The following is a 288,358-nucleotide window of genomic DNA, read 5'->3' on the forward strand; positions in this document are numbered from 1 at the left end:
ATCCTACTTGATTGGGACTGCCTGCTGCTGACTGGAAGGAGATGCCTGGGTCGATATCCTACTTGATTGGGACTGCCTGCTGCTGACTGGAAGGAGATGCCTGGGTCGATATCCTACTTGATTGGGACTGCCTGCTGCTGACTGGAAGGAGATGCCTGGGTCGATATCCTACTTGATTGGGACTGTCTGATCCTGAATGGAAGGAGATGCCTGGGTCGATATCCTACTTGATTGGGACTGCCTGCTGCTGACTGGAAGGAGATGCCTGGGTTGATATCCTACTTGATTGGGACTGCCTGCTGCTGACTGGAAGGAGATGCCTGGGTCGATATCCTACTTGATTGGGACTGCCTGCTGCTGACTGGAAGGAGATGCCTGGGTCGATATCCTACTTGATTGGGACTGCCTGCTGCTGAATGGAAGTAGATGCCTCAGTCAATATCCTACTTGATTGGGACTGCCTGTTGCTGAATGGAAGGAGTATAGGGGATGTCCCAGGCAAAACTTGCAAATCTGGCTTAAAATGTTCAACGCTTGATAACTTTTTCTGTAACTCAGTGGCCGTCCTGTTTCTAAGGAAGTTGGAAACTTTGGAAACTTCCTATAGTGCCCATGCTCATCCTTACCTTAAGGATTCAGGGTCCACTTGAGAAGTGTCATCTGGGATGCGTTGGGGAACTAGACATTAAACAGGGAGGCAATAGGATCCGATCGACTGAGAAGAGTATAAACAAGGCCATCGCCTCTTTCTCTAGACTAACAGGTAGCTTGCCATTTACGGGAAACTGTACTTCTGTAGCCGAAATTGAGAGGTGGATTAAAGACTGCACCTCTCAATTGGTGGCTCAAAGTGGACACCGAAATACCTTAAATCAGACCATTAAAAAATACTGGTTCGATAAAACCATTCAAGATGCTAAAAGGATAACTAGAAGGGAGTTGCGCATGATTAGTAAGAACTGAAGCTCCATAGGGGCCATGACAGTTGCTAAACATTTGGGCAAAAAGCAGTATCGTAGATGGGTTAGTGACTGGTCTCCATTGTTAAAACAGCCCAATGGCAATATCTGGTAATGGTGTCTAAGACTAGAGATCCTAGGAAATTGTGGAAATGATTGAGTACTTTTAACTCCCATCCCAATACCCCCAAAATGTGTGCGATTGGGCAGCAGGAATGGACCGGACATGTGACCGAGGTGTTGTATGATCCACGTCTCCCCTTGGGAGGACCACCTGGGACCGGGGAGAAGGTTGCTCTTAATTTCTCGCATGCTGAGATCATGTCAAAACTATCTGCATTAAAACCTTCTAGAGCCCCTGGACCTAATGGACTTCCTAACATAATCTTAAAAGAGAATACGTCATTCTGGGGTGACCTTATACATCTATTATTTAAGAGGGTGTCGGAGGAAGGGATTATCCCTGCCTCATGGCGCCGTTCGATTCTGGTCCCAGTTTATAAGAAAGGACCTAGAACTTGTCCTAAGAATTTTCGCCTCTTGGCTATGTTAGATTCGACAGGTAAAATGTTTGCCTCCCTGTTACTTGACAAAATAACTCATTGGGTTCAGTCGATTGGTCTACTGAGTGATTTCCGAATGGGATTCAGTGAAGGTATGGTAACATCCCATTGCCTATGGCTCCTTGATTATCTGACCAGAAGGGCTAAACAAAGGGACACCCCAGTTTATATGTTGTCATGATCGATTTCCGGGCAGCCTTTGATACTGTAAGTAGAGGAAAGCTGTGGGACAAAATGTATAAATTAGGCTGCCCGAGAGATTTATTGTTGGCAATTATGGGCCTGCACACAGATACAACAGGTCAGGTAAGGCTAGATTGCAAAGGTACGGTAGCTGTACCTATCAAGACACATCTTGGAGTTGTTAGGACAGTTTTTCTGAAGTCCAGCTAAGGGCTTAGTAAAACCATTCAACTGAGGCACAAGAATCCACTCTTAGTTTAAGGCTGTACCACCTGAGTATATGGTAGCGTAGGCAGAGCAGCCAGGCTTATTTTAGGAGGTAGAGAGGGCTGTAGAATCAGTACAAGTGAAATTGTCATACAAATGATCCAAAGAAACATGGCTGCCTCCATACTCGTAATGAGGCCCTATGTATTGTAAAAATAAAGGATTTATTTAAATACAGGTAGGCCCAGATAAATCTAGTGGTAAGTACTAACACATTATATGAAATCACAGTATAAAAACACAACACAATACTAGAAAGTACACAGACCCAAGTATAGACCTTTTTTGGAACACCTAACAGTAGTTCTAGGGAAGTCAAAACTTTTCATACACATTTAGTATAGGTCAAGCCTATTCTTGTGGAGTAAAAACCAATGGTTACTTTTTACAATTACATTCATTAATGCAAGGGCAGTAGACCCTACTAGTTGTACAAGGACTCTCAGCAACAAATCACATAAGCAGTCAACTGGACAATATACTTTTGGTGTATAGTGAAACACTTATTCTAGGTGCAGTAAAAACCTATAACTACTTTTGTCATAACACACAGTTATACTTGGTGAGTAAAACCTAAGGATGTAATATACAATTACAGGTGCTTGTGAAATCAGGGAACCCCAGATTGAGGTAAGCAGTAACTCTTGTAACTTATTTTGGATGGCACACAGCTAACACAAGGTAAGTAAAACCCACATACTTTGTTTAACCTCACAATGAAGGGGGAAGTAAACCCTAATGTTACACTTTAATGAATAGTTATTCTAGGTAGGCAACAACCTAATACAGACTTATTTAGGACAGGCTAGCAGCAAGTCAGGGGAAGCAAGACCCAGTTGCGGGACACTCATACAATCATCCTCAAGGGAGTAATCTGGTGAAGACCTACTTAAATCATAAAGTCAAAATCTTGACCTCACAGATGAAAATTATACTCCACAAACACTGTATGTTCTCCTTTCTACCTCTCATTCAATTCTACTTACTCAAAGTAGAACCCATCTTGCTATATCCATTGGATATGTGTACCTTTGAGATCGATGCTTTTCTTGATGCCCTACAGGGCAAATTTTGGAAAACTGTCTTAGGTTTAGCACTATCCATTCCTAATGCATTGATATGCCATGAGATTAACCTGTTTCCTCATTCAGTGAAGTGAAATTGGAGAAGCCTAAAAAATTATATAAAAATAGTTGACTTTCCTAAAAATACTCTATATGTGGAGCTCAACAAAATTCTTGGTGACCTCAATATTCGTTCCATGAATAAACTCACTTTAAAACTCAAGTCAATTCTCAATGCGATCAATGTAACTCCAGAGTCAATGAGTATGTGTCTGCCGAGCCAAAAGAAAAGATTTCAGAGATATCACTGGTGCATCATGCTAGACCTGATTGGGACCTACTCACCCTTTTATGAATACAATCTCTTTCGGAGGAAATGGGGTGAAAGACCAAAATATTTAATCCAATTCCCCTCTTCAACAGCAAGGAAAACTTACCTCCGTTTTAGGCTAAACCAATTACCAACTTATGCAATAACTAAATATTGGTATAGATGCCAGGGAACAATGGGTTCAGGCATATGCCGTTTTTGTGTTTCGCATGAAGAGAGTGAAACTTTGAAGGACCTGGGGCTTTATTGTTACTTTTTCGAGGAACTTCGTGATCGAATCTTTGACTTGAGCTCATTGAATAAAGCCCATACTGCTAGGGAATCACTGTGGAAACGATGTATGGAGGGTTACAGCCAACGATTTACCTTGAAATTGATGGACTCGTGCTCTCTTCTCTTGATGCCATAGCCCCACTGAAGTTAAAAAAGAGCAAACCAAGAAAACACATTAACGCCTGGTTATCTCCTCATCTTAAAGCCCTCAGACAGGAAAAGCGATGCTGTGAAAAAATGTGGAGATCACTTCCCTCAGAAAAAAACAAGAACAACTTGAGTAGACTAGCCTCTCAGTATAAAAAAGAAATCATCCTGGCCAAACAAACGTCCTACAGCACTCGAATCTCACAAGCCAAATCCAACACCATAGAGCTCTTCACAATACTAAAAGAGGTTGAATCTCCCATCCAACCTCCTGACTCATGCCTCAAGGATAAAAACTGGTGCACGGGTATACAAAATGCCCTAGCTAACGAAATCTCCTCTCTCAAAACAAAGATAAACATTAAAAACGACCCCCTTCTCTCTTCCACTAAACCCAGCATCCCCACCCCTAAAAAGATGCACCCAACTCAGACACACCCCCCTGTGCACATTCCCCAATTTAACTTCCACAGAGTATCCACCAAAGAGGTAGAAAAGGTCATTCTCACCATGAAACCGTCGAACTGCCATGGGGACCTATGCCCCGCACAATTGATAAAGGATGCGGCTCGTGATCTTGCACCATTTATTACCAAACTAATAAATGCGTCATTCACACCAGGCAGCGTACCTAACAATCTGAAACAATCATGGGTCCTCCCCCTGCTCAAAAACCGAATCTAGACCCCCTCTACTGCCACTAATTACCGTCCCATCACTACAGTACCATTCCTTCTTAAAATCCTCGACAAAATAGCGTATCAACAAATCCAACATTACCTTGAGCACTTCCATCTCTTAGGAGTCAGACAATCGGGTTTCAGGCATCAACACGGCACCGAAACTTACTCATAGATCTTAAGGCACAGATAGATGAGCTGAGAGATCAGGGTAAGGTGGCACTACTGCTACTTCTTGATCTCTCGGCTGCCTTCGACCTGGTGGACCACGAGATTCTATGCGACCACCTTCAAAAAGCCGCCCACTTCTCTCAAGAGGCAACTGACTGGATCCAATCCTTTCTAAATAACCGCACGATGAGAGTCTTTTCCCTACTAGCAGCAGCCGACCCAACACCCATCACCTGTGGAGTGCCTCAGGGATCTTGCGTCCCCCCGACCCTGTACAACATCTTCACGAAGCCCCTTTTTGATGATCTAGATGGTCTGGGTATCACCTACACCAACTATGCCGATGATACCCAGATCCTCATCTCGTTGACGGGGGATTATGACAAGGATTTGGCCTTCGTCAACAAAGTATACCTCATCATCCAGGCATGGATGGCCTCACACGGTCTATGCCTGAATGATGACAAAACAGAACTCCTCATTCTAGGGTCCTCACATAACCTTAACAAACTAGACCAAAACTACTACTCCTTCGTAATTGACAACAATAAGATCACGGTAGCCAAGGAGGTCAAAACTCTTGGCTTCTACCTAGACTCCACTCTCACCTTTAAAAAACAAGTTAATGCTATGGCATCCGCCACATCTTATACATGCAAACTCATCAGAGCAGCCAAACCTTTTCTCTCCCCGTCTAACTGTATCACCCTAGCCAGGGTTCTGATCCTGTCCAAGCTGGACTATTGCAACGCACTTTATGTAGGATGCAACAAATATATTACGAACAAAATTCAGATCCTCCAAAATAACACCCTAAGAGCGGCCCTCAGTATCCCAAAGAAAGTCCACATCTCTGATTCTAGAAGGTCTGTCAACTGGCTATCTACCAAAGACAAAATATTCCTCAAATCGGTTTCCCTGACCCAGAAATGCCTCCACCAAGCAGCCCCTCAATACCTTATCACTAGATTCACCAGACCTACCTCCTCTCGCCCTTCTAGAACGGCCAACTCCAATCTCCTCCTGGTGCCCAGGTTCAAACGTTCTATGTCGGGTGGGAACAGCTTTCCTGTTAAAGCAGCACAATACTGGAACTCCCTTCCACCACCTTGCAGGAAGGACCTCCCCTACCGCCTATTCAGAGCTAAGACCATCCATTGGCTCAAGACTCACGACACATAACGACCTCTTGCTCTCTTGCTACCCTAATGATTGTAAATGTGTACATTTAGGTTGTCAACTGCTCAGTGCAGAGACCTTTTCATGAGACAACTACTTATATTGTATATTCTGTAACCCATGCCGCATCGGCGTGCATTGTTTCTTTTTACGCGTCCAGCACTGTAACCACGGCTGGACTTCATTCCTTGTATGTAACCAAGTTTTGCAATCCTCTTGTTGCCTCTGCGCCTTGCTACCCCTCTAGGGGTTAGGTGCGCAATATACATAAATAAATACAAATACAAATGGACTTACTTGCATTTATTGAGGTTAAATTGTCTGAGGCACTAGTGACTGTATAAATAAGTATATCCTGTTTCACAACTTGGCCGCAGCAAAAGCTTATTTTGCCCTTTTCCACCTACGTGGCCAAATCAAGGTTCTTTCTGTTAATTTAATCCTAAACAACCATGTGTAAATTATGATGTATTGAAGTTGCTTGTTGGTTTCAGTCCTGTTACAAACCTTTTCAGTTATACTTTTATTATGTATGAACTACTACTGTTTAAATTGTATTGTTTTTAGCGTATTGATTGATTGAATGAGCTATCAGTATATTTTGTACTTTCTTCTTATTTTATATATGTAGTCTATAAAAATGCAATCTGATTTTGTTAAGGTTTATTTGATTAAACCAAAAACAATAAAATAAAAAAATAAATAATCTGGTGATACCAACACTTTACTTTTGGGAAGAGGCACACCCTAATCACAGGAGAGTAAAATACCTTCACATCTACTTTCTTTTAGACTGGCAAAACAGTGGCTAAGGAAGAAAAGATGTTAACCATACTTTTAAGAATAGCGCATCACACATTCAAGATCAGTAAGAACTTTTGTAACTGTTCACTCTTAGACTTACAGTTACCAACCACCTCTTTACAAGTAAATAACTTTTAAAGCACTTGTTTTCTTTTCAAGGCAGAAGCCCCAAACCCTTGAAAGTCTTCCCCTTATTCTTGGAGCATGAGTGTTCTCAGTGGCAGAAGGAGGGTCACTAGGACTAGTGACCAACAGGCAGTGTCAGAATAGGTTCTTTAGTAGCAAAAGTCAGATTTTCCTTAGGAAAACTGGGTAAACAGGTAAGTACTGTACTTTAGAGTTAGAAGAGGGTCCAGGGGCTTCACAGAAGACACCCCAGCAGGATTCTAGCAGTGGGACTGGGTGTACTGGATGAGAGGCCTCCCCATCACAGAAAACGCCACACAGCTACACAGAAATCCTAACAGGCTTAAGGTAAGTATATACCCAAGCCAACACAGTACCTCAGCATTGAAGAGGATTTTCAGCAGGAGAACTTCAGGGTCTGCATCCAAATGCCCAGTCAGTGGATTCCTTGTCATGATGACTGAAAACAAGACCTCAGAAGGGACATTGCAGCAGGGATTGATGGAGAAGGCTCTAGGCAAGGTTTCCCCTCGCGGCTGAAAGCGGTTCTGCAAATTTGGCGCCTTTTCAAGGAGCACCGAAGAAGACAGAAAATCGCGGTTGAATTCTCATTGTTTTAAAGGTGGTCCAGCACTCTGGTGAGGGGACTTTTCAGACTCAATTCGTGTCTCTGGAGATCCACCAGGATGCCCACGATGTTTCAGCAAGATTCAGAATTCAGAAGACCATGCACCGCACGATGGCTTGTGGTCACAGGGTATTGGGGTATTGCAACAACGCAAGGTTGCAGCAGTGCGTGGAATGGCTCAAAATGCAGGTTTTCCTGAGTCTAATGGGTCTCACTAGGCTTTGGGTCAGGGTCGTCGTTTTTGGAGTCCCCAAGTTGATTGGAAGGAAGGGCTACAGCAGGCTCCGGTTACACAGCAGGCTCTCCGGTCGCTGGAAATCATCTCTACCACTTTTCCTTCATCTTCCTCTTCAGTTTAAGTTCCAGTGGCCAACATATCTTCAGCTTCCAGGTTTGCAGTATTTATCTGGCATTACAGCACAACCTCTGCATTATCTCCGTGCATTTTACAAGAATGGACGGTCTGGTTGTCCAATCAGGACAGCCATCCCCCCCACTGGGATGTGTCCCCATTCGAGCAAGGTATAAGACAAAGGCCTGGGGAGATTTGGACTCCTCCCTCACTTCCTGCTCTCAAAGACAGACTGGAGCCTGGGTGGGGTGTCCAGGGGACTCCCGCCGAAGACAAAAATCACTCAAAGGAATTTCCAACCCTGAATGTCAGGGGAAGGAACAAGAAATTACAAGAAACACTAAAATGGCAGAAAAAGAAGACAGCGGCCATTTTGGTAAAATGAGCACCCTTAGGTGCCTTTACTGCAGCTGTGATCACAGCCCGCGGTAAAGGTGCACCAAATTAGTAAAAGGTATCACTGCCACCAGCCATTAAAGGTAAGCTTGTCACTGTAACAGAATTGTTACAGTTTTAATGTGAAAGGGGATACATTGTATCTCCCCAGCACTCTACATAAGGTGGGGTGTGCTGGTTTCACAGAATAAAATGTAAAAGGGATCCAAAGGTTCTTTCCACCCTTGGGAACTGTAGTTCACTCAAGGTTATCACAAGAAAGTTAAAAGGGGAGCCCCTAGGCCACCCAGCAACAACAGGCACGTATTGCCAATAAGTTGTTAAAGAGGATAACTTTAAAAAGACACTATGGAGAGTCTTAAAAAATGAAACCCATAAAAAGAGTTAACGATTAGGTGAGTGTGGAAAAAGGTTCCCACTCACTGAGATATTAAGCAAAAATATCCCACTAGTAAAGCAAAAGGTTCTGGGATTGAACCAGGAAAGGAAGATTTAACAGTTCTGTGCAAATCTTACCTAACACTCGTCCCCCCCAGACTAAGGAACAGGAGAAGCTAATCCTCACCTGGATGGATCTCTTGTTTCAAGTCGGTTAAACTGTTTGCTGAGTCCACTAGCAATCTTTTTGGAACCCTTGCTGTGCTACTCCTTTTAATATTAGTTATCATTTGCAAACTATATGACCTACAAGTAGTGTTGGGCACTTTACTCTTGTCTAAGGTATAGGGGATCTGATTAAACAGAGCCTCAGAAGTTGTGACAACCTCTGAACCTGCAATAGGCTTTTTAAAAGGGTTCTTATAAAGAAATCCCTTAGACCTAGAGGGGTCTCCATGATTCCTCACCACCTCTCTACCATGAGCAGGTTGGGTCTCAGGTGTCCTAGTTGGAGGGGTGTCCCTTAGACCTAGAGGGGTCTCCATGATTCCTCACCACCTCCCTCACATGAGCAGGTTGGGTCTCAGGTGTCCTAGTTGGAGGGGTGTCCCTTAGACCTAGAGGGGTCTCCATGATTCCTCACCACCTCCCTCACATGAGCAGGTTGGGTCTCAGGTGTCCTAGTTGGAGGGGTGTCACTTAGACCTAGAGGGGTCTCCATGATTCCTCACCACCTCTCTCACATGAGCAGGTTGGGTCTCAGGTGTCCTAGTTGGAGGGGTGTCCCTTAGACCTAGAGGGGTCTCCATGATTCCTCTCCATGATTCCTCACCACCTCCCTCACATGAGCAGGTTGGGTCTCAGGTATCCTAGTTGAAGGGTTTGTGGCAACGCACTGTACATCCTTCCACTTCCTCTTAGATCTGTTTTCACCTTAGTTAGGGGTTTCCCTTCTAACACTAGGATTTACCAGGGGGTCTTCAGCAGAAGAGCCCACAATGTCAAGGGGTTTAGCCTTTGGCATATCTTTTCTGGATTTCCACCAGCTTTGAGGTTTACCACTCATCAAAGGCCTAGTTAGGTTTCCAACTTGTCTATCCACCCCTTCCTCAGAAGCAGTGTGGGTCAAAGATTTTAGAATTGGAACTGAAATGATAGAGCATGGTTTGGGCTCCCATTTCCCTAATACTCTACATTTTGATTTGCCTTTGTTAGAGGTTGCCCTGTTAACATTAGGACTTACAGTAGGATTCTCTCTAGAGGATCCCACAGGTTTAGAGTGGTCTCTTAAAACAGAGACCCTAGCCTTGTCAGAACACCTATCCATCTCTCCTGTAGGAGTAGTTGGAGTCAAAGGCTTTTTATTAGAAGGCCTAGTAAAGAAAGCTATTCTTAGGTTTCTTATAACTCTTTTTGGTTTTCATTTTTCAGGCCAAGAGGTTTCATTCTGGGCACTCTGAGCTAAAGGAGAAAACTCAATTCCTACCTTGGGGTCAAGGAAACTCCTTGCCCTCTTAGGGTTGTTAAAAACACCTAAGCTTTGTACATCCATCTGGATCACCTCCACTGTAAGTGGGTTTTCAGGTGTATCCATGTTTAGAGTTTTAGGAACCACTTCCACTGTAAGTGGGTTTTCAAATGGTTCAGCCACTACTGACTGATGGGGCCTTTATTCTAAAGGGCATACACCACACAGGGTGTGTGACATGAACACTAAGGTTCTTGTCAGCCCTAGGAATTGCTTCCACAGCAGTGGCTCGAGACTCTACTGTCTGTGAGGTTTCAGAGGGACTTTCTACCTTAGGCTGACCTGAAGGCAGAGTCACATCAGTGACTTCAACAGAGTTTTTACACAGTGCTATAGACTGGACAGGAACATTTAAGTTTATATCCATAGATTGAACCACTTCCACTCTAGGTGGGTTTTCAAGAGGTTCTTTCACCTCAGTGTTAACTGAAGGTGGGGTCACAACAGTGACCTGGTTAATGGCATTACACCATATTGGTACTAGGACAGAAGTGTTTAAGTTTCTGGGAACTAGTTGAAACACTTCCACTACATGTGGTTTTTCAAGAGGCTCTATCACCTTAGCAGAAGCTAAAGGTGGGGTCACAGGAGTGACCTCTAGCTTTGTGGGCCTAGGGGTTTTATCCCTATTTGAAGTTATGGGTGCTATACCAAAGTGCCCTTCAGAGTGGCAGTTAATGCCTTTTATCGCTAAGGAGGGGTCTCCTAAGGTGACCTCTCTCACTTTAAGGTTAAGCGCCTCAGTCTCTTTACAAGAGGGCTCAGCTGAGCCAAAGGCTACAGCTTTTCTGTTAGACTCAATATTAACAGATTTCTTAAGGGATGAGGAGACAGCACTTTTTAGACCTACCTCTATTCTCAGAGTCCCTTAAGGGGTTTAGATATGGAGAAGCTTTCTTCTTATATCTAACTATGAGAGCTTCTTTTACCCTATCCCAGTTACTTATTTCTACTTCATGCAAATCCAAGAGGACTCGGTAGTCTCTCTTGGGAAGTCTAAAAAGAACCCAGGGTATTCTATCACTCTCACACAAACCAAACCTTTTACAAGTGAGTTCAAAGGTTTTCAGCCATACAACAATGCCACACTTCATATCATACTGACTCAGCAATGCTGGGAACCTGGGAGCTGCAGAGACAGAAGACCTGGAAAAAGAAGAGGGGTCCAGAAAACTGTCCTCTACCGTCTTGTTATGATTATTTCCCATTTCCCACATTCTTAAATTGTTTTCCTACAGGTATTGCCTTATCCAGTTCCTTAGATATCTCAGAGCTCATGGTAGGTGGTAAGGTAGAGGCAGGAGAAGGAGAGGGGGTGAACTAACATCCTCCTCATCAGAACCCTCATATTCCTCCTCTGAGGAGTTTGGACAGCTGTCTGAACCCTCATCATCCTCACTCCCAGCAATATTGTTAGAAGTGGACACAGGTTCACTGAAACCATGCATATGGTCCCATAACCTTTGTAATAATTCAAGCTTACTTCCTTCACTACACTTTACCTTGGCTAAACCAAACCTACTGGATGGTTTCTTTTGGACACAAAGGGCCTCATTACAAGTACTCCGGTCCGGAATTAACACTGCCGGTAAAACCATACCGGCACCGTTTGCATGTCCGCGCAATCATGACCCGCGGCCCCGGTAATAGCACCACCCTAAACCGCCACCGCAGAAATAGGGTTCCCCTTAATTCCGCCTGCACGGAAACCCCTCCGTTACCGGCAACACGAAACACCGTGAGCATCACAACTAGCGCGGACACGGAAATACAGGGAAAAAAATGGCGGAAATACCGTGATCACGGTGGCGGAACCGCCGCCACCGCGAACATGGCGTTATACCTTGCCGGCTGAACTGAATCAGGGCACAGGTGCACCAAATCAGCCCAGCTGGACCTAGCAGGCCACTGGGAGCCTACAAAAGGGCCACACCCAGCCCAACACAACACAGAACCATGCAGGCAGCAGGGCTAGTAGCACTGGGACTGGGCCTACTCAACCAACAGGCAGTACTGCACATGGTGGCAGCAATGGCGCAGAGGAGGAGGCGTAGGCGGAGGAGGCGCAGGCGGCAACCAGCCAACCCTGCAGCTATGGCAAACCCCATTGCCCAGCCAGCCCGACCCCGCCGCCAGCCACCAATACCACGCATCAGGGCCTGACCCTGGAACCTCACCCCAGGACAGATCCACACCCTATACCGGCTGGACCGTGCAACAATCATGCACATCACCGCCATGATTGAGGACAACATCAGCAGCCTAATTGACACCCCCACCGCCATCCCCCCCCCTCTTGAAGGTTGTCTCAGTTCTGCATTTCCTTGGCACTGGCACCTATCAACACACGGTTGGTGAGCTGCACGGCATATCACAACCGTGTTTCTCAAAAGTCCTGGTACAGGTACTGGATGCCATGTTGCGCCATGTGTCGGAACACATAGCCCTACCCCGCACCCTCCCCGGGGTCATTGCCACCAAGTTGGCCTTCCATGCCATAGCAGGCATGCCAAATTGCATAGGCGCAGTTGACTGCACCCACGTCGAGCTGACAGTACCACATGCAATTGAGGCGGTGTTCCGCAATAGGAAACAGTATCACTCTTTGAATGTCCAGATGGTTTGTGATGCCATGCAACTGATTACACACTGCTGCGCACGTTTCCCAGGCTCATCACATGACTCAATGGTACTGCGGAATTCCACGTTGCCACGGTACATGGAACGCTATGCCGGACAAAGCACGTGGCTATTGGGTGAGTACAGCTGACGATGCTACAACCCTGTCGGAGTGGTGTGTGTGTGTCCAGGCAATGAGCATTGTGAGTGTGCCGCTGTGACCGCACATGCATCACCCCCCTTCCATCTACCAAATACACAGCGGATGCCAAACATCATGAAGGAAGACATGACAGGGCACCACAATGTGCCCGTGCACACGCTGCCACAGCCAATCCCGTCACTGTCCCATGAACCCTGTGCCACTGCAGACACCCACCCTCAATTGAAACACTGCCCCAAAAAGCACGAGAGGCGTGTAAATGAGACAACGTGTATTTACTACTTCCGTACAGTGGAGTCACTCTGCCATGTGTGGACAGCACTGCACCGTGACATGCACACAATCAAATGTCACCCGCAGGGTACAGTAAACATGCAAGTTAATGTGTAGGCCCATATCCAGTTAGCGACATACATCGTGATGCCCAAAACATACGTCCATACACTGCATGGTACATATGCATGAATGAATGATGATACAAGAATGCACAGCAGCAGATGAGGACATGATGCCACAAACACTGACATGTTCCCCCATCTACATCCCATGTAGGTGATGCGGGATATGCACTCACGCCATGGATGATGACACCTGTACGGAGACCAAGGAACAGGCATGAAGAGGCATACAATAGGGCACATATCCGCACACGTGGAATGATTGAGAGGACATTTGGACTGCTGAAGGCCCGTTTCCGCTGTCTGAGCAGATCTGGCGGATCACTGCTGTACAGCCCAGTGAAGACGGGCAAAATCACGCTCGTATGTGCCATGCTGCACAATATATGCCTGCGCAGGAACATCCCAATGCACCAGACGCAGATGAGGAAGATGGGGATGGGGATGGAGATGGGGATGGGGATGGGGATGGGGATGGGGATGGGGATGGAGATGGGGATGGGATGGCACCGTCTCCCCCTGGGGGTCCACATGATGGCCAGAGAGCACGGGATGCCCTGATTCGCATTTACTTTTGAGTCACAGCACATTCACAGAAATGCACAAACATGGTGACGACAATGAATTAATAGTTGCACTGCAAAATAAATGATCAATGTCCACACATGTATGTCTTGATTTGAAATGGTGATGTATTGATGTAATAACAACAGGGAAGAAGGTGCATTGGTTAGGGAAGCTGTACACCCGGGGCCACCCACCACCCAAACGTGCCCACCCCCACCCAGAGCCCATTGTCCAAACCCCCAAAACTACCTACCCCACCACCCAAACGTGACCACCCCTCTCACACCCTTGTAGTCCACATGTGTCCTGCACTGCCCCACACACATGCCATCACTTTCGTGTGCGCTTCTGTGCAACCTTGCCCAAGGGACCCGTTAGCCTACTCGAGCGCCTCCTTGGACTGGCAGTAGTGGAGCTGGATGGGGTGGTAGTGTTTGATTGGCCAGAATCAGGGATTGAGGGCATCCGTGCCAGATTTTCCTGTTGGCCAACCAACATGGCCTCCACAAGCCTGGAGGTGTGGTCATTGCCCTCCCGCACATGGCGTGCAAGGGTTACTATGGTGCTCGCAAAGCGTCCAATGGACCTCGACAGGCGACGCACTGAGGCGCTGTAGCTCTCCCTCTGCAGCCTGGATTCCTCTAGCTGCCTCTCCACCAGCTGGGTGAGGGTAGCCTGCTGGTCCTCCATCCGCTGCATGCGGGCATTCAGTTCGGCCATGGATGGGGTGGGCGACCTCATGGGACTCCCCAGTGAAGTGGGGCTGAACCCCAGCTCATGGAAGGAGCCCAGGTCTTCCAATGTGGGCATCTCCCCCTGTGGCCCCGTTTCCGAGTGCTCTTGCGGGGCACTGTTATCACTGCAGGCCGCCCCCTCTGCAGTGCTGCTGCCTTCGGTGTTTTGTTGGGTGGCCATGATAGGTTCCTGTGGCACCTGTCTGGACTCAGCCAGTGTGGAGATGGTGGGGATGTTGGTGGTGGTGGTGGTGTGCTGCACATCTGTAGTGGCTGGTAATGTGGCCAGAGGTGCAGAACTGCCGGCAGCATCCTCCTGTGTGGTGGCGGTGGCTAGTGTACTTGCCGATGCTGATTGGCTGGCCTGTTGTGCAGTATCACTGTCACTTGAAACGGCTGTGGGGACACAAAGGGCATGCAATTAGTGTTGTTGTGGTGGCAGATGGGTGCATCACATGCGTCATTAAGATTGTACATTGAATAGTGTTAGTCACATGCATCTGATTGCTGGTGTCTGCATTCAGTGATATTGGTTGCCATACGGATCATAATGGGTCCTTTGGCCCACACATGCACTGCCTGGGGGGGGTTGTTAATGGGTCCTTTGGCCCACACATGCACTGCCTGGGGGGGGGGGATTGTTAATGGGTTCTTTGGCCCACACATGCACTGCCTGGGGGGGGGGTTGTTAATGGGTCCTTTGGCCCACACATGCACTGCCTGGGGGGGGGGGGATTGTTAATGGGTCCTTTGGCCCACACATGCACTGCCTGGGGGGGGGGGTTGTTAATGGGTCCTTTGGCCCACACATGCACTGCCTGGGGGGGGGATTGTTAATGGGTCCTTTGGCCCACACATGCACTGCCTGGGGGGGGGGATTGTTAATGGGTCCTTTGCCCCACACATGCACTGCCTGGGGGGGGGGGGGTTGTTAATGGGTCCTTTGGCCCAGTACTCACAACTGCATATTTACATGTGGCATTCATGTTTGGGCACTTACCGGCATCTGCAGGTGGGCTCACTCCTGCCTCAGCCTGCCCAATCCCATGGATTCCCTCTAGGTGGAGGACGCTGCTGCAACGCTCCTCCCATGCTTGCAGCCTCAGTGGGGAAGGGGGTCCTCCGCCTGTCCCACTGCTGCGTTGGTGGTGCGTGGAAATGAGGTTGCGTACCCTCAGCCTCAGGTCGTCCCAACGCTTGTGGCAGTCCTTCACGCTCCTCACTGCCACGCCCACAGCGGTGCACTTGCGTGCAGCTTCGGCCCACACCTCCTTCCTCCGCTGCTGTGTGGCACGCCGTTGGTCGGCACTGAACAGCATCTCAGCATTGTCCACAATGTGCTCCACCAAGACGGTTAGCTCCGCCTCGCTGAAGCGCTGTTTGCGCTGCCTCTGAGCAGGAATCCTGGCAGACATGCTGGTGGTCCCTTTTGGCTTCTCAGAGTCAGGATTGTGCTTGTGCTGGCTCTGGATGGCAATGGATTGTGCTTTTATATGATGGCCGCCTCTCTGTTTCCTGTTTTGGCGATCATGGTATTTCCGGTTCCGTGTCCGTGGCGGCGGAGGCGGAAACGGGTTTTGCGCCACTTGTGGCTTCGTTATTTCCATTTCCGTGGGGTATTCCGTGACGGCGGTAACAACGTTTCCGAGTCCTTGTGGTGCGCGCGACCGACAGCGTGTAATCGTGCGGTTTTTCCGCACCCTTGCGGACACGGAAACATTTTTACCACCATCACGGATTTTGCACGGTCCCGGACTGGCAGGTTGTAATGAGGCCCAAAGTATATCAATAATCAATGTAATGCAATCCACATTTATCCCAGCACATGCCACGAGTGTTAGGCAGAATTACATGCCGTACCCTTTGGGAACGCTACAAACAATTAAGACTACAGGTGTAAGCACAATCTCCCTTTTGGTACAAGCCTGTACTACACAGTTTTGCGGTAGCAGTGGCTGAGGAGCCAGACTTATCTCAAGTGGGATGTGACCAGTACAAGATGTTACACAAAGGACTAGCAATCACAGTAGCTCAAGCAAACACTTACTCAAGGTTTCTTGGTAAAAGAATATACATGTATTTACACATTTAGTTAGAAAATATTCCACTAGTAAGAAGCTGCTCAATATCACACTATAATAGCCTACAGTACATAACCAATACGTTTCTGAACAAGTTAGACTCCCCTGAAGTGGGAGCAAAATGGCACTGCAGTAACTTTCAAAAGGGGCAGTCCCTCCCGACTGTGGCAGGGATGGGATCTCCACCAGCCTGGCCGCGGTGTATGAAGCAAGTCCACAGGGGGCCCAGGTGGCAATTGGGCCGGAAGGCCGCATGGAGGATGACTGGCGCATAATGGGAGCAGATGAGGAGGGGGTCGCAAGAGCGCCCAGCATGTGAAACCAGAAATAAAATGGTGAGGCTTTTACACCAGACAAAGAGAAATACACCAACACAGGCTTGTAAAGATTTCCCAGAATCTTTATTACAAAACTGAACAGTTACAAAACAAAGTATACAAATAGCTATTTGGCTGCCAGTACATCACAAAGAACACGGGTGAGTTCAGTGCGAGCAGTGAGCAGGATTTGCTAGCTGGACATTGCCGTATTCATACAAGTTTCAAAGACGATGTCCAGCCTCCTGCACGTTAATAATCCACCAGGGCTAGGGTCCGTGCCTGGGTTTCTCTTCATTTACATAATTTATACAGGTAGCTGGCTCCAAATACATTTCATCAATAAGGCTTGCAAATCCACACTGTTCCTTATTCTTAACCATAATGCAGTACATTTATCCATTATAGTACAAGACAACATGTTTCCACATATACTGTTTTGGTTGACGTTGTTATTCATGTATACTGGCGGTTTGACATTATGGATGCATGTAATCCTCTGATCCTAGGTCAATCAAAGGACAAGGTCTACATGACCCGAACATGCAGCCTGCAGGCAAGTTGGACATTAACCTGTCTACAGGGGTCGAGGAGGTTAATACAAGGAACAATGGGAACACAGATCGGCCATTTTAGGTTACAGGGTGACTTTCATGGTGACGAACCCAAAATGGCGGTTTGACCTAAGATGGCGGCTCGGTTAACCTAAGGTCAAGACCTTGCAACGCGGATTCCCTCGAAAAGCGGCTAGGCAAGGGCCAACATATATAATAAAGGAAGAGCAATATTATATCAGATCTAACAAGCACATGGAGGAACCCTGTGCCAAGGACCTGTCCTAGGCAGTCCACGTGGGCACACAGGTGTTTGAAATGATGTGCGTTGTCCTGCCTGGAACCACGCACATCATCCCGAATCCCCTGTGTGCGCAACACGACACTGACTAGGACAGGCTCAACCCTGTCACGGATTGCCTCGTCCGCAGGTAGAGGAATGTCAGTTGTCGTGAGCACATCCCCTACCTGCGGACGGGCCTGGACAGTGGCATCCCTGCTGGTGCAGAGTGATGCAGTCACAGGATCAGGAACAGGATTACACACAGGCACCTCCACGGCGACCTGTGCTGCCTCCTGCACCTGGACTGCACCACTTGCACCAGTGGAATCACACCCTCCAGGCCCATTGTGTGGGTCTGATGCGGCCTCCTCCTCAACCACACCCCCATCAACCTGGATGACACCCTGTCGTCATCCACATTTGAATGGCCCCGTGGGGGCTCACCTGCCCACGTCCAACCTTGCCCTCTGGGGCATCCCCTCGGCAGCTGCGCCCATGGACGCGGCACCAGTCCCCTCACTCCCGGAAGATGAAATTGCCTGGGAGGGGGGGGGTCAGTGCCTTGCGTCTCCGGCTGATAGTGGCCTCCCTGCCGCTGGGCTCCACAGCGCCGTCTCCGCCCTCTTCCTTATTTGACGCTGCAGACAGGGAGAGACAGAACACAAGCATCAGGGCACAGTACAAAAGTCTGCTAGACACATAGCAAATGCACATGAGTGGCAGTGTCAAACATCACAGACTGCATCACCCTCCACAACACTCAGGTCATTGGAATTCACAAACATGCACAAACAAGCATGGCATGTGCAACAGGCATCTGCATCCATGTCCATGTAACTGTTTAATCATCAGAGGGGGGATGCCAATCACATGCACACACCACAAGACACACGTGCATCTGCCCATGACCACCTCCTGTCACAGAGCACTCATTGCCAACAGTGCTGCATCAGCCATCAATCTACCAAGATGTCCGTGTGTCATGCATACACGGCGTTTCACAGTTGCACTACAACCAAACAGTCCAGTCACACACACATGCACACCGTGCAGGTACATGAAGGTGAAAAGTGCATCCATGTCTCACACCACACACATTACAGGCACAGGCATGCAAACATGTGTGCATTCACACATGCTGGTGTGCAACATGTATTGCAACACATACACCATCGATGAGGTACATGCCAGAGTGGACTCGCATGCAGCACTGTCATGTCCCTGCACACACACATCCATACATGGGCCATGTCAGACATATGTCCAAGTTGCACACTCCTGCCACACCTCAACTTGCACTGTGTCAAATGGGAACGCATGGACACTCACTGCTCGACTCCAGACGGGTCTGCCTCTCGAGCACCTGGTGATGAAGCGCTGGGTGAATGCGCTCCAGGATCCTCATCTGGTCGGTACTGCATCTGCTGTGGCCAAGAGATGCCGGGCCTTCCAGAGGGTCCTGGACTTGTAGTCCTCCCAGCGCTTATGGACGTGTTTGAGGTCGTGGGGTGCCACCCCCTCCGCGTTGATGGCTGTTAGGGAGAATTCTCATAAATGGTTGATTTCCCTTACCTACTGAGTCCCTCAGCAGCTTTGCTGTATTTCTAGGATTTATTTTTCTCACCTGGTAAGAGTGTTAACCTTTTTTCCCCATTCTAACATGTGTTTTGCTATGTGTATTTCTACTTTTTGTGTGATCTTGGGCACTGGAGCCTCACCTACTCCAGCACCATATTGTCATGTGTGTTACATAGCACCTTCAGTGCAGTGACACAGGGTTGTCTTTGAGACTTCCCACCGACTCCATTTTCTGGGGCTGACTACTGTCCGCCATAAAAGGGTAAAGTTGCCATTAACTTTACTTTAGTCACTTTAAACCACAGACCCAGTACACCCCATCTTACATGGAGTATTCGAAAGGGTTAACTCTTATCCTTTTTTTGTCTGTGCCTCTTGGAGCATTGTTTCGCTCCCTTTACATTAAGACTTGGCTGGTGGCAGTGGTAACTACCCTAACTTTTTTACCGCGATTATCTTATACAAACATGGTATTGTTTTTGGCTATTATATTAGCCTTGCCCATAAACCCGCTTGACCAAATACATTTTATTTTGGCTGTGGCTGGGTTTATTCACCATTTCTTTTTGTTAAAGTCTTTCTCGTGTTTTTCTCTGTGCGCCAAACCGGGGATGACTCCTTTGTTCGCTGTATTTTTGCGGGCTTCTGCACGGAAGCTCTCCTTAAGGCGCCTGAAAGTCTAGGTAGGCAGGATGTGAGGGAGGGATCTTCGGACCCCTGCCATGGCTTCCCTTGGTAACCCAAGTCGCACTCCTGTTTGATTGGCTGAGGGGACAGTTGTTGCCAGGACAGACACCCTGCTGTGTGATTGACAACTAGGCTGTATGAATGGGGGAAACTGCATAAAAAGCAGGTCTCTGGGACTGGAAGAGCAGAGTCGCCACTGGAACGAAAGAACCAATGAGGAACTGGCAGAAGAGGACCCCTACAATGACGGAACTGCCCGGTAAAGCCCTGCTGCAGGTCCGAATCTCCAGAATCTGACGACAGAGAAGATCCTCCAGGAAACTTCTTCCCCTGAGCTGGTGGGACCAGCAAGTTCACCCAAATTGCAAGCCAGGACCCCTCCTCTGGTCAAATTTGCTGTACAGAGCTACAGTGGGCCGCATAGCCAGGAAGGTCGGACCTTGATTGGGTTTTAAGGAGCGCACCTTTTATTTGTTGTTTTGCTCTGCTGCTGGTTTCTTCCCTGGGTAGTGCAGGACCATCCAGTCTTCCTATTTCTGATCAGTCCGACAGTCGCTTCAGGAACGGTGAGCCTGCAGGAACTAACAGGAACGTCTGCCTCAGCTACATCTCCCTCTCCGTTTTAAGGTACTGTGCAAATCCGGTTGTTCGTTCCGTTCAGCCACGGTGAAATTGTTTGAAATTCTCCAATCTGAGGGCTTGTCCTTCTCTTCTCTTTGAACTAACTTTTCTACCAGCCAACCTCGTCCAGAAACCGTGCCACGAACTTCACCGCGAACTACACTGAACTGTATTATCTTGAGCAAAAGACTTTTGAACCATTGACTTTGGCCCTGTTAGGGAGAATTCTCTTTTTAGGCTGAATTTCCTAACCTAGTGAGTCCCCCAGCAGCTTTGCTGGATTTCTGGAGTTTGTTTTTTTCTCCTGCCAAGAGTGAGACTCTTTTTCCTCACACTCTTGGACATGATTTGTGGTGTTCCTTTGAATGTTAATGTGTTTTATGGGCTATGGGGTCTTTTACTCCATAGGGTCTCATGTGTTTTTCCTATGTGTGTTACACAGCACCCTCCGTGCAGTAACACAGGGGTGTCCTAGGGGACCCCCACCATAGACTTCATACCCTGGGACTGACTACTGTCTCCCAGGGCATGTAAAGTCACCATTGGCTTTATTAGTCCCAAATTTACTAACAGAACCAGTACAAACCATCATATTGTGGACGTACTGGTAGGGGCAATTCAATTGCCACTGGGTCTGTTGTTCGAGGGGGCGCTGTCCTGTCCCCCCTCGTCGAGTTTTGGCTGGTAGCAGTGGATACTACTTGTTATATTCGACCACGAATATATCCCTATGGATTTTTCCCATTGTTCGAGGCTAATACCTTTTAACATAGCCTCGAACATACCGCCGGTTTATTTATTTAATATTAATTCTCCAGTTGGTAGTTTTTGCCAGAACTCGGTTTTAAAATGGCATTTGTGTTCGCCTCTGTAACTCCAAACCAAAGGTCGAGCCCTTTGTTCCACTTTTGGCGGGCTTCTACACAGAAGCCCTCCAAAGTGGTGCCACTCTGTCTGGGTACCACAGGGAGTGTGGGAGGGGGTTTAGGCACCTTGGACCAGGTTTCCTTGCAAACTCAGGTCGCACTCTTGTGTGATTGGCCCAAGTGGTGAGCCACCCCGCTCACCACTTAGCATGTTTGATTGACAGCTAGGCGGAATGAATGGGGTTTCCTTGCATAATAGCAGGGCTTTTGGGACTGGAACTTCAGGTGTCGCCACAGGACCTGAAAATCCGAAGAGGGAGAAGCTGAGCCGACCTGCTACGACGACACCACCGGTGAGGCCCTGCTGAACCGACTCACCACTTCCCAACGACAGAGGAGATCTCCCTGCTGGAGAGTCTTCTTCCCTTGACTGGTGGGAACAACCAGTTTACTTTCTTTCTTCGCTCCCAGGACGTCCAAGTGGTCGAATTGCCCGTGCCAAGCACCTCGGCAACCGGATAGCCACTTACCCCTGCAATGCGAATAAAAGGGCCGCTCCTTTTAAGTGAGAACTCCGCGGCTGGTTTCTTCCCTGGCAGTGCAACGGACTCCTGCTCTCCTCCATGACGAGATCTTCTCTTCCCTCAGACGAAGCACCCTCTTGCACCCGCTGCCAGGAACAACTGCTTCCGCCGGAGCGTTTTCTCCATTCAGGTACCGTGTCCGACAGGCCTCCCTTTCTAAAGATTTCTACAAGGTAATAATAACCCCTTAACCTTCTGGACTGGGCTGGCCGCCTTGACCATCTAACTGGTCCCTTTCTTTTGGTCCAACACTTTCTGAACCTTTTGCAAGACTTTTGTGCACTTTCAACCGTGTGACCTTGGACACATTTTTTGACCAGAGCCTCTTAAAGTGGGTCCAGCCGGTGGAACTTTGACTTTACGGTTTTAACCTGCCTTCTTCTCTTACTGTGTTCTTTCCAAAGTGTTGGGATCTGTTACTATCTTTGCTCTGCCTTTCTCTCCCTTTTTAACCAAGTTATTAGAGTGCCATCTTCGTTAAGCGCTCACCGCTGTCTGGAAATAAGTGTTGCCTTACTTAAGACTTGTCTAATAACCGTTGAAGGGAGTGTATATACGTTAGTGACTGTGTTTTTGAACTGCTTGAAAAGAGTGCCAGTGTGTTTAAATAGATGTGTTTTTAAATAAATAATTATATCTCTACAGCTATTCCTATGATGACTGTTAGCTAGGGAGATGGCAGGACCGGCGGCATCATGAAGCCAGCTCTCGGTGATGGCACATGAATCAATGCTATAGTCCTTAATGCAATCTGCCACTTCTGTGGCATGCCTGACCAGCGAGCGTGTATTCAACATCATGCATGTCAAGATGTTGAGTCTTTAGGCCTGAGGCTGCTGGTCCAGGTGGGGTTGCTAATTACAGAAATGGTTGGAGTATTAGCTAAGGGGGGGGTGCACAGGAATGATGGGGGTGAGTGTGTTATCTGATGGTACTCGAGCGCTCTGTGTGTTAAGCGCCTCCCATGTATGCCCTCAGAAGTCCCAGAGACCCCCTGAAAGGGGTTGGCATTGGGATGGTTCGTGCTAAGAGAAGAGCCCTCGGATGTTCCACTAACACTCTTAGCGGATACCCAGGCGGGGTTGACATATGTTAGAGGTGCTGTTTTGAAGGGTAAATTGCAAAAGAGCCATGTCAATGTACTTTTGCACAATACCTTTTAGTAGGGCCCCGAGAACTTACTGATGCACGCTCCGTTATGGTAAAGGTTTCGGGGGCAGTAATGAGCCCAGGAGGCAAGAGGTTACTTTGAATGTGTCGGCTGCAGTGTCTCCCCTGCGTGAACCGGAAGCAAACCAGCGATAACCAGCCTCACTAACAGGCCGCTGATGTTGTTTTGTGAGGCGGGCACATACATGCCAACCGTTCCGATTTAGGCCGGAGACTCCTGATTTTTGTGTGAAAAATACTGCAATTTTTCACGTTCTCCCGCCTAAAATAATGATTTCCCCAATGCATTCCTATGGGGAAATTGTTGTCTCCCGATTTCTCTGTAGAAATCTCCCTCCCAGGCGTGTCAGAATGTCGGCATGTATGCGGGTATCCTGGGAAATGTTCTGGGGAACTACAGAGTGCAGGGGCAGCAGTGGGCCGTCTCACCAGGAGACTCACACACACTGCACACCGAGGCTCTGCCGGCTGATCCAATCTAGATGGTGGGCAATAAAGCAATGCAGAGGGGACTCTGCACAGCACAGCTAGAATTCCAACAAGAGAAGTCCTGGCTGCTTGGACGTCAGCAATGATAATGCGCCAAGCCCCAGAAATCCATTATAAACAAACGCAAGCACTTTCATCAAAGAATCCAGACAAGCAAAATTAAAGCCTAGTTCAAAACACACCCCATTCGCAGCCCCACAATGTGGAATAAAACAAGATATAGAAATCTTTTTGTTTGAGAGGGTTTGGAAATGTTTAAATACACCAAACCAGGGCAAGAAAAATACAAAATACATATCAGAATTAGAATTAATATAGTTGCGCACCAGTGAATATATATATATATATAGTATTTCATATTCATTCTATTCTAGAGTTTATTTTTTTAAAGTCCTAGACATTTTTACATTTTCCAAATGAGAGCAAAAAAAATCACAAGATTAATTCCCAAGTTTTAATTAAGAATCAGGGGGCCTCATTACGACCCAGGCGCTAAGTGGTTAACGGCACCATAAAAGGCTGCGGCGCCGTTAACCACTTAGCGCCTTACTACGAGGTCCCTTTGCGGGACCCGACCTGAACAGCTGGTCTGGACCAGCCGTTAAAGTAGGGACCCGCAAAGGGACCTCGCAGGCAATGACGGTACCGCAATTTGCGGTACCGTAATTGCCGCCTTCCCCATTCCCATTGAGCCCTATGGGGCAAAAATGGGAATTAGGAAGGTCCATGGTGAAATAGGGAAATACCGCCCCGCCAACCTTGGAATGGGGCGGTATTTCCCCATTTCACCATGGCGGACTCATTACAACACCGGCACCAACCATGGTGCTAATAGCGTCATGGTTTAGCGCCGGTGTTGTAATGAGGACCAGGCACTCAATACAAAAAGAAATAATAATCAGATTTTTCTTCTATTCCTCTATTCTATTTTAATATTTGAAAATGGTCATGGCCATTTATAAATATTCCAAATAAGGGAATAAACCTGCCAAATTAATTACAGCATTTTAATTAAGCAGTGAAAAAATAAATAACTATTCCATTTTAATTTTATAATTTTTAATTTTATTGCAAAAGGTGATTAAACATTTTCAAATACCATAAATAAGAGACTACAATTACTACATTAATTCCAGGACTATAACAATTTTAATTAGATACTAGTGAATTATTTAGACAATAACAATAACATTTAACATTGTCTTTTCTTTTACTTATTGCAACTGAATCAGAAGATGCTAAAAGATTTCTAAATATTCCAAACAATAAAATAAAATGTCAAAATAACAGTAGGAATTTTGATTATCCTAGTATAATACCTGAGAATAATAATCACTTTTTTATTATTTACCCATTTGTAATTTTAGAAAATATCATTTCAATCTGCAATGGCTGAGAAAACTATTGTATAATAAAGGAAATGGCAATCACAATATGTATCTGCTTGGAGAGAAAGGCTACAAGCTGAACTTGATGATGTTTGGGGCTGTGGTACACGACTGAATAATTGAAACATCAGATCACAAAATTCCGAAAAAGTACGTAATTAAGCTTGCAGCCAAATGATTTCATCCTTGATAGGTTTGTTGAGGAACGAGAACTAATGCAAAATAGAGTCACCTGGTTGCTAGCCAATAAAGATAGTCACTCACACATTTTGATAGACCAGGGAATACAATGTGAGTTTGAAAGAATACCAGAAGGTTCTGGGCTAGTTCACTTGCAAAAAGAATGTGCACAGATTGTGACTGAGTTACATGCTCTCAAGCGCGAGCACGCAGGATGTTCCCCACAAAAGAATGAACTCCAAAGAATAGTGGATCAACAGCAAGTCCTATTTAAACCTGATTATTTAATTAAAACATAAATGATTCATACATTAAATAAAATGAATTTCAAACCGAGAACATGACTGTTGGAAGAAATACCAAGAATTCTTAAGTAATCAGACACAAGGTGATACCAGGTGCACTCACGTATCATTAGAGACTGAACAGCAATAGACATATACGGATCAATTGAATGTTAAATATCAGGAAGGTGACAGATGACAATCGCCTTGCTAAAGAGTGAGTTCCTGACATATTTAGCATAAACCAGCAACTGAACTTACAAGCTTGGCTGGGTAAGATGGAGGAAAGTCCTGTTATGCAACCACAATGCTAAAATGACAAAGTGGATTCACAAGGGAGACAGAGAGCCACTGTAGCTAGTTCATTCCCCTCTTCTCAGGATGAGGAAAAATCCAGAAAAATGTGTTGTGTAGGCTACGGCTTGTGAACCAAATTAATCACCTAGTGAATTCTTACAAAGACTCCGTCGCTTGTTTTTATGAATAGATTTAAACCTGGATATTGAATTGTTAAATTTCTGTAATTGATAATTCTACTCACTCTGAGCGGAAGTCATAGCACAACCCGCTAGAAATGACCATGATAACCGTTCAATAAGTTGGTAACTGACCTGGCGGCGTGAATATGGGAGGTGATTGCAAAACCTTCAAATAAAAGCTAAGAAAAGGAAAAGCATAACAATTCTAGACCCAGCACAAATGTTCTAGAGTTAAAAGACAGGATAGATCTAGCTTTAGAAGTTACATTTCAGAGCATCGATTCAACACAACCTCATTATATCAGTCCCCGATATAAAGATTCAAAATCCATTGTTGGATTTCAGTCAAGCTGCATTGAGCAAAGGACATATCAAATGCAGGCTTCATTTAATGAACCAAGAGCTCTAGGTGCAAGAGCCCGATCAGAGCTACCTCTAATGTCTCCAGAGAGATGAAATTACCCTGACATGAGATGCCTAAACAGGCTGTCAGATACAAATGTCCCAAGAGGAGGAGAGCATTCAAGGAGTTGTAATGCTGAGCCCATGATATGCTCACAGACATACGCTGGAGCAGTCGCTCAAAATGTATGAGAACCAGGATTGGTACCAAGATGTCCTCCCAGAGTAAACCGTGATTTTGGGGAGAATCTAAATCATCAGTGCTTTCCTGAGCAGAATTAGAGAGATTATACCTGCACTTATTTGACACCCCTTGTCTGCACCTTAACCTTGCATTTGCCACCTGCTGGCTGCTCTACTTGTTGTTTTTTTATCCTGTGTTCAGCACTTTCCACTCCTCCCCTCCCCCTTGCACTTCCCCCTTCACTCCCCCATGCACTTGCACGTTCTCAATGTCACTGGACCTAGTAAGATTGTTGTTTAGTCCTCCCTTGTACTCCTCACTTGCCTTGTCACACTCTGAAAGACTTGTGTATGAGTGCAATACAAAAAAAAATATCATTCAATCATTCATTCATTCTTTCATAACAGAGAAACAAATAGCAATTTCAATCAGTATAGACGCGGATTTCAGACATATGAAATTAGGGAATATCAGAGGTACCAACATTTTGAAATCCAGGTGAGGATGCTGACTGAGCAAATTGTGGGGTTATTCAGCAGCACACAAAATAATGCACCTGCTGCCTCACCAGGTGAATATGCTTGAACACCACCCAGAACTCAAGTAAGTGACTAGTTTAAGAGTGCAGAAGGGGGAGACTGGCACACATGTGGTATAGTGGTTGCTATAGACTTTTGTTCTCCAAGAAGATAAAGAGAAACCTAACTTTCCCTATCTCCATGAGTGGTTTCCCTACCTGAGCTAAAGTTCTAATGGGTCTGTCAGAATGTCCTTATAAATGAAAGAGTCCACTGTCATGTGTCAACATCTCTAATTGTGTCCCTTACACGTATAACTAAACTAGAAGGTTGGGTCAATATTCTCGGTCCAGGAGAATGACTCCCTTCTCCTGGACTGGGTGGCACAGTTCTGGTTGCAAGATCCTAACCAGGGAGAATGAATCCCTTCCCCTGATCTCTGGCTTTCACTGTTTCTCATACAAAACCAGGGAGAATGAATCCCTTCCCCTGATCTCTGGCTTTCACTGTTTCTCACACAAAACCAGGAAGAATGACTCCCTTCCCCTGGTCCCAATACTTTTCAGACAAAGGACTGTCAATTCGGTAACACTCTGTATCAGAAATGTTCTCTGTTTCCTCTTCCTAGGGGGAACGACTCCATTCCCCTGGATCACAAAGTTCTGTGGTTTGTTCCTTTTTGCAGATTCAACTACAAGGAGAATGACTCCCTTCTCCTGGTCTCTGACTTTCACTGTTTCTCATACAAAACCAGGGAGAATGAATCCCTTCCCCTGATCTCTGGCTTTCACTGTTTCTCATACAAAACCAGGGAGAATGACTCCCTTCCCCTGATCTCTGGCTTTCACAGTTTCTCACACAAAACCAGGGAGAATGAATCCCGTCCCCTGATCTCTGGCTTTCACTGTTTCTCATACAAAACCAGGGAGAATGAATCCCTTCCCCTGATCTCCGGCTTTCACTGTTTCTCATACAAAACCAGGGAGAATGAATCCCTTCCCCTGATCTCTGGCTTTCACTGTTTCTCATACAAAACCTGGGAGAATGAATCCCTTCCCCTGATCTCTGGCTTTCACTGTTTCTCACACAAAACCAGGGAGAATGAATCCCTTCCCCTGATCTCTGGCTTTCACTGTTTCTCACACAAAACCAGGGAGAATGAATCCCTTCCCCAGATCTCTGGCTTTCACTGTTTCTCACACAAAACCAGGGAGAATGAATCCCTTCCCCTGATCTCCGGCTTTCACTGTTTCTCATACAAAACCAGGGAGAATGAATCCCTTCCCCTGATCTCCGGCTTTCACTGTTTCTCATACAAAACCAGGGAGAATGAATCCCTTCCCCTGATCTCTGGCTTTCACAGTTTCTCACACAAAACCAGGGAGAATTAATCCCTTCCCCTGATCTCGTGGTTAGATTGTCCTTTTTCCTATAGATGTAGCACTACCAGGACAAGGACTCCCTTCTTCTGGTGTCTTGGTTTCCCACTCAATTCACACTCACCGGTACCCAGGGGGAATGACTCCCTTCCCCTGGTCTCTTGGTTTCCCACTCACTTCACACTCACCGGTACCCAGGGGGAATGACTCCCTTCCCCTGGTCTCTTGGTTTCCCACTCACTTCACACTCACTGGTACCCAGGGGGAATGACTCCCTTCCCCTGGTCTCTTGGTTTCCCACTCACTTCACACTCACCGGTACCCAGGGGGAATGACTCCCTTCTTCTGGTGTCTTGGTTTCCCACTCACTTCACACTCACCGGTACCCAGGGGGAATGACTCCCTTCCCCTGGTCTCTTGGTTTCCCACTCACTTCACACTCACCGGTACCCAGGGGGAATGACTCCCTTCTTCTGGTGTCTTGGTTTCCCACTCACTTCACACTCACCGGTACCCAGGGGGAATGACTCCCTTCCCCTGGTCTCTTGGTTTCCCACTCACTTCACACTCACCGGTACCCAGAGGGAATGACTCCCTTCCCCTGGTCTCTTGGTTTCCCACTCACTTCACACTCACCGGTACCCAGGGGGAATGACTCCCTTCCCCTGGTGATCCTTGTTTCACACTTTGCTTTCTTTCCCAACAGTTCATGCACAAGTATGATTCTTGACCCAGGTTTCCCAGTATAGCCCACTTTGCCTTCTGGCTCGCCAAGTACTGCCATGAGGAAGAGGGTCATGAGGAAGAGGGTTGTTCTCGCATCCCTTCTTTTTTCTTGAGTCCCAGGCCCATATTTCTCTATTCATCTCATTGGACAGACCTGGTTCAATATCCTGCCAACTTCTGTCATGAAGGAGATGATTTACAAAGTCCTTTTGACTCTCTCTCAGGTTGTGAGGTTATACTGTCCCCTCTTCGGGAGTTCCTCCCCTTTTCCAATCAGAATATTTCTTTCTTTCTCTGAGGGTCTTTTACTACATCTATTCTCATGTAGGGTTTCTCTGACACTTCCCCTGAAGTGCCAACACTCCCTTTGGACCTCACCAGCCAGCCCGGTTTCTTCCCTACCCTCAAGGAACATCTTGGCGGGCTCCGGTCCTTCCTGGGACTCCTTCTAGGGCTTTGCGCTGCCTTCGCGTACTTCTCCGTTCGGTCGGCAGCTCAGCAGCTGCTGGCTTCCTCCAGCATTCTCGCCCACTCTGGACCACGTGGTCCCTCTGCTTTCTCCAGTCTGGATGTTCTTCTTCCTGCCACCGGATAGGTTCTTCCACATCGAACCCGGTAGAGACATCTCCTTCCCGCTGACAGTGTCCCGTCTGCAGCCCTTACTTCATCCAGCACCGAACCGCTGCTCGATCCTTGGCACCTCCAGGGATGGCTTAACAAGCATCCCAGTCCATCTTATGTTTTTATGTTGGTGTTGTTAGTGGCCCTTAGTGAAGAACTAGAATGCTCACTCTCACCTTTGGTAGTGCTCTTCATAGTTCCGCACCTCCTCCTCATCCCAGTCTTTGTGATGCAAGTCTTACTGAGGTAGTCTGGGCTCGTCTTCGTCTCAGTGGATCTTATGTCACTGGCTCTACACAGGTACATGGGGTGGTTGGGTGGATTACTGGGTTGTACCATAGGTGTTGGGTGAGGAGGCATGATTGGGAGAGGATCATACCATGTTCTCCCTAGATGTCTGTCCCTATCCCCAGAGGGGGAGTCTCTCCCAATGAGATCCTCCCTCTGTGCACCATCCCCAGGGGGACTATCGGGTAGTGGCCTCACCTCCCTTGGCCTGATAGGAAGGGGCTCCACCTCGGGAGCAGTGACGACATCTAGGGATTCGTCACATACCCTTCCCCTAATGCTGCTGGCTTCCTCATCTTCTAAAGGAAAACGGGACAGGAAAACAACGTTTCCTTGTTCCATTCCCTTTCTGTGTTCAACACTAAAACATAAGGGTTGAAGATCAAGAAACCAGCGCATTAGACTCGGGTTTCAGTCTTTTCTAAGACTGAGCCATGTAAGGGGTGAATAGTCCATAATTAGTTTAATCTTCCTACCCGTGAGGTAATATTTGAGTTATCCTATGGCCCATTTTATCGCTAAAACTTCCAATTCAATGGTGGCATAATTTCTCTCCAGTGGGAATAGTTTCCAGCTGATGTAAAACATAGGATGTTCCATCCCATAATATTCTTGCAATAAAACTGCTCCTATCCTACTTTGGAGGCATCTCTTTGAAGCAAAAACTCCTTGTCGAAGTTGGGGACTTTTTCACAATGGGCTAGCTGCATAGAATTGAATTTAGGGTATGAAAACAGGCCTGATCTTTTTACCATCGTAATTTCAGAGGTTCAGCTTTCTTAAAATGATCAGTCAAACAGGAGGTGATGGCGTAATAATTAGGGATGAACCTCCTGTAGTATTCGGTAAGTCCTAAGAAAACCCTCAAATACCTTTTTTGTCTTTAGGACTGGTGTTTCTTGAACAGCCTGGACTTTCTCTAACTTTGGTTGAACCAACTTGTTTCCCACAAAGAAACCCAAGTATTTTACTGCAGTTTCGGCTAAGGGGGTTACTTGGGGTTGTCAGTTAGGCCCTTTCGTCTCAGGGCTCTAGTAATTCGTTAAAGATGGAGCATATGTTTTCCCAGCTTTTGCTATGAATGACAATATTGTCCAGATAAGCGCCACAGAAGCTGGAATAGGGCTGCAAAATCTGGCCCATCAATCTTTGGAAAGTGGCAGGAGTGCCATGGAGCCCAAATGGAAGGACTTAAAAATGAAATAGTCCTCTGGGGGTGGACAATGCTTTTTTCCCCTTCTCTGTGTTTAATAGCACTTGTCAATAACCTGTGTTAAGATCAATCGTGGAGAGATAGACGGCTGAACCCAGTCGATCAATAAGGTCAGCAATCTATGTCATTGGGTAATTGTCGAACTGAGAAACGGCATTGAGGTTTCTAAAGTCTATGCAATAGCTCCACGATTGATCAGGTTTTGCCACCAGGACTATTGGCGCAGACCACAGACTTTGTGATGGTTCAATAATATCCGTGGCCAGAATCTTTTCCACTTCTTGGAAACTATATCTTTTCGGACTTGGGCGATCTGATAGGGCTTGAGATTAGTATGATTAATTATCAGTTTCCATGTTGGTGTATTCCAAAGGGAAGGGTATCCACGAAAGATCCTTACTGACAATGGGTAAAGCTTACCTCTAGGCTTATGGAGATAATTGGGGTATAACATCACAAAACATATTTACATCACCCAGAGACCAATGGCGCTGTTGAACCCTTCAACCGCATGCTCATGCACAGCCTTAGGATGGGTTTGGGAGCGGGGAATTGTTGGGAATAGTTGGTTAAAAGAAGTGTGTGTGTGCACAGGGTGCCTGCACATGCTACAATGGGTGTTGTTCCTTTTGATATACTTTTGAGAAGGAAGGTTCACACTACATTATGTCTACTTTGGTTGGGAAGAGTGTGTTTTTGTTGAATGTGACCAGAAGAGATTGTAGAAAACTGTGTAAAACATGGCTTAACGCATGAAGGAGAGGTTTGATGGGCTGAGGAGAGTGAGGACATGCAAGGTTTTAGAGGGTGAGAACGACTGTGTGCGAAGACCAGGTGTTGTTCCTAAAGGGCAAAGTAGATACTAGAGACCACAACAGATCCACAGAGTGTTAGATGATACCATTGTAAAGGAAGATGGTCAGACATGTAACAAAGGAAGGGTTTGCGAAGGAAGTGAGACGATAAAATGACATTCTGTCACCAGAGTGTATGGATTGTTGTTATATGAGGGTGTGATGGGTCAGAAATGCGAGGCAGTCAACTTGGTAAAGATTTTTTAAAAGTAGCCATTTTATTAAAGTATGAGGGTTAGATAAGCGCCTCGCTTTCCCTAACCTAACAAGGATTTCCCTGCCTACAAAACTAAGACTAAAGGAGAATACTCGAACATAGAAATGTATTAGTCCCTCACACATGTACATACAATAATATCATATAGGACTATAGATGGCTGTTCAAGTTCAACAAAATACCAATTATGTTCAAATGAAGCTGAAAAACCTCGTAGCCAGGGTCGGGTCCCCTTTCCTAAGCTCAGTGCAGGATTTCTGAATAAAAGCTCCAACAAAATAGAAGTTCTTTTCAATGGTAAAATTCTACTTCAAGAATAACCCAGTCTTCCTTTGCACATCCAAGTTCTGTTTCACTGGACACTTGAATTATCTCAGGGTTGAACAAAGTTCATCACTTGGCAAAAGTCGTTTTCCACAAGCTTCAGTTTATCACTTGAAAAAGTCCTTGTTTCATATTTCCCATGAACATTCAAATAGGACTTCTCTACTTTGGATTAGACAACTGCTTCACAACAAAACACAACAATGTTTGCATCAGGATGGTGTGAGGGGTCAGAAATGTGAGGCGGACAACTTGGGAAAGGTTTTTCACAAGATGCCATTTTATTAACTCAAAAAGGGTTGGATAAACTTTCCCTAACCTATCAAGGATTCCCTGCCTATCAAAATAAACTAAGGGAAACACTCTAGTAAAAGGAATCCCTCCCTCACACTTATACATATATCCAATACATAAAGGCAAAATATGGCAATTTCAAATATAACAGAAATAACAGTTAAGTTCAACACAGACTTAGTAACTGTGCATACTTATAACCTGGGTCGGATCCCCTTCCCCAGATAAAAAGCAGGTTTCCAATCAAAAGTCAAAGGTAAAAGAGTTCTGCTTTGTAATCAAGTTCTAATTGTAAAGTTTGTCATGTTCCAAAAGACTTTCACTTGGCTTTAATCAACAGTTCAGCTAGACGACAAATCGTTATATCTCCACTTATCGCAAAGAGTTCAAACCAACCTCTTCAACTTTGGGAATCAAAACACTTCCACCTCTCATCTATCAACAGCAATGTTTTGTCAGGATGATTCAATACAGTGTCAACAACATTGTTTTGTCAGGATGATTTCAAAACAGTTCACAAAATGCTTTTTAGTGGTCATGACACTTCTTTTTCACGGCCTTTAACCTCAAAACAGTACTTAAATGACTTCTTCCTGGTCCACTAACCTGCCATGACTACTACTTCAAGGTCTCTGTCCTGGTATACTCGCCTACCGGACTGAAAGCTTCCAACACTACTACAAGTACTTATTTGGAAAAGTTTGCTTCAAACAACTTAGCAAAGACTTTCAACAACATCAGTATTGACTACTTCTTCTGGGAAGACATGAGACACACTGGTGCTGTTTGTTCCACACTTGTGACTGCCACATGCAATGCTGCTCTCCTGCTACTCTTGTTTTCCCACTCTTACATCAACAAATGCTGATAATGGGTGTCTATCACACTTGCCTCTCTTCGGCTTAGACAATGCTTGTTTGGGTCTTTTCCAACTATTGCCTTTTTCTCTCTTTGGCAATAAGGGTTACAATTAGCTTGCTTCTGAATTACCCTCTCTTGACTATGGCAATGATGGTTCTTGTCAATTTGCTTTAGTATTTGCCTCTCTTGGCTTCGGCAATGTTGTTTGCTGTTAACCTCTTTTAATATTGCTCTTGTTTGGCTTTGGCAATGATGGTTCTTATAAACTTGCTCCCTCGCCACCCACCTCCATGGCTCCCTTGCCACCCCGTCCCTCCTCTACTCTGGCTCCCTTGCCAGGTTTGGCTCTCCTGGCTCCCTTGCCTCCCTCATCCCCGCTGCTCCTCTGACTACCTTACCTGATGCGTCTCTCTTGGCTACCTCGCCTCCCTTGAACTCCACCTCTCTCGCCCCATTGCCATCAACTTCTTCCTTGGTTCCTCTGCCTCTTCCTCCATTTACCTCCCAGGCTCCTCTGCCACATCTGGTTGGGTCCACTGTACCCCTCCCCGGAAGTCTTTAAAAAGTGACAACCTGCTCCACACGGCTGCTCTTAACTTTCGCTCTGCTGTCAAACACTCCTCTGACATCTGCCACCTCCTTGAACTGCTGGATCTAGATGTTCTCGCCGTTACCGAGACATGGTTTAAGGCCAGCTTTGTCACGTGTTTTGACACACTTCTCCCTGAGGACTACAAGATCCTCTCCGAGCCCAGGCCCAACAGGCCCAGAGGTAATCGGGGGCCTTGTCAGAGACGGCCGTGCTAGGAGGTGCAGCCTGACATGGCTTGCCCAGTTAGGGTTCCTTTCTCGAAACCTTCGAGGCAGTGGAACAGAGAGCAACAGAGCATGCTCGGCAGCAAGGCCACGAGGACCGTAGCCACGTCGGCCCTCGACTTTCCTGCAGCTTCCTGTCTTCAGCCCTAGGCTTAGCCCCCAGCCCCCCTGCCTCCAAGTCCCATTGTCCCTCGCCGTATTCGTCTCCAGATAATGTTTGGTGGCTGGTGGCTGACGGCCTGTGACTTGGATTGGGACGTGCCTCTCCCGGCTACAGGCTGTACAAGTGGGTAAGTCGCTTAACGCCATTTTTTTTCTTGCCGCCTAATTTGGTCTTGTCTTTGCTTACAGTGGCCCTCGTGACTTCTTTCCAGCATTTTGCCAGTCACGAGATTGCACACATTGTTAGGCAGGAACAAGGGCACAAAAGCCCCAATTTCATGGTAATCCTGTGGGGGAGGGTTGGGGAGGGAGGGAGCAAAGGGGGGCTCGACAGGTAAAACCCCACAAATTAAAAAATAAAACACAGGCATGTCATTTTCCTGTTTTCCGAGGGCCGCACAAAATCGACTGAAGAAAATCTGTCATTTTTATCTGCAACCTTCAGAAAGCGGGAAAATGGCATAGAACCCATAATTCGGGTGAACAGTTTTCACGCACCATTGTCACGTTCTATACAGCCCAAATCAGAATACAACTCTGAATGACAATAAGGACTACTCTGCTGCAAGCATCCCAGTGAAGGGAGAGCCATTTTAACACTAAACTCCCAGTACTCCGTCCCCCTCTTACCCCTCCCCCACCGCCCACCCAACCCGGCAGTGAAAACCCAATCATCCCAACAATGACTAACACAAAACAATGAAAGCGGGTAACAACCCAGAAATGCCAAGTGCACTGCCCCACCACCCATGCAACCAGGAGTGGGGGGTGCACCCGGACCTTATACATTACTAAGACCAAACTGGTTCAATTCATTACATACTTGAACGCAACAAACCTTTTACCCTGAGAGCATACATACTGTGGAGACTCAAATCATACCTGTGAAGCAAAGGCTAAAAATCACAAATGAAATTCAGTACTTGACAGTTAAAGAGCAGCTGAGGGCTCCAGTCCGAAAGAACCAAAAGGCTTAAAGCACCCATACTCAGTTGTCACGAATCCAGCGTCATCGCTTGGGCAAGGTTTCAAGAAATGCATTCACCGCTGCCGGGTCCATAAAGAAGTGGGTTTTGTCATCACGCATCACTCTTAGCCTGGACGGATATAACATTGCATATTGAAGACCTCTGTCCTGAAGTTGGCGTTTCACAGCTGCAAATGATATTCAGGCTTTCTGTACTGTGGGAACTGCACTGGTCACCTGGCTACCATCTGTTCTCGGGACCAGGTCCCCTTCCCGCCAGTTGCACACCTGCACTGCCCCCCTAGCAACCCTTGTACTCTGGGGCTGTTTCTGTATCCCTACAGCCCCTACCAGCACTTGCCACCTGATGTTTGCACTTACCCTTGCAACTGCCACCAGCTGGCTGCACTTCTTATGTATTGTTCCTATTTATTGTGTCTATTTATTACTGTTATCCTATGTACTGCACTTCTCCTTCCCCTTCCTTCTCACACTTTTCACCTTCCCCTCCTCCCTTGCGCGATTTCAATGTCACCTGGCCTAGTACGATCGTTGTCTCTGTCTTCCCTCTGTTCCCCTCCCTTGCCTCGTCACGCCTTGAAACACTTGTGTATAGGCGCGTTATAAATGACATATCATATCATATATCGTATCATACCTCAGTGTTCCTGAATGGGCTGATTTCTGCTCCTCCTTTCTGCTCCTCCTTACTTTCAAACTTATCCATTCTGCTCCTCTTGGGCTGTATGTGTATATTGTCAGAATGGCCACCAGAATCAAAAGGCCAGACAGACAGAAGGATAAGTGTTGTGGCTTGGATTTGACTTCCCTCCTGTTGCTATATATGTTACAATGTTACGGTTGCCGGGATGCTGAGTGCTGTGAGAATGTTATGTGCAGAGTGTTCCTAGAGTGGGCCTGACTGAGAGAGAGTGTGCAGGTGGATGTCTCCCAAAAAACTTACCTTGTATGTACTAAAAAGGTTTGTGAGCCCCTCTAATGAGAACCAACACAGCCAAATAACCTGTTCTATGGGTAGGTGCCCACTTGGAGTGTCTGCAACCACATTTTAGCTGACTGTATTTCTCACTTGGGCAGTCCAGCACCGAAATGCTAGGCAATTCTCCTCAGAACAAGAGTACCAACAGCCACCCAAGACACATGTTTCAGCCTAGTGGGGCCTCATCAGTAAGTTGAAGCATTGCCTCTCTAAACACCGTGAGCAAGGGGTCCACATCTGGATTACCCTGGGTAAATTAGGGTGAAACCCCAAGTTCCCAAAAATACACAAACAGATCTGCGAGCCCCTCTAGCGAGAACAAACACGGCCAAATAACATGTTCTATGGGTAGGTTCCCACTCGGAGGGTCTATAACCACATTTTAGTTCACTGTCCTTTTCACAGAAGAGAAATACCATTTGCATATCAGTCTGGTCCCATCCACTTGGGCAGTTCAGCACCGAAATGCCAGGCAATTCTCCTCAGAACAAGAGTACCAACAGCAACCTCTGCCATGTGTTTCAGCATAGTCGGGCCTCATCAGTGAGATGAAGCTGTGTCTCTCTAAGCACAGTGAGCAAGGGGGTCCACGTCTGGATTACCCTGGGCAACGTACGGCAGAGCCCCAAGTTCCTAAAAATACACAAAAAGGTCTGAGAGCCCCTCTACCGAGAACAAACATGGCCAAATAACCTGTTCTATAGGTAGGTGCCCACTCAGAGGGTCTATAACCACGTTTTAGCTCACTGTACATTTCACAGAGGAGAAATACCCATTTGCATATCAGTGTGGTACTACCCACGTGGGCAGTCCAGCATCAAAATACTAAGCAATTCTCCTCTGAACAAGAGTACAAACAGCAACCCCAGACACGTGTTTCGGCCTGGTCGGGCCTCATCAGTGAGGCCAAGCTGTGCCTCTCTAAGCACAGTGAGCAAGGCGTCCATGTCTTGATTACTCTGGGTAACTTAGGGAGGAATCCCATGCCCCTAAACATATAAACAAAGGTCTGGAAGCTTCTCTAATGAGAAGGAACACAGCCAAATAACTCGCTCTCTGAGTAGGTTCCCATTCAGGAGTGCCCAAAGAACTGGCACAAAAGTGGCCATCCATAATCAGTCCTCAAGGGCCACAAGCATGTGCATGTGTGAAGAGAGCATGGAGCAGAAATCGAGACCAGAGTGGCGGGCAGGGACCCGAAGGCCATCTGAGAACCATCCTGACCGTGCTGAGAGCCCTGTAAGGATTTGCAGTCGGGGCTAACCTATAATCTTGTTGTCGATCAGCCGGTGTTTCAATCCAGAGAGATCTGATTGGACAACGCCACAAGAGCATTCACGTAGCCCAATTTGAATAGGGCAGCCGTGTGTGCTCTATGGGCGATGCCCAAGGGGAAAAACCATACAGGGAAACCCCCTTGTCGGAGGTGAAGAATCTTGGTGAAGATCTTCAGCTCCGGCAAACTGATGTTATCTGTGACTTGCCCTGATGTAAAGGAAACGCACTGAGGTGCCAAGGGGGCTACTGAATCATTCGGACAGGGAATAGGAACTCTGTTTCCTTTGGGGAACTTGGTTCGCAGAGCAGGCAGACAGAGTGCAAAGGCAGAGTGAAGCAGGAAGGGCAAAGGAGGCATATGGTGAAGGCAAGGCAGAAGGACTTAGAGAAAAACAGGGAATAGAAAACAGGGTAGAGTAACAGCATCAATGCTTAGTAGGGAAAAATGAAGCGACGCAAGGTGCTCACCGTTGGGCTGCTTCTTATGCTGTTTCCCTCTCTGGCAACGATCCTTGGGACGGATTGCATCTGGGTGCCATCTTGTAAAGAACTGCAACATTACCAGATCTTCTGAGAGACCCAAGCTACTCCTCACTAATGATGCCCAACAAGGCTGAAACATGTCTGGGGATGCTTGTGGTCTCATGCAGAAGGGATGTGACCTAGCAGTTCGGGCTGGACTGTCCCTTTTGGGGTAGGACCAAGTCTGATTTGCATATGGTTTTTTCCCCTTCTGTAATGGCTTGGCAAGCTGAAAAACGATGTTCTGGAGGGTTGCCCAGAGCTGCGCCTGTGGTTATGATTAATTCAAAACCTTCCAGCCATCACCTTTTTGTTTTGCTAAAGTCACCCTGAGTGGGACGGTTATGCCCAGACATGGGTCCTGAGTCTGCCGGGCCTAGAGATCCAAGCTACTCCTCACTGATGACGCCCAACAAGGCTGAAACATGCCTGGGGATGCTTGTGGTCTCGTGCAGAAGGGATGTGACCTAGAGGTTCGGGCTGGACTGCCCTTTTTGAGGTAGGACCAAACCTGATTTGCATATGGTTTTTCCCCTTCTGTAATGATATGATATGAAATGGCATTTATAACGCGCCTATACACAAGTGTTTCAAGGCGCGACGAGGCGGGGGGGGGAACAAGGGGAGACATACAACGATCCTACTAGGCCAGGTGTCATTCAGATCGTGCAAGTGCAAGGGAGGAGGGGAAAGGGAGAAGTGCAAGGGGAAAGGGAGAGGGGAAAGTGCAGTACAGGGTTAATAGCATACAGGAAAGTAACAAGGGCCAGCTAGTGGCAGTGCGAGTAAGTGCAGATACGTGCTGGGAAGGAGGGGCTGTAGGGATACAGACACAGTCCCGTAGTGCAGGGGGTGCCAGGGAGGCAGTGCAGGGGAGAGTGGCTGGGCCAAGGACCGAGAAGGTGAGTGGCCCAGTTGCAGATTCAGTGCATTTTCAGTAACTTTAGCAGGGGAGAGAAAGCGGAGGCGAAGAGGAAGGTTTTGAGTGGTGTGGCAGGCTGAAAAACGATGGTCTGGAGGGTTGGCCAGGGCTACGCCCGTGGTTATGATTAATTCAAAACCTTCCAGCCATCACCCGTTTGTTTTGCCTTCTGAGCAGTGAACCAAGCCACCGCCATCTTGAAGGGCTAAAAACCCTGTGAGGATGATGTTTTCTCCAATGCTGCCAGATAGACCATGAATTGACAGAAGTCCTAACAGTGTGCCACCCCTGAAGAGGCATCGTACCAGGCTTCCAAGGGTGCAACCGGTGAAATCTCCTGAGAAGTCTTGAGGCATGAACTGCTGAAGCTGGTTCTCATGTACGGTCAGACGATCCATAACCTTTCCAATCAAGTAGATACTGTAGCTGTCCCCTATGGTAACGGAATCACATATGGCTTTCACTTAATATTCGGGTCCAGAGGTGGTATCAACAGGTACTGGGTATTTGCGAGTCAGTCTGGGAAAGCGATCTGTCATATAGGGTTTTAACTGGGATATGTGAAATACAGGATGTATGCGAGACCATGAAGCGGGTAGTTGAAGTTTGAAGGCGACTGGCCTGATCAGTTGAAGAATCTGGAAGGGACCAAAAAAGCGTGGCGCCAATTTGGATGGGACCAAATGTTTCAGTAAATGGTGCAATGATAGCCACACAAGGTCTCCGACATTCAAAGTAGATGTTTGAAGTCGCCTTCGATCTGCTTGCTTCTAGCTGGTAGCTCGTAAATCTGTTAAGGACTGCAAGGCAGTGGTATGGCCTGTTTGGATCTTATCAACGAGTTCATTAGTGAAAGAACCTTGGTGTCTGAAGGGGTCTCGGAAGGTACACATGCAGGGTGATAACCGTAGGTTCAAAAGAAAGGAGTGAGTCCGGTAGAGGTATGAATCAAGTTATTATAAGCGTATTCAGCAAATGGTAGTAGGGCAGCCCAGTTGTCCTATGATGCTGATGTGAAACACTGTAAGTATTGTGTGAGTGACTAGTTCAGCCTTTCGGTTTGTTTGTTCGACTGTGGGTGATAGCCAGAGGTCCGGGCTCTCTGAATCCCAAGCTTATTACACAATAGTTTCCGTTAAGTAGAGGTGTATTGTCTCCCTCGATCCGAGATTATGGTAGTCGGCAAGCCATGAAGAGGAAAGAGGGAATGAAGAAAAACTTCGGCCATACGTTTTGGCAGTAGGAATACACGGATGAGCGATGAAATGAGCCATCTTAGTAAGAGAGTCTACCATCACCATGATTGTAGTCTGATCGTCAGAAAGGGGTAGATTAACAATTAAATCAGTACTGATGTGTTGCCATGGATGGGATGGTAAAGGAGGCTGTGTTCATTTTCCCAAGGGGAGCCTACGAGGTGTCTTTCTTTGCTGACAAATGGCACAAGAGGCTACGTAGTCTCTAACTTCGTTGTTGAGGTTGGGCCACCAGAAATATCTGATGATGTTTTCCAAGGTTACACAAACTCAACGATGACCCGCTGTCTTCACATCATGGCCCATGTATAATACCTCTTGTTGTAAGGTTGAGATGGGTATGTAAAGCGTCTGACCATGAAACATGCTCCCCCTTACAACCCGTACTGTTCCATGGTGGCTAATATCAATGGGTCTCGAAGATTAGTTGCTTGTTTCACCTGTTGGAGAAAGGTGGAGTCAGTAAATAGAAAAGAAGCTTTGGGAAGCAGCTCTTGTTGCTGATGAGGAACTCCGGCTTCAGAGTCGGTGCAAGATAATGCGTCCGCCATTTGATTCTCGTGACAGGCAGAAAGGTGAAAAGAAAATCATAAAGAGAAATAAAATATGCCCAACAGGCCTGTCTACTGTTTTGACATTCATGTTGCTGTAGAACTTTTAGATTGCGATGGTCCATTCTCACAGTCACCTGATATTTGGAACCCAGTTGCAAATGTCGGCATTCGGTACAGGTTTTTTTATCACTAAAAGTTTAATTTCCAAGACGGTATGATTCTGTTCCGAGCCTGATAGAGGCTTGGACATATAAGCAATGGGGTGTTCACAATCATTTTAGGAAATTTAATTTGATCACGCCCCCTTCGTGACATCACAGGAAGTGATGTAATTTGACCACGCCCCCATCGTGACATCACAGGAAGTGGCATCACATAGCATTGTTTCTAAGTACACTACGAACTGGTCCGTGTGAATGACTGGCCAGAAGCATGGGTAAGAAATGGCTAACTGGATTAAAACGAGTATGAACCATTCGGTCCTTGGAAATGTGCTCTGCTTAGGAAAGTGGACCTCGTGTTTATTTTGGCAACGTTGTATTTTTCTGTGGGGATGTGATTTAGAGTTATTGTGGGTGTGTTTTGCTGCACTGTTTTTGACTCTGTGTCTCATTGGGACCTTTTCCCCGTTGCTGCTTTGGTATACCTCATGAAGTTAGTACTGGGACGAGGAAGAGTGGACGTGGAGGTAATGCTCTGATTACTTACCGGTAATCTTCATTACTCCTAGTCCTACTCTTCCTCGTCACAGTACTGACGACCCTCCTCACCCTCCCTGCGGGGAAGGTCCCATGCTCCGGCTTGGTAATATGAAACTGAGTGACGTGGATGTGGGGGAGGAGTTATAGGGAGTTAAAGAAATAGAAGAAGGTCCTGTGTCGGAGGCGGGTGCCTCATGAAGTTAGTACTGTGACGAGGAAGAGTAGGACTAGGAGTAATGAAGATTACCGGTAAGTAATCAGAGCATTATGAGGCCAGCCGCTGAAATAAACTGGTCCGTGTGAATGACTGGCCAGAAGCATGGGTAAGAAATGGCTAACTGGATTAAAACGAGTATGAACCATTCGGTCCTTGGAAATGTGCTCTGCTTAGGAAAGTGGACCTCATGTTTATTTTGGCAACGTTGTATGGACACTCTCGAGAACTGTAGATGCACATATGACCGGCGTCTTCTTTCTGCGCATGCTCTTTGGGTAGATGTTTCAGCTGTGAGCGTGCTGCTTCCCGGATCTCGTTTCTGCGCATGCTCATTTGCTCAGTATCTGAGCTCTGCGCATGTCACTTGCACCATCGAGTTGTGTTTTAGCTTCCTGCGTGCCGCTTCAATGGTGTCTCTTTTCTGCGCATGCTTCTTGGGTAGATGTTTCAGATGTGTCCGTGCTGCTTCCGGTGTCTCCTTTCTGCGCATGCTCTTTGGGTAGATGTTTTGGATGTGTCCGTGCTGCTTCCCGTGTCTCCTTTCTGCGCATGCTCTATGGGTAGATGTTTCGGATGTGTCCGTGCTGCTTCCCGTTCCCCCTTTCTGCGCATGCTCCTTGGGTTCAGTTTCAGCTGTGAGTCTCTACTTCCCGTTCCCCCTTTCTGCGCATGCTCCTTGGGTTTAGTTTCAGCTGTGAGGTCCTACTTCCGGTTCCCCTTTCTGCGCATGCTCCTTGGGTTTAGTTTCAGCTGTGAGTTCCTACTTCCCGTTCCCCCTTTCTGCGCATGCTCCTTGGGTTTAGTTTCAGCTGTGAGTTCCTACTTCCGGTGTCTACTTTCTGCGCATGCTCTTTGGGTACATGTTTCAGCTGTGAGCGGTCTGCTTCCGGTTCCCCCTTTCTGCGCATGCTCCTTGGGTTTAGTTTCAGCTGTGAGTTCCTACTTTCCGTTCCCCCTTTCTGCGCATGCTCCTTGGGTTTAGTTTCAGCTGTGAGTTCCTACTTCCGGTGTCTACTTTCTGCGCATGCTCCTTGGGTTCATGTTTCAGCCGTGAGTCCTACTTCCCGTTCCCCCTTTCTGCGCATGCTCCTTGGGTTCATGTTTCAGCCGTGAGTCCTACTTCCCGTTCCCCCTTTCTGCGCATGCTCCTTGGGTTTAGTTTCAGCTGTGAGTTCCTACTTCCCGTTCCCCCTTTCTGCGCATGCTCCTTGGGTTTAGTTTCAGCTGTGAGTCCTACTTCCGGTTTCCCCATTCTGCGCATGCTCCTTGGGTTTAGTTTCAGCTGTGAGTTCCTACTTCCCGTTCCCCCTTTCTGCGCATGCTCCTTGGGTTTAGTTGCAGCTGTGAGGTCCTACTTCCGGTGTCTCCTTTCTGCGCATGCTCCTTGGGTTTAGTTTCAGCTGTGAGTTCCTACTTCCGGTGTTTACTTTCTGCGCATGCTCCTTGGGTTTAGTTGCAGCTGTGAGTTGGTACTTCCCGTTCCCCCTTTCTGCGCATGCTCCTTGGGTTTAGTTGCAGCTGTGAGGTCCTACTTCCGGTGTCTCCTTTCTGCGCATGCTCCTTGGGTTTAGTTTCAGCTGTGAGTTCCTACTTCCGGTGTTTACTTTCTGCGCATGCTCCTTGGGTTTAGTTTCAGCTGTGAGTTTCTACTTCCGGTTTTCCCTTTCTGCGCATGCTCCTTGGGTTTAGTTGCAGCTGTGAGGTCCTACTTCCGGTGTCTCCTTTCTGCGCATGCTCCTTGGGTTTAGTTTCAGCTGTGAGTTCCTACTTCCGGTGTTTACTTTCTGCGCATGCTCCTTGGGTTTAGTTTCAGCTGTGAGTTCCTACTTCCGGTTTTCCCTTTCTGCGCATGCTCCTTGGGTTTAGTTTCAGCTGTGAGCGTGCTGCTTCCCTTTCCCCCTTTCTGCGCATGCTCTCTGGCGTCTACTCAGTACTGCGCATGTCTGTTCTCCAGCGCTGCACCCCAGCCTCGCTGCCCAAGGCGCTAGGTAGCTCAGTCTTCTGAGCCGTGGCTGCGTTCCTGCCCCCTCCTGCCCCCCCCCCCATCTCTTGCTCTACTGTTAAAGGGAAAATGCTGCACAAGCTCTGAAGCAATCCCATGGCATAATTTACCGCAGCTGAGTGACAGGCCTATTGCACGCGCTTGTGGTGAGAAAAGTGTCCTTTTAGGGTAATGTTGACTTGTCTCTGCTGTTCCTTCACGCTCCTTCTGTTAAGCCTTTCCCCTGTGTTTGTGATTTATAGGGGGCGAGGCAGCTCCCTCTTTGGATATGTTTTAAATATATTTTCTCTGGATGTGGTGTACATTCTTGGAGATTAATTAATCCTATGGTAATATTTTCTTTCTCCAGACCTGAATACACTATTGGTGCGTTGCAGTGTCCCGCAGAAAGTCAGGATCACAGGCAACAGAAGGTAAATAGCTGCTGTGATATATGCATGTCTCTCTGCACAGGGTGTTCTTTGCTTCTGCAGCAGTTTGTCTCCTGTCCTGAGTGCACTCCTTGCCCCCATCTTCCCTTTCTCTACTCTTTGCCCCCCCCACCCCTGCCTCATGCCCAGGGATGCCCCCTATGAGTAAAGCAGGACAACTTGCAACCCATCCCCTCAAACGAGAGTTTGGATGAGGATAAAAGTGTGCATTTTAAAGCGCATTATTTATTTATTAGTTTTTTAAATTTGTGTAGCACACAACAGCCCGCAGGCATCGTGGCGCTGTTACAGAGGTAAGTAGGCTACTTGGTTACAGTAGTACATACAGAGAGTATTAGATCTAACAACTGTAGGTGAATTGGTTACAGTGGTGCAAGAACTAGCTACAGTGGTGCATGACAAAGCATATGACGTGTACCCAGTTCAATAGGTTACAGGGAACATGAGTACGCAGGCGTGATGCGCAGAGCGGGAGTGTAGGCAGAGGTTAGTTAAACAGCCAGGTTTTGAGTGCTTTGCAGAATGCAAGGTGTGAGGGTTCGTTTCTAAGGGTGAGTGGCAGGGAATTCCATTGTTTGGCAGCAATTAAAGGGACGCTAGCGCCACCTGCTTTGGCTTGTTTGACTCGACTTGGGGATTATGAGACGGTGGGAGTATGGTGTTCTTGTGGGTCTGGAAGAGCCTGTTCTCATTACTTTCGAGGCAAGGTAAAGGGAGGCTGTGTGAGTGATGCACTTGTGAGTGACGGCAAGAGTTTTGAATAGGACCCGTTCTTTGAAGGGGAGCCATTGGGCTTCGTGTCTGGCGGCAGGTCTTTTTTTTTTATTAGTTGTTTATTAGTTTGCTCAACAAACTCTTACAACATCAACAGTATGTAATAAACAAAGGTTAAAAACACAATCTTCTTATCACGGTAAACCATAATATAAAACAAAATACTAGCCTCAGAGAAGGAAGAGAGCCATTCACATAACAACCGTTCTCATAGATTACATCCTGTTAAATTTCATCTGCAATACAGAGCACTGCTCTACCTGAATGTGTAGATCTCAGTCTCCACTATGCGTAATAAACAAGCATCTCACAATAATACTGCGAGTATACATAGACTTCTCAACAGAACATTCACTTGACAACTACTGTGGTGGAGTCCTTCTTAATGAATTTCATCCTTCATAGTGTACATCATCAAAGTGATTTATAAACCACATAATCAAAGTGGATGACCAGCAAACACCTATCACAAAATCCAGCCACATAAATTGGTTTCTCATAAACAATAAACCAAAGTTATACATAAAACACAAAACAACATTAAGTGTTTTTAAGTTTATTCAAAGCAGAAATACTGGCATTCTTCATACTTGTGATATCATTTTTTCCAGTTCTACATTTAACAGCACAAGACATTTTGAAAGAGCCAATATGGTCTTTGTTGTATATCCCCACATACATGCCATCCACAACCATTCCCTGGCTAGCAACGTCGTACCGATCATGCCAGGTCCCAGTTATCAAAGTGTTTTCAGTAGATTACAAGATGTTTTAGGGTTTATTTTTGTTCTGATTCATTACAAAAGCGGCTCCGTACAGGAGCATCTGCTGCAGATGTATTTCCCCATTTCAATGTCCTTTCATGGGTGTACATCAAATTTAGCTTAAAGCAAAGATGTACATCCCACAGTTTATTGCCAGGAAACTTTAATAGATACGTCCTCCGCGGCATCCGCGAGAATTTTGAGAGCTGCTCGAAGTGCATTGTTTTGGATTATTTGGAGTTTCATTAGGTTTTTTGCTGTAGTGCCAGCAAAGAGGATGTTGCAGTAATCCAGTCTTGAGCCTATTATGGCTCTGGTGATGGAGAGGCAGTTCTCAGTGGATAAGAGGGGTTTGGCTGCGTTAATCAATTTGGTGTAGTAGGCAGCTGAGGAGGCGATGGCGCTGACTTGACGTGACATGGAGAGGGTGGCATTGAGGTAGACTCCTAAGGTTTTACCGATGGGGAGACCAGGATCTGTATGTTATCAATTGTGAAAGTGCTGTATTGGTTGGTAAGTACGTTTAGGGTTTCCTGTGAGCCTACTAGGAGGATTTCAGTCTTATCACTGTTGAGGCAGAGACGGTTGGCTGACATCCAGGCCTCAATAGTGGAGTAGGCAGTGTTGAGGGCCTTGGCGTCAGTTTCGTAGTTACTGGAGAGTGGGAGTAGGATTTGGGTGTCATCAGCATACTTAGTGTAAGCTATACCAATGGAATCTAGGATGTCAAATAGAGCCTTAGTGGAAATGTTGTAGAGAGTGGGAGAGATATAGGATCCCGGAGGGACTCAGCAGTGGATGGTGATGGGAGCTCCACACGCCTGATCTGAGAACACTCTCATGGCTCTTCCTTGCAGGAATGAGCTGATCCAGGTTGTGGCATTAGGTGAGAAGTGTGCTGAGGAAGTGAGGTGGTGACAAAGAATGTTGTGGTCCACTAGGTAAAATGCGGCTGATAAGTCCAAGAAGAGGAGTAGGGCAGGCTTGCCTGCATCCTTTATATCAAGTTGCTTTTTAAGGTCAAGCAGAGCAGATTCTGTGCCGTGACCAGGGCGAAAGCCGGATTGCCGTAGGCCCAGGATATGGTTTGTTTTCGAGGAAGTGTTGGACCAGTGATTTGTCAACGATTTCTAAAAGGAAAGGGACAGTAGTTATGGGTCTGTAGTTGTTTAGAGGAGGCCGGGTAAAGTGACAGCTTGTTTAGAAGTGGTCGTACCCAGGCTTCCTTAATGCTAGGAGGGACCAGTCCAGAGGGAAAGGAGGCATTGATAACTGGTGTGGAAACAGGGCTAGTGTGATAGCAGTCTTTAATGATCGTGGCTAGACAGTCATCACCTTTGCAGTTCGAAGGTTTGAGGTGTTTTAGGAGGGTGAGGACTAAGTTCTGTGACATCATTGAAGGAGAAGAGGGGGATATGCTCCTGGGCAGAGGGGTTAGTGGTGGGTGTGGCTGAGGGTGAGGCAATGTGTTCTGGTTGGGATTGTGCTCTGCAGAAGGTTACGTTTGTTGAGCATGGCGGTTTGGAAGTTAGAACACCACGATTCGTCTTTAGTTATGACCTGCGTGGTAGGAGCTGGTGATTCTAGTTCTCTGAAGATGGCAAAGATTTTCTTAGTTCCAGATTTTGCATTGGTAATCCTAGTATTGAAGGAGGCGGATTTGGGCGAGATGATTGCCTTTTTGTATTGTGTGGCTATCTTGTTGAATTCTAGTTTTGTGGATTCAAGTGGGTTAGTTTACCAAGTGGAGAGGGTGGTGCATTTCAAGGAGAAGAGTTCCAGTAGCTCTGGGGTGAACCAAGCATTTGCGTGTCTGGCAGTTTTGATTTTCCTGCTGACACTGGAGCTATGGCATTGAGTGCATTCTTTAGTGCAGAGTTGTATAGATCAGCTAGAACGATGGGATCATTGGAGAAAGGAGGTTTGAAAGTGGGGGTTGCTACATAGGGCAGTAGCCTCGATTTGGTTACTTTCCTTGAACTGGGGAATGCGGTAGTTGAGTGGTGAGAGGTTTTTTTAACGTAGGCATGTGGATGTAAAAGTGGATGATATGGTGGCCTGTCCAGGGGCAGGGGGCATTGGAGCAGATGGATAGAGAGTAATTGTGGTTGGCTATCCAGTCCAGGATGCAGCCTTTAGAGTGGGTGGGGTTAGTGATTGATTGATTGAACCCCAGGGTGTCTAGAGCTTTGGCAAGAGATTTGGCATGTGAATCCTCAGGGTCATTGAATCCGAGGTTCAGGTCTCCTAATAGAATGGACTTGGAGGAGAATTTTAGGTTGTCAGATAGGAGGTGTATGTGTTTCTCATGGAAGTCAGCCATGGGGATGGGGGGGGGGGCGGGAAACAATATGTATAGTGATGGTGCAGTTAGGGGAAGGTGGTAAGTTTGAGGGACAAAACGTCACTGTTACCTTCAAAGGAGTTGGTGACCTGTCGTAGGAAGAGGGATTCCTTGGCAATGATGGCCACTCCACCACCTTTGGTGTGTAGGCGTTCAGACGGTAGATGTAGCCTTGGGGGAGGGCTAAGGATAAGGCGGTGCCAGAGGCTTCATGTAGCCAAGTTTCAGAGATGACTAAGAGGTTCAGGTTTGTGTGCGGGGAGCAGGTCACAGATTTCCAGAGCATGTGCTGGGAGGGAGCAGGAATTAATGAGGGCACATTGGAATGAGGCAAGTGGTTTGGTGGGCTGCATAGGGAGGCTGCTGATTACACCAGGGGTGGTGGTGGCAGGGGGGCTGCTGAGGTTTGGGTGCGCAGCGCGAGTAGGCGATTTCTTGAGGATGTGACTCTGGGGAAAGAGTGGCAGTAAGTTGGTAGTGTGCGAGCATGCAACATTGTTAGTCTGCGGTTGCACGGTGTCTGTGTAGGGAAGGGGGATGCATTGATGGCTGGGTGGGTAGCTAAGGGTGTGATGGGAGAGGGAGAAAGGAGGTAGTTGGTAGCTGTGGAGTTATCAAGCTTAGTGTGTTTTGCGGGCACAAGGGTGCAGGGTATGTTACGTGGGGCTAGCCGTGAGGGCGAGAGGTTGAATGGGTGGATAGGATGAGTGTTGCTTTTCGGGATGGTGTTTCAGGGTTCTTGTGGCTCCTGAGTCGTAGGGCTGATCGTGTGTGGAGGCTGGTGAGGGTACGATGTCCTTTCATCACAGGATGTTTTTTACGCCAGGTTTTTACAGTGGATTTTTTACCTTAAAAAAACTCATCAAATCTTTAGGGGAAGGGGGGTTAGAAAAATATATATATATATATATGGGGTGTGGGTGTTCGAAAATAGGTAAAAAATATAATGGGATGGGGCAAAAAAAAATGTCCATGAGTTTTTTTCATTAAAAAATCTGCGGTAAACCCCCCCACGAAAAAACATTCCACAATGAAATGACATGGAATTGATGGGGAGTAGGTAGGAGGACGGGGAACAGGACAGTGATGGAGGTTACATTGTTAGGCTGGGAGGAGGGTAGGAACCAATTAGGTGGGGGGGTAGCGCGGTCTAGGTTGGAGTGTACTTTGACATACAGATTGTTATTCTTGGACGGCAGGCAGGAACCGTTCATATTGGCAGGCAGCATTATCCATATGCAATGATTACAAAGTCATATTTAAAGTTTTTTTTATTTTTAGTGGCCCTGTGCAGACAAAATTGCCTTTCCACCCAAACCAAAGATCTCCCTTCCCGTTGCCTGTTCACTTCCGACATAACCCATAGCTTGATAGGCTAAACTCGCAGCAATCAAAACCAGCTCCCTGGAAGTCCTCCATGCTGGATATGGCACAACATGGAAGATAGACCAATAGTTGTAGAGAGGGCACCGCTTGTTTTAGGTTGATCTGTTATAGCGTGCTGTTTTGTTGAATTTGAAGCTTGAATATATTTTAGTAGGGTGCAGCCCACTATGTAGTGCCACCGTGCAGGGCACATAAATATGACTGAAAAAAGAATGACATTGATGGATAACGTTAACATATTGATATCGTTTCCTTTCAGAAGGACTTTTACTAACGTCGCGAACCGCGTACTTCTGAGCAGGACATTTCCCTGCACACAGGTCAGTGAAGCTGACACAGTTTATAGGTTAAAATGGGCAATCTTATAAATATATATGAAGTCTCACAGTGGTGAGTAAACGTATACAAACATATGAACATAGACAAACATTTAGAGGCACTGCATGAGAAGCACACGCTTAAAAATGGCAGAATATAACACATTGAGCGCACTTATTCACAACAAGCTGAATTGATCACAACCAAGGGCTCATGAACTAATAACACCATGACATACTTGCATGGGGTGCACAAAGCATGGAACTGAGTAGCGATCACCTTTATACATTTGTGTGTAGACAGCTAATATTGATCATATCAACGTGTTTTTCTTTGTTTTTTCTTAGGTTTTTTTAATGTGTTATTGGGCCTCATTCCGAGCACAGCGGTCTGGGAACTACGGTGCCAGTAAGCATGCCGGTACCGTAGTTACCAGACCGCCATACTACGGGCTGTGCTCGCGGGTGCCTGACAGCCTGCCAGGTTTTTCCTGGCGGGCTGACCAGCACCCGCGAGCTCAGCGCGTTGGATGCACCGGCAGTACTTAAATGACTTCTTCCTGGTCCACTAACCTGCCATGACTACTACTTCAAGGTCTCCGTCCTGGTATACTCGCCTGCCGGACTAAAAGCTTCAAACACTACTACAAGTACTTATTTGGAAAAGTTTGCTTCAAACAACTTAGCAAAGACTTTCAACAACATCAGTATTGACTACTTGTTCTGGGAAGACATGAGACACACTGGTGCTGTGTGTTCCACTCTTGTGACTGCCACATGCAATGCTGCTCTCCTGCTACTCTTGTTTTACCACTCTTACATCAACAAATGCTGATAATGGGTGTCTATCACACTTGCCTCTATTAGGCTTAGACAATGCTTGTTTGGGTCTTTTCCAACTATTGCCTTTTTCTCTCTTTGGCAATAAGGGTTACTATTAGCTTGCTTCTGAATTACCCTCTCTTGACTTTGGCAATGATGGTTCTTGTCAATTTGCTTTAGTATTTGCCTCTCTTGGCTTCGGCAATGTTGGTTGCTGTTAACCTCTTTTAATATTGCTCTTGTTTGGCTTTGGCAATGATGGTTCTTATAAACTTGCTCCCTCGCCACCCACCTCCATGGCTCCCTTGCCACCCCGTCCCTTCTCTACTCTGGCTCCCTTGCCAGCTTTGGCTCTCCTGGCTCCCTTGCCTCCCTCGTCCCTTCTGCTCCCCTGACTACCTTACCTGATGCGTCTCTCTCTTGGCTACCTCGCCTCCCTTGAACTCCACCTCTCTAGCCCCACTGCCATCAACTTCTTCCTTGGTTCCTCTGCCTCTTCCTCCATTTACCTCCCAGGCTCCTCTGCCACATCCGGTTGGGTCCACTGTACCCTGCCCCGGAAGTCTTTAAAAAGTGACAACCTGCTCCACACTGCTGCTCTTAACTTTCGCTCTGACATCTGCCACCTCCTTGAACTGCTGGATCTAGATGTTCTCGCCCTTACCGAGACATGGTTTAAGGCCAGCTTTGTCACGAGTTTTGACACACTTCTCCCTGAGGGCTACAAGATCCTCTCCGAGCCCAGGCCCAACAGGCCCAGAGGTGATCGGGGGCCTTGTCAGAGACGGCCGTGCTAGGCGGAGCAGCCTGACATGGCTTGCCCAGTTAGGGTTCCTTTCTCGAAACCTTCGAGGCAGTGGAACAGAGAGCAGACAGAGCATGCTCTGCAGCAAGGCAACGAGGACCGTAGCCACATCTGCCCTCGACTTTCCTGCAGCTTCCTGTCTTCAGCCCTAGGCTTAGCCCCCCAGCCCCACTGCCTCCAAGTCCCATCGTCCCTCGCCGTATTAGTCTCCAGATAATGTTTGGTGGCTGGTGGCTGACGGCCTGTGTTAGGAAAGATTTCTTACTTGTAGGTAATTCTTCCTTCCATGTGGCAACCCCTAAACTTTTTGCTGTTGTTTTACACCCTGATCTAGACTTTGCCAGAGAAGCACGGCTTCCTGCCGCACTCCTCTGGGCTTTCGCTCCATTCTTACGGGGATACTGACATGCCCTTAAAACAGTCAGTACCGGGAAACGTTGTTTTCCGTAGTTCTTTCGCTCATGTTGCAGCTTTCGCGCAACATGGCACAAGAGATCACTGTAAGCTAAGTTACTGCTCTCTTGGGTCTCTAGTCATTTTTTGGGCCCTAGATACTCTCGTGGATTGTTAACAAACGGTGCAAGTGAATCACGGACGGGACTGGTGGCAGCGATCGTTTCTTTGTGTTTTGAGCTCCTTTTGGCTGTTTAAGTGCGTGTCTCGTGCTTAGCCCAAAAGGGTGGCCTGGCTCCCAAGATTGCCAGACCACGAGGCTCTTTGTCCTGTCCGCTGACCGTCTTGCCCCCTTCACCTTCCCCAGGTCGAGCCGACCCGGGGGCTTCCTTATTTGGGCATGTACTTTCCCGCGAAACAGCGACGCTTTTGCGGGCTTCTACAGGCTTGGTGTGAGCCTCCAGGATGTGGGCTGGGATGTCTGGTCCCAATACACATCCTGGGTGCCAGAGAGACTAGTGTGTCTTGAACGGCTGGGACCACCGTGGTCCGTGATAGGTCCACGTATGGTGTGAGTGTTTTGTGAACAGATCTCCTATTTGGTCCCCTCCGTTTTGGCGCGAAGGGAAACCTGGATAAGAGGAGGCTGGAAACACCACTACCATGTCGATCCCCTGAGTTCTCACGAACGAAGGATAAGGAGCCAAGTATCCTGTAACCAAGAGGCTGGACCGAGGAATCACTGGTGACCCGCTGAAGGACTGCTCCTCTGCACTGCTGTCTTTTTGGGAAACCCTTTCTACCTCTGATCGAACGAGAAGGCCTGTACTGGTACTTCGACCCTTTGGAATAGTGGGAACAACTATTCTCGGCATCTTCACCATCTCCTGCACGTAAGCCTTCGGAAGTGTCTCTGGGCCATCCAGTGGACTGACCAGCCTACCCAGGAGTCTTGCTCTGTAACCGCCGTCAGGTTGCTGCTGTATTCCGAGTCCTTGACACTCTCACACGATTCGTACACTTGGCGTTCCCAGGTCTGAAGTGAGTAGTGTACATTGGGCTGAAATGCACACAGCCGCTTCGTTGCCCTGCTGTGGTAACAATCTGTGCGGGTTCACTACGTTTGGGACATCCTCAACTCTAACTTCTGCTGCCGTGGAATCTACACGCCGAGACGTCCCCTGCTTGTATCTGAACCTGCCAGCACTGAAACTGACACGGAGAAGCCTGGGTCTGCCTGCATCGGGGACCGGTGAGTAGTAACGCTAGGAACCGGTCGCCCTCCTGCAGTAGCCTGTAGCTTTTCCCCACTGTGTCAAACAGCATGGCTTTCCGTACTCGCGCTCTGCTTCTGCCCCCAAGTGGAGGTTGCGCTTGAGTCGCGGAGATCTGTTCGTCTTCATTTGTTCACCGATCTGAACTGCCTGTTTTCGTCGAAGAGACTCCCTTTTGCCCGTTGGCACCAGCGTGTGCAGGTACTTTTGAGCACAAGGCTCCCCTCTTCGTAGGGCTCGGACTTCCTTCTAGTTAGGTGCCTCTAAAGGTGGACTGGGTCTAACTATTATTCGCACTGCCTTGCCTGTTTTCCTCCCCATCCAGGTGGTCTGCATATTTCGTGCGTCTAACTCTTTAGACCCTTTGGTATTGTATATAAACTGTATTTTGATTGTGATGTGTTGGTTTACTTGAGTTTTACCGTGATTCTTTACTATGGTCAATATTACAAAGGCCTTGTAATAAATGTGTCTATATTTTTTATATAACACCTGTTTGGAGTAATTTGTACATGTCCTTGCTTTGTGTGCTCATTGCGGGCTTTCAGTCACCCTCACCCCTCTTGATACCTAGTCTTGACCGCCCCCATCGCTACCCTAATTGATCTGGCTTGTCCAGAGGTTACCCTGTTCCAAGAAACTAGGCTGGCCTTCTGAACCTCTGCCCCTCCAGGACAGAGTTCAGAAATCCATCTTAACAGCCTGTGACTTGGATTGGGACGTGCCTCTCCCGCTACAGGCTGTACAAGTGGGTAAGCCGCTTAACCCCATTTTATTTTCTTGCCGCCTAATTTGGTCTTGTCTTTGCTTACAGTGGCCCTCGTGACTTCTTTCCAGCATTTTGCCAGTGACGAGATTGCACACATTGTTAGGCAGGAACAAGGGCACAGAGGTTGGAGAAATGACTTGAGATTTTCCACTGTGATGTTCCTTTTATTTCTGGTTGGCATCGAAGGAGCGATGGAGTTTTGTTTAATTGGAAGTTTGCAGTTTTGGATAGTAAATGAAAGCAGGGAGTGGTCAGTCCAAGGGAGTGATTCGATAGACGATATGGTAGTTTCACAATTAAGGTCTGCTATCCAATCTAGGATCATCCTTTATCATGAGTGGGGTGGAGTACTCTTTGAGTAAGGCCTGGGTCGGACAATGAGTTAGCCATTGTTATGGCAGGTTGGTCATTAGGGTCGTTGAGCCCCACGTTAAAGGGTTCGGTGTTAGAGGTAAGAAGGGTCATGAGATCTTCTTCGAAGGAGCCAATAGGACCAGGGGGGTCTATAGATCAGATGCATTGTTATGGTCCGTGAGTTAGTGAGTGGAAGTTTGACTGACATTAGTTCGCAAGACTTGATTGGAGGCTGTGGGACTATTCTGAGACCCAAGGAGGATATGATGATAAAGGCAATTCCACCGCCTCTGACTGACTCTCTGTCAGATCTTAAGACTGTATAGTTGTCGGGGTGGCAATAAGAAGGGAGGGGTTTGCAGCTGCATGTAGCCAGGTCTCCGTTATTGCAAGGAAATCCAGTTCTTTAGTGGTAATTCGGTCTGCTATTTCTACTGCATGTGCCACCAGGGATCTGGCATTGATCAGTGCGCCACTGATAGCAGTGGGGCTATTGCTTAGAACAGTGGTATCCAGCACGGCTGTTGTCAGTCTAGATTTGGTATGGGATTTGTGGGTTTTAGTATGCTTTTGAGGTTGGCTGAAGTTATGATTGGTTGAAGGTGGGGGTCTGGTTGGTAAGAAGTAGGATTTAGCTAGTCTAGATCCAAGTCTGACGTTTCTGCATGCTAAAGGACATGGGAGGTTAGGCGTTATTCTGGCTAGGTCATCTAAAGATGTTAGGGGGACATTTGGTTCGTTGATGATAACACCTAGACGGCCGTTATAGGGTTTATTGGAGTTTTTGGCATTGCAGGTCGGCTTGATCTTATATGGGAGGATCATGGGTGGCAGAAATCTGGTGGGCTTGGTCCAGTTTGCGGGGATGACATAGGTAGACATAGTCTCAGAGTATCTGCCTGATGATGTAGGTATCTTGGGCCGTGAAGTTTGGGACAAGGATGGGTTGGCTCTGTCGCCTGATAGTGGCAGGGCGAGTAGCATGCTCTGAAGTATACTAATCAAGACGATAAGGGTGGCATACATTGTTAGAGAGGATCAGGGTGCGCTGGTATGGGTCACAGGTTCTAGATGCATCTAGGTGACAATGGACTACGAATGGTAGGGGGCACAGGGCTCTGCTGGTCACCGAGGGTTCAACATTATAAATGGGGAGTTGATTGTCAAGGAGGCTAGATCAGGCGCTCAACGGTGCTACAAAGCAATGGGCAAGACCTATAAAGAGTACATGTGCGGCGGGCCCAGGTAAGGTAAATCAATAGCAGGCAGTAGGTAATGAGAATGCAATGCACAATATTGCAGTGGCCCAAGTAGATCACTCAAGACAGTGGGCAGTCGGACATAACTACGCAATGTCACGTTAGGCTAGATAGGTCTCTCAGTGACAGTAGGCGGTGGGGCATGAATGCACAATACACAGTGTCAATGTGGGCTAAGTAGAACTCTCCGTGACAGTAGGCAGTGAGGCATAAATACACAGTACACAGTGTCACAGTAGGCTACATAGGACTCTCAGAGATAGTGGGATGTAGGACTTGGAGCCACAATGTCGCAATAGGCTAAATGGTGCACTCAGAGACAAAAGGTAGTATATATACAATGCACAATGTTTTAGTAGGCTAGGTATGGTGAACCACGCCCTAAGGCAATGAGCCTTCCTTCTGTCCTTATCCTCCTTGACCTTTCTTCTGTTTTTGACACGGTCAATCATGCCATCCTGATCAATCGACTTTGTGAGAACTTGGGCATCATGGATCAGGCTCTGAAGTGGTTGACCTCCTTCCTCCTGTACCGGCCCTCCCAGGTCCAACTTGGCTCATTTCTCTCCACCATCTCTCTCTCCACCTCTCTCTCCACAGTGTTCCCCATGGCTCTAACCTCTCACTCTAGCTCGTCAATGTCTACTTGGCCCCTTTGACCCACCTGATCTCTACCTTCTCCTATAACTTTCAGGGTTATGCAGATGACACTCCACTCTCTTTAAGGCTCCCCTCAGCCTCCTCTCCTCTCACACTCATTCCTGTCTATCCGCAATTCAGCATTAGTGTGCCTCCAACGATCTCTGCCTTAATGCCACAAAGACTGAGATCCTTCTCATTGGGACCCCTGCTCCCGCTTTCCCTCTCTTACTCTGGCCCCACTCCCTGGGCCCTCTGCCTTCGCCTTCCTGTAGGGAAAAAACCTTGGTGTCATCTTTGACTCCACTCTCTCCTTCTCTCCACACATCAAGGACCTGTCCATGACATTCCACTACCAGCTGCACCTCCTCAGAGGTATTCTTCCTTTTCTCAGTTTCCCCCAGAAGCTCACTGTCTCCAGAGCCCTGTTCTCTCTAGACTGGACTACTGCAACAGCCACTTTCTCAAACTGCCTTCCTCTACTCTCTGCCCTCTGCAACTAATCCAGAACAGGAATGCAAGACTTGTCCTTGGCCTAAAGCCCAGCGACCCTATTTCTCCTGCCCTGAAATCTCTCCACTGGCTCCCGGTGGCTGCAAGGATCAAGTTCAAGACCCTCTGCATCATCCACAAGGCTTTCTGGGGCCGGAACTGCTCCACATCCAACTCTCTCGTCCAAAACACCTTCCTTCTCGAGCCCTTCCCTCAGCCACCTGAAACTCTGTGGGTCAGACGCTTCTCCTGGCAGAGAGTTGGGGGGGTAGATCTCTCTCCTCTGTAGGTGCCTCCTTCTAGAATGGCCTTCCTGCCCCTTTAAAACTTGAGCCGGACTACCTAATGTTCTGGAAGCAGCTCAAGACCTTCCTCCTTGTCTCTGCTTTCTCTTTCTCTCCCCTGCTGACCTACCTGTCTGCTGCACTGATTGGTTGCCTGGCTACCTTCAAAGACTCCGTGGTTATCAGTCTCCTCCATGACCAGTCGCCCCTGTACTGCCCCCAGGCCTACCATGCACTTAGGGCCTTTAACTGTAACCCTACATGCCCCAGCCTCCCTGAAATTACTCAGAGCCGTGCTGCCCTGATTGCACTTCCCCATCCATCTCTCTGGCACGTCCCCCTTCTCTCTCCTCCATGCACTTTGCATTATCGCACTTGCACAATCTGAATGACACAGGCCTAGTAAGATCGTTTGTTTTGTCTTCCCTCTGTCTTCCCTCAACTGACTTGTCGCGCCTAGAAACACTTGTGTACAGGCGCGTTATAAATTACTCATATCATATCAAGTTCTCCATTTGGCACAACCAAAGAATCGGGGAATGATCGGCAATGTTCTCAGTAACATCGAGGAACTCTTCGTGGCATGGGCCTGCGCTGACCGGACTGAAATGAAATCAATATGAGAACGTATATTGTGAACTGCGGAACAAAAAGAGAACTCTCTCCAGGTGTATTGTCCTCCATAGATCCAGCAATCCCTGATCCTCCATCCCACGTAGAATCTTTTTAGCAGCCAAGGATAGTGGCCTTGAGCAAGCTGTGGATCTATCAAACCTTACATGCAAAATAGTGTTAAAATCACCTGCCACTATTAGCTGCCTATGAGACTACGCCAAAAACTTGGCCCAAAGGGATTGGTAAAATTCTGGATCATCCACATTCAGTCATTATACATGAACAAATGTGACCAACTTACGGGCCATCAACTCTGACGCTATGGCATAGCAACCCTCCATGTCACATTCATGATGCAGCAGACAGAAGCCCAATTACCTATGAATTTGGATCAAAACACCCCAGGAATAGGATGAAAAGGACGTATAATACATCGCCCCCCCATGATGTAGCAAAATCCTAATTCATTCTACCCATCAACTGTGTCTCCTGGAGGAAGAGAATCTTAGCTCCATGCCACTCACAAAGCGCTAGAACCCTACACATCTTAGCGTGGTTATTCAAACCTCAGACATTTCAACTGAGGAGAGTACATGATTCCGTTCTAGGTCAAATTACCTTTTTATTTTTACTGACTTGAAAAAACATTGATTTAGAAAGACCGCCCTGTGACCGCACAGAGTGGTCTTTCTAAATCAAACTGTCACACCCCTGCTGCACACGACGGCGTGCAGGGAATGACAGGCTCACCAGGACCCAGAAGCAGAGTATGATGAGAACAGGTATGTGTGTTGGTGTGTTGTCTGTGTCTGTGTTTTATTTGGTTTGGGGGAGTCTTGGGTAGGGAGGAAGGGGGCGGGGGCTGAAGGACGGGGCTTTAGGGTACAAAAGCCCCAATTTCATGGTAATCCTGTCGGGGAGGGTTGGGGCTGGGTGAGCAAAGGGGGGCTCGACAGGTAAAACCCCACAAATTAAAAAATAAAACACAGGCATGTCATTTTCCTGTTTTCCGAGGGCCGCACAAAATCGACTGAAGAAAATCTGTCATTTTTATCTGCAACCTTCAGAAAGCGGGAAAATGGCATAGAACCCATAATTCGGGTGAACAGTTTTCACGCACCATTGCCACGTTCTATACAACCCAAATCAGAATACAACTCTGAATGACAATAAGGACTACTCTGCCGCAAGCATCCCAGTGAAGTGAGAGCCATTTTAACACTAAACTCCCAGTACTCCGTCCCCCTCTTACCCCTGCCCCACCGCCCACCCAACCTGGCAGTGAAAACCCAATCATCCCAACAACGACTAACCCAAAACAATGAAAGCGGGTAACAACCCAGAAATGCCAAGTGCACTGCCCCACCACCCATGCAACCCGGAGTGGGGGGTGCACCTGGACCTTATACATTACCAAGACCAAAATGGAGCAATTCATTACATACTTGAACGCAACAAAACTTTAACCCTGAGAGCATACATACTGTGGAGACTCAAATCATACCTGTGAAGCAAAGGCTAAAAATCACAAATGAAATTCAGTACTTGACAGTTAAAGAGCAGCTGAGGGCTCCAGCCTGAAAGAACCAAAAGGCTTAAAGCACCCATACTCAAATGTCACGAATCCAGCGTCATCGCTTGGGCAAGGTTTCAAGAAATGCATTCACCGCTGCCGGGTCCATAAAGAATTGGGTTTTGTCATCACGCATCACTCTTAGCCTGGACGGATATAACATTGCATGGTTTATGGTCATAATACCGAATTTAAAAATATCGAAAAAATAAATCTCGAAACAAAAAGGCCGAAAAAAAAAAGGTCGAATTTTTTTAATGACGTTTTTTATTCGAAATGGGGTTTTTTTTTCGAGATTTTGACTGACCACCACATTGCATATTGAAGACCTCTGTCCCGAAGTTGGCGTTTCACAGCTGCAAATGATATTCAGGCTTTCTGTACTGTGGGGGTACAATCTGAATAGAAGGAGACACTGATATTGCAAACCCCCAGTTCACGGACCTTGCAAAGTATAATGTTTCTATCCTGATAGTTCAGGAGACGAGCAATCACTGGATGTGGCCTCTGGGCAGGTTTAGGAGCTACTGGAGACACCCAGTGTGCTCGCTCAATCAAACACTGTGGGGAAAGTGGTTGATCCACCAACACTTCTTTAATGAAGCGTTCCATGAAGACCTCCATGTTCCCCTGTGAGAACGGCTCTGGAATCCCAACAAGCCGAACGTTATTACGGTGGGACCTCGCTTCCAGGTCTTCATCTACACAGTCTTCACCTCTTGTTGTAGAGTGCATAGGGGCCGACCTGCCACCTCTGAAAAGTCCTCCAATGCCCCAATACGCTGCTCTGCCTCAGAGATCCTACCGCTCTCCTTTTTGATCCGGTGTTGCATACAATCCATATTAAACACAGGTTGTCTAATTTGTTATTTACAGAATCAAACCCAGCCTTCATCTGGGATAGAATAGTGTCCATGGCCGTGCTCTGATTGTGGGACCTGCCTCCCTCCTCATTGACGACCAGGCTACCCTCTGCCACCATACCGCCTTCACCACCACTATTAGTGCCTGTTGTGAGAAAGAGAGCTTTGCCTGTTTTTTATTTCCTTTCACCAGCCAACCAGTCAGTCGGGGGATGCTCTTCAGGTTAACAATTATCATTTCTCTGTGGGGGTGGGTGATGAACACATTTCAGAGTCCAGTCTGTGGCACCCCTGCTAATCCACTATCCACTGGCAAAGGTGAGAGGAGGAGCTGTCAGAATCCCCTTTATTGGCTGCTCCACGCAAGGGTCCACCTCATCCCACCATGTTCCCCCGCTTATCCCGTGGCGTAACACAACTCGGGCAAACAAATCACGGGTCGCGCCACACTCTGGGCCGGCCTAGATTGTCACGCTTGCGCAATACGCATGAACGTGCTGCTGAAGGGGTATGCCGCACAATGCACTAGGAGAAAGATATAAATATGTGTTTTAATGCAATATACAGCACACTTTGGCTTTATAGCCAATTTATCTCACAGAGTGTTTGCAATTGTTTTGTAGGGTAACACAATCCAATACATGCAAGTCACCAACAGTGCACAGGAACATTAATGCCTTGCTATTAAAAATGCCATGCCACAATGAAAACATGTCCAACTGGCTGCACAATGTAGACCAGTGTAAACACGTAATAACATTACAGTAAAGCATGCCAGGCTACATTTAGACATACCTAGACTGGTTGCACCAAAATGCCAGTCGAAGCAATAACACTCATCAAGAAGAGAGCACACATTAAAGCGTGTGTCTCCGCGGCCTCTAACAACACGGCCAAACTCTTTAAAATCTGGAAGGAACTGGTCAATCCTGTCGTGGTCTATACCTTTCCTGTTCCCTCCCAGGCCCTCTGTACAGCTCTGGCCTCTCACTTCTCTGCTAAATCTCAGGACATTCTGTCCTCTATCTCCTCTTCCTCTCTCGGCCCCCTTTGGCCATCTCTACCTCTCCTCCTCCTTTTTCCTCTTTCTCTCTGACAACACCTGACGAGGTTTCTAGACAAGTCCGATCTATGAAAGTGTCGTCCAAACAGGTGCTCCTCCAGAACCATCAAAGACCATATTGACACCCTCGCTCCAGCCTTGGCCGATTTCTGTAATCACTCTTTCGCCACTGCAACGTTCCCCTCTCCCTTTAAGCACTCCCTTGTGCACCCACTCCTCAAGAAGCCGTCTGCTGATCCTACCTGCCCAGCAAACTATGGCTCAATCTCCATCACCCCTTTCCTGTGCATACTCTTGGAAAAGCTTGCCATCTCCCAGTTTACTCTCCACACTGAATCTGTTGGTTGTCTCCATGACCATCAGTCTGGCCTCAGAGCTGCCAGAGGCATGGAAACTGCTCTCCTTAACACCCATGAAGATCTGCTCTCTAACCTTGATTCCAGCATTCCTTCTGTTCTCATCCTTCATCTTTCCTCTGCTTTCGACAGGGCCAACGTCGCCATTCTGATCAATTGACTCTGTGAGAACCTGTGCATCACGGATCAGACCCTAGAGTGACTGACCTCCTTCCACTTGGACCGCCCCTCCGCTGCCAGGTCCATCTTGGTCCCATTCTCTCCACCATATCTCTCTACCTGTGGCTTTCCCCAGGGCTCTATCCTCTCACCTTGGTTTTTAAACCTCTACTTGGCCATTTTGGCCTCCCTGATCTCTACCTTCTCCTCTAACTTTCAGTGTTATGCGGATGACTCAGTTTTCCTTCAGGCTCCTCTCAGCCTCCTCTGCTCTCTTGCTCATTCTTGACTGTCTATCCACGATTCAGGATTGGTGCGCCTCCAACAATCTCTGCCTTAATGCCAGTAAGACGGAGATCCTTCTCATTGGGACCCTTGCCTCTGCATTTCCTCTCTCACTATAGCCGACCGCCTTGGGCCCTCTTCCTTTGCCTTCCTGCGAGGCAAAAAACCTTGGTGTCAATCTTCAACGCCACACTCTCTTTCTCTCCTCACATCTCGGACATCGTCAAGAAGTCCCACTACCAGCTGCTCCCCCTCAAAGGGAGTCTTCCCTTTCTCACTTTCCACCAGAAGCTCACTGTCTCCAGAGCCCTGGTTCTCTCTAGGCTGGACTACTGCAACAGCCACTTTCTCAATCTGCCTTCCTCTAGTCTCTGTCATCTGCAACTAATCCAGAACAGGACTGCAAGACTTACCCTTGGCCTCAAGCCCTGGGATCGTATTTCTCCAGCCCTGAAATCTCTCCACTGGCTCCCGGTGGCTGCAAGGATCAATTTCAAGAACCTTTGCATTGTCCACAAGGCTTTCTGGGGCTGGGGCCCACACTAAATCCAATGCTCTCTTCCAAAATACCTTCTTCTCTAGCCCTTCACTCGGCTACCTCCAACTCTCTAAGGCTTAGACGTTTCTCCAGGCAGAGAGTGGGGGCAGACCTCTCTCCTCTGCTGGTGCCTCCCTCTGGAATGGGCTCCCTGCCCCTCTCAAACTTGATCCGGACAACCTGAAGTTTCAGAAGCAGCTCAAAACTTTCCTCTTCTCCGCTGCTTTCTCTCTCTCTCCCTCCCCTGCTGACCTACCGGTCTGATGTACCGACTAGCTGCTTGGCTACCCTCAGAGTCTCTCTGAGTCCAGGCTCTTTCTTGATTGGTCACCCTTCCACTGCCTCCGGGCTTACCATGCACTTAGGGGCTGTAACTGTAACCCTGCAGTCCCTTGTTCTCCTTGCACAACCAATAGCCTCTCTGCCCTGGCTGCACTTACTCAGAGCATTGCTGCCCTGTTTTCCCCTCTCCTCTCACTTGCACCCCCCCCCTTTCCCCTTGCACTTCTCGCTCTCGCAATGACACAAGGCCTAGTGAGATTGTTTGTCTTATCCTCCCGCTGTCTTCCCTCCCTTGTGTACACTTGTGTACAGGCGCCTTATAAATGACTTGTATCATATCATATCATTTTATCACAGATGACCAGAAAATATACAATGCCACAGTAAGAAATGGCTAGGCTGGCAGCACCCAAATGCCAATCTAGCCAGGTAATTAAAGTTAGCAGGACTGCTTTATCAGAAATGTCCAGTTAAAAGAAAGTCATACCAAACTCAGGAATGACTAGACTGGCTGCACCAAAATACCTCTCTAGCCACTAATACCCCATATCATGCCTGCTTAGCCTGGACATGGACAACCATTATGATTTATCACACAATCCCGCCCCCCACTCATCCCCTCTCCCTCCCACCCACCCACTACCCCAACCTCCACAATCAGCATCTTGACCCAGAATTACCTCCACGTCCCTCTTCCTTGTCCCAGAGCTTACGTATGAGGCTCCTTGTCTCATAGGTAAGTACTGGGATGAGGGATAGTGGGACGAGGAGTGATGAAGATTACAGGTAGCTAAATCAGGCATTATCTCCATGTACCTCTACCTCTTCCCAGTTCTTGTGTATGAGGCAGACTGCCTCACACACAAGTACTGCCTCATACATAAGTACTGGGACGAGGAAGAATACGTCAAGGAGTAAGCAAAGCATTAAGCACAAGTAGTGGCGCAACACCATTGAGTTGACTGGGCTTCAGCACTACCCCGACCCCCCACATGAAATTTTGGGCTATATTGACTAAACCTGGCTAACCTTTAGAGCAGTTGCCAGACCGAACAGGACACAGATGTTAAACGGGACCTGGTTTTTGCTGTTAACAAGAACCCAGCTATTACCAACGTAAAGCATTTCACTGTTAGTACCTGCATTCAAATGCCACATTGTTTAGGCAATTGAAATCCTGATGTGGGTTTAGTACTTGCATGCCAGGGGAGTGATTGGAAGGGTAGAGAGGGAACAGGAGACTTAAAAGAGAGAGTTAACTGCTTGTAACATTGAATCTGCACTAGATTAGTGTCATTAAAATGCGTAAATTAGTTGGATGCCCCCACACAAATAAGTTTCCCCCTCCCCACCGCCTGTGAAGTTAGCGCCTCTCCCAACATTTGAAGGGTTAGCCCCCCTGAAATGAAGGTTTTGATGTGCCCATGTACACCTGCACACACACCATTCACCATATACACACCCAGCCATCTCACAGGCAGCCACCCATACATTTAAGTGTGCACCCTTTCACCATACACGCACACGTCATGGAGTTGAGGGGAGCTCTATTACTTCATAAAGAAATTGGGGCTCATTACGGGTCCAGCGGTAACCGTGCCGTCTTATCGGCGGGTTGCCGCCGGACCCGTAAAAAATTACTAGCGCCTGACTTCCCGATGCCACTGTGCTATTTCAAGTCCGGCGGCCGGGAAATCAGGCGCAAGTAATTTCGTTAATCCCCAGACTCCACGGGAATGGGGAAACGGAAGCACCTGTACCGTTATTAACGGTGCTGTTGCTTCCGTGACGGGTCTGCCTACCGTGGCTGCTGTGCCTGGCAGGTTCAGACCTGTCGGGCATGGCAGCCCCAGCAGGCAGACCTGTAATATGCCGGTCTGGAAACAACAGTGCCTGTAAGCTTACCAGCACCGTTGTTTCCGGACCGGCATGGTCAGAATGAGCCCCATTGTTTCTTTTTTAAGTCACTATAACTTCATTAAGAAATTATTTCAGTTAAGGACCAAACCATAACCAAATTAATTTCTTTATTGTTAGGCAGAAACCTGTGCAGTTCCCTTAGGGACCACTGCAAAATATTTAAGACTACAGGTGTTGGCAGTAAACCCACTTGGCAGCAGTCTGTACCACCCAGATTTACCTGGTAGCTGTGGCTGAGCAGTCAGGCTTCCCTCAAGAAGAGTTAGGCAGTATGCAAAGTATACACAATAGGCACTCAGATACAATAATACTAGCAAACACTGACCAGAGCTTTGGCAACAAAGTATATAATTATTTATTTAAAAACACACAGTTGAAACACTCCAGCACTCGTATTGTAAAATAGTCTAAACACAGTCACTATTGTAATATATACACCCCTTTTTCCTTATCAGATAAATCACAGTAAAACACCACTTATTTTCATACAGAGGTGAGCGCTTAACTAGATTGCACTCCAATAAGTTTGTGAGAAAGGGAGGGAAAAAGACAGAATATGAAAAGGTACACCTCTCTAAGATTCAGGAACACTGTTAGCAAGGCAGAAGAGCAAAAAGTCACTGGTGAGCCAAAGTCCAAAGGCTGGGCCCACTCTTAGAGAGAGCAGAGCACAAATGCGTCCAAGATCACACAGTTACACTATGCTTAGAAAGTCTTGCAGAGGGTTCAAAAAGGGTCTAGAGAGGCTTTAAGAAAGTTTAGCCAGGCTGTCCCAGACTAACCCAGGTTCGAAAGCTGGGGGCTAAATCTACCCCGTACAGTCGGTAGCAAGGGAAGCCAGGCGGGACACGGTACCTTAAGTGGGAAGGATCCTCCAGCGGTGGCAGTTGTTCCTGGTAGTGGGTGCAAGTTGCGTCGTCGTCCAGGGGAAGAGAAGATCTCGACTTGGAGGAAAGATGAAGGTTGTTGCACTACCAGGGAAGAAACTAGCCGCGGAGTTTCCCAGTTAAAGGTGGTACCTTTGTTTCGCGGTCGTGGTAAAACGTGGTATCCCGGTTGCCGGAGTGCTTGGCACGGGCAAGGCGGCCACGAGATACGTCGGGAAAGCGAAAAGACGGTGAAACTGGTTATCCCCACCAGTCAAAGGAAGAAGACTCTCCGGCGGGAGATCTCCTCTGTCGTTGGGAAAAGTGGTGAGGCAGTGCAGCAGGGCTCCACCGGTGGTGGTGTCGTGGCAGGTCGGCTCAGCTTCTCCCTCATCAGATTCTTAGGTCCTGTGGCGACTTCTGAAGTTCCAGTCCCCAAAGCCCTGCTTTTATGCAGAAAACCCCCATTCACTCAGCCTAGCTGTCACTCAAACATGCTAAGTGGTGAGCCGACCGGCTCACCACTTGGGCCAATCAGGGCGGAGTGCGACTTGAGTTGCCTAGGCAACTCAGTCCAGGGTGCCTAAATCCCCCTCCACCCCTCCTAAGTACCCCAGACAGAGTGGCACCACTTTGGAGGGCTTCTGTGGAGAAGCCCGCCAAAAAGTGGAACAAAGGGCTCGACTTGCGTTGGAGTCACAGAAGAGAACACAAACGCCATTTTAGAATCAAGTTTTGGCAAAAATTACCAACCGGAGAATTAATATTAATTAAATAAACCGGCGGTATGTTCGAGGCTACCGTAAATTATTAAATAAAGATAGTAGCCTAAACAATGGGAAATCCCATAGGAAAATATTCGCGGTTGAATATAAAAAGTAGTATCCACTGCCACCAGCCAAAACTCGATCAGGGGGGACGGAGACGTGCCCCCTCGACTAACAGACCCTGGGGCAATCGAATTGCCCCAGCCAGTACGTCCACAATATGATGGTTTGTACTGGTTCTGTTCAGAATTTAAGACTAGTAAAGTCAATGGTGACTTTACATGCCCTGGGAGACATTAGTCAGTCCCAGGGTATGGAGTCTATACTGGGGGGTCACTATGACACCCTTGTGTCACTGCACTGAGGGTGCTGTGTAGCACACATCACAAAAACACATGAAGCCCTATGGAGTAAAAGAACCCATAGCCCATTAAACACATCTAGATTCAAAGAAACACACTCAAATCATGTCCAAGAGTGAGGGTAAAAGAGTCTCACTCTTGGCAGGAGAAAAAAATAAACCCCAAAAATCCAGCAAAGCTGCTGGGGGACTCACTTGGTTAGGAAATTCAGCCTAAACAGAGAATTCTCCCTAACATTTATGAAGGCTGAGTGACTTCAAAAACAAACTATTTCTTTTTCTAGTCATAGGGCTCCCCCCACCCCATGACGGAGGCCTCCAGCCTAGGGTCTTCCATGTCATGGGGTAGGGGGGCTCTCGGACTTCAAAAAGAAAGTTTCTTTTTGTAATCACTTTGCCTTCATAAAGAATTTATTTCTGTTACAGAAATGTTTGTTTGTTTTGTTTATTTATTTGTATAGCGCTCTTGACCCAGGGGTATATGTGCGCTTTGAACATCAGGTTACAGGTAACAGAAGGGGACAATAGTACAGTAGTAATAAGGCATAGGAAGGTTGACAGGAAGGCAGTTAGTGCATAGATAATAATAGGCAAACAACATAGGAGACATTTGAACATTAGGTATGCATACATACATGGTTGGTCGGTTATTTGTTGAGTAACCAGGAGATGACCTTAGTTCTGAAGGGTTGGAAAGTGGGTGTGGATTTGATATCCAGTGGGATAGTGTTCCAAAGTTGTGATGCCAGAGCTGGGAAGCTGGATCCACCGGCTCTTTTGAGGGAGTATTTGGGCACTGTTAGTTGTAATGTGTTAGACGATCTGGTGGTTCTAGTATTCTGTCTTAATGTAAATTTGTTAGAGAGATAGGGCGGGGCAAGATGGTTAAGAGCTTTGTATGTAAGGCATATAGTTTTCAGGTCTATGTTTTGTTGGATGGACAGCCATTTGCAAGCAATTCTGGTGGCGGAGATGTGTTCTCTTCTGGGAAGATTTAGGGCGGCACAGAGTGCGTTGTTTTGTAGGACTTGCAATTTATTGGTTACTGTTTTGTTGGCACCTACATAGAGGCTATTACAGTAGTCCAGTTTGGATTGAATGAGTGCTCTGGCTAAAATGAGGCAGTTGTTAGGGGAGATCAATGGTCTGCAGGCCCTAATTAATTTACCAGTGTAGGCAGTGGCTGAGGCAGTCATATTGATTTGTTTGGCTAGGTTGGTATTCGTGTCTAGGTAGAAACCAAGGGTTTTTACGCTCTTGGCGATGGGTATGGTGTTACCGTCAATAGTAAAGCTAGTGTAGCCGGGACAGAGTTTTCGGATGGTGTTAGGTGAGCCGACAAGGAGCAGTTCGGTCTTATCATCATTCAGGCACAGGCCATGTGTGGCCATTCATGCCTGAATGATGGAAAAGACTTCATTGATCCATTTGGCGTCCACGTTGTAGTTACCTGATAAAGTGAGGAGTATCTGGGTGTCATCTGCGTAGTTCGTGTAGGTGACACCCAGATTGTCCAGCTTATCGAATAGGGGCTTTGTGAATATATTGTATAGAGTGGGTGAGACACAGGATCCTTGTGGGACACCGCAGGTGATGGGGATGGGGTCAGCCGCTGCTAGGGGAGAGAAGACCCGCATGGTCCTATTGTCCAGGAAAGATTGGATCATGTAACCGCAGAGTGGGAGAAGTGTGCTGCCAAAGACAAATGGTTGCACAGGATTTTATGGTCGACCAGGTCAAAGGCAACGGAAAGGTCGAGGAGAAGAAGGATGGCAGCCTTACCTTTGTCTTTGAGTTCGTCTATCTGGCTCTTGAGATCAACAAGGGCTGTTTCTGTCCCGTGTTGTGGTCGAAAGCCAGATTGGCGAGTTCCTAGTAAATGATTTGCCTCGAGGTAGTCCTGGATTTGTAAATAGGCCACTCTATCCAAAATTTTTAGTAAGAATGGGACGGTGGTAATGGGTCTATAATTCGTGGGAATGTCGGGGTCGAGAGTAGTTTTTTTTTAGTAGAGGTAGGACCCAGGATTGTTTCAGATTGCTGGGGACCAGGTTATTGGCGAAAGACAGGTTTATTAGTTTAGTGATGAATGGGGAGATATCCCTAGCTGCATCTTTTATGATCTGTGCGGGGCAGCTGTCCCCCTTGCAGTTCGACGGTTTCAAGGATGCTATAATTTTCTGAACCTCCGATATGGATACCTTTTTGAAGGTGAAGCCTGAGCTAGTGGCAGTAAGTGGAGGAGGAATGGGACTGGAGGTAGGATCAAGAGTGAGTTGTTGTCGTTTGTTGTTAATTTTGGTTTGGAGCCCTGAGATTTTGTTAGCTAGGGCATTCTGGATCCCTGTGCACCACGGTTTATCCTTAGTGCAAGAGTCAGTGGGAGTAATGGGGTTTTCTAATTCCTTTAGTATGTTAAAGAGCTCCTTTGTACTGGAGCTTGCCTGGGAGATCCTAGTGTTGAGAGATTCTTTCGTGGCACGTGTAATCTCATTTTTGTAGAGAGTGGAAATGTTGGTGAGATTAGTTCTGTTATTTACAGAAGGCACTGATTTCCATAGTGCTTCGAGTTTATTTTTTTGTTGACGGAGAGTTTTGAGCTCCGGGGTGTACCATGTGTTCAGGTGCGCTTTAGGTTTCCCTTTACGCAGTTTCAGTGGGGCAATGATGTCGATGGCTTTGGCCATGGAATCGTTGTAGACGTTGACCAATTGGTTCAAGTCCGTTGTAGCAGGTAGTGCGTTCAAAGTAGGGATCACCAAAGGTATTAAGGCTTCCGCTGTGATGTTGCTCTTTTTCCTGGTTGGGCAGGCAGGTGCAATAATGGGCCTTTTATGCACTAAATTGCTGGTATGAATGTCAAATGGGAGGAGGTAATGGTCAGTCCAGATAAATTGTGTGGGATCTTTCACAGTAATGTTGCAGTTAAGGGCAGTTATCCAGTCAAGGATTCTGCCCTTCGAGTGGGTGGGTTTGGAGCAAAGTTGTTGGAGGCCATGCTCCTCTAATGCCATGGCCAGGGCAATGGCTGGGGTGTCGAGAGGGTCGTTAAACCCAAGATTAAAGTCTCCAAGTATAATCATTTGTGCTGATGGTTTGGAGCTTTCAGCAACTAGTGAGGTGATGTCTTCCTCAAATGAGCCAGGTGGGCCCGGGGGTCGGTAAATTAAATGCAGCGTGATAGTACTTTTCTTGCGAGAGAGGGGCGCCTGCTACCTTTGTTAAACTATTTGTTAAGGAACCTGGGATTGGTAACCCTAGGTCTCCTGGGGGCAACCAGACGTGGTCTCCCTCTCACTGTGCTTAGAGAGGCATCAGCTTCACCTCACTGATGATCCCCAACAAGGGTGAAACACGTGTATGGGGTTGCTGGTGGTACTCTCGTTCAGATTGGAATTGCCATTGTATTTCGGTGCTGGACTGCCCCTGGGCGGGACAAAGACTGATATGCAAATGGATATTTCCCATCTGTGAAAGGCACAGTGAGTAAAAGCAGTGGCTGCGAACTCTCAAGTGGTTAATAACCACCGAACAGGTTATCATGTCTGTTCTTGCGAGAGAGGGGCACCCGCTACCTTTGTTAAACTATTTGTTAAGGAACCTGGGATTGGTAACCCTAGGTCTCCTGGGGGCAACCAGACGTGGTCTCCCTCTCACTGTGCTTAGAGAGGCATCAGCTTCACCTCACTGATGATCCCCAACAAGGGTGAAACACGTGTATGGGGTTGCTGGTGGTACTCTCGTTCAGATTGGAATTGCCATTGTATTTCGGTGCTGGACTGCCCCTGGGCGGGACAAAGACTGATATGCAAATGGATATTTCCCATCTGTGAAAGGCACAGTGAGTAAAAGCAGTGGCTGCGAACTCTCAAGTGGTTAATAACCACCAAACAGGTTATCATGTCTGTTCTTGCGAGAGAGGGGCGCCCGCTACCTTTGTTAAACTATTTGTTAAGGAACCTGGGATTGGTAACCCTAGGTCTCCTGGGGGCAACCAGACGTGGTCTCCCTCTCACTGTGCTTAGAGAGGCATCAGCTTCACCTCACTGATGATCCCCAACAAGGGTGAAACACGTGTATGGGGTTGCTGGTGGTACTCTCGTTCAGATTGGAATTGCCATTGTATTTCGGTGCTGGACTGCCCCTGGGCGGGACAAAGACTGATATGCAAATGGATATTTCCCATCTGTGAAAGGCACAGTGAGTAAAAGCAGTGGCTGCGAACTCTCAAGTGGTTAATAACCACCGAACAGGTTATCATGTCTGTTCTTGCGAGAGAGGGGCGCCCGCTACCTTTGTTAAACTATTTGTTAAGGAACCTGGGATTGGTAACCCTAGGTCTCCTGGGGGCAACCAGACGTGGTCTCCCTCTCACTGTGCTTAGAGAGGCATCAGCTTCACCTCACTGATGATCCCCAACAAGGGTGAAACACGTGTATGGGGTTGCTGGTGGTAGTCTCGTTCAGATTGGAATTGCCATTGTATTTCGGTGCTGGACTGCCCCTGGGCGGGACAAAGACTGATATGCAAATGGATATTTCCCATCTGTGAAAGGCACAGTGAGTAAAAGCAGTGGCTGCGAACTCTCAAGTGGTTAATAACCACCGAACAGGTTATCATGTCTGTTCTTGCGAGAGAGGGGCGCCCGCTCCCTTTGTTAAACTACTTTTAGGGGAAGTTTGTAATTTGACTGTGAGATGCTCACAGGATTTAAGTGGAGGAGAGGAGGCTAGTCTGATGTCAAGCGTGGACTTAAAAATAATGGCTACACCGCCTCCTCGAGCGTTCGGTCTATCTGCTCTAAGGATGGTGTAGTTATCAGGTATGGCTAGAGTGAGAGATGGTCCTGCAGCATCGTGCAGCCAGGATTCGGTTACAGCAAGGAAGTCCAGGTTGTTTGTTAGAATAATGTCTGCGACTTCTATGGAGTGGGCGACTAATGATCTGACATTTAGGAGAGCTCCTTTAGGAATGGGAGGGATAGTGTTGATAGGTGTTACAGTGTGAGGGTTAGTCTTATTAGGTGATTTGGCTGGGCCTTTGCTAGATCTGTGGTGGGTTCTGGCGCCAAGTCTAATGTTCCGATCGGACGGGATGAAGGTAGTGGTTCGAGAGATAGTTGGGTTAGCCATTGTGGGGGTGCTGTAGTCGAGAGTGGGGCATGATGCTCTCGTGTTGATGGGGTTCCGCTTGTAGACAGCTAAGTGCGTATTAGCTGGGACATCCGGAGAGTGTGCATGGCTGTGGGTAGGATGGGCGGATTTAGGTTCCGGGAGGAAGGCTGGTGTGGTGGGCAGGAATGGTGTGGGGCAGGTGACCGGGTGATGTCTTGGGCAGGCAGGTCTGACTAGACCATTGTTATAGGCTAAGTAACTATTGCCAGTGCAAGGTATGTTGCTTTGCATGACACAGAAGGGGAACATGATCGCAGTCAGGCAAAGTAGCATGCTGGGGCTAGGGTGATGTACAGAGGAGTGGTGGGTAGGGGGCATTGGTGATATAGGTGGGGCACAACACAATGTAGGTGAGGTCTGGGGCGACCATAGGGCACAACACAATGCAAGTGAGGTCAGAGGTGACCATAGGGCACAGCACAATGCAAATGAGGTCAGGAGGCGCACAACATAATGCAAATGAGGTCTGGGGCGACCATAGGGCACAACACAATGCAAATGAGGTCAGGAGGCGCACAACACAATGCAAATGAGGTCTGGGGCGACCAAAGGGCACAACACAATGCAAATGAGGTCTGGGGCGACCATAGGGCACAACACAATGCAAATGAGGTCTGGGGCGACCATAGGGCACAACACAATGCAAATGAGGTCAGGAGGCGCACAATGCAAATGAGGTCTGGGGCGACCATAGGGCACAACACAATGCAAATGAGGTCTGGGGCGACCATAGGGCACAACACAATGCAAATGAGGTCAGGAGGCGCACAATGCAAATGAGGTCTGGGGCGACCATAGGGCACCACACAATGCAAATGAGGTCTGGGGCGACCATAGGGCACAACACAATACAAATGAGGTCAGGAGGCGCACAACACAATGCAAATGAGGTCTGGGGCGACCATAGGGCACAACACAATGCAAATGAGGTCTGGGGCGACCATAGGGCACAACACAATGCAAATGAGGTCAGGAGGCGCACAACACAATGCAAATGAGGTCTGGGGCGACCATAGGGCACCACACAATGCAAATGAGGTCTGGGGCGACCATAGGGCACAACACAATGCAAATGAGGTCTGGGGCGACCATAGGGCACAACACAATGCAAATGAGGTCAGGAGGCGCACAATGCAAATGAGGTCTGGGGCGACCATAGGGCACAACACAATGCAAATGAGGTCAGGAGGCGCACAACACAATGCAAATGAGGTCTGGGGCGACCATAGGGCACCACACAATGCAAATGAGGTCTGGGGCGACCATAGGGCACAACACAATACAAATGCGAGTGTAATTGCAGGTAGGTTGTGGGCTCGGCGGAGCGTTGATAAAGCAGGCACAGTGTTACCTTGGCCGGTGAATGCGGTGGACCAGGGGGTCTGGCAGACGGCAGAGTCGGCAGTTAACAGGCAGAGAACAGGCTCCAGCCTTGTTCCCATGGGCCTTGGAAGGAGGGGGCCGGCTTCGCCATGTTCTTTATGAATGCAGAGTGAATTTCAAAAGAACATTTTTTTTTTTTTTTTTTAGTGGGGCCCCCCTCACAGGACATGTGCTGGCGGGGCCCCCCGCACTGCAGGGGCTGCGGGGGCCCCTGTTACGCCAGTGCGCTTATCCGTTCGCCTTTTGTAAGGTTACCAATGAATATGCAAGTAGCAGCTTTTGCCTCTTTTGCCCCCAGTACTCACCAGTACTGAGCAGGTAGAAAGGATACAAGCTAAGACAGCCTTACTCCATTCCAGAAATCTAAAAATAACACTTTGCACATGCGCTAAAGCAGAATCGACAGAGCTACAATTAGATAATGCCAGAGCACACAGAGGGCTGACACCCATGTAGGAGTTTTGTGCCAGCATACAATAGATAAAAGGGACTCATTACACTGGTAAAGGGATAGCTTTTAAATGCATGCAGGGATAGTGGCAATATACACCAACAGGGAAATAAACATATGGCCGAAAATTCATCAAAACCCAGTGCAGTCAAAATGTGTCGGCATGAAAAATAAATGTAACAGTCATTGCCATCTTTTAAACAGTGCAAATGAAAAGCAAAACAGGCTTTACAAATCTAGCTAGGCCTCAACTGGGCCATGGTACAATCACTCTCAGCAGCCGGGAAGAGCTGCTCAGTGCTCATCACACTGAATGTGAATGCCAGGTAGAAAGGGAGCCTTGGAGATAACCACAGTTGAACACAGGGAAGTTAGTCGCAGGCTGGTAAAGTGGTCAACAATTACATTTAATTAGCTTCAGTGCACGGCAGACAGCCTTTGATGTCCAGGTGCACACACCAGCAAGCCAGATAAAAATCCTGCCGACACAATGATAAATGTTTCAAGGAATTATCTGGAAGAGAGGCATGTTCAGCAGTAGTTAAAATGCAAATAAAATCTAGGTATTCTAAGCTGAAACATGGCTGAGGAGCACGTGAGTCAGCAGGCAATTAGTCGAAGTGTCAACTCTAAGATAACGCACGTGCCGTACTAGACAGAGGGAGAGGTTGACTCACAGAGAATATCCTTGGACTTTTCATAGACCTGGCTTGAATAATTAAGAGCTGTTCTTTAAATGGCAATTATAGAAGTACACAGATCTCTCTATCCTCAATATAGAAACTCCATTTCTGATGTTTGTTAATCTGCTTAGAATCACATGCTGTGCATAGGTCCGACATCCAGTGGTCACTGCGGAGTATTGCATTTTGTTTTTCGTAGTCGAAAAGGGGATGTCGACAAGGCGTGTCTGAAACACTATCCCTATAGTGACGTGCGTTGTACCCACAATCCCTCACGCGTCGAGGTCCCTCAGATTGTTTTTTTCCGCCCAGCTTCTGGTCGCCTTACGCGGAGCTCCTAGAGAGACATTGCAAATACTTACTACGGACCTCGGTCCTTAATTATACTTATTATATTGTTAAAGATCCCTCCCCTCGACGTTAGCTGTGAAGCTGTTTCTCCGCCGAGCAAGTTTTCGACGGAGGCGAAGAGACGGAGGAGATCCTTCGGCGCTGCCGAACACGTGGCCTGGCCTCGCCGGCCAACATACAGTAGGGAGAGTTGGGGTTCGAACTTTTATCTTCTCTTTGAGAATGTCTTTCTTTCTCCCCTATCTTTCCCTTGGGGTTGTTATCACCAGTTATTATTGCCTCAGCTATGGAGAGGACACCTTTTAAGTTTTGCCCACGCTGTAGGGGCAAATACACTTGGAAGGACAAACACAAGCTCTGTAATCGTTGCTTGCCCCTCGATCATAAGGAGGACAGCTGCGCGGCCTGTAAGCTCTTGAAACCAAGAACGCTTAAAGAACGCAAAGTTAAGAGGTGGGCGGACTACGCTATGTCGAAGTCAGTTTCCTCACCCGCCGCCGCTGTTACAGAAAGTGACGAGGAGGGTGATAACTCGACGTCCGTTACGGAAGTCATTAACCCCCAGAAGGAGCGCTCGCGCTCCTCGACGTCGGTCCCCGGCCCCGGCGGGCTCGGCTCACGCCCTGCTTATGGGGATGAACACCCCGGCGACAAGGACGCACACAGACCCCATAAGCCTAAGCACACAACCCACGGCTCTTCTTCGTCGAAGACGAAGGATCCATCAGCGCCGAAGGGGACGCAGGGCACTCTGGCGTCTACCTCAGACCGTAAGGGTCTCAAGCCCCACCCGCAAACGCAGCCGCGACCAGCGATTGGGCTATCATCAAACACGGGCGCTACCCCAAAATCATCCGACGTAACGCTCCATAGAGCGGCCGTCGAGGAACAACGCGTAACGTAGGCAACGTCGACACCAGAGTCCTCTACTGACAAACTCGTTGTCGAGAGCCTGGCGAGAATTGTTTCCGAAGACAAACGTAAGCGGACGACGAAACAAACGTCGAATACCGCACAAAAAGCTATGGAAACGCTGAAAAAGCACAAGAGTAGCCAGGAACTGCCCCCTTCATCTAAGGGCACTTCTGAACTACCGGAGGGCTTTTCAGAGGGCGACGGAAACCTTTCTTCGACGTTGTGGGAGCGTTCTACGCGGTTTGAAGGTGAAAACACTGATTTCCCCCCTCTATTCAGGGGTCCCCTATGAGACCCTTGAAAGACTCCATTCTTGTATGGAGAAAATGGAAAGGTTTTTGGGAAACCAAAACCCACCCACACCCAAAAGACCAAGAGAATGGCCCCAGGATGACCCTAGGGTGAAGATTCCTAGGCTGTTTCCCCCTTCTACAGACGTATATGACCTCACTGAAGAGGAGCAATACCTCCAGGAAGATGAGGAGTGTCTGGGTGGAGAGGAAGAACATGAGGAAGAGGGGTTTGAAGAAGATCCTTACACTAATGCAGGAGCTTTCGAAGAAGATACAGCTACCTCACAGCCCTGGCAATCCCCATCAGTGCAGCCTTGGCAATCCCCATCAGTGCACTCAGACCCTGATGTCTTTCACCCTTCTCCTCCCAAGGAGACACCTATTGGAAACACCTCTCCCATAGATGACCAACCTTCACTTAATGCACTATTGCGCAAGGCAGCAGCGCATTTTGAAATAGACACAGGGGAGACTCTTCCGGACATAGACTTTGTAGAGAAAGTTATTAAAGAAAAAGCCCCTGTTAGTCAGTCTATTCCGCTCCTGGCTTCTATAAAGCGAAGAATAACTCCTTCCCTTTCCAATCCTGCCTTAGTCAGAGGGGTCAACCCTCGGATAGAAAAGCTCTTCAGCCCTTCGCCCTCTGACCCTTTGTACATCAGAGGCCATTCTATTCCGGACTCCTTCGTAGTTACTAATACAAGGAAAAGAGCAGGGGTACCACTATCCACTAGTGAGGCACCACCTGACAAAGAGGGCAAAAAGCTCTACGCACTTGGGAAGAGAATCACGACGTCCGCCGCCTTTTCGACTAGAATTGCAAATAACAATTCCCTACTAGCTAGCTACGCAGATGCACAGTGGAGCAAGCTGCGCAGCGAAGCAGAGGACGCACCAGAACCCCTGCGTTCACGCCTGTTAGATACAATCTCAGCGGGAACTCTTGTAAACCAGGGCATCGTAAAAAACTCCTTAGATGCCGCAGAGACGGCTGGCCGTTCCCTGGTTCAGGGAATACTTCTCAAACGCCATGTCTGGCTGCGCAATTCAGGATTTAAGCCGGAAACCCAAGCTTCCCTGATAAATAAGCCCATAGAACCAACACATCTGTTTGGGAAAGCAGTTGATGAGGCCCTAGAACATGCGAAAAGAGTTTGATACCATCAAGACTCTTGACCAAATTTCTAGGCCCCCTAACAGACGCGGCTATGGCAATAGACGCTCCTTTCGTGGCCAACGCCAGCAGCAAAACCAACAGCAATTTTACTCTGCTACCAACTGGCCCTCTAACCAGGGTAACAACACCCAGTTCAGTCAAAGAGGCCAACGCCGTGGCAGAGGAAGAGGTCGCGGCTCCAGCCCCAAAGGTTCCACGCCCAATACCAACAAATGACCCGAAGATTCGGGTCCCCTCCCATGCATCACCGGTCGGGGGCCGGCTAACATCGTTCCTTTCAGCATGGGAGGGAATATCGTCAGACCGCTGGGTATTATCCACCATAGCCCACGGATACTGCATCGAATTCAACGGTTCCCTGAAGTACAGACCCCCACGGAACCGACGCATGACACCGGAACACCTCACCATTCTTCTTCAAGAAGTAGAAGAGCTACTGAAAAAAGAAGCTATAGAGGCTGTCCCCCTATCTCAGGTAACAGAAGGTATTTATTCAGTGTACTTCCTTGTACCCAAAAAGGACTTAACCATGCGCCCTGTATTAGATCTGCGCCCAGCGAACAAGTTTGTCAAACCCCAAAAGTTTCGTATGGTGACCTTGCAGGAAGTAATCCCACTGTTATCACAAGGGGATTACATGACAACACTAGACATGAAAGATGCATACTTTCATATTTTAATGTTGCCAGCGCACAGAAAATACCTCAGGTTCAAGATAGACAACAAACACTACCAGTTCAGAGTACTACCCTTCGGGATAGCATCTGCACCAAGGGTATTCACGAAAGTACTGGCAGTGGCAGCGGCCCACCTGCGAAGGTTATCCATCCCGGTATACCCTTACCTCGACGACTGGCTCATAACAGGGGATTCTTACGAAACATGCTTCTCCAATACCCAAAAGACTGTAGACCTTTTGTTCCAACTGGGCTTCTCCATCAACGAAAAGAAGTCCAGCTTAGACCCCAGCCAAATCAAACAATTCCTAGGGGCTCTAATTTGAACAAAGGACAGCCTCGTCTTCCCCTCCAACGAGAGGGTCCAAAACATGCTGTTTCAGATCCCACATTATGTGGTAGGTCGAGAGGTGACGGTACGCAAAGCAATGCGCTTGCTAGGGATGATGGCGTCATGTATTTATTTGGTACCTCACGCACGCCTGCGTATGCGCCCAATGCAAGAGTGGCTCAACAGCCAGTGGTGTCAGGCCAGCGGACAATGGGACGATCTAGTGGTGGTCTCGCAGGCCTTGGTTCTCTCGCTACGGTGGTGGACAAAAGAAAACCTGTTATTAGGGAAAACTTTTGCCACACCCGCAGTGGAAGCCACTCTAACCACAGACGCATCCCTTACAGGATGGGGGGCTCACCTATCCCATCAGACTGCTCACGGAGTGTGGACTCCGAACGTAGCATCCAAACACATACATCTACTGGAGCTACTAGCTGTGTTCAAGGCGCTAAAAGCCTTCCAGGAACACCTACATGGCAAAACAGTGATGGTCCTTACAGACAGCACCACAGCCATGTACTACAACAACAAGCAGGGGGGCACCCACTCTCCAGGACTGTCCAAACTGGCCCAAAATATATGGAAGTGGGCTCTCAAACAAAACATGTTCCTACTGTCACAACATGTACCAGGGGAACTCAATCTGCTGGCAGACAAACTCAGCAGAGATTTCCCCCTGTGTCCTGTTCCGAGTCCACCTCCCCTTTCTCCTCACCTGACTCCTCCGATGTACGTACACAAGGATCGGTCTCAAACTTGCCTGGCTTCTCCGTAGTCCTTGGAACCCTGCTTTTCTGTGTTCTGGCCTTCTTTTCGTGAAGATAAGGTCTGGCCCCTCCGGAGGCCACCGTGACAGAAGAGTGGACCTATCACCGGGGAACCCCAGGGGGCCAGCCTCAGTTCTAGGGGAAAAAGCCCGAAGGCGGAAAAAACCCTAGTCCATAGATGGGTTCGGAAGGTAGGTCCTTTAGATGGTTCAGAACTATAATTTGCAGTTCCAAGATGTCAGGGGTGATGACGTAGATAGTGTGTTTGAAGGCAGGAATCAAAGAGGCAAAAAAGCAAGGTACGGAGTAAAGGGGTAGCTGACCCTGAGATAAGGGTAGAAAAGGAAAGTATCGAAAAGGGAAAAGGGAAACAGTAATTAGAAAGGGCTACTGTACCAAAGTCTCAAGTAGTCTGAAGCAGCGCTAACCCCCTGCGGCGAAACGGAAAGGAACAACTCGCCAGAAGGTATTACGCCGAGAAGGTAGACAAAGGTAGAAAAGTAACAAAGGCTTGAGAAACGCAGCGGCGACCAGCACAGCGCTTCCGTGTTTGTAAAAGAAAGAAATACCAGTCAGAAGGGTTGAAGGAACAGCCGATAGCAAGTCCAGTAAGAAAGCTCCTGTTTCCGGACGCGGAAACACAGTGCGAGAAGCACCCTCGCGGCCGGAGTCCCAGGCTGAAGTAAGGTAAGTGGAAGTTTAGAGCAAAGAAAGAAATAGCGAAGCGGAAGGGTACTGCAACAGATGTAACAGCTGTATTCGTGGGCGCAGAGAAAAACTGTAGCGAATACGGAGATAATAGAAAGGTAAGGAATAGGGATAAAGGGAAGGTACCAGGGGAAATGAGGACTAGGAGGTATACACAGGAAGGCGATAATCCAAAGTCGGAGCGTTGAGAGAGAGTGAAATAACAGATACAATGCGCCGAAAAGTGGGCGGAGCCGGATTATATAAACTCAGCGTCATGATGGGCGCCATGTTGGGTGAGGACTAGACCGATCACCGGCGGAACCGCCAGCGATACCAATGTTTCCAATCTTGGGTCCTGACACCCTGCCCGAAGAGTATGAATGGCGACTGCACAAAGACATCGTCTTCGACGTCTTCACGCAATGGGGATTCCCAGAAATAGACCTGTTCGCAACCCTGGAGAACTCACAATGCCAAAGTTACACCTCCAGGTACCCCCAGAACCAATCCAAGGGGAACGGTCTGTTGATTCAATGGTCAGGGAAATTTGTTTATGCTTTTCCCCCGACTCCCCTTCTCAACAAGGTTGTGCACAAGATGCACCAGGAACAAGTGACCATGATACTGGTGGCCCCAATGTGGGCCCGACAGCCATGGTTCGCTCACTTGATGGAGATGTCTCTATCTCCCCCAGTGAAACTCCCCTGCCCGTACAACATGCTGTCACAAGACAAGGGCAGGACTCTGCATCCTTGCCGCCAGAACATGAACTTAGCAGCCTGGCTCCTGAGATCATAGAATTTGGACATCTACAGCTCCCGCAGAGATGCATGGACATCCTCAGGGAAGCCAGAAAACCTAACACTCGCCACTGCTATTCTAACAAGTGGAAGAGATTTGTCATCTGGTGCAGAGGAAAGAGCATCAACCCGATTGACTGCTCTCCCACACATATTGTTCTATACCTGACCCATTTATTGGATTCAGGTCTAGTGTTCAATTCCATTAAAGTCCACCTAGCGGCACTTTCTGCATACACCACTTCCCAACTCAAAGTGTCGTGGTGGAAGATCCCTGTTATAAAGGCCTTCATGGAGGGAGTAATGAGAATACACCCCCCGATAGCTGACCCAGCTCCCGGATGGGACCTTAACGTGGTACTTACCAGACTCATGGGCTCACCATTTGAACCCATGCACAAAGCATCTCTTAAGGACCTCACTCTTAAGACTGCTTTTCTAATAGCTATCACCTCCATCAGGAGAGTAAGTGAACTACAGGCTCTTTCTGTTCTAGACCCCTTCGTTACAGTTCACAGAGATAAGGTGGTTCTACGCACGCACCCAAGGTTTGCACCGAAATTCATCTCGAAATTCCACGTAAACCAGTCTATAGAACTACCAATGTTCTTTCAAAATCCTTCCAACTTGGGAGAAAAAAGTCTGCACACACTGGATGTGCGCAGAGCGGTCATGTTCTACATGGAAAGAACCAGACCACTGAGGAAGACTAATCAGTTCTTCGTCTCGGTGGCAGCAGGAAGAGAAGGGGATGCAGTTTCAAAGTCCACTATTTCTAGATGGATTGTTCAATGCATCACTCTCTGCTATACTCTTGCTAAGAGAGAACTGCCCTTTAAGCCAAGAGCGCACACTACTCGAGGCACGGGGGCATCCATAGCATTCATTGCAAATGTTCCCCTTGAGTCCATCTGCAAAGCGGCTACCTGGAGTTCTGTGCACACCTTTACAAAACACTACTGTCTAGATGCACACTCTAGATCTGACTCCCAGGTGGGACAGGCAGTATTAAGACATCTTTTCTCTACTGTTCCTTCTCATAACCCACCGCCAACTCCAGGTACTGCTCGCTAGTCTATGCACAGCATGTGATTCTAAGCAGATTAACAAACATCAGAAGACAATGCATTACTTACCGTAAAAGCATTTCTGATGGTTGTATCTGCTTAGATTCACATGCGCCCACCCTTCCTCCCCGCTCGGATGGAAGGAACATAGACTTCCTTTTATATCTCTCTTTTCTGTACTCACTCACGTCTAGAAGGCTCCCTCAGGGCAGAAAAAATACAAACAGAGGGACCTCGACGCGTGAGGGATTGTGGGTACAACGCACGTCACTATAGGGATAGTGTTTCAGACACGCCTTGTCGACGTCCCCTTTTCGACTACGAAAAACAAAATGCAATACTCCGCAGTGACCACTGGATGTCGGACCTATGCACAGCATGTGAATCTAAGCAGATACAACCATCAGAAATGCTTTTACGGTAAGTAATGCATTGTCATATCCTCACACCTGGTCAGTACAAGGTTAAGAACATCCTATACCAGCCAATGAGAGCCATTCTTACTCCTGTCTAATGCCAACCAATCAAATGTTAAAGTGATGTAAGTGTATGTGTTATCTAAAAGTGGGTTGGCCAGTAGATAGGCACCCTCCAATCCTGATTGTTACATCAATGGAAAGTGAATGTACATTAGGGGAGCAAACCAATGAATGTTAGAGATGTGTCAAGCAATGAACGCTGTCTAGTCAAATGGTCGACAGTCAAAAGGTCAACACAATTTGGTCGACAGGTCAAATGATCGAATTTTCTTTTTAGTTATATATATTTTTTTAGGTTTTCGTTTAGGGAAAAAAAGTGGTTTTTTTAGCAAAAAAAAGGCGGTTGGGGGAACCCCCCCCATAAAAAAAAAAGAGAAGAAAAAAAAAAAATTCGACCATTTGACTTGTCGACCCTTTAGATTCGACCATTTGACCTACAACCGCAATGAACACTGGAAGAAACCTGAGTGAGGGCATGCCTGTGGATCTCGTGTTCCCCCAGATTGTTGTGTATTCTAAATAAAGAGCTGGGATTATCTAGCACTTGGCATACTCCATCTTCTGTCACCTCTTTTTATGACATTTACCTGGTAGTGGGCTGAGTTACCTTTGGGCCCCAGATTGGACTCTCACTGGTCAGGTCAGCACCCTCATACTTCCAAGCCAGCAGATTGTGCCAGGCCCACAGGCTGCATTGGGGGGCATCAGCTACGAGGCCTCACAATGGGGGCTTTGCCACAGCACCTTATGTCCTCGCAGCTACCTCTCCAGCCCTCCATCCTGATTATATTATGACCAAGGGGGTATATGGTTAGCTACCCCATCGCCAGTGGCCGAAGCATCAAGACTCTTCATCTTTACATACTTTCTCAGGGGCTCCATACTTCACAATGTCAAAATGGCAACTACCCCTCTTAAAACATCTAGTCTAGGCCCCAGGATTTCTTAACTGTGTGGTAGTCAGTGTCTGCCTCCTCTTGCCACCTCAGTACTTATAGTATGCAGGATTCAAGTACCTTCTTGGACCGTAGGCCCGCCGTGAGATCCCAGTCATCTGCTCCCAGCTGGAGCTCAAATATCGCTGGGGGCTCCCTCCCCCAAAGGCTCAGCCAGTCGGTCGTCCCAGCCTGCACACACACCAGACAGCCCAGGGGTAGGGCACTGGCAACTGCCGTAATCCATGCCAAGTGTGGTATCCTGGTATGATTGTAGCTAGTGCTTGTGTATGCAGGGGCCTCATAGAATGGAGAGGTGGAGCTTGGAGTGTGGGAGGCTTGGGGATTCCACAGAGTGTCGGTTGGGACTTGGAGATAGACTGGGAACCAGGGCAGAGGCTTGTGACTTACTCTCCTACCTTTCATTGACTATACGTATGTAACTAAGAAGAATAAAGCCTGTTCCTTTTACAGTTACCTGAGTCAGCCTGGTTCCTGCTCCATGTCATCCCTGGCTCAGATACATCATTTGGCGACGAGGATTAAGAACCTGGAGTAAGGTATGGAGAGCGCAGGAGAAGTGAGGTGCATGGAGCCTGACGCTGTGTACCTGTAATGGAGCCCTGCCATGGTGAGCCGAGATTGGAGGCTGGAGTAACCCTGGAGATGGCATTGGCAGAGGCATCAGGCAATGGTAGCAGATATGATAAGAGCAGCAGTAACAGTAACACATCGTTTATTGTAAAGTTCATGGAGAAGCAGCATTGGTGTTGCGCGTTATTTTATTGTTCAGGCAGCAACGTGGTCATTTATAGAGGAGCAACAGCACGCTGGTAGTGTAAAAAGGTGACTACGGCAGTGGGCGGTGAACTCAGCACACGTCCCGTCCAGTATTAATGATGATGCCGTAAGGAAATGCGACGGATTAGCTGGGAACAAGTGTCGGATGCTGACAACTTTAAGGTACTCGTAATCATACTGGCAGCAGTTTAAGTTCGGGGCTGGCCGGCGGGAGAAGGAGCCACATGGTATTAAAGTGTGCAATGGAAATGCACTCAAGAGTTTTGCCTGCATGTTTGATTTTAGTGAAAGAACAATACGGAGTGTGTTGTTTAAAAAGGTTATCTGACGTGCTGGGCTATTGATTTCTTATGCGGATTGGGAGCCGAGTTCTTTGGGGGGCAAGCTGTATGGTGCAGCGTTTGAATTGAGCATTTTTTTAAACTCGGGATATACGGTGATGCACAAATTATCCTGTTTTTGATATGGACTGCATGCGTACATTACCGACAAAGTACAGGACTCTGAAACAGAGGAGAGTTCTGTTATATATGAAGTTTTGCAATTTCACAATTGTGTTGTTTTTACATGAAGTGAAGGGAGAGACTAGAGACTACGCCTATTTGGAAAAGTCCACCACATTTTTCAAATGTATGTATTTTTGTAGGAATGTATCAGATATGGAGCATGTCATGTATTTATACAAGAATGTTTCATTGTGGAATATGCTTAAGATTTGCTTTTATAGATTTGCGTGCGCCCCCAGCATGGTGACTGATCGCCACCACTTTTTTTTGTTGGGAATATACACCTGTTTAATGCGCATTTATGTATAGTGTATGTATTTCGTGGGCAGTGAGTTTGGAGAGGATGGAATTGCAGTATGGGTTATTTGTTGAGGTTGCATGTGTGTGTGCAAATGGAGTTTTTGGTGTCTGACCCAAGATTGCGCACAGTGGAGTTGGACATTGTGGAGTTACATGTACATTTTGGGGAGTGGCTTTCACATGCCGGCCGGTTGTGTTTGCCCACAGTTTTGGAAAACCTTTTGTAGTAGCCTCAATTTCCTTTTTGGAGGTTGGACACTTGTGACAGTAGTGCTCCATTTGAGGTTAACCCTTAGTAGGGTAGATATGTAGACACCAGGGCACGGGGCCCATTTTTTGTAGTTTGGGGGTCATGTATATGCATTTTGCATGGGAGTTTTGGGCAGGGGGCCCATTTTGTAGGTATGTGCGTTTAAGGTGACCGCACATAGTGGTGTTTTCTTAGGAGTAGTTGGTCTCCTAGTAGTTGTCTGTGGTGCCAGGTGGTGCAGGGTAAGTTCAGTTGTTTAGCACGCCAGTTGATTTTTTTTGTTAATAGGTTTTTGGAGTGGCACACAGTTCGTAGGCCTTGTAGTTGTGGTCGGTGGAGGACCAGTTTAACCACGCACTGGCAAATTGAATTGTTTAAGAAATGTTAACATCAAAGTTTATTACATTTTACTAGGAGCTGTGGAATTTAGCATGACACTATTTTTTTTGTTGTGCTATGATGATATATTCCTGCATATTTACATTCTATGCCTTACTGCTACATTCCATCAGCTGTAACGGCTGTAGACAGTTTATTTTTAGCATGGTCTTTACCGTGGTTGGGTTTACGCACCATTCTTCTTCCTTTCTATGGTTGCGTTTTGTGGTTTATGTGGTCTTTGTCTAGTTAGTCTTCTTGCTATATTTTTCATCCTTTTCTATGTTTTCTTTAGGGGAGTAGGGATAAGGTGTTGAGGCGTGGTTGTTTTTGGATACTTTGGTTTTGTTTGTTGTTGGCATTTTAGGATTTTGTTAGGCCATTGTGTACGCTTGTGGGGCTACACTATTTTGGAAGGTATGTTGGTCCCGTTGAGACGTGGTTTGTGCTCAGGTGTGGCAGACTTGAGGCCAGGAGTGGCAGTTCTGGCAAAAGGTGGTAGGTTAGGAGGGTTTATGTTGGTAGCTTAATTTTTATTGTCCATGTGGCAAGGTATGCTCTTGGTGGTGGCAGCACTGAGCCCTCGGTGAGGCAGGCCGGGGTAGAATGTGTTTTGGTTTGTTTTGATTGTGATCCTAGCATGATGGTGAGGGTATTCTGTTTCTTGAGTTTGGTTGTTAAGGAGGGGGATGTGTGGTATCCTGGTATGATTGTAGCTAGTGCTTGTGTATGCAGGGGCCTCATAGAATGGAGAGGTGGAGCTTGGAGTGTGGGAGGCTTGGGGATTCCACAGGGTGTCGGTTGGAACTTGGAAATAAACTGGGAACCAGGGCAGAGGCTTGTGACTTACTCTCCTACCTTTCATTGACTATACCTATGTAACTAAGAAGAATAAAGCCTGTTCCTTTTACAGTTACCTGAGTCAGCCTGGTTCCTGCTCCATGTCATCCCTGGCTCAGATACATCACCAAGCCTCCATACTCCAGACCTGGGTCAAGGAGTAAGAATAGTCTGGAAGCTGTTGGTTTTCAGAGAAACATGACCATCAATCTTCCCCTTTTAATGCCCAGTCCTCAGGCCGCTAAAACTCCATCAACAACACTTGTAGATTCGGAGGGTATGAATGCTGAAAAAAACACCAAAACTATAATGTGCTCTGGCATGATAAATGGTGATGTTTGGTAAAAATCACCTCAATGGAACTTTGCCAAGATACTACCATTTTAGAACATGTCAGGTTGGTTAGAAAATCTCCTTCAGATATTTACAGAAGCTACATACATGAGCACGTCTGCTCAATTGAGGTGCACTCATTTGTCCAGGTATGTGTGAGACCTGTCACTGCTTTTTCGGAATCTATCATCAGTCTTGAAATTTGTGAACAGAGGCTCCAAACAAATGTAAGGCTCTAATCAGCATAACCCAGAGGGATCTGAGGGGCTGATGCCGGCAGAAAACAAACAAATAATATTAGCTTTGAAACTACAGATCATGGGATGTTAGCAAAAGTGCTAACTCCTTCATAAGTTTCCAGATACTAAATGCATGTGTTAGCCCACTCTAATCTGTCCGGGACCAATTGTTGCTTGTTAAAATCATTTATCAGTTTTGAAAAGTGAAACAAGTAGTGTTGGTCCTCAGATTGGATATTTGAACTTCCAAAAACAAATATTACCTTTGTGTGTACTGTCACAAAGTAACCACAAATCAAAAAACACTATTTTGTATAGTTTTACAGTCGGATGCCTTGGATAAAACTTTGAAACAAGAAATGTATTGTGATGAGCGTGTGGAAGGAAATCACTCCAAACTTAGATTTAGAATCAAACATGAGTCTGCTTTATTTAATTTCGATGCCAGAAACAAATTGGACAGAGTATCACTGTGAATCAATGTAGATCTCCCCTCCATCTTGCTAGGTTTTATAGGAAAAAATACCTTGGAGTGTTTCACATTTTTGCACTACTGAAACCTCCTATCCGCGGTTCCTGTCCCCTCTCTTCAACCTCCTCCAAATGTCTACCTTCTCCAAACATCCACATTGGGCTTCATGACTCGAAGATACTGACCTTGACATTCTCACTCTTACCAAGACATGGTTCAATGCCAGCTCAGTCACTTCTTTTGACTCCCTCCTAACTGACAGCTTCAAGATCATTTCCAAGCCTCAACCTTACCGTGCTGGCGGTGGGGTTGCCTTAATCCTACCTGAGTGGGTTCCTTCTTCCATCTTACCCACCCAGCTCTACTCTTCCTTTGTGGGCCTGGTTTGCAAGTTGGTGATCTCTCCCTCCTCCACCTTGACCATTGCTACCATTTACCAGCCTCCAGGCGCTACCATCTGATTGTGCCCCTCCATGCATCCTTTCCTAATGTACTCCCCGCCCCTTACACCCCTCCTTCCCACCCGTTCCTCTTCTCTCCTCTCCCCAGCCACCCTATGGTGCTCTTTGTCTCTCCTAACTTTTCCAACTGCTTCTCTATCGACTATCCTGCTCTCCTTACTAAATCTGGTAGGAAGAAGTTTAAAAAGGACATCCTGGTCTCCAACCCAGGCCTCTCTATCGACGACACCTATACCAGTGCCTCCTCTAGGCAAACCCTCACCAAAGCATATTTGTTGTTCCTTTGTCAGACATATGGACTCTTCATATGGTCTCTGTGCTTTGTCCTCTCTTCTTCTCCCATTAATGGGGGCACCAGGTACGAGGCCCTCCTGGCCTCCTTCGACTCCTCTAAGGTCATCATAAATGTTTACCTGAATGGTACTGTCTTGGTCTAAGGCTCTCTGGCCAATCTTCTCCTCTTTGATAGACGCTTCCCGCACCTCATCAACTTCCTTCCTTCTCCTGCTGTCCCTTCTCTTCCCCCTATGGCTTCCTTGCCTCCCCCTGCTGTCTCCTCATTGGATTCCTTGTCCTCTCCTCCTTCTTCTGCCCCCCCGTCGGGCTTCTTCTACACCTCCACAGGGCGTACATCTGATTTGTACACCTCCCCGGAAGTCTTTCAAGGGTGGCAACCTTCTCCATATTGCCACTCTTAACTCTCGCTCAGCTGTCAAACACTCCTCTGACATCTACCGCCTCCTGGAAGAACTTGACCTTGATGTCCACGGTCTCACCGAGAAATAGTTCATGACCAGCTCTGTTACAAGCTTTGACACTCTCCTCCCTGATGGTTACAAGATCCTCTCTGCGCCCAGGTCCAACCGTTCTGGAGGGGGTCTAGCCCTGATCTTCCCCGAGAGGATTCCTGCCTCTGTCATTCCTACGCAAGCCTACTCCTCTTTCAAATGCCTCTATCTCTCCTAGCCATTCCCTTACTGTGGCTATCATCTATCAGCCACCTGGTCAGATCTCCTCCTTCCTCTCTGAGTTGGCAGACCTCTACTCTTCCCTCCTGGTCTCAACCACTCAACTCCTCCGTCTTGGAGAGTTTAACATCCACCTGGATGCTTCCTGTCCTTCCTCTGGACTCTTTCGCTAAATCTGCGACTCTCTCTCTCTATATTCTCATCTCTGGCCCGACTCACTCTGCAGGGCACACTCTGGATGCTCTGATCTCTTCAGGCCTTCCCCTTTCTATCCCTCTCACCACTCCTCTCTCCTGGAGCGTTCATTTTCTCCTTTCCTCCCAGCTCACCCTCTCTACCCCTCAGGCCAAGCCACCTCCAGCACTGCCACCCACCTTCTTGATTATTCGACCCATGAAGCTGTGTCAGTTGAGGCTTTCACCGTCACTTTCTCCCCCCTGCCCCTTTGGTTGACTCGCACCATGACACAGCCCTTTCCACTCTGCTATAACTGATACTCTTGATTTTTTTGCCCCTGTCATGAGGCTCCGCTTGACGCCCAAAGTGCAACTCCTGGTATGACTCAGACCTCGTCACCCTCAAACACAAGTGCAGGGTGGCTGAGAAAAAATGGCGTGCTTCCGGTACATCCTCTGACAAACTGGCCTGCCGCCTGCTTCACAGGAAATAGCGTCTCTCTGTCCGCACCAAGAAGAGAGCTCACATCCAAGCCTGCGTCTCTGCAGCATCTAACAACTCAGCTGAACTCTTTAAAACCTGCAAGGAACTGGCCAATCCTGCTGCAGTCTCTACCTCTCCTGTCCCCTCTCAGGCCCTCTGCATGGCTCCGGCTTCTCATTTCATCTCTAAAATTCAAGACATCCTGTTCTCTCTCTCTTCCCCCTCCCCTACTCCCTGCACTTCATCTTGCCTTTCTTCGGCTACCTCTCCTCCCTCCTTCTCTGCCTTTTCCCTGTTCTCCCCAGATGAGGTTTCTAGACAAGTCCGATCTATGAAAGTCTCATCAAAACAGGTTCACCCCTGTTCCTCCAAAACCATCAAGGACCACATTAACACCCTGGCTCCTGCTCTGGCTGACTTCTGCAACCACTCCTTCGCCACTGGGGTCTTCCCTTCCCCCCCTGAAGCACTCCCTTGTGCACCCTCTTCTTAAGAAACCCTCTGCCAACCCGTCCTGCCCGGCTAACTATCGCCCAATCTCCATCACTCCGTTCCTGGGCAAACTCCTGTAAAAGCTGGCCATCTCCCAGCTTAATCTTCACACTGAATCTGTTGGTTGTCTCCATGAACATCACTTCTCGCCCACCGCATTGCCGCTCCCTGCCCCAAATTTCAGTACTATGCGGATGACACTCAGCTCAGTTTCAGGCTCCCTCCAGCCACCTCTTCTCCTTCCCTCATCTCTGACTGTCTGTCTGCTATCCAGGAGTGGTGTGCTGCCAATGATCTCTTCCTTAATACCAGTAAGACTGAGATTCTCCTCATCGGCACACCCGCTCCACCCTTTTCTGTCTCTCTCTGGCCAACCTCTCTTGGCCCTCATCCTGCTCCCACCTGTGAGGCAAAAAACCATGGGGTCATCTTCGACTCCACACTCTCCTTCTCTCCTCACATCTCTGATGTCTCTAAGAAGTCACACTACCAGCTGCACCTCCTCAGAGGTATTCTTCCTTTCCTCTCCTTCCCCCAGAAGCGCAATGTCTCCAGAGCTCTGGTTCTCTCTAGGCTGGACTACTGCAACAGCCTCTTTCTAAATCTGCCTGTCTCTACACTCCAATCACTGCAACTCATCCAGAACAGGACTGCAAGACGTTTCCTTGGCTTCAAGCCTAGGGATCGTATCTCTCCAGGACTGAAATCTCGGCACTGGCTCCCAGTGGCGGCAAGGATTAAATTAAAAACCCTCTGCATTGTCCACAAGGCCTTCTGGGGCCTGGGGCCTCAATACCTTCAACTCTCTCTTCCTAAATATCTTCCTTCTCTAGTTCTTCACTCATCCGCTTCCAACTCCCTCAAGGTCAGTCGCTTCTCCAAGCAACGAGTTGGTGGCAGATCTCTTTCTTCGGCTGGGGCCTCCCTCTGGAACAGCCTCCCTGCCTCTCTGGAAATTGAGGAGAACCATCTCCGGTTTCAGAAGCACCTCAAGACCTTCCTCTTTGCTTCTACTTTCTCTCCTCCTCTCCCCTGCTGAAGTCCTGGCTGAAACTGAAACTGCACTGGTCACCTGGCTACCATCTGTTCTCGGGACCAGGTCCCCTTCCCGCCAGTTGCACACCTGCACTGCCCCCCTGGCAACCCTTGTACTCTGGAGCTGTTTCTGTATCCCTACAGCCCCTACCAGCACTTGCCACCTGATGTTTGCACTTACCCTTGCACCTGCCACCAGCTGGCTGCACTTCTTATGCATTGTTCCTATTTATTGTGTCTATTTATTACTGTTATCCTATGTACTGCACTTCTCCTTCCCCTTCCCTCTCACACTTTTCACCTTCCCCTCCTCCCTTGCGCGATTTCAATGTCACCTGGCCTAGTAAGATCGTTGTCTCTGTCTTCCCTCTGTTCCCCTCCCTTGCCTCGTCACGCCTTGAAACACTTGTGTATAGGCGTGTTATGAATGACATATCATATCATATATCGTATCATACCTCAGTGTTCCTGAATGGGCTGATTTCTGCTCCTCCTTTCTGCTCCTCCTTACTTTCAAACTTATCCATTCTGCTCCTCTTGGGCTGTATGTGTATATTGTCAGAATGGCCACCAGAATCAAAAGGCCAGACAGACAGAAGGATAAGTGTTGTGGCTTGGATTTGCCTTCCCTCCTGTTGCTATATATGTTACAATGTTACGGTTGCCTGGATGCTGAGTGCTGTGAGAATGTTATGTGCAGAGTGTTCCTAGAGTGGGCCTGACTGAGAGAGAGGGTGCAGGTGGATGTCTCCCAAGAAACTTACCTTGTATGTACAAAAAAGGTTTGTGAGCCCCTCTAATGAGAACCAACACAGCCAAATAACCTGTTCTATGGGTAGGTGCCCACTCAGAGGGTCTATAACCATGTTTTAGCTGACTGTACTTCTCACTTGGGCAGTCCAGCACCGAAATGCTATGCAATTCTCGTCTGAACAATAGTACCAACAGCCACCCAAGACACATGTTTCAGCCTAGTCGGGCCTCATCAGTAAGTTGAAGCATTGCCTCTCTAAACACCGTGAGCAAGGGGTCCACATCTGGATTACCCTGGGTAAATTAGGGTGAAACCCCAAGTTCCCAAAAATACACAAACAGATCTGGGAGCCCCTCTAGCGAGAACAAACACGGCCAAATAACATGTTCTATGGGTAGGTTCCCACTCGGAGGGTCTATAACCACATTTTAGTTCACTGTCCTTTTCACAGAAGAGAAATACCATTTGCATATCAGTCTGGTCCCATCCACTTGGGCAGTTCAGCACCGAAATGCCAGGCAATTCTCCTCAGAACAAGAGTACCAACAGCAACCTCTGCCATGTGTTTCAGCATAGTCGGGCCTCATCAGTGAGACGAAGCTGTGTCTCTCTAAGCACAGTGAGCAAGGGGGTCCACGTCTGGATTACCCTGGGCAACGTACGGCAGAGCCCCAAGTTCCTAAAAATACACAAAAAGGTCTGAGAGCCCCTCTACCGAGAACAAACATGGCCAAATAACCTGTTCTATAGGTAGGTGCCCACTCAGAGGGTCTATAACCACGTTTTAGCTCACTGTACATTTCACAGAGGAGAAATATCCATTTGCATATCAGTGTGGTACTACCCACGTGGGCAGTCCAGCATCAAAATACTAAGCAATTCTCCTCTGAACAAGAGTACAAACAGCAACCCCAGACACGTGTTTCGGCCTGGTCGGGTCTCATCAGTGAGGCCAAGCTGTGCCTCTCTAAGCACAGTGAGCAAGGCGTCCATGTCTTGATTACTCTGGGTAACTTAGGAAGAAATCCCATGTCCCTAAACATATAAACAAAGGTCTGGAAGCTTCTCTAATGAGAAGGAACACAGCCAAATAACTCGCTCTCTGAGTAGGTTCCCACTCAGGAGTGCCCAATGAACTGGCACAAAAGTGCCCATCCATAATCAGTCCTCAAGGGCCACAAGCATGTGCATGTGGGAAGAGAGCATGGAGCAGAAATCCAGACCAGAGTGGCGGGCAGGGACCCGAAGGCCATCTGAGAACCATCCTGACCGTGCTGAGAGCCCTGTAAGGATTTGCAGTCGGGGCTAACGTATAATCTTGTCGATCAGCCGGTGTTTCAATCCAGAGAGATGTGATTGGACAACGCCACAAGAGCATTCACGTAGCCCAATTTGAATAGGGCGGCCGTGTGTGCTCTATGGGCGATGCCCAAGGGGAAAAACCATACAGGGAAACCCCCTTGTCGGAGGTGAAGAATCTTGGTGAAGATCTTCAGCTCCGGCGAACTGATGTTATCTGTGACTTGCCCCGATGTAAAGGAAACTCACTGAGGCGCCAAGGGGGCTACTGAATCAATCGGACAGGGAATAGGAACTCTGTTTCCTTTGGGGAACTTGGTTGGCAGAGCAGGCAGACAGAGTGCGAAGGCAGAGTGAAGCAGGAAGGGCAAAGGAGGCATATGGTGAAGGCAAGGCAGAAGGACTAAGAGAAAAACAGGGAATAGAAAACAGGGTAGAGTAACAGCATCAATGCTTAGTAGGGAAAAACGAAGCGACGCAAGGTGCTCACCGTTGGGCTGCTTCTTATGCTGTTTCCCTCTCTGGCAACGATCCTTGGGACGGATTGCATCTGGGTGCCATCTTGTAAAGAACTGCAACATTACCAGATCTTCTGAGAGACCCAAGCTACTCCTCACTGATGATGCCCAACAAGGCTGAAACATGTCTGGGGATGCTTGTGGTCTCATGCAGAAGGGATGTGACCTAGCAGTTCGGGCTGGACTGTCCCTTTTGGGGTAGGACCAAGTCTGATTTGCATATGGTTTTTTCCCCTTCTGTAATGGCTTGGCAAGCTGAAAAACGATGTTCTGGAGGGTTGCCCAGAGCTGCGCCTGTGGTTATGATTAATTTAAAACCTTCCAGTCATCACCTTTTTGTTTTGCTAAAGTCACCCTGAGTGGGACGGGTATGCCCAGACGTGGGTCCTGAGTCTGCCGGGCCTAGAGATCCAAGCTACTCCTCACTGATGACGCCCAACAAGGCTGAAACATGTCTGGGGATGCTTGTGGTCTCGTGCAGAAGGGATGTGACCTAGAGGTTCGGGCTGGACTGCCCCTTTTGAGGTAGGACCAAACCTGATTTGCATATGGTTTTTCCCCTTCTGTAATGATATGTTATGATATGGCATTTATAACGCGCCTATACACAAGTGTTTCAAGGCGCGACGAGGCAGGGGGGGGGGGGGAAACAAGGGGAGGCATACAACGATCCTACTAGGCCAGGTGTCATTCAGATCGTGCAAGTGCAAAGGAGGAGGGGAAAGGGAGAAGTGCAAGGGGAAAGGGAGAGGGGAAAGTGCAGTACAGGGTTAATAGCATACAGGAAAGTAACAAGGGCCAGCTAGTGGCAGTGCGAGTAAGTGCAGATAAGTGCTGGGAAGGAGGGGCTGTAGGGATACAGACACAGTCCCATAGTGCAGGGGGTGCCAGGGAGGCAGTGCAAGGGAGAGTGGCTGGACCAAGGACCGAGAAGGTGAGTGGCCCAGTTGCAGATTCAGTGCATTTTCAGTAACTTTAGCAGGGGAGAGGGGGAGAGAAAGCGGAGGCGAAGAGGAAGATTTTGAGTGGTGTGGCAGGCTGAAAAACGATGGTCTGGAGGGTTGGCCAGGGCTACGCCCGTGGTTATGATTAATTCAAAACCTTCCAGCCATCACCTTTTTGTTTTGCCTTCTGAGCAGTGAACCAAGCCACCGCCATCTTGAAGGGCTAAAAACCCTGTGAGGATGATGTTTTCTCCAATGCTGCCAGATAGACCATGAATTGACAGAAGTCCTAACAGTGTGCCACCCCTGAAGAGGCATCGTACCAGGCTTCCAAGGGTGCAACCGGTGAAATCTCCTGAGAAGTCTTGAGGCATGAACTGCTGAAGCTGGTTCTCATGTACGGTCGGACGATCCATAACCTTTCCAATCGAGTAGATACTGTAGCTGTCCCCTATGGTAATGGAATCACATATGGCTTTCACTTAATATTCGGGTCCAGAGGTGGTATCAACAGGTACTGGGTATTTGCGAGTGAGTCTGTGAAAGCGATCTGTCATATAGGATTTTAACTGGGATATGTGAAAGACAGGATGTATGCAAGACCATGAAGCGGGTAGTTGAAGTTTGAAGGCGACTGGCCCGATCAGTTGAAGAATCTGGAAGGGACCAAAAAAGCGTGGCGCCAATTTGGATGGGACCAGATGTTTCAGTAAATGGTGCAATGATAGCCACACAAGGTCTCTGACATTCAAAGTAGATGTTTGAAGTCGCCTTCGATCTGCTTGCTTCTAGCTGGTAGCTCGTAAATCTGTTAAGGACTGCAAGGCAGTGGTATGGCCTGTTTGGATCTTATCAACGAGTTCATTAGTGAAAGAACCTTGGTGTCTGAAGGGGTCTCGGAAGGTACACATGCAGGGTGATAACCGTAGGTGCAAAAGAAAGGAGTGAGTCCGGTAGAGGTATGAATCAAGTTATTATAAGCATATTCAGCAAATGGTAGTAGGGCAGCCCAGTTGTCCTATGATGCTGATGTGAAACACTGTAAGTATTGTGTGAGTGACTGGTTCAGCCTTTCGGTTTGTTTGTTCGACTGTGGGTGATAGCCAGAGGTCCGGGCTCTCTGAATCCCAAGCTTATTACACAATAGTTTCCGGTAAGTAGAGGTGTATTGTGTCCCTCGATCCAAGATTATGGTAGTCGGCAAGCCATGAAGAGGAAAGAGGGAATGAAGAAAAACTTCGGCCATACGTTTGGCAGTAGGAATACACGGATGAGCGATGAAATGAGCCATCTTAGTAAGAGAGTCTACCATCACCATGATTGTAGTCTGACCGTCAGAAAGGGGTAGATTAACAATTAAATCAGTACTGATGTGTTGCCATGGATGGGATGGTAAAGGAGGCTGTGTTCATTTTCCCAAGGGGAGCCTACGAGGTGTCTTGCTTTGCTGACAAATGGCACAAGAGGCTACGTAGTCTCTAACTTTGTTGTTGAGGTTGGGCCACCAGAAATATCTGATGATGTTTTCCAAGGTTACACAAACTCAACGATGACCCGCTGTCTTCACATCATGGCCCATGTATAATAATACCTCTTGTTGTAAGGTTGAGATGGGTATGTAAAGCGTCTGACCATGAAACATGCTCCGCCTTACAACCCGTACTGTTCCATGGTGGCTAATATCAATGGGTCTCAAAGATGAGTTGCTTGTTTCACCTGTTGGAGAAAGGTGGAGTCAGCAAATAGAAAAGAAGCTTTGGGAAGCAGCTTTTGTTGCTGATGAGGAACTCTGGCTTCAGAGTCGGTGCAAGATAATGCGTCCGCCATTTGATTCTCGTGACAGGCAGAAAGGTGAAAAGAAAATCATAAAGAGAAATAAAATATGCCCAACAGGCCTGTCTACTGTTTTGACATTCATGTTGCTGTAGAACTTTTAGATTGCGATGGTCCATTCTCACAGTCACCTGATATTTGGAACCCAGTTGCAAATGTCGCCATTCGGTACAGGTTTTTTTATCACTAAAAGCTCAATTTCCAAGACGGTATAATTCTGTTCCGAGCCTGATAGAGGCTTGGAGATATAAGCAATGGGGTGTTCACAATCATCTTAGAAAAGTTGTTTAAGAACGGCTCCAATTGCAGCGTTTGAAGCATCCGTTTCCAGAATAAATGGTCTATTCTGGTTTGGGAGGCGTAATATAGGAGCTCTTGTGAAATGGGCTTTTAACACTCGAAACGCCTGTCTCGCTCTGTTGTTCCATGAGAAATGGACTCCCTTCTTCAAAAGAGCAGTCAGGGTAGGATTTTATAAGAAAAATTAGGAAAACATTTCCTTTAAAAGTTTGTAAAGCCCAGGAAGCTTTGTATGTCTTTAACCAAAGCGGGCACTTTCCATTGCAAAATAGCCTGCACCTTTGAGGGATCCATGGAAGCTCCATCAGAAGATGGAATGAAAGCCAAATAACTAACAGATGTTTTGTGAATGTGACGTTTTTCCACTTCTGATACATCGATTTGATGTTCTTGAAGATTTCTGGGAAATATTAGAATGTTGTCGAGATAAACGACTACTGAATGAAATATGAGATTGTTAGGGAGAATTCTCTGTGTAGGCTGAATTTCCTAACCTAGTGAGTCCCCCAGCAGCTTTGCTGGATTTTTGGGGTTTATTTTTTTCTCCTGCCAAGAGTAAGACTTTTTTACCCTCACTCTTGGACATGATTTGAGTGTGTTTCTTTGAATCTAGATGTGTTTAATGGGCTATGGGGTCTTTTACTCCATTGGGTTTCATGTGTTTTTGTGATGTGTGTTACACAGCACCCTCCGTGCAGTAACACAGGGGTGTCATAGTGACCCCCCAGTATAGACTCCATACCCTGGGACTGACTACTGTCTCCCAGGGCATGTAAAGTCACCATTGACTTTACTAGTCTTAAATTCTGAACAGAACCAGTACAAACCATCTGTTACTTACCACTCCGAATAGGCCGAAGATGCGGAGAACACAACCTTGGAGGTGTTGGTAGTATAGAATTCCGAATTCAGCCTTCCATCCCAGCTCCCCTGAGTACAAGACTCAGGCTTCCTCAAAGAGGGGCTCTTTTCCACAATGTACCGCTCTGCTGTTTCAGTTAGAACAGACAGAGGTGTCAATTGAGTAAAAGAGCGGGGAGAACACACACCGCCAATACCAACGCTGCAAAAGAATACCAAGATATTAGACAGTGTTGATGTTAAACAAGTGATTAGAACAGTTAAAATGAATGGACAACTACCTATATGGATATTGGAGTGAAGTTGCGTTTCCCCGGGATAATCTACAAAGAATAACACGAATGAGTGGAATTGATCTAAATCAATATCGGTTCCCAGTTTAGCTATAGAATTGATGACACCTGACCTGAGTAAAGATAAATGGAGTAAGAGGAGTCCAGGATTCTGAAGACAACGACAGGAGAAAATAACAAACAGGGAAGTTAGTATAGGTAAGTAACCCCGAACGGCACGAGGGACACACTAGGGGCCGGGTTGGTGCAGTTCAGGAAAGCGTTCATATGCACTGAAGAGAAATCTCACAGGAAAGTCACTCAATGTCCCAGAATCCAACAGAAGACATGTCCATGGAAGACAATAGATATGTACCTGAGTACACGAGTATAGTTGAGTAGTTGTTGAGATGATCCGGATGTAGACAGCAAATTGAAGTGCAGAGCGGCAACCAGGGAAGAACCGCAAGACACAGAAGAGAGCCGTATCCAGTAGCGTTCCGAGTCCAACAACCAGACGATCACGACAAGAATAAGGGAGGAGACGAAGCAATCCAATTTTCAGGCAAAAGGTCAAAACCAGGAGTTCAGATAAGAATTCGTGTAGGGAGACACGAAGAGGAAACGGATGAAACCGCGTGTAGCTGGTAACGCTAATTAGCAGCAACGAGCCCCTTGGAAGACGGTGGTTTTATAGTCGTAAGAGGGGCGTGGCTTGCTGTACGTCTTCCACGTACAAGGCGTGTCAGGTGACATGGAGTGCGTCGACGTTTGTACAGACGCCATGGTAGCTTGTACCTGGACCATAGAGGAGCCTGTAAAGAAGTTGTATTCCGCAAGGATGCCGGCGGGGAAGTCTGAAGTGTAACACCATCATATTGTGGACGTACTGGCTGGGGCAATTCGATTGCCCCAGGGTCTGTTAGTCGAGGGGGCACGTCTTCGTCCCCCCTGATCGAGTTTTGGCTGGTGGCAGTGGATACTACTTTTTATATTCAACCGCGAATATTTTCCTATGGGATTTCCCAATGTTTTAGGCTACTATCTTTATTTAATTATTTACGATAGCCTCGATCATACCGCTGGTTTATTTAATTAATATTAATTCTCCGATTGGTATTTTTTTCCAAAACTTGATTCTAAAATGGCGTTTGTGTTCTCTTCTGTGACTCCAACCCAAGTTGAGCCCTTTGTTTCACTTTTTGGCGGGCTTCTCCACAGAAGCCCTCCAAAGTGGTGCCACTATGTCTGGGGTACTTAGGAGGGGTGGAGGGGAATGTAGGCACCCTGGACTGAGTTGCCTAGGCAACTCAAGTCGCACTCCGTCCTAATTGGCCCAAGTGGTGAGCCGGCCGGCTCACCACTTAGCATGTTTGAGTGACAGCTAGGCTGAGTGAATGGGGGTTTGCTGCATAAAAGCAGGACTTTGGGGACTGGAACTTCAGAAGTTGCCACAGGACCTAAGAATCCGACGAGGGAGAAGCTGAGCCGACCTGCCACGACACCACGACCGGTGGAGCCCTGCTGGACCGTCTCACCACTTTTCCCAACGACAGAGGAGATCTCCCGCCGGAGAGTCTTCTTCCTTTGACTGGTGGGGATAACACGTTTCACCGTCTTTTAGCTTTCCCGACGTATCTCGTGGCCGCCTTGCCCGTGCTAAGCACCCCGGCAACCGGGATACCACGTTTTACCACGACCGCGAGATAAAGGTACCACCTTTTACCGGAAAACTCCGCGGCTGGTTTCTGCCCTGGTAGTGCAACGACCTGCATCTTTCCTCCACGTCGAGATCTTCTCTTCCCCTGGACGACGCCGCAACTTGCAACCACTACCAGGAACAACTGCCACCGCTGGAGGATTCTTCCCACTTAAGGTACCGTGTCCCGCCTGGCTTCCCTTGCAACCGACTGTACGGGGTAGATTTAGCCCCCGGCTTTCGAACCTGGGTTAGCCTGGGACACCCTGGTTAAACTTTTCTAAGCCTCTCTAAACTCTTCTCTGAACACTCTGCAAGACTTTCTAAGCCTAGTGTAACTGTGTGATCTTGGGCGCATTTGTGCTCTGCTCTCTCTAAGAGTGGGCCCAGCCTTTGGACTTTGGCTCACCAGTGACTTTTTGCTCTCTGCCTTGCTAATAGTGTTCCCGAATCGTAGAGTGGTGCAATCCTGCATATTCTGTCTTTTTCCCTCCCTTTTTCACAACCTTAGTATAGTGCAATCTAGTTAAGCCCTCACCTCTGTATGAACATAAGTGGTGTCTTACTGTGATTTTCCAATAAGGGAAAAAGGGGTGTATATATCATAATAGTAACTGTGTTTAGAATATTTTACAATAAGAGTGCTGGAGTGTTTCAACTGTGTGTTTATAAATAAATAATTATATACTTTGATACCAAAGCTCTGGTGAGTGTTTGCTTGTATTATTGTATCTGAGTGCCTATTGAGTATACTTTGCATACTGCCTAACTCTTCTTGAGGGAAGTCTGACTGCTCAGCCACAGCTACGAGGTAAATCTGGGTGGTACAGACTGCTACCAAGTGGGTTTACTGCTAACACCGGTAGTCTTAAATCTTTTGCAGTGGTCCCTAAGGGAACTGCACAGGTTTCTGCCTAACAGAGATCTGAAAAAAGGTGATCCATAAATCGCTGAAAATAAAGCGGGGCGTTAGCCAATCCGAAGAGCATGACATGGTATTCGTAGTGGCAGAAGGGAGGGCCAAATGCTGTTTTCCACTCGTTGCCACTATGAAACCGGAGGAGATGCTATGCGCCTCTAAGATTCAACTTTGTACATATCAAAACCCCCTCGGACGGCCTCCAAAATGTCCAGGATCAAGAGAAGAGGGTATTTATCCTTTACTGTAATCTTATTCAAGCTCCTGTAATCAATACATGGATGTAATTCTGAAGTGTCTTTCTTTGGGATGAAGAATATCAATGCACCCTAAGGGGATTTCGACACCATTATCAGCCCGTTTTGAAGGTAAGTCTGTAGGTATGCACCTTAGGCCTCTTTCTCTGGCTCAGAGAGAGAATACATCATACCGAGAGGAACTTGAGTGTTGGGCAAGATCTCAATGGACCAATCCTCTACTCGATGTGGAGGTAACTACTTGTATTCGTCTTCTAAGAATACCTGTTGATAAGCATGGTACTCTTTGGGCAATTTTTGGAGGTGGGATATAGATCTGTTCTCATTGGTTTTCAGTTGAGTTTGAAAGCAGATGGCTATTTCATGAAGGCAATGTCGAAGCCAATACTCTGAGCCCAAAAATATGGTACCAGCTGCCCAATTCACATAGGGGTTGTGTTGCCGAAGCCAAGGAAGATCCAAAATAATTGGGTAATGTGCTGCCTTTATTAGATCAAATGTGATGGACTCATTATGGGAAGATAGTCGCATCAAAAGCCTGGCTGAAAATTGACTTTTGGTGTAAAGTAAACCTCGTGAAGGTTATACCACCAAGATGAAACACATTGAATAGATTTTCATCTATGAAAGACACTAGAACATTTCTCTATTTGGAACTTCCGCATGTCAAAGCCACACAAAGTAATGCATGTGGTTTTGTTTAGGAACTCCATGTTCACCTGTGAAAATAACGAACACTGCTGTGACTGCATTTGACATCTGTATGTTTTTCAAATGATGTGCCAAGTTGCAAAGGCATGAAGCAATGCCTATGTTGAGTTTTGTTATGGGGATTAGCGTGAAGTAAATGTCTGATGTTCATTAGCCTGACTTTACATATCATTTGTAAAATGTCCAGATCCAGGAGATGATATGTACTGCACTCTGTGATTTTCAAGTTGTGCGCTTTTCACATATGTTACAAAGTGCATATATTTTAAAACATGAATATATTTCAAAAAGTGGGTCAGTCATTAGTAATAAACTGAACACCATTCTCTTTTGAGCTTTCCACTGTATTTTCTGCAGACAGCGAGGCATTGCTTGCCAACTAATGATATGCTGGCAGGCAGCCCTACAAGAATTAATAACTGCATTAGAATAAAGTGCAATAGATTAGAAATTACATAGGCAGGACCCCTTTCCTTGTTTATAGACACAATCGATGAGGGCAGGAACATCATGAATGATCTTGTCCTGGAGATGCAACTCTACTTTAAGAACCATCATGAGGGTATCCTGAGGATTGTGAGCTTGGGAACATACAGCTTTCCCCTTGACCGTGGTTCCCATTATGGATGGGGTCTGGGGTTTCCCATCTGTTGAGGTGGGGTGATCAGACAATCCTTAACAAATGCTTGTAAGATCCACAATACATGCAGAGGCTGAGAGTCCTGCGCCTATTGCGTTCTTCCAGAGTCAAAGTTCCACGGGCGATACCACCCTGAATGGGCTCCTATTCTGAGTGCTGGCGAGGACTAGAATGAAAAGCTTTGGCCGTCTTTTGCAGGCGTCCTTTAAGTCTTTTGGATTGCTGCTCTTGCAAACGAAAATCGATCTGTAGCGTTAATGCAATCATCTCTTTCAGATTTGGAGGTCTTGGCACACAGGAGACCTCATCTTTGAGTTCCTCAGACAACCCTTGTCGAAAAAGTGTTCCCAAAGCATCATCAGGCCAGGCGGTCTCCCCGGCCATTTGTTTGAAATTGGTGCTGTAAGTCAGCACATCTAATGACCCTTGTCTTCTTTTGAGTAGATTTTCCTGGGTGGTGACAGTGAGTTCTTGTTGGCTAAACATTGCCTGAAGACTATTTACAAAGGCAGAACATGAATCCAGGATTTGATTGTTGGTGATTACAAGGGGAGTTGCCAGGGCACTTCCTGCCAAGTTGGATAGAATAAAACTCACGTTAGAGTGATCTGTGGGAAAATAGGAGGGATTCAAAGTAAACTGTACAACACATGATTCCAAGAACTCCTTGAGTTTCTTTGGATTTTCTGCGAAATTCCACAAAATGAGGGAGGTTGGAGGCAGCTCAGTTCGTATGGGTGCAGCTGCAACCATTTGTCAAAGCGCAGCATTTTCATTCTTCAGATGTTGCACTTCCTGGGTGAGATCTTGAAGAGCTGCTAATACTTGTTGCATTTGTTCCATTGTGATGGAGCTGGCGTCGCTTGCTGTAAGGATGTGCAGTCGGAGGCTAACCTGTAATCTCATCGTAGATCACCTGGTGTTTCAACCCAGAGAGATTTGATTAGAAAATGGCACAAGAGCATTCACGTAGCCCAATTTGAATAGGGTGGCCGTGTGTGCTCTATGGGCGATGGCCAGGGGGAAAACCCATACAGGGAAAACCCTTGTCAGAGGCATTGTATCTTCAGAGAAGATGATGGTATGGTTCCTTGCTCTGGCGAACTGATGTTATCAGTTACTTGCCTCGATGTAAAAGAAACGCACCGAGGTGCCAAGGCGGCAACTGAAACAATCGGACAGGGAATAGGAACTCTGTTTCCTTCACAGAACTTACTTCGCCGAGCAGGCAGACAGAGTGCAAAGGCAGAGGGAATCGGGAAGGGCAAAGGAGGAATATGGCAAAGGCAAGACAGAAGGGCTAAGAGAAAAGCAGGGAATAGAAAACAGGGTAGAGTAACAGCGTCAATGCTTAGTGGGGAAAAACGAAGCGACACAAGGTGCTCACCATTGGGCTGCTTCTTCTACTGTGTCACTCTGTGGCAACGATCCTTGGGATGGATTGCATCAGGGCGCCATCTTGTAAACAACTGCAACGTTACCAGATCGTCTGAGCAGTGCACCAAGCTGCCACCATTTTGAAGGGCTAAATACCCAGTGAGGATGCTGTTTCCTCCAATGCTGCCAGATAGACCATGAATTGATAGAAGTCCTAACAAGGCCAGGCAGCGGAAGACCACTAGGTCCATGAAGAACGCCCGCCAGCCCAATGTACCAGCCGGACTTCTAAACCAGCCTCGAAGGGCGAGTTGTGTGTGGGAGAGCAGAGGACGAGTGTCGTCAGATCTCGTCCGCATGAACATAGGCTGGGAACCTACGTTCCTACATAGTGAACCGACACCTCCAAGGAGCCACCAAACAGCACAGGACCCCCGTAAAGTGGCTGCAGAGGACTTGCAGACAGATGTACAGAGGGACAGGGTAGCAACAGCATGCATTCCGTAACCCAGAGGCAACCTTGCGATCCACAGCGTCCTGAACCGCTGCCTTCACTGCCGACATCGAAAACCGCCCCACCAGGCGGGCGATGCAAGGAAGAGAGTGTCGCCACAAAACGGGACATGGCAACCCGTTCCACGCCCTGTGAACAGTGCAGCAGCAGAGCATCTGGGGAATGCCCAGGGCAACCCCATCTTGGGGCATGCCCGTAACGTCCGACGGAAGGATCTGAACAAGCACCCCGGACCAAGGGTGCCTAGAAACCAAACCATTCCACCCCAGGGAGAGCACAGTGTCCACTTCTACCCTGAGGAGACACAACCCCCAGCCTCAGCAGCCGTGGAGGGCGAATCTTGGAAGAGGCGGAAGCAGGGATGTCATTTCACCAAAATGCCAGGCGTAGTGAAAGTGACATCACTAGGTCACTCCCCCAAGAGTGACATCACATGAAGTTATTTGGCCACGCCCCCGTGTGACATCACAGGAAGTGATGTAATATGACCACGCCCCCATCGTGACATCACAGGAAGTGGCATCACCTAGCATTGTTTCTAAGTACACTACGAACTGGTCCGTGTGAATGACTGGCCAGAAGCATGGGTAAGAAATGGCTAACTGGATTAAAACGAGTATGAACCATCAGGTCCTTGGAAATGTGGTCTGCTTAGGAAAGTGGACCTCATGTTTATTTTGGCAACGTTGTATGGACACTCTCGAGAACTGTAGATGCACATATGACCGGCGTCTCCTTTCTGCGCATGCTCTTTTGGTAGATGTTTCAGCTGTGAGCGTGCTGCTTCCGGTGTCTCCTTTCTGCGCATGCTCATTGGGTTCAGTTTCAGCTGTGAGTCGTACTTCCGGTGTCTCCTTTCTGCGCATGCTCCTTGGGTTTAGTTTCAGCTGTGAGTTCCTACTTCCCGTTCCCCCTTTCTGCGCATGCTCCTTGGGTTTAGTTTCAGCTGTGAGCTCCTACTTCCCGTTACCCCTTTCTGCGCATGCTCCTTGGGTTTAGTTTCAGCTGTGAGTTCCTACTTCCGGTTTCCCCTTTCTGCGCATGCTCCTTGGGTTTAGTTTCAGCTGTGAGTTCCTACTTCCCATTCCCCCTTTCTGCGCATGCTCCTTGGGTTTAGTTTCAGCTGTGAGTTCCTACTTCCCGTTCCCCCTTTCTGCGCATGCTCCTTGGGTTTAGTTTCAGCTGTGAGTTCCTACTTCCCGTTCCCCCTTTCTGCGCATGCTCCTTGGGTTTAGTTACAGCTGTGAGTTCCTACTTCCCGTTCCCCATTTCTGCGCATGCTCTTTGGGTAGATGTTTCGGATGTGTCCGTGCTGCTTCCGGTGTCTCTTTTCTGCGCATGCTCTTTGGGTAGATGTTTCGGATGTGTCCGTGCTGCTTCCGGTGTCTCTTTTCTGCGCATGCTCTTTGGGTAGATGTTTCGGAAGTGTCCGTGCTGCTTCCGGTTTCCCCTTTCTGCGCATGCTCCTTGGGTTTAGTTTCAGCTGTGAGTTCTACTTCCCGTTCGCCCTTTCTGCGCATGCTCCTTGGGTTTAGTTTCAGCTGTGAGTTCCTACTTCCGGTGTCTCCTTTCTGCGCATGCTCCTTGGGTTTATTTTCAGCTGTGAGCGTGCTGCTTCCCGTTCCCCCTTTCTGCGCATGCTCTTTGGGTACATGTTTCAGCTGTGAGGTTCACTTCCGGTTCCCCCTTTCTGCGCATGCTCTCTGGGTAGATGTTTCAGATGTGTCCGTGCTGCTTCCCGTTCCCCCTTTCTGCGCATGCTCCTTGTGTTTAGTTTCAGCTGTGAGTCCCTACTTCCGGTTTCCCCTTTCTGCGCATGCTCCTTGGGTTTAGTTTCAGCTGTGAGTCTACTTCCGGTTCCCTCTTTCTGAGCATGCTCTATGGGTAGATGTTTCGGATGTGTCCGTGCTGCTTCCCGTTCCCCCTTTCTGCGCATGCTCCTTGGGTTCATGTTTCAGCCGTAAGTGCTGCTTCCCGTTCCCCCTTTCTGCGCATGCTCCTTGGGTTTAGTTTCAGCTGTGAGTTCCTACTTCCGGTGTTTACTTTCTGCACATGCTCCTTGGGTTTAGTTTCAGCTGTGAGTTCCTACTTCCGGGGTTTACTTTCTGCACATGCTCTTTGGGTACATGTTTCAGCTGTGAGCGTGCTGCTTCCCGGATCTCGTTTCTGCGCATGCTCATTTTCTCAGTATGTGAGCTCTGCGCATGTCACTTGTACCATCGAGTTGTGTTTTAGCTTCGTGCGCGCCGCTTCAATGGTGTCTCCTTTCTGCGCATGCTCTATGGGTGTATGTTTCAGATGTGAGTCACACTTCCGGTTCCCCCTTTCTGCGCATGCTCCTTGGGTTTAGTTTCAGCTGTGAGTTCCTACTTCCCGTTCCCCCGTTCTGCGCATGCTCTCTGGGTTTAGTTTCAGCTGTGAGTTTCTACTTCCGGTGTCTCTTTTCTGCGCATGGTCCTTGGGTAGATGTTTCAGATGTGTCCGTGCTGCTTCCGTGTCTCCTTTCTGCGCATGCTCCTTGGGTTTAGTTTCAGCTGTGAGTTTCTACTTCCCGTTCCCCCTTTCTGCGCATGCTCCTTGGGTTTAGTTTCAGCTGTGAGTTCCTACTTCCGGTGTCTCCTTTCTGCGCATGCTCCTTGGGTTTAGTTTCAGCTGTGAGTTCCTACTTCCCGTTCCCCCTTTCTGCGCATGCTCCTTGGGTTTAGTTTCAGCTGTGAGTTCCTACTTCCCGTTCCCCCTTTCTGCGCATGCTCCTTGGGTTTAGTTTCAGCTGTGAGTTCCTACTTCCGGTGTCTCCTTTCTGCGCATGCTCCTTGGGTTTAGTTTCATCTGTGAGTTCCTACTTCCCGTTCCCCCTTTCTGCGCATGCTCTCTGGTGCCTACTCAGCACTGCGCATGTCTGTCCTCCAGCGCTGCACCCCAGCCTCGGTGCCCAAGGCGCTAGGTAGCTCAGTCTTCTGAGCCGTGGCTGCGTTCCTGCTTCCTCCTGCCCCCCCCATCTCTTGCTCTATTGTTAAAGGGAAAATGCTGCACAAGCTCTGAAGCAATCCCATGGCATAATTTACCGCAGCTGAGTGACAGGCCTATTGCACGCGCTTGTGGTGAGAAAAGTGTCCTTTTAGGGTAATGTTGACTTGTCTCTGCTTTTCCTTCACGCTCCTTCTGTTAAGCCTTTCTCCTGTGTTTGTGATTTATAGGGGGCGAGGCAGCTCCCTCTTTGGATATGTTTTAAATCTATTTTCTCTGGATGTCGTGTACATTCTTGGAGATTAATTAATCCTATGGTAATATTTTCTTTCTCCAGACCTGAATACACTATTGGTGCGTTGCAGTGTCCCGCAGGCAACAGAAGGTAAATAGCTGCTGTGATATATGCATGTCTCTCTGCACAGGGTGTTCTTTGCTTCTGCAGCAGTTTGTCTCCTGTCCTGAGTGCACTCCTTGCCCCCTTCTTCCCTTTCTCTACTCTTTGCCCCCAGGCCCCCATGCCCAGGGATGCCCCCTATTGCACTGAGTAAAGGAGGACAACCTGCAACCCATCCCCTCAAACGAGAGTTTGGATGGGGATAAAAGTGTGCATTTTAAAGCGCATTATTTATTTCTTAGTTTTTTAAATTTGTGTAGCACACAACAGCCCGCAGGCATCGTGGCGCTGTTACAGAGGTAAGTAGGCTACTTGGTTACAGTAGTACATACAGAGAGTATTAGATCTAACAACTGTAGGTGCATTGGTTACAGCGGTGCAAGAACTAGTTACAGTGGTGCATGACAAAGCATATGATGTGTACCCAGTTCAATAGGTTACAGGGAACATGAGTACGCAGGCGTGATGCGCAGAGCGGGAGTGTAGGCAGAGGTTAGTTAAACAGCCGGGTTTTGAGTGCTTTGCAGAATGCAAGGTGTGAGGGTTCGTTTCTAAGGGTGAGTGGCAGGGAATTCCATTGTTTGGCAGCAATTAAAGGGACGCTAGCGCCACCTGCTTTGGCTTGTTTGACTCGACTTGGGGATTATGAGACGGTGGGTGTGGTGGTGGTGTTCTTGTGGGTCTGGAAGAGCCTGTTCTCATTACTTTCGAGGCAAGGTAAAGGGAGGCTGTGTGAGTGATGCACTTGTGAGTGACGGCAAGAGTTTTGAATAGGACCCGTTCTTTGAAGGGGAGCCATTGGGCTTCGTGTCTGGCGGCAGGTCTTTTTTTTTATTAGTTGTTGATTAGTTTGCTCAACAAACTCTTACAACATCAACAGTATGTAATAAACAAAGGTTAAAAACACAATCTTCTTATCACGGTAAACCATAATATAAAACAAAATACTAGTCTCAGAGAAGGAAGAGATCCATTCACATAACAACCGTTCTCATAGATTACATCCTGTTAAATTTCATCTGCAATACAGAGCACTGCTCTATCTGAATGTGTAGATCTCAATCTCCACTATGCGGAATAAACAAGCATCTCACAATAATACTGCGAGTATACATAGACTTCTCAACAGAACATTCACTTGACAACTACTGTGGTGGAGTCCTTCTTAATGAATTTCATCCTTCATAGTGTACATCATCAAAGTGATGTATAAACCACATAATCAAAGTGGATGACCAGCAAACACCTATCACAAAATCCAGCCACATAAATTGGTTTCTCATAAACAATAAACCAAAGTTATACATAAAACACAAAACAACATTAAGTGTTTTTAAGTTTATTCAAAGCAGAAATACTGGCATTCTTCATACTTGTGATATCATTTTTTCCAGTTCTACATTTAACAGCACAAGACGTTTTGAAAGAGCCAAAATGGTTTTTGTTGTATATCCCCACATACATGCCATCCACAACCATTCCCTGGCTAGCAACGTCGTACCGATCATGCCAGGTCCCAGTTATTGTGTGTATCTTATCAAAGTGTTTTCAGTAGATTACAAGATGTTTTAGGGTTTATTTTTGTTCTGATTCATTACAAAAGCGGCTCCGTATAGGAGCATCTGCTGCAGATCTATTTCCCCATTTCAATGTCCTTTCATGGGTGTACATCAAATTTAGCTTAAAGCAAAGATGTACATCCCACAGTTTATTGCAAGGAAACTTTAATAGATGCATCCTCCGGGGCATCCGCTTTGCCGTACACTAACGCCAGATATGTGTTCTATTTTGGGAATTTTGAGAGCTGCTCTTACTGCATTGTTTTGGATTATTTGGAGTTTCATTAGGTTTTTTGCTGTAGTGCCAGCAAAGAGGATGTTGCAGTAATCCAGTCTTGTGCCTATTATGGCTCTGGTGATGGAGAGGCAGTTCTCAGTGGATAAGAATGGTTTGCCTGCGTTAATCAATTTGGTGTAGTAGGCAGCTGAGGAGGCGATGGCGCTGACTTGACTTGACATGGAGAGGGTGGCATCGAGGTAGACTCCTAAGGTTTTACCGATGGGGAGACCAGGATCTGCATGTTATCAATTGTGAAAGTGCTGTATTGGTTGGTAAGTACATTTAGGGTTTCCTGTGAGCCTACTAGGAGGATTTCAGTCTTATCACTGTTGAGGCAGAGACGGTTGGCTGACATCCAGGCCTCAATAGTGGAGTAGGCAGTGTTGAGGGCCTTGGCGTCAGTTTCGTAGTTACTGGAGAGTGGGAGTAGGATTTGGGTGTCATCAGCATACTTAGTGTAAGCTATACCAATGGAATCTAGGATGTCAAATAGAGGCTTAGTGGAAATGTTGTAGAGTGTGGGAGAGATATAGGATCCCGGAGGGACTCAGCAGTGGATGGTGATGGGAGCTCCACAAGCCTGATCTGAGAACACTCTCATGGCTCTTCCTTGCAGGAATGAGCTGATCCAGGCTGTGGTATTAGGTGAGAAGTGTGCTGAGGAAGTGAGGTGGTGACAAAGAATGTTGTGGTCCACTAGGTAAAATGCGGCTGATAAGTCCAAGAAGAGGAGTAGGGCAGGCTTGCCTGCATCCTTTATATCAAGTTGCTTTTTAAGGTCAAGCAGAGCAGATTCTGTGCCGTGACCAGGGCGAAAGCCGGATTGACGTAGGCCCAGGATATGGTTTGTTTTCGAGGAAGTGTTGGACCAGTGATTTGTCAACGATTTCTAAAAGGAAAGGGACAGTAGTTAGGGGTCTGTAGTTGTTTAGAGGAGGCCGGGGAAAGTGACAGCTTGTTTAGAAGTGGTCTTCCCCAGGCTTCCTTAATGCTAGGAGGGACCAGTCCAGAGGGAAAGGAGGCATTGATAACTGCTGTGAGAAACAGGGCTAGTGTGATAGCAGTCTTTAATGATCGTGGCTAGACAGTCATCACCTTTGCAGTTGGAAGGTTTGAGGTGTTTTAGGAGGGTGAGGACTAAGTTCTGTGACATCATTGAAGGAGAAGAGGGGGATATCCTCCTGGGCAGAGGGGTTAGTGGTGGGTGTGGCTGAGGGTGAGGCAATGTGTTCTGGTTGGGATTGTGCTCTGCAGAAGGTTACGTTTGTTGAGCATGGCGGTTTGGAAGTTAGAACACCACGATTCGTCTTTAGTTATGACCTGCGTGGTAGGAGCTGGTGATTCTAGTTCTCTGAAGATGGCAAAGATTTTCTTAGTTCCAGATTTTGCATTGGTAATCCTAGTGTTGAAGGAGGCGGATTTGGGCGAGATGATTGCCTTTTTTTATTGGGTGGCTATCGTGTTGAATTCTAGTTTTGTGGATTCAAGTGGGCTAGTTTACCAAGTGGAGAGGGCAGTGCATTTCAAGGAAAAGAGTTCCAGTAGCTCTGGGGTGAACCAAGCATTTGCGTGTCTGGCAGTTTTGATTTTCCTGCTGACACTGGAGCTATGGCATTGAGTGCATTCTTTAGTGCAGAGTTGTATAGATCAGCTAGAACGATGGGATCATTGGAGAAAGGAGGTTTGAAAGTGGGGGTTGCTACATAGGGCAGTAGCCTCGATTTGGTTACTTTCCTTGAACTGGGGAATGCGGTAGTTGAGTGGTGAGAGGTTTTTTATCGTAGGCATGTGGATGTAAAAGTGGATGATATGGTGGCCTGTCCAGGGGCAGGGGGCATTGGAGCAGATAGATAGAGAGTAATTGTGGTTGGCTATCCAGTCCAGGATGCAGCCTTTAGAGTGGGTGTGGTTAGTGATCGATTGCTTGAACCCCAGGGTGTCTAGAGCTTTGGCAAGAGATTTGGCATGTGAATCCTCAGGGTCATTGAATCCGAGGTTCAGGTCTCCTAATAGAATGGACTTAGAGGAGATTTTTAGGTTGTCAGATAGGAGGTGTATGTGTTTCTCATGGAAGTCAGCGATGGGGATGAGGGGGGGCGGGAAACAATATGTATAGTGATGGTGCAGTTAGGGGAGGTGGTAAGTTTGAGGGACAAAACGTCACTGTTACCTTCAAAGGAGTTGGTGACCTGTCGTAGGAAGAGGGATTCCTTGGCAATGATGGCCACTCCACCGCCTTTGGTGTGTAGGCGGTCCAGACGGTAGATGTTGTAGCCTTGGGGGAGGGCAAAGGATAAGGCGGTGCCAGAGGCTTCATGTAGCCAAGTTTCAGAGATGACCGAGGTTCAGGTTTGTGTGCGGGGAGCAGGTCACAGATTTCCAGAGCATGTGCTGGGAGGCAGCAGGAATTAATGAGGGCAGATTGGAATGAGGCAAGTGGTTTGGTGGGCTGCATAGGGAGGCTGCTTATTACACCAGGGGTGGTGGTGGCAGGGGGGCTGCTGAGGTTTGGGTGCGCGAGTAGGCGATTTCTTGAGGATGTGCCTCTTGGGAAAGAGTGGCAGTAAGTTGGTAGTGTGCGAGCATGCAACATTGTTAGTCTGCGGTTGCACGGTGTCTGTGTAGGGAAGGGGGATGCATTGATGGCTGGGTGGGTAGCTAAGGGTGTGAAGGGAGAGGGAGAAAGGAGGTAGTTGGTAGCTGTGGAGGTATCAAGCTTAGTGTGTTTTGAGGGCACAAGGGTGCAGGGTGTGTTACGTGGGGCTGGCCGTGAGGGCGAGAGGGTGAGTGGGCGGATAGGATGAGTGTTGCTTTTCGGGATGGTGTTTCAGGGTTCTTGTGGATCCTGAGTCGTAGGGCTGATCATGTGTGGAGGCTGGTGAGGGTACGATGTCCTTTCATCACAGGATGTTTTTTACGCCAGGTTTTTACAGTGGATTTTTTACCTAAAAAAACTCATCAAATCTTTAGGGGAAGGGGGGTTAGAAAAAAATATATATATGGGGTGTGGGTGTTCGAAAATAGGTAAAAAATGTAATGGGATGGGGCAAAAAAAAAATGTCCATGAGTTTTTTTCATTAAAAAATCTGCGGTAAACCCCCCCACGAAAAAACATTCCACGATGAAATGACATTGAATTGATGGGGAGTAGGTAGGAGGACAGGGAGTAGGACACTTATGGGGGTTACATTGTTAGGCTGGGAGGAGGGTAGGAACCAAGTAGGTGGGGGGTTAGCACGGTCTAGGTTGGAGTGTACTTTGACATACAGATTGTTATTCTTGGACGGCAGGCAGGAACCGTTAATATTGGCAGGCGGCATTATCCATATGCAATGATTACAAAGTCATATTTAAAGTTTTTTTTTTTTAGTGGCCTACTTCCCGTTCCCCCTTTCTGCGCATGCTCCTTGGGTTTAGTTTCAGCTGTGAGTTCCTACTTCCCGTTCCCCCTTTCTGCGCATGCTCCTTGGGTTTAGTTACAGCTGTGAGTTCCTACTTCCCGTTCCCCATTTCTGCGCATGCTCTTTGGGTAGATGTTTCGGATGTGTCCGTGCTGCTTCCGGTGTCTCTTTTCTGCGCATGCTCTTTGGGTAGATGTTTCGGATGTGTCCGTGCTGCTTCCGGTGTCTCTTTTCTGCGCATGCTCTTTGGGTAGATGTTTCGGAAGTGTCCGTGCTGCTTCCGGTTTCCCCTTTCTGCGCATGCTCCTTGGGTTTAGTTTCAGCTGTGAGTTCTACTTCCCGTTCGCCCTTTCTGCGCATGCTCCTTGGGTTTAGTTTCAGCTGTGAGTTCCTACTTCCGGTGTCTCCTTTCTGCGCATGCTCCTTGGGTTTATTTTCAGCTGTGAGCGTGCTGCTTCCCGTTCCCCCTTTCTGCGCATGCTCTTTGGGTACATGTTTCAGCTGTGAGGTTCACTTCCGGTTCCCCCTTTCTGCGCATGCTCTCTGGGTAGATGTTTCAGATGTGTCCGTGCTGCTTCCCGTTCCCCCTTTCTGCGCATGCTCCTTGTGTTTAGTTTCAGCTGTGAGTCTCTACTTCCGGTTTCCCCTTTCTGCGCATGCTCCTTGGGTTTAGTTTCAGCTGTGAGTCTACTTCCGGTTCCCTCTTTCTGAGCATGCTCTATGGGTAGATGTTTCGGATGTGTCCGTGCTGCTTCCCGTTCCCCCTTTCTGCGCATGCTCCTTGGGTTCATGTTTCAGCCGTGAGTGCTGCTTCCCGTTCCCCCTTTCTGCGCATGCTCCTTGGGTTTAGTTTCAGCTGTGAGTTCCTACTTCCGGTGTTTACTTTCTGCACATGCTCCTTGGGTTTAGTTTCAGCTGTGAGCGTGCTGCTTCCCGGATCTCGTTTCTGCGCATGCTCATTTTCTCAGTATGTGAGCTCTGCGCATGTCACTTGTACCATCGAGTTGTGTTTTAGCTTCGTGCGCGCCGCTTCAATGGTGTCTCTTTTCTGCGCATGCTCTATGGGTATATGTTTCAGATGTGAGTCACACTTCCGGTTCCCCCTTTCTGCGCATGCTCCTTGGGTTCAGTTTCAGCTGTGAATTCCTACTTCCGGTTTCCCCTTTCTGCGCATGCTCCTTGGGTTTAGTTTCAGCTGTGAGTTCCTACTTCCCGTTCCCCCGTTCTGCGCATGCTCTCTGGGTTTAGTTTCAGCTGTGAGTTTCTACTTCCTGTGTCTCTTTTCTGCGCATGCTCCTTGGGTAGATGTTTCAGATGTGTCCGTGCTGCTTCCGGTGTCTCCTTTCTGCGCATGCTCCTTGGGTTTAGTTTCAGCTGTGAGTTGTTGCTTCCCGTTCCCCCTTTCTGCGCATGCTCCTTGGGTTTAGTTTCAGCTGTGAGGTCCTACTTCCAGTGTCTCCTTTCTGCGCATGCTCCTTGGGTTTAGTTTCAGCTGTGAGTTCCTACTTCCGGTGTCTCCTTTCTGCGCATGCTCCTTGGGTTTAGTTTCAGCTGTGAGTTCCTACTTCCCGTTTCCCCTTTCTGCGCATGCTCTCTGGTGTCTACTCAGCACTGCGCATGTCTGTCCTCCAGCGCTGCACCCCAGCCTCGCTGCCCAAGGCGCTAGGTAGCTCAGTCTTCTGAGCCGTGGCTGCGTTCCTCCCCCCCCCCCCCCATCTCTTGCTCTATTGTTAAAGGGAAAATGCTGCACAAGCTCTGAAGCAATCCCATGGCATAATTTACCGCAGCTGAGTGACAGGCCTATTGCACGCGCTTGTGGTGAGAAAAGTGTCCTTTTAGGGTAATGTTGACTTGTCTCTGCTTTTCCTTCACGCTCCTTCTGTTAAGCCTTTCCCCTGTGTTTGTGATTTATAGGGGGCGAGGCAGCTCCCTCTTTGGATATGTTTTAAATATATTTTCTCTGGATGTGGTGTACATTCTTGGAGATTAATTAATCCTATGGTAATATTTTCTTTCTCCAGACCTGAATACACTATTGGTGCGTTGCAGTGTCCCGCAGGCAACAGAAGGTAAATAGCTGCTGTGATATATGCATGTCTCTCTGCACAGGGTGTTCTTTGCTTCTGCAGCAGTTTGTCTCCTGTCCTGAGTGCACTCCTTGCCCCCATCTTCCCTTTCTCTACTCTTTGCCCCCAGGCCCCCATGCCCAGGGATGCCCCCTATTGCACTGAGTAAAGGAGGACAACCTGCAACCCATCCCCTCAAACGAGAGTTTGGATGGGGATAAAAGTGTGCATTTTAAAGCACATTATTTATTTCTTAGTTTTTTAAATTTGTGTAGCACACAACAGCCCGCAGGCATCGTGGCGCTGTTACAGAGGTAAGTAGGCTACTTGGTTACAGTAGTACATACAGAGAGTATTAGATCTAACAACTGTAGGTGCATTGGTTACAGCGGTGCAAGAACTAGTTACAGTGGTGCATGACAAAGCATATGATGTGTACCCAGTTCAATAGGTTACAGGGAACATGAGTACGCAGGCGTGATGCACAGAGCGGGAGTGTAGGCAGAGGTTAGTTAAACAGCCGGGTTTTGAGTGCTTTGCAGAATGCAAGGTGTGAGGGTTCGTTTCTAAGGGTGAGTGGCAGGGAATTCCATTGTTTGGCAGCAATTAAAGGGACGCTAGCACCACCTGCTTTGGCTTTGACTCGACTTGGGGATTATGAGACAGTGGGAGTATGGTGTTCTTGTGGGTCTGGAAGAGCCTGTTCTCATTACTTTCGAGGCAAGGTAAAGGGAGGCTGTGTGAGTGATGCACTTGTGAGTGACGGCAAGAGTTTTGAATAGGACCCGTTCTTTGAAGGGGAGCCATTGGGCTTCGTGTCTGGCGGCAGATCTTTTTTTTATTAGTTTGCTCAACAAACTCTTACAACATCAACAGTATGTAATAAACAAAGGTTAAAAACACAATCTTCTTATCACGGTAAACCATAATATAAAACAAAATACTAGTCTCAGAGAAGGAAGAGATCCATTCACATAACAACCGTTCTCATAGATTACATCCTGTTAAATTTCATCTGCAATACAGAGCACTGCTCTACCTGAATGTGTAGATCTCAGTCTCCACTATGCGTAATAAACAAGCATCTCACAATAATACTGCGAGTGTACATAGACTTCTCAACAGAACATTCACTTGACAACTACTGTGGTGGAGTCCTTCTTAATGAATTTCATCCTTCATAGTGTACATCATCAAAGTGATGTATAAACCACATAATCAAAGTGGATGACCAGCAAACACCTATCACAAAATCCAGCCACATAAATTGGTTTCTCATAAACAATAAACCAAAGTTATACATAAAACACAAAACAACATTAAGTGTTTTTAAGTTTATTCAAAGCAGAAATACTGGCATTCTTCATACTTGTGATATCATTTTTTCCAGTTCTACATTTAACAGCACAAGACGTTTTGAAAGAGCCAAAATGGTCTTTGTTGTATATCCCCACATACATGCCATCCACAACCATTCCCTGGCTAGCAACGTCGTACCGATCATGCCAGGTCCCAGTTATTGTGTGTATCTTATCAAAGTGTTTTCAGTAGATTACAAGATGTTTTAGGGTTTATTTTTGTTCTGATTCATTACAAAAGCGGCTCCGTATAGGAGCATCTGCTGCAGATCTATTTCCCCATTTCAATGTCCTTTCATGGGTGTACATCAAATTTAGCTTAAAGCAAAGATGTACATCCCACAGTTTATTGCAAGGAAACTTTAATAGATGCATCCTCCGGGGCATCCGCTTTGCCGTACACTAACGCCAGATATGTGTTCTATTTTGGGAATTTTGAGAGCTGCTCTTACTGCATTGTTTTGGATTATTTGGAGTTTCATTAGGTTTTTTGCTGTAGTGCCAGCAAAGAGGATGTTGCAGTAATCCAGTCTTGTGCCTATTATGGCTCTGGTGATGGAGAGGCAGTTCTCAGTGGATAAGAATGGTTTGCCTGCGTTAATCAATTTGGTGTAGTAGGCAGCTGAGGAGGCGATGGCGCTGACTTGACTTGACATGGAGAGGGTGGCATCGAGGTAGACTCCTAAGGTTTTACCGATGGGGAGACCGGGATCTGCATGTTATCAATTGTGAAAGTGCTGTATTGGTTGGTAAGTACATTTAGGGTTTCCTGTGAGCCTACTAGGAGGATTTCAGTCTTATCACTGTTGAGGCAGAGACGGTTGGCTGACATCCAGGCCTCAATAGTGGAGTAGGCAGTGTTGAGGGCCTTGGCGTCAGTTTCGTAGTTACTGGAGAGTGGGAGTAGGATTTGGGTGTCATCAGCATACTTAGTGTAAGCTATACCAATGGAATCTAGGATGTCAAATAGAGGCTTAGTGGAAATGTTGTAGAGTGTGGGAGAGATATAGGATCCCGGAGGGACTCAGCAGTGGATGGTGATGGGAGCTCCACAAGCCTGATCTGAGAACACTCTCATGGCTCTTCCTTGCAGGAATGAGCTGATCCAGGCTGTGGTATTAGGTGAGAAGTGTGCTGAGGAAGTGAGGTGGTGACAAAGAATGTTGTGGTCCACTAGGTAAAATGCGGCTGATAAGTCCAAGAAGAGGAGTAGGGCAGGCTTGCCTGCATCCTTTATATCAAGTTGCTTTTTAAGGTCAAGCAGAGCAGATTCTGTGCCGTGACCAGGGCGAAAGCCGGATTGACGTAGGCCCAGGATATGGTTTGTTTTCGAGGAAGTGTTGGACCAGTGATTTGTCAACGATTTCTAAAAGGAAAGGGACAGTAGTTAGGGGTCTGTAGTTGTTTAGAGGAGGCCGGGGAAAGTGACAGCTTGTTTAGAAGTGGTCTTCCCCAGGCTTCCTTAATGCTAGGAGGGACCAGTCCAGAGGGAAAGGAGGCATTGATAACTGCTGTGAGAAACAGGGCTAGTGTGATAGCAGTCTTTAATGATCGTGGCTAGACAGTCATCACCTTTGCAGTTGGAAGGTTTGAGGTGTTTTAGGAGGGTGAGGACTAAGTTCTGTGACATCATTGAAGGAGAAGAGGGGGATATCCTCCTGGGCAGAGGGGTTAGTGGTGGGTGTGGCTGAGGGTGAGGCAATGTGTTCTGGTTGGGATTGTGCTCTGCAGAAGGTTACGTTTGTTGAGCATGGCGGTTTGGAAGTTAGAACACCACGATTCGTCTTTAGTTATGACCTGCGTGGTAGGAGCTGGTGATTCTAGTTCTCTGAAGATGGCAAAGATTTTCTTAGTTCCAGATTTTGCATTGGTAATCCTAGTGTTGAAGGAGGCGGATTTGGGCGAGATGATTGCCTTTTTTTATTGGGTGGCTATCGTGTTGAATTCTAGTTTTGTGGATTCAAGTGGGCTAGTTTACCAAGTGGAGAGGGCGGTGCATTTCAAGGAGAAGAGTTCCAGTAGCTCTGGGGTGAACCAAGCATTTGCGTGTCTGGCAGTTTTGATTTTCCTGCTGACACTGGAGCTATGGCATTGAGTGCATTCTTTAGTGCAGAGTTGTATAGATCAGCTAGAACGATGGGATCATTGGAGAAAGGAGGTTTGAAAGTGGGGGTTGCTACATAGGGCAGTAGCCTCGATTTGGTTACTTTCCTTGAACTGGGGAATGCGGTAGTTGAGTGGTGAGAGGTTTTTTATCGTAGGCATGTGGATGTAAAAGTGGATGATATGGTGGCCTGTCCAGGGGCAGGGGGCATTGGAGCAGATAGATAGAGAGTAATTGTGGTTGGCTATCCAGTCCAGGATGCAGCCTTTAGAGTGGGTGTGGTTAGTGATCGATTGCTTGAACCCCAGGGTGTCTAGAGCTTTGGCAAGAGATTTGGCATGTGAATCCTCAGGGTCATTGAATCCGAGGTTCAGGTCTCCTAATAGAATGGACTTAGAGGAGATTTTTAGGTTGTCAGATAGGAGGTGTATGTGTTTCTCATGGAAGTCAGCGATGGGGATGAGGGGGGGCGGGAAACAATATGTATAGTGATGGTGCAGTTAGGGGAGGTGGTAAGTTTGAGGGACAAAACGTCACTGTTACCTTCAAAGGAGTTGGTGACCTGTCGTAGGAAGAGGGATTCCTTGGCAATGATGGCCACTCCACCGCCTTTGGTGTGTAGGCGGTCCAGACGGTAGATGTTGTAGCCTTGGGGGAGGGCAAAGGATAAGGCGGTGCCAGAGGCTTCATGTAGCCAAGTTTCAGAGATGACCGAGGTTCAGGTTTGTGTGCGGGGAGCAGGTCACAGATTTCCAGAGCATGTGCTGGGAGGCAGCAGGAATTAATGAGGGCAGATTGGAATGAGGCAAGTGGTTTGGTGGGCTGCATAGGGAGGCTGCTTATTACACCAGGGGTGGTGGTGGCAGGGGGGCTGCTGAGGTTTGGGTGCGCGAGTAGGCGATTTCTTGAGGATGTGCCTCTTGGGAAAGAGTGGCAGTAAGTTGGTAGTGTGCGAGCATGCAACATTGTTAGTCTGCGGTTGCACGGTGTCTGTGTAGGGAAGGGGGATGCATTGATGGCTGGGTGGGTAGCTAAGGGTGTGAAGGGAGAGGGAGAAAGGAGGTAGTTGGTAGCTGTGGAGGTATCAAGCTTAGTGTGTTTTGAGGGCACAAGGGTGCAGGGTGTGTTACGTGGGGCTGGCCGTGAGGGCGAGAGGGTGAGTGGGCGGATAGGATGAGTGTTGCTTTTCGGGATGGTGTTTCAGGGTTCTTGTGGATCCTGAGTCGTAGGGCTGATCATGTGTGGAGGCTGGTGAGGGTACGATGTCCTTTCATCACAGGATGTTTTTTACGCCAGGTTTTTACAGTGGATTTTTTACCTAAAAAAACTCATCAAATCTTTAGGGGAAGGGGGGTTAGAAAAAAATATATATATGGGGTGTGGGTGTTCGAAAATAGGTAAAAAATGTAATGGGATGGGGCAAAAAAAAAATGTCCATGAGTTTTTTTCATTAAAAAATCTGCGGTAAACCCCCCCACGAAAAAACATTCCACGATGAAATGACATTGAATTGATGGGGAGTAGGTAGGAGGACAGGGAGTAGGACACTTATGGGGGTTACATTGTTAGGCTGGGAGGAGGGTAGGAACCAAGTAGGTGGGGGGTTAGCACGGTCTAGGTTGGAGTGTACTTTGACATACAGATTGTTATTCTTGGACGGCAGGCAGGAACCGTTAATATTGGCAGGCGGCATTATCCATATGCAATGATTACAAAGTCATATTTAAAGTTTTTTTTTTTTTAGTGGCCCTGTGCAGACAAAATTGCCTTTTCACCCAAACCAAAGATCTCTCTTCCCATTGCCTGTTCACTTCCGACATAACCCATAGCTTGAGAGGCTAAACTCGCAGCAATAAAAACCAGCTCCCTGGAAGTCCCCTGGCCACCCTCCTCCATGCTGGTTATGGCACAACATGGAAGATAGACCAATGGTTGGAGAGAGGGCACCGCTTGTTTTAGGTTGATCTGTTATAGCGTGCTGTTTTGTTGAATTTGAAGCTTGAATATATTTTAGTAGGGTGCAGCCCACTATGTAGTGCCACCGTGCAGGGCACATAAATTTGACTGAAAAAAGAATGAGACCTAGGCTCAATAGCCTTTGGTGTGGGCCGCACAACCGTGTTTCCCACTAGGGGTTAATTGTTTCTTTAAATCATTTTCCAAAGAATACCTTGAAAAGTTATGTATAATGTTTTAAACAAACATATTTGCATTCCTTAAATTCTTTAAATTATTGATTATTAATCACCAATTTGCCGCAAACAATGACTGTATGGCCAATGCATTTCGGATTAAATCCTTCATCAGAGCCCAGTCTTCTCTCAATAACGTACTGCACATATTATACCATAATGGCAATTTCCATAACATCATATAACATCAAAAGACAGGGTACCCACAATTAAAAGACACAGTAACACATGAGAAAAACAAAAGAAAAAACAAAGAAAAACATGTTGATATGATCAATAATAGCTGTCTACACACAAATGTATAAAGGTGATCGCTACTCAGTTCCATGCTTTGTGCACCCCATGCAAGTATGTCATAGTTTCATTACTTCATGAGCCCTTGGTTGTGATCAATTCAGCTTGTTGTGAATAAGTGCGCTCAATGTGTTATATTCTGCCATTTTTAAGCGTGTGCTTCTCATGCAGTGCCCGTAAATGTTTGTTTATGTTCATATGTTTGTATACGTTTACTCACCATTGTGAGACTTCATATATATTTATAAGATTGCCCATTTTAACCTATACACTGTGTCAGCTTCACTGACCTGTGTGCAGGGAAATGTCCTGCTCAGAAGTACGCGGTTCGCGACGTTAGTATACGTCCTTCTGAAAGGAAACGATATCAATATGTTTACGTTATCCATCAATGTCAAGATTGCGTTTGTGTATTTCCGATAAGTTCTGTCCTTACCTTATCTGAGGTGTCGCTATGCATACAGCCGCTCCCGCCGCATACAGTGCAGCTGCGGCAATCGTGTTCCTGTTAATGTTTTACCGTTGGCATGGCAACGTTGTGTTACAAGATGGCCACTCGCAACTAGTTACGTCGGCCATCTTGGGCGGGGCAACTTATTAGGAATTACGTGTGTAACATCTAATCAATGTTGTTCTGCGATGGAATTGTCAATGTTGGGTTTTCTACCTGAAGTGGGGCAATCCTGCATTAAACCTCTCTTCCGCATTGGTAGAGTTTTTACCTCAAATGCGCACTATGTTGATATTCCACATCTAATAACTCGATGCCGTCTAAATCACTTCAATACATTCTACTCTTGAATAAATATCAATAGTTCTATATGGGAACTACATATCATTTGGGAACTACCTATAATTTTGTAGAACCACGAGCTTTAGTGGTAATATATGTGCCGATGAACTAATAGTTGAACAATTGAAAGTACAATACAAATAGTGCAAATATTGGCTGAAAAAATGACATGTGCATTCATCTTCATGTGTATCCAAGATTTGATATTGCTGACCATAAAAGAACTCTGCCAACTTGTTGAATCTGGAACAAGAAATTCAAGATCTGACAGAAATCACAGCACTCACTAGTGCAGAAACATTTAAAGATGTTTTGATGGATATCGACAAACAACTAGAAGGATATAAGACAGACCTGGAGGCCAGGAAAATAAGGACATTCAGACGAGATACTTTAGATTACCTGCGAGACGAAGTATATACATGGGCTGATAAGTACCAGAATCAACCACCACGTCCTAGAAACCCTAACTCAGACAATAGTAGTTCAGATACAGACTCTAACAGAGACGATCACAATCCCCAGCCACAACCACAAGGGGCAGAAGTTGAAAGTGGAGCAAGCAGTACATCAGCTGGAACAAGTAGAACCACACCACAACTTTTTTTAGACAGCAATCAAAGAGGAAGAGAACGAGGAGAGGGAAGAGGAAAAGGCCCCTGGATGACAACGAGATTTCAAGCACGAGGAACTTAGTAGTGAATATTTCAGATCGGGTGTTAAGCCAACAGGAAGATGCTGTGCTACAAAAGGGCCTCAAATTTGTACCTACCATTTGTAACTAGTTTATTCAACACAAAAGTGACATTACACAAATTAACCAGGAAACTAAAACTTATATTTTCTTTGCAGAAATGGACAATGAGAACACAGTAGTACGTCAACAACCTGAGTTAGTTGAATTTAAACCGAAAAGTAAATTTGTACCACCTATCAATGTACCAGCAATTGATATTTTTGAAAAAAATGTATTATCAGATTTTTAAAAAATCCGGTTTGGTGCACCGAAAAACAAAAACCTCAGCAGAGGTGAAATGTCAATTATTCAAAATCTGTATTCTGATGACAAGATCACTATAAGACCATCTGACAAAGGTGGAGCGTTAGTACTACAGAACACACATGATTATGTAAAGGAATGCAAAAGACAACTTGATGACCACACTGTTTATGCCAAAATTTATCATGATCCTACAGAAGAAATCTGTAATAATCTTGAAACACTTCTAACAAGAGCCGAAGAAAGAGAGATTCGCGGACAGCGGGCGATGTCCGCGGACATCACGGTAAAAACATATTAAAAAACACAACATTCCACTTGTCAAACTTATCAAATAATCTCTGGGGAGGTGAGGGGTGATGAGGATGGGATATGGCTGCAAGAAGCAAAACAAACGGGTGTTTTTTTCCACGAAAGTCCATGAACAGTTCGGATGTCTGTGAACAGTCCTGTAAAGTTCGCAAACACCTTAGCATTACAGGGCTGGTGAAATGCAGTTTTTGGATGGCTTATAACTTTGGTGCCACTTAATGGAACTGCATGAAATTTTGCATGTATATTTCTGACCTGATTCTGAGTGGGTATGCACAGTTTGGTGGGATTCTGACATGAGGGGGCAAAATTAGAGGGGGGTCCCAAAATAATGTAAAGGTTTATAAATGAGGTGTTTAAAGATGTAAAGGCAGGCGCTCTGTTACCAGTCTTTAGCTTCTCCTCCTAACGCACGTTTTCATGACTTCAGGGAGGCTGAGTTTCTTAGTTATTTCAGGCAGGTCTGCATTTCTTTTTCAGGTGTGGCAAGTTAATTAGCTCTGAGGATTCTGGTACTTGTATTTTTCGCACTTGATTTTGCTGGCAGGTGACTGGAAACAACTCCCTCATAGCACAAATCTTCCCCTTGATGGGGGAGGGGGGAAAGCCATGGTGGTGGCCAGTGCTTCAGATAATAATTTGAGGTGGGAGTATTTTACGCATGATTTTTCAAATTGGAGAGTAAATGCAATTTCAAGAGAGTAACAATGAGTTTTCTCCTCTGCAAGAGAGTAAAACTTATCCAACACATACACCCAATGCATACGTAAAATCAGACCCATAGACCAAAAGCGTTTTAGATCAAAGTTGTCTGGCTTGTGCAGAGTCCTTCTCTCCACATGCAAACGGCACATCCCGTCTGGGCACATAGTAACAGCACATCACTCCACTTGATAATGGCATATATCCTCCCTGAACATGCTAGCTACGCATCTCCTCCTGACACATACTAACGAGTACGCCACGTACTCTGTGCACATGGTAAAGGCACATCTCCTTTCAGCATTTTCAGAGATGTGCTGTTCGCATTTGAAGTGCAAATTTGTGTCATTTGCATGTGTACATTGCACCTTTACACCGCGCGCATGCTGACAGCACATCTCTATGCATATTCTAATGGCAGACATTGTTTTCACGTATTGATAGAACGCGTTCTGTTTAGCAAGACTGATATTTGCACACGTTGACAGGACATATCTCTACCCATAGTGACCTCCAATCTCTTCTCTGCGCATGCTATTGGCACATCTCTTCTCGTCTGCTAATGGTGCATCTTCTCTGCGCACATACTAATGGGACAACTCTCTGTACATGTGTGATAACTGCGCCCATGTGCACAGAGGAGATGTGCATGGTAACATGCCTTCTACACACATGCTAATGGGACGTATCCTCTCTGCACATGCTAACTGCACATCCCATGCCTGCACGTACTAACTGCACATCCTGTGCAGCGAAGGGATGTGCAGTTAGCATGTGCAAACTCCACATCCTGTCTATGCAGATGCTAACAGCACATCTCGGGTCTGCATGCTAATTGCCCATCTCGGCTCTGCATGCTAATTGCCCTTCTGTTCCATGGCACGTGCAAATGACACATCTTTACTAGGTACGTACTATGGGGACATTTCTTCTCTGTGAGTGCTAATGTGGCATCTCCTCTACCCATGCTATAACAGCACATCTCCTCTCTGCCAGTCATAATGGCAGGGCTATCTTCTGCACAGGCTTAAACGTTGCATCCAAAGAATGGGTGGAAAGCTACTGGGCAAGAGGGCGGCCTGCACTACCCAAGTTCCAATTACGTGATGCAGCCATGATGGGTATGGCGCAGAGGGAAGACCGCAGAGGAGTCGCTTCTTTCTTACAAGAAATGCAATAACGAAGAATGACCGTTCACACAAGTTTCTATCAGTGCTGGAAATTCCAAATGTCCCCGATTAGCCCCCTCCCCTTTCCTTATTCAGCCTGACTCGAACATGTCTTCGCCAGCCCCCACCACAATGCCCAACAGTGCTCCCCTGGCATTCTGCTGTGCTTTGCTCTAATAAATTAAGTACCATTCGAAATGGGATAATAACCGTTACCACAGTGCTTAAAAGCAGAAGGAATTTGGCTAAAAGCGCTATGTAAGAACACATACTCCCTTTCGACCTGTTATTGGCATAGCTTCCTTACACATGCAGCAGCACATCTCCTCTCTGCACATGCTAACTGAGCATCTCTTTTCTGCATGCGCCAGAGGCACATGGCCTCCCTGCATGTGCTATTGGCAAAGATATTCAGTTCAGGCTAATGGAACCGTTCATCCCTGCATGGGGGTAATGGCCCATCCCTAGTGATATAGCCCAACAGCAAGTGCACCTCTTACTACAGCCAGCATAACTTTATAAATTATACATTACAGAGCAGGTTTACACAGGCAGCGAGTAAAGGAATAATTGCAGATGTGTTGGCTCCCGCCCCTTTATTTCAGCACTTTGAGGGGAGAGGTGGGAGTGGCTGGTGGCTTGTGAGAGTAAGCCAACCTACCTGACCTCTCTCCCATGCAGGGGTACAACAAAACCTACATTTCGTGGGGCGGGAGGGGGGAATTAAGTCGTGATGGGAGGGGCCACTTCAGAAAATATGATATGATATGATAGGTTATTTATAACGCCCCTAATACCCAGAGGTTTCTAAGCGCGGACCCAGGGATCGAACCTGTGTGGTTCCATGTGGTCTTGCTGCCAAGGCGAGCACGTTGCCGCTGAGCTATCCTCCCGGGACAGGCTCTGCCCCCACTGTCCTACCCAACTCCTCCCATGGTCTGGTGTGGGGAAGAACTATTCAATGGTATATTTTAAAGTGTAATATGCAGAGGTGATGGAAGACTTTCTTGAAAGTAACAGCTTTAAAGTTGTACTGCGTTTGTTCAAGTACATTTTTCTGAGCACACACAGTAAAACATTAACACTGCCAGTTTGGGGGAAAGACTTCCCTCACCTCCCTGCCTATCAAAATGCAAGTGCGCACATCCAGGAGTGCACCTAGGCTAAAATGTAGGCTGGGGCTAACCCTTCAAATGTTGGGAAGGCACTAACTTCAGAGACTTTGGAGGAATGGAAAACTTACTTGTGTAGGGGCATCTAACTTCATTACTCATTGTAATAAGAATATTCTAGTGCAGCTTCAATGTTACAATCAGTTAACTGCTCTCTCCTTTGAGTTTGAAACACTGACTTCTTGCAGAACCTGAAGGTCCTAGAAAGTGTGAAAATGGCAGATGGTGTGCAATGAAAGACTCAATATCCCAGCATAACGGGGCATTGCAGAGTGCGGGGCAGGACTATGGACGGCCCAAGCACCTTCAGTGGCTGGCAGCAACAGGGGAGAAAATGTAATGTTGGTTCTACCACAGTCCGCTATACTAGAATCTCTGGTGCACTGACTGGCTGGTGACACTGTCTGCCTGTCAAATCCAGTTTTACAAAAATGGGGGCGGGCCAGTGCAGCAATAATGCAATTCTATGCAGCGGTATTGGAGCCACTAGCCGAGGAGCTCCAGTATACACCAATGTGTCTCTACACTTATTAAAACTGTCCTTTTGTAAGGGTGTAAACTTATATGCACTCCAATTTTTGCAATTGAAGTCAGGGTGAGATTACATTATTTGCCCAGCATCACACACTTGCGCTAAACAGCGAAGCTGGGAATTTAACCCGCTCTTTCAATTTGGGCATAGCCCCCTTCTTCTGCGCTTTACTTGGAACAAAACTTTTAGTTTTGGGTGTCAAGACCTACAATAATAATGTCCTATAGAGTTTACTTGCAGAGTAAAACATCATAACATGTAAATCTTTATAGCAGCATTTTGTGCCAAAATAATATCACTGTACCTTTATTTTCCACATCCTGCATGGGAAACTAGAAGATGCAAAAGGCAAAACATCCTGGATTTACCCACTTCATTTTCAGCGCTTTAAAAACGCTCCAAAAAATAAGTTTTGCCATAAACTCACTTAGGTTTGCAGATTCGTCACAAACTTCCAGCGTGTTATGTATGGTTATTAAAGAATATTCAATTTAGGACATCAAAGCAAACTTTACTTTTTAGCATATCAAGCTATTAGATGTTATGGGTATGAACACATTTTAAAAGGGTGCATGCTTTGTGTTGCTCGCTTAGCTGACACAGATTTGGTCTTTCAGTTAGAAATTCACCATCATGTGTAAGAAAGGCTATGCTGCTGACAAAAGAAATGCTACAGTGCCATCTAGTGGTGGAAAGTATTATTTTAATGAATAAATGAAAGCATACATGGTGCGCAGTAGAAAATGAATTAATGTGTATTTGTCATAATTTCATGCGTAAAAAGCTTCAATACGCACGTTATCTGCAGGGCTGGTGGTGGCTCTCCAATGTAAGGCATGATGGCCCTGCTGCTGCTGCCTTTTGAGCCCAGGACTCCTGGTACAATGTTTAAAGATGTAAAGGCAGGCGCTCTGTTACCAGTCTTTAGCTTCTCCTCCTAACGCACGTTTTCATGACTGCATCAATCTTCAGGGAGGCTGCGTTTCTTAGTTATTTCAGGCAGGTCTGCATTTCTTTTTCAGGTGTGGCAAGTTAATTAGCTCTGAGGATTCTGGTACTTGTATTTTTCGCACTTGATTTTGCAGGCAGGTGACTGGAAACAACTCCCTCCATAGCACAAATCTTCCCCTTGATGGGGCATGATGGCCCTGCTGCTGCTATGAATGAGGTGCCATTTGACGAATCTACACTTAATTTGGGAAACTGATAATACATTTAGATATGAATGTTTTTGCAAAGTTTGGTGGGATTCTGTCAAGAGGGAGCAAAATTAGAGGGGGGTCCCAAAATAGTGTAAAGGCTTATAAATGTGGTGCCATTTGACGAATCTACACAAAGGTTTGCAAAAAAGATTATAGATCTAAATATAGATGTTTTCGTAAAATGTGCCAGTGTTTTATTATTTGACAAGTGTCATAATGTAGCTACAAAAAATAGTGGTATACCTTTATTGACTGAGGGGTAGCCTGTGGCCATTGGCAGTGGCCAGATTGTCCGGGTCATGGCATAAGGTCATGATCCGGACAATCTGGCTACTGGCCATGACCACAAGGGACAAAACATAGGAATAAAGTGGCCATGTCCACCTGGGACTGGCTTTGTGGTAATGTTATTCGTAATTAGGATAGATTTGAAAGGGAAGAAAATGTGCTTGTGGTAATATGGTCACAGGGTTCTCTTTTTGCCTTCTGCAGGCTGCTATGGAAAGCGAAGAGGTGTTGGAAGAAAAATCCTATTTTTTAGCAACCCGTGTTCCCGCTTTGGGAACCTAGTGTGCTAATGGCCTTCATCCCCTATTTCAGGGGCTGGAAAGGGGGGGATAATGGTCCAGAGACCTCGTTATCCACCCTCGCTTCGCTTGGGCTGATAACTTGGGCTGCTGGGCCGGTATCCACCGTTCCAGTCCCTGGAACGGAGGATGAACGCCACAATATTCCCATTAGCATAACACAAAATGCAAATGGAAATGTTGGAAAATCTTATTTAGTCTGAGAAATATAAAGTAGATGGAGTCTATAAATTTGTTTTTTTAGTTCTATTTTTTTTTAACTGTGAAAGGTGGTTCCTAAAGGAATATGTTTTTTGTTGTTTTTGGATGTATTTTTTTTTTTGGCAGGAGAGCTGAGAACGAAAGGTGGGGAAGGAAATGAGGGAAGAGGAACCAAACACTAATATGGAGGGGTAGGTGGACAAGGGAAAATGTTGCGTGTGTGTTATTTCTAAGTTAGGGGGCACTGTTTCTCATGCTCCTTGATTACAGCAGTAATCAAGGAGCTCTTGGGGAGGAGGGATGGCATTAGCTGATGCCATTTTAAGATAAATAGCAGTTTTGCCAAAAGTATGTACTGTGTACTAGCTTGTTAATGGATAATGAGTAGGAATAGGTGTTGGAGCTGTGCAAGGGAAATTTGAAAGTTCCTAGATCAGTAGAAAATGCAGTTCCGAACTGTCCGTCAAGCAGAGATCTTATTGTGAAGTGCGGACGGGTTCCCGGACACGTCATCATGCCGTGCGCCAGCGTATGGTCATGTGGCACTGTCTGGAAGGTCCGCTATGAAGTCAGATGTTGGTAGACGTCTATCAATGACATTTGTGATGTCATCTTTGATGTCCTGGGTGTTAGTCTTAGCAGTGCACGGTGGTGGTGCGAGTTATGGTTGCTTAGTATTCGGTAGTCCGAATACCAAAAAAGGAGCAACCCTCCAATCTGCTGCCATGTTGGGACTGAAAATGCAGAGCCATCGGATAGTTAGAATCAATACTTCTTATGGCTTGAATGTGTTGGAGTATTCTCAACTATATATATTTGCATAATCTGATTTTGCCTTTGTGGTGAGTTTATGCTAACTCGATTAAATGCTAAAAGGAGGTATCGGTACAAACTTGCATACACATGAAGATGAATGCACATGTAATATTTTCAGCCAATGTTTGCACTATTTGTATTGTACTTTCAATTGTTCAACTATTAGTTCATCAGAACATATATTACCACTAAAGCTCGTGGTTCTACAAAATGATATGTAGTTCCCAAATTATATGTAGTTCCCATATATAACTATTGATATTTATTCAAGAGTAGAATGTATTGAAGTGATTTAGACGGCATCGAGTTATTAGATGTGGAATATCAACATAGTGCGCATTTGAGGTAAAAACTCTACCAATGCGGAAGAGAGGTTTAATGCAGGATTGTCCCATTTCAGGTAGAAAACCCAACATTGACAATTCCATCGAAGCACAACACTGATTATATGTTACACACATAATTCCTAATGAGTTGCCCCTCCCAAGATGGCCGACGCAACTAGTTGCGATCGGCCATCTTGTAACACAATGTTGCCATGCCAACGGTAAAACATTAACAGGAACACGATTGCTGCGGCTGCACTGTACGCGGCAGGAGCGGCTGTATGCATAGCGATACCTCAGATAAGGTAAGAACATAACTTATCGGAAATACACAAACACAATCTTGACATTGATGGATAACGTAAACATATTGATATCGTTTTCTTTCAGAAGGACGTTTACTAGCATCACGAACCACATACTTCTGAGCAGGACATTTCCCTGCACACAGGTCAGTGAAGCTGACACGGTGTATAGGTTAAAATGGGCAATCTTATAAATATATATGAACTCTCACAATGGTGAGCAAACGTATACAAACATATGAACATAAACAAACATTTACGGGCACTGCATGAGAAGCACATGCTTAAAAATGGCAGAATATAACACATTGAGCGCACTTATTCACAACAAGCTGAATTGATCACAACCAAGGGCTCATGAAATAATGAAACTATGACATACCTGCATGGGGTGCACAAAGCATGGAACTGAGTAGCGATCACCTTTATACATTTGTGTGTAGACAGCTAATATTGATCATATCAATGTGTTTTTCTTTGTTTTTTCTTAGGTTTTTCTTGTGTTACTGGGCCTCATTCCGAGCACGGCGGTCTGGGAACTACGGTGCCGGTACCGTAGTTACCAGACCGCCATACTGTGGGCTGTGCTCACGGGTGCCTGACAGCCTGCCAGGTTTTTCCTGGCGGGCTGACCAGCACCCACGAGCACAGCAAGTCAGCTGCACCGGCACAACTCTGCATGTGCCGGTGCATCCGACGTTCCCGCTGTTAGGGAGAATTCTCCAGAATGGCTCATTTCCCTTACCTACTGAGTCCCTCAGCAGCTTTGCTGGATTTCTAGGATTTATTTTTTCACCTGGTAAGAGTGTGAGCCTTTTTTTCACCTCTCTTACATCTGTTTTTGGCTATGTGTTGTACATTTTTATGTGTTCATGGACTGTGGAGCCTCACCTACTCCATAGGCATCATCTTTTTATTGTGTGTTACACAGCACCTTCAGTGCAGTGACACAGGGTTGTCTTTTTCAGACTTCCCACTGAAACTGTTTTTCTGGGACTGACTACTGTCTCCCAGAAACATGTAAAGTTGCCATTGACTTTATTAGTCTTTTTAAATCACAGACTCAGTACAAACTATCTTACATAGAGTACTGGAAAGGGTTAATAGTTATCCCTTTTTGTCTGTCTCTCATGGAACATTGTTTCGTTCCCTTTTCATTAAGATTTGGCTGGTGGCAGTGGTAACTACCCTATTTCTTTCTACCGCGGTTATTCTAAATAGCCTTGGTATTGTTTCAGGCTATCTTAGTAGCCTCGAACTTAAAACCGCTGGACCATATATACTTTTATATGGTTCTGGCTGGGTTAATTCACCATTTCTTTTTGTAAAGGTCTTTCTCGTGTTTTACTCTGCGCGCCAAACCAGGTTTGGTTCCTTTGTTCGCCGTCTTTCGGCGGGCTTCTGCACAGAAGCCCTCCTTAGGCATCTGAAGGTCTGAGGGGGACAGGATGTGAGGGAGGGGTTTGAGACTCCCTGCACAGGGTCTCATTGGAGACCCATGTCGCACTCTGGTTTGATTGGCTAAAGGTGAATGTCCCGCCGGGACAGCCATCCTGCTGTGTGATTGACAACCAGACTGTGTGAGTGGGGGAAAACTGCATAAAAAGCAGGTCTCTGGGACTGAGAAGGGAGAGTCGCCACTAGATCGAGAGAACTGAAGAGAAGCTGACAGACGAGGACCTCTACCACGACTGAACCTCCCGGTGAAGCCCTGCTGCGGGTCCGAATCTTCAAACTTCGACGACAGGGAAGATCTGCAAGGAATCTTCTCCCCTTGAGCTGGTGGGACCAACCAGTTCACCCAAACTGCAAGCCAGGCCTCCCTCGTCTGGTCGAATTTGCTGTGTGTGAACCAGATAACCAGGAGGAACGGACCCTGCTTGGGTTTTAAGGAGCGCACCTTTTATTTGTTGCTTTGCTCTGCTGCTGGTTCCTTCCCTGGGCAGTGCAGGATCCTCCAGTCTTCCTACTTTTGTCAGTCCGGCAGGCGCTTCAGGAACCGTGAGCCTCCAGGACCTGCCAAGAACGTCTGCCTCAGCTAGAGCCTACTTCTTCATTTTAAGGTACTGTTCAAATCCGGTCGCCCGTTTTGTCCGACCGTGGTAAAAATGCTTTAAAGCTTTTGCCAATCCGAGGGCTTGTCCTTCTCTCTTCTTTAAAGTAACTCTTCGTCCGACCAACTTCGTTCTGAACTCTTGGCAAAGACTTAACCGCAAACTACTCTGAACTGTGTGATACTCTGCATAAGACTCTGGTCCATTGACTTTGGCCCCGGCCTCTTGATTTGATTTCCTCACTGTAGTTACTTTTTCTAGATTGCCCTGCTTACTTACTTGTTGGTGCAGCTTAACTTTTGTCTAACTTTCTTTCCCTCCCTTTTAAAATATTGGAGTGCCATTTTGCTCACACTTCATTTTGAGCTTAACTTGTCCAGAATCTATTGGGTGTGGTGTAGTGTATTAAGAGTGTGAATTTTTCTACTGCTTAATAATAGTGAAATGTTTGAGTCAGTGTTTGTTTGAACCATAGTTGCTGTCCTTTAGTTTAGTTTAGTTTATTACTTGTATAGTGCCGCCTGGCCCTGGGGCATCCAGGCGCTTGGCCGGTTACATAGTGGCCAACAAGTCACGCAAAGGTCAAAAAAATGTGTTACAGATAATAGTGACATTATAAGCATTTACAATTAGTATATACATTACAGAAAATGTACAAAGGTTTGAGGTAGGGCAGTTTGTAAGACTATATTTACAATTATGTGTGATTGGGTAGGCGTATTATGTGACTTTGGCCAGTAGCCATGATTTGGCACTGAGTCTAAATCGTTGAAAGGAGGGTTCTTGTCTAAGCTCAGCTGGTAGTGAGTTCCAGAGTTTGGAAGCAAGCACAGGGAAGCTTGAGCCGCCTGCTTTTTGGAGCTTGAATCTGGGGATATTTAGACAATGTGTTTGGGCTGATCTGGTTGGGCGAGATAGGATGTGTTTCGTGAAGTTGTCAGAAAGGTATCTGGGTGCTTGGTTGGATAAGCATTTGCGTGTGAGAGAGAGTATTTTGTAATCTATTCTCTGGGGTATGGATAGCCATTGACGGGTGCGTCTTGCGTCTGAGATGTGCTCGTGTTTAGGTATATTCATAGCTGCTCTTAGGGCGTTATTTTGAATAACTTAAGCTTATTGATGTTCTTTTGGCTAGTGCCCTGGTAGAGGGCGTTGCAGTAGTCTACTTTGGAGAGTACTAGTGCTCTAGCTAAGGTGATGCAGTTGGGGGTTGAGAGGTACGGTCTGCTGGCATTGATAAGCTTACAAGTGTAAGCAATGGCCGCCAAAATAGCGTTTATTTGTCTTGTCAGTGTGAGGGAGGAGTCAAGGTAGATTCAGAGAGTTTTGACGTTATTGGAGACGGGGATGTTGTTACCGTCAATGGTGAATGTCTGGTAGAGTTTGTCTAGTTTGTTAAGTCTGGATTGAGAGCCTCGGAGGAGAAGCTCGGTCTTGTCGTTGTTAAGGCAAAGGCCGTGTTTGGCCATCTGTTCTTGGATAATGGAGAAGCTATTGTTGAGGACTGTGCTGTCAGTAGTGTAGATGCCTGTTAGTGGGATGAGTATTTGAGTGTCATCTGCCCAATTCGTGTAGATGAAACCCAAATGGTCTAGTATGTCAAAGAGGGGTTTTGTGAAAACATTGTAGAGTGTCGGGGAGACACAAGACCCCTGGGGGACGTCGCATGTAACAGGGGCTGGTTCAGCAGATGCTGTGGGGGCAAAGACCCTCATGGATCTATTGTTCAAGAAGGACTTGATCCAGGCGTTAGACTTGTTGGAAAATTTAGCTGCCACGGTTAAGTGTTTGCAGAGAATGTCGTGATTGACCAGGTCAAAGGCGGCAGACAGGTCGAGGAGGAGAAGTAGGGCTAGTTTGCCATTGTCTTTAAGATTGTCCATTTGTTTCTTAAGATCAATCAGGGCTGTCTCAGCGCCATGTTTTGGGGGGAAGCCTGATTGTCTTAGTCCTAGGAGGTTGCTATTCTCTAGGTGATTTTATATCTGCAGGAAGGCAGCTCTGTCGAGGATTTTTAGAAGGAAGGGCACAGTGGTAATGGGTCTGTAGTTGGTGGGCACGCTGGGGTCTAGTGTGGGTTTCTTGAGAAGAGGTGGTACCCAAGAGTCCTTTAGATTGTCGGGTACTATGCTGGATGAGAAGGATGAATTTATGAGAGATGTGATGAAAGGGGCAAGATGTTTGGCCGCATCTTTGATGACTGGAGCCGGACAGATGTCGCCTTGGCATTTGGAGGGTTTCAGGGAATTGATTATGTCTTCGACCTCTTTGGTTGAGATGGGGGAGAATTCGAATGGGTTGATGTCATCCGTTTGTAAGATGTGGGTAGGAAAAGTGGGATTGTCTTTGAAGGTAAGACTGTCTTTTTTAGATTCAATTTTAGTTTGTAGCATGGCAATTTTGCCAAGAAGTGCTTCCTGTACGTTGGTACACCAAGATTTGTCTTTAGTGCATGTGTCGGGGATGGGGGATGGGGACTCGAGGTCTCTCAGGATGTTAAAGAGCTCTTTGGTATTAGATTTGGCATTACAGATTCTCTCGTTGAACATATTTTTTTTTAGTTTGGATGATAGCTGACTTATAGGTAGAGGATGCTAGGGAATAGGAGGTTTTATTGTTCGTTAATGGCGACTGTTGTTAGGCAGAATCCTGTGCAGTTCCCTTAGGGAGCACTGCAAAAAGATTAAGACTACAGGTGTTGGCAGTAAACCCACTTGGTAGCAGTCTGTACCACACAGATTTACCTGGTAGCTGTGGCTGAGCAGTCAGACTTCTCTCAAGAAGAGTTAGGCAGTATATAGAGTATACACATTAGGTACAAAAATACAGTAGCACAAGCAAACACTGACCAGAGCTTTGGTATAAAAGTATATAATTATTTATTTAAAGACGCACTTGTAAAATACACTGGCACTTATATGTCAAGCAAGTTCAAACACAGTCACTATAAGTATATACACCTCCCTAATTAAATTATTCGACAAGTCTAAGTTAAGACACCACTTATTTGCAAAACAGAGGTGAGCGCGTAACGTTGGATGGCACTCCAATAATTCAATTTAAAAAGGGAGAGAAAAGGCAGAGTATGGAAACAACGCAATACCAACACTTTTAAGAAACCACAGCAAGTCAAGAAAGGCAGGGTCTACTGTAGAGCAAAAAGTTCATAGGCCAGGCCCACTCTTGGAGAGAGCAAGGCGGAATGTGCCCAAGATCACACAGCTGAAATGCACTTTAAAGTCTTTGTAGAAAAGTCAAAAAGGAGTTGGAATAGTTCAGAAAAGCACAGTTAGCAGGTCTGGGGCCAACCCAGTATAGAGGAGAAGGATTTAGGGGACACCTTGAGCACTCTGTAGAAAGGGAGGCCAGGCAGGACACAGTACCTTAAATGGGAAGGAAGCTCCAGCAGTTGTTCCTGGCAGTGGTTGCAGCTCAGTGTTCCAGTCAGAGGAAGAGAGGATCTCGTCGTAGAGGAAGTTTGGAGTCGTTGCACTGCCCAGGGATGAAACCAGCTGCGGAGTTCCCGATTAAAAGTTGCAGTCCTTTCATTCGCGGTCAAAAGTGGTGAGCTTGGCTATCCGGCCGCCGGGGTGCTTGGCACGGGCGATTCGACCAAGGCACGCTTCTCTGAGCGAAAGAAGGCGAACTGGTTGTTCCTACCAGCTCGAAGGAGGAGAGAATCTACAGCTGAAGATCTTCCCTGTCGTTGGAAAGTGGTGAGTTTGTTGCAGCAGGGCTTCACCGGTGGTGTCGTCGGGTTGCAGGTGGCTCAGCTTCTTCCTCGTCGGATTCTTGGGTCCTGTGGCGACTTCTGAAGTTCCAGTCCCCAAAGCCCTGCTTTTATGCAGAAAACCCCCATTCACCAGCCTAGCTGTCAATCAAACATGCTAAGTGGTGACTTGAGTTGCCAAGGCAACTCAGTCCTGGGTGCCTATTCCCCCCTCCCACACATCCTGTAGACCCAGACAGAGTGGCACCACTTTGGAGGGCTTCTGTGCAGAAGTCTGCCAAAAAGTGAAACAAAGGGCTCGACTTGGGTTAGAGTTTCAGAGGCGAACACAAACGCCAATTTAAAACCGAGTTCTGGCAAAAAGACTCGACCGGTGAATTAATATTAAATAAATAAACCGGCGGTATCTTTAACATTGCACCAAAAAGTGGTGCGTTTAAAATCAATGGGAAAATCCCCGCGTGGTAACCACTGCCACCAGCCAGAAACTCGACGAGGGGGGACTGGACAGTGCCCCCTCGAAAATGGACCCTGGGGCAATCGAATTACCCCTTACCAGTACTTCCACAATATGATGGTTTGTACTGGTTCTGTTCACAATTTTGGACTAGTAACGCCAATGGTGACTTTACATGCCCTGGGAGACAGTAGTCAGTCCCAGGGTATGGAGTCTATGTTTGGGAGTCACTATGACACCCCTGTGTTACTGCACTGAGGGTGCTGTGTAACACACATACCCAAAACACATGAAGCCCTATGGAGTAAAAGACCCCATAGCCCATAAAACACATACATAGTCAAAGGACATACTCAAATCATGCCTAAGAGTGGGAGAGAAAGAGTCTCGCTTTTAGCAGGAGAAAAAAATAAACCCCAAAAATCCAGCAAAGCTGCTGGGGGATCACTAGGTTTGGGAAATTAGCCTTAACAGAGAATTCTCCCTAACAACTGTTTCCAAGCTAATTCGGCTTGTCTTTTGATTTTGCTGAGTGATTTGAGTTCAGGGGTGAACCAGGAATTGAGATGCGCACGAGGTTTGGCTTTCCGTAATTTCAGAGGAGCTACTGTGTTCAAAGCTTTGAGGATGGTCGTATTGTAGAGGTCTACTAGTTCTGTAGGGTTGGTAATGGTGGGCGGGAAATCGATGATGGGTTGAAGTAATGGGATAAGCTTCTCCACAGTAATATTTCTTGTGCGTGTAGGTGGAGCGTTGGGCGGGGGCACTGGTGTGTGTTTGTCTTTGTTAATGGCGAAGGTTATGAGGTGATGGTCAGTCCAGGCACAAGGTGTGTTGGAGAGGATGGTGTTACAGTTGAGGTCTGCGATCCAGTCAAGGATGCAGCCTTTATTATGTGTATGTTGTGAGATGTGATGTGTAAGTCCTAATTCTGAGATCGTGTTGGCTACTGTGCGAGCATTGCCGTCTTTCTCATCGTTGTACCCCAGGTTAAAATCGCCTAGGATGAGAATCTGTGAGTTAGGTTTGGTGTTGTTGGAAAGGAGTAGAGCTATATCGTCATTGAATGATGAAATGGGGCCTCGTGGTCTGTAGAGGTGGTGATGGTGCTTGTGCTGGAAGTGGATGATTTTAATGTGAGTAATTCAGCGGAAGGGAGTGATTGATTTTGTAGATGTCTTATGTTGAGGGAGCTTCTGGCTATGATAGCCACTCCGCCGCCTTTGGTTGTTTGTCTGTCTGTGCGGTAGATGGTGTAGTCATTAGGGATGGCTAGTGCTAGGGTGGGGCCAGATGCAGCGTGTAGGCATGTCTCAGTGATAGCTATGAGGTCTAGGTTGTTGCGTGTGATCATATCGGCTATGTCTAGTGCGTGGGCGACTTGTGATCTAGCATTGATAAGTGCGCCTTTGATGGTATCGGTGGTGGATTGGTGTGGTTTTCTAATTAGTGTACAGTAGCATGAATCACTGGTGTATGGGGTGTCTGGTTCTGGTTTGCTTTTACTCGCACTTATGTTAGCTGGGCTAGCTGTGATTAGTGTCCTGGACCTAAGGCGGTCATATCTTGTGGTGCCAGTACTAGGGTAGGACTTGCTGGTGATGCTGTGCTGTGGAGGTGGTTTGCAGAGGGTAGTAGCAGACAAGGCTTTCTGTGTAGAGCAAGTGTCTAATTTATGGTGGGGCAGAGTGAGAAGTGGCTGGAATGGGCTTGTGTTTGGTAGGAAAGGGGTGGGACAGGGGATAGGATGGTGGCTGGGACAGGGTGATCTACTAAGCCTGTTGGGGTGGGCGATGAAGTGCAAGCCTGTGCAGGGTAGGTTGAACTGTACCAAGCAGAAGGGAAACATGATGAGGATAATCCAAGTTGGCATCACTGATGCGGGTTTAGGGTTGGCTGTGGGTGTCATGTGAGCGGGCTGAAGCCTCAGGGGGTGCGAGTTACTGCTAGTACGGTGGGTGCATGAGGGTTGATGCAGCGAGATGGCAGAAGGCTTTAGAACACAGGGTGGTTGCAGGAGGGTTTGTGAGAGGTGCGTGTTGATGGAATGCACCTGGGCAGTCGCAGTAGTGGCCGAGGGCAGAACGTTGCAGAGTGCCGTGTTGGGAAGAGCCTATGGGCTGCGGCAGCATTGCCAGGGTGGCAATTTTGCGGTGCCGTAATTAGCTCCGAGGTCCCTTAGCAGGCGTTAAAGCACCAACCCGCTAAGGGACCTCGTAGTAAGGCGGTAATGGTTAACGGTCACCGTTACCATTAACGGTGGCCGTTAACCATTACCGCCTTCCGTGTAATGAGGCCCATAATTGTGTGTGGTGTTCCCCAAGGGTACTGCATATGATTCTGCCTAACACTGGTGTACAGCGGTGAAGTATAGTGATTACACTTGGAGTGCTGCTATTACCTTGGATCAACTAACCACAAGGCTAAACATCACTAAAAAGCAATATTAATCATGTCTGATATGGAAAGCTACAGTCAGGAGACCCTCCTTAGTTACACTGTGGATTATCTGAAAAATCTGTGTAGAGAAAGCAATCTCTCTGTTAAAGGAAGAAAGTCAGAGTAGATTGAAAGGTTGTTAGAGAAACAAAGTCTGGAGGGTGGCTCTGAAATACCTGACCCCTCAGCAAATGTGGAAAATAATGAGGATGATAATGTGTCTATTATTGATGAGTTAGAGGAAGTAGATGAGTCTCCTAATGTAGGCCTCACTGCTCCCTTGCCTGCTCAGCAACCTCAATCTTTGTCCACTGGGACCCACCAGGCCCTACACCCAGTCCTGAATTCATTGCTCTAGAAAAGATGAGGCTTGAATTGGAATTTAAACGTTTAAATGCTCAAACTGAACAAAAGCATCAAGAACTTAAGCTCAGAGAAATGGAAATCAATCATGCCTTAGAAATGAAAAGTTGTCTTTGGAAAATGCTTCTCTCCCAGAGTCTTCTAGGTCTTCCAGTCCTAAGAGACCCTGTATGCCTAAAGAAAATGTGGGTATGTATGAGGCTAAGCTTGATATTTTGGATTGGTTGGCAATGTTTGAATATAACCATGGGATTCAAGACATTACAGGGAATCAGTTGCTTCCTTGGCTCTTCTCTAGGCTGCCCACTGTTGCATCTGGTGTTGTGTTGGAGTTGGGGGAGGTGGATAGGATGGATTAGGAGTGTGTGAAGCTAGCTTTAATTGCTAGATTTGGGAAGACCCTAACACTTATGAAGGTATGAGGAATCTTGTAATGTTGGAGTCAATTTATGATTCCTGCTCTCCTGAGCTCAGACAGTACTTGGCTGATTCTAAGGAGATAGATCCAAAGAAGTTAGCTAAGGCTGCTGACTTGTGGGTTGCCAACAGGGCTACTCACAAGGATTCTGGGGCAACTCAGAAGAAGGATCAGGGAAAGCAGCCAAAGAAAGATAACAAGGAGAATTCAAATACCTCCAATCCAAAAGAGGGCCACAAACAACAACATAAGGGTAAACCACAAGGGAAACCGAATCAGGCTAGTGTACCATCTGGACCCAAAACAGATGGAGGTCAGAACAAACCTCCATTCATCAAGACATTTGGGAAATGTTATGTTTGTGGGTCAACTGACCATGTGAAAGGGGATCCCAGATGTAAGGGTAAACCTTCAGGGGTCCACACTGTCTCCTTAGCCTTCTCCCCAGAGGAGAAGTACCTATGGCAAGTGGAAACCTTCACCTTCTGGCTGATGAACCCATGACAGTCTCAGCTAGTGTTTCTTTAGTGTCCCTGGGCTTGTGGGAATAACAGAATTTAGATGTCTATAATTCCATCCCAGATAATACTAAAGAGTATTATAAAGATAGTGTTCTTGTGAATGGCCAGGAGACTCTTCCCATCAGAGACACTGGAGCCAGCATAACTGTGGTTGATGAAACATTTTTTAAGGTGGAGGATGTTGCTAAGGCACCCAAACGCCTAACCAAGTTAGCTGGAGGCCCTGTGCAAATGCTTTCCCAGTTAACCAGCTCTCATCCAGTGTAATGATATGACTGTCAAGAGACCTGTTAGTGTGCAGAGTGAAGTGCCTGGGAGAGTCCTGTTGGGTAATGACCTGAAAACACTTGGAGTTGTGTCTAGTACCCCCAGGCCTCTCAGTAAAAGAAACAGGAGCTCACTAGGCCTGCAAGGGAGAGGACCTTGAGAGGCTCTCCAGGGGAGGAGATATGATATGATGTGATAAGTTATTTATAACGCGCTTAATACCCAGAGGTTTCTAAGTGCGGACCCGGGTGTTAGGGAGAATTCTCATTCTATGGCTAATTTCCCTTACCTATAGAGTCCCCCAGCAGCTTTGCTGGATTTGAAGGGTTTGTTTCGTTTTACCTGCTAACAGTGAGACTCTTTTTCCCACTCTTAGGCATTTTTGCTATGTGTGTTCTAGGCTATTTTTGTGTTTAATGTCTATGGGGTTTTTCTCACCCTCATAGTAGCCATCTTTATTCACATGTGTTACACAGCACCCTCAGTGCAGTGACACGGGCGTGGTAGCGACCCCCAAACATAGACTCCATACCCTGAGACTGACTACTGTCTCCCAGGGCATGTAAAGTCCCCATTGACTTTACTAGTCAATTTCTAGGAACTAAACCAATACAACCCATCTTACAATGGAGGTACTGGAAGGGGTTAATAGTTTTTCCCCTATGTTCATTTTCGAGAGGGTACCGTACAGTCCCTCTCTCAAAAGTTTCTGGCTGGTGGCAGTGGTTACTACCATAAATATTTGACTGTGAATATTTCCCTACGGGATTTTCCCATTGTTCGGGGCTACCACTTTTACTGACAGCCTCTTACATACGCAGATGTATTTTATTAGAAACTTTACTCCGGTATGTTTTATTTGCCAGAACTTTAATATAAATTCTTTCTCGTGTCTTTCTCTAGAATCCTAACCCAGGTCGGGGATCCTTTGTTCGTCCTTTTGGCCGGCTTCTGCCAAGAAGCCCTCCTCTCGGCGCCACTGAGTCTGGGGTGGGTCCACTGTGTGGGAGGGGGAGTAGAACCCCTGGACAGGGTTGCTTTGGCAACCGATGTGGCACTCTATCCTGATAGGTTGGAGGGTCTCCCGCCAAGATGACCACTCCACTGTGTGAGTGACAGCTATGCTGTATGAATGGGGCTCTTTTTGCATAAAAGCAGGGTCCCGAGGACTGTAAGAGCAAGACGTCGCCACTGGAACTGCGGAACCGAAGAGGAGAGAAGCCAAAGACATCTGCAACGACTACCACCACCGGTGAAGCCCTGCTGCAGCGTCTCACCACTTTTCTCCACACGTCGAGAGATCTTCATCTGAAAGAGCCTTCTTCCCTTGAGCTGGTGGGGCCAACCAGTTTGCCAATCGCCTCCCCGGACCTACCTTGGTCGAATCGCCAGTGCCCCGCACTTGGAGACCGGATAGCCAGGCAGCTATAGACCCGGACCGCGATTAAAAGGAACATACCTTTTAAACTTCGTTTGGCAGCAGCGCGGCTGGTTTCATCCCTGGGTAGTGCAGTATCTCGAACCTTCCTCGACGACGAGAGCCTCTCTTCCTCTGCTGGATCCCTCGAACTACCAGGAACAACCGCCACCGCAGGAGCCACCTCTTCATTTTAAAGGTACATTGTTCTGCCAGGCCGCCCTTTCTTCGCGGTAGCCTAAAGGTGTTTTAAATCCTTTACCTACCTGTTGGGTTGGCCGCCCCCTCTCTTAACATTGTCTATCTTACTTCTGCATCTACCAGTTCCAATTCGTTAACCAAAAACTTGACTGCAGCTACAAGAACATTTTGCTCCTGGGCCCTTTCGCCCTGTACCACTAACTCTGGCACAGGCCTACTGACTCTGGTCACATTTGTTAAATCTGCTTTCTCTAGATTGATTCTCCATTCGAACTGTGTGGTGCACCCCTGTCTTATAACTACCCTTTCCTTCCCACTGTTTAATCTTGTGAAATGCCATTTTGCTCAGTTTTCATTTAAGTACTGCTTATACTGATGCACTGTCTTGCTCTAACTGGGTCACAAGTAAATGGGAAGTGTTGCTAGGGTGTATAAGAACCTATTTCTAAATAACTTGTGCTTTCCCTCCCTTGTGCGGAATTGTTAGAGGACCCCTTGTGTGTAGTTGTCACTGTGCCGTTTTGCTTAGTTTTCACTCTGGTTCACTTGGTCTACAATTCATATAGGGAGTGTGTATATTTTTCCTTGACTTAATTTAACTTGCTTGATACTGTGATACATGTGTTTTGATTACAAGTGTATAAAATAAATTTATATATCTCTACTTTTTAACTACAAAGCTTTGTTCAGTGTTTCCTTGTCCCATAGCCTACTAGGCTGATGGTGTAAACCCTGAATACTGCTCATCTCTCTCTTGAGATAAGTCTGACTGCTCAGCCACAGCTACCAACTAAATCTTTGTGGTACAGACTGCTACCAAAGGGGGGGGATTTATTGCTCTCACCTGTAGTCCTAATCTGGTGTAGTGCTCCCTAAGTGAACTGCACAGTATTCTGCCTAACCCTGGAGTACAGCGGTGAGGATAAAGGTATTGGATTTACACTTTAGAGTTCTGCTAGTGCCTTGTTTCAATTAACCACAGAGCTATCTATCACAACACTTTTATTTTAAACAAAAGTGAAAATCGTGGAAAGTTACAGCCAGGAGACCCTCCTTACTAATACTGCAGATTATTTAAGGGATCTGTGTAGACAGAAAGGTCTTCCTGTCTAAAAGCAAGAAACAAGAAATGATTGATAGACTCTTAGAGAAACAAAGTCTGGATAGTGGTGCTGTAGTGCCCACTACTCCAGCAAATGTAGCAAACCTTGAGGAAAATAATGTTGAACATGTTATTGTTGAAACAGATGAGGAATAGGAGGATAACAGTGTCACCCCCCTCTGGCCCTCTACCTGCTCAAAGCTATCAACCTATGGCTCTACTATGCATAGATTTTGCACAGCATCAAACTCCTACCTGGCACACACAGAAAAGTAGTAGCAGGAAAACGGTGATGGGTAACAGTAGCTTCTTTGCAGTCCCGAACTATGATGGTACCCAGTTAAAAACCTCATCGAACCAGTCACTTGGTTGCACTCCCCCTTCTTTCTTCATCCTTTCTCTGAGATCATGTACTGCTGCAATCACGTGTGATAGTGTCCCGTTGTCAGAGTCTCCAGAAGGTACGAAAGTGCAACATGCACTACCGATTTTTCAGAAAACACTGCCTTCCATTGCTGTGAGGAGGTCCAGAACGTAGCGGCTCTGCATCGCCATTAACCGCAGGGCTCTGAGTTCTACCTTGATGTTGAAACCTTCTTCAGTGTCGGTGGCTAATTGAATCAGCTCCCACCTCACTATCTATAACCATTTGGCGTTTGCTCGGGGCTGGATATTTAGTACCAGTGATGCAAAACATTTCTCTGCTGAATTAAAGAGTTTAAATTGGTCCGGTATCTGTGCTAAGAGATTGGACGAGTCTTGAGAGATGTAGTTTGATGCTCTCTTTTTGCGGGACATTCTGTCTCATAGCTGGCCCTCTGACAGCACATCATAGATGGGGGGGGTTCTTCAGTTGTGGACTGGGGTGCCAAGGACAGCTTGGTGGGCACTCCCTCCGACTGAACATGGCTCTACGGATTCACCATTAGGGCCGAATGCAGCGTAGCCAGAGCACAAGTACCTCTCCATGACTGCGGAAGGTGCAAGTATGCCTATTTGCCACATACCCAACAATTGTCCATCAGGGCAGCTGTTCCTTTTCGCATGTCAGGGAGGACAAGTGTTTTGTTGCAGTGTTTGTTTGATCCCATGGGTACCTTTCCTTCTCTGTGGAAACAAAGTTCATATTCAGCTTCATGCTGGATCTTAATTAGTTTTTCTAGAGCTGTGACCCAGGTCTTTCTTTCTGGAGCAGTTGTAACGTTACTGTGTGTGTGCTTGGAAGGTGTTTTAAATTCTACAAAGTGCAAGATGAACAAGACACTGAGCATCCTCTATGGGAGTTTCCTCTGGCACTAGAACTTTAGGTGTCCCTGAAGCGTGAGGGATCAGAGAACACACGTAGCAACTTTCATTTGTTACCTGCTTGCCCATGGTGCTCATGTCCGAATACCATTTATTAGCTTGGTCTGGGTGGCGGGGGTCTTCTACTGCATCCAGCCCTAGGCCATGGTATGCATCATATCTGCTGCATTTTGTTTCCCTCCTCCTTCTATTAATCCCCCTGGGCCATGCTATGTCTTATGTTGCCGGTACTGCATATTTGGGGGAGTGCTGGGGGCGGTTGCTTGGGGCACAATATACATAAATTCGACATTTGGGGTAGGATCCGAGGATGTCTGGGAGTGAATATGTGGCAGCGCTGAGACATTAGAGGTTAACTGATACTCGTCATTTACATATATTACATTTTCATTTTCACTTGCATTCATTGTGGTGGACCTCATCTGAGGTACTTTCATTGTACAGTTCTTGTGCAAGGAGGTAAGGTTTGCAGAAGTGTTATGAGCCCACATTAGTTTCACCCCGTCCCATATTAGCTGTGTTCCTTCTTGCACAAGTTTTCAACCACCCCCCTTCTTTTATGTCATTCATAATAAAATACATTCTCCGGTACAATCCTGAACATAATAATAAAGTTGAAAACACGATAGCCGTGAAGTAAAGACCACAATCGTAGGAGTATGTTCTAGTGGTGCTAATGTTGTCCCTATTTCTATCTAACTCTGTTGTGGCGCCATTCAGGGCCCTTCTCTCCGGCATTGTTGTACCTACAGGGTGTAATACAATGGCTTAAGTACACCTTACATTATATAACAACATCATATTTAATTTAATTAATTTAAGCAATACTTTAGAAATGAGAGAGAGAGAGAAATGTCATGCAATATATATATACAGTTCATTTTTACTTCATTATGTACATATTATTCTTATTTTATACTTCTCTTTACTCCTGGTTTTACTCTGTCCGTTCCTGTCTTTAGTATGTCTATATAACCCTTCAGGGCACTGCCACTTCTTGTTTATTCTCATTTATTTCTCTCTTTGTTACGCTATTATGTGCCTTCCTGACATCTGAAAGGTGTATCCAATATTTCAAGCCCTTCACTTTCACCGCTGATGGTGTGCAATAAATTACTTCATAAGGGCCATGACATCTTGGCGATTTCCACCTTCTCACAAAGCTACGCACGTACACCAACTCCCCCGGCATCAACTGCTGGGCTGTCGAAAGCCACTGTCCTGGGTGAAGGGCGGGGCTATCTGATTTGCAATGCTCCTCACTGCTTGTGTGAGCTGCGTTAGATACTCCTTGAGTTCTTCCCCTAATATTGTTGCTGTTTTGTGGGCATCTGAAATTCTTCTTACTGGTGACAGGGGCATTTGCATACGCCTTCCGGTCACAATTTCATATGGAGACAAGTGGTGGTCCTTGCTGGGTTGCGTGTGCAATTGGAACAAAGCTAAAGGTAGGCAATAAACCCAATTTGTCTTGAGGGTATGGCACAACTTTGATAATCTGCTTTTAAGGAGGCCATTGATTTTCTCGACAATCCCGTTCGCTTGCCAGTCGGAAATTGAACATAGTTTGTGTTTTATTCCTAATAGCGTAGACACTTCCTTTAAAAAGGTCATTCAAAAAATGGGTTCCGTTATCGGAGTGTATGACATTGCATATTCCCCAACGCAGGAACACTTCCCTCACTAAGAATTTTGCTGCACATTTCGCATCTGTTGGGCGCATGGTCCTGCTTCCACCCATCGAGAAAAGGGACAGACCACCACTATTAAGTACCGAGCTCCGTTGCATTTTTCTCCCATGTCTGCGTAGTATGTGCAGCTCACAGAAAGGTCCAGTGGGGCGGGGCAGTGTACCGCATAATGTTTGGTGGGTCGTTCCTGAACTGTATGTTTGACATGTGACACATTCGATTGACATTTTACCCAGGTGCTTTTGGAGATTTTGTACAAACCAGTCCTCTTGAATGTCTGCTGCTATATGTTGCTTTGTGGTGTGGGCGGGGAAGTACAATTGTTGGAATGCAAGTTCTAATAGTTCCACAGGCATTACCACCTTTCCCGTTGCCTCCTGTCGCCATAGGAGATCAGTAGGCGACTGTGTACACCCTCTTTTTAACCAGAGCTCTTGTTCTTCAGCTGGGGCCCTTCTCTATGACTCAATTAATTGTGCGATTGGTAGTGTATTGTACGCTGCCTGTTTTGCAGTGGCGTCTGCTGCTGCGTTTCCCAGTGAAATTTCGTCACAGTTGTTGGTGTGGGCTTGGCATTTTACCAAGGCCACGACAGATGGCTCTGCTAGTGCTCTTATCTGTTCATTCAGTAGTTCGCCATGCTGTACTGGGGACCAATCTGCTCTTCTGAACCCCCTCCTTCTCCACCTCGATAGCCCAGCGTGCACAGTGGTGGTTGAATATGCCGAGTCAGAATAAATGGTAACTGCACATCCTTTTGCTGCATTTTAATGCCTCAATTAGCGCTACTAACTCTGCTGCTGGTGCCCAATAATGCATTGGTAGTCGTTTTTGTACAATGATTTCATATTCCCCTTCTAATCTTACCACTGCTGCACCTACATGTTTCTCTCCTGTCGCTGGACAAATGGATGCTGACCCATCTACAAAATACACCTCACCCTCCTCTAGGGCATTTCACTTGCTCTTGGATTGTCATCTCCCTCCCCTTCATATGTGGCACAATCATGAGCTTACATATCTTCTACTGTACATGCCTCAGTGAGGAACGTGGCTGGATTTACAATTTTGCAACATACCACGTGAATGTTTTGGCTGGAAAGTATTACTTCATATGTTGTTGCTCTTTGTGTAGTCAGTGTTGACTTGGACCGTTCAAGAATGGCAAATAGTGAGTGTTCTACCAACAATGTAACAGAGCATCCCATTACTATTGTTGCACTCTTTTCTATTGCAAAGGCGGCAGCTGCGAGAGCCTGTTCGCACGTGAATTGGCCCTGCATCACTGAGTCTAGGGTGCCACTGTAGTAAGCTATTGGTTTGTGTCACAGGGATGTTTTTTGTGTGCAATGTTGCAATGTGAAAATAAGTAAAATTCCCACTTATAGTCTGGGGTTACTAGAACGGGAGCCGTGCATATGAGTTCTTTTAGTGTTGTGAAGGCCGTGTGCAAGTCAGGTGTCCAGGTGATGGTTGTGTTCCCCTTTTGGGCTTCTTTTAATGCTTGCAGTAGTGGTCGGGTGTATGCTGCATAGTCAAGTATCCATTCTCGGCAATAGTTACATATGCCGAGAAACCTCTGCATGTCTTTCACAGTATGGGGCCTAGCTGTTGCTCATACTGTTGATGCTCTGTTTGGTATTATTCTCTTTCCATCCTTCGATATTAGCTGTCCTAGGTACAGCACCTCTGTTTGACAGTACTGTAGTTTCCCTTTGTCTACCTTGTAACCCTTGTGTGCCAACAATTTTAGCAATGTTATTGAATCTTCTCTGCGTTGTTCTTCACTCTCACTACAGATTAGGAGGTCGTGTATGTATTGTATTATTGTGCTCTTGATGTCAATATTGCCAAGGTCTTCGTGTAGTATCCTGTTTGTTAGGCAGAATCATGTGCAGTACCCTTTGGGAACACCACACACAATTTAGACTACAAGTGCAAGTACAAATTCACCTTTGGTACAAGCCTGTACTACACAGTAAAGTGGTAGCGATGGCTGAGCAGCCAGACTTATCTCAAGAGTAAAGTGAGCAGTATCAGAAGTTACACAAAGGACAGCAATGACTATGGTTCAAGCAAACACTGATTCAAGGTTTTTGAGTAAAAGAATATACATTTATTTACACTATCAGTTATAAAACAGTTCACTAATATAAAGCAGCAGAAAATAACAATCTTAATACACTACACACCCCCCAATAAATTCTGGACAAGTTAAGCTCAAAATGAAGTGTGAGCAAAATGGCACTCCAGCAATTTAAAAAGAGAGGGAAAGACAAGATTATTGAAAATCAAGCAGCACCAACAAGTAATAGGCAGGACAATCTAGAAAAGGCTTACTACAACTAGGATTCAAATCAATAGGCATGGGCCAATGTTAATGGTTCAGAGTCTTTGCAGAGGATCACACAGTTCAGAGTAGTTTGCGGTTAAGTCTTTGCCAAGAGTTCGAGACGAAGTTGGTTGGAAGAAAAGTTATTTAAAAGAGTAGAGAAGGACAAGCCCTCGGATTAGCGAAAGATTTAAAACACTTTCACCGCGGTCGGACGGAACGAATGACTGGATTTTAACAGTACCTTAGTAGAAGAAGAATGCTGTAGCTGAGGCAGAAGTTCCTGGCAGGTCCTGCAGGCTCACGGTTCCTGAAGCGACTGTCGGACTGACGAGAAGGAGGAAGACTGGAGCGTCCTGTACTACCTTGGGAAGAAACCAGCAGCAGAGCAAAGCGACAAATAAAAGGTGCGCTCCTTAAAACCCAAACAGGGTCCGGTACTCCTGGCTATCCGGTTTACTGCAGCAATGCACAGCAAATTCGACCAGGAGAGGGAGGCCTTGCTTGGTGTTTGGCGAACTGGTTGGTCCCACCGCTCAAGGGGAGAATATTCCTTGCAGATCTTCCCTGTCGTTGAAGTTTCAGGCAATTCGGACCCGCAGCAGGGCTCCACCGGGAGGTTCAGTAGTTGCAGTAGTTATCTTCCTTCAGCTTCTCTTCTGTTATCTCGATCCAGTGGTGACTCTGCCTTCCAAGTCCCAGAGATCTGCTTTTAAGCAGTTTTCCCCCATTTACACAGCCTGGCTGTCAATCACACTGCAGGGTGGCTGTCCTTAGGGAGAATTCTCATAAATGGCTGATTTCCCTTACCTAAAGAGTCCCCCAGCAGCTTTGCTGGATTTCTAGGATTTATTTTTCTCACCTGGTAAGAGTGTGAGCCTTTTTCCCACTCTTACATGTGTTTTGCTATGTGTATTTGCGCTGTTTGTGTGATCTTGGGCACTGGAGCCTCACCTACTCCATGTGCACCACTTTTTGTGTGTGTTACACAGCACCTTCAGTGCAGTGACACAGGGTTGTCTTTGAGACTTCCCACTGGCTCAATTTTTCTGGGGCTGACTACTGTCCCCCAGAAACAGGTAAAGTTGCCATTAACTTTATATAGTCATTTTAAACTGCAGACCCTGTACACCCCATCTTACATGGGGTACTGTAAAGGGTTAACTCTTCTCCCTTTTTGTCTGTGCCTCTTGGAGCATTTTTTCGCTCCCTTTACATTAAGACTTGGCTGGTGGCAGTGGTATCTACCCTAACGTTTCTACCGCGATTATCTTATATAAACGTGGTATTGTTTTAGGCTATTATATTAGCCTCGAACATAAACCCGCTTGACCAAATACATTATATTTTGGCTCCGGCTGGGTTTATTCGCCATTTCATGTAGTTAAAGTCTTTCTTGTGTTTTTCTCTGCGCGATAACCGAGGATGACTCCTTTGTTCGCTGTCTTTTCGTGGGCTTCTGCCCAGAAGCCCTCCTTAAGGCGCCTGAAAGTCTAGGTAGGCAGGATGTGAGGGAGGGATCTTCGGACCCCTGCAATGGGTTCCCTTGGTAACCCAAGTCACACTCCTGTTGATTGGCTGAGGGGACTGTCCTTGCCAGGACAGCCACCCTGCTGTGTGATTGACAGCCAGGCTGTATGAATGGGGGAAAACTGCATAAAAAGCAGGTCTCTGGGACTGGAAAGGCAGAGTCGCCACTGGAACGAAAGAACCAATGGGGAACTGGCAGAAGAGGACCCCTACAACGACTGAACCGCCCGGTGAAGCCCTGCTGCTGGTCCGAATCTTCAGAATCCGACGACAGAAAAGATCCTCCAGGAAACTTCTTCCCTTGAGCTGGTGGGACCAACCAGTTCGCCCAAACTACAAGCCAAGACCCCTCCTCTGGTCAAATTCACTGTACAGAGCTACAGTGGGCCGGATAACCAGGAAGGTCGGACCCTGCTTGGGTGTTGAGGAGCGCACCTTTTATTTGTTGCTTTGCTCTGAAGCTGGTTTCCTCCCTGGGTAGTGCAGGACCCTCCAGTCTTCCTACTTCTTGTCAGTCCGACATTCGCTTCAGGAACCGTGAGCCTGCAGGAACTACCAGGAACGTCCGCCTCAGCTACAGCTCCCTCTCCGTTTTAAGGTACTGTGCAAATCCGGTTGTCCGTTTCGTTCATCCGCGGTTGAAAGTGTTTGAAATCTTTCTCCAATCCGAGGGCTTGTCCTTCTCTTCTCTTTGAACTAACTTTTGTATCAACCAACCTCATCTGGAAACCGTGCCACAAACTTTACCGCGAACTACCCTGAACTGTGTGATCTTGAGCAAAAAACTTTTGACCCATTGACTTTGGCCCTAAGCCTTTTCTACCTGATTCTATCTCTGTAGTTCCTCTTGTTCAATTACCCTGAGTACTTACCTGTTGGTTTGACCTACTTTCTAATAACTTTGTTTTTCCCTCCCTTTTAAATTGCTGGAGTGCCATTTTGCTCCTACTTCATTTTGTGAGCTTAACTTGTCGGGAATTTAAGGGAAGTGGTGTGGTGTATTAAGAGTGATTTTTAGACTGCTTATAATGGTGTAATGTTATACAACTGAAGAGTGAAATAAATGTAGATTCTTTTACTTGAAAACCTTGAGTCAGTGTTTGCCTGAATCATAGTAATTGCTGTCCTTTGTGTAACTATTTATACTGCTCACTTACTCTTGAGATAAGTCTGGCTGCTCTGCTACTGCTACCACTATAACTGAGTAGTACAGGCTTGTACCAAAGGTGAAATTGTACTGTCACTTGTAGTCTTAATTGTGTGTGGTGTTACCAAAGGGTACTGCATATAATTCTGCCTAACAGCCTTTTGTCAAGATCTACGGTGATAGCAGCAGCAACAACAGCAGCGCTTGACATTTCTTGCACACCGCAACCGGCCACATCATTAGAAGGGAAATTGGGTTGCCCTGGTTGGTCATTAATCAGTTTATCCGGAACCAGATTAATGATGGGGTTTGGTCGTAACGATATTAGTGTTAAAGACCCTGCTTGAACCAAGGACTCAGGTGGCGTGTAGGTTAAATCAACTCGCTCACAGCACATTTGTATTTTTGGAGATCTCTAAAGGATGTAATTCAAGGGGTGGAGTTAGAAGATTTCCAGGCGTGGGAACTCTAACGTCTGGTGCACAGAAATTACGTATATCAGCCATTGGTGAAAAGGAGCGTGTATTTATGGCAACCTTTTTAGTACGAGATAAGTGAATAATACGCGTTGAAGATTTTGGAATTATTAGTGCGACTGCACCATGAGCTGCAATTTCATTAGCGGCCGGCGTGCCAGTCGTAAGCAGAAATGGCGTTGGCGAGGGGTGACAACAGGAAGCCAGATACAACGGTTTGATGATGTAAATCACTGGGTAACGTGGCCGTACAAAATATGATAAAAGAAGAGAAGCACAGGGCAATGTAACGCAACAAACAATGAAAAGAATAACTTCCACTTCCCGCTGACAGCCGACAGCACTTGCAAAAAAGGCACTTCCAAAAAGCACGGGTGCAAAATGCACGCGGCCTGATGTTTAAGTAGAATTCTGGGAAGGCGGGCAGGGCTTGCAGATTATTAAGTCTAAAACAAGACAAAAACCAATAAAATATGATTATTATATGCTAAATAAAAGTAGATAGGTGGCTGGAGGTATCTTATATAGTACTTGTTAAAGTCAATACCAATAAGGTATATTTTCAAGCTAAAGAGCATGGATCTACGCCAGAACGCCTCGACCGCCGACAGCACTTGCAAAAAGACACTTCCAAAATGTGCGTGCGCTCCGATGTTTAGGTAGAATTCTGGGAAGGTGGGCAGGGCTTGCAGATTAAGTCAATACGGTATATTTTCAAGGTAAAGAGCAGGGATCCTTGCCAGAACGCCTTCACAGCTGACAGCACTTGCAAAAAGGCACTTCCAAAATGCGCGCCTAATTCTAGTATTAGGGTAAGGTTGATCCTCTCAGGAAGTTTATCTGGTAACATTGCAACGTATTGCGGTCTTAGACAGGGCTGCACTCTGGTGCCCTGTCTAGTCGATATTTATATTTCAGATTTGAGCCAGCATCTCGAGTCTAACTCATTAGCATCGCCATGCCTCGATAATGTGGATGACGTGGCTGTTAGGGAGAATTCTCATTTATGGCTCATTTCCCTCACCACCTAGTCAGTCCCTCAGCAGCTTTGCTGGACTTCAGGGGTTTGTTTTCCACCTGGTAAGAGTGTGAGCCTTTTTCCCACTCTTACATGTGCTTTGCCATGTGTACTTCTACTGTTTTGTGTGATCTTGGGCTCCGGAGCTACACCACTCCATGAGCCACACTTTTTGTGTGCGTTACACAGCACCTTCAGTGCAGTGACACAGGGTTGTCTTTCAGACTTCCCACTGACTCCATTTTTCTGGGGCTGACTACTGTCCCCCAGAAACATGTAAAGTTGCCATTAACTTTATATAGTCACTTTAAACTACAGACCCAGTACACCCCATCATGATTGGAGTGTTGGAAAGGGTTAGTTCCCATCCCTTTTTGTCTGTGCCTCTCTGATCTTTATTTTGCTCACTTAACACTAAGACTTGGCTGGTGGCAGTGGTATACTATATAAACGTGGTACTGTTGTAGGCTATTATATTAGCCTCGAACTTAAACCCACTTGACCAAATACTTTTTTTTTTTGGCTCCGGTTGGGTTTTATCGCCATTTCTTTTTGTTAAAGTCCTTCTTGTGTTTTACTTTGCGCGGCAAACCAGGTTTGCCTCCTTTGTTCACGAACCTTTGGCAGGCTTCTGTCCAGAAGCCCTCCTTAGGCGTCTGGGTGTCTAGGTGGGCTGAATGTGAGGGAGGGGTTTAGTCACCCCCTGCACAGGGTCTCCTTGGAGACCCAAGTCACACTTTGTGTCGATTGGCTGAAGTGGTTGTCCAGGTCGGACAACCCCCCTGCTGAGTGATTGACAGCCAGGCTGTGTGAATGGGGGATTTTGGCATAAAAGGCAGGACTCTTGGGCTGGAAGTGAGAGTCACCACTGGAACTGCAAGGAACCAAAGAGAAGCGGAGAAGAAGACGGATGCTGCAACTCCCGAGTCCCGGTGAAGCCCTGCTGCAGTCCTGAGATATCTACCCTTCAACGACAAGAGAAGATCCAGTCTGGAGTCTTCTTCCCTTGAGCCTGGTGGGATCAACCAGCTCACCTTCCACAGCCAGAGGATCCTCTTCTTGGTCGAAATCGCTGCACACAGCTGTAGTGGTCCGAATAGCCATCTGAAGAGCCTGTCCTGTTTTTAAAGGAGCGCACCTTTTATTCACCGTTGCTTTGCTGCTGCTGGCCTCATCCCTGGGTAGAGCAGATCGCTCCAGACGTCCCCACGACTGAAGTGCCAGGAACTGGGCGTCTGCAGGAACTACCAGGAACCTCTGCCGTAGCACCAGCCATTCTTCATAGGAATTGGGGTAAACCCCTTCTCACCCAAGGCTTGCCCTTGTCTTCCTTCCCTCTTATAACTTTTGCTTCCCTTTTGACAGTATCTAAGTACTCCTGGCAATTTCGAATTGCGAACTGTTCTAACCTTGTGATCCTCGACAACAGGGCCCTGTCCCATTTGACACTGGCGCAGGCCTATTGACTTTTATCTACATTTTAGAAAGTGTCTCTTGATTCTATCTGCCTTGACAAAAGTATTGCCTATGATTTTTATCCCCAACTCTCTTGTGTTAATTCTTGTGCTAAGTGTGTTTGACTACGGTAACATTTCTTCTCGCGGGTACGCCTTTCTTTCGTAAGACCGAACTGTCATTACTGTCAAAAGGTTATTGTGTAATAACCCCCGGTAACAGCTTTGTTTCACAACACTGGTCTGTCAAATCCAAAGGTACTTACCTTGAATTGTTCTGCACAAAGAGAATTGGTTGTGTGTAGTGTATTTGAAGTGTGGTTTTAATTTAATAGAAGTGAAGTGTTTTGTGAACAGATGGTTTAAAAATAAATGTACTTTTACTTTTTAACCAGAAACCTTGAGTCAGTGTTTGCTTGAGTCACAGTAATTGTAGTCCTTTGTGTAATCTCTACTACTGCTCATTTGCTCTTGAGATAAGTCTGGCTGCTCAGCCACTGCTACCACTTTAACAGGGTAGTACAGGCTTATACCAAAGGTGAACTTGTACTTCCACTTGTAGTCTTAATCTTGTGTAGTGTTCCCTAAGGGCACTGCACAGGATTCTGCCTAACAGTGGGTCTTTTGGATCATATTCTCATAGCACTCCAGATAGTCTTGACATCAGTTTCCCACTACAGCAAAACAAATGACATCAGAATTAACAAAAATAAGACCAAAATCATGAGACTATTGGCTGTTAGGCAGAAAAGTGGCTTTACTTTTGACCTCTAATAAATATTACAAAGGCAAAGTCATCCCTACAATCATCTACGGGCTGGAAACCCTCCTGTCCTCTCATTTCTATGATTTAGCAATAGTGGTGGGAGGGGGGGGGGGTCTGAAGAAACGTTTCTTATTACTTTGTGTCCTTGTTTCCGCAATACGTTTAGAATTGGGACGACTGTCTCTTAGAGTCAAAGTACTTTGGAACGTGCTCTGCCTATTTTGGGAAGTGGTGTCTCCCCCCTCAGAAATCGCTGTTTGAGGACCTTTGTGTAAGTGACATTCTCTGAGGGCGGATGACGAAATGCATTTCTATACTGATATTTAAGAAGCGGTTGTGGGAATCTGACTGGATTAGGACTGTCCAAGAATTGTTTAGATACAACCTTTATGAATATGTTAAACACTTACACAATAGAAGGGTTCTCTCCCCCTATACCTTATGATATTCCCAAACACCAACGGCAAACTCCACTTTTAGAGAGTATAATTTAATCTCTTACATACTAAGGTGATGTTGCACTCCAGAGATAATGGGGCAGAGCCCCCCCCTCCCCGTTTGCCGCTTCTGTGGCCTCCCGGAGGTCGAGACACTGAAACATTTGCTTGTACTGTATCCTGCTCTTTTATTCCTAGGGGTTGATTTTAGAGGGACATTTGTTTGTAATCGTGCTTTTGTAGAATCTTCTCCGCGTTTCCTACTTCTTAGACATTGGCAATTCTGCACTTCTTAAGACATATCAAGCTTCTTGTTTAGAAGTGATTTTAAAAGGATTTCATATTTAGTTGATTTGAATCCAAGCAAATAGTATCTTTCTGTTTTTAGAATTTACTTGTACAACTATGAGAGTGTACATTATGTATTATGACATTTTCTACAATGTGTTGTATGTAACCTTACTACTGTAAAGTTCTCCACACTTTGTACAGTCAAGTATGTTTTTTTTTTTAGGTTTAAAGAAACCAAATAAAAATAATAAAAAAGAAGGATATGGTTTAGCAGTGACCAAAAAGGTGCACTTTCCTGGAAATAGAAGAGTGCCAGGGTTTTCAAGTGCCAAGGTTTTCAAGTGCTGTTGCCATGAGTGAGCCAACACTTTGTGTGTGCAATATATGAATGTTCACTAGTATATATGTAGCAACACAATAGCCGGTTTAGCTACAACTGATACATTTTGACAAACGCACCTTGAGAACTAAATCATTCTTAGGGACTGAATGTTCTGGGCAATGAATGCCAGTCTGAGGTCCTCTCTGGACAAATAATTGGGTTGTTGTGAAGCTGTTCTGTGTATAAAGGGCACTAACAGTCTGGGGGCAGGATACGCACATTGCAACGTGTAAAGAGAGCAGGGGCGCGGGACTCTACATCGTCAAGAGAAGGGTATAAGTAGGATGGCGAATGCAGGAATGTAACCACGGAAAGGCCGGGAGGGTGGATTAAAGGGAGTGTGGTGGTAATGCTAGCAGGGAATGGGGATGTGGTGAGTCAGACAAAAGAAAGGCCCAAGACTGAAGGAGAGATCCATGGACAACATAGAGACTGATATACAAGGAGGGGCCACCTTACAGAAAATATCAACATTGACAGATCATGCCTGTAAGCTAAGCAGAATGTGGTGCTCTCCATTCACCTGCACACAATCACAAAGGAGGTCATTACGACCTTGGTGCTAGTTGCACCAACTTTACCACCATGGGGTAAACTACGTTTACACCATGGTGGATGGTGGATTTACCGCCCCATTCCAAGGTGAGTGGGGCGGTAAATCCCCATTTCCCATTTTCCCTTCCCCATTCCCATTTTTGCCCCATAGGGCATAATGGGAGTGGGGAAGGCGCTAATTACGCCGCCGTAAATTACGGCGGCGTAATTAGCACCAGGGCGGGATAGCGCCATGGATTTTAACGCCTGCTAAAAGCAGGCGTTAAAATCGGAATCAGGCGTTAAGGGTTAACGGTGGCGTTAACCCTTAACGCCTGAGTTGTAATGAGGGCCAAAGTCTTGCCAGCCCCAAGCAAGTATAAGAAGTCCACCAAGGAGTCGCCAAGAGTTCAGGATCATTGGTTTCCTATTTTCATCTGTAAGGACTTCAAACCCTCTTCAAGTTTGGCTTTCCGATCACAGTTTGGCAGACTGTTGACATTTCCATTTCAAACCAAATCCTAGGCCATGTCCATCACATCATGAGGGCAACCCACAGATGAGGCGAACTACGTCTGTGATTGGTGAAGATCTTTGAGGCTTTTGAGACTTCATGCTCATGTTTAAATTGAGAGTCTTATGAGACTGTGTATTCAACAGTGAAAATGAAGACACCGACAGCTTCTGCCCCTTGATTCTGCAGTACACCGTTTTAAGAGAGGTCCCATGTCAGTCAAAGAGTGAATGTTTTACAGCCAGTAATCCTGAACGGTAAGAAGAGCATCCTGTATATCTGGCATTCGGGTTCTCTGCTACACGGCTTGCATAGCATCAACTATCTGAGGCTGTAGGAGGCCGCACCATGTTGCACAACAAGTCTGGGCCGCGAGCACCATCTAGACGCATAATGGAAAAGCAATGTATTGTTCCACGTATCAGCGGGTTGAAGCCCCATTGTTTCATGCATCAATGGCTTTAAGGCCCATTGTTTTATGTATCGTTATCAACACTTTTTATGTTTACTCATTTTATACTGCATCTGGTACTTGTATGCCTAGACTTGTCATGTGAACAACTAAAGTACTGCAAAAATAATATAAAGAAGGCAACTATGTGAGCGGTTTTATCACCATGTTGGTCTCTGTAGTGATGCCAGGTGAGAGAAGATGGCAGTGGCTTGCTGGCACTTCTAGGTTTCTCTGTAGTGATGCCATGTGAGAGAAGATGGCAGGGCTTGCTGGCACTTCTAGGATTCTCTGTGGTGATGCCAGGTAAGAGAATATGGCAGGGCTTGCTGGCACTTCTAGGATTCTCTGTAGTGATGCCAGGTGAGAGAAGATGGCAGGGCTTGCTGGCACTTCTAGGGTTCTCTGTAGTGATGCCAGGTGAGAGAAGATGGCAGGGCTTGCTGGCACTTCTAGGGTTCTCTGTAGTGATGCCGGGTGAGAGAAGATGACAGTGGCTCGCTGGCACTTCTAGGTTCTGTAGTGATGCAAGGTGAGAGATGATGACAGTGCTTGCTGGCACTTCTAGGGTTCTCTGTAGTGATGCCAGGTGAGAGAAGATGGCAGTGCTTGCTGGAACTTCTAGGGTTCTCTGTAGTGATGCCAGGTGAGAGAAGATGGCAGGACTTGCTGGCACTTCTAGGGTTCTCTGTAGTGATGCCAGGTGAGAGAAGATGGCAGGGCTTGCTGGCACTTCTAGGGTTCTCTGTAGTGATGCCAGGTGAGAGAAGATGGCAGTGGCTTGCTGACACTTCTAGGGTTCTCTGTAGTGATGCCAGGTGAGAGAAGATGGCAGGGCTTGCTGGCACTCCTAGGGTTCTCTGTAGTGATGCCAGGTGAGAGAAGATGGCAGGGCTTGCTGGCACTTCTAGGGTTATCTGTAGTGATGCCAGGTGAGAGAAGATGGCAGTGGCTCGCTGGCACTTCTAGGGTTCTCTCTAGTGATGCCAGGTGAGAGAAGATGGCAGTGGCTCGCTGGCACTTCTAGGGTTCTCTGTAGTGATGCCAGGTGAGAGAAGATGGCAGTGGCTCGCAAGCACTTCTAGGGTTCTCTCTAGTGATGCCAGGTGAGAGAAGATGGCAGTGGCTTGCTGGCACTTCTAGGGGTTGTGGGCTTTTAATACTCCACAGTCGTTTGTTTGTTTGTTTGTTTGTTTGTTTATTATTTATAATGCGCGTCTGACCCAGAGGTAAAAGGGCGCAGCAGTTACAAGATAATGCAAGGCTTAGTTACAGGAAGTCAACAGTATGAAACATAAATTACAGAATAAGGAAAAAAATAGACTTCTTATATACGGATATTATTGCAGTCATTATGTACAAATGCAAATAGTGGTAGCAGCTTGGGATGATCAGTGTTCAGTTGACATAGTGTAATAATGAACAGTCATTGGCTCTCGGCCACAGGATGGTGTTAGTTCTAAAGTTGGGATAGGACTGGTCTGTTATCAGTGTAGGAGGCAGGGAATTCCAAAGTTTAGCCGCTTTGACGGGAAAACTATTGCCTCTGATGGTGGTGAGTTTGAATTTAGGGATGGCCAGACGATCCTTATTTGCTGATCTGGTGGGTCTCATGGATGTCTGTCGAATCTCTCCGATAGGTAGATAGGGGCGGCGTTATTGAGAGATTTATGGGTGAGTGACAGAGTTTTTAGGAGGATTTTGTCTTTGGTTCTGAGCTAATTATTCTGTCGTCTATTCTCAGAGATATGGTTTCTTTTAGAAATGCCTAGTGCCGCTCCAAGGGCATTGTTTTGTAGGGTTTGAATTTTTTTTAATGATGGCTTTGTTGGAGCCTATGTACAATGCATTGCAGTAATCCAGACGGGACACGATTAATGCTCTGGCCAGGATGGTACAGCTGTTATGGGAGAGAAATGGCTTTCCTGGTCTTATAAGTTTGCACGTATAGGCCGTAGATGACGCTAGCGTGTTAACTTGTTTGGCAAATGAGAGTGTAGAATCAAAATAAAAACCTAGTGTTTTTACCTCCTGAGCTACCTTAATGCAGTTTCCGTCGATTATAAATGAAGAGTAATCATTCAGGCATAGACCGTGTGTGGCCATCCATGCCTGGATGATGATGTACACTCTGTTCACCAAGGCCAAATCCTTGTCATAATCTCCTGAAAGTGGGAGGAGGATCTGGGTATCAGCTGCATAGTTAGTGTAGGTGATACCAAGATGGTTCAGGTCATCGAAAACGGGCTTGGTGAAGATGTTGTACAGAGTGGGCGAAACGCAGGATCCCTGTGGAACACTGCAGGAGATGGGAATGGCGTCTGCAGCTGCAGAGGGCGAGAAGACCCTCATGGTTCTGCCACTTAGGAACGATCTAATCCAAGTTATAGCGTCCTTAGAGAAGTGTGCTGCTGTGTCGAGATGGTTGCATAGTATTTTATGATCCACCAGATCGAACGCAGCTGAGAGGTCCAGAAGGAGAAGCAAGGCTGATTTGCCACTGTCTCTGAGCTCGTCGACTTGGGTCTTGAGATCAATGAGGGCGGTCTCTGTTCCGTCGTGTTATGATACGTCTCATGCAGACTATTGTTCTGCAGCAAAACATTAGAAATGTGAGACATTAGTCCGAATACTTAACGAAACTATTAATCTGTGGTTTCCAAACCCCCCTAATGGTGTTATGTGTTTATTTGAAAAACCCTTACAATGTGCACTCTAATCTACCCCAAGAAATTCCACCAGCTGCTCCCGACTTAAATGATGTTACTTCTGTATTTACATGGTCGCCTTCTGCTGACTCAGTTCATGTATGCCTCATAGAGTCAGGCCAGACCCCTGTCTCTGCCCTATTCTTGAATTCTCTTGCTCCCTCTTCTTTGGGCAGTACTAGGATGTTGTAGTAAAGCCGCATACAGAGTGTTCATTTATTAATTTTATTGGTTGTTAGCATCCAAGACTGGGTATTACAGGAATTTCGTTAGAGAACTATGGGACCATAGCTTCTCCACTGAATGTGATCTCCTCTCCAAAATTCCCTAAAAAGGTCAAATGGAATGAGGAGTGCAATCAGGCATTTGAAAACCTGAAAAGAACCCTTTGTCAAGCTCCAGTTCTAAGAGCTCCTGACTACCACCAACCCTTCATTTTGCAAACAGATGCTTCCAATACAGGTATAAGTGCAGTCTTTAGTCAACTGGATGAGAAAGGTAGGGAGCACCCCATTTGCTTCATCAGTAGGAAACTGAGGGAACCTGAAACAAGGTGGGCAACCATCGAAAGAGTGTTTTGCCGTTGTGTGGTTCCTGAAGAAGTTTAGACCATACTTGTATGGATCTACTTTTATTATTCAGACTGACCACCAACCCTTGAGATGGTTGATGCAAATGAAAGGGGAGAACCCAAAACTGCTAAGATGGTCAGTCTGCCTACAGGGGTTTGATTTTACCATTGAGCACAGGTCAGGATGTCACCACCAAAATGCTGATGGTCTCTCTAGGGTGTGTTTAACCGACTAGAGGTAAGAGACTCATCCAGGAGTGGATCAGATCCTCCTGTCCCTTAGTCTGGGGGGGGGGGTCGAGTGTTAGGGAGAATTCTCTTTAAAGGCTAATTTCCCTTACCTATAGAGTCCCCCAGCAGCTTTGCTGGATTTGAAGGGTTTATTTTTTTCTCCTGCTAGGAGTGAGGCTCTTTTTCCCACTCTTTGACAGATTGCTGATGTGTGTTTTAGGCTATTTGTTGTGCTTATGGTCTATGGGGTTTTTCTCACCCTCATAGGTATCATCCTATTTCTGTGTGTTACACAGCACCCTCAGTGCAGTAACACAGGGGTGTCATAGTGACCCCCAAACATAGACTCCATACCCTGGGACTGACTACTGTCTCCCAGGGCATGTAAAGTTACCATTGACTTTACTAGTCAAATCTATTGAACAGAACCAGTACAAACCATCTTATATGGAAGTACTGGAGGGGTTAATATTGTTTCCCCTGTGTCTGTTTTGTAGGGGACGATGCCTCGTCCCCCTTTTATCAGAGTATGGCTGGTGGCAGTGGTTCTACCACTTTTCGTTTAACCGTGAATAGTTTTCTATGGGATTTTCCCATTGTTCGAGGCTATTTTTTTAAATAGTAGCCTCGAACATACCCTTGGTTTATTTAATTATTATTTATTCTCCGGTTGGGTATTTTTGCCATATCTCTGTTAAAACTTATTTCTCGCGTCTTCCTCTGTAATCCTAACCCAGGTCGGGGATCCTTCATTCGTCCTTTTGGCGGGCTTCTGCACAGTAGCCCTCCTTTCGGCGCCAGTGAGTCTGGGGTAGACAGGATGTGTGGGAGGGGGAAATTGGCACCCTGGACAGGGTTGCCTAAGCAACCCAAGTTGCACTCTGCCCTGATAGGCTGGGGGGTTATCCCGCCAGAATAACCACCCCGCTGTGTGAGTGACAGCTAGGCTGTATGAATGGGGGTTTTTCTGCATAAAAGCAGGGCTCTGAGGACTGGAGGACAAGACGTCGCCACTGAACCTGAGAAATCCAAAGAGGAGAGAAGCCGAAGATATCTGCAACGACTGAACCACCAGTTAAGCCCTGCTGCAGATTCTCACCACTTTTCTCCAACGACAAGAGAAGATCTTCACCTGCAAGAGCCTTCTTCTTTTGGCTCGTGGTATTGCTTGTTTTGTGAAACATTACCATAAATGTGTGATTTCCTAACTGGAAGAGTCGGGGGAATGTAGCCATGCATTGCTTTTCTCAATATTCACAGAAACCATTACGTTACCAGTCCAAACATGTCTAGCACATACCTTTTTTTTTTTTCACTCGCTTTTCCAATTTTTTCCCAAATTATAAAAATGTTAGGTACATAGTCGTTGCCTGACCTGCACAAATCACCCCTTCCTGAACATAGACTGAATGTATGCCTTTCTGGGTTCCCATCAAGCTTTCCTACCCTTGCCTTCCATTCCTTCCAAGCAGGTCCTATAAAATAAAAATGGTAAAACCACCTACCTTGCACAAAACTAATGGTAACCTTATAAAAAAATGTTTTTTGTTTCCACTCAACCTGTTCTTGAAAGCTTGGAAAATGGTGAATTCAGAACCTCAAACCATTTGTTCCTAGCTCTTACAAGAAAAATAACACAGGCTTCTTTGTACATCATTTTATTGGAATTTTCTGGAGAAAAAAATGTGCTCTTTTTTTGTTATTTTCTCTCACCCCCCCCCCCCCCGAGACTAAACTGGGATTCCTTGAAGGCGTTATGACCGCCTACATGTGGGAAAAAAGGGGCATAATTTGGCCAAGATATCAATGCAGCACACCGAAATCTCCAAAAAAGGGCTCAGCACTGGGAGGGAAAACCCTCAGCAGTTAAGGGGTTAAACCATTACCGCTTATTGATATGTTTTATATTGTCAATCTGGATCAGAATATCTGTCTGCTTGTGCACCTTTTTCCAGCCTCTTTGGATTATCATATAAGACTGAAATGTGGGCAACACTGCACATGGCGTGTTGTCATCATTTACTCTGCCTTCTGCGGCCCCCGGGTACAGTACCTGGGAGGATCCCATGCAGCTTGCGAACTGTGCGGTATGATGTGGAGTGCCAGGTGAGCCTATGCCCTATTATTGAATGCAAGAATGAAGTCATGTGTGTGCCATGTGCAGGATCACATTATCCTGTGGGATAGCATTATTGTGTGAGTAAGAGAAGGCCACATCAGCATGGACGTTCTGAGAAAGTGAAAACATTTTTTGCCTTGGAATTGTAATTGGCACTTTATAACGCGCTTAATACCCACAGGATTCTAAGCGCGGAATACGGGGATCGAACCTGTTGCTCCGCATCATCTTGCTTCCAAGGTGAGCCCATTGCCCCAGAGCTATCCTCCCCTCCCTCCCGGAATAACTTCCACGGTCATGCACCAGGTACTCCATTTAATGTGTCCAAAAATAGGACTACTCAAAAGAACGTATACATAGTACTAGTTTAATGTTTATGAAAAAGTGATATTCCATCAACACCTTGTTAATCCAATGGCTTTATAATCAAACGTTAAACAGTAAATCCAAATATTGTTACAATTACATTTCATCACATGATATTATAAATAGTGATCCTGCTAGTTCCATTGATTTGTGTATATTTCCATGTATTATTTTTCACTGATTTGATGTCTCTAGGTGTTTCAAGGGCCTCATCACGAGTTTGGCTGTAGACCTTAAATGCGGTGGTAACGGTATTACCGCCGCATTTAAGGGCTGGCTCTATCACGAGTTGGGCGCTAAATCGACTGTTTTACCTCCAGCTTTTTTCTGGAGGGGAAAATCCCTGTTTTTGGCTGTATTACAGCCCGCAGTATTAGCACCGAAAATTCCCCATTGGATCCAATGGACCCAATCAGGAATGGGGATTTACCGTTCAGGCCCAACTCGTGATCCGGTGGTAATACCACCGGACCGGTCGGTGTTAGGGCTATTACAGTCGGCGGTATTACAGCCGGGAATACAGCCGAACTTGTGATAAGGCCCTATGACTCTTCTTCAGGAAAAGACCACAAATTCTTTCTCTGAAAAGTACGTATTTATAGGAATAATTGCTATATAAGTCAGAAGGGAATTGCCATAGCATTTCGGTGCTGGACTGCCCACGTGGGCGGGACAAAGACTGATATGCAAATGGATATTTCCCATCTGTGAAAGGTACAGTGAGCAAAAAGCGATGGGAAGAAACCACAGAACAGGTTATTATGGCGTGTTCTTTCTGGAGAGGGGTGCCTGCAACCTTTATATGAAGAATGTTATTATAGGAGTTGATGATACATTTACTCACGTGTATATATAGTCCTGCTTACATTTCACAATGTTGTGGGAAAAGTGAGTAGTCCCTAAGACTAGTCGGAGCTGAGTGACTATGGGCCTCATTACGAGTTTGGCGGTGCAGTAAGAAAAGTGTTGGTAATTCTGTTTTCGCCACTTTTTTGGGCTGGAACAGAATTATTGCAGTTTTTACTGCATTGCCGTATTCTGAGTTTAACTTCCTGTTAAATCGTCCACTTTTCCTCCAACAATTCTATAATTCTGCATGGGGTTCTATGTACTCCAAAAATGGGAATTTACACCGCGTTACCACTGTAAAGACTGGAGGGGGGTGTCTGTACTCCTGCTCTCTATATGGCAGAGGGGAGGCACAGAGGACCCCAACCAAGACTCTCTATTATTGGTATTGTGGTCGAGCAATCAAGGCTTAGCTCTCAGGAGGTGATGCAGGCTGGGTCTTAAGTACAGTGTAGTCCCCAAGCACCCACAAAGGAATGTCCACACACTGTATTAGTGAAAACACAGTCTTTATATAATTAAGGTTCAAGGTTATATACACAATCACAATAACTCACTTTGTGCTCATTTAAACTACAGTGGCAAATATATACACCGTTCTTCATGGTACCACACTTACTATCAGATTTCATTAAAGTGCATCAACTGTACGGTGGTCAAATGTTACACAAATCAATGAATAAAGGTAACCAACAATAGATATAGGAGAAAAGCAGTTGGTTAGAACAATAGGCAATATACTGGCCCCGTTTACCTAGGCACAGCTCTGTGCGAGGATCCCCCCACCTGGGCAACCTGTAAAATAAAGGTATACTACAAGCCCAGTCCATATATTGTTCACAAGAGTCTTATTTCCTTCTAAATAGTTCCACAACACCAATGTACCTGGAATAGCAGTTTGACATCGGGTCGAAGACGGATCCTTCTTGAGTGGCTCCCTTTAAGGCAGGAGACATGGATTGTCGAGATCCCACAAGGAAAAAGGGTGAATACTGTTGTTGCAGCAGCAGCTTCGGTTCTTGCGTTGCTCGTTGACAATCGGTTCAAAACATCCTGCAAGCTGAGGTGTGCAGTGTACTTCGACGACGAGTGTTTGTTGCCGCAAAGAGTCAATGAAGAACTTTGGCCCAGCATTGGCGTTGGGTCGTCGGCGTCTGCGAACGGGACGAGACCACGGCTGGCTTCAGTAGCTTCGTCGGCGTCTCTGAGGTCTTCAGGTGGTGGGAAACCCACTGGTGGATGCTTCTCGGCGCGTCTGCATCCTTGACTTTCTCCGGCGGGACATAGCGGCCGACGGTGCAGGCGAGAGCGTCCTTGGATCAAATGTTCTTAGGCAAAGGGAGCACTGCGGCTCCAGTTGGTGACGGTTGTCGTCGACGGTGATGGACTTCAATGTCTGGGCGCTTCTCTTCGTGATTCCGCTGTGGCTCCCGTCTCCGGTCGGCAGCCTTTCATAGGTCTATCTACCAGGAAGCTTTGGCAAAGATCAACTGGTGCACAATGGTCCCTCGTAGCTCGGGGAGAGGTCTCCTAGCCAGGTCCTCTCTTGGATCAGTTCCTTGACGGCACAGCAGCTTTCAGATTAGCGAAGGACAGCAGCAGCAGTTCTTCTTCTTCCAGTGAGCTTCAAAGTTAAGCATTAGTTACGGCGTCATATTCGATGTCAGTTTCTACTTCAGCTTCTGAACGATTTCTAGCAGTGAGAGGTGCCCAGATATACTATTTGGTCTCTCATTCATTCTGCTGGGTCACACTCAGGCAACCAATCACTCAGAAGGGCATTCAGGCAGGCAGCCAATCAGGCGCACAGTGCATTCAGGCCATTCACTTCTCTCCAGACACTCACAACAAGTAATGTGTATTGGGACAAGTACCCAGCCATTCCACACTCTACTCTGCATTCATACCATTTTCGGGCAGGACTGTCTCAGTCATTGTGTCACACACCAGATACTAGACACGCATAACAGAGAATGCGTATTCATCACACACTCCATTCACCCAGGTCCCACCCCACGGGCGTACCCACAACATAGTCATTGCGAAGGCGCAAGCCGGTCTGTCCTGACTTCCCCACACTACCATATATGGAACTTCCACCCAACAGCCAGTCAGGGGGAAGTGACAGAGACAGGCTTCCCGGGACTTTGGGAAACGAGGTAACAGGCAATGGAAACCAAGAAGCCACAGGGGCATTCTTGTCCCCATCAGGAATCAACAGATTCCAATGACAGGGCCTAGGCCTCCCAAAATGGAGGATGCTCAGGACACCTGTCAATTCAGCACGGAGCTGCCACCAGCCCGTACCCTGCTCTGTGGACCTCACACAGGTGCCCAAAAACATACACTAGGAGTACAGGGTTGTACTCCCACCCAATGGTGCCATAAGGGTATCCCAAGGGTCTGTTCACCAAACCAAAAGAGAGCTGCACCGCCAGGAGTACCACATGAACTCCTGGACAGAAAACACGACCGAACACACGATAAAAAGTAATAAAAGACAAGGATACGGAACCACCATTTGTAATCCTGCGGTAAGTCAACGGGACCAAATGGTGGTAACAGTAACTGATTTTGATGGTATTTTGGCATATTTACCATTGACATACTGCCAAACTCATAATGAGACCCCATTATATTATTTATATAGCGCTAAAAAGCAGGCCTATAGACATAAGGGCGCAGAACTTAAAAACAAAATTAAGCAAAGCACCACAGGTCAGGTGCAGCACAGGAAGGAGAACACCTCATGCAAAAATGTGGGGTTTCAGAGACCGTTTGAAAAGATCCATTGAGGAAATGCCTCTTAAGTCGAGGGTAAAGCGTTCCAGAGTTTAGGAGCCGCAGCAAAAAAGGCACATTTAGTTACAAGGCTCAACTTTTTCCTAGGAACCACCAAAAGGTTACTGTTATTAGAACGCAGTGTCCTGCGATTCAGAAGCCAATTCAGACATTCAGATAAGGAAGTCAGACTCCTGCCAAACAAGCAATTGTGCAGTATTGTCAGGAGCCGAAAAGAGATTCTATTTGCTACTGGGAGCCAATGAAATTCTCTGCTGGACTATGAAACACAATCTCTTCTCCTCAGTCCAGCTACCACCCGCACCGCACTGTTCCTGAGTACATGGAGCCTACCACAATAATCCAGTTTAGTGCCAATAATGGCCCTAGTAACCGTGGTGCAATTCTGCTTGGTAATAAAAGGTGAATTTGTGTCAGTAGCTTGATGTAATACACCCAGGAGGATATAAGAAAGTTGACATGAGATCTTAGGTCCAGGTGCTGATCAAGGAAGACAACCCAGGATTGTAACTTTAGATACAGTATCCAATTTACATCCTGTAATAACAAAGGACTGCTAATCAGATTCAAGCTTCTTGAGCTTGCATGCCGTGCCTAAGACCATCAACTCAGTGTTAGCATCACTCAGTGACCGGCTGTTGGAAATCACCAATTTTTGAATCTGGGTATGCCGAGTTTATCACCTCAAGATCTTTTTCATGAACACCAGACAGAGGGATTAGGCACTGAGTGTCATCAGTGTAGTTGGTATAACTAATGCCTCTGTCATCTAATGGCTGGAATAAAGGAAAGGTATATAGTGTAGGTGTAAGGCAAGATCCTTGAGGGATTCTATATTGGATCTTCACCGGCTCAGCACCTCCGTCCCTGCAGAAGACTCTAGCAGATCTATTATCAAGAGAGAAATTAACACAACCTGAAGCAGATGAAGAAAAGCCAGCTACCTGCGAGAGCCTCTCCGCGAACAGTGCGTGGTCAACGAGATCAAATTCTGCAGAGAGCTCCAATAGCATTAGAAGAATGGCCCTGCCCCTTATCCATGATGCGATTCTAAGTCCAGTAAAGCCAACTCGCTGCCATGAGCTGAACGAAACCCAGATTGCCTTTTTCCCAGGATGTTATTGGCAATAAGGTGATCGTGCACCTGCAAATATGCAACCCTCTCCGAGATTTTAGGAAAGAAGGAAAGGAATGTTAGTAGTTGCTCTATATATAGTAAGTCATCACTAATGAATGCAGCTTTCCTTTTTATCAATGGAGCTTTCAAAGACTGCTTAATGCAGTCAGGAACCATGGCACTCCACAAGTGTCTGATTCACAAATGTTGTTATAGATAATATGAACGATGGCAAGCAGTCCTTTACCACTACTGCTGGTCAGACATCTCCCTTACAGCTACTTGACTTAACCTGCCTGACAATCTTCAGCATTTCAGCCGCAATGATTGGTCTGAACTCAGGAGTTTGCATAACATTACATGAGACATCCACCCCTGCCAATGTCTTTTTGCCATCATTATTCTCCCTCATGCAGCACAGTTTCACAAACATAGATTCCTGTATTGAAGTTCACAATGAGCTGTTCTTAACAATCACTGTTGACTCTTTAGGGCAAGGATTCTCAAATTCTCTCAGCACTCTGAAAAGCTCCCTCGTCTCAGAAGCAGAATTCATATGTTGTAGTCAGAGTCTCTCTTTTGGAATTTCTGTATTTTGTTAACTGCACATAGCACCTTACTGTGCATTGCAATGGGGATACTTTGTATCCCCATAACTTTTGATATTTTGAGTTTTTGGTTACTTGTTGTATGTGCCTAAGACAACTGGTGGCAGTAATGATATTTTTACAGTTTTTGTATCCTTTTACTTGTGCACTTTTGCGCTTACTGAAATGGCTACTAAAGGTGGCTAGATCCCAAAGATAGCGGTTTTTCGCTTGTTATGTGGCCATATTGTAGTTTGGCCTTTCTGCTGCATTCTCGGGTCAGGAAATCCCTTATAAGGTCATGCACTTCATCTGGAAACCTGCTGTTGTCACTAGCTTGTGAGCCTTTGTGTGTGTAAGCCAAGAGGAGGGGGCTAAAATCACATCCCTGGTTCCAGAAAGGTGCAGTTGTGGAACCAGTAGTTGCCCCGATTGGAAAACTACTGGCTGTTTGAAAGAGCCTTACTATTGGTGGGCTTGAACCTGCATCCCACTCCAGCTTTGGATAAGAGGCAGACTCCTGAAGCCATTCTTCAGATCTACGTTGGAGCTGAGATTGCTATGAAGAAGAACAGTCCACTGATGACCCAAGGATGACTTTTGAATCTGACCAGCATCCTCTCCAATGATTGGTCCTGTGAAGCCCTGCTCCTCTCTATCTCAGTCCGAAGGCTAGCCCAGGGGTAGAATGCATGTCCCAGGTTTGACGATCAAATGTAAGTGCAGAGGGAGCTAGCCACAAGGGACTTTGCACCCAATGTTACCCTGTGGAGGACATGGGGAGGGCATCTTCTCCAACACAGCATGTAATGCGTGCATCACAAGTGCCTCAAGTTCATTTGCAGTCAGTAGGCTGTGTAGATGCAAGTGGCCCTGTGCTTTGTGTGGTCATCTCTGGCGCAGAATCTCTGCTGGAATCTCGTCACTTTCCGAGTTTACTTTTCTATTGATAACCACATGCGTGAGTCCTTCACTTTTGTACTATGATTTCTAATTCTGCTCTTCGCAGTAAATCTGTGGGTGTCCCTGCTAATGGACTCAAAGGGAGGGTGAAACGTAACAAACCTATTTTAGCCGGTGACTTGTGGAATTCGTCATGACAGGGTCCACCTCCTTTAGGGCGCCTAGTGCTTTATGCCTGCATCAGTCAACCTCCTACGCCAACGTAGCGGCTTCTTTTCTGAGGAATGACCTTAGTGGATTGAGCCTGGTCCATGGAGAGCTACATGGGAGGTCTTCTGTTGAGCCTCCTTCACTTCTGGATTATATCTTGGATGCTGAATTAATGTTTTGCTGCCAGCTGACTGCCGAAATCCATAAATCACTTGCATTCCCCTGATACGCTCCTCGGCTCTTTGGAACATTCCTCTGAGCTAATATCTAGCACTTTGAAGAATGGTTCATCTTCATCTGCACCATCGATCTTTTCTCCTTTAAGGTCAGAATCCTCACAATATGACATCACCTTTGGGAGCTAGAGCTATATCGGCTTTAAACTTTGTTTTGAATTCATTTGCTCATTTGTACGAGAACATTAATTCAAATTTGCTTGCCAAAAATGTTTGTTAAATACTTTAAATTCCAAAGTTTCTTATATTGAAGGCTTTCTAGTTTCATCTAAGAAAATGACTACTCCTTCTGTATTGCATGATTTGACTTCTGCACAACCTGGTACCTCCGATGGTGAAGAACCTAGAATGGAATCGAAAGTTGAAATAGAGCCTATGCCGGATTGTGTTCTAATTGGGTATACCATAGTTGGAAGATGAGATTCAGGTGCCCATATTCTTGTTTGCTTGAAGCTGGCCCCCGTGTTTACCCCCCGATGCCAAAACAGCAGCAAAATTCTTAGCGCAAGAAGCTTTTCCCCTGTGAGGTGTATGTGAGGTCCTGAGATCTGAAAACAGGCCTCATTATGTAAATGACCTATTTAAAGAAATTACCTCTCTTTTGGGCATAAATCACAAATTATGCTCAGTTTACCACCTGCAAGCCAACAGAATATTGGAGCGCCTTAATGGCCTTTTAAAACAAAGTTTAGAAAAAATATGTAAATCTCTGAAACGTAATTGGCTTTATTATCTCCCTATTGCCTTTTTCCCACTCAGAAACCAGCCAGGGGTGGAGCACATCTCACGCCCCATGTGATTGTAACAAACAGCTGTCTGCACAGTTCCCTCACACCTTCTCACACACAGCCTCTGATGCCCATAAGGCAGCTGACATTTTGCAGGATGGGTTTCAGGGGTACCTTGGGGACATAACCAAATGAAGTTATATTGCAACCACAGTTCTTCATCGGCGACAAGTTTTGTATTAGTTATGTGAGGAAATGGAATGAAAGAAGATTCCAAGGGCCCTGCAAGGTCATCTACGATACTCACACCACTGTTAAAGTTGCAGGTTGGAAGGTGTGGATCCACCTAACGGACATTCGAAATGACAACGGCACCAGCACCCATCCCCAAGAGCAGGACAAACTAAGCGGGGAGAGCTGAGTGTTTTTCCTATCTCATTGACATTTCTGAAATCACTGTGGTCCTTTGGACGAGTCCACATTAACCTTTTTTCACAGCCTCCAGAAACAGCGGACAATGTCAGAAGAATTATCTTTTGCATCATTTTCCTGTTTTTCTCTTTCTCATTTTCATGATAGCATTTATAGGTTTTTATATTAGGAGTGTAGGGGGTAATGATATTGAAGTAGCATATGTATTCACAAATAGTGTGCCCGTGACCAGAAGCAAGAGGGACATTGTGAATCCTGATGACCATTTGAATAGTTTTACAGATATGCATCCCCCCGAAACAATCAATCTATGGTACAACCACATGAGGGATGTGGGAAGAGAGGAGTACAACTATTCCTGCTGTATTTGTTCTTTGATACCCCATTCAAATGGCAAACCCAGACTGGTTACACTTCAAGAAATGCTATCTCTATTAGCACAGTGCTTGGTGCACCTTGCCCTCTGTAGGGTGTGTGGGTTGTTTCAGGGACACAGGGTTCAGGCAACATTGATAGAAAACAGTGAGTGTCAGGGGTATAACCGGCAGGAGCAGTTTCATTGCAAAATAAGAACTCCGTTAGAAATGGGAGGCGCTATTTTTCACAACAAGTGGGTCCAAGGACGGACTAATGAGGTGCAAATCAAGAGGACTGGTGGGGTTTTCAGAGGAAGTAGTGATGCATATCAATACATGTTATGCTGTGTGGGAAAGATATGTTAAATAACTGACATGGATGAAGCAACGTGAGCAACCCACTAAAGTGCTGACGCGTACACAGCTCTCCTTGTGTTTCAGGGACGATGGCATCGTGCCTGTTGTCACCAATGGACACTGTAACAGAACACTTCATATTCCAGACCTAAATGGGGGAACTGCAGGTCTCATGGATTTCTTTTGGGTTTGTTGGAGCCTTGCATACATACAGTTTACACCATTTCAGAGTGGTGTCTGTTCCCTAGCCATGTTGCATTCCCCTGCCTTAATTATCCCCCATGCTGACCTTACTATAATCAATCAGCACCGCCTGTCCAAATCCATGAACCTTATGCATCAGCGGGCCCGCTAATCACTGAGCTTGCACCATCAAAGGTGCTCAAACTATTTGTCGCAAGATCCAAATGAGAAACTCAATGGCATTCCCGAGAAGTACCGGCTGTTCACCAAGACTGAGACTTTCTTCCCCTCTCTGCTCACTCTAGGAATCAAGGTAGCAGCTTACTCTAAAGTGTCTTCAAATCACCCGCTCGGAAATGGTACAGCTGGAAATTGACACTGTGCACAGCTTGAAGGCGGTTAGAGAGGAACAAAGGGCAATCAGATTAATGACATTTCATAATCGCTATGTACTTGATTTATTCATGGCCATGGAGGGCAGGATCTGTGCCAAAGTAGGCCCTTCATGTTGTAGATTCCTTCCACCCCACGATTCAGATAACAGGTCTCTGGCCCACGCAGTTGTTGCCCTACACAATCTACATACTGTGATGGAAACTGAAGTTGGGGTGGTGGAGCAAGATTGGTGGTCATCAATATTTGCAAGGATACCATCATGGTTGAGTACTGTTTGTAAAATGTTTCCTGTCCTTGTCCTGGTGCTTGTAATTTTGTGTTCCTGTCAACTGATCGTAGGGTGCTTCACAAAAACGCTGTCCAGAAGAACATGGTTGATATCACTCACACCAAAAGCAGGGGAGGCCACTCCCCTCTTAAAACATGTGGACACACAGACTGATTAGTGGAATGGTGAGATTGAACTCCAAATGGTCCCCCAGGCACATGTTTTGACTCCCCATCAGACCCAGAGAATTATTTATTGGGAGGAGTACGTTAACCCCACAGGAGACGGGTATTTTAGTTTTTTGACATGTAGCCCAGAAGAATTTTTACAGCAACGTGGAGATTTGCGTAATGTTAGTAAGTATTGTGTATCAAACACTGAATTTGATAAGCGGGAGGAGGTGAGTAGTTAATACACCAACTAAAGGGGGGAATGTTGTAATGCAGGCACAGTGTCCCCCATGTGAAGTAAGGTACAGACTATGGTAGCATGGAGTTGTCATTTCATTTCAGTGCTGGTGCATGTGTTATTTGTTTCAGCATTTCTGCTCACATGTGAATTAGGATTTAGGTTTGCCCCCCATTCTAGAGAGCATTAGATTACCGGGTACATGGTGGGAAGGAGGGCTGTAAAAGATATTGGGCCTCATTAGGAGTATGGCGGTAAGGCAACAACAGGGCCTGTATCGCTACCGGCACCGTTGCTACCGTACCATCATACTATGAGTTCTGCTCGCGGGTGCCCTAGCAGCCACCTGGTCTGACCAGGTGGCCGTACCGGCACCCGCAAGCTGAACATGATGGTAGCAACAGTACCGTTATGAACGGTACCTCTGCTACCATCCTCCCCATTCCCAATGAGCCCTATGGGCAGAGGTACAGAACACCCCAGCCAAGGTTCTCTATATGGAAGCTATGGACGAGCAACCAAGGCTTAAGCTCTCAGGAGGTGATGCAAGCTGGTTCTTAAGTACAGTGAGTCCCCAAGCCCCCACAAAGGAATGTCCACACACTTGGCCTCATCACGAGTTGGGCGGTATTGCTATTATGCCGCATTTAAGGGTCCGCCCAATCACGAGTCTGGCAGCATTTACACCCAGCTCTAAGCTGGGGGTAAATGCAGCGACTTAATGTCCATTTTCGGGTGTAATTAGCGCGGCGCTATTAGCATGCGCTAATTGCACCGAAAATGCCCCATTGGGTGAAAAGTACCCAAGAGGGAATGGGGAATACCCATTACCGCCCAACCCTTGATCCAGTGCTAATAGCGCCAGACCAGTTGGTGGTAACGCTATACCACCGCTATACTGCCCAACTTTTGATGAGGCCCACTATGTTATGTGCTAAAACAGTTCTATATATAAAAAATAAGCTTAAAGAGGTATATACACAATTCAATAACACACTTTGTATTTGTTACGCTCACCTGGTCTCTGCGGGGACGTTGGGGCACGATTGGCGCCCTCCCTGTATTTGGCTTCCCTGGATCTTGCTTTAACCCCAGCTGCAGCTATTTGGTCTGGTCAGGTTGCTGGCAATGCCCTTGGGTAAAGGTAAGAGGCAGTGAGAATGCTGCGACTGAACTGCGAGCCGCCTCGAACCCCTCGTGCCTGAATGAGACTCGCAAGCGTTTTCCCATAGGCTCTCACCTGTTATTTTGCAAAGATGAGCTCTCCGTCCTGCTTCTCTTCAGCAAGGGAGCTATAGACAGACCCAGTTGCATCACTGACCCGTATGCGGAATGGCCCAGACCGGCTGTGACCAATCCTCGTGGGAGGTAAGTGTGGATAACCATGATTATTGTCCGTTTGCTTCTTTAAAGTCTTTCCCGATGATTATTGTCCGTATTCTTAATAATGTCTTTCTTTTCCCCAATAGGTGTTGAAGATGGCTTTGCTGCGTCGTGTTGCTGACAGTGACCCATGCAGTGTCCGAAAGGGATGGAGCAGACCCCCACTAGAGAGTAAGTAGGGTTTCTAAATGAAACCCTAGGTTTATATGTTGCGCAGCCAAGCGTTAAATGTTTATGTGGTTTCTAACCGTGTGCTGTCTTTATTTCTTGCAGGGACGGCCTGGCATCGGGAGATGGAGAGCGGCTATCCGCAAGCTGTTCGCGGCGGCGAGATGGAAGAACCGCAAGGATGCCTGATGAGAAGAAGACTTCTGCGTGAATGAAGACTCCGACTGGTGAGGAAGAGGCGCCCAGCAGAAGATGGATTCGAGGAGACAGGTAAGGTGCGCGCTGACGATACTGGAGTGAAGCTCATAGTGCTTCAAGCGGTGGTATGGCTGGTTTCAGGTAAGGTGCGCGCTACGGATATCGGGTCGAGATTGGATGAGCTCCGAGCAATGATATAGCTGGATCCAGGTAAAGTGCGCATTGAAGATGTACAGCTGGAATCAGGTAGGTGCGCGCCGAAGATGTGAAGCTGGAATCAGAAGATGCAGGGCTGAAGACAGGTAAGAGCTTCAGACGGCGGTAAGCGTTATGCTGCATACAGCAGATTAACGCAAAGCCTCAACATGCGGGTGGGGCTGGCTTAAATAGTCTGCTCCTAGCCACTCCCCTTTAGCTCCGCATTGTGGCCCCACCTCACCACTCCCATGGATGATTGCACGTGCCTTCTGTGCATCGAGGCCGGGTGTGGAAATTAGAAGGCATTCTTTCTAATGGCCACGCCCGGCCTTGATACACGTACCTTGGACCCCAAGTGTGCAGAGCACACTTTCTTATGAGCCTGGCACCAAAGAACCCTTTGGAAGGAGGAAATAAGGGCCCTTGGTTAGTGGTCATGACAGCACTCCCCCCTCAAGGCTCCTCTCACGGGTGTTCTTCCCCCTAGCCCCGGTTTGGTGGGATTGTCTCGATGGAATTGCTTGACTAATCGTGGAGCATGGACAAACTCAACGGGTTCCCAGGTGAGGTCTTGGGGTCATAACCTTGCCAATCGATCAAGTATTATAGTTTTGACCGTACTATCTGTTAGGCAGAATCCTGTGCAGTTCCCTTAGGGAGCACTACAGAAGATTAAGACTACAGGTATATGCAATAAATCCCCTTTGGTATCCGTCTGTACCACAAAGATTTAGTTGGTAGCTGTGGCTGAGAAGTCAGACTTATCTCAAGAGGGAGATGAGCAGTATTCAGGGTTTACACAATTGGACGGTAATACTATGGCACAAGGAAACACTGACCAAAGCTTTGTATTAAAAAGAATATATATTTATTTTACACACCTCTAGTTCAACACATTAATCACAGTTATTAAAGCAAGTTAAAATCAGTCAAGAAAAGTATACACAACTCCCTGATTAAATTGTAGACAAGTTTGAGCAAGAGTGAAAACTGAGCAAAACGGCACAGTGAAAACCAAACACAAATGGCACTCTAACAATTTCTCACAAGGGAGGGAAAGGACAAGTTATACAAGAATGTACTCTTAAACACCCTAGAAACACTTCCCAATAAGATTGTGAACAAGTTTAGGCAAGGCAGTACTTTAGCATGTAATATACTGAGGTGAAAACCGAGCAAAATGGCACTTCACAAGTTTAAAAAGAGGGAAGAGGTGGTTATAAGAGTTGGGTGCACCAACACATTTCTAGTTGAGAAGCAATGTAGAGAAGGCAGTTATAACAGATTTAGCCAGAGTCAATAGGCCTGTGCCAGAGTCAGTGGTACAGGGTAAAGTGCCTAGGAGCAAAATGTTCTTGTAGCTGCAGTCAAGTCTTTGTTAAACGATTCGAAAAGGTGGTTTCAGAAGGTGAAAGAGAATGTTAGTCGACAGGGGCGGCCAACCCAGGAGGTAGGTAAAGGATTTCAAACACCTTTAGCAATACCTCGCGAAACGGGAGGCCTGGCGGAACAATGTACCTCAAAAAGTGGAAGCGGCTCCTGCGGTGGCAGTGGTTCCTGGCAGTTCCTGCAGTTCGTGTTGTCCAGCAGAGGAAGAGAGGCTCTGGTCGTGGAGGAAGGTTAGAGTTACTGCACTGCCCAGGGAAGAAGCCAGCTGCGGTGATGCCGAAACGGATTAAAAGGTACGCTCCTTTAAATCGCGGTCGTGGTGGACGGGTGCCTGGCTATCCGGTCTCCGAGTGCAGTGCACTGGCGATTCGACCAAGGCAGGTCCTGGAAGGCGATTGACAAACTGGTTGGCCCCACCAGCTCAAGGGAAGAAGGCTCTTGTAGATGAAGATCTCCTCTCGTCGTGTGGAGAAAAGTGGTGAGACGCTGCAGCAGGGCTTCACCGGTGGTTCAGTTGTTGCAGATGTCTTTGGCTTCTCTCCTCTTCGGCTTCTTAGTTCCAGTGGCAACGTCTTGCTCTTCCAGTCCTCAGGACCCTGCTTTTATGCAGAAAGACCCCCATTCATACAGCCTAGCTGTCACTCACACAGTGGAGTGGTCATCCTGGCGGGAGACCCTCCAGCCTATCAGGGCAGAGTGCGACATGGGTTGCTGAGGCAACCCCATCCAGGGGGCCTACTCCCCCTCCCCACACAGTGGGTCCACCCCAGACTCCGTGGCGCCGAAAGGAGGGCTTCTTGGCAGAAGCCCGCCAAAAGGACAAAGGATCCCCGACCTGGGTTAGGATCTTAGAGAAAGACACGAGAAAGAATGTATATAAAGTTATGGCCAATAAAACCTACCGGAGTAAAGTTAATATAAAAATAAGCCGGCGGTATGTTAGAGGCTGTCAGTAAATGTGGTAGGCTCTAACAATGGGAAAATCCTATAGGGAAATATTTGCGGTCGAATATTTTTGGTAGTAACCACTGCCACCAGCCAGAAACTTTTGAGAGAGGGACTGTACGGTACCCTCTCAAAAATGAACATAAGGGAAAAATGATTAACCCTTGCCAGTACCTCCATTGTAAGATGGTTTGTACTGGTTTAGTTCATAAAGATTGACTAGTAAAGTCAATGGGGACTTTACATGCCCTGGGAGACAGTAGTCCGTCCCAGAGTATGGATTCTATGTTTGGGGGTCACTATGACACCCCTGTGTTACTGCACGGAGGATGCTGTGTAACACATGTGTGTAAAGATGGTTCCTATGAGGGTGAGATAAACCCCATAGACATTAAACACAAAAAATAGCCTAGAACACACGTAGCAAATATGCCTAAGAGTGGGAAAAAGAGTCTCTCTCTTAGCAGGAGAAAAAAAACAAACCCTTCAAATCCAGCAAAGCTGCTGGGGGACTCTATAGGTAAGGGAAATTAGCCATAGAATGAGAATTCTCCCTAACACTATCTTGGAGTCCAAAATGTTCTTAACTTCATATTCTGGTACCCCCTCCATGATCTCTGGCTCAGGTGGTGATGAAATCCGAGTATCAGGTTTCATTGGTTTTAGAAGGGAAACATGGAACACCGTAATGGATCCGCATATTGACTGGTAATTCCAATTTCATGGCAGCCGGGTTAATGATGTCCTTGATGGGGTATGTCCGAGATATCTTGGACGAAAGGCCCGCAGTCCCTTCAATGGAATGTTTTTGGACGCCAACCAAACTTTATCCCCGACTTGATACTGCAGGGCTTCCTTCCTGTGTCTGTCCGCAAACCTTTTTTGTTGTTCCTTGGCTCGGTTTAAATTTTCGGTAGCTTATTTAAGCGACTGGGTGATGGTGTTATGTAAGGAAGTGATTGCAGGCATTTTTAATTCGTCCAGTGGATCAAAGGAGGATGTCCTAAGATGTCGACCATTCATTGTGTAGAATGGTGTCTGTCCAGTGCAGGTATGAATAGAGTTATTGTAAGCGAATTCAGTTAGCCAGATAATCTTTTTCCAGGATCCTTCTGTCTGCTGCAACATACATCTCAGGTATTGCTCGAGAGTCTGGTTGGTCCTTTCCGTTTGACCATCGGTTTGGGGATGGTGACTTGTGGACAACCGTACGTCAATTTGGGCGATCTTGCAACATCTCTTCCAGAAGGCTAAGACGAATTGCGTTCCTCGGTCCGAAACCAATACGGATGGAAAACCGTGTAACCTGACAATCTGTTCCAAGAATAACATGGCCAGAGTAGCAGCAGTGGGATGTCCTTTTAGAGGAACAAAATGTGCCATTTTTGAAAATAGATCCACTACGACCAGGATTGTGTTAAACCGTTCACATGGTGGTAGATCGGTAATACAGTCCATAGATAGTGTATGCCATGGTGCTGGAGGTACTGTTAATGGATGCAATAATCCTGCAGGACGTGACTTCTGGGATTTAAGTTGTGCGCAAACTCAGCAGGTTGTAATAAACTGGGTAATATCCTTTCTCCGGGTGGGCCTCCCTCTCCTTTACTCATCCATTCCTGTTGGGCTGATTGATCCATTTGAGATTGTAGATCAGCCTTCAAGTCTTCCCAGCAGGCGGTTGTAGCAATCTGAGTCTGAATCCGTACTTCGGGAATAATGGCTACTCGTTCTGATGGAGAGAAGTCGTCTTTGTCCTCTCCAAGGCGAGATAAGGTGTCTGCTTTACCGTTTCGTACACCTGGTCTGTAAGTAATGATGAAATCATATTCGGCAAAGAAGAGGGCCCAGCGAAGATTGAGCCTTAGCAGTTTTCAAATATTGCAGATTCCTGTGGTCTGTGATAACAGTGACCGTGTGTCTTGCCCCTAAGAGATAGTGGGCCTCATTACGAGTCCGGCGGTAACCAATGGCGCTATTAGCGCCATGATTGCCGCCGGAATCATAACGAGTCCGCCATTGGTGAATGGGGAAATACCACCCCATTCCGAGGTTGGCGGGGCGGTATTTCCCCATTCACCAATGGCCCTTCCCCATTCCCATTTTTGCCCCATAGGGCTCAATGGGAATGGGGAAGGCGCCAAGTACGGTACCGCAAATTGCAAATTGCGGTACCGTACTTAGCACCAAGGTGCCTTTGCGGGTCCCTACTTTAACGGCTGGTGTAGACCAGCCGTTAAGGTTGGGTCCCGCAAAGGGACCTCGTAATCGGGCGCTAATGGGTTAACGGCGCCACAGCCTTTTACGGTGCCGTTAACCCATTAGCGCCAGGGTCGTAATGAGGCCCAGTGTCTCCAGGTCTTAGGGCCCCTTTTATTGCTAACAGTTCCTTGTCAGTGATTGCATAGTACTTTTCTGGTGCTGAGAATTTGTGGGACCAAAATGCTATGGGATATAACTGCCCTGTCTCTGGGTCCCTTTGTGATAGTACCGTCCCCATGGCTACACTGGAGGCATCTGTTTCCACCACATAAGGCAGGTCAGGTCAAGGATGTCTAAGAACTGGCGCTGAGGTGAATGCTCGTTTCAATGCTTGGAAGGCGTTCTCTGCCTCGGAGGATCAGAAGAATTTTTTGTTCTTTTTAAGGAGAGAAGTGATGGGGAGGACAATCTGTGAAAAGTTTGGGATGAATCGTCTATAAAGATTAGCGAACCTGAGCACACTTTGCACTCCTTTGGTATTTGTTGGAGATGGCCATTGAAGAATGGCATCCATCTTACGTATGTCCATATGAACCCCTCGTGGGGTAAGCATGAAGCCCAAAAAATGGGACTTCTGTGACATGGAAGAAACATTTTTCCAATTTGGCAAATAGCCGATGCTGACAGTTTTTCCAGGACTGCCCTTACATGGCCAACATGCTCTTCCTTAGATTTTGAGTAAATTAGGATATCGGTGAAGTAAACGAGGACGCAGATGTCCAACAGTTTGAGAAGCACATCGTTCATGAAGAACTGGAACGCCGCTGGTGCATTGCATAACCCAAAGGGCATCACCTGATACTCAAAAAGCCCATACTTCGTTCGGAAGGCTGTTTTCCACTCGCCACCCCTTTTAACTCTGACGAGCTGATAGGCTCCTCGTAGATCCAGTTTGGTGTAGATTCGAGCATTCTTCACCTGATCGAGTCATTCGGGAATGAGTGGCAGAGGGTATCTGTTCTTCACAGTGATCTGGCTTAGAGCCCTATAATCAATGCATGTTCTAAGGTCCCCCTCCTTCTTGGGTAAGAAGAAGAGAGCCGAGGAGATAGGAGACTTAGACAGGTGGATGAATCTGTTAGCTAGGTACTGATCTAGGTAAGTCCGTAGATGCTGGTTTTCCTGCTCTGTTAAAGCGTAGATTCGGCTGCAAGGAATCTGTGCTCCAGGAATTAGGTCAATCTGGCAGTTGTAAAGCCTGTGCGGAGGCAGAGTATTTTGCTTGTTCTTTTTGGAACACGTTCTGGTAGTCCAGATACTCTTGGGGGGGGGGGTGTAAGGTAGCAGAGAGCCCCAGGATGGGTTTAACTTTGACTTTCGGACTCTTTACACTCTTGTGGTAGCAACTCTTGGCACATTCTTGAGGAAAGGTCAGCACTCGGGTTCGCCGGTCAATCCTTGGGTTGTGAGTTTCTAGCCAAGGCATTCCTAAGATCATTTGGAACTGAGGTGCCCCTTTAAGATCGAAGGAAATGTCTTCCCGATGACCGTCCTGACACATCAGCGTTACTTTATCGGTATTTTGCGTTACTGGACCGGATGACAACTGAGAGCCATCCACTGCGGTGACGTTTTCCGATTGTTTGTGCTGGAGAAGAAGGCCGATTCGTGCGGCCAGATTCTGATCGATATAGTTTCCAACAGCTCCACTATCAATATACGCTTCTAAGGCATGTACCCTTGATGGTGGCTGGTGGTGGATTACAAGGACTGGAATGACCAGGTGTGAGGTCTGAGTAACTTTTTTTTTTTCGCTGGACAAGTGGACCCCTACGCTTGTCGGGCATTGGAGTTTTCCGGGGTCTGATCCTTTTCATCCATGCCGTTATCAGTTGCACCCGTCTACAACTAAAGAATGAGGGGAAATTATTAACTGGCCCCAGGATTCATCCCCCCTAACAAGGGCTTGTGCAAACTTCCCGACTTAGGAATCCTGTTGCCTTTACGCTGTGCCCCATAGGACAGACGAAGAACACTATATAATGACAAGCCTGTATTTGTTCTCTACAAATACCCCAAAGCACTCAGAAAAATATATATAGTACATTTGAACACATAACTTTATTAAGATAATCTATTAAAAATGTATTAAACAATTCATAGTCATTTCATATTACTAAAAAACGATTTTATATAAACATGCTAACCTCTAAAATTCATAATACCCTATAAAACATTCTCGGGGTGCAAACATCCTTGCTTATCATTCACAATCCTCTCATACCTAAATTAAACTCACTCTCACACCATACAAAGTTATACAGACTCTTGTCGAATACACAACAGTAGAGGGCTCTCGAGTTCTGAAATGCTCCCTCCGGCCAGTTTGTGCCCTAATTAACTGAATCCTTTCTATGAAAGGTTCTCATTAAGTAAATTAATTTTTAAATATGCCTATTAATAGAGCAACCACAATGCCTGACATGTTTCGTTCTTATAACAATGTAAGACAAGTGAAAGAACTTCTTCAGGGGAAATTCGACAACCAGGTTCTCTTGATCTTCTTACACTTTGTGTGGAAATATTCTTCTAGGATCCTATGGGGAACAGCATAAAAAACAGATATCAGTAATGCTGCTATTTAATTACATATCGTCAGACCATTCAGGTACCAAATCTCCCATGGTTGACTCACCGTGGTAACTTCAGTATTTTTTACCGGTTCCCGGTGTTGTAGGCTCGTTTCCAAAATCAAACCACCCACCGTTCTTGTTGACCACCACGAGTACAGGTGCGGCTGTCTTGCCACAGTCCTGAAAGACATATGACAAATCTAAATGCTTCTCATAAAAACTTCATTGCACATGTAATACTTTTACTTCATCACCTCATAGTGTCTGTCCTTCAATGCACACGCGCCTATGTGTTGTGCCCTATGGTCGCTAACAGACCACCTTGATTGTGTTGTGCCCTATGGTCGCTAACAGACCACTTGATTGTGTTGTGCCCTACGGTCGCTAACAGACCACTTGATTGTGTTGTGCCCTATGGTCGCTAACGGACCACTTGATTGTGTTGTGCCCTATGGTCGCTAACAGACCACCTTGATTGTGTTGTGCCCTATGGTCCCTAACAGACCACCCTGATTGTGCCTCGAACAAACCCCAAACTTTCTGCTAAGTGCTCTAATCCCGAATCTAGTATTACCGCTAATAAACCCCAGAGTTTACAAGCATTAGCGCATCTAACAGACTCTCCCATACCCATAGTAGCCTGCACACACCCTTATTCGAACCATGTTAGCCTGGCTAGTACTCATCATGCTACCCTTCTGTATCATGCCCGAGTGCACGCCTTGTAGCAGAAATAGCTATATCTCCTTCAGCAATGGATTTGCCAAGATTGGCTGTCCCAGACACTACCCCATTCCCTGCCCTACACCCTTCCTGCGCTCCCAACCTACTTTCCCACATAGGGCACCAACAATCCACAGCAATAAAATCAGCATTATGCCAAGTAATCCTCCACCTAACCTCATCACAGATGACCATTTTGACAATATTCGGAACCCACTGAATACGCTAGATGAGCGCCCGACAGACCACCCTAACCTCATGACCCGCAATAATAGACTAGGCTCTAGACTCCCCACGCTACTTAACAAATTGACCAACAATACCAGAACCAAAGTCACTAACAAAAACATCCCTGCAAATACTATGCATCTCAAAGGACCCCTACTCAATGTTAGATCCCTTGTGGCCCACCCTACAGAAATTGCCGACATTATCTGTTCAGCTAACCTGGATGTCCTCGCCACTACTGAAACATGGCTCCATGCCGCAGCAGGCCCCGCTCCAACCCTTGCGGTTCCAGATAACTATTCCATCCTTAGGGCTGACAAACCTAATGCCCGTGGAGGAGGTGTAGCACTCATATTCAAATCTTCGCTTGACATTAGATCTGTAACTTCCCTTCCTCTTAACTCTTGTGAGCACCTATCCATTAAAATTCAAACCACTCCCAAAAACACCATTTCCCTGTAACTTATATACATACCCCCTGTTCCCATAGGTTCCTTTGAGGAGGATATAACCTCCCTCATAGCGGAAAAATCTAAACCTTTATCCCAAAACATCATCCTAGGTGACTTTAACTTAGGTTACAACGATCCTCACGACTCGCCAGCATCTTCCATTGCCAATGCCCTTTGCGAACAGAACTACATTCAATTTAACTCCCTACCCACACATCAGAAAGGTAGAACCCTGGACTGGCTCGCCGCCTACAACTGCAACATTAATTGCAAAGACCTCCCCCAACCACTCATTTGGACTGATCACTTCCTACTCTCATTCGACATCAGTACCAATAACCCTCTCCACACACAGTGCCCACCTGCACCAGCATGTCTGACAAGAAATAAGCGGAATATCACTGCTGAAGCCCTTATCCCACTGGTTCTACCCACCCTAAACATGATACCGAATTCATCAGACCCTAACTTGTTAGTAGACTTCTACAATAACGCCATGACCAAAGCTATCGACCTTGTTGCCCCTCTCAAACTACGCAAAGGTAAACCTAAAGCTCACATTAACGCCTGGTACACTCCAGAACTTAAAATTTTAAGAAATAAAAAGTCTAAATTGGAAGCCCTTTGGAAAATGCACCCTACAGAGGAACACAAAATTAATCTCACCAATGCATCATCCCACTACAAAATGGAAATAATTCGCACAAAAAAGGAAGCCTACAACATAAGAATAAGTAATGCTAGTTCCAGTACCAAAGAATTATTCTCCATCCTGAAAGAGTTAGAAAATCCTAATCCACCCACGGACACATCCGTGAAGGACCAACGCTGGTGCACTAGCATCCAAGATGCCCTTGCAAATAAAATCACTGGACTCCAAACTAAAATTGAAAATAAAAGACTACAACTGTCCAACAGTAGCCCCACACCTAGCTCCCCTAACCTTAGCCTACCCATTACACCCAATGCTAACCATGGCTTCACCTTCAAAAAAGTAACCGTATTAGAAGTGCAAAAAATCATAACCTCCCTCAAACCATCAAACTGTAAAAGATGCAGCTAGAGACCTCGCCACCTTCATTTCCAAGGTCATAAACGCGTCATTCTCTACTAATTCGGTACCCAACAATCTGAAACAGTCATGGGTCCTCCCGCTTCTAAAAAAGCAAACCCTGGACCCAGCCATCCCTACAAATTACAGGCCCATCACAACCGTCCCCTTCTTGTTAAAAATCCTTGACAGAGTGGCCTACTTGCAAATTCAGCATTACCTAGAGGCCAACCAACTACTTGGATTACGTCAGTCTGGCATCCGGCCACAACATGGAACAGAAACTGCCCTTGTTGATCTTAAGAGTCAGATTGACGAAATCAAAGATAAGGGCAAGGCTGCCATCTTACTCCTTCTAGATCTCTCAGCAGCCTTCGACCTGGTTGACCACAAGATACTCTGCAACCACCTCTAGTCTGCCGCCCACTTCTCCCCATCTGCTGTCTCGTGGATCCAGTCCTTCCTGGCCAACAGAACCATGAGAGTCTTCTCTCCTGTGGCAGCAGCAGACCCCATCCCTATCACCTGTGGTGTCCCCCAAGGCTCATGTGTTTCACCGACCCTATACAACATCTTTACAAAGCCCCTCTTTGATAAACTGGACCGTCTGGGTGTCACCTACACAAACTACGCGGATGACACCCAGATACTCCTCACTATCTCGGGCAACTACAACACTGATGTAGCTAGGATCAACGAAATCTTCTCTGTCATTCAGGCCTGGATGGCCACACATAGCCTCTGCCTGAATGACGAGAAGACTGAACTGCTCATTGTTGGTGCACCTAATAACCTACAAAAACGCAGTCCCAACTATTCCAATATCTTAATTGATGGCAATACTATCCCGATCGCCAAAAGCGTCAAAACACTTGCAGGCCGATTCATGGAATAATTAGCGCGGCGCAAGTGGCCAAAAAGGTGCGAATCGCAGTGGAATAGCGAAAATCGCAGTGCAAGTGCGAAAATAGCACGAAAAGCAGCGCACATCGATTCATGGAAGGCCGTGCGCGAGAAAACCATCGGATGTGCGCTAAAAAAGTGCGCGGCGCACGTTGGCGCACAGGCCATCTAACGGCGTGCGCCAGGTCACAGCGAAAATCACACAGGCCACAACGAAAATCGCACATAGCGCGGCGCACACAACAAAAGTAGGCGGAACACGGGGCGTAACACTCGGAATGGGGAACAACTTGCCAAAATGTGGGCGTCACGGGGGAAGTACAGGGTGCAAGTGCGCGGAACGCCCACACGCTCGCCTACAACACGTATTCATGGAATCGAATAGGGCAAAAAAGCGCACGGTCAAACCAGCGCACAGGCACAAACACGACCGCCACAAGAAAGCAGGTGGTAGCGTCTCTGCGCCTGTAAGAAATGTGCGCCAAAAGGTGCGCCAACAAATAGCACCTATATACAGCCATGATGAATGTCCTATACTGTGGCCCTCCAGGACAAATGACGTGCAAAGGGGTACCCACAAACACGGACACCCGCTGACAGAAAAATAACGTGTGCGTGTATTCCGGGGTGCGCGGGAAGTCTCACACGCGATTTGGCAGGGTACGTGGATTTCAGGGGTGCGCGGGAAGTTCCACACGCGATTTGGCAGGGTACGTGGATTTCAGGGGTGCACGGGAAGTTCCAAACGCGATTTGGCCAGGTACGTGCGCGGGAATTTCCACACGCGATTTGGCTGGGTACCTGGATCTCAGGGGTGCGCGGGAAGTCACACGTGATTTTGCAGGGTACGTGGATTTCAGGGGTGCGCGGGAAGTTACACATGCGATTTGGAAGGGTACGTGCGCGGGAATTTCCACACGCGATTTGTCTGGGTACGTGGATTTCAGGGGTGCGCGGGAAGTTCCACACGCGATTTGGGAGGGTATGTGAATTTCAGGGGTGCGCGGGAAGTTCCACACGCGATTTGGCAGGGTACGTGGATTTCAGGGGTGCGCAGGAAGTTCCACATGCGAGTTGGCCGGGTACGTGCGCGGGAATTTCCACACGCGATTTGGCTGGGTACCTGGATCTCAGGGGTGCGCGGGAAGTCACACACGCGATTTTGCAGGGTACGTGGATTTCAGGGGTGCGCAGGAAGTTACACACGCGATTTGGCAGGGTACGTGCGCAGGAATTTCCACACGCGATTTGGCAGGGTCCTTGGATCTCAGGGGTGCGCGGTAAGTTTCACACGCGATTTGGCAGGGTACGTGGATTTCAGGGGTGCGCGGGAAGTTCCACACGCGATTTGGCCGGGTACGTGCACGGGAATTTCCACACGCGATTTGGCTGGGCACGTGTATGACAGGGGTACGCGGGAAATTCTACATGCGATTTGGCTGTGTGCTCCCAGGTATTCCCTGTACACCCTTCACGGCCCCTGCAGGCAGCCGACACCACAGGGGACTACCCTGCACACCTGCTCATGTCACCCAGCACCCCCACCCCCCAGCCACCATGGGCAGCCCCCACCAGGCCCCACTCATGTCCCCTATCACCCCCACCCCCCAGCAGTCCAGCAGTGCAGGGGCAGCCTCCACCAGGCCCCCACTCATGTCTCCCACCACCCCCACCCCCCATCCACCAGGGGCAGCCTCCACCAGACCCCCACTCATGTCTCCCACCACCCCCACCCCCCAGCAGTGCAGGGGCACCCTCCACCAGGCCCCCACCCATGTCTCCCACCACCCCCACCATCCAGGGGCACCCTCCACCAGGCCCCCACTCATGTCTCCCACCACCCCCACCCCCCAGCATCCAGGGGCACCCTCCACCAGGCCCCCACTCATGCCCAACTCATGTCCCCCTGCACCCCCACCCCCCAGCATCCAGGGGCACCCTCCACCAGGCCCCCACTCATGTCTCCCACCACCCCCACCCCCCAGCATCCAGGGGCACCCTCCACCAGGCCCCCACTCATGTCCAACTCATGTCCCCCTGCACCCCCACCCCCCAGGGGCAGCCTCCACCAGGCCCCCACTCATGTCTCCCACCACCCCCACCCCCAGCATCCAGGGGCACCCTCCACCAGGCCCCCACTCATGTCCAACTCATGTCCCCCTGCACCCCCACCCCCCAGCATCCAGGGGCACCCTCCACCAGGCACCCACTCATGTCTCCCACCACCCCCACCCCCCAGCAGTGCAGGGGCACCCTCCACCAGGCCCCCACCCATGTCTCCCACCACCCCCACCCCCCAGCAGTGCAGGGGCACCCTCCACCAGGCCCCCACTCATGTCTCCCACCACCCCCACCCCCCAGCATCCAGGATCACCCTCCACCAGGCCCCCACTCATGTCCAACTCATTTCCCCCTGCACCCCCAGCATCCAGGGGCACCCTCCACCAGGCCCCCACTCATGTCTCCCACCACCCCCAACCCCCAGCAGTGCAGGGGCACCCTCCACCAGGCCCCCACTCATGTCCAACTCAAGTCCCCCTGCAACCCCACCCCCCAGCATCCAGGGGCACCCTCCACCAGGCCCCCACTCATGTCTCCCACCACCCCCACCCCCCAGCATCCAGGGGCACACTCCACCAGGCCCCCACTCATGTCTCCCACCACCCCCACCCCCCAGCAGTGCAGGGGCACCCTCCACCAGGCCCCCACCCATGTCTCCCACCACCCCCACCCCCAGCAGTGCAGGGGCACCCTCCACCAGGCCCCCACTCATGTCTCCCACCACCCCCACCCCCCCAGCATCCAGGGGCACCCTCCACCAGGCCCCCACTCATGTCTCCCACCACCCCCCAGCATCCAGGGGCACCCTCCACCAGGCCCCCACTCATGTCCAACTCATGTCCCCCTGCACCCCCACCCCCCAGCAGTGCAGGGGCACCCTCCACCAGGCCCCCACCCATGTCTCCCACCACCCCCACCCCCCAGCCACCAGGGGCAGCCTCCACCAGGCCCCCACTCATGTCTCCCACCACCCCCACCCCCCAGCAGTGCAGGGGCACCCTCCACCAGGCCCCCACCCATGTCTCCCACCACCCCCCAGCATCCAGGGGCACGCTCCACCAGGCCCCCACTCATGTCTCCCACCACCCCCACCCCCCAGCAGTGCAGGGGCACCCTCCACCAGGCCCCCACTCATGTCTCCCACCCCCCCCCAGCATCCAGGGGCACCCTCCACCAGGCCCCCACTCATGTCTCCCACCACCCCCACCCCCCAGCATCCAGGGGCACCCTCCACCAGGCCCCCACTCATGTCCAACTCATGTCCCCCTGCACCCCCACCCCCCAGCCACCAGGGGCAGCCTCCACCAGGCCCCCACTCATGTCTCCCACCACCCCCACCCCCCAGCAGTGCAGGGGCACCCTCCACCAGGCCCCCACCCATGTCACCCACCACCCCCACCCCCCAGCAGTGCAGGGGCACCCTCCACCAGGCCCCCACCCATGTCTCCCACCACCCCCACCCCCCAGCATCCAGGGGCAGCCTCCACCAGGCCCCCACTCATGTCTCCCACCACCCCCACCCCCCAGCATCCAGGGGCACCCTCCACCAGGCCCCCACTCATGTCCAACTCATGTCCCCCTGCACCCCCACCCCCCAGCATCCAGGGGCACCATCCACCAGGCACCCACTCATGTCTCCCACCACCCCCACCCCCCAGCATCCAGGGGCACCCTCCACCAGGCCCCCACCCATGTCTCCCACCACCCCCACCCACAGCAGTGCAGGGGCACCCTCCACCAGGCCCCCACCCATGTCTCCCACCACCCCCACCCCCCAGCCACCAGGGGCAGCCTCCACCAGGCCCCCACTCATGTCTCCCACCACCCCCACCCCCCAGCAGTGCAGGGGCACCCTCCACCAGGCCCCCACTCATGTCTACCACCACCCCCACCCCCCAGCATCCAGGGGCACCCTCCACCAGGCCCCCACTCATGTCCAACTCATGTCCCCCTGCACCCCCACCCACCAGCATCCAGGGGCACCCTCCACCAGGCCCCCACTCATGTCTCCCACCACCCCCACCCCCCAGCATCCAGGGGCACCCTCCACCAGGCACCCACTCATGACTCCCACCACCCCCACCCCCCAGCATCCAGGGGCACCCTCCACCAGGCCCCCGCTCATGTCTCCCACCACCCCCACCCCCCAGCAGTGCAGGGGCACCCTCCACCAGGCCCCCACCCATGTCTCCCATCACCCCCACCCCCCAGCCACCAGGGGCAGCCTCCACCAGGCCCCCACTCATGTCTCCCACCACCCCCACCCCCCAGCAGTGCAGGGGCACCCTCCACCAGGCCCCCACCCATGTCTCCCACCACCCCCAGCATCCAGGGGCACCCTCCACCAGGCCCCCACTCATGTCCAACTCATGTCCCCCTGCACCCCCACCCCCCAGCATCCAGGGGCACCCTCCACCAGGTACCCACTCATGTCTCCCACCACCCCCACCCCCCAGCATCCAGGGGCACCCTCCACCAGGCCCCTACTCATGTCCCCTATCACCCCCACCCCCCAGCAGTGCAGTGGCACCCTCCACCAGGCCCCCACTCATGTCCCCCTGCACCCAGGTCCTCACAATCACCAACCATGTGCGTAATGGTCAGCCTCCACAGCCAAAAGGCCCTACCAAGTAACCCATCACCCACCTGGAAATGGAAATTACATGTTACACCCCCAACGTTCATAAAGCAAATGAACCCATGTCTGTCACACACAATGGCTGTAAATGAATGGGAAAACACCCAACATGACATGCATAAAACCAATGAGATGATACCACACAGTGAAGTATGAAAACAATATTGTATTAAAAAAAAAATGAATGCAAATGAAATGAAACAAACTACAATGCCAATGAAAAAAAGAAAAGCTGCATGTCCGTCCAAAAACACAAAAACTCCAAATCCAAAAAAATGTAGTTCAAAGTCACATTAAAAATAAAAACAATCCGACAGATAAAAATAAATGCAAGCACCATTGCTCCATGGAGAATAAATAAAAAATTAAAAATAAAAAAATCCATTGAACTATGTACAAAACATCCAAGGGTCCATGAGCCCAACTGAACAAAGGAAACCTACAAAAAACCCTAACAAAAATGCAACTATATACAAAAAGTGGAGCTGTGTCCGTCGACTCCAAATCATAAGAAGAAACAAATGAAACAAATGAAACCTAAAACTAAATAACTATATACAAAGGCGGCGGGCAAGTCCAGCGGCTCACTCCGTAGTGTTCCGGGCCAGGGCATCATCAAACTCCTGGTCTATGTCCCGGAGGCGGTCCTGTTCCATGGCCCCGAGGGTCCGCAGGGACGACGCCATCTGCTCCTCCAACCCCCTGCGGATTGCCTCGAGGCACTCGGCCCGCCTCAGGGCCCTCCGCATGGAGTTCTCCGCCCTGACCATCGTGAGCCGCTCCTCTTCCGCCCGCCGCCGCTCCGCACCTATCTGCTGGCCCAACCGCAGCCACACGGAAGACACTTCCTGTCCTGGGTCCTCCTGCCCTCCGGCCGATGCCTGCCCCTCCGATGTAGATGGCCCCGAGCCATGATGCCTCCCACGTTGACTCTGCTGCTGCCTCCGACGCAACTGCCTCTGCCAGCACGACAGCATCCAGGCTGATGGAATCCACCGACGCCGTCGTGCACGTGCCCTGCCTGATGATGCCGGCACATCCTCCATCTGCTGGGGTACAGTTGCTGTGGTGTCCACCCCTGCTTGACCTCCGACTCACGACTGTGGCAGGGATGGGATCCCCACCGAGCTGGCTGCATAGGTCAGGGCAGGTCCACAGGGGGCCCTGATGGCATCTGGGCCGGAAGACGGCAAGGAGAACGACCAGCGTATAGCCTCCACAGAGGAGGAGAGGGCCGCCAGATTGGCCGACACATGCAGGAAACCCCCGAACATGGAAGATCCCAATTGGGCCACGTCGGCACGGTGCTCTTCGTGATGATGTGCGTGCTCCTCCCGGGAAGCACGCACGTCATCACGAATTGCACCCGCGCGCATCGCAACCCCAATCAGGACCTTCTCCATACGGACACAGGTCCCCTCGTCCGCAGGTGGAGGGGAGTCAGGTGACATGGACATCCCCTCTACCTGCGGACAGGCCTGGGACGGGGCATCCCTGCTGGTGCATGGTGGTGCACTCACAGGGTCAGGGACAGCGACATGCACAGGCCCCTCCACGGTGACCTGTGCTGCCTCCTGCCCCTGGACTGCACCACTTGCACCAGCAGGGAGGCCCCCACCAGGCCCCATGTGTGCCCCAGTGGCGGCCTCCTCCTCCTCTGTGGAAACCACCAACCTGGATGGCTCCTCACCGTCTTCCACCGTAGCAGGCCCCTGTGGGGGCTCACCCACCCCTTCCGCTGCAGCCGTGGGGGCATCCCCGCCGCCTTGCTCCACAGCGCCGTCTCCGCCCTCTTCTTCACTAGCCGCTGCGTAGAGGGAGACATAGAACACAAGCATCAGGGTACTGTACAATGGTCCCCTAGACAGGAAGCAATAGCAGATGAGTACCACTGTCAAAGTACACTTCCATCATGTCCCTCCACAACACATGGGTCAGTCCAGGAAAAACACACACAGTAACAGGCATGGTGCATGCCATGGACATTTCCATACATGTCCAATGGACTCTTGAAACATACAATGATATGGAACTCACATGCATCATGGGTCATGCCTATCACATGCACACACTTCAACTCAGTCACATCCATCTGGCCTCATACACCCCAAACACAGCGGATACAAGGGTAACTAGGCTGCATCAGTGAATCTGTGCATTGTCACACACATGTGTCATGCATCCATGGCATTCACAAGTCACAGACACGCAGGTCAGGCACACAGACATGGCTACCATATATGTACCTGGCATCAGCACCCATCCCTCACCCCCACCCATGTCCAGGAACAGAGACTGGCATGCTCTCATGTTTAAAATCTGCATAGGGCTCCCCATGTGGCATTTAAACACATGCAACAACCATGTGGTTCACACATCACTGGTCGCACATGCATTACCATGATGTCCCTGCACACATGCATGGCCTATGTCACACATACAGGCAAGTATCAGACAACCAGCACACCGCAACTTACCCTGTCTCACACAGCAATGCTTGGACACTTACCGCTCAACTCCAGACGGGTCTCCCTCTCAAGGATCTGGGCGTGGAGCGCTGGGCGTACGCGTTCCAGGACCCTCATCTGGATGGAACTCATGCGGCCCCGTCCCCCCTCCACGAGGCGCCGGGCCTTCACGAGGGTCCTGGACCTCAAGTCCTCCCAGCTCTTCTTGATCTTCTGGACGTCGTGGGTTGCCACCCCCTACGCGTTGATGGCAACCACACAGTCGGCCCAGATCCTCTCCCGTCCTTCCTTGCTGGCGCGGGACGATCCAAAGAGGGCATCATACTGCCCCAGGACATGCTCCACCAGGACACCAACTTCGGTGGCAGTGAAGCTGGTGCCCCTCTGCCCCTCTGGCCTGGGGTTGCCACTGGTGCCAGATGTGGAAGTGCCCGACATGGCAACCCCAGAGGCAGGAGTGGGTGGGCAACTGGGTCCTGGGGCTGGGCTGTGGAGCGATGTTATCCCAGTCGGGAGTCTTCAGTTCCAGCAGGGGTGGACACAGCAACTGGACCCCTGCAGATGGCTGATGTGCAGGCACCAAATGGCAGGGCACGGTGGCAGCAGGCAGGCAGGCAGCAGCAGCAGATGGCACGTGGGAGGCTGCTCGGGGCACTGGGGGGCAGTAATTCGGCCTTCTGGGCAGGAACGTGGTCTTCCGTGTGTTTTCGCGTGGCCAGCTTGATACAGAGTGATTTGGCACGTGAAAATCCTGCACGTCGGCGTGAAATTCGAGGAAAGGCCCTTAGCGCATAAGCGCGTCAGCACGCATACGCGATTCTATTGGACCAAAGGCCCTCAGCGCGTAAGCGCGTCTGTGACGTGACCCGCACGGGTGTTTCCCACATAGCACGTGATGACGGAGCACACGTGGAAAGACTGCACGTCAGAGTGTCATCGCGTGTAATTGGACAAAAGTGCGCGTACACGCGATTGGCCTATGTATGTGTATTTCAGGGGTGCGCGGGCACTTACACACGCAAGTACGTCAGCGCACCTGTATCCCGGGGTGCGCGGGAATTTCCACACGCTATTGGACTGGGTACTGGATTTCAGGGGTGCGCGGGTCACACGCTCGCCTACAACATGCGCAAAGAAACACGTACGCCAGTAGGAAGCAGGCATACGTCGACCCGCGACGCATACATTTGCGCGCAAACAAAATAACAAGCTCAGACGCCAGGATGAATATACCGTTCCTAGCAGCAGTGGCCGTGGGCTACCAAAGGAGGAGGAGGATAGTCAGGGCCAGAATATTCACACCCAGAACCAGCCTTTTCGGGATGCCTGATGACCAGGTGTATGGGAGGTACAGGTTTCCACTACACATAATACTGGACCTGGTGAGTGAGTGGGAGGATGACCTCACATCACCCACCCTGTGCTCCCAAGCACTCAGCCCCCTGGAGAAGGTCCTCAATGTACTGCACTTCTTAGCCACTGGATCATTTCAGCGGACAAGTGCCATAGTGGGTGGGGTGTCACAGGCCACCCAGTCACGCTGCCTACACCAGGTATTGAACATTATCACTGCACGGCCATCAGTCCGCAGGCACATATACCTGCCCAGAACACCTGCAGAAAGGCATGCTGCCGCCCTGGATTTTTACGGTGTGGCACGATTCCCCAAAGTGCTAGGTGCCATCGACTGCACCCATGTGGCTCTACGTCCCCCCAGGGCATCTGAGCACATCTATAGGAACCGCAAGCACTGGCATTCCATCAACGTGCAGGTAGTATGTAATGCCAAGGGAATCATCACCTCAGTATATGCCAACTATCCCGGGTCCACCCACGACAGCTTCATTTACCGAATGTCCACCCTATGCCGGGACCTAGAAGCTGGCCGGCATGGCGATACATGGCTGCTTGGTGAATATGAATGCCACTGCACATGCATGCATGTCAGATACTGAGCAAGGTCACAACCCCACCAATGATACCAATCACCACCTCCACAGGGGACAGTGCCTACCCTCTCAGCCCCCACATGATGACGCCAATTCGTAACCCCACCACGCCACCCGAGGTAAGATATAACACAGCCCACATTACAACCCGGGGCATAGTGGAGCGCACATTCGGAGTGCTTAAGTCACGCTTTCGCTCCCTTGACCGTTCTGGCGGGCAGCTGTTATACGCTCCCCCAGTAGTGTGCAGGATCATAGTGGCAGCATGTGTCCTGCACAACGTTGCAACACGCCGGGGCCTGGCCGTGGACATGGGGGTGGCCCCACATCCCCAACCACATGCACAGCCGCTGCGCATGGGAGGGGAAAGGGCACGGGGGAGGCAGCCCGTACACAGCTAGTGGCTAATTACTTCACACTGCCCTGGCACATATCATCTGACAATCAATGATGACTCAACCTGACACTGATCCTGAATGTCGGGAGAATCAACCGTGAAAACCACATCAGCCTGAGATTGTTCACCTGGAAGTGTTACAATGTGTGCATCCCTACCTACACAGACACCACCAATGCAGTTTTGTGAAAAAACACATTCAAGCAGCTAAAATGAATACCAACTTGCAAAATGCAACAAGAGGACAGTACCATGTCACCCAACCCATCCCCAGCACCGCCACACGACACACCGTGCCATGTCATGCTATGTGCAGGTAAACAAAGTAATCCCCACAACATGACACAAGTGTCACAATGTACAGTGTCCCTAATTAAAACTTGCGACACCTGAAATGCTCACAGTAATGCAGGACCAACAACAAACTTGAGCAGGTACTACCATTAACATGACATCACGAATGTAAGAAATTAGTAGTCTCACCACCTGGAAATGCCTGCACTCCCACCACTTCCAACTGTACAGTGTTGGCGCCATGTAGTGTTGTAGGTGCACTGCTGCCAACATGGACCCCATCTCCAAACTAGAGGGCCTTGTGTAGACATGAGGAAGGGACCTGCAAATTAGGAGGTAGACACAGATGATGAGTTACACATCAATGCAACATGCAGTGTACAACACAACAGCAATATGCACTAGGAATGTATACACAGTATTGACTAGACTACCCACACATGCAGTGGGAGTCCAATGTCACCATGTACGTCAATGTCACTTGGGCACACCCTTTGCAAGCCCGTGGAAACGGGAAGCAGGAGGGGTGTGTGTGACTCAAACCCAAGCATCTGAACCAAATACATGACAAGCCTGCATGTGCCCAGCCACAATGCAGCGTATGCCCACAGGAACCACGGAAGGCAACAAATTGTCCCAAAAAAATTGGGAAAAATAAAAATAAAAATAATGAAAAAAAATAAATAAATAAAAAAAAAATGGCCATCAATGGGCCGGGGGGTTGGGGAGGCCACCCAGGAGGTCCGAGGACAGGGTGCACACCAAAACCCACCTGTGTGGATCTTGGGGGGAAAAAAAACACCTCCAGGGGCTCATGGCCCACACGGCTAACCTATTGTGAGAGTATCACTGCTGTCGCTATTATCACCCTGTGCAGCTGCATCCGGAGGTGGTTGCACTATGGGAGGCAGCCCACGCAAGGCCTTAGTCTGTTCCTCCATGGCTGCAAACATGCGGGTGTGGTAGGTCTCGTTCTGGAGGATGAGTGTGCGGAGGTCCCCATGCAACAACTCACAGGATGCCCGGACCTCTGCCCTCGTTGCCTGCATCTCAGCTGAGAGCTCAACAAGAGTCGTCCTGAGGTGAAGGAGCTCCTGCCTCAGGGCTTCCCTGTGGCCCTGGGACTCTATGGATGTGTGGATGACCTTTGGCTGCTCATGCTGTTGTATGTGAATGGATGGTGCTGGCTGTTGCATTATGGCTGTGGTATGGCTCATGTGTGCAAGTTGAAATGACATGTGTGTTGGGGATTGTGATGCCATGTCTGAGGTTTACCAATTCCACTCATGTATAACTGTCGTGTGTATGAGTCCATTGTACAGTGCCCTGATGCCTGTGTTTTCTTTCTCCCTGTCTGCAGCGTCAACTGATGAAGAGGGCGGAGAAGGTCCTGTGGAGCACAGCGGCAGGGGTCGCACCACCAGCCGGAGACGCAAGGCCTGGATCCCCTCCCAGGTTGTGATCTCGTCGGGGAGTGAGGAGTCCGGTGCCGCGTCCCAGGCCGCAGCTGCCGAGGGGAGGTCCAAGAGGCGGAGGTTGGAGTTGGACTCCTCGGCAGCAGAAGGGGCAGCTGGGACTCCACAGGGCCCAACGGAGGAAGATGGCATGGAGTCATCCAGGTTGGTGGGGGGTTTGGTGGAGGAGGAGGCCGTGCAAGCGACAGTGGCGGGGTCTGGAGGTGGGGATTCCACTGGTGCTAGTGGTGCAGTGCAGGATCAGGGACAGGAGGCAGCACAGGCCGCCGCGGAGGTGCCTGTGTGCAATCCTGTCCCTGCTCCTGTCAGATCCTGGTGGAGGCTGCCCATGGTGGCTGGGGGGTGGGGGCGATAGGGGACATGAGTGGGGGCCTGGTGGAGGCTGCCCCTGCACTGCTGGGTGCTGGGGTGGTGGGAGACATGAGTGGGGGCCTGGTGGCTGGGGGGTGGGGGTGGTGGGAGACATGGGTGGGGGCCTGGTGGAGGCTGCCCCTGGTGGCTGGGGGGTGGGGGTGATAGGGGACATGAGTGGAGGCCTGGTGGAGGCTGCCCCTGCACTGCTGGGTGCTGGGGGTGGTGGGAGACATGAGTGGGGGCCTGGTGGAGGCTGCCCCTGGTGGCTGGGGGGTGAGGGTGGTGGGAGACATGGGTGGGGGCCTGGTGGAGGCTGCCCCTGGTGGCTGGGGGGTGGGGGTGATAGGGGACATGAGTGGGGGCCTGGTGGAGGCTGCCCCTGGTGGCTGTGGGGTGGGGGTGGTGGGAGACATGAGTGGGGGCCTGGTGGAGGGTGCCCCTGCACTGCTGGGGGTGGGGGTGCAGGGGGACATGAGTTGGACATGAGTGGGGGCCTGGTGGAGGGTACCCCTGGTGGCTGGGGGGTGGGGGTGATGGGGGACATGAGTGTGGACCTGGTGGAGGCTGCCCCCGCACTGCTGGGGGGTGGGGGTGGTGGGAGACATGAGTGGGGGCCTGGTGGAGGGTGCCCCTGGTGGCTGGGGGGTGGGGGTGGTGGGAGACATGAGTGGGGGCCTGGTGGAGGCTGCGCCTGCACTGCTGGGGGGGTGGGGGTGGTGGGAGACATGGGTGGGGGCCTGGTGGAGGCTGCACCTGGTGGCTGGGGGGTGGGGGCGATAGGGGACATGAGTGGGGGCCTGGTGGAGGCTGCCCCTGGTGGCTGGGGGGTGGGGGTGGTGGGAGACATGGGTGGGGGCCTGGTGGAGGCTGCCCCTGCACTGCTGGGTGCTGGGGGTGGTGGGAGACATGAGTGGGGGCCTGGTGGAGGCTGCCCCTGGTGGCTGGGGGGTGGGGGTGGTGGGAGACATGGGTGGGGTCCTGGTGGAGGCTGCCCCTGGTGGCTGGGGGGTGGGGGTGATAGGGGACATGAGTGGGGGCCTGGTGGAGGCTGCCCCTGCACTGCTGGGTGCTGGGGGTGGTGGGAGACATGAGTGGGGGCCTGGTGGAGGCTGCCCCTGGTGGCTGGGGGGTGGGGGTGGTGGGAGACATGGGTGGGGGCCTGGTGGAGGCTGCCCCTGGTGGCTGGGGGGTGGGGGCGATAGGGGACATGAGTGGGGGCCTGGTGGAGGCTGCCCCTGCACTGCTGGGTGCTGGGGGTGGTGGGAGACATGAGTGGGGGCCTGGTGGAGGCTGCCCCTGGTGGCTGGGGGGTGGGGGTGGTGGGAGACATGGGTGGGGTCCTGGTGGAGGCTGCCCCTGGTGGCTGGTGGGTGGGGGTGATAGGGGACATGAGTGGGGGCCTGGTGGAGGCTGCCCCTGGTGGCTGGGGGGTGGGGGTGGTGGGAGACATGAGTGGGGGCCTGGTGGAGGGTGCCACTGGTGGCTGGGGGGTGGGGGTGGTGGGAGACATGAGTGGGGGCCTGGTGGAGGGTGCCCCTGGTGGCTGGGGGGTGGGGGTGATAGAGGACATGAGTGGGGGCCTGGTGGAGGCTGCCCCTGCACTGCTGGGGGGTGGAGGTGGTGGGAGACATGGGTGGGGGCCTGGTGGAGGCTGCCCCTGGTGGCTGGGGGGTGGGGGTGGTGGGAGACATGGGTGGGGGCCTGGTGGAGGCTGCCCCTGGTGGCTGGGGGGTGGGAGTGATAGGGGACATGAGTGGGGGCCTGGTGGAGGCTGCCCGTGCACTGCTGGGTGCTGGGGGTGGTGGGAGACATGAGTGGGGGCCTGGTGGAGGCTGCCCCTGCACTGCTTGGGGGTGGGGGTCGTGGGAGACATGAGTGGGGGCCTGGTGGAGGCTGCCCCTGGTGGCTGGGGGGTGGGGGTGGTGGGAGACATGAGTGGGGGCCTGGTGGAGGCTGCCCCTGGTGGCTGGGGGGTGGGGGTGGTGGGAGACATGAGTGGGGGCCTGGTGGAGGGTGCCCCTGCACTGCTGGGGGGTGGGGGTGCAGGGGGACATGAGTTGGACATGAGTGGGGGCCTGGTGGAGGGTGCCCCTGGGGGGTGGGGGTGATCGGGGACATGAGTGGGGGCCTGGTGGAGGCTGCTCCTGGTGGCTGGGGGGTGCGGGTGGTTTCATGACATGAGTGGGGGCCTGGTGGAGGGTGCCCCTGGTGGCTGGGGGGTGGGGGTGGTGGGAGAGATGAGTGGGGGCCTGGTGGAGGGTGCCCCTGGTGGCTGGGGGGTGGGGGTGATGGGGAACATGAATGTGGGACTGGTGGAGGCTGCCCCTGCACTGCTGGGGGTGGAGGTGGTGGGAGCCATGGGTGGGGGCCTGGTGGAGGCTGCCCCTGGTGGCTGGGGGGTGGGGGTGGTGGGAGACATGGGTGGGGGCCTGGTGGAGGCTGCCCCTGGTGGCTGGGGGGTGGGGGTGGTGGGAGACATGAGTGGGGGCCTGGTGGAGGCTGCCCCTGCACTGCTTGGGAGTGGGGGTGGTGGGAGACATGAGTGGGGGCCTGGTGGAGGCTGCCCCTGGTGGCTGGGGGGTGGGGGTGGTGGGAGACATGAGTGGGGGCCTGGTGGAGGCTGCCCCTGGTGGCTGGGGGGTGGGGGTGGTGGGAGACATGAGTGGGGGCCTAGTGGAGGGTGCCCCTGCACTGCTGGGGGGTGGGGGTGCAGAGGGACATGAGTTGGACATGAGTGGGGGCCTGGTGGAGGGTGCCCCTGGTGGCTGGGGGGTGGGGGTGATGGGGGACATGAGTGGGGGCCTGGTGGAGGCTGCCCCTGGTGGCTGGGGGGTGGGGGTGGTGGGAGACATGAGTGGGGGCCTGGTGGAGGCTGCCCCTGCACTGCTGGGGGTGGGGGTGGTGGGAGACATGAGTGGGGGCCTGGTGGAGGCTGCCCCTGGTGGCTGGGGTGTGGGGGTGGTGGGAGACATGAGTGGGGGCCTGGTGGAGGCTGCCCCTGCACTGCTGGGGGGTGGGGGTGGTGGGAGACATGAGTGGGGGCCTGGTGGAGGCTGCCCCTGGTGGCTGGGGGTGGGGGTGGTGGGAGACATGAGTGGTGGCCTGGTGGAGGCTGCCCCTGCACTGCTGGGGGGTGGGGGTGGTGGGAGACATGATTGAGGGCCTGGTGGAGGCTGCCCGTGCACTGCTGGGGGGGTGGGGGTGGTGGTAGACATGGGTGGGGGCCTGGTGGAGGCTGCCCCTGGTGGCTGGGGGGTGGGGGCGATAGGGGACATGAGTGGGGGCCTGGTGGAGGCTGCCCCTGCACTGCTGGGTGCTGGGGGTGGTGGGAGACATGAGTGGGGGCCTGGTGGAGGCTACCCCTGCACTGCTGGGTGCTGGGGGTGGTGGGAGACATGAGTGGGGGCCTGGTGGAGGCTGCCCCTGCACTGCTGGGTGCTGGGGGTGGTGGGAGACATGAGTGGGGGCCTGGTGGAGGCTACCCCTGCACTGCTGGGTGCTGGGGGTGGTGGGAGACATGGGTGGGGGCCTGGTGGAGGCTGCCCCTGGTGGCTGGGGTGTGGGGGTGATAGGGGACATGAGTGGGGGCCTGGTGGAGGCTGCCCCTGCACTGCTGGGTGCTGGGGGTGGTGGGAGACATGAGTGGGGGCCTGGTGGAGGCTGCCCCTGGTGGCTGGGGGGTGGGGGTGGTGGGAGACATGGGTGGGGGCCTGGTGGAGGCTGCCCCTGGTGGCTGGGGGGTGGGGGTGGTGGGAGACATGAGTGTGGGCCTGGTGGAGGCTGCCCCTGCACTGCTGGCGGGTGGGGGTGGTGGGAGACATGAGTGGGGGCCTGGTGGAGGGTGCCCCTGCACTGCTGGGTGCTGGGGGTGGTGGGAGACATGAGTGGGGGCCTGGTGGATGCTGCCCCTGCACTGCTGGGTGCTGGGGGTGGTGGGAGACATGGGTGGGGGGCCTGGTGGAGGCTGCCCCTGCACTGCTGGGGGGTGGGGTGGTGGGAGACATGAGTGGGGGCCTGGTGGAGGGTGCCCCTGCACTGCTGGGGGGTGGGGGTGGTGGGAGACATGGGTGGGGGCCTGGTGGAGGCTGCCCCTGCACTGCTGGGGGGTGGGGGTGATAGGGGACATGAGTGGGTGCCTGGTGGAGGCTGCCCCTGCACTGCTGGGGGGTGGGGGTGCAAGGGGACATGAGTGGGGGCCTGGTGGAGGGTGCCCCTGCACTGCTGGGGGTGGAGGTGCAGGGGGACATGAGCAGGTGTGCAGGGTAGTCCCCTGTTTTGTGGAGGGTGTACAGGGAACACATGTGAGGACCCACCCAGCCTAATCGCATGTGTAACTTCCCACGCACCCCTGTAATACACTTACCCAGCCAAATCGCGTGTGATAATTCCCGCGCACCCCTGTAATACACGTACCCTGGCTAATCGCGTGTAAAACTTCCCGCGTACCCCTGATATGAACGTTACCCGCTTTGCGTTCCTTGTTTGGCAGCCCTGTAAACTGGTCCAGGGTTAGCGCAGCCCTTTGCGATGATTTAGCGATTTTGATGGCTTTTCCTTGCGCGAGGGCGTTCTTGGGGGCGTTACTGGCGCTACTGCAGGGTCGCTGCGATACTCTGCGCCACGGCTGGTTTGGGAGCCTAAAATCCATGAATACGCTGTGCGCGGAAATCGGTTTTAGCGCACGTGCCTGGCACAGACAATCGCACGCGGACACTCTGCGCCAGCCGCTTGCGACACTTTTCTGTGAAATTCTATGAATTACCCTGTTGGTTTCTACCTTGACGCAAACACAAACCTCACTAAACAAGTCAATTCGATCGTCTCAGCCACGGCCTACACAGGAAAACTAATCAGAGCCTGTAGACCATTTCTTTCCCCTAACAGCTGCCTCACGCTAGCCAGAGCTCTTATACAATCAAAGTTAGACTACTGCAATAACCTCTACTTAGGTGCCAACCAAGCGATAATCAGCAAACTCCAAGTCCTTCAAAACAATGCGCTACGAGCAGCGCTAAACATTCCTAGGCGTGAGCACATCTCTGCCACCAGAACCACATGCAAATGGCTCACTATCCAACATAAAATCGATCTTAAATCCCTCTGCCTCACCTACAAAGCTCTCAATAACTTAGCCCCCCCACCTTACTAACAAATTCACCATGAGAACTTCCATCAGAACCACGAGATCATCCAATACCCTATGTCTCACAGTACCTAGATTTACTTCCAAAAAAGCAGGTGGCTCAAGCTTCACTGTCCTTGCCTCCCAACTCTGGAACTCCTTGCCACTGAATATCAAGGAGTCCAAATCCTTCCAGTCGTTCAGGAAACTAGCCATTGGGTGGCTCCTGTCAAAAGCCAACCTTAAGTCTGAACCAGTTCAAACTGCTTACAAACTGCACATGTCTCTTCTGTTATTTCTGCTTGCTATTACTCCCATTTCTGTATATTCTGTATATACTTGCTACCTTACGATTAGTGTTTCCAGTGCACTGTACCTGTAACCTGTACCAAGCGCCCTCATACCCCCGGGTCCGGAGCGCTATAGAAATAAATAAACAAACAAACATCTAACACGTGTTGTTTTCAACAACACCCATCTGGTAGTAATAGTCTTAATGGTACCACGGTAAACATCACTTTTAGAAAAAAGGTTTTTTCTCTCATCTCAATTGTCAATTGCAGTCCATTTGTGTGCCCTATCTACAACAACAAACCGAAACCTTGACCCACCTTGGGCCATTAGAACTCATTCATTCTTTAATGTGAAACGGTTTCGAACCTTCTTTTTAACATTCTCCTGCTCCTCTCACTGCAATACTAGTAGGATAGTGTTACCGACTACTCAGCCATGTCACAAAGCTCTCCCCGATATCTTGACCTTATGTAAACACATTGTACCAGAAGAGGCATTTACACATGAAAACGTTAGTCTTACTCTAAAGTCAACAATTAATTAAATCTAATCGCTCGTGTGCCATATAACTGGCATCAAATAATACAATCCTTCTCATGTAATTTCCTGTGAACATTGTTCGAACACTCTCCCAGACGTATCGCAATGCTACAGGTCTCATGCCCGCCATGTAAGAAGAAATTATAATGGAAAATATACTTACCCGTCGAGTGGTAAAATCACTCAAAAGCGAGAATTGTTACACCAAGTTCGCTCAATCTTGTGCCCGGGAAGTACCCTTTAATTACGGTATCGGATTCATCCTGTTTGTTTAAAGACCACTTAATTATTCTTCTGCGGATGGCTGCACACAAAACAACGTGGCATTACATTAGAAAGCCTCCACGGCAGTCTGCCTGAGTCACCCACTTGTTAACTATCAGGTTTGTACAACTAATGCCAAAAAACTTAACTTCTGCCTCGTGAACGAAAATTCATTCAACGAGTTACAAAATATAGACGTTGCTCAGTCCCAAAACACTGCACGTACTTTTGAATCAGCTTAACGTCTCGCGTTGAGTCTGCCGTGTGCATGGACGTGGTGCTTCAATTGCCTGATGCGGGGAGGAGCGTTTTTCCATCTTATAAAGATGGAATGCCTGCTGCACAGGTGCCTGTAATTAACTACACTTCTTTGGCAAACAAGAAGCATAAGATCCAAAAGGGGCCCGGCAGTGAGTATTATAAACTCAATTACCATGCATTATTTCGGTAAGTTGTTAAATTCTGAAAACATTTTCTAAAAGCGAGTGTTCAAAAACTCCTCGCGTTCCCGCGGGGTTGTTTAACATTAAGAACCACTGCTATAACTATAATGAACGCTGACAATGCAGAGATGGAATGCGTGCGGTACAGGTGCCTGTAATTAGCATCACTTCTTTAACAAACAAGAAGCATGCGAACAAAACAGACCCGATAGTGAGTATTATAAACACAATTAACATGAATTATTTCCATAGATTATTTAATTCTCAAGGCATTTTCTACAACAGAGTGTTCAAAAACTCCTCGCATACACATGCGGTTGTTTAACATTTAGAACAGCTGCTATAACTGTAGTGAACGTTGCTAGCACCGCAAAGAAACAACAGTGTGTGTTCAAGCCATCCCGACTATTTGTTTAGGAATGGTAACATACCCAATACAACCACATCTGGTAAAGGGAACTCTCCAGTCTAATGGCACAAGGTCGAAAACGGCACCCTAATAAAACCATGGTTATTCACACACTATTCCAATCCACCATTTCATTAAGTCCAGTAACTGCTGTGTTACACAGAAAAATAAGCCACTGTTCTTTTAACTGTAGTTTCTTAGAGTTGTTGATTTCACTTTCTGAAGGTATATGGAGTAGGACTGTCCACTTAGTCATTTGGTCCATGGTCCATTGTCAAAAAATGACTGACCATGGGAGCTGTGATGACCTTATTTTTAATGCAACTCCTATGTTCAGAAATGCGGATTTTGATTTTCCTTTTAGTCATGCCACTGTACAGCTTCCCACACTGGCACCAAATCGCATACACAACATTAGTCGTGTTGCAATTACTGAACGACACTTGAACCCAAGGTCTACTCAACCCTATATCTACTTGGGTAGTTCTGCTGGTCTGAGGGCAGTTGACACATTGGCCGCATGGTGCATGGCCTGTCATTTTTGGGAGGCCCCATATTTCAGTGACACTCATTTGTTTTACCGTTTTTTTTGAAACGTCATTTTTTGTCATTAGGTCTTTCAAATTGGGACCTCTCTTAAAAGCACATAACGGGGGATCGAGTGGGCACTCGCCTCCTGTCAGGCTCCTCCAATTCTTCTTGATGATCTTAATAACCTGATTTGTTTGAGGGGTATATGTGCTTACAAACACTATCCCTTCTTGCTCTTTGGCTCTGTTGTTATATTCCAATAAGCCCGCACAATCATTATTTTTAACAATCTTTTTAACGCGCGGCGAACTAACTTAGCAGGGTATTTTCTAGCAGACCGTTTTTCACTCAAGGACTGGGCTTCCGTCAGGAAAATCTCTTTAGTTGAGCTGTTACGCTTTAACCGCAGAAATTATCCGTTGCACCAACTATTCTCTTGGGAGGTTTTATTGGGCAATCCCGAAGAAAATGTCCTGTCTTGCCGCAATACAAACAAAGTTGTTGTTGCCTCCTATCTCTCTCAGCTCTGGATATAGAGGCCCGTAATCCCCCAATATGCATAGGTTCGTTTGGTTCATGAGATTTAGTTTGATTGTCTCTGGGTCGCATATAAACCAACCTCCCTTCAGATCTTGTGCGGTCCGTTTTCCGGTCTTGTATCCTATGGTCCAGTTGTACCGTTAGATTAATGTATTCCGCAAAACACTCTGGAGGGTTGACCACTTGGGCTAGTACGTCCTTTAACTCCCCACGTAATCCTCAATAGAACAGTGTAGTTCTCTTTCCTTCGGACCAATTGGTTTGTGCAATGAGTGGATTAAAGGTGGAGATATATGTCAGCCGATCATGGCTCCCCTGTCTGAGAGATAACAATTTGTTGTCTAGGGCTTCTCCTTGGGTGTGCCTAGCAAAAAACATTTCCAATTCCTGTTGAAATGCACCGAAATTGTGAAGTACAGGATCATCTTGGTTAACTAATGGTATGGACCAATCTGCTGCGCTGCCTCCCAAATATGAAAGTACAAAGGCAACTCTGGCACTGTCATTAGGGAAGGCCCTAGGGCGGCACAGGAAATGGAGACGACACTGGTTCATGAATATAGCATATTTGTTGGGATCGCCTGTAAAACGTTCATGCGGGGCCAAAGGCACAGCCCCTGAGAGTACCACTTGAACTGGTGGTGATGGCTGCGGCGAAGGGGTTGGTGCGACCCGGGTAAAGGAACTTACCCTGCATGAGTTTGAAGAATCTGTCTTGCCAGATCATCAGTTCGTTCCTGAGCAACAATAAGATCTCTTCTTAAGGCGTTAGTCTCTTGTCTGTAGGCATGCACTTCAGCCCGCAGTTCCCCCAACAATTGGACCAACTGGTCAGACTCTGAGGTTTCTGTAACGCCCAGGCAGAGATTCGGGGAGGCTTCGTGTTCTGTTATGCTCACCTGGTCTCTGCGGGGACGTTGGGGTACGGCTGGAGCCCTCCCTGGATTTGGCTTCTCTGGATCTTGCTTTACCCCCAGCTGCAGCGATTTGGTCTGGTCAGGTTGCTGGCAATGCCCTTGGGGAAAGGTAAGAGGCAGTGAGAATGCTGTGACTGAACTGCGAGCCCCCTCAAACCTCTCGTGCCAGAATGAGATGAGCAAGCGTTTTCCCATAGGCTCTCACCTGTTATTTTGCAAAGATGAGCTCTCCGTCCTGCTTCTCTTCAGCAGGGGCGCTATAGACAGACCCAGTTGCTTCACTGGTCCGTATGCGTAATGGCCCAGACTGGCTGCGACCTATCCTCGTGGGAGGTAAGTGTTGATAACAATGATTATTGTCCGTATGCTTAATAATGTCTTTCTTTTCCCCAATAGGTGTTGGAAGATGGCTCTGCTGCATCGCGTTGCTGACAGTGGACCCACGCAGTGTCCAAAAGGGATGGAGTGTACCCCCACTAGAGAGTAAGTAGGGTTTCTAAATGAAACGCAAGGCTTAGATGTTGCGCGGCCAAGCGTTAAATGTTTATGCGGTTTCTAACCTTGTGCTGTCTTTATTTCTTGCAGGGACGGCCTGGCGTTGGGAGATGGAGAGCGGCTATCCGGAAGCTGTTTGTGCTTCGAGATGGAAGAACCACGAGGATGCCTGACGAGAAGAAGACTTCTGCGTGAATGAAGACTCCGACAGGTGAGGAAGAGGCGCCCAGCAGAAGATTGTCGGAGGCCATGTAGATTGTTGTCCTCCAAATGTTTCTGGATTTGCAGGTATGTAACTCTGTCCAGTATTTTTAGGAGGAAAGCGATGGTTGTGATTGGCCTATAATTCGTTGGTGTGTTAGGGTCTAAGTTTGAGGTAAGAGTGGCATAACCCAGGCTTCCTTGTGGTTGTTGGGGACTAAGCAGAGTTGAAGGAAGAGTTTATCACTGTGGCGATGAACAGGGACAGCTCTTTGGCGCCTTCCTTAATGATAGGGGCCGGACAGGTATCTCCTTGACCCCACCATAACATAGATTGCATATTGGTCACACACTCCATTCACCCAGGTCCCACCCCAAATGTGTACCCAAAACATACATTCACTGGGAAGGGTCCGGCCAGTCTGGCCTGGACTTTCCCACAATACCATATATGGTTCTTCCACCCAACAGCCAGTCAGGGGAAGGGACAGAATCAGGGCTTCCCAGGACCTTGGGAAAACAAGGTAACGGGCAATAGAAATCAAGAGGCCCCAGGGGCCATCTTGCCTTCTATCAGGAATTCACTGATTCCTATGGCAGGGACTGAGTATCCCAACATCGAGGATACCCAGAGCTCCTGTCACATCAGCATGAAGATGCCACCAGCCCATACCCTGCTCTGTGGGAAACACACATGTACCCAAGAAAACATACACTAGGGGTACAGGGTTGTACCCCCACCCTTGGGTGCTATAAGGGTATCCCAATGGTCTCTGTTCACCACATCTGAAAAGAGGAAGGGCTGCACTGCCAGGGGTCCCAACTGGACTCCTGGGCAGAAAGCAACACAGAACACACATGATAAGGGAATACAGGACAATGACATGGAAGCTCTGTCCCTCCAATGCATTTCCAGCATCACAGTTACACTCAAGGTTGCAAACAGCAACATTGTATGAAGAAAGAAAACTCATATGCGATGGAACTTTATGAAACCGAAATAGGTACCAGATACAGAGTGGTCCGGCGCCACATGGGTGCTCACTTGAAGGTCTCTGTTTGGTATCCAACTGAGCGTGTGAGAATTATTGAACTGTGAAATCGGAATGGTCCTGCAGTGGGTTAAGTTGAATCCCGTGCTCATTCGAAAGTCTTTGATTGCCTGTGAACTGAAATTGGTCTGTGCCCAGCTCAGGGGGACTAATCGTATAAAAGGGGATCTGAGCCCGGAAGAGGGGGATACAGGGTGAACCACAAACCACCAGAGAAGATATTGATGTGGCAAGTGTGAACCCGACTGAGGGATGCCTGTGAATTTAAATTGGTCTGAGCCCGGCTGAGGGGGACTAATTGTATAAAAAGGATCTGAGCCTGGCTGAGGGGGATCCAGGGTGAAGAGTGAATCGCCTGACTTGAATATTTTGAAAGGAACTTTTTTGTTGTTTGATACATCCGCCCTCTGAATCAAGAGACTTTGAACGTAAGAGACTTGGGCACAGAAGGCCCTGATGTTGGTAAAAGGAACTGTGACCTCGTGCTGAAGAAGCCCAGGAGAGTGCTGTTCTCGAGTGACCGCTTTGTCCTGTGCTAAAAATGTGGGGAAGGGAGGCCAACGGCCTGAACATCCTTACTTATCATTTTGTGAACACTTCTTTCTTTTTCATGAACCATTATCCCACCCTATTTGTAGCATAGCAGTAAGGATTGGCAATAGTTATTTTGAGTATAGGCCCTTTTTTATTTGACTAGACTCCACTAGGACTGTATTATTATTATTTGATGGTTGTAGCTTGCTCCCATCTTAGATTTAGGTTTAGATAGGCATTTTCCACCCCCTTGATAAAGTTCAATAAACACCCTTGAACTGTGATCACTTGTGTCTGTCTTACTTTGATACCATGCCTTCCTTACAGGGGGTGCCAAGTTGTTAGGTCACATGCCTTCAATGTTCACACTCGCTTCATGGTTGGGTCCTTTCGGTGGCATGCAGAGCAAATGTACAAGATTTTATGTTGACCAATCCACATAGATAACTGTTTGGCTAACATCATCTTTATAACTGTAACAATCAGAATTGACCATTTTATGCTGACCACGCAATCAGGTCATTAGCAGGGGTTGTACTTAGTTGGTCACAGGTAAGTTGTTCGTCCATAGGGCAGACTAATGTATAGCATTTATTTAGGTGTGTAATTGCGAGAGACAGATATTGTAGATTTGCATGTATTTTGTAACTTGTTTGTATTCAAATTTGTTTTTGCCTGTATATACTGTAATCCAATGTGGCGTATTGAGCTTGTTTCCAGTTTTGCAGAGCTGGCTGACATTCCTGGCTGTAACTTGCATGTAATAAACTTTTTTTCATTGCCAATCGTACACTCTATTATTGCTTCCTTGGATCGTGTATTTTTTTTTTAATTCGGTTTTTGGGGCTACCCATTCATCATAATTTTGTTGTAAGCATATAGGTTTTCAGCAGTGGAGCCACATTCTTAACTGTATCCACTAGAATTAGCAAGTTTATTGTAGTCATCCGGGGAGGGCCTAGATGATGCTGTAGCGTCAAACTAAGCCGTGTTTTTCAGAACCACACAAGTTGACACCTGAGTTCGGCGGCAGCCGTGCCATTAAAAAACGGCACGGCTGCCGCCGGAGTCACTTTTTTAATGGCACCCGGTGGTCCCGGTAATTCTCCAATGCCGGGTGCCGGTAAAAATTAATCCCCATTCCCATTGAGTCCCATAGGACTCAATGGGAATGGGGAGGATGGTAGCACCGGCACCATTCATAATGGTGCCGATGCTACCGTCGAGGTCTGCGGGCGGGAGGGCACCCGCCTGCAGATCTCTGAGTATGCCGGTCCGGTAGCAACGATGCCCGTAGCTTACCGGCACTGTTTGTTACCGGACCGTCATACTCGTAATGAGTCCCATTGCAACAGTTAAAACACTCCCATCCATTTATTACAATCCACCCCCCACATGTGATTGGTCAAAAACTATACAAAAAAATCCAGTCTTTCTCCAATTCGTCCATTTTCATTGGTTGGAGTTATCTTAACTACCATCTTCAGCTCATGTGTACAGCACACCCTCTTTTAGGATTTGTCTGTGGTCGTCCATGACATCATCATACAGTTATACATTCACATGCAAACATACTTCATTACCAGTCCCATCTGGCCTGAGACCGCCAAACCCTGACGTAATTGCACATGGTTTGCAAGAGTACTTCAAAAAATATGAGGTGGGGATGAATAAGCAGGTTCTCTTTGAACTAGCAATAGCCATCTCACCCACCCCGACTTGCTGGCGTCATTGGAACATTCTAATCTAAATGATTACCAATACAATATGCATGGCCTCTGGTCACATCCTGTGAAAACAATCGAAACTCATGAAGTATCGGTCACTCTGGCGTCGAGCGTCCCTTCACCCCAAGTTTATTGTTGTTGTAAAACAAATGGGTGAATCACCCATAACAATAAATAACAAGCTCCCATGCACTTAAAAAGATTGCATCTTCCTTCCACGATTCTGCCAAGCCATAAAACCCCAGGCCGGCTTGTTGGCTGACCACCTGCTGAGGCCGTAGTTACTCATTACCTTTCCTCTGGCATCTGAAACCCTGCATAACCAGTGTCCCCTGGTCACCCAGAATTCACCCTGCAAACCCTGACTGCAGAGCTTGACCAATTTATAAAAAGAACACATGCATATAGATTTGTAAATTCCCCATGTATGTATTTCAGAGCATATATTGTTTCATAACTATTGTGTCTTCTTAACAGTGGGTTGTTCATGACAAATCCCCTTCCTCGAATGCGCATTATGAAGCTATTCATTGCCCAGCTTCTAGGCACTTCGTAGCACACCATATACAGATTGTATTTTGACATTCATCTTGCTGTGCATGCAATCTTAAATGTATCAACTTAGACACAAAATAACACTAAAAGTAGCACATCCCATTCACATTAACTACACTGGATACATATAAATTGCCACATCGTGCCAACTTTAACGCAACCCCAGTCACAAATATGGTGTGCCAAATGTGTACCCCTCTTCCTTATCAGGACCGTTCCTGACCACCCCAACAGTACCGATTTGGTATTGTATTCAATGTAAACTTATGTACATTTCTTATCCTCCGTCAGTCACTTCAGATGATATGAAAGTCTAATGCCATGTCATTTAATTTCATATGTCATCAAAGTCAAAGGTTGTGTGACACTTGGTTGTGTTGTCAAGTCCCCTACCCCTGGCAAATTTCAGCTAGGTATAGTCTTTTTTTTTTTTTTTTTTTTTTAAATGTTTGTAGACCATTCCCCATAGCGATAAATGGGATAAAGTCCTTAGGTAAGTCATGGCTTTGGGTTAAAGTCAGGTCAGTACTTGTTCAACCCCACAGGTGTGAACAAACAAGCACCCAACCCTAGAGAGTGCCACAGGAGACACCTGTTTAGAGGTTCAGTTCCAGGACCTATATTGAGTCAACCAAGGAAGAAATGAAGCTGAGCGGAATTAGGGGCAGTGGAAGCCAATGGTGATCTGTCATGGAGTGGGCCGGTAACACCCACACTACTCTGGGTTTTGGTGACCCCTAAAGCAGATTATGACGATATCAGAACAACAGAATGTCAGGGTCCGGAGACAAGTACTCCAAAGCACCAATCACTCAGGATTTGGCTCAGAAACAGCCCATGAATATGGTAAAGATAGGACTTCTTTTGCTGAAAAGGTTGTGATACACAGGGCCTTGAGCCCTTGATCTGAATGAAACAGATGGAGGAAATGCAAAAGAAGGCTCTTGCCCAGGTTTATGACCAGCCGCATTCAACAGCAGAGGATGACGATTTGGTGGCCACCCACACAGGAAGTAGACTGGGCATGTCGTGGGCAGTAAACCTGTCTAAGGCAAGTTAAACCACTATAGAGTGTACAGGACTGGGATCATGGTATGCCCACATCAGCACAACAGCCTGCTGGTCCCAAATGTAAAAGGGTTTGCCCAAAACAAAATTGCTGAGATTAAGACTGAAAAAGCACATTAGTCCACTGGGCTAATGATGCGGTAAACCCAGCTGCACTCTTGGTGAAGACAATACTGAAATACAGTTGCCACAAGCCTACGTCTCTTCACACCTGTAGGGTTTTAGCATCACCCTACACCAAAAATGATATATCTAAAACACACCCCTGTTCCAGGAGCCATATGGGCTACAGAGGGACAATACGTGGAAAGGGATGCATTGACAGGGGGAAGAAGTCCCTCTCATCACAAAAATAAAGACAAATCTGCAGGAAAACCAACAGGGAAAAAGCAACATTTTTACTATCACCCTCATTGTGAATCCCAGTATCTGTGTGTAGGCATGCTCAGAACCTTGGTGAGTTACGGCTGGTGAGTTACACTATCACCCTCATTGTGAATCCCAGTATCTGTGTGTAGGCATGCTCAGAACCTTGGTGAGTTACACTATCACCCTCATTGTGAATCCCAGTATCTGTGTGTAGGCATGCTCAGAACCTTGGTGAGTTACGGCTGGTGAGTTACACTATCTCCCTCATTGTGAATCCCAGTATCTGTGTGTAGGCATGCTCAGAACCTTGGTGAGTTACGGCTGGTGAGTTACACTATCACCCTCATTGTGAATCCCAGTATCTGTGTCTAGGCATGCTCAGAACCTTGGTGAGTTACGGCTGGTGAGTTACACTATCACCCTCATTGTGAATCCCAGTATCTGTGTCTAGGCATGCTCAGAACCTTGGTGAGTTACGGCTGGTGAGTTACACTATCACCCTCATTGTGAATCCCAGTATCTGTGTGTAGGCATGCTCAGAACCTTGGTGAGTTACGGCTGGTGAGTTACACTATCACCCTCATTGTGAATCCCAGTATCTGTGTGTAGGCATGCTCAGAACCTTGGTGAGTTACACTATCACCCTCATTGTGAATCCCAGTATCTGTGTGTAGGCATGCTCAGAACCTTGGTGAGTTACACTATCACCCTCATTGTGAATCCCAGTATCTGTGTGTAGGCATGCTCAGAACCTTGGTGAGTTTCGGCTGGTGAGTTACACTATCACCCTTATTGTGCAGTGTTATCCCATAAATATATTTTATGCGGATATGTAAACCCTTTCCTAATACAGAACAGGGGATCTGTTTGAATTCCTTTAGTGTTTCAGCAGTTCTGATTAATATCCCTCCCTGTGCATCTCACACTCCTTTGGGGAATGTCTGGACTTCTCCCCCTAGCATGCACCTGTTTGACTTCCTATCAGTTTTTCAGCAGTTCTGATTAATCTCCCTCCCTGTGCATCTCACACTCCTTTGGGGGATGTCTGGACTTCTCCCCCTCTAGCATGCACCTGTTTGACTTCCTATCAGTTTTTCAGCAGTTCTGATTAATCTCCCTCCCTGTGCATCTCACACTCCTTTGGGGAATGTCTGGACTTCTCCCTCTAGCATGCACCTGTTTGACTTCCTATCAGTTTTTCAGCAGTTCTGATTAATCTCCCTCCCTGTGCATCTCACACTCCTTTGTGGAATGTCTGGACTTCTCCCTCTAGCATTCACCTGTTTGACTTCCTATCAGTTTTTCAGCAGTTCTGATTAATCTCCCTCCCTGTGCATCTCACACTCCTTTGGGGAATGTCTGGACTTCTCCCTCTAGCATGCACCTGTTTGACTTCCTATCAGTTTTTCAGCAGTTCTGATTAATCTCCCTCCCTGTGCATCTCACACTCCTTTGTGGAATGTCTGGACTTCTCCCTCTAGCATTCACCTGTTTGACTTCCTATCAGTTTTTCAGCAGTTCTGATTAATCTCCCTCCCTGTGCATCTGACACTCCTTTGGGGGATGTCTGGACTTCTCCCCCCTAGCATGCACCTGTTTGACTTCCTATCAGTTTTTCAGCAGTTCTGATTAATCTCCCTCCCTGTGCATCTCACACTCCTTTGGGGGATGTCTGGACTTCTCCCCCTCTAGCATGCACCTGTTTGACTTCCTATCAGTTTTTCAGCAGTTCTGATTAATCTCCCTCCCTGTGCATCTCACACTCCTTTGTGGAATGTCTGGACTTCTCCCTCTAGCATTCACCTGTTTGACTTCCTATCAGTTTTTCAGCAGTTCTGATTAATTTCCCTCCCTGTGCATTTTCTTTGCCTTTTGTTCTTTGTGTCTGCACCACAACTCCCATAATGTGCTTCTTCACTTGCGATTCCTCTCTGTTCTGCTCATGCTCTGAAAGTACTCTGGGCCTCATTACAAGTCAGGCGGAAAGGGGTTAACGGCGCCATACCGACCAACCCCGTACTGCCTGATTACGAGGTCCCCTCGCGGGACCCGCTCTGCACGTCTGGTTTGACCAGACGTACAGAGCGGGTCCCGCGAGGGGAGCAGGGAGCTAACAACGGGCTTGCAAGACGCAAGCCCGTTGTTTGCTCCCTCCCCATTGCCATTTGAGCCCTACGAGGGCTCAAATGGGAATGGGGAAGGACAGGGCCCGGGTTCCCTGAAGGAGGATGTACCGGGCCCTCCATACTCGGAATGGCCTGTTACTTCCCCATTCAGGGAACCCGGAGACGATTTCGGTGGCAGCCATGCCGCCAATAGCGGCATGGCTACCGCCGAAGTCGTAATGAGGCCCTCTGTCTCAGTGTACTTTCGGAGTGTCTCCCCATTTCTCTGCAACCCACCGTCTCCCCCTCCTCAGCTATAGGCTCTGTGTCTGAGAAGTTTTTTGTCTCCACTCCTCCTTCTCACCCTACAGCGTGACTTCCATCGGGTGTAGGCGGAATATGTGAATTACTACATCTAAGATGTACTTATTTCCTCCTCTCACAAAATCTGCGTCTGTAAAACTCCAGTAAGTTGTGGTTCCACTGCAGGTATTGAGATAGTAACTCGACAAAATGGCCATGCCTCCCATTATTTTTATCTCGATGCAGTCAATCTTTCCTTTCCTCTTTGTTCCTATTCCACCATCTTTTCTGTGCACTGTGGAGCTGGTTAATTGACCACAACCAGCAATGACTCGACTGACGGGTTGGCCATTTCTCAGACTTCAGTGGCTGCACGTCACTGCATTGTGTTCATCCTGGCTGTTGGCTAGTTTGGTCACACCTTTATTCATTTCTGTGACAAAGGATGAATGGTCAATGGGCCACATGTTTAGAGATTTATGTGTTAATTCTGTTCATGGAATTGGGGACAAGTTACACTATTCATTTAACTCAGTGTCCTGCATACAAATTCCAGGATTTCATGAAACCAGTATTATAAAGTTGAAACATGCCTTTTTGCTTTTCACATATGATTTTTAAAATAAGAAATATGTATTTGTTGCTTATGGAACACTAATCCTGTTTTTCCTTTTCCTTCAAGCAGGGATTGGAAAACTGTGAAATGTTTAAAGAAAGCTTTCCTCTGATAGCTGGGTCTAGTATGATAGCAACCTCATCTGCTTCTTTCACATGACAGTCACTCCCAACCTGGAGCCTCTGACCGTGGAAGAAATGGTTCACTGGCTGCGACAAGTCGTTCAGGACATAATCTAATGGTAGACCACTGAATCTATACTGGACAGAGGAGAGGACAATGGCTGCCACTTTAAAGTAGAGGCAGAGCATTTTCAGGCATTGTGTACAACCTCCTTACCAAATATTGTGTAAATGCACTGGTGTGCCACATTCAGTATGAAAAAGATGCTGAACACCAACTTTGGACTTTATGCTTCAGAATCAATAGCACCGCTGCTGTGGTGCTGGTCAATAGTTGTTGATGTTCCAGTGGCAGCTGACATTTATTAAAGACTAAAAAGCATGAACACAAGGCAAGAAACCATGCTCTGGACGTAGAACAGTTCTAATCGCAGACCTGCCTGCTCTGGCTGAGGATAGTGGCTCATTCTTGACACTCAAGTCTGTAAAATTGCACCTGACCTGGTGAGAGCAACTGAGGGATTCAGGTTGAATTTGACAAGGAGCTCTTTACAAAGAAATCACTATCTCAAAATAGCGTCCTCAGAATGGAGGTACATTTTGAATTTTCTGAATGTGAAGCTACTTTTAGTGAAACATGCCGCATATTGCACCATCAGAGATTACACACTGAAGAGAAAGAGTGTGACAAGACTTTTAAAGAAACAAGTGATCTAATAATTCATCAGAGAATTCACACTGGTGTGAAACCATACGCATGTTCTGAATGTGATAAGGCTTTCAATCAAAAGGGCACGCTGTTGATACACCAGAGAATTCACACTGGGGAGAAACCATATGCATGTACTGAATGTGATAAGGCTTTCAAGAGAAAGGGTGAGCTATTGGTACACCAGAGAAATCACACTGGGGTGAAACCATATGCATGTTCTGAATGTGATAAGGCTTTCAAGGAGACGAGGCAGCTATTGCTACATAGGATGAGTCACACTGGGGTGAAACCATATGCATGTCCTGAATGTGATAAGGCTTTCAAGACAAAGGGTGAGCTATTGCAACATCAGATGAGTCACTCTGGAGAAAAACCATATTCATGTTCTGAATGTGATAAGTCTTTCAAGAGAAAGGACCAACTATTGCAACATCAGATGAGTCACTCTGGAGAAAAACCATATTCATGTTCTGAATGTGATAAGGCTTTCATTCAAAAGGGCGCGCTATTGGTACACCAGAGAAATCACACTGGGATGAAACCATATTCATGTTCTGAATGTGATAAGGCTTTCATTCAAAAGGGCACGCTATTGGTACACCAGAGAAATCACACTGGGATGAAACCATATTCATGTTCTGAATGTGATAAGGCTTTCAAGACAAAGGCTGGGCTATTGGTACACCAGAAAAATCACACTGGGGTGAAACCATATGCATGTTCTGAATGTGATAAGGCTTTCAAGCGACATGATCAACTTGTGAAACATCATATGAATCACACCGGGGAGAGACCATATGCATGTTCTGAATGTGATAAGGCTTTCAAGACAAAGGATGAGCTAATTGGACATCAGAGAAATCACACTGGGGTGAAACCATATGCATGTTCTGAATGTGATAAGGCTTTCAAGCAAAAGTGTGAACTAGTCGTACATCAGAGAAATCACACTGGGGTGAAACCATATTCATGTTCTGAATGTGATAAGGCTTTCAAGACAAAGGGTCAACTATTGCAACATCAGATAAGTCACTCTGGAGAGAAACCATATTCATGTTCTGAGTGTGCTAAGTCTTTCAAGAGTAAGGGTGGGCTATTGGTACACCAGAGAAATCACACTGGGGTGAAACCCTATGCATGTTCTGAATGTGATGAGGCTTTCAAGGAGAAGAGGCGTCTATTGCTACATAGGATGAGTCACACTGGGGAGAAACCATATGCATGTTCTGAATGTGATAAGGCTTTCAAGCGACATGATCAACTTGTGAAACATCATATGAATCACACCGGGGAGAGACCATATGCATGCTCTGAATGTGATAAGGCTTTCAAGACAAAGGGTGAGCTATTGGTACACCAGAGAAATCACACTGGGTTGAAACCATATGCATGTTCTGAATGTGATAAGCCGTTCAAGATGAAGCGTCAGTTATTGATACATCAGAGGAGTCACACTGGGGTGAAACCATATGCATGCTCTGAAGATATGATATGATAGTTTATTTATATAGCGCTTATGCACAATGTGTTTTTAAAGTGCTTCACGACAAGGGAGGGAACAAGGGAAAATACAATGACATTCTTACAGGCAACGAACAGTAAGAATGTGAAATTAACTATCGAACTCGGGTGAGGGAGAAGGGTGCAGAAAGGGAGGGGAGGAACAAAACAAGCGGCTATCGTACTAGGCCTGATGACATTTCAGATAGTGCTGGAGGGGGGGGCAAGTAAGGGGTGGGGGGAGGAGACTGACGAGGTTGCTATCATACTAGGTCCAGGGACAATTCTGATAGAGTAAGTGCATAGAAGAAAGTAAGGGCAGGAGGGGAGGAGATAAGAAAAGGGAGAAAAGGAGGGGAGGAGAGAACAGAGGGTGAGCAGTCAGAAAGAGTGGAGAAGCAAGAGGTGAAAACGAATACAATTCCAGAAGTCAGTAGTAACACATAATGTTGCAAGCCAGGATACAAGAAGATCGCATCAGCATGATTCAGGGCCACCATGACTACAAGATGCAAAGGAAGTCCAGCATGACCGTGGAGAAAGGGTGACGCACCGTGAATCAACAAAGTCCATAAAAGTCAAATCCAGCATTGGCCACAAGACGGTGATGGTGAAACCAGAATGTTTCAGGGCAGACTCCTGCAGAAGTAGGCTGGAGGGTGGGGAGCGGGAGCAGGGTAGAAGAATCAAGCAAAACAGGCAACACCTGTGTGCGAGAAGGGAGGGGGGCACAACGGAACATCACAGTGGACCAGAGGTGGTGGGGATGGCCTGTTGGGACAGAGGGTGTAAACACATGTTGGTGCATGCTTACCTGCTCTCTGAGCAGGGGGTCGGGCCCTGGGACCTCCTGGTCCAAACTGATATTGCCCTTTTCTTCGACTGCCCTTCGCTTTGGATGCCTGGGCGAGAGACGCCCTTGATCTAAGAGCGAAGAGCAGGAAGGAAGAGGCAGGGCTAAGAAGGTGGTGGTGCTTAGTCATGTGACCTAGATCCACTTGCACCTGCTCCCCATCTCTGTGGGGGATAGGTATTTTAAGGAGAAGAGGCATCTATTGCTACATAGGATGAGTCACACTGGGGTGAAACCATATGGATGCTCTGAATGCGATAAGTCTTTCAAGCATAAGTTTGAACTAGTCAAACATCAGAGAAATTTTACTGGGGAAGACCATATACATGTCCTCAATTTGATATGGCTTTCAATGTGAAGAGTCATCTATTGATGCATCAGTCCAGTCACGCTGGTGAGAAACCATGTGCATGTCCTCAATGTGATAAGGCTTTGAAGCCAAAGGGTCACCTAGTGATACACCAGAGGAATCACACTGGGAGGAAACCATATTCATGTTATTGATGTGATGTGTCTTTTTAGGAGAAGAAATATTTATTGCTATGTCAGTGAAGTCATACTGGGGGGAAACCATATTCATGTTCTGAATGTGCTAAGTCTTTCACGGAGGAGGGTCATCTATTGATAGATCAGAGGAGTAACACTGGGGAGAAACCATGTGCATGTCCTCAATGTGATAAGACTTTCAAGTGAATTGATCAACTTGTGATACATCAAAGGAATCACACCGGGTGATACCATATGCATGTTCTGAATGTGATAAGTCTTTTATGCTGATCAGTTCTCTATTGATACAGAAGAGGAATCACACTGAGGGAACTATGTACATGCATGCATGAATGTGTAAGGCTTTCAAGCAAAAGAGAGTTCAAATTTGACATCAGAGAAAACACACTGGTGGGAACCCATATGCATGTCCTCGATATAAGTCTTTCAAGGAAAAGCATAGTTTAATGTTACCTCAGAGAAATCACACGTTTGAGACTATATATATTATGAATGTAATACATTTTTCGATGTGAAGTCTATTGATCAGAAGAATCACACTGTGGGGGAAGTCATAGGCATGTTCTTAATGTGTTAAGGCTGTCAAGCAAAACTGAACTATTCATACATAAGAGAAATCGCACCGTGGGAAGCCATAATCATGTCCTTAATGAGAAATGACTTTCAAGCAAAAATAATCGACGTGATACATCAGATAAAGGATACTTGGGAGAAAACATAGACATGTTCTGAATGTGATACGTCTTTGAAGGTATAGAGTCATCTTTTGACTATATTTTCAGTGGGTCACCCTCTCATGAGATTTCAGAATTAAAAAAATAGTGAACAACACTTTGTACAATCCTTTTTTTAACATCAGTCCAAAAGAAAATACTGCTTATACATTACAGATTAATTTCTAACTCGTATGTCAGCATAGCACACCAACAAGCCTTATTGTGTTGTCCCATGGTATGTATTGTAATCTCTCAGACATCCAATGTGCACCCTACTCCCCTCCTTGTCTGTGCCTCATTGAAGACACCAATTTGAACTACCTTGCTCCTGCCCAAGACTCTCCTGCTGGACTTCCACCCACCAACCTTCAGCTACTGGGCCACCTGGTGAGTTTGTGTCGAGCCTGTGCAGCTTCTCCATCTATCCTTGTCCATCTATCCGTCTATCCTTCCTCCTCCTCCATGGCACTTTCCATCTCCCCATCTACTGTGACTGCTATTCTACCACCTATCCTTATTTATTTATTGGTCATTTGTTAGGCGCTTATACAATTAGCAAAACTGTTTCAAAGCGCCCATAGGGCGACAGGGTGGGGGCAGGGGAGGTAGACAATGAATTAAAACAAAGATACATAATTGAATTAATAGTACAAACAACTAGTGAGACTAACAGGGAGGGGAGATAAACCTACTATGCCTTGTGAGTGTTCAGAACGTGCAAGTGCAGGTGGGAGGGGCTAGGTGATGTGGTGCTTTTGGAGACGTGCTAAGAATAGAAGAATGTAAGAGCAACCTCCCGTGGGGAGGGTGAGCCAAGGAAGTGCAGTAAATAGACAGTGGCTGGGATGAGAGATGTGGGAGGGGGGAAGGGTCCCGAGGATACATACGGGCCCTGCACATCAGTCACGCTACTGTATGATTAGCAGGGAAGAGAGGAGGAGAAGGAAAAGGTAAAGAGAAAGGTCTTGAGGAGACTTTTCTGGAATTTAAGAAGGTCCTGCTCAAGACACAGGAAGAGGGAGTCTGTTCCAAAGGAGGGAGCCTGCTGAAGAAAGTGATTGACCACCAGCTCTCTGTTTAGAAAACCGCTTCACACGCAGGGAGTTGGTGCCAGAGGAACACAGGACTCTAGAAGGGGAGTATTTAGTCAGGAAGCGTTGAAGATAGAGTGGTCCCTGGCCCCAGATAGCCTTGTGGATGATGCAGAGGGTTTTGAATTTAACCGGGAGCCAGTGAAGGCTTTGTAGGGCAGGAGAGATGTGGTCCCTGGGCTTGTGGGCAAGAATAAGTCTTGCAGCCGTATTCTAGGTTAGCTGGAGGGGTTGCAGGGTGGGTGAAGAAAGATTAAGGAGGTGGCTGTTGCAATAGTCAAGCCTGGAGAGAACCAGAGCTTGGGTAACATTGAGTCTCTGGGGGAAGGTGAGGAAGGGTAGAGTTCCTTTGAGAAGGAAAAGCTGAAAGTGGGACTTCTTGAATGTCCTGAAGGAAAGGGAGGGATCGAAGATGAATCCGAGATTCCTGGCTACAGAGGAGGGGGCAGGTGGGGAGCCCATGGAGGAAGGCCAGATTGAAGGGAAGAAATAGAGTGCAGGGGACCCAACAGGGAGAATATCTGTTTTGCTGGCATTGAAGCAGAGGTCGTTAGCAGTGCAGCAGGCCTGGATGGCAGAGAGGCAGTCGGGGAAGGTGCAAGGGCTTGTGGTTTGAAGAAGAGTTGTGTGTCATCAGCGTAGCACTGGAAGTTGAGGGAGAAGGAGGAAATGAGGCATGCCAGCAGAGAAAGGTATATGTTAAAGAGCCAGGGCAAGAGAATAGAGCCCTGGGGGCACCACAGGTGGAGGAGGAAGTAGGGGAGGAGAAAGGGCCTAATGTTGTTGGAGGAACGGTCCGTAAGGAAGGAGGTGAGCCAGTCCAGTGCCCGATCTGAGATACCAAGGGTATCATGGAGACTTTTTATGAGGATGTAATGGTTCACTGTCAAATACTGAAAAGAGATCAAGGAGGATGAGGACAGCAGGGGAGTTGGAGTCAAGGGTTGTGGGCAGTTCTTCACAGGTGTTTAGAAGAGCAGTTTCCGTGCCACCTGATGTCTGCACTTACCTCTGCACTTGCCCTCTGTTGGCCGTTACTTTTACTTATTGTTATTATTCTGTTCCCATGTACTGCACTGTCCCTTCCTCCCCGCCCCCACTTTTCTCTTTCCCCATCCCATGCACTTGGGCGATCTGAATGACACCTGGCTTGTATGATCGTTGTCTGTCCTCCCCTTGTTCCCCCTCCCTTGCCTCATCGCGCCTTGAAACACTTGTGTATAGGTGTGTTATAAATGCCATATCATATTAGAATCCAGACTGGTGGTCGTGTAGACCGCCAAGTAGTTCGGTGTGAGAGTTGAGGGAGGGCCAACATCTCGAGCAATTTCCCCAGGAAGGCGGTGATGGAAATGGGTTGGTAGTTGACTGGGCATGAAGGGTCTGCAGAGGGTTCTTTAAGGAGGGGACGCACAAGGGAGTGCTTGAGGGAGGATAGAAAGGAACCAGTAGCAAAGGAGTGGTTGCAGAGATCAGCAAGAGCAGGTGTGAGAGTGGGAATGTCCTTCATGGTTCTGGAAGAACATGGGGCAACCTATTTGGAAGACACATTCATGGAGTTGACAACTCTGGTGACTTCTTCAGGGGATACAGGAGCGAAGGAGGAAAAGGAGTATGGGTGGAAAGGTGGATAGAGGGGAGAGGGTTGAGATGGAAGAGTGTGTGACAAGGTTGTTGAGTATGTCTTGGTTTTGGAAATGAAGTGAGAGGTGAGGCAATTGCATAGGGCCTGTGAAGGAGTAGGGACAGAAGATACTGCGGACGGGTTGGCAAGTTCCCTACAGATTTTGAATAGTTCAGCCATGTTGTCGGAAGCATTGGACACTCATGCCTGAATATGGGTGCTTTTTCTGGCACGGATGGAGAGTCTGTAGTATCTCTGGAACAAGCGGCAGACCAGTTTGTCAGAGGGTGCACCTGAGGTATGCCACTTCCTTTCTGCAGCCCTGCACATACGTTTTTGGTCTGCAAGTACGGAGTCGTACCAGGTGTTATTCATGGAGGCAGGTTTCAGGCGGATCTTCATGACTGGGGCAATGATGTCAAGGGTGTTGGTAATGGACAGACAGAGGTTGTTGAGGGCAGAATCAGTGGTAGAGTCTGTATTGGGTGAGCGTGGGGGAATGAAAGTGGAAGAGAATGCAGCGGCTGACACTCATTTCATCGGGCGGTTGCTCATGAATGAGGTTGGCAGAGCTTTATGAGGAGTTGTCACAAAGCCATATCGAACATGATGAGGAGAGAGGAGAGAGTGGTCAGACCACGAGAAGGGGGTGACCACAGGAGTAGAGAGAATGATGTTGGAGTGCATGATGGTGTCTAGCATGCGTCCAGCAGAATGGGTAGGGCCAGAGGGGATTAAGGAGAGGGATAGAGAGGAGAGAGGGATAGAGAGGAACAGGTCAGTGAAGAGGGTTGTTGCTGTGCAAGGGGAGTCTAGGTGGAAGTTGAAGTCACCTAGTAGTAGCAGGTTGGAATTGGTAGATAGTAGGGAGGAACAGACGTCCGCCCACTCTGAGAGGAAGAGAGAAGAATTGCCCTGTGGCTGGTATATGGTAGCAATAGTCAAGGTTGTGGAAGGAGAGATGACCAATTTGCATACTACGCTCTCAAAGGATGAATAAGGCTGAGTGGGTAGGGTGGAAGAAGGAATCCACTCGGGGAGGATTAAGGCAACATTGCCGCCAGCATGGTGGGGTTGAGGCCTTGAGGTGATTTTAAAGCCTTCGGGTAGAAGTGAGTCAAAAGAGGTAACTGAGCTGGCATTGAAGCAGGTTTCAGTGTAGACCGCCAACAAGTTCAAGTATGTACAGATCGGTGTCTTCAAGGAGAAGGCAGATGACAGCAGAGTGTTTGATGGCAGAACGAGAGTTGAGGGTTGCCAGGTGGAGAAGCTTGCTGCCTTTGAAAACATTTTGAGGTGGAGTGTGAGAGGCTTCTGTCCGGAGAGATGGGGCAGAGGGTGTGGAGGGGGGGCAGGGAAGGAAGGAAATTGATGAGAGATTGCAGAATCCGGTCAAAGAGAAGGCGGTTGGCCTGAGGGCCTTGAAACAGGATGGTGCCTGTGCGGTAGACATTGATGCAGCAGCGGGATGAGAAGAAGCCCTCAAGGAGGACTTCCCACTGTGTACTGCCATGAATGGATGTGGAAGAGTAAGGTGAGAGCGTGGCAGTGAGGTGAGAGGTCCATAGGTCAGGAGATGGGCTAGAGAAGAGGATGTCAGTGGAGATTTCTTTTGAGGAAGCACTGACATAGGTGTCTGCAATTGGGAGGCCAGGGTTGGCAGCAAGGATGTCTTTTCATGCTTTTTCCATCCAGATTGTGTGAGAGAGGGAGGATAGGTGATAGTGTAGCAGTAAGAGAAGATTGGAGAGATGGAGAGTGCCATATCTGATCGAGAGGAGAAGAGAGAGGACAGACCAGGGAGGAGGGGTGAGTATGTGAGTGTTGCAATGCACAGTTCTGAACCAGAACACAGTTGGTTGAGTGGAAGTTTAAGAATACAGACAAATACAATGGTGGATGAAGGCACAACAAAGTTCGATTTATCACTAAACAGACAATACCCTGCTGCATGAAGGTACACCTAAATGCGATTTATCACTAAATAGACAATACCCTGCTGTGTGAAGGCACAACCTAAATGCAATTTATCACTAAATAGACAATACCCTGCTGCGTGAAGGCACAACCTAAATGCGATTTATCACTAAACAGACAATACCCTGCTGCATGAAGGTACACCTAAATGCGATTTATCACTAAACAGACAATACCCTGCTGCATGAAGGTACACCTAAATGCGATTTATCACTAAACAGACAATACCCTGCTGCATGAAGGTACACCTAAATGCGATTTATCACTAAACAGACAATACCCTGCTGCATGAAGGTACAACCTAAATGTGATTTATCACTAAACAGACAATACCCTGCTGCATGAAGGCACAACCTAAATGCGATGTATCACTAAACAGACTATACCCTGCTTCATGAAGGCACAACCTAAATGCAATTTATCACTAAACAGACAATACCCTGCTGCATGAAGGCACAACCTAAATGCAATTTATCACTAAACAGACAATACCTTGCTGCATGAAGGCACAACCTAAATGCAATTTATCACTAAACAGACAATACCCTGCTGCATGAAGGCACAACCTAAATGCAATTTATCACTAAACAGACAATACCCTGCTGCATGAAGATACACCTAAATGCGATTTATCACTAAACAGACAATACCCTGCTGCTTGAAGGCACAACCTAAATGCGATTTATCACTAAACAGACAATACCCTGCTGCATGAAGGTACACCTAAATGCGATTTATCACTAAACAGACAATACCCTGCTGCATGAAGGTACAACCTAAATGCGATGTATCACTAAACAGACTATACCCTGCTGCATGAAGGCACAACCTAAATGCAATTTATCACTAAACAGACAATACCCTGCTGCATAAAGGCACAACCTAAATGCAATTTATCACTAAACAGACAATACCCTGCTGCATGAAGGTACACCTAAATGCGATTTATCACTAAACAGACAATACCCTGCTGCATGAAGGTACACCTAAATGCGATTTATCACTAAACAGACAATACCCTGCTGCATGAAGGCACAACCTAAATGCGATTTATCACTAAACAGACAATACCCTGCTGCATGAAGGTACAACCTAAATGCAATTTATCACTAAACAGACAATACCCTGCTGCATGAAGGTACACCTAAATGCAATTTATCACTAAACAGACCCTGCTGCATGAAGGTACAACCTAAATGCGATGTATCACTAAACAGACTATACCCTGCTGCATGAAGGCACAACCTAAATGCAATTTATCACTAAACAGACAATACCCTGCTGCATGAAGGCACAACCTAAATGCAATTTATCACTAAACAGACAATACCCTGCTGCATGAAGGTACACCTAAATGCGATTTATCACTAAACAGACAATACCCTGCTGCATGAAGGCACAACCTAAATGCGATTTATCACTAAACAGACAATACCCTGCTGCATGAAGGTACAACCTAAATGCGATTTATCACTAAACAGACAATACCCTGCTGCATGAAGGTACACCTAAATGCAATTTATCACTAAACAGACCCTGCTGCATGAAGGCACAACCTAAATGTGATGTATCACTAAACAGACAATACCCTGCTGCATGAAGGCACAACCTAAATGCAATTTATCACTAAACAGACAATACCCTGCTGCATGAAGGTACACCTAAATGCGATTTATCACTAAACAGACAATACCCTGCTGCATGAAGGTACACCTAAATGCGATTTATCACTAAACAGACAATACCCTGCTGCATGAAGGTACAACCTAAATGCAATTTATCACTAAACAGACAATACCCTGCTGCATGAAGGTACACCTAAATGCGATTTATCACTAAACAGACAATACCCTGCTACATGAAGGCACAACCTAAATGCAATTTATCACTAAACAGACAATACCCTGCTGCGTGAAGGCACAACCTAAATGCGATTTATCACTAAACACACAATACCCTGCTGCATGAAGGTACACCTAAATGCAATTTATCACTAAACAGACCCTGCTGCATGAAGGCACAACCTAAATGCAATTTATCACTAAACAGACAATACCCTGCTACATGAAGGCACAACCTAAATGCAATGTATCACTAAACAGACAATACCCTGCTGCATGAAGGCACAACCTAAATGCAATTTATCACTAAATAGACAATACCCTGCTGCATGAAGGCACAACCTAAATGCAATTTATCACTAAATAGACAATACCCTGCTGCATGAAGGTACACCTAAATGCAATGTATCACTAAACAGACAATGCCCTGCTGCATGAAGGCACAACCTAAATGCAATTTATCACTAAATAGACAATACCCTGCTGCATGAAGGTACACCTAAATGCAATGTATCAGTAAACAGACAATGCCCTGCTGCATGAAGGCACAACCTAAATGCAATTTATCACTAAATAGACAATACCCTGCTGCATGAAGGCACAACCTAAATGCAATTTATCACTAAATAGACAATACCCTGCTGCATGAAGGCACAACCTAAATGCAATTTATCACTAAACAGACAATACCCTGCTGCATGAAGGCACAACCTAAATGCAATTTATCACTAAACAGACAATACCCTGCTGCATGAAGATACACCTAAATGCAATTTATCACTAAACAGACAATACCCTGCTGCATGAAGGCACAACCTAAATGCAATTTATCACTAAACAGACAATACCCTGCTGCATGAAGGCACAACCTAAATGCAATTTATCACTAAATAGACAATACCCTGCTGCATGAAGGCACAACCTAAATGCAATTTATCACTAAACAGACAATACCCTGCTGCATGAAGGCACAACCTAAATGCAATTTATCACTAAACAGACAATACCCTGCTGCATGAAGATACACCTAAATGCAATTTATCACTAAACAGACAATACCCTGCTGCATGAAGGCACAACCTAAATGCAATTTATCACTAAACAGACAATACCCTGCTGCATGAAGGCACAACCTAAATGCAATTTATCACTAAATAGACAATACCCTGCTGCATGAAGGCACAACCTAAATGCAATTTATCACTAAACAGACAATACCCTGCTGCATGAAGATACACCTAAATGCGATTTATCGCTAAACAGACAATACCCTGCTGCATGAAGGTACAACCTAAATGCGATTTTATTACACTAAACAGACAATACCCTGCTGCATGAAGGCACAACCTAAATGCAATTCATCACAAAACAGACAATACCCTGCTGCATGAAGGCACAACCTAAATGCAATTTATCACTAAACAGACAATACCCTGCTGCGTGAAGGCACAACCTAAATGCAATTTATCACTAAACAGACAATACCCTGCTGCATGAAGGTACACCTAAATGCGATTTATCACTAAACGGACCCTGCTGCATGAAGGCACAACCTAAATGCAATTTATCACTAAACATACAATACCCTGCTGCATGAAGGCACACCTAAATGTGATTTTTAAACTAAACAGCCAATACAAAGATGGATGAAGGCACACCTAAATGCGATTGTTTTATTTTTTACACTGTCCATTCCCTCCCCCCCCCTCAGGAAGTGTGGAAGAAAAAAGCCAGCCTTACTCCTCTTTTGAAAGCCTTGTCTGCAAGTTTGGCATCTCTCCTACTCTCTCACCCTTGCCACTATCTATATGATATGGCATTTATAACACGTCGTACCCAAGTATTTCTAGGCGTGACAAGACAAGGGAGGACGAAATGATCTTACTAGGCCTTGTGTCATTCAGGTCGCACAAGTGCAGGGAAGAGGGAAGGAGAGAGGTGCCAGGGGGGTGCGGGAGGGGGAAGTGCAGTTAACTCACAAGAGCAGCCAGCGGGTGGCTCATAAGTGTAGAGAGAATGGACTGTAGGGTTGCAGATACAGACCCTTAAGTGCTGGGGAGCCTGGTGGCAGTGCAAGGGCAACTAGCGATGCAGGTGCCTGGGCCCGAGTTCAGAGGGTGACCAGGTGACCAGTGTGCTGAGCAGTCAGGTGCATCAGCAGGGGAGAGGAAGAGAGAAAGCAGAAGCGAAAAGTAATGTCTTGAGTTGCTTCCGGAACTGGAGGTGGTTCTGCTCAGGTTTGAGAGAGGCAGGGAGGCTGTTCCAAAGGGAGGCCCCAGTAGAGGAGATGGATCTGCCCCCAACTCTCTGCTTGGAGAAGCGTCTGACCCTCAGAGAGTTGGAGGTGGATGAGCTGAGAGCTCGAAAAGGAAGATATTTTGGAAGAGAAAGTTGGAGGTAGAGGGGTCCCAGGCCCCAGAAAGCCTTGTGGACAATGCAGAGGGTCTTGAAGTTCATCCTTGCAGCCATGGGGAGCCAGTGAAGAGATTTCAGGGCTGGAGAGATATATAGTACCTGGACTTGAGGCCAAGGACAAGTCTCGCAGTCCTATTCTGCATAAGTTGTAAAGGTTGAAGAGTTGAGGCAGGAAGATTTAGAAAAGGCTGTTGCAATAGTCCAGCCTAGAGAGGACCAGAGCTCTTGAGACAGTGAGCTTCTGGGGAAAGTGAGAAAAAGAATACCTCTGAGGAGGTGCAGCTGATAGTTTGACTTCTTAGAGACGTCAGAGATGTGAGGAGAGAAGGAGAGGGTGAAATCGAAGATGACACCAAGGTTCTTAGCCTCACAGGAAGAGGGCCCAGAGTGGGCAGCCAGAGAGAGAAAGGAAAGGAGGGAGCGGGTGTCCCAATGAGATGGACCTCAGTCTTACTGGCATTAAGGCAGAGATCGTTGGTGGCACACCATTCCTAAATTGCAGCCAGACAGTCTGGTATGAGGGAAGAAGCAGAGGTGGCTGAGGGGAGTCTGAAAGAGAGCTATAGGCCCCCTGGACCTGTCTCTCTGTTCTTACCGGAATGGGCCAATTCCTTCTCCTATTACCTGACTTCCTCTGATGTGGCCTCTAGGGGACCCTCGCATATGGAAATAAGGCACAATCACCACACATGAACTGATACGCCAGACACGAGGTTCAATTTCCAAAATCTAGGGTTTATTGCAATGCAAAGCAAATAGTCTCAATCGGCCGACTGGGTCTCACGTCCCACAACGTGTGTCTCCAGACCCCGAGGGACGACAGAGAGCGAGCATCTTACAACAGTTACATATATACAAAACGATCATCATATTATCAGTAGTGACATATTCGATACCGCCCAGAATGCATTTCCTTTGAAAATGGTTTTGATGATTGACAATTATGACGAATATGACACCCTCAGACATTTATTCAGCAACAGTTTGCAATTTGTGAAGTGGCAGACATGCTTCTTTGTTTTTGGGAACATAATGCTCCTGTTCTTACAAGCAAACTGCGTGCAGGACAGAGACACATTCCAGGCCTCACTATCTTCTAGTTTCTATTCGTGTGCTAGAGGTCAACTCTATCTGCAGGGGTTCGGGGAAGGGGGGGCCGTAAAAGAGAGCATAATTCAAGCCATTTAATGTTCGTTTCTACCGCACCAGCGAGACTAGCTGGCACCTGCGTAGTGATTAAATGCCTTGTTGCTTACTTCGAAGGACTTGTGAGGGAGGAGACCGGGCATTGCTGTCTGGGTTGCCTTGGCTGTGTTTCAACATGTAACTTGTGGCCTCGCTCTATGCATGAGCAATAACGGAATAGAATTCACTTACAGCAAGGCAGTTTAAACAGAAAGCAAAAAGCGAAAATTAGTAAAAATGGCGGATTCTATTCCTACAAAATGGACGCTCTCTGGTCATGGTGATGAGTCTGTCCAGACAAGTGCTGAACATATGATGTGGTTGGTTTTCAGCCAACAAAATATATCGCTTATGCTATGGAAGGGTCATTTCTAGACTCACAAACCCTCCTCCTGGCCGTAAGTAAAGCACATCATCCAAAGATTGCATCTTCTTCTGACCAGGTATCTGATTCCGAACTTTGCATACTACTATAATCATCATCATTGTCATCAATATTAATTGACATAAATTCTTTTACTGTTGAAGGCGAGCGTCCCCCAGATAGCACGATCCTCCCCACAATGAGAGACAATAATGGACTCTCCCAGGATGGGAATAAGGCCAGGACAAAGTACGGGTGAGCTTAAATGGGAGTTTATCAATCAGAATAGGGCATGCAAAGAACTCTGCAAACTCCGAGAGCGCTCTGTCGGACAATAGCAAAGACAGGCGTATATATTTACAAAAAGCATCATAAGAACCTACATGCTATAGGGGGCACAAGTTCGTGGGGATTGGGTGGCGACGACTAGCTATAGGTACTGCTGCGATGTGGTTTGCCGTGGTTGGAGGACGTCACTGGTTACCCTTGTGGGTTGGGCTGGGCCTGGCAGGTCAGCTGGGCTCATCCGGACGGTGTTGTTGTGCCAGCCAGTGTCGGTGATGAATGTCTTTCCTGGCTTTTTTGCCCTAGGGCCACGCACACCACAGTCATTCAACATTGCAATATTATCTTCCCTGGTAAATCTTCCAATAGGTTATTCTACAGGTTAATGCAACACAGGAGGAATGCACCTAGAGTGGGGTCTGTTGGCGATACATCAATACATGGTTACCATCGTCCTGTTGACCGGGCATCATAGGTCGCGAGGTTGGGTCTCAGGGCATGGGACAGGCGATCCGCGTGATCATGTCTCGTTAGAAGTCATTATGGATGTGTTCCTGTGGTGTTGCCATAATATTGGGTGTCCTAATTTTATAGGGGCCATTAACCTAAGGTGAGCCGGTGGGTCGTGGAGCCTAAGAAAGGGCGCCTTTGGATCTGTGTTTTTAGGCCGGGGTTTACTGCTGGGTTGTAAATAATTCAGGTGGCAGGCCGTGGCCTTGGGTGCTGCGGGGGAATGTGAATGTTTGAAGCGGTTCCAGCCGAATTGGGGGAGGTGGAGCAGAGCAGCACAGGCCTCTGCTTTTTTGTCGGCCAATTTTCACTGGGAGGAAGGGGGAATGGCCTTGCATGTGCTTAAAAAGGTATTTTCCTCGTGTGTTGCAGATTTAGGTGGAAGAGACATAAACATTCACATAATAAACATTACTCATTGAGTCTTTTCAAAGCTTATGTTTGGACATTATTAGTGCCTTTCACATGGCCATTTAACACATGTTGTCTATACGCTAAGTATTTAACACCCACAACATTCTGTTACATTTCTGTACATGTGCGGTAAGTAGTAAGGTTGGTGGAGCACGCAGGAACAAAACTGTCAACAAGGCTGACGGCAGTGACACATAGTGAGCTTGGACCTACATATGGTGCCTTTTCATGCACCCCTTACATGAGCTCTCAATATGGTTGCATTTGTCTTCCTTTGCACTCTAGCAGCATTAGTTCAGTTATGGCGCGTGACCGTGGGGTGCAGTCTTCGCGATGGAGCACATAACACAAAAACCCCCGGGACACTTTTACTATTTGCGTGTAGCTACAGGGATGTGGGTGCTTCATCCCTAATGTCACATAAGCACACATTCTGCCATTTGTATAGAGGTTACAGGTTTTTAATCAGAGAGGTCGTGAAGAGGAAAGTTTCATCACAGGTGGTTTGCTCATTAGTATTTGGGGACTCTGCTTTTGTCAGGGGACCATTTTACAGTTCTTTTCCACCCAGGCCCTGCTGGCCGGGTCATGCTGGAAACAGCGATACACTGCGGAAGGTGAAATGTTACAGTGTTGTTATCTAACACTGGCTCATGTCCGTCCGTTTCTTGGGAACGGGCTCTCAGCGGATCTGCCAGAGAGCTGCGGCCACAGGGATAATTGAAACTCTCCAAGGGTGGGGGTCGCTCTGCGGTGCACAGGGCTCAAAACCATCTTTATTTCACAAAATGGTTTCCAGGGCATAGCTAAATTGAGCAGGTTTGGTCAATGTCTTCAGCCAGCGGCCCCACCCACCACCTGGGCCCTGGTGGCAGGGGGGACCCCTGACGAGCCATGGACTTCACCGGGGAGAGGATGCAGGGGAGGGGGGTCTCTTGGACCAATCCTCCCATACATTTCCCCCCTTTCGTTACTTAAGTAACGAATACTTTAAATCCTCCAATCTCCTGCACTCTTCCTCGTCAATTATAGCGTCATCCCATGCAGGGGTGCCTTTTATGGGCATCCATGCCCTGCACACCCCTTGCAAGCTCTCTCCTCTCCTAGCATATTCATCTGGGGTGCAGGTCAGGTATATACAACCGCTCTCCCCTTCCAAGTCCACCCACACCTCCTCGTACCATTCAAGTATACGGGGCTCTTTAATTGTAGTGTGCCATAATCTATCTACTATATCCTTGTCGTGGTACCTGGGCACCATCTGGTATCTTGACGTCTCATCTGACCCTGTTTGTACCTGTACTTCCTGCATGGTTTGTATTGTACCACGGGCGTTGCCCATTGTCACCATCATCATTGCACCATTCAGCACTTCGTTAGCGCAACATCGAAAACCCACCTGGCACAGGCAAAAAATAAAAAGGAGGAACACAACAGCCGGCATCAAAAATTTAAGTCATTCCCAGCCACGATGGGACCCAAGAGAAGATGTTGTCGAACCATGTGCTTTCTTCTGTTCCACCTTCTATTTTCATTCTTTCTCCTAGGTTATGTACTGCTTCGATCACATGGGACAGGGAACCGTTATCTGCGTCTTCGGAAGGTACGAAAGTGCAGCAGGCACTTCCAATTTTTCGGCAAACACCTCCGTCCATTGCTGTCAACAGGTCCAAGACCTACCTATTTTGCATGGTCATTAGCCGCAGTGCTCGCAGTTCCATTTTTATGACATTAAACCCTTCTTCAGTGTCACTTGCCAGCTGGATCAGCTCCCAGCGTGTGATTTGGAGCCACTTTGCATTTGCTCGCGCCTGGATGCTTGGGATGAGTGAGGCAAAGAAAGTTTCTGCAGAGCTGAATAATCGATATCTATCCGGGATCTGTGCCAGTAGTTCCGAAGATGCTTTTGATATGTAGTTTGATGATCGTCTGTTTCGGGACAGCACCTCCTCCTTGTTCCCGGAAGACAGGACATGTACTTGTGACTCTGCAGTTGGCTGGGCCTCTTTCTGCTGAGGTTTTTCTCACGTTTTCTTGCTCCCATCAATGTGGCTTTCCGGGATTACCATTAGTACTGAGTGCAGGGTGGCCAATGAGCAGCTGCCACCCCAGGATTCTGGGAGGTGTAGGTATGCCTGGTTGCCACATACCCAATAAGTGTCCATGAGGGCCACTGTCCCCTTTCTCATATCTGGGATGGTGAGGGTCTTGTTACAATTTTTGTTTACCCCCATGATGGTTTTCCCGTCTCCCTTGAAACACAGTTCATAGTTTATTTCTTTCTGCAGCTTGAAGGGTTTTTCAATGGCCGTTATCCAAGTCAATTTTGAGATGTGTTCCTTCCATACTGGTGTGCACGTCTCTTCGATCCATTGCAGTTTCTCTGGTGCCACACCTCGCAGTGCTTCAGCCTTACACATTATCTCTTCGTCTTTCCACTTATTTTCTGAAAAAAGTGTCCCTTGTATTATAAAAAATGGCTCCTCCAAGCATACCACTCCTATCGCCTTCGGATAACAGGTCTTCTCATTCTGCAGCATTTTAAGTCACGTCGTGTGCCTGGAAGGTGTTCTTAATCCTGCACAATGTGAGATGAAGGAGAAATTGGGCATTGACAATAGGCAACTCTTTGGGTAACAATACTTTGGGTGTACCTGAAGCATGGAGAATGAGGGAGCACACATAACAGCTCTAATTTGTGGTTTGCTTAGCCGTTGCACTCATGTCTGCATACCATTTATTTGTCTGGTGGGGGTGTCGTGGGTCTTCCATTTTGTCTAATCCCAACCCATAATATTCATCATATTGCCTCCTCCCCGCCTCCCTTTTCCGTCTGTTATTTCTTTTTCTAAGGTATTTCCCAGCTTCATGGGCGATGGACAGTGTGGGCCCCCCCTTTCTCCCTCTCGCCCCCCCTTTGCCCAATCATCATATAATACTTCATATCTCGCTGTCATTTTTTCATTCTCTTTCTTCATGCTATCTAGCAGTGTGTTTTTTGTTACGGGAGCGGGCCGGCTGGTGGGGGTGTTATATAACCAGGATATAGTAGAGGGGTTACGATCATTTAGACTACGGGCATTGTAATTAGATACTTTTGGCAGGGAAGTTGTGCTGCTTTGCATTTTTTCCTGCACCCCTTCATTTCGCGAGATAGCAACATTAGATGGTGTTGTGTAATACCCCATACCAGTTTAGTTCCATCCCATACCAAAAAATCACCTTCTTTAGTGTTTACAATTGCTGTTTCATGTGTCACATTAGTCCCGTTATAACCTCCCCCCTCGTTCATCTCGATAGAGATGAACGCTATAAACCAATACGTAACCAGGCCAAACAGTATTGTGAAAAATAATGTAATGCATACAGACAATCCACACTCATACGAATATCTACATCTCTCAGCTAAAAAAACTCTATAACAAATCTATCCGTTGCAGGCTGCCCGTTAGTTGCCATGGTATTTCCTGTTTGAGATATAAAAGTGCATGAAGTGCATGCATGTAAACATTTTTGTTGGCACTACCAGTGCCAAGAGGTCATGGCAGGGGGGTGGGTTTGGGTAGGGGAGGGGGGTTGGGATGTACAGAGAAGGGAGCAGACAATATACATATTCTTCACATTATTATTTAGACATAAATCGTTTTTTTTTTTAAATCTTTTATATTTGTCGATAACCTGTAATATAATCTTTCTCGTTAACAATTTTATCTGTCAGGTACACTTCTTCCACTCACATGTTCACGTTCACTCATCATTTTCATTAGTATTGTTTGCTGTTGTCTGTGCCTCCTCATCCACCTCTCCCTGCACACTATTATATGCCTTTCGCACATCTGTTAAATGTATCCAGTATTTGAGCCCCTTAACTTTTACAGCTGTAGGGGTACAAAATACCACTTCATATGGTCCGTGGAACCGTGGGGCATTCCACCGGTGCACAAAGCTCCTGACATAAATGAAATCTCCTGGCATTAATTGTCCCTTTACTTCATGTTCTACATGGGATCCTGTTGTGTTTCCTTCTTCCCTTGTGAATGGTGGAGAGAGCTGCTTTGAGATTGCGTGCGCTGCCCTAGTTAGCTTCTTCAGGTGTTCTGTGAACTCATCTCCCAATATCGCGGCGCTTCTGTGTGCGTGTGATTGTTGGCGAAGTGGGGAATGTGCAGTGTGCATCCGTCTCCCTGTCACGATTTCATGCGGGGACAAATGGTGGTCCTTGCTTGGCTGATTCCTCAGCTCAAACAGCGCAAGGGGCAGACAGTAGATCCAGTTTTTCTTTAAGGAAAAACACAATTTGGACAATCTCCCTTTTAACAGTCCGTTCATCTTTTCTACCACGCCATTACTTTGAGGATGATAAATCGAGCACAATTTATGTTTTATTCCCAATAATGTCGTCACTTCTTTGAAGAGCTCGTTCACAAAGTGAGTGCCGTTGTCTGAGCGAATTACGTCGCAAATTCCCCAACGCGGGAACACTTCCCTTACTAGGAAATTTGCAGCGCTTTTAGCGTCAGGTCGTGCACATGGGCCTGCTTCCACCCACCTCGAAAATGGACACACAACCACAATCATGTAGCGTGCCCCATTACACATCTCCCCCATATCCGCGTAGTCTATGTGCAGTTCTCTGAAGGGCCCTATTGGTTTTGGAATTGTTCCCCTGAGTGTACGTAACGTCATTCCAGAGTTATATATCTGGCACGTGGTGCACTCCATTGTCAATCTTGATATGTGCTCCTGGAGACAGGGCACGAACCAGTCTTCTTGTATCTCTGCTGCAATGTGTTGTTTGGTGTTGTGTGCTAGAAAGTGTAATTGCTGAAATGCTATCTCTAATAGTTTGACCGGCATTACTACTTTCCCTGAGTTATTTTGTCGCCATAGTAAGTCTGTTGCCGATTGGCTGCACCCTCGTTTTTCCCACATCATCTTTTCATCACCACTTGCTCCTTCCTGCAGCTCTAGTATTTGTGATATGGGCATGGCATTGTATCCTTCTGGGAGCTCTTCACTTGTCTTGTGCTGTAACATGTACTGACCTGTTTCATGTTTTTCAAAGTACGAGGCTTCCTTGGCAGCAGCGTCCGCTGCTGCGTTCCCCAAAGACACAACGTCTGTGTTGGACGTATGTGCTTGGCACTTCACTATTGCTACCACTGTTGGATCTTTCAGGGCCTCGATCAATTCCTTCAGTAGTTCTGCATGTTGCACTGGGGTCCCATCTGCTCTTCGAAACCCTCTCCGCCCCCATCTTGCTAGACCTCCATGTACTGTTGTCGTCATGTAAGCTGAATCTGTATATATTGTTACTGCACAACCTTTAGCTGCATGTAATGCTTCTATTAGGGCAATAAGTTCTGCTGCTTGTGCTGAGAAATGTGATGGAAGGCGATACTGCACTAGTGTCTCATACTCACCTTCTTCTAACCTCACCACTGCCAATCCCACATGTTTCTCTCCCGTGTCCATGTCAATCGATGCTGACCCATCCACAAAGTACACCTCCCCCTCACTCAGGGCATTCTCGCACACCACCGTGTCCTCCCCTGTTTCCCCTGTGTAAGTCACACAATTGTGTTCCTGCATGTCCTCCAGTGTGCATGGTTCTGTGATGAATGTTGCCGGATTTACTGTCCTGCATCGTACCACATGGATATTGGCGCTTGACAGTATTATTTCATAGGCAGTCGCTCACTGTGTAGTCAGTGTACTTTGTGATCTCTCAAGTATCGCAAATAATGAGTGTTCCACGAACGTGACAGGGCATCCCATTACTATTGTGGCACTTTTCTCAATCGTGAACACGGCGGCGGCGAGAGATTGCTCGCACGCGAAATGTCCTTGCATTACCGCATCCAATGTGCCACTATAGTAAGCCAATGGTTTGTGTCCTAGGGAAGTCTTTTGTGTCAGTACAGCTGTCATAAGGGTTCCCTTACAGTGTGAGAACAGGTAAAATTCGCGTTCATAATCAGGATTGGCGAGTACTGGAGCACTCGAAATCAACTCCTTTAGTGACTTAAATGAGTCAGCCATCTCTTCTGACCATTCTATTTTCCTGTTCTTGTTGGGCCTCTTTGAGTGCTTGGAGTAATGGTCTGGTGTAGGCTGCATAGTCTAATATCCATGCTCTACAGTAGTTACACATTGCCAAGAATTTCTGCATTTCCTTCACTGTTGTGGGTTCTCTCACTGACCTTATTGCTTCTACCCTGTCAGGGATTTTTTTTTTCTTCGTCTCTTGATATCAGCTGCCCCAGGTACAGTACCTCTTTCTGACAGTATTGTAGCTTTTCCTTGTCCACTTTGTACCCCTTATTTGCCAGCAGCGTCAGGAGTGTTACTGAGTCTTTTCTGCATGTTTCTTCACTCTGCGCGCAGACGAGCAAATCGTCTACGTACTGAATGATTGTGCTTTCAACTGATAAATTAACCAGGTCTTCGTGTAGTATGCGGATGAATATGCTTGGGCTTTCACAGTATCCCGTGGTAATCTGCAATGTTCGTATCTCTTTCCCCCTAATTTGAATGCTGTCAGGTATCTGCTTTCTTCTGGCAAGGGGATGGAGAAGAATGCGTTTTTCAAATCGACCACTGTGAAATGTGATGCCGTTTTTGGGATACTGCACAATATTCAAGCAGGGTTCGGGACCAAAGGGAACTCTTTCCGTATGATGTCATTTAGGGGGCGTAAATCCTGGATCATCCTCCATGCCCCTCCTTTTGCTTTTTTGATCAGGTAGATACAGGTGTTACATGGGGAGTTTGAAGGCACTATTATCCCCTGTGCTAGCAATGCATTTATTGTCTCTTTTATCCCTTCCTCAGCTTCACGGGACAATGGATATTGTTTCACTCGGGGCAGAATTGCCCCTTGTTTGAGCTTTATTACCACTGGTGTCACTCCATGCAACAACCCCACATCATGGGGGCCTGTTGTCCACAAATAGTTTGGCACCAGTTGCATGTCATTGTCAAAAAAAGGACGGTGGCATTCCCACCACTGCCATCAACTGGACGGGAATTATTCTAGCCTGAATCAAAATGTCACAGGGCATTGCTATTTCCATTATTATTTCGCCATCATTTTCCGCATCAGAAAAGAGATCCTCATCAGACAAGTCCCGTAGGGCAATATTGGCGTTGATGCACAGTACAGTGCGTCATTCACATCCATCTATGTCCATCCCAATCACTGCAATCCTTTTCGCTGATACCTGTACAGCATGCAAGTCTAGGGTTACCACTGACCCTGGTGCTATGTCTGGGCGCACTATTGGGCGGAAGACGCATTCTGCGGGTATTCTCCACTCTAGCTTTTTGAGCTCAGGAACTACTTGGGCCAGTGTTTTTAAACCTTCAATGAACATTCTTTCGTCCACTGGCAGGCCACGTATTTCCTGAGCAGTTGTTTGAGCCTGTACTACCAGCATTACACGTAATGGGCATATTCCTGGTGTCGAACACACTATTCCTTTTTCTGTGAATGATATTGTCATGTTAAGTTTGCTAAGAAGGTCCCTTCCAAGCAAGTTTATTGGCGATTGTTCATAATACAGTAACAGTGTTTTTACCATTTTACCCCCCACTGTCACATCCAAAGCTTCTGTGTAAGGAACTTCAATTACAGCCCCAGAGAACCCCTGCGTCTCTAACTTCCGGTTAGATAACGGAAACCGGCCCTCCCTAATACATGATTTCTCCGCTCCCGAATCCACCATGAATATGAACTGCTTGTCTCCTATCTGCGCCCCTACCAATGGTTCCTCTGCTGCATCGTAGGTTGTAGATGGAACAGGACACGCAAGTGTTCTCTGTGGGCTGTTCTATGTGGGGTGTCTCATTGCCCCCCCCCTGGTTGAACACACTCCCTGAAACTACTGATACACCAATATAGGGGGCTGGTGCTGGGGCTCCATTTGCTGTCGTTGCGAAAGGGTTGCCTGGGGTGTAGTGCATAGTGTCGTTGTTCTGTGGGTGATTCTGTGTTCTGTAGTGGTGTCCTTGCCTTTGCTCAGGGTACCCCTGCCCTGGTTCCCTTTGTTGTTGTCCCATTGGGAGACCATATGGGCTCCCCGGTTGAGGATGGCCATAGTGTTCTACCTCTGGAAACCCGTTGTTTGTTCTACTCCTGCACTCTCTGGAAAAGTGCCACCACCTCCCGCAGTTCCAACAGCTTCCTTGCGCACCTCTGGGACCTTGCCATCCGTTTCCTCCCATTCCCCCGTACCCTTGTCCTCCCCTTCTTTGACCCCTGTACCCACCTCGTCCCCCTCGAGGGGCCCACTCTTGCCACTGTGGACCTCCACTCTGCTCCTGCTCGTTCCACTGCCGTTGCCCTGCTCCTGCCCAACTCGCTGCCATCCTCCCCTGTATTGCTACCAGCCCCTCCTCCTCTTCGTCTCCCTCCCTGCTGTGTGGGAGCGCGGCTACTGCTGCAGCGACCTTCACCAGCTTTGTTTGTACTAGTTTTGCCTCGTCTGCCAACCTTCTCTGCGCTATCTCCTTTTCCCTCTCTTTTATTCGTTTACTGTGGTGGACTATTATGCTCTGTATTTTGGGCCACCCTTTTGCTTCAAAATCTGCTATTTTGTCAAGTGCTTTTTGCACCTTTTGGGAGCCCCCTCTTTATTATGAAGTAGAATAATGATGTTGATTGATACCAGGGCGTGCCCGTTCTGCTCTCCACATCTCTTGGACCCGAAAAATGTAATCCATAGCATCTTCCCTGTCGTTCATTGTACATTGCATTACTGACTGCAAATCTGGGGTGTCTGGAAACGTCTCTTGTAAGACGTCCCACACCCTGGCACGTACTGTGTTAAAAGAGGCACCATCATGGCGATCGCAGTCTAACGTTACTCCCGGGAAGCCAGCTTTTACCCATACTCTGTCAGCTTGATCCCCTACTGCTGATACTAGTAAACTCTTCACATCGCCTATTGCTAGAGGTACCCCGGCTGTGTGTTTTTCGAAAGCATATATCCACTTGCTTGCCCCTCCTGATAGCGGGGGCAATAACTTTAACAAATTGGCCTTATCCATCTGAGCCCAGCGTATGTAATTCGGCCTCCCTCCTCCCCTGTGTATTAGTGGGAGTTGTAACCTCCCCTTTGTCGTTTTATCTGCACTCACCTTCGTTCCAGTTTTTCCTAATGGTGCCATTTTCCCCAACCTATTCCTTAGTCGTCCTGTCCACTCTTCGTCCATGGTTCTCCCTGAACATGCGCCATCCAACCCCTTGCTTCCCCCTCCCATTGCCATGCTTAGGCTTTCACTTTCCTCTAAATCTTCTCCTATATCACACAGTAGCTCTTCTCTACCTCCTGTAGTCCGTATCTCATCATCAGTACACCCCTCTCTTCCCTCTAGTTCAACTATTCGGGTCGGTTCTTCTTGTATCCTAAACAGTATCTCTCCTTTTTTCCACCCTTCTTCAATAGTTCTATTCTCACTCTGCGCTCTTGATGCAGGCTCTGACCTAGCAGTATTGACTGGAGTCCGTTCACATATGCTTTTTATTCTCGAGAGCTCGTCTTTGGCTATAGAGAGCCTGGACTCTATGTCTCCCGTTAGTTTATCTATGTTCACCATTGGTGTACTTACCTGGTCTCGCTCTCTATGACTCTCATATGGTGGGGATGCTGTTGGCCCTTGAATGGTAGTGGTTGTCGTGGGCGGTACATATGTTGGGTCACTGTATCCTTCTGCGGGCACTGGCTTATTTAATATTGGGTACAACCTAGTTACCTCCATCGGTGGCTCCCCTTCTGGCAACACCTTGTCATCTTTTGGTATCAGTAATGGATTGTCAGTGGTAGATGGCAGATCAGTATCTAATTCCCTTTTCTTCAGCGGGGGTATTTCTTCAAACAATCTCCATAGGTCTAATATTTCTCTCCTATTATGTAGCTGCTTCCCCTTGTATTTCAAACAAATGCATGTGGCTACCATATCTAGGACACTCTTGTCAAACGATCCCCCCTCGGGCCATATCTGGGGTAATCCTTCTCCCTTCAACTCTGTGATCCACTGGTCATGATATTTCTTAATACGTTCTGCGTACCCAGGTAGACTCTTACAAATATGTGATAAGGGTGTTTCTGCCCCCATACTTCGTAGTGGCTCGATACCGATGTATCTCTATATATGTCTATATCTTAATATCAATGTATCACCATATGAGTCCACGTATTTGTGTCTTACTGAGCGTGGGGACCTGCGTGTTTTCCCGCCACCTGTACAGTATGAGAATGGCTGCGCACAGCCTCTATTCTATACACTTTAGGGGGCACATACAAGAGCAAACCATCAATAACTTCAACAATTTTACCCAACAAATCAAAGACATAAACACTCGCTTTACCACATTACACCCTTCTTTGTGATATCTCTTCTGGTCACACTTACCATAACCATACCATAATTATGCATTTCTGAGCACCTTTACACATTCATTATAACAAATATGTTCTGACACATACGATGCTTACACACCCATAGGCAACACTCTATTCATAGCCCAGTTTGTCCTCCCTTTCCTCTCTTGCCAACTGTCACTTTCCGTCTTACTCTGATATGTATTCGTCTCCTAGTTTTGATATAAACTTGTCTTTCTACTTAGATTATATCTTTGTTCGTACTAACCCTGTTTATTTTCCCGTAAACCCAGAGAGAAGAATAGAAAAAATAGCAGTCACTAATGTATTCTCTGTGTCTTCCTTTGCCAGACACCTTTATCTCATTTTCCACTTCTTCATATATATTCCCAGTACTAGTCAAGATAGCACTATGCGGCGCCGCCTTCCACCCCCTCGCGGAGCTAGGTTCCTGTCTCTTTATCTCTGTTCACCTCTTGATCCTAATGGCCATATGCGAAGAAAAAGCAAAGAAAGTTTAGAGTGGTCCTTAGTAGACCCAAAGTGTCCCCTTTCAGCCTCGTTCCCTGTCCTATATTTCCTCCCCTTCTCCCTTTATGGTCGCTCGCACTCAATACTCACGTGCCCTTCTTGAACCGAGAGTCTCCGAAACTGGGTCCGTCCAGGCAGTGTTGCCGTACGCTCAATGGTCGGCCCCGGCGAGCGGTACTCAAAAGGGATTTTTCAATCGGGATCCCGTGCCCTCTCTCTGTTGAGTGTGCACTTCTGAGCGTACCGGTCGCCGTTGGGGGGCAGCCTTCCGGAGCCGGCGCACCGTGCGTATCCCTTTTCGACCAGAGATTTTCGTGCCAAAGGGGACGGTGGGGATATATATATGTTAGCAGAAAAATAATAATCACGCTTTGGGGGTCACCACTGAAGGCGAGCGTCGCCCAGATTGCACGATCTTCCCCACAATGAGAGACAATAATGGACTCTCCCAGGATGGGAATAAGGCCAGGACAAAGTGCGGGTGAGCTTAAATGGGAGTTTATCAATCAGAATAGGGCATGCAAAGAACTCTGCAAACTCCGAGAGCGCTCTGTCTGACAATAACAAAGACAGGCGTATATATTTACAAAAAGCAGCATAAGAACCTACATGCTATAGGGGGCACAAGTTCGTGGGGATTGGGTGGCGACGACTAGCTATAGGTACTGCTGCGATGTGGTTTGCTGTGGTTGGAGGACGTCACTGGTTACCCTCGTGGGTTGGGCTGGGCCTGAAAGGTCAGCTGGGCTCATCCGGATGGTGGTGTTGTGCCAGCCGTGGCCAGTGTCAGTGATGAATGTCTTTCCTGGCTTTTTTGCCCTAGGGCCACGCACACCACAGTCATTCAACATTGCAATATTATCTTCCCTGGTAAATCTTCCAATAGGTTATTCTACAGGTTAATGCAACACAGGAGTAATGCACCTAGAGTGGGGTCTGTTGGCGATGCATCAATACATGGTTACCATTGTCCTGTTGACCGGGCATCATAGGTTGCGAGGTTGGGTCTCAGGGCGTGGGACAGGCGATCCGCGTTATCGTGTCTCGTTAGAAGTCATTATGGATGTGTTCCTGTGGTGTTGCCATAATATTGGGTGTCCTAATTTTACAGGGGCCATTAACCTAAGGTGAGCCGGTGGGTCGTGGAGCCTAAGAAAGGGCTCCTTTGGATCTGTGTTTTTAGGCCAGGGTTTACTCCTGGGTTGTAAATAATTCAGGTGGCAGGCCGTGGCCTTGGATACTGCGGTGGAATGTGAATGTTTGAAGTGGCTCCAGCCGAATTGGGGGAGGTGGAGCAGAGCAGCACAGGCCTCTGCTTTTTCAACTGGCAATCTTCACTGGGAGGAAGGGGGAATGGCCTTGCATGTGCTCACAAAGGTATTTTCCTCGTGTGTTGCAGATTTCGGTGGAAGAGACATAAACATTCACATAATAAACAATACTCATTGAGTCTTTTCAAAGCTTATGTTTGGACATTATTAGTGCCTTTCACATGGCCCTTTAACACATGTTATCTATACGCTAAGTATTTAACACCCACAACATTCTGTTACATTTCTGTACATGTGCGGTAAGTGAGGTAGTAGTAAGGTTGGTGGAGCACGCAGGAACAAAACCGTCAACAAGGCTGACGGCAGTGACACATAGTGAGCTTGGACCTACATATGGTGCCTTTTCATGCACCCCTTGCATGTGCTCTCAATATGGTTGCATTTGTCTTCCTTTGCACTCTAGCAGCATTAGTTCAGTTATGGCGCGGGACCGTGGGGTGCAGTCTTCGCGATGGAGCACATAACACAAAAACCCCCGGGACACTTTTACTATTTGCGTGTAGCTACAGGGATGTGGGTGCTTCATCCCTAATGTCATATATAAGCACACATTCTGCCATTTGTATAGAGGTTACAGGTTTTTAATCAGAGAGTTCGTGAAGAGGAAAGTTTCATCACAGGTGGTTTGCTCATTAGTATTTGGGGACTTTGCTTTTGTCAGGGGACCATTTTACAGATCTTTTCCTCCCAGGCCCTGCTGGCCGGGTCATGCTGGAAACAGCGATACACTGCGGAAGGTGAAATGTTAGTGTTGGTATCTAACACTAGCTCATGTCCGTCTGTTCATGGGAACGGGCTCTCAGCGGATCTGCCAGAGAGCTGCGGCCACAGGGATAATTGAAACTCTCCAAGGGTGAAGGCCGCGCTGCGGTGCACAGGGCTCAAAACCATCTTTATTTCACAAAATGGTTTCCAGGGCCTAGCTAAATTGAGCAGGTTTGGTCAATGTCTTCAGCCAGCGGCCCCACCCACCACCTGGGCCCTGGTGGCAGGGGGGGACCCCTGACGAGCCATGGACTTCACCGGGGGAGAGGATGCAGGGGAGGGGGTCTCTTGGACCAATCCTCCCATACACTGTCTTCATCTCATGATTCATTTTTCCTCCACTCTGGGAGTTTTCTTTTGTGTTACTATGTGTACGCATTCCTCACTTCAGTGCAAATTATTGGCAAACAGTGTATAAAACAACAACATGTCATAAATATTCCCAGCACCGCTACTAAGATTGCAGCTAATTTCCATCTCCATGAGCGTAATATTTCCCAGAACCAGGAACTTATGTTTAATTCCCAACTACCTTCTGGGGGATGGAGGTCGGAGCTCAAAACATGCAACTTTTTTATCGCTTCAAAAATCGTAGGGGAGGAGTCACTTACAAATACGCAACTCGATGATCCCACAATTTTGCAAACTCCCCCACGATCAGCCAAATCTATCTCAAGAGCCATCCTGTTTTGGAGTGTCATCAATCTAATCCCTTTTTCCTCCAACGTCATGTTGTATAATCTATCCGTTATCCCATTTATCGTTTTCTCTAATATTCTGGACAGTTGTCTTATGTTATAGGAGTTTATTGCCTGGCCCCAAAATGGTATGAATGATTTTGCTATGTCCTCTGCAATTAATCCTCCTTCCTCATCTTGTCGTGGTCTTGATCTAGATAGTTTGGCTATATCTGCTGTTTTTGAAAGAAACACCCCCAGAAACAGCATCCCCAATAACAAGTACCTCCCCAATTTCTAGGCAACCAGGGATAAGCTTTTTCTCCACATATGAAATAAACAGGGTCACCTACATACACTGGTTCTTCCTCCTTCTCAAGGATTGCAATGTTCATACACCTGGTGTATGTCCCTACTGAGTAGGAGCCTTTCTTTCTTAGGCAAAATGGGACAGAACGTGGACTGTAATTTACAGTATAGGACGGGGGCACTGTATCCTTATTCCCTTCTGGGTTCATATGAAACGTCATTACAGATGATTTATATGGCACATTTAGTCTATCATGCGGCATCATTACTGGTGTCATTAGCCTAGTTTTGTGAAATATTGAGCAGCCTAGAGGTTTCAATACTACCTCCTCGAATTCATTCATGTTTGTTCTATCTAATTGACCCGTTTCACTCTTATTCCATCTCCCATAATATAATGCACTTAAGGACGCGTAGCATGCAGAACTCAATGGCAATGGCTGCACATACCAACCTATTCCCTTACCACCATGTTGGTACACACCCAACAATTGTTTTTCCTCAGAATTGAGTGTTTCATGTTCATTATCAGAAGTAATGTATCATTCCCATATCCTTCCCTGTGTCTCTCTTCCATTGGGGACAAAGTATAGGACATTACATGGACTGGGCTTTCAGTAGCAGAAATATTTCTAATAGGCAAGAACACTTCTAATGGATGTATCTCTTCTAGATACCATAATATCAGTACTGTCATTATCGGTGCTAATATACTCATAACGCACATGACTATTGTTAAGATCAGCATACAATTCTTTTGATACTGTTTTTTCGGCAATCTTATAGTCTCTATATTTACTACATTATCAGCATCGGTACAGGAGGGGGCAGAAGCTGGCGCAGGCATTTTTCTTGAGTCTTCTTCTCCATCAATGTTCGTCGTGAATACCTCTTGCTGTTGCACTCGTTCTATTATTAGTAAGTTCAGTAGTGTCGACAAAGTGTTTTGCCAGTTCTCGGCAGCCTGTATTGCTATACGTTGGGCAAGATTTCTGTGCATCTGCACATTGCTCAAAGAACTCCAGAGCAGTTATCAATTGCCTTTGTACCATATGAGCCCCTCTTGTCCGTGAGGGGTGATCTACACATGGATTTTCAAAGATAGCACCGGGGAGCTGCGTTCCTGAGCTGTCGGGTTTGCACAACTCCCACGCCTCTCTCCCCTAGGCCTCCGGTTCCCACTTCATCCGTGATGGGAAACAGAGGCAACAAAGAAAAATAGAATGAAGATCTGATCACTTCTTATCTCTAGGCCGCAGATTATACCGCGTTGCTCCTGGCACTGTGTGATGGATGAATAGTGCGGGTGCACTTCCAGACTCAGGCTCAGAGTCTGCCTGTAGTGCAGTGAAAGGTGGTGGGCGCCAAAGTGATGATTCAGGTTTTGCGTCAGCCAGCAGTGATGCAGATTCTACTGGACAACGTTGGGGCACTCTTAGCCCTTTCTCCTTTATAGCAATCTTTCCAGGCTTCATGTCAGGATCAGACAGATTCTGCGTGAGAGAACTGGCAACAGTTTCCTTCTCTCCAGGAGCAGCCGTCTCTTTCTTGTCGTCCGGATCATGCAATTCTTTCAATGGCGATGGAACTTTCTTCATATGCGTGGCATGTATCCACGCCTTCCTACTGTTCACACGAACTGCTGTCTGTGTTGCCAAAAGTACTTGGTAGGGCCCACGCTGTCTGGGTGCAAGCGAGGACTTCCTCTCGAAACTGTTCACCAGGATCCAATCGCCTGGTTGCAGAGAATGCCCCGGACCAGTGTATCTGATGGGAAGAGCCTCCTGCATCTGCTGTTGAATCAAACGCAATTTCTGTATTAACAGGTTACAATATGTACTGAGCACAGGGTATTCTACCTCATTCAACCGTCTTGGCTGCGGCGCACACCAAACATTAGCAGGCTTCCCCATTATGATTTCATAGGGGCAGAGCCCGGTCCTCGCTTGCACAGATGTGCGCATGCACATTAAAGCTAGGGGCAATGCATCCGTCCAGCGTAACTTGTTTCCTGCACACATTTTACTAATTTTTGCTTTCAATATGCCGTTCTGGTGCTCGACAAGCCCAGCACTCATCGGATGTCTGGCGCAGTGGAATCGTTTATCAATCTGAAGACCTGTGCAAATCTGTAACATTACTGCGCCAGCAAAGTGTGGGCCATTATCTGACCATATGGCACGGGACAGGCCAAATCACGAAAAGTACTCCTTCAACATATGGCAGTACAATCCTTCAGTGGATATGCTTCTACCCATTTACTGAACGCACAGACAACCACCAACACATATTTCAAGTTCTGACACCTTTCCATCTCTATAAAATCAAAATGGATCACCTCGAATGGCATGGAGGGGGGGCCAAAGCTACCTGTTGGAGTGGCTGTTCCTTTTCCAACATTGTGTTGCAAACACGTTATGCAATTCTGTACCAGCCTTTCTGCATTCTTTTTTATGTGTGTGTTCTGCCATACTGTAGCTAAATGCTGAATCATCTTCTTTGCACAAATGTGCGTGGGACTGTGGGCCATAGTGACCATTGCAGTTGCATAGGAGTTGGGCAGCATCCAATTTCTACTTTTCTTGTCCACCTAGCAACCTTCTAAATCTAATTCTGCAGATCCCTCAGCCCATTCTTGTAGCTCCTCAGCAGTTGCTTCTGCCTGCATCTCTTTATCAGTAGCCATCACATTTTCTATCATGCAAGGCACTTCTTCTGACTGTACTGTTAACATTTTCATATGCAAATCAGTGGCAGTTTGTGTTGCAATCCTGTCTGCAAATGCGTTCCCTTTTCCCACTTTACATGTAACTTTTTTTATGCAGAATTTTTGATGAACCTGTTGTTTTTTTTTTTTTCCTATATTTGGACCTCAGCGCCCTTGTATGTATTAGATGATTGCCTTTTCAGGGTCGCATGGGAAAGTAACAACGGAGTATCTGGTTCTTCTACTCCGTTAACTTCAAAAACAAATTCTTGCAGTTACATTGACATATTCTCATGCGCCCACGTTTTACCGAGAAAAGAAGACAATTGACCCCTTTCCTCAGTGTTCCAATGTGTTTTTGGTTTTAATTCTAAATATTGTTGTGCATTTGACAGTGCCCTTTGTGATAACACATGTTTCGACGATCTCCTCGTCTTTTTCAAATCAGGGCTTATCATGTTACATTTACAAATTATAATTTTCAAAAAAACACAAATTTAGTTTATGCAAAAATTGTATTCACATTGACCAAGACATGAAATCCGCATATTCATTTCATTAGGTTGGCCATTGAGGGAAGGGTATAGGGTAGGAGTGTTAGGGATGGTAGAAAAAGATAAATGAACTAAAATGGTAACAGAAAGTTAGATAGTTTGAATTTCTGTTAAACTTCACAAAATGAATAAACAGTAGTAGTTACACATTGCGCAAGTTCTTCAAAAAGACTCGGTATGTATGGTATTTGGTTCAATCTGATTCTGCTTACCCAATGGTGCTTGTTTGAAAATGTACTTGTTAGGTCTTTGCTTTCAATTCACGGGTTAAATCCCAGACTTATCTAAAATGTGAATGGAAATGGGTCAGGACCACTTTGATTCTACAATAAAATATTCTGCATGTAGTCCCTCTTTTGTTTGGTGACAGACAAAATAAATCTTGCCAGTCGCTTGCCTCTCTTAAACGCGGCAGTTTTCCCTTTGTTTTGTGTAAACCGTAACAAAATTATAAACTTGCTTGGATATCTCATTCGAGTCGATGTTGGATTACGGACTGTTCTGCATATAAAACGTAGCAAAATTACAAACGGTCTCAGATATCTTGTACGAGTCTGTGTTAGATGCGGACAAGCTTTGATTTGTATAAAATGTGGCAAAATTCCAACCGTGCTTAGGTAACTCTTACAAGTCAGTCTTGGTTACCAGACAGGTCTCCACGTAAAGCTGCGTGTAGCTTAGTTCGCAGAAAAGACCCCCCTGGGGAGCCCCTTTTGCACACTTATCTCCAATGTTAGGTCTTGTGCGAAAATGTGCTCGTCCGCTCGGCGTCTCTGCCGGGTTCTTAATATCAACAAGTTAGGTTGCCTGGCAACGTTGTCCTATGCCCCTCTCGACTGCAGCAGCCATGTTTTGTGCTCGAGTGGAGACTAAATTGTTGCCATAGCAGATTTTGATGAAATATCATTTTAAATCCTTAAGATTGAGTTAAATCAATTTATTGTTTTAGTGCTTTCATCTTGATTAATGTTTAAGAAAGTTTAAAAATCAATTTGTATAGTATTGCGTCGTCCAGTACCGAGGTTTATTTTTGGGTCCCAAACCATATTTGTCTTCCAGTTAAATAATAGTGATGCTTGGGTGCTTTTAATTTTGATATATCTAGTTTAAATCTAATTTACAGAGTATTGCGTCCCCTGAAGTCCTTTTATTATTTCAATCGCGGCGGCCATATTTTGGGCAAAAATAAAGGGTTGGTCATTGTTAATGTGTAGTTCACTTATTGTTAATTGCATGTTACTTCAAATTATTAATATTGATTGCTATGTTTACCTGTGTGGAGTTATATTGTACTTTTGAGTGATAAATGGAGCGTAGATGTATTGAACATTTTGAGATGTGTGTAAAGTGGATTCGGAGCGCCAGTTTACACCCTGTCACTACACCTTAATGGGTTTGGTGCTCTATCATGTGGTCCAACTTTTAGGACACCCTCCATAAACAATATTACTGTTGACCTAATACCATACATCACCATTCTACAATTTTTAGGTTATATCAGTTAAACATTGTTATTCATGTTAATTAATGATTGCACATTCATTATACATTATAGAAAGGAAGCCATTTCGTTGTCAGAATACAGGCCGCTCTCCACTGCGTGAAATTTACAGATTCATTTTGCTTCTTCTTGTCTGAGTTTCAATTCCTGGTCTCCGCCTCTTGGGCCTAATGTCACTTTCTTAAGACCAACAAATCTCAGCAGTTTCTTGTCATTCAGTTGATGGTTCCTTTACCAATGCTGGGCTAATGGTAGGTTGGTATCTTGACTTCCGATGGTTGATAGATGTTCCCTTATTCTCGTTCTAAGTTCCCTAATGGTGCTGCCTATATATATTTCCTCACAGTCACAAATTATAGCATAAACCGCGTATTTTGTCTTGCAGTTTATGGGATCCTCAATTGTCTGCATTATTCCATATTTATCTTTGAAGATCGATGTACTGTTTGATGCATGTTTGCACATCGAACATGTGCCACATTTTCGAAACCCTTTAGGTAGTGCTGGAAGCCATGTTATTGAATTGTCATTCTTCACTTCCGGAAGGAAAGATGGACTCAAAATATTTTTAATAGTTTTGGCACTTTTGTAGATCAAAGATGGGCTGTCTTCAATATATTTATTCAGATTCGGATCTAATTGTGACAAGTGCCAGTTCTTCTTCAGAATTCTTCTCAAAACTCCATTATCAGCACAGTAAGTAGTAATGAAGCCGATTTTCCCTCTTTCTGCTGGTTTTGTTTTGTTTATGATTAGGGTGCTCTCCCTGTTCAATTTAGATGCTTTCACTATCGTTTTCTTTCCGTATCCTCTTGCCCTAAATCTACCAGTGAGTAATTTGCATTCATTCTCAAAAGTTTCTTGTTCAGTGCAGTTCCTGTGGGCTCTGATGAATTCACCTTTTGGTATGTTCCTAATCACGGGATTATAATGGCAACTGGTGGCAAATAAAGTTGAGTTTGCCTATGTACTTTTTCTGAAGGTTTTTGTTTTGAGAGAGTTTTGCGAGATGTAGATATTCAAGTCTAAAAAGTTAATCTCATTTGCACTTGTACTGCCAGTGAATTCAATCCCCATTGTGTTCTGATTTGCTCTCGTTCTAGTCCTTCTTCCTCCCCTTTGTAAATAAGCAGAACATCATTTATATACCGGGTCCATAATATCACATTTGATTCATAAGATCACATCGGAAAATTATAAGTTGTAAATGTAACACGATAAGCCCTGATTTGAAAAAGACGAGGAGATCATCGAAACACGTGTTATCACAAAGGGCACTGTCAAATGCACAACAATATTTAGAATTAAAACCAAAAACACATTGGAACACTGAGGAAAGGGGTCAATTGTCTTCTTTTCTCAGTAAAACGTGGGCGCATGAGAATATGTCAATGTAACTGCAAGAATTTACTTTTTTATGCGCCTTGCATTTTACTATTGCTAGGCGCTTCAGACACGTAAGTGCAGACAGCAATCGTACACTCAAAGGACCATGCTGAATTCTGGTTCCATGTGATGTCAAGAAACCCCTCTCAGCCCACCAGAGTTGGCCAAAGTTATGTAGCACCCCAAAAGCGTATTGGCTGTCAGTATATATGTTTACACTCAAATTCTCCGAAATTTCACATGCTCTGGTTAACGCTACTATCTCCGCGGCTTGTGCGGAGTTGTAAGGGATTCTTTTACTTTCAACAATACTTTTTTGTGTCGTAATAGCATAGGCAGCAGTTGATGTGCCATCAGGTAATTTGAAGCAGGAGCCGTCACAAAACAGTTCTCCATCTGGCTCTTTCTGTGGGGTGTCTGTTAAATCAATTCTTCCTTTCGTTTCTTCCTCAGTAACCATTAAACAATCATGGGGAGGTGATTCATTTTCCCCCATTTCTTCATTTTGGCAGTGGCATTAATTCTGCTGGATTCAAAGCACTACACCTCATAATTTGAATGTGGGGTGCAAACAGGACAATTTCATATCTAGTCAATCTAGCGGAGGTGAGGTGTTGCGTCTGCGTTCTATTTAATAGAACGTCTATGGCATGTGGCACCATTAAAATTAAGGTGTGCCCCAACACCATTCCTTCAGTTTGTTTCACTGACGCAGCAGCCGCTGCAACAGCTCGCAAACACTGTGGTAAAGTGCATGACACAGGGTCCAGCGCAGAAATAAAATAGCCTCATGGTCTATTTCTTCCACCTTGTTCCTGTGTTAAAACAGCCAACGTGCAGCCTTCATTCTCATGCACAAATAATCTGAACATTTTTTCATAGTTTGGTGTGCCCAAAACCGGGGCGGAGCACAATGCAGTTTTGAGCAGATCAAATGCTCTCTGGCACTCTTCATTCCACTGCAAAGGCATCACAGCATCCTTTTTAGTCAATCCACCCAGTGGTTTCACAATCATTGCAAAATTCGCTATCCACTGTCGGCAATAGGAAGCCATGCCTGTTATGCCTCTGACTCCTTTCTGTGTTTTTGGAATAGGCATACCAGAGATACTATCTATCCTTTCTGGTGTCAGTCTTCTCCCTTCTCTCGAAAGTAGGTAGCCCAAATAGGCCACCTCCTTTCAACAATATTGGAATTTTTTCAAACTTGCTTTATGGCCATGCGCTGCTAAGTGTGATAACAACAAAATGGTACTCCTTTCTACAAATCTCTTCTGTATCAAGCAATCAACAAATCATCTATATATCGCAATAGAGCACAGCCCGTCGGTAGTTCTAACATGTCTAACTGCTCTTTCAATGCTCTGCTGTAAATACTTGGACTTTCTGTATTTCCTTGTGGAATACGCGTGAATGTGAATGACCGCCCTCCTAACGTGAAAGCAAATAAGTATCTGCTATCCTTGTGTACCGGAATGCTGAAAAATGCATTCTTAAGGTCTACCACGCTAATATATGCTGCCGAGGCAGGTATCATTGTCAAAATTGTGGTGACGTCTGGGACCAATGGGAATTGCGGATTAACCACTTTGTTCAATGCGTGTAGATCAATTATGAAACGATACGGTATCTCATTCCCTCCTTTCTTATAGACCGGAAGAATGGGGCTGTTACATGTGCTACCTGTAATCTCCTCAACTACCTTTAATTTTACCAAATCGAAACAATATTTTTCAATGCTTTCTCGCCCTCCATCGAAATCTTGTACTGAGGAATACGTGGCAATGTTATTCCTTTTTTCAAAACAATTTTCACTGGTTCTATTTTCAAGCATCCCACATCATTGTCATTCATTGCCCATATGCAAGCTGGTACTTCACTCAGCTCCCCTGGCAGAGGCTTGGACAGAAATTCCGACACTGGTATATTCTGTGGTGATATTGTCAACACTCCATCAGGAGTGCAATGGATAATTGCACTCAGTTTTTTCAATAAGTTTCAGCCTAATAGATTGTCCCCACAATTCTCGGTCAAGAGAAATGGACAATATTCGGAGAATGGTCCTTGTGTTACTGGTACTGATTGGGACACGGGATTGATTACTGGCATACCTGCAAACCCTACTGAAATATTCTTCTGCCCTGACAGTGGTATCTCCGGAACCAAGTGGTGGTCTATTGAACACTTTTGTGCACCTGTGTCTACGAGAAAGCTGTGCTCTCTATTCCCGACTTTCATTTCTACGTAGGGTCCTTTTTGATTAACGGGAATAGACCCTGGTTCCGACCCCTGTCTTGGGCTGTCCTATTGAGGAAATAATAAATCATCCGATGTGTAGTCACCACAATAATATGTATTGGGTTGTGTGTCAAAAATCTTTCCACTCCTGCCTTTATTTCGTTCACTTTGATTTTGGTTGTAAGGGGTCTGGCTCTGATCTGGGTTCTGATTCCGATTGCCATTTCATTGATTATTCTGGTTTTGCTGTATATTATTATTCCTATTCTGTCATTTGTTCCTGGGTGTCCCTGTGCGGTCTTCTCTGACCATACCCATTTCTGTTTTGCAAGTGTGGGCATTGCGCTCGCCAATGACCATCTTCCCTACAATATGCACACTGATTTAATCCCAGAGGCCCTCCATGCATGTTGGAATTAATCCTCCCGTGTGCATTCCCTCTTCCTCTATTGTGACCCGCTACCTGCTGGAGCAACACTCTATCTTTCGCCTCCTTCTCTTTTTCTGTGTTTACTCTATTCTCATAATACTGGGCCATATGCAGTACTTCACTCAATGATTTTGCCTGCCATGCACTTTCAAATGTCATTATCAGATTTTGAATTGGAGGTATTAATCCCCTCACATATTTATCAACAAATAATCTTTTTCCTGCCTCTGTGCTTACATCCTGCCCACTGACCTCTGTAAACACTTCCTCAAATCTATTGAAATAGTCTGTTGCTAACTCATCTTTGCCTTGAACACATGCAGTTAATTTGTCCCATACAATTCTTTTTTCTGGAACTATCTCCTTCAATGTTTGTATTATCCGTCCTGGTAATGCTGCCATATTTGGCGATGGGTTCTCGCCTGCTTTTCTGTTTGCATCTTCTTCCGCTAACTTCTCCTATGTGTCACCAAAACTATCCTGATCATTTATTTTTCTTATTTGCTTCCATATGTCTGCTGGCAAAATTACTGGGAATATTAGGTCAATATCGTTCATAGTAAAAATGGACGATCTCAAATAGGACTCTATTTCTTTATAGAATCCTGCCAGATTCTTCCTCAAGTCAGGAATCGTTTGTTTTATATTATTCACCTCTTGTCTGGAGAAAGGAACATGTACATACTGTGCTGTATAAGGCGCTTCTGTTACCTGTGCTGGTTGATTACCTGATGCAGGAATTTCTACTTTTGGCACAAAGGTAGGTGGGACCTCCCTCATGGGGAATACTGCACTTACTTTTCCTCCTCCCTCCCTCATATGCAATACTATTGCTAAGTCAAGCGATAAGGCTGTTTCTCCCGTTTTACGTTCAATAGCCCTCTTATATATTGCAATCAGTTTGGGGGGGGGGTAGCCTGTTTATTTTCTATATCTCTATTCTGCAAATATTCAACCATTACCTGCAGTGTTTTTCTCTTCATTGGCAATGTATATTGATCGAATGTTTCATGCACCTCCATTGTGGGAACACTAGGATCTGTAATCCATTTTAGCGCCTCCCGCATGACTATTTTCATTTTCTCACTAGCCTGTCTTGACGGCGGAAGAAATCGCTGCTGCACATATGGTACCGCCTCTTTCCTTTCCCTTCTCATGTCTTTGTTCCTATACCCTGGCATAGAAAACATTTCAGCAACATAAAGTTCATTTTTAAATTCAAAAAGCCTGTCCACATGTTCTTTTATATCTGCATCTCTCTCTCTCAATCGTGCAAAAGCATTCAAATCCTGCAACTTCTGCGGTGGTACCATTCCAATCAACTGCTTCCATCTCTCCATTAAATATTCTCCCATGCATTCCAACAATGCCTGTTTTTCACCAGTCCTCCTAAAATCATACATCGAATCCAGCGTCGATGTCTCATCATTTCCATCTATATACATTTCTGCCTGTTCTTTCAGTTCCTTTCTTCTCTCCTTGCTGACCGTGCTATGCGTTACCCTAGTACATTCACTTTGTGCCGTCCCCTCTCTTCCCATTTCGTCTTCTCTTGTTACAGTGAGTTCAGGTTCAATGGGCGGAGGGGGAAGGGGGATTTCTAGGGGGGGGGGTGCGGATGGAACTACGGGAACGGGGAGTGGTTGCTGCGGCTGTATGATCTGTGGCTGTAATGGGGCCTGAGCAACAGGGAGGGGTTGGGCAATGGGCACTGATGTAATTCTATCAGTCTCCTTTTTTGGGCGCTCCTGTCTTTTCTCAGTTAATATTTTATTAATTAGTTCATCTGATGAATGCAATTCTATTTGTGGATATATTTTGTCTACTCCCATCTGAACACATCTGTCTGTCTTTCTTAAATTGTCATCCCATTCCTTTTCATCCTGCTCTTTCACTCTTTCTGTTCTTGACTTGTGCCTGCATGCATTTTTCTCTCTGCTTTTCAAACGGAGCATAGCTTCCTTCCTCACCAGTCTCTAATGACGTCAAATGTCGCAGGGCGTGCTTTCTTCTTTAACAATATCGATTCCAAATAATCTATGCGCGACATCTCATAACTCCCATGTTTTGGCCATTGTAAATCCTCTTTGTGTCTGGTTTGCCTATGCCAAATCTCACAAAACATTATCGCCCCTATACCATATTTTACGTACATCTCATATGCCGGCGGCCCTACGGGTGGCGTGGCCTGGCCAGTTTCCAAAGATTGTCTACCGGAGTGGAAAAATCCCACTAGGGAGGAAGACAATACCCCAGGCATGTTTTAACCTTACCCGTGGTTAATTAACCTTACCCTGGGCGTTTTGATCTTGCAAGAGCAACTCTCAACCAATATCAAGGTTATTTAGAATCGGGGCATGACTCACCTGATCAACCAATTAGTCTTTCATCCTGTCCTCACTCTCCTCCTATCACGCCCCCCTCTTCCCTGCTCTTCCTCTGGCCCTTCTGCAGCCACCCCTCCTCCCTCCTTCTCTGCCTTTCCCCTTTTTTCTGCTGACGAGGTCTCCAGACAAGTCCGATCTATGAAAGTCTTGTCTAAATAGGTTCACCCCTGTTCCTCCAAAACTATCAAGGACCACATCGACTCCCTGGCTCCCGCCCTGGCACTCCCTTGTGCACCCTCTTCTTAAGAAGCCCTCTTCCGACCCCTCCTGCCCGGCTAACTATCGCCCAATCTCCATCACTCCCTTCCTGGGCAAGCTACTGGAGAAACTGGCCATCTCCCAGCTTAACCTCCATGCTGAATCTGTTGGTAGCCTTCATGACCATCAGTCTGGCTTCAGAGCTGCCAGAAGCACGGAAACTGCTCTCCTGAACATCCGTGAAGACTTACTCTCCAACCTTGATTCTAACACTCCTTGTGTTCTCATTTTGCTCGATCTCTCTTCTGCCTTTGATACTGTCAACCATGCCATCCTGCTCAACCGTCTCCGTGATAACCTGGGTATCACTGGTCAGGCTCTGGCGTGGCTGACTTCTTTCCTTTCCAATCGACCCTCCCTGGTCCAACTTGGGTCCTTCCTCTCTGAGGTCTTCTTCTCCACCTGTGGTGTTCCCCAGGGACCTAATCTCTCTCCCTGGCTTTTCAACCAGTACCTGTCACTCCTTGCCCACTGCATCGCCGCCCTCTGCCCCAACTTTCAGTGCTATGCGGACGATACCCAGCTCATTTGCAGGCTGCCCTCGGCCTCCTCCTCTCCTTCCCTCATCTCTGACTGTCTGTCTGCTATCCAGGTATGGTGTGCCGCCAATGACCTCTGCCTTAATGCCAGTAAGACTGAGATTCTACTAATTGGCACACCCACTCCCTCCTTCCCTGCAGCTCTCTGGCCTGCCTCTCTTGGCCCTCTCCCCGCTCCTACCTGCAAGGCTAAAAACCTCGGGGTCATCTTCGACTCTACACTCTCCTCTCCTCACATATCTGACGTCTCTAAGAAGTCACACTTCCAGCTGCACCTCCTCAGAGGTATTCTTACCTTCCTCTCCTTCCCCCAGAAGCTCACTGTCTCCCGAGCCCTGGTTCTCTCGAAGCTGGACTACTGTAAAAGCCTCTATCTTAATCTGCCTGCCTCCACTCTCCACCCTCTGCAACTCATCCAGAACAGAACTGCAAGACTTGTCCTTGGCCTCAAGCCCAGGGACCGTATCTCTCCAGGACGGAAATCTCTACACTGGCTCCCAGTGGCTGCGAGGATTAAGTTCAAAACCCTCTGCATTATCCACAAGGCCTTCTGGGGCCTGGGGCTCTCCCTAAATATCTTCCTTCCCGAGCCCTTCGCTCATCCGTCTCCAACTCCCTCAGGGCCAGCCGCTTCTCAAAGCAACGAGCTGGGGGTAGATCTCTCTCCGCGGCAGGGGCCTCCCTCTGGAACAGCCTTCCTGCCTCCCTGAAACTTGAGGAGAACCATCTCCGGTTCTGGAAGCACCTCAAAACCTTCCTCTTTGCCTCTGCCTTCTCTGTCCCTCTCCCCTGCTAAATTCTACACTGAAATTGCACTGAATCTGCAACTGGGCCACTCTCACCAACCTCGGTCCTGGGCCCAGCCACTCTCCACTTGCACTGCCTCCCTGGCATCGCATCCCCTGCACTGCGGGACTGTCTCTGTATCCCTACAGCCCCCCTTCCCAGCACTTGCCTGCACCTACCTTGCACTTGCCACCAGCTGGCCCTATTTATTTATTTATTTTTATTCTACTTACTTGTACTGCACTCCCCCCCCTCCCCTTCCCTTGCACTTTTTCCCCTTCCCCTACCCCTGCACTTGCGCGGTCTGAATGATACCTGGCCTAGTAGGATCGTTGTCTGTCTTCCCCTTGTTTCCCCCCCACCTCGTCGCGCCTTGAAACACTTGTGTATAGGCGCGTTACAAATGCCATATCATATCAAGGACAACATCTCCTCCCTTGCTCCGGCTCTCGCTGATTTCTGCAACCATTCTCTAGCCACTGGCTCTTTCCCTTCTTCTCTCAAGCACTCCCTTGTGCATCCCCTTCTAAGAAAGCCCTCCGCTGACTCCTCGTGTCTGGCCAACTACCGCCCTATCTCTATTACACCCTTCGATGGGGAAACTCCCACAGAAGTTGGTCTTCCCCCAACTGACACAACATACCGAGCATTTTGGTTGTTTACATGACTATCAATCTGGATTCTGAGCATCCAGAGGTACGAAGCTGCGCTCCTGAACACCCGTGAAGAACTGCTCACAAATCTTGACTCTAACTCTCCTGCTGTTCTCTTTCTCTTTGACCTCTTCTCCGCCTTTGACACGGTCAACAACTCTATTCTCATAAGGCGGCTCCAATATACCATAGGTATCGCAGACTGGGCACTGGATTGGGTGACTTCCTTCCTCTCTGACCACCCCTCCCAGGTTATCCTGGCCTCTTTCTCCTCCTCCACCTCCCTCTCCACTTGTGGTGTTTCCCAAGGTTCTATCCTCTTGCTCACCTGATCTCCGCTTTCTCTCCCCACTTAGTGTTACGCAGATGACACACAGCCGTTCTTCAAGCTCCCCTCCTCCTCTCTTTTCTCCTCCTCTACCATCCCTGACTGCCTGTCCGCTATCCATTCCTGGTGCACTTCTAACAATTTCTGTCTTAATGCCTCTTCCCCACCCCTGCACTCTGGCCACCCTCTATGGGATCACCTTCTCCTTCCACTGAAGCCAGAAACCTTAGGATCATCTTTACCTTCTAGAGACATTCTGCCTTTCCTCACCTTCCCCCAGACGCTCAATGGGCCTCTTTACAACTCTGGCGGTAGCCGTGCCGGTAAAACCGTCAGGCTGCCGCCGGAGTTGTGCATTTTTTCTGGCACCTGGCCATGGGGAATTACCGGGGCATTACAGCCCCGGCGGTCCGTCCGGCCAGGCACCGGAAAAAGTGAGTTCCCATTCCAGTCCCATAGCACTCAATGGTAATGGGGATGATGGAATCACTGGCACTGTTAACAACAGTGCGGGTGTTTCCATGTAAGTCTGCAAGCGGGTGCCTTTCCGCCCGACACTTCAGACCTGACGGGCGGAAAGGCACCCACCCTGCAATCTTGTACTCTGCCGGTCTGGTAACAACAGTGCCGGTAGGCTTACCGGCACTGTTGTTACCGGACTGGCAGGGTTGTAATGAGGCCCAATGTATCTAGAGCACTGCTCCTCTCCAGACTGGACTACTGTAATAGCCTCTTCCTTAATCTGCCACTCTCTTCCCTCCGCCCTCTCCAGCTAATCCAGAACAGGGCTGTGAGACTTATCTATGGCCTCAATACCAGGGACCGTTTCTCTCCAGCCCTAAAATCTCAGCCGATCTCTCTTCTCAGCTGGCTCCCTCCTTTGGAACACTCTCCCTCTCTCCGTCTTGAAGTGGATCTTCTCAAGTTCCGCAAACTCCTCAAGACTTTCCTCTTCTCTTCCTCCTTCCCTCTCCTGTGCTAACCATCCCACAGTCGCTAGGATTGGCGGCCAGGTCCCTTTATAGTCCAACAGGCTACTGACCATCTGCCCAATCGCCACCAACATCGGCCCCCCTGCACTTGCCTTTGGGCCCACACCTGCCTGTTGGGTGCTTGTCTCAGGCTTGCACTGGTCAACGGTTGACCTCCCCCTCACTGGTTTCCTCTGACCTTTCACTTACCTGCTGCCTCTTCAACAGGCACAATTGGCACTTCCACCCTGGTTGGACCCTTCTGCACTTATCTGTAACGCTTACCTGGACTCTGCGGGGACACTCACGATGGAACTACGTAACACAGTTCTTCTCATTGGTGTAGCTCCCAATCCTCTCTTCAACCATACAAAAATGAGTTCCTAGGACAAACACAAGAGACTTCTAAGAATTTTGATTAGCGCTTCTATGGAGTGTAAACTAATTCTACACTCTAATATAACACTTCAGCTTTTTCTAATTACCTTGGGAATTTATGTTGTTAGCTCTCCATCCTGCTAGGTGCAGGGGCGCTAGTTCTGAAGAGGGGAGATGGTGCTAACTAAGGTAGCCAGGTAGGAAATGTTCACTAATGTTCAATAAACTGGAAAGGTACAGCGCACAAATTATCACACGACTGATAAGAGTGTGAAGCCAAGACAACTGCGCCGGACTGAAGTGACTGGAATTAGGACTGTGAAATTTGGGAGTACCTAAAGTGTGAGGGGAATTTCTACGCCCACGCATACATGGGCACCTCAACCTGAAAACGAATTCACATCAGGAAACACACCAAGCCTTTGGAAATAAGTGGAAAAGCATACGGCAACCTGCCATACACGGCTTGTGGCAAACTCAAAACAACATGTAAAGAACAAACGCCAAACTAAGATCCAAGCTAAGGAAAACTCAGCAGCTATGAAGCGCAATCCAGCTCCATACGTTACGCGCAACAAATGCTCAGTAACTGATTTACAACGTAACACTGAACTTCACAATATATTAGGAAATGTTGTAATACTTCAGAAAATAAGAGCCAAGGTACTTGCGAAAGATTTCTGACAGGAAACTCTTGAATTTTGGAAGTCGTTCCGTGACTGGAAAATGACGGGGCTAAAGGAGTGACTGGAACGAAGTCTGTGACGAGAGTTCCAAACACCGACTGTGGAAGATTCCGTGCCTGGAATTTGTAGAAATTGCAGGGAACTAAGGGAAACAGTAAGGACTGAAGAGGGAACCAAAATGACAGAAAAGGGGAGCGTAACAAGTGGCGCTGGAATGTGACAGGACCTAAAGCTGGACAGCGGCAAGCGTTGACTGGATTCTTTCCGAACGCGAAGCAGGGAAAGCTCGAGGGGAGGGGCTTAAATAGGAGGAGAGAGAAAACAACTAGACCTACACTGCGCCTTCTACCAGCATAAACCAGGCAGCCCTGTTGAGTGTCGGGAAGTACTGCCCATACCTAACACTGACCTGAGTTGTTTTTTTCTTAACATCCACGAATGGTAGATTGAAGACCAATTCTTTTTGGACGCAATTGTGGGAACTTTTGCTGTGATCATGACATTATCCCCGCCCCTACCACTTCTCTCTATCTATCTCTCTCTCTCTCTCAACTTGCTCGATCCGAATGTCACAAGGCCTAGGAGGACCGCTGTTATTTTTATGATTTATTCTTGTCAATGTTAATGTTTTGCTTGTTCACTTGTTCCCTTTCCCTCCTGCCATGTGGCACTTTGAAACATTGTTTTTGTTGTATAAGTACCTTATTAATGCCCAATAAAATAAATAAATAAAATATAATTTAAGGGGATTTTTCAAAAAAATGTCGACACTTTGTGTTTCGGCCTGTAATTACTGGGTGCACCTATATCCCATGTATCCCTTCATACGGTTGTTGACAATGACCTTCATCAGGACTACGACAAATGCTTGTAGGTGGACTCCGTTTTCAGTTCCCCCTAATGAGATGGTGTTCGTTATATAGTCATGCTCCTGAACATGTCAGGTGTTTTCTTCCTTCACTAAAAACATTTGAGCTGAGAAATCTCAAACTGCAATACTCTAGTCAGTATTTTGAAGCGTTATTGGTGTTCCAGTGTCTCCATTGTGAGCAAAGATGTTCATAAAAGAACGGACAATCACTCATTGACGGACACACCTAAGCACTGATGCATGTTCAGTGGAGTGCTCACACAACAATCAACTGCCTTTGCTCGAATTACACAACCGCTTGGTGTATAGAGCACATGTAATCAAGGAAATAGCACAGATTGAACACGGTTCTCCACACATCTGTCATCTTTTAAAACATGAGAGAAATCACAGTGGGGGAGAAAACATATACATGTCCTCAATGTGATAAGGCTTTCAAGCAAGATGATCAACCTGTGATATGAGAAATTATAGATTTGTTCTGAATATAATAAGTGTTTCAAGGTCAAAAGTCATCTATTGATACATCAGAGGAATCACACTGGGGGTAAATCGTATGTATGTCCTGAATGTGATAGGGCTTTCAAGCACAAGCGTGACCTACTACTACATCACAAAACCATTACACAGAGGTGAGGCCATACACATGTTTGAAATGCCAGAGCACTTTCAAGCAAATCCATGACCTATGGTGATATGTGGGAATTCATAAAAGATGTTGACATGGTCCAATCGGATGCCCAAAGCATCCGCAGCATAGAAGGTATCCAGCACTGGGCTCTGCTATTTTTCTGAGACTAAAGTTACTAAACCTCCTTATCAGACAGGCACACCGAGAAGTGTGATTTATGTGTCTGTTATTATTTGGTTTGCCCTGTTGTAAGGTATTTGTGTGGTTTAGATAGTGCAAGTTCAATATTTCTTTGGACTATATATGTAATCACTGAATAAGGTTTGTTAACGTGACATTATGGTTGAGTTGCACTAATAAAAACCTATGAAATGCAATAAAAAAACGGTATTAAAGGAACATTATGGTTGCACAAAACGTTCATAATTTTTTCTGTTTGCTACTTACAGACTCTTATTTCGAAATGTTATTGTCTGTTGTCTTCATAGTTATTGGATATGGACTTTAAATATTCGTCATTTGCTAAGAAATGTGATGGCCGTAGAAATGTAATCATAGATAAGGCAATTTCACAGTCCGAGGAGAAATGATTCTTGGATCGCTCTACAGTCACTTAGCAATGTATTTTTTGGCCCAGTTCCTATTGTTTATTTAGAAACGTCTTGTCATTAGTAGGATAATCATTTGCCTTTTGCTCAATGTCATACATTTACCCCATGAGAAGCACTGGGGGTGCAAAACATGTGTACATGTCGGCTTGCTTCTGCTTTAGTCTATCACGAATCATATCATTATAATAATTGGTTATATATAACAAGCTTAATACTCAGAGGTTTCTAAGCGTGGACACGAGGATCGCACCTACGTGTTGTCTTGCTTCCAAGGTGAGCACGTTGCCCCTGAGCTATCCTCCCAAAACCTCATGAATCATGACTTGTTTGTAATAACTGATACATTGGTCTACGAGTTGGATCATCTTTTCTGCTTAATACAAATTTTAAAAAATGTCTTAGTTGGTGAGGGATAAACACATGATCAAATACATTATTGAAGTTATAACACAGAGACAAAGCCTTTCCAACAGTACAGACCACATACACACTTTTATTACAACCTACATGGCATCCTTCTATACGTTACCAGGTCCAGACTCTGAGTGAATTTATTAAATCTCACTTGACTATGCCAATGGAGTATTTTTAGGAGCCCCAGTTTAGAGACTGCAGCAGTGACGGAACACTATTGTCTGCTTGCTAACAAAGACCCCAACAGAGAAATACCCTCTCGCTGGTCCTCTGTTTTCTCTAGTTTCCCTATTAGCTAAAAAAAGTGCTTTTTGTGATAAAGCATGTTCCATTATCACTGCCCTACCATTCCTGAGAAAAGAATTAACCGATCATTTTCCACACTAGTAACGTTAGTTTCCATTCTGCCTGATTTCTGGTCACCCTATGTCTAACATGCGTCCAGATGGAGGAACGAGCCTTCGCCTTGCAGTGAGCCTTCAAGGAGTCTAGAGAGTGGATGCAGTGCATGAGCCTGTGCAGCTGTGCCTTCACCTATGTCTAACATGCGTCCAGATGGAGGAACGAGCCTTCGCCTTGCAGTGAGCCTTCAAGGAGTCTAGAGAGTGGAGGCCGGGAATGGCATGTGCAGCTGTGCCTTCACCTATGTCTACCATGTGTCCAGATGGAGGAACGAGCCTTCGCCTTGCAGTGAGCCTTCAGGGAGTCTAGAGAGTGGATGCAGTGCATGAGCCTGTGCAGCTGTGACTTCAGGGAGTCTAGAACGTGGATGCAGTGCATGAGCCTGTGCAGCTGTGCCTTCACCTATGTCTAACATGCATCCAGATGGAGGAACGAACCTTCGCCTTGCAGTGAGCCTTCAGGGAGTCTAGAGAGTCGATGCAGTGCATGAGCCTGTGCAGCTGTGCATTCACCTATGTCTAACATACGTCCAGATGGAGGAACGAGCCTTCGCCTTGCAGTGAGCCTTCAGGGAGTCTAGAGAGTGGATGCAGTGCATGAGCCTGTGCAGCTGTGCCTTCACCTATGTCTAACATGTGTCCAGATGGAGGAACGAGCCTTCGCCTTGCAGTGAGCCTTCAGGGAGTCTAGAATGTGGATGCAGTGCATGAGCCTGTGCAGCTGTGCCTTCACCTATGTCTAACATGCGTCCAGGTGGAGGAACGAGCCTTCGCCTTGCAGTGAACCTTCAGGGAGTCTAGAGAGTGGATGCAGTGCATGAGCCTGTGCAGCTGTGCCTTCACCTATGTCTAACATGCGTCCAGATGGAGGAACGAGCCTTTGCCTTGCAGTGAGCCTTCAGGGAGTCTAGAGAGTGGATGCAGTGCATGAGCCTGTGCAGCTGTGCCTTCACCTATGTCTAACATGCGTCCAGATGGAGGAACGAGCCTTCGCCTTGCAGTGAGCCTTCAGGGAGTCTAGAGAGTGGATGCAGTGCATGAGCCTGTGCAGCTCTGCCTTCACCTATGTCTAACATGCGTCCAGATGGAGGTACGAGCCTTTGCCTTGCAGTGAGCCTTCAGGGAGTCTAGAGAGTGGATGCAGTGCATGAGCCTGTGCAGCTGTGCCTTCACCTATGTCTAACATGGGTCCAGATGGAGGAACGAGCCTTCGCCTTGCAGTGAGCCTTCAGGGAGTCTAGAGAGTGGATGCAGTGCATGAGCCTGTGCAGCTGTGCCTTCACCTATGTCTAACATGCGTCCAGATGGAGGAACGAGCCTTCGCCTTGCAGTGAGCCTTCAGGGAGTCTAGAGAGTGGATGCAGTGCATGAGCGTGTGCAGCTCTGCCTTCACCTATGTCTAACATGCGTCCAGATGGAGGAACGAGCCTTCGCCTTGCAGTGAGCCTTCAGGGAGTCTAGAGAGTGGATGCAGTGCATGAGCCTGTGCAGCTGTGCCTTCACCTATGTCTAACATGCGTCCAGATGGAGGAACGAGCCTTCGCCTTGCAGTGAGCCTTCAGGGAGTCTAGAGAGTGGATGCAGTGCATGTGCAGCTGTGCCTTCACCTATGTCTAACATGCGTCCAGATGGAGGAACGAGCCTTCGCCTTGCAGTGAGCCTTCAGGGAATCTAGAGAGTGGATGCAGTGCATGAGCCTGTGCAGCTGTGCCTTCACCTATGTCTAACATGCGTCCCGATGGAGGAACAAGCCTTCGCCTTGGAGTGAGCCTTCAGGGAGTCTAGAGAGTGGATGCAGTGCACAAGCCTGTGCAGCTGTGCCTTCACCTATGTCTAACATGCGTCCAGATGGAGGAACGAGCCTTCGCCTTGCAGTGAGCCTTCAGGGAGTCTAGAGAGTGGATGCAGTGCACGAGCCTGTGCAGCTGTGCCTTCACCTATGTCTAACATGCGTCCAGATGGAGGAACGAGCCTTCACCTTGCAGTGAGCCTTCAGGGAGTCTAGCGAGTCGATGCAGTGCATGAGCCTGTGCAGCTGTGCCTTCACCTATGTCTAACATGCGTCCAGATGGAGGAACGAGCCTTCGCCTTGCAGTGAGCCTTCAGGAAGTCTAGAGAGTTGATGCAGTGCATGAGCCTGTGCAGCTGTGCCTTCACCTATGTCTAACATGCGTCCAGATGGAGGAACGAGCCTTCGCCTTGCAGTGAGCCTTCAGGGAGTCTAGAACGTGGATGCAGTGCATGAGCCTGTGCAGCTGTGCCTTCACCTATGTCTAACATGCGTCCAGATGGAGGAACGAGCCTTCGCCTTGCAGTGAACCTTCAGGGAGTCTAGAACGTGGATGCAGTACATGAGCCTGTGCAGCTGTGCCTTCACCTATGTCTAACATGCGTCCAGATGGAGGAACGAGCCTTCGCCTTGCAGTGAGCCTTCAGGGAGTCTAGAGAGTGGATGCAGTGCATGAGCCTGAGCAGCTGTACCTTCACCTATGTCTAACATGCGTCCAGATGGAGGAACGAGCCTTCGCCTTGCAGTGAGCCTTCAGGGAGTCTAGAGAGTGGATGCAGTGCATGAGCATGTGCAGCTGTGCCTTCACCTATGTCTAACATGCGTCCAGATGGAGGAACGAGCCTTCGCCTTGCAGTGAGCCTTCAGGGAGTCTAGAGAGTGGGTGCAGTGCATGAGCCTGTGCAGCTGTGCCTTCACCTATGTCTAACATGCGTCCAGATGGAGGAACGAGCCTTCGCCTTGCAGTGAGCCTTCAGGGAGTCTAGAGAGTGGGTGCAGTGCATGAGCCTGTGCAGCTGTGCCTTCACCTATGTCTAACATGCGTCCAGATGGAGGAACGGGCCTTCGCCTTGCAGTGAACCTTCAGGGAGTCTAGAATGTGGATGCAGTGCATGAGCCTGTGCAGCTGTGCCTTCACCTATGTCTAACATGTGTCCAGATGGAGGAACGAGCCTTTACCTTGCAGTGAGCCTTCAGGGAGTCTAGAGAGTGGATGCAGTGCATGAGCCTGAGCAGCTGTGCCTTCACCTATGTCTAACATGCGTCCAGATGGAGGAACGAGCCTTCGCCTTGCAGTGAGCCTTCAGGGAGTCTAGAACGCGGATGCAGTGCATGAGCCTGTGCAGCTGTGTTTTCAGGGAGTCTAGAACGTGGATGCAGTGAATGAGCCTGTGCAGCTGTGCCTTCACCTATGTCTAACATGCGTCCAGATGGAGGAACGAGCCTTCACCTTGCAGTGAGCCTTCAGGGAGTCTAGCGAGTCGATGCAGTGCATGAGCCTGTGCAGCTGTGCCTTCACCTATGTCTAACATGCGTCCAGATGGAGGAACGAGCCTTCGCCTTGCAGTGAGCCTTCAGGAAGTCTAGAGAGTTGATGCAGTGCATGAGCCTTTGCAGCTCTGCCTTCACCTATGTCTAACATGCGTCCAGATGGAGGAACGAGCCTTTGCCTTGCAGTGAGCCTTCAGGGAGTCTAGAGAGTGGATGCAGTGCACGAGCCTGTGCAGCTGTGCCTTCACCTATGTCTAACATGCGTCCAGATGGAGGAACGAGCCTTCGCCTTGCAGTGAGCCTTCAGGGAGTCTAGCGAGTCGATGCAGTGCATGAGCCTGTGCAGCTGTGCCTTCACCTATGTCTAACATGCGTCCAGATGGAGGAACGAGCCTTCGCCTTGCAGTGAGCCTTCAGGAAGTCTAGAGAGTTGATGCAGTGCATGAGCCTGTGCAGCTGTGCCTTCACCTATGTCTAACATGCGTCCAGATGGAGGAACGAGCCTTCGCCTTGCAGTGAGCCTTCAGGAAGTCTAGAACGTGGATGCAGTGCATGAGCCTGTGCAGCTGTGCCTTCACCTATGTCTAACATGCGTCCAGATGGAGGAACGAGCCTTCGCCTTGCAGTGAACCTTCAGGGAGTCTAGAACGTGGATGCAGTGCATGAGCCTGTGCAGCTGTGCCTTCACCTATGTCTAACATGCGTCCAGATGGAGGAACGAGCCTTCGCCTTGCAGTGAACCTTCAGGGAGTCTAGAACGTGGATGCAGTACATGAGCCTGTGCAGCTGTGCCTTCACCTATGTCTAACATGCGTCCAGATGGAGGAACGAGCCTTCGCCTTGCAGTGAGCCTTCAGGGAGTCTAGAGAGTGGATGCAGTGCATGAGCCTGAGCAGCTGTACCTTCACCTATGTCTAACATGCGTCCAGATGGAGGAACGAGCCTTCGCCTTGCAGTGAGCCTTCAGGGAGTCTAGAGAGTGGATGCAGTGCATGAGCATGTGCAGCTGTGCCTTCACCTATGTCTAACATGCGTCCAGATGGAGGAACGAGCCTTCGCCTTGCAGTGAGCCTTCAGGGAGTCTAGAGAGTGGGTGCAGTGCATGAGCCTGTGCAGCTGTGCCTTCACCTATGTCTAACATGCGTCCAGATTGAGGAACGAGCCTTCGCCTTGCAGTGAGCCTTCAGGGAGTCTAGAGAGTGGGTGCAGTGCATGAGCCTGTGCAGCTGTGCCTTCACCTATGTCTAACATGCGTCCAGATGGAGGAACGGGCCTTCGCCTTGCAGTGAACCTTCAGGGAGTCTAGAATGTGGATGCAGTGCATGAGCCTGTGCAGCTGTGCCTTCACCTATGTCTAACATGCGTCCAGATGGAGGAACGAGCCTTTACCTTGCAGTGAGCCTTCAGGGAGTCTAGAGAGTGGATGCAGTGCATGAGCCTGAGCAGCTGTGCCTTCACCTATGTCTAACATGCGTCCAGATGGAGGAACGAGCCTTCGCCTTGCAGTGAGCCTTCAGGGAGTCTAGAACACGGATGCAGTGCATGAGCCTGTGCAGCTGTGTTTTCAGGGAGTCTAGAACGTGGATGCAGTGCATGAGCCTGTGCAGCTGTGCCTTCACCTATGTCTAACATGCGTCCAGATTGAGGAACGAGCCTTCACCTTGCAGTGAGCCTTCAGGGAGTCTAGCGAGTGGATGCAGTGCATGAGCCTGTGCAGCTGTGCCTTCACCTATGTCTAACATGCGTCCAGATGGAGGAACGAGCCTTCGCCTTGCAGTGAGCCTTCAGGAAGTCTAGAGAGTTGATGCAGTGCATGAGCCTGTGCAGCTGTGTCTTCACCTATGTCTAACATGCGTCCAGATGGAGGAACGAGCCTTCGCCTTGCAGTGAGCCTTCAGGGAGTCTAGAGAGTGGATGCAGTGCACGAGCCTGTGCAGCTGTGCCTTCACCTATGTCTAACATGCGTCCAGATGGAGGAACGAGCCTTCGCCTTGCAGTGAGCCTTCAGGGAGTCTAGCGAGTCGATGCAGTGCATGAGCCTGTGCAGCTGTGCCTTCACCTATGTCTAACATGCGTCCAGATGGAGGAACGAGCCTTCGCCTTGCAGTGAGCCTTCAGGAAGTCTAGAGAGTTGATGCAGTGCATGAGCCTGTGCAGCTGTGCCTTCACCTATGTCTAACATGCGTCCAGATGGAGGAACGAGCCTTCGCCTTGCAGTGAGCCTTCAGGGAGTCTAGAACGTGGATGCAGTGCATGAGCCTGTGCAGCTGTGCCTTCACCTATGTCTAACATGCGTCCAGATGGAGGAACGAGCCTTCGCCTTGCAGTGAACCTTCAGGGAGTCTAGAACGTGGATGCAGTGCATGAGCCTGTGCAGCTGTGCCTTCACCTATGTCTAACATGCGTCCAGATGGAGGAACGAGCCTTCGCCTTGCAGTGAGCCTTCAGGGAGTCTAGAGAGTGGATGCAGTGCATGAGCCTGAGCAGCTGTACCTTCACCTATGTCTAACATGCGTCCAGATGGAGGAACGAGCCTTCGCCTTGCAGTGAGCCTTCAGGGAGTCTAGAGAGTGGATGCAGTGCATGAGCATGTGCAGCTGTGCCTTCACCTATGTCTAACATGCGTCCAGATGGAGGAACAAGCCTTCGCCTTGCAGTGAGCCTTCAGGGAGTCTAGAGAGTGGGTGCAGTGCATGAGCCTGTGCAGCTGTGCCTTCACCTATGTCTAACATGCGTCCAGATGGAGGAACGAGCCTTCGCCTTGCAGTGAGCCTTCAGGGAGTCTAGAGAGTGGGTGCAGTGCATGAGCCTGTGCAGCTGTGCCTTCACCTATGTCTAACATGCGTCCAGATGGAGGAACGGGCCTTCGCCTTGCAGTGAAACTTCAGGGAGTCTAGAATGTGGATGCAGTGCATGAGCCTGTGCAGCTGTGCCTTCACCTATGTCTAACATGCGTCCAGATGGAGGAACGAGCCTTTACCTTGCAGTGAGCCTTCAGGGAGTCTAGAGAGTGGATGCAGTGCATGAGCCTGAGCAGCTGTGCCTTCACCTATGTCTAACATGCGTCCAGATGGAGGAACGAGCCTTCGCCTTGCAGTGAGCCTTCAGGGAGTCTAGAACGCGGATGCAGTGCATGAGCCTGTGCAGCTGTGTTTTCAGGGAGTCTAGAACGTGGATGCAGTGCATGAGCCTGTGCAGCTGTGCCTTCACCTATGTCTAACATGCGTCCAGATGGAGGAACGAGCCTTTACCTTGCAGTGAGCCTTCAGGGAGTCTAGAGAGTGGGTGCAGTGCATGAGCCTGTGCAGCTGTGCCTTCACCTATGTCTAACATGCGTCCAGGTGGAGGAACGAGCCTTCGCCTTGCAGTGAGCCTTCAGGGAGTCTAGAGAGTCGATGCAGTGCATGAGCCTGTGCTGCTGTGCCTTCACCTATGTCTAACATGCGTCCAGATGGAGGAACGAGCCTTCGCCTTGAGCCTTCAGGGAGTCTAGAGAGTCGATGCAGTGCATGAGCCTGTGCAGCTGTGCCTTCACCTATGTCTAACATGTGTCCAGATGGAGGAACGAGCCTTCGCCTTGCAGTGAGCCTTCAGGGAGTCTAGAGAGTGGATGCAGTGCATGAGCCTGTGCAGCTGTGCCTTCACCTATGTCTAACATGCGTCCAGATGGAGGAACGAGCCTTCGCCTTACAGTGAGCCTTCAGGGAGTCTAGAGAGTGGATGCAGTGCATGAGCCTGTGCAGCTGTGCCTTCACCTATGTCTAACATCCGTCCAGATGGAGGGACGAGCCTTCGCCTTGCAGTGAGCCTTCAGGGAGTCTAGAGAGTGGATGCAGTGCATGATCCTGAGCAGCTGTGCCATCACCTATGTCTACCATGCGTCCAGATGGAGGAACGAGTCTTCGCCTTGCAGTGAGCCTTCAGGGAGTCTAGAACGTGGATGCAGTGCATTAGCCTGTGCAGCTGTGCCTTCTCCTATGTCTAACATGCGTCCAGATGGAGGAACGAGCCTTCGCCTTGCAGTGAGCCTTCAGGGAGTCTAGAACGTGGATGCAGTGCATGATCCTGTGCAGCTGTGCCTTCACCTATGTCTAACATGCGTCCAGATGGAGGAACGAGCCTTCACCTTGCAGTGAGCCTTCAGGGAGTCTAGAGAGTGGATGCAGTGCATGAGCCTGAGCAGCTGTGCCTTCACCTATGTCTACCATGCGTCCAGATGGAGGAACGAGCCTTCGCCTTGCAGTGAACCCTCAGGGAGTCTAGAGAGTGGATGCAGTGCATGAGCCTGTGCAGCTGTGCCTTCACCTATGTCTAACATGCGTCCAGATGGAGGAACGAGCCTTCGCCTTGCAGTGAGCCTTCAGGGAGTCTAGAGATTGGATGCAGTGCATGAGCCTGTGCAGCTGTGCCTTTACCTATGTCTACCATGCGTCCAGATGGAGGAACGAGCCTTCGCCTTGCAGTGAGCCTTCAGGGAGTCTAGAGAGTGGATGCAGTTCATGAGCCTGAGCAGCTGTGCCTTCACCTATGTCTACCATGCGTCCAGATGGAGGAACGAGCCTTCTCCTTGCAGTGAGCCTTCAGGGAGTCTAGAACGTGGATGCAGTGCATGAGCCTGTGCAGCTGTGCCTTCACCTATGTCTAACATGCGTCCAGATGGAGGAACGAGCCTTCGCCTTGCAGTGAGCCTTCAGGGAGTCTAGAACGTGGATGCAGTGCATGATCCTGTGCAGCTGTGCCTTCACCTATGTCTACCATGCGTCCAGATGTAGGAACGAGCCTTCGCCTTGCAGTGAGCCTTCAGGGAGTCTAGAGAGTGGATGCAGTGCATGAGCCTGTGCAGCTGTGCCTTCACCTATGTCTAACATGCGTCCAGATGGAGGGACGAGCCTTCGCCTTGCAGTGAGCCTTCGGGGAGTCTAGAGAGTGGATGCAGTGCATGAGCCTGAGCAGCTGTGCCTTCACCTATGTCTACCATGCGTCCAGATGGAGGAACGAGCCTTCGCCTTGCAGTGAGCCTTCAGGGAGTCTAGAGAGTGGATGCAGTGCATGAGCCTGTGCAGCTGTGCCTTCACCTATGTCTAACATGAGTCCAGATGGAGGAACGAGCCTTCGCCTTGCAGTGAGCCTTCAGGGAGTCTAGAGAGTGGATGCAGTGCATGAGCCTGTGCAGCTGTGCCTTCACCTATGTCTAACATGTGTCCAGATGGAGGAACGAGCCTTCGCCTTGCAGTGAGCCTTCGGGGAGTCTAGAGAGTGGATGCAGTGCATGAGCCTGTGCAGCTGTGCCTTCACCTATGTCTACCATGCGTCCAGATGGAGGAACGAGCCTTCGCCTTGCAGTGAGCCTTCAGGGAGTCTAGAGAGTGGATGCAGTGCATGAGCCTGTGCAGCTGTGCCTTCACCTATGTCTAACATGCGTCCAGATGGAGGAACGAGCCTTCGCCTTGCAGTGAGCCTTCAGGGAGTCTAGAGAGTGGGTGCAGTGCATGAGCCTGTGCAGCTGTGCCTTCACCTATGTCTACCATGCGTCCAGATGGAGGAACAAGCTTTTGCCTTGCAGTGAGCCTTCAGGGAGTCTAGAGAGTGGATGCAGTGCATGAGCCTGTGCAGCTGTGCCTTCACCTATGTCTAACATGAGTCCAGATGGAGGAACGGGCCTTTGCCTTGCAGTGAACCTTCAGGGAGTCTAGAGAGTGGATGCAGTGCATGAGCCTGTGCAGCTGTGCCTTCACCTATGTCTAACATGCGTCCAGATGGAGGAACAAGCCTTCGCCTTGCAGTGAGCCTTCAGGGAGTCTAGAGAGTGGATGCAGTGCATGAGCCTGTGCAGCTGTGCCTTCACCTATGTCTAACATGCGTCCAGATGGAGGAACGAGCCTTCGCCTTGCAGTGAGCCTTCAGGGAGTCTAGAGAGTGGATGCAGTGCATGAGCCTGAGCAGCTGTGCCTTCACCTATGTCTTAAATGCGTCCAGATGGTGGAACGAGCCTTCACCTTGCAGTGAGCCTTCAGAGAGGCTAGAGAGTGGATGCAGTGCATGCGCCTGTGCAGCTGTGCCTTCACCTATGTCTAAGATGGTCCAGATGGTGGAACGAGCCTTCGCCTTGCAGTGAGCCTTCAGGGAGTCTAGAACGTGGATGCAGCGCATGAGCCTGTGCAGCTGTGCCTTCAGGGAGTCTAGAACGTGGATGCAGTGCATGAGCCTGTGCAGCTGTGCCTTCACCTATGTCTAACATGCATCCAGATGGAGGAACGAACCTTCGCCTTGCAGTGAGCCTTCAGGGAGTCTAGAGAGTGGATGCAGTGCATGAGCCTGTGCAGCTGTGCCTTCACCTATGTCTAACATGCATCCAGGTGGAGGAACGAACCTTCGCCTTGCAGTGAGCCTTCAGGGAGTCTAGAGAGTGTATGCAGTGCATGAGCCTGTGAAGCTGTGCCTTCACCTATGTCTAACATGCGTCCAGATGGAGGAACGGGCCTTCGCCTTGCAGTGAGCCTTCAGGGAGTCTAGAACATGGATGCAGTGCATGAGCCTGTGCAGCTGTGCCTTCACCTATGTCTAACATGCGACCAGATGGAGGAACGAGCCTTCGCCTTGCAGTGAGCCTTCAGGGAGTCTAGAGAGTCGATGCAGTGCATGAGCCTGTGCAGCTGTGCCTTCACCTATGTCTAAAATGCGTCCAGATGGAGGAACGAGCCTTCCCCTTGCAGTGATCCTTCAGGGAGTCTAGAGAGTGGATGCAGTGCATGAGCCTGGGCAGCTGTGCCTTCACCTATGTCTAACATGCGTCCAGATGGAGGAACGAGCCTTCGCCTTGCAGTGAGCCTTCAGGGAGTCTAGCGAGTCGATGCAGTGCATGAGCCTGTGCAGCTGTCCCTTCACCTATGTCTAACATGCGTCCAGATGGAGGAACGAGCCTTCGCCTTGCAGTGAGCCTTCAGGAAGTCTAGAGAGTTGATGCAGTGCATGAGCCTGTGCAGCTGTGCCTTCACCTATGTCTAACATGCGTCCAGATGGAGGAACGAGCCTTCGCCTTGCAGTGAGCCTTCAGGGAGTCTAGAGAGTGGATGCAGTGCACGAGCCTGTGCAGCTGTGCCTTCACCTATGTCTAACATGCGTCCAGATGGAGGAACGAGCCTTCGCCTTGCAGTGAGCCTTCAGGGAGTCTAGCGAGTCGATGCAGTGCATGAGCCTGTGCAGCTGTGCCTTCACCTATGTCTAACATGCGTCCAGATGGAGGAACGAGCCTTCGCCTTGCAGTGAGCCTTCAGGAAGTCTAGAGAGTTGATGCAGTGCATGAGCCTGTGCAGCTGTGCCTTCACCTATGTCTAACATGCGTCCAGATGGAGGAACGAGCCTTCGCCTTGCAGTGAGCCTTCAGGGAGTCTAGAACGTGGATGCAGTGCATGAGCCTGTGCAGCTGTGCCTTCACCTATGTCTAACATGCGTCCAGATGGAGGAACGAGCCTTCGCCTTGCAGTGAACCTTCAGGGAGTCTAGAACGTGGATGCAGTGCATGAGCCTGTGCAGCTGTGCCTTCACCTATGTCTAACATGCGTCCAGATGGAGGAACGAGCCTTCGCCTTGCAGTGAACCTTCAGGGAGTCTAGAACGTGGATGCAGTACATGAGCCTGTGCAGCTGTGCCTTCACCTATGTCTAACATGCGTCCAGATGGAGGAACGAGCCTTCGCCTTGCAGTGAGCCTTCAGGGAGTCTAGAGAGTGGATGCAGTGCATGAGCCTGAGCAGCTGTACCTTCACCTATGTCTAACATGCGTCCAGATGGAGGAACGAGCCTTCGCCTTGCAGTGAGCCTTCAGGGAGTCTAGAGAGTGGATGCAGTGCATGAGCATGTGCAGCTGTGCTTTCACCTATGTCTAACATGCGTCCAGATGGAGGAACGAGCCTTCGCCTTGCAGTGAGCCTTCAGGGAGTCTAGAGAGTGGGTGCAGTGCATGAGCCTGTGCAGCTGTGCCTTCACCTATGTCTAACATGCGTCCAGATGGAGGAACGAGCCTTCGCCTTGCAGTGAGCCTTCAGGGAGTCTAGAGAGTGGGTGCAGTGCATGAGCCTGTGCAGCTGTGCCTTCACCTATGTCTAACATGCGTCCAGATGGAGGAACGGGCCTTCGCCTTGCAGTGAACCTTCAGGGAGTCTAGAATGTGGATGCAGTGCATGAGCTTGTGCAGCTGTGCCTTCACCTATGTCTAACATGCGTCCAGATGGAGGAACGAGCCTTTACCTTGCAGTGAGCCTTCAGGGAGTCTAGAGAGTGGATGCAGTGCATGAGCCTGAGCAGCTGTGCCTTCACCTATGTCTAACATGCGTCCAGATGGAGGAACGAGCCTTCGCCTTGCAGTGAGCCTTCAGGGAGTCTAGAACGCGGATGCAGTGCATGAGCCTATGCAGCTGTGTTTTCAGGGAGTCTAGAACGTGGATGCAGTGCATGAGCCTGTGCAGCTGTGCCTTCACCTATGTCTAACATGCGTCCAGATGGAGGAACGAGCCTTCACCTTGCAGTGAGCCTTCAGGGAGTCTAGCGAGTCGAAGCAGTGCATGAGCCTGTGCAGCTGTGCCTTCACCTATGTCTAACATGCGTCCAGATGGAGGAACGAGCCTTCGCCTTGCAGTGAGCCTTCAGGAAGTCTAGAGAGTTGATGCAGTGCATGAGCCTGTGCAGCTGTGTCTTCACCTATGTCTAACATGCGTCCAGATGGAGGAACGAGCCTTCGCCTTGCAGTGAGCCTTCAGGGAGTCTAGAGAGTGGATGCAGTGCACGAGCCTGTGCAGCTGTGCCTTCACCTATGTCTAACATGCGTCCAGATGGAGGAACGAGCCTTCGCCTTGCAGTGAGCCTTCAGGGAGTCTAGCGAGTCGATGCAGTGCATGAGCCTGTGCAGCTGTGCCTTCACCTATGTCTAACATGCGTCCAGATGGAGGAACGAGCCTTCGCCTTGCAGTGAGCCTTCAGGAAGTCTAGAGAGTTGATGCAGTGCATGAGCCTGTGCAGCTGTGCCTTCACCTATGTCTAACATGCGTCCAGATGGAGGAACGAGCCTTCGCCTTGCAGTGAGCCTTCAGGGAGTCTAGAACGTGGATGCAGTGCATGAGCCTGTGCAGCTGTGCCTTCACCTATGTCTAACATGCGTCCAGATGGAGGAACGAGCCTTCGCCTTGCAGTGAACCTTCAGGGAGTCTAGAACGTGGATGCAGTGCATGAGCCTGTGCAGCTGTGCCTTCACCTATGTCTAACATGCGTCCAGATGGAGGAACGAGCCTTCGCCTTGCAGTGAGCCTTCAGGGAGTCTAGAGAGTGGATGCAGTGCATGAGCCTGAGCAGCTGTACCTTCACCTATGTCTAACATGCGTCCAGATGGAGGAACGAGCCTTCGCCTTGCAGTGAGCCTTCAGGGAGTCTAGAGAGTGGATGCAGTGCATGAGCATGTGCAGCTGTGCCTTCACCTATGTCTAACATGCGTCCAGATGGAGGAACGAGCCTTCGCCTTGCAGTGAGCCTTCAGGGAGTCTAGAGAGTGGGTGCAGTGCATGAGCCTGTGCAGCTGTGCCTTCACCTATGTCTAACATGCGTCCAGATGGAGGAACGAGCCTTCGCCTTGCAGTGAGCCTTCAGGGAGTCTAGAGAGTGGGTGCAGTGCATGAGCCTGTGCAGCTGTGCCTTCACCTATGTCTAACATGCGTCCAGATGGAGGAACGGGCCTTCGCCTTGCAGTGAACCTTCAGGGAGTCTAGAATGTGGATGCAGTGCATGAGCCTGTGCAGCTGTGCCTTCACCTATGTCTAACATGCGTCCAGATGGAGGAACGAGCCTTTACCTTGCAGTGAGCCTTCAGGGAGTCTAGAGAGTGGATGCAGTGCATGAGCCTGAGCAGCTGTGCCTTCACCTATGTCTAACATGCGTCCAGATGGAGGAACGAGCCTTCGCCTTGCAGTGAGCCTTCAGGGAGTCTAGAACGCGGATGCAGTGCATGAGCCTGTGCAGCTGTGTTTTCAGGGAGTCTAGAACGTGGATGCAGTGCATGAGCCTGTGCAGCTGTGCATTCACCTATGTCTAACATGCGTCCAGATGGAGGAATGAGCCTTCGCCTTGCAGTGAGCCTTCAGGGAGTCTAGAGAGTCGATGCAGTGCATGAGCCTGTGCAGCTGTGCCTTCACCTATGTCTAACATGCATCCAGATGGAGCAACAAACCTTCGCCTTGCAGTGAGCCTTCAGGGAGTCTAGAGAGTGGGTGCAGTGCATGAGCCTGTGCAGCTGTGCCTTCACCTATGTCTAACATGCGTCCAGGTGGAGGAACGAGCCTTCGCCTTGCAGTGAGCCTTCAGGGAGTCTAGAGAGTCGATGCAGTGCATGAGCCTGTGCTGCTGTGCCTTCACCTATGTCTAACATGCGTCCAGATGGAGGAACGAGCCTTCGCCTTGAGCCTTCAGGGAGTCTAGAGAGTCGATGCAGTGCATGAGCCTGTGCAGCTGTGCCTTCACCTATGTCTAACATGTGTCCAGATGGAGGAACGAGCCTTCGCCTTGCAGTGAGCCTTCAGGGAGTCTAGAGAGTGGATGCAGTGCATGAGCCTGTGCAGCTGTGCCTTCACCTATGTCTAACATGCGTCCAGATGGAGGAACGAGCCTTCACCTTACAGTGAGCCTTCAGGGAGTCTAGAGAGTGGATGCAGTGCATGAGCCTGTGCAGCTGTGCCTTCACCTATGTCTACCATGCGTCCAGATGGAGGAACGAGCCTTCGCCTTGCAGTGAGCCTTCAGGGAGTCTAGAGAGTGGATGCAGTTCATGAGCCTGAGCAGCTGTGCCTTCACCTATGTCTACCATGCGTCCAGATGGAGGAACGAGCCTTCGCCTTGCAGTGAGCCTTCAGGGAGTCTAGAACGTGGATGCAGTGCATGAGCCTGTGCAGCTGTGCCTTCACCTATGTCTAACATGCGTCCAGATGGAGGAACGAGCCTTCGCCTTGCAGTGAGCCTTCAGGGAGTCTAGAACGTGGATGCAGTGCATGATCCTGTGCAGCTGTGCCTTCACCTATGTCTACCATGCGTCCAGATGTAGGAACGAGCCTTCGCCTTGCAGTGAGCCTTCAGGGAGTCTAGAGAGTGGATGCAGTGCATGAGCCTGTGCAGCTGTGCCTTCACCTATGTCTAACATGTGTCCAGATGGAGGGACGAGCCTTCGCCTTGCAGTGAGCCTTCAGGGAGTCTAGAGAGTGGATGCAGTGCATGAGCCTGAGCAGCTGTGCCTTCACCTATGTCTACCATGCGTCCAGATGGAGGAACGAGCCTTCGCCTTGCAGTGAGCCTTCAGGGAGTCTAGAGAGTGGATGCAGTGCATGAGCCTGTGCAGCTGTGCCTTCACCTATGTCTAACATGAGTCCAGATGGAGGAACGAGCCTTCGCCTTGCAGTGAGCCTTCAGGGAGTCTAGAGAGTGGATGCAGTGCATGAGCCTGTGCAGCTGTGCCTTCACCTATGTCTAACATGTGTCCAGATGGAGGAACGAGCCTTCGCCTTGCAGTGAGCCTTCGGGGAGTCTAGAGAGTGGATGCAGTGCATGAGCCTGTGCAGCTGTGCCTTCACCTATGTCTACCATGCGTCCAGATGGAGGAACGAGCCTTCGCCTTGCAGTGAGCCTTCAGGGAGTCTAGAGAGTGGATGCAGTGCATGAGCCTGTGCAGCTGTGCCTTCACCTATGTCTAACATGCGTCCAGATGGAGGAACGAGCCTTCGCCTTGCAGTGAGCCTTCAGGGAGTCTAGAGAGTGGGTGCAGTGCATGAGCCTGTGCAGCTGTGCCTTCACCTATGTCTACCATGCGTCCAGATGGAGGAACGAGCTTTTGCCTTGCAGTGAGCCTTCAGGGAGTCTAGAGAGTGGATGCAGTGCATGAGCCTGTGCAGCTGTGCCTTCACCTATGTCTAACATGAGTCCAGATGGAGGAACGGGCCTTTGCCTTGCAGTGAACCTTCAGGGAGTCTAGAGAGTGGATGCAGTGCATGAGCCTGTGCAGCTGTGCCTTCACCTATGTCTAACATGCGTCCAGATGGAGGAACGGGCCTTCGCCTTGCAGTGAGCCTTCAGGGAGTCTAGAGAGTGGATGCAGTGCATGAGCCTGTGCAGCTGTGCCTTCACCTATGTCTAACATGCGTCCAGATGGAGGAACGAGCCTTCGCCTTGCAGTGAGCCTTCAGGGAGTCTAGAGAGTGGATGCAGTGCATGAGCCTGAGCAGCTGTGCCTTCACCTATGTCTTAAATGCGTCCAGATGGTGGAACGAGCCTTCACCTTGCAGTGAGCCTTCAGAGAGTCTAGAGAGTGGATGCAGTGCATGAGCCTGTGCAGCTGTGCCTTCACCTATGTCTAAGATGGTCCAGATGGTTAACGAGCCTTCGCCTTGCAGTGAGCCTTCAGGGAGTCTAGAACGTGGATGCAGCGCATGAGCCTGTGCAGCTGTGCCTTCAGGGAGTCTAGAACGTGGATGCAGTGCATGAGCCTGTGCAGCTGTGCCTTCACCTATGTCTAACATGCATCCATCTGGAGGAACGACCCTTCGCCTTGCAGTGAGCCTTCAGGGAGTCTAGAGAGTGGATGCAGTGCATGAGCCTGTGCAGCTGTGCCTTCACCTATGTCTAACATGCGTCCAGATGGAGGAACGAGCCTTCGCCTTGCAGTGAGCCTTCAAGGAGTCTAGAGAGTGGATGCAGTGCATGAGCCTGTGCAGCTGTGCCTTCACCTATGTCTAACATGCGTCCAGATGGAGGAACGAGCCTTCGCCTTGCAGTGAGCCTTCAAGGAGTCTAGAGAGTGGAGGCCGGGAATGGCATGTGCAGCTGTGCCTTCACCTATGTCTACCATGTGTCCAGATGGAGGAACGAGCCTTCGCCTTGCAGTGAGCCTTCAGGGAGTCTAGAGAGTGGATGCAGTGCATGAGCCTGTGCAGCTGTGACTTCAGGGAGTCTAGAACGTGGATGCAGTGCATGAGCCTGTGCAGCTGTGCCTTCACCTATGTCTAACATGCATCCAGATGGAGGAACGAACCTTCGCCTTGCAGTGAGCCTTCAGGGAGTCTAGAGAGTCGATGCAGTGCATGAGCCTGTGCAGCTGTGCATTCACCTATGTCTAACATACGTCCAGATGGAGGAACGAGCCTTCGCCTTGCAGTGAGCCTTCAGGGAGTCTAGAGAGTGGATGCAGTGCATGAGCCTGTGCAGCTGTGCCTTCACCTATGTCTAACATGTGTCCAGATGGAGGAACGAGCCTTCGCCTTGCAGTGAGCCTTCAGGGAGTCTAGAATGTGGATGCAGTGCATGAGCCTGTGCAGCTGTGCCTTCACCTATGTCTAACATGCGTCCAGGTGGAGGAACGAGCCTTCGCCTTGCAGTGAACCTTCAGGGAGTCTAGAGAGTGGATGCAGTGCATGAGCCTGTGCAGCTGTGCCTTCACCTATGTCTAACATGCGTCCAGATGGAGGAACGAGCCTTTGCCTTGCAGTGAGCCTTCAGGGAGTCTAGAGAGTGGATGCAGTGCATGAGCCTGTGCAGCTGTGCCTTCACCTATGTCTAACATGCGTCCAGATGGAGGAACGAGCCTTCGCCTTGCAGTGAGCCTTCAGGGAGTCTAGAGAGTGGATGCAGTGCATGAGCCTGTGCAGCTCTGCCTTCACCTATGTCTAACATGCGTCCAGATGGAGGTACGAGCCTTCGCCTTGCAGTGAGCCTTCAGGGAGTCTAGAGAGTGGATGCAGTGCATGAGCCTGTGCAGCTGTGCCTTCACCTATGTCTAACATGGGTCCAGATGGAGGAACGAGCCTTCGCCTTGCAGTGAGCCTTCAGGGAGTCTAGAGAGTGGATGCAGTGCATGAGCCTGTGCAGCTGTGCCTTCACCTATGTCTAACATGCGTCCAGATGGAGGAACGAGCCTTCGCCTTGCAGTGAGCCTTCAGGGAGTCTAGAGAGTGGATGCAGTGCATGAGCGTGTGCAGCTCTGCCTTCACCTATGTCTAACATGCGTCCAGATGGAGGAACGAGCCTTCGCCTTGCAGTGAGCCTTCAGGGAGTCTAGAGAGTGGATGCAGTGCATGAGCCTGTGCAGCTGTGCCTTCACCTATGTCTAACATGCGTCCAGATGGAGGAACGAGCCTTCGCCTTGCAGTGAGCCTTCAGGGAGTCTAGAGAGTGGATGCAGTGCATGTGCAGCTGTGCCTTCACCTATGTCTAACATGCGTCCAGATGGAGGAACGAGCCTTCGCCTTGCAGTGAGCCTTCAGGGAATCTAGAGAGTGGATGCAGTGCATGAGCCTGTGCAGCTGTGCCTTCACCTATGTCTAACATGCGTCCCGATGGAGGAACAAGCCTTCGCCTTGGAGTGAGCCTTCAGGGAGTCTAGAGAGTGGATGCAGTGCACAAGCCTGTGCAGCTGTGCCTTCACCTATGTCTAACATGCGTCCAGATGGAGGAACGAGCCTTCGCCTTGCAGTGAGCCTTCAGGGAGTCTAGAGAGTGGATGCAGTGCACGAGCCTGTGCAGCTGTGCCTTCACCTATGTCTAACATGCGTCCAGATGGAGGAACGAGCCTTCACCTTGCAGTGAGCCTTCAGGGAGTCTAGCGAGTCGATGCAGTGCATGAGCCTGTGCAGCTGTGCCTTCACCTATGTCTAACATGCGTCCAGATGGAGGAACGAGCCTTCGCCTTGCAGTGAGCCTTCAGGAAGTCTAGAGAGTTGATGCAGTGCATGAGCCTGTGCAGCTGTGCCTTCACCTATGTCTAACATGCGTCCAGATGGAGGAACGAGCCTTCGCCTTGCAGTGAGCCTTCAGGGAGTCTAGAACGTGGATGCAGTGCATGAGCCTGTGCAGCTGTGCCTTCACCTATGTCTAACATGCGTCCAGATGGAGGAACGAGCCTTCGCCTTGCAGTGAACCTTCAGGGAGTCTAGAACGTGGATGCAGTACATGAGCCTGTGCAGCTGTGCCTTCACCTATGTCTAACATGCGTCCAGATGGAGGAACGAGCCTTCGCCTTGCAGTGAGCCTTCAGGGAGTCTAGAGAGTGGATGCAGTGCATGAGCCTGAGCAGCTGTACCTTCACCTATGTCTAACATGCGTCCAGATGGAGGAACGAGCCTTCGCCTTGCAGTGAGCCTTCAGGGAGTCTAGAGAGTGGATGCAGTGCATGAGCATGTGCAGCTGTGCCTTCACCTATGTCTAACATGCGTCCAGATGGAGGAACGAGCCTTCGCCTTGCAGTGAGCCTTCAGGGAGTCTAGAGAGTGGGTGCAGTGCATGAGCCTGTGCAGCTGTGCCTTCACCTATGTCTAACATGCGTCCAGATGGAGGAACGAGCCTTCGCCTTGCAGTGAGCCTTCAGGGAGTCTAGAGAGTGGGTGCAGTGCATGAGCCTGTGCAGCTGTGCCTTCACCTATGTCTAACATGCGTCCAGATGGAGGAACGGGCCTTCGCCTTGCAGTGAACCTTCAGGGAGTCTAGAATGTGGATGCAGTGCATGAGCCTGTGCAGCTGTGCCTTCACCTATGTCTAACATGTGTCCAGATGGAGGAACGAGCCTTTACCTTGCAGTGAGCCTTCAGGGAGTCTAGAGAGTGGATGCAGTGCATGAGCCTGAGCAGCTGTGCCTTCACCTATGTCTAACATGCGTCCAGATGGAGGAACGAGCCTTCGCCTTGCAGTGAGCCTTCAGGGAGTCTAGAACGCGGATGCAGTGCATGAGCCTGTGCAGCTGTGTTTTCAGGGAGTCTAGAACGTGGATGCAGTGCATGAGCCTGTGCAGCTGTGCCTTCACCTATGTCTAACATGCGTCCAGATGGAGGAACGAGCCTTCACCTTGCAGTGAGCCTTCAGGGAGTCTAGCGAGTCGATGCAGTGCATGAGCCTGTGCAGCTGTGCCTTCACCTATGTCTAACATGCGTCCAGATGGAGGAACGAGCCTTCGCCTTGCAGTGAGCCTTCAGGAAGTCTAGAGAGTTGATGCAGTGCATGAGCCTTTGCAGCTCTGCCTTCACCTATGTCTAACATGCGTCCAGATGGAGGAACGAGCCTTTGCCTTGCAGTGAGCCTTCAGGGAGTCTAGAGAGTGGATGCAGTGCACGAGCCTGTGCAGCTGTGCCTTCACCTATGTCTAACATGCGTCCAGATGGAGGAACGAGCCTTCGCCTTGCAGTGAGCCTTCAGGGAGTCTAGCGAGTCGATGCAGTGCATGAGCCTGTGCAGCTGTGCCTTCACCTATGTCTAACATGCGTCCAGATGGAGGAACGAGCCTTCGCCTTGCAGTGAGCCTTCAGGAAGTCTAGAGAGTTGATGCAGTGCATGAGCCTGTGCAGCTGTGCCTTCACCTATGTCTAACATGCGTCCAGATGGAGGAACGAGCCTTCGCCTTGCAGTGAGCCTTCAGGAAGTCTAGAACGTGGATGCAGTGCATGAGCCTGTGCAGCTGTGCCTTCACCTATGTCTAACATGCGTCCAGATGGAGGAACGAGCCTTCGCCTTGCAGTGAACCTTCAGGGAGTCTAGAACGTGGATGCAGTGCATGAGCCTGTGCAGCTGTGCCTTCACCTATGTCTAACATGCGTCCAGATGGAGGAACGAGCCTTCGCCTTGCAGTGAACCTTCAGGGAGTCTAGAACGTGGATGCAGTACATGAGCCTGTGCAGCTGTGCCTTCACCTATGTCTAACATGCGTCCAGATGGAGGAACGAGCCTTCGCCTTGCAGTGAGCCTTCAGGGAGTCTAGAGAGTGGATGCAGTGCATGAGCCTGAGCAGCTGTACCTTCACCTATGTCTAACATGCGTCCAGATGGAGGAACGAGCCTTCGCCTTGCAGTGAGCCTTCAGGGAGTCTAGAGAGTGGATGCAGTGCATGAGCATGTGCAGCTGTGCCTTCACCTATGTCTAACATGCGTCCAGATGGAGGAACGAGCCTTCGCCTTGCAGTGAGCCTTCAGGGAGTCTAGAGAGTGGGTGCAGTGCATGAGCCTGTGCAGCTGTGCCTTCACCTATGTCTAACATGCGTCCAGATTGAGGAACGAGCCTTCGCCTTGCAGTGAGCCTTCAGGGAGTCTAGAGAGTGGGTGCAGTGCATGAGCCTGTGCAGCTGTGCCTTCACCTATGTCTAACATGCGTCCAGATGGAGGAACGGGCCTTCGCCTTGCAGTGAACCTTCAGGGAGTCTAGAATGTGGATGCAGTGCATGAGCCTGTGCAGCTGTGCCTTCACCTATGTCTAACATGCGTCCAGATGGAGGAACGAGCCTTTACCTTGCAGTGAGCCTTCAGGGAGTCTAGAGAGTGGATGCAGTGCATGAGCCTGAGCAGCTGTGCCTTCACCTATGTCTAACATGCGTCCAGATGGAGGAACGAGCCTTCGCCTTGCAGTGAGCCTTCAGGGAGTCTAGAACACGGATGCAGTGCATGAGCCTGTGCAGCTGTGTTTTCAGGGAGTCTAGAACGTGGATGCAGTGCATGAGCCTGTGCAGCTGTGCCTTCACCTATGTCTAACATGCGTCCAGATTGAGGAACGAGCCTTCACCTTGCAGTGAGCCTTCAGGGAGTCTAGCGAGTGGATGCAGTGCATGAGCCTGTGCAGCTGTGCCTTCACCTATGTCTAACATGCGTCCAGATGGAGGAACGAGCCTTCGCCTTGCAGTGAGCCTTCAGGAAGTCTAGAGAGTTGATGCAGTGCATGAGCCTGTGCAGCTGTGTCTTCACCTATGTCTAACATGCGTCCAGATGGAGGAACGAGCCTTCGCCTTGCAGTGAGCCTTCAGGGAGTCTAGAGAGTGGATGCAGTGCACGAGCCTGTGCAGCTGTGCCTTCACCTATGTCTAACATGCGTCCAGATGGAGGAACGAGCCTTCGCCTTGCAGTGAGCCTTCAGGGAGTCTAGCGAGTCGATGCAGTGCATGAGCCTGTGCAGCTGTGCCTTCACCTATGTCTAACATGCGTCCAGATGGAGGAACGAGCCTTCGCCTTGCAGTGAGCCTTCAGGAAGTCTAGAGAGTTGATGCAGTGCATGAGCCTGTGCAGCTGTGCCTTCACCTATGTCTAACATGCGTCCAGATGGAGGAACGAGCCTTCGCCTTGCAGTGAGCCTTCAGGGAGTCTAGAACGTGGATGCAGTGCATGAGCCTGTGCAGCTGTGCCTTCACCTATGTCTAACATGCGTCCAGATGGAGGAACGAGCCTTCGCCTTGCAGTGAACCTTCAGGGAGTCTAGAACGTGGATGCAGTGCATGAGCCTGTGCAGCTGTGCCTTCACCTATGTCTAACATGCGTCCAGATGGAGGAACGAGCCTTCGCCTTGCAGTGAGCCTTCAGGGAGTCTAGAGAGTGGATGCAGTGCATGAGCCTGAGCAGCTGTACCTTCACCTATGTCTAACATGCGTCCAGATGGAGGAACGAGCCTTCGCCTTGCAGTGAGCCTTCAGGGAGTCTAGAGAGTGGATGCAGTGCATGAGCATGTGCAGCTGTGCCTTCACCTATGTCTAACATGCGTCCAGATGGAGGAACAAGCCTTCGCCTTGCAGTGAGCCTTCAGGGAGTCTAGAGAGTGGGTGCAGTGCATGAGCCTGTGCAGCTGTGCCTTCACCTATGTCTAACATGCGTCCAGATGGAGGAACGAGCCTTCGCCTTGCAGTGAGCCTTCAGGGAGTCTAGAGAGTGGGTGCAGTGCATGAGCCTGTGCAGCTGTGCCTTCACCTATGTCTAACATGCGTCCAGATGGAGGAACGGGCCTTCGCCTTGCAGTGAAACTTCAGGGAGTCTAGAATGTGGATGCAGTGCATGAGCCTGTGCAGCTGTGCCTTCACCTATGTCTAACATGCGTCCAGATGGAGGAACGAGCCTTTACCTTGCAGTGAGCCTTCAGGGAGTCTAGAGAGTGGATGCAGTGCATGAGCCTGAGCAGCTGTGCCTTCACCTATGTCTAACATGCGTCCAGATGGAGGAACGAGCCTTCGCCTTGCAGTGAGCCTTCAGGGAGTCTAGAACGCGGATGCAGTGCATGAGCCTGTGCAGCTGTGTTTTCAGGGAGTCTAGAACGTGGATGCAGTGCATGAGCCTGTGCAGCTGTGCCTTCACCTATGTCTAACATGCGTCCAGATGGAGGAACGAGCCTTTACCTTGCAGTGAGCCTTCAGGGAGTCTAGAGAGTGGGTGCAGTGCATGAGCCTGTGCAGCTGTGCCTTCACCTATGTCTAACATGCGTCCAGGTGGAGGAACGAGCCTTCGCCTTGCAGTGAGCCTTCAGGGAGTCTAGAGAGTCGATGCAGTGCATGAGCCTGTGCTGCTGTGCCTTCACCTATGTCTAACATGCGTCCAGATGGAGGAACGAGCCTTCGCCTTGAGCCTTCAGGGAGTCTAGAGAGTCGATGCAGTGCATGAGCCTGTGCAGCTGTGCCTTCACCTATGTCTAACATGTGTCCAGATGGAGGAACGAGCCTTCGCCTTGCAGTGAGCCTTCAGGGAGTCTAGAGAGTGGATGCAGTGCATGAGCCTGTGCAGCTGTGCCTTCACCTATGTCTAACATGCGTCCAGATGGAGGAACGAGCCTTCGCCTTACAGTGAGCCTTCAGGGAGTCTAGAGAGTGGATGCAGTGCATGAGCCTGTGCAGCTGTGCCTTCACCTATGTCTAACATCCGTCCAGATGGAGGGACGAGCCTTCGCCTTGCAGTGAGCCTTCAGGGAGTCTAGAGAGTGGATGCAGTGCATGATCCTGAGCAGCTGTGCCATCACCTATGTCTACCATGCGTCCAGATGGAGGAACGAGTCTTCGCCTTGCAGTGAGCCTTCAGGGAGTCTAGAACGTGGATGCAGTGCATTAGCCTGTGCAGCTGTGCCTTCTCCTATGTCTAACATGCGTCCAGATGGAGGAACGAGCCTTCGCCTTGCAGTGAGCCTTCAGGGAGTCTAGAACGTGGATGCAGTGCATGATCCTGTGCAGCTGTGCCTTCACCTATGTCTAACATGCGTCCAGATGGAGGAACGAGCCTTCACCTTGCAGTGAGCCTTCAGGGAGTCTAGAGAGTGGATGCAGTGCATGAGCCTGAGCAGCTGTGCCTTCACCTATGTCTACCATGCGTCCAGATGGAGGAACGAGCCTTCGCCTTGCAGTGAACCCTCAGGGAGTCTAGAGAGTGGATGCAGTGCATGAGCCTGTGCAGCTGTGCCTTCACCTATGTCTAACATGCGTCCAGATGGAGGAACGAGCCTTCGCCTTGCAGTGAGCCTTCAGGGAGTCTAGAGATTGGATGCAGTGCATGAGCCTGTGCAGCTGTGCCTTTACCTATGTCTACCATGCGTCCAGATGGAGGAACGAGCCTTCGCCTTGCAGTGAGCCTTCAGGGAGTCTAGAGAGTGGATGCAGTTCATGAGCCTGAGCAGCTGTGCCTTCACCTATGTCTACCATGCGTCCAGATGGAGGAACGAGCCTTCTCCTTGCAGTGAGCCTTCAGGGAGTCTAGAACGTGGATGCAGTGCATGAGCCTGTGCAGCTGTGCCTTCACCTATGTCTAACATGCGTCCAGATGGAGGAACGAGCCTTCGCCTTGCAGTGAGCCTTCAGGGAGTCTAGAACGTGGATGCAGTGCATGATCCTGTGCAGCTGTGCCTTCACCTATGTCTACCATGCGTCCAGATGTAGGAACGAGCCTTCGCCTTGCAGTGAGCCTTCAGGGAGTCTAGAGAGTGGATGCAGTGCATGAGCCTGTGCAGCTGTGCCTTCACCTATGTCTAACATGCGTCCAGATGGAGGGACGAGCCTTCGCCTTGCAGTGAGCCTTCGGGGAGTCTAGAGAGTGGATGCAGTGCATGAGCCTGAGCAGCTGTGCCTTCACCTATGTCTACCATGCGTCCAGATGGAGGAACGAGCCTTCGCCTTGCAGTGAGCCTTCAGGGAGTCTAGAGAGTGGATGCAGTGCATGAGCCTGTGCAGCTGTGCCTTCACCTATGTCTAACATGAGTCCAGATGGAGGAACGAGCCTTCGCCTTGCAGTGAGCCTTCAGGGAGTCTAGAGAGTGGATGCAGTGCATGAGCCTGTGCAGCTGTGCCTTCACCTATGTCTAACATGTGTCCAGATGGAGGAACGAGCCTTCGCCTTGCAGTGAGCCTTCGGGGAGTCTAGAGAGTGGATGCAGTGCATGAGCCTGTGCAGCTGTGCCTTCACCTATGTCTACCATGCGTCCAGATGGAGGAACGAGCCTTCGCCTTGCAGTGAGCCTTCAGGGAGTCTAGAGAGTGG

General features: G+C 48.0%; 1 protein-coding gene across 2 annotated transcripts; it reads left to right on the forward strand.

Annotated features, from left to right (window-relative positions):
* The first annotated feature begins 44,696 nt into the window (after positions 1 to 44,696).
* On the forward strand, positions 44,697 to 219,485 carry LOC138498199 (zinc finger protein 268-like). Of its 2 annotated transcripts, none has more exons than XM_069622076.1 (2): positions 44,697 to 44,762; positions 215,033 to 219,485. In XM_069622076.1, the coding sequence occupies exon 2, from the start codon at positions 215,676 to 215,678 to the stop codon at positions 217,293 to 217,295; it is 1,620 nt and encodes a 539-aa protein (XP_069478177.1). In that variant the 5' UTR covers positions 44,697 to 44,762; positions 215,033 to 215,675; the 3' UTR covers positions 217,296 to 219,485. The 2 variants fall into 2 exon arrangements, with proteins under 2 accessions (XP_069478177.1, XP_069478178.1); XM_069622077.1 differs by lacking the exon at positions 44,697 to 44,762 and adding an exon at positions 196,417 to 196,671 and having other exon boundaries at positions 215,036 to 219,485.
* Positions 219,486 to 288,358: the final 68,873 nt, after the last annotated feature.

This window comes from Ambystoma mexicanum, chromosome 5q (genome assembly GCF_040938575.1).
Source record: "Ambystoma mexicanum isolate Mex_15411 chromosome 5q, UKY_AmexF1_1, whole genome shotgun sequence".
Lineage (NCBI taxonomy): Eukaryota > Metazoa > Chordata > Amphibia > Caudata > Ambystomatidae > Ambystoma > Ambystoma mexicanum.

Coding starts and splice junctions, on each gene's coding strand:
- LOC138498199 (XM_069622076.1), top strand. CDS start 215,676: ATGGAGGTACATTTTGAATTTTCTGAATGTGAAGCTACTTTTAGTGAA.